Below are 248,743 nucleotides of genomic sequence, written 5' to 3'. Positions count from 1 at the left end.
AGTGTTGTGGTATAAGTAGAAAACAAAATCATTTTTTTCCTTAATAATTTTTCATAATCATTTTGTTGTCACAGGGAAATAAAATAAATAAGGGCTGTTTCATCTTTCCATTATTTGTTTAGCAAGGTCCCTAAAGGCTGAGTGACATTACTGTTATATTAAGTAAAGAATGGTAAGTGCATGATGATAACACAAATATATATTCATACATTCATTTTCTTAACACCGCTTATCCTGCTTAGGGTCACGGGGTGCTGAATACAATCACAGCTGATTTTCGGGAAAAAGGCGGACTACACCCTACCTAGACTGTTCGTCAATCAGTCGCAGACAAATACTATATATCAACATAAAATGTGACATCTCCTTGACTTGCATTGGAAGAATTCATCTAAGAACATGAGGTGCCGCAAGTAGACCTTCAGCAGAATGAACCGTCTATTGCTGCAAGATCCCACAGTAATAACCAATGGCATCTAGAAATTATCATTTGGCCTCGAATCTGCCAAAAACAAAGATGGTTATTTTGCAGAAAAGGATACTTGTGATATATGAGCATACCACTTTACATTTAGGCACTGAAATTCAACAAGGCCAAACAATTTGATGTACCTTTGAATTAAAGAATAACAATGCCAGGATAGATGAGAAAACTGCATTGGTAGGTTAAAATCTTTAACATTACAATGCTCTTTAGATTGTGTACAATCAGGTGGGGGTTGTACATTGTTCCTAGTCACAGTTTCAGTCACTTTCGTTTTAATGCTCTATTTCGACTGAGCATTCTTGCAGTCATTGCGAATGCCATTGCAGTAGTGCTGATCGATAAATCATTCTGGCTATGCTTTCATGGTGACATGAACAATGAAGATTATCTAGTGATCATCGCTTATTAAACTGAAGCTTTGAAATACGATAGGCCAGTCATTGCTGAACTTCAGTGGCTGTCAGATCATCAACGAAGGAAAGGGTAGAAGAGACTGCAAGCGCCGCCAAGCATGACTGCCACTGCAGGTAGCAGGTAGCCAGCCGCCTGTTTAACAAAAATCGTTTCTGGTGCATCTAAGCTCTGCATGAGTTTCAAACCCAGAGTAAATCACACAAATCCCAAGTCACCATTCCATAATTCAAAACCAGTGTTTCTTAACCTTGATGGAGCTTCCGAACCCCACCCGTTTCAGATGCGTATTCACCAAACCCCACCAGTTTCAGATGCGCATTCACCAAACCCTAATTTAGTGTAAAATAAGATACTATATAAATTCCTCGAGGCACTGATTGGCCAAGCAATGTCACGTGATCATATGCAGCCACTGATGGTCAAGCGGTTATCGTGAATAGACATGATGAGTCAATGTGTCTTGACCTCCGAGGCAGAAGCCCCACCGAACCCCCGAGAATGACTCACCAAACTCCTGGGGTTTGATCGAACCCAACTTATTGGCGTCATCAAAGATTGTCTTACTGTTAACTCACTATGAACTTGAAATTATGTTTAATATACTTTTTGTGTTAGATAACATGGAAATGCTACGGTTACTCCTTTAATCAAGTTTGTTCATCAGGAAGGAAGTAAAACAAATGTCTTTCCCTTTCCCAAATGCAACATCACCTGACATCAGCATGTTGTTTGCAAGCACCCAATATTGTAGGAACAGCTTTTTGAAGATGCTGTGGCCAAACAGTCCAAATTAAATATATTGATCAAGTGCTACCGTACATACATACCTCCAGGCAGCATCCACTGCTTCTGTTTATTTCAAGGCAATGTACTGTGTTTGTGTGTGTGTGTGTATTATATTATGTTATGTAAGTACATCTTTAGTTCTGGTATCTTGTATTTGTTAACTATGAATGGTTTGTGCCCTTGAGCTTTATAGAATGTAATATTGCATTCAGTAGCAGTTAAGGTCGTTGAATGCTGAATGTGTTTAGTGTTTAGCTTCAACAATTCCATCAAATCAAAACAATCAAAATAAGACAATCAAATCATCCACTATGTCGGCACATCTCTTTCATATTTCTAGGATTCAAATTCCTGTGTAGATTCTGTATTTTCTCCAAGTCCTTGCAGGGACTTTTATAACATTACAATACATTCTCGTTTGATTGGAGAGTGAATATTGTCCACAGGTAAATGTGGGCTGACTAGCCAAAATTGTATTCAAGTAGGACTACTTTAACTTTGAAATAATATGGCTCATATGAAGGAAAAACACAGCATTTAAAAAATCAATACTAAAAAAAACCTTCTAAATAATAAAATAAAACCCTATTAAATTAGCAAGAAATTTGAGATTTTGTTTAATATCACATGCATTTCAAATGGAGAAATTAAATTGCAAATAATACACATTATTTTGTCTAATTACCTGTCCATTTACAAGGCAGCCCGGTGACTTGAGTGGTTAGCACATTGGCCTTACAGCACTGGAGTCCTTGGTTCAAATCCAGGTCAGTCCACCTGTGTGGAGTTTGCATGTTCTACCGACCCTAGTAAGGATAAAGCAGTTCAGAAAAGGAATGAATGAATACCTGGGCAGTTACTCATTACTGAGAAGTAAAATATCATGTTTAGTTCAAGACTTCAGCTATCCTTCATGGTGTAATGTGCCACGACCACCATTACAAGAAAGCCTTAAAATAACAACACATTTCAGAGCATGCTTTGAAAAAGAATCCCTTTATTGAATCATTTATGGTCTGGATATGCTACACCAAAATGTGACCAACATGATGGAATTGCATGATTTGTGCCACCGGCATAGTGTAGGTCTATGCTTGAGTAGTCAAAAACATTAAGCCTGTGTTTTTTTCCTAACCTCCTCAGTTGAAAACATGATGTGGTTAAGAGAAGATGGGGATTCATTAAAAATTAAGATGGTGGCTACAAAATTGTCAGAATTGGACTCCTCTCACTCCCAAGTAATTAAGCCACTGCCAGTGTTTTTACAGAGTCTGTTCTGGTGAAAAAAAAACTCCTACATGACTCAAAGCATTCTAATATGTCCATGTAACCCTGGGTAATATTCATGTAATCTCAGGAAAAACTATTTTTTCTTTTCACAGCTTTCACATCTCACATCCTTAATTTTTTTTATGTAATAAATTAAATGGCAGCAAGACAACCATTTTCCAACAGCACAGGTAGTAATAGCTATGTGCGTAGCTTTATTTATCTACAGACTACGTATTGTGGGAGGAATTAAATGCAGTGAACAAAACATCAACAGGACAACATGAAACATATACATTTTAGAAGGACGAAAGGAAAAGATGACAGATAGTGAGATGTTGTTATCAAAGCACTCTGGCTTTACTTTGTCATAAGACGGCATCTACACCCAAAACTAAATTGCTCACCACTTACATCTTAGTGTGGGCAATCCATGTGAACACAGCATGAGGAATAATGTTTTATGTTCTTGTGTTCCTTATAAAGGACTAAGCAAATTTTGGATAGTATAGTTTTAGTGCAAAGAGGCATGTAGACTAAGTAGGTGAATTATTTTCAAGGTAAACATGTTAAATGTTGTTAACAGTCTGACTGTACATATGAACATTTTATATGAAAAGAAAAGGTTGTTTCAGGGGAGTCATAGGTCATAGTGGAGATCTAATAGAAAATAAATACTGTGAAGCAATAAAAAAAATCGACAATGTGAATAAATGCAATTATAATTACTCCCAAAATCAGTCAAATATATTCCGGATTGACAGATTTGCCGATTAAATGTTTATCCCCCTTTAACAAATTACAAAATCTAGCCTTTGCAATTGGCTAGTAAACAATTCAGACATACATTGACACACTAACAGCTGTCAATTACTCACAGATTTTTTCACTCACTATCCAATCTGGATTCAATATAAATGATCAAAAAATAATCTTAGGAAAAATCCTCCCTGGCCTCAAATTTCATTTTAAATCATTATTTTAAAAATGACTTAAAATGAGGCAGACTTGCCAGCATGAGACAAAAAACGTGATGGTCTAATTCCCATTCATATCTTATGCGCTGCTATTTAGTGTGCAGTCAATTTGAGCAACCTCTTCTAACAGGCTCCCATGCTTCCATTTCTTGAGCTAAGAATCTCCTAAGAAAACTCACCATTTGATCACCACCCCAAGGTTTGATATTTCTCATTCCTCCCATTTCTTGAACATGTGCCAATCCCTCTATATACCTTTCATGTGTAACAGGTTATTAGAACCTTGATTATGTACAACAACTGTCACGTGACAAACCATCTGCTTCACAGCTTGCCGATGATCCACTCAACCTGGCAAACACCTCTTAGAACGACACTCCCTTGACCAGAGATTTTCTTAAAGGGAACGTCAGTCTTAATGAACAAAGATCAATAATTTTCTCAGTTTTGTGTTTCTTTTTTTGCTGGATAACTTCAGCCTTTGGAATCTAGTAGTGCTCAGTTGACTGTGCTGTATAATGACGTGACCGGACATTTGGTCGCTGGTCTTTTGGCCGCCGGTCTTTTGGTCGCCGTTATGGTTAGAGTTAGGGTTAAGGTTTAATATCTAAGTACATTTGACAACCATAACCCTAACCCTAACGGCGACCAACGGGGACCAAAGAGCGGCGACCAAAAGACCAGCGACCAAACATCTGAGCACCGTATAAAGGCATCCTTTGGAATTATGAGGGTCGTGTCCATCAAAGGGATGATTGGAATTGCACCAAAATCAGAGAAAACATTATAAGAAACTAAAAATAGCAGTTCCCATGAACATTGTGTGACAATATCAGATATGAATAGTGAACTACTCTATGATGCATAGAAATAGATCACCGAATAATTATGGTTAATCACCTTCATTGGCACTGGTCCATTGTATGAATGACGTCAGAGCCATCTGATACGATTTTACTTTGCTAATTTATTATGTTAAAATCGGCTGAGAGTTGGCGTTGGTATAGGCCTCATCAATACCAGCTGGATGATTTTTTTTAATATTAGGATTATGTGTTGGTATAAAACAGGCCATTCTTTTAACACGACAACAATCCATGTGATTTTAGGAGACATTTGTGAGGATATGCCGTACTGGAAATAAATCAACCTGATGGTGCAGTGGTTCTTCCGCCTGACTATGGTACGGGCACTCTGGGTTTGATTCCCACTTGGTGGCAGTGTCAGTTGTTGTCTGTCTCTCTGTGTGCCATAGGACTGACTGGTGACCAGTTTACGGTGTAGTCTGCTTTTCGCCCGAAGACATTTGGGGTAGGCTCCAGCAACCCTCGCAACTCTTTCGAGGATGGGTGTTATGGAAGATGAATGAATGAATACTAGATGGGACAAAATATTGAAAACAATCATGATTTGCTTAAGGAAAGCTATTGGGAAAAATGCATTTTATTCATATTCATTTACAGTAGGAACTACAATCTCATGTATCAATTAGTGAACTTCATCCACAGAGAAATTAGCTGAACTTATTACAAGCACAGTCTCTTGCTGTTCTTTTTTTTCTCGTTTTTCTTCTGCATTTTTTAAACAATTGGAGCACATGTAAAATTATGAGCTTGATTTTTTTTGCAATATGTTTTTGAAAATATTTTTTTTGTAGAAATGTTACCATTTGATGGTTCTCTACAAAAATGAGAGAGAATATTCCTACATACAATAACCGTCCCCATACATACACAGTTGTCAGAGTAACTCAAAAGAAATGTATCACCTTGGCTTAGGCGTTGCACAAAAATCAAGCTCACTCTGCTGGTATTTCATTTCCAACATTCCACAGATCAGGTTGAAATTTGTCCCCAAACATACCCACACATTGGGACAGTTTGCTCATGTACATAATACTACCAATACACAAAGAAATTCCATTTCATCTGCAAATCATGAAATAAAAAAAAAATTAAAAAAAACTCAACCCTCATTTTCAAAGATATATTTGCGTAAAAACCCAACTTTTTCTTTTTTTTCAATTATAACCAGCATAAACACTGAATCAATATGTCACCAAAAGCAGAAAAAGAAACTGAGCACCAAAACAGAAAACAGTGGAAAAGAGAAAGAATGGTTCACAGTTAATGCTATTAGTGGTGGTCACATCATTTGAAACCCGAGCAGAAAGCAGACATTTCTAATCCGTTTTTCCAGCTGGGACCCACACATTGGTCTTCTAAAATATATTTCTTCTGTCAAATGAGTTATTGGGAACCAATGGTAAAAAAACGTAGTCAACTTTTGTAAATAAATGGATGGTGTAATGGAAATACACACTGGTCACATTTGTAAATCATGGAACGATTTATTTCGTTTAAAAACAGGAGGCAGGTACTCTGCAATGATGATGTCATATGTTGCCCGAATTGTAATACTCCATCTGTAACTGGCCATCAAATGACTTTAGCTCGGACATCTGTGTAATCTTCATTGGTAAATCATAATAAGCTTGTTGAACAGACGACTACAACAGACAAATGAAAGGCATATCTACTACATCTTACTTTCTGCACAAGGTCACCGTTTCCATGGTGACTGTCTGATGGCTAGTTTTGCCTCCTTAAGCCTTATCTATTTTTTATTCCTCCCTTCATATCTACCGTATATCTGTTTGAAGACCCCTCATGACCTTTGGAGACGAAGAGCTACGTTTTTCCTTCTGAAAGACAACAAAAAAACAAGCAGACAACAGAGGCAATGTTCTGATGGACTATAAATGATGCAGCATCAAAGTGGATCCCTCACCACCTTCCAAGAACAACAATGGCACAGAGCAGGGTTAGGTAGACTATCAAAGTCCTCGACCCCTGATAATCGGCATAAAGATGGTGAAAAAGTCTGTTTGCTTATCAGTTTTCCACTGTTGGTCTGCAAATGATCTGCTGATGCAGTTTAATGAGACGTAACCCATTTTGCCTTTTTGTGCCAGGTCCCTTGCTGCTTGGCTGAGTCTGTTAGCCCTGTCTGCATTGGTCCGGCAGGGTCACACTACATTACAAAGCTGCCTCATTTGCCTCTTTATCTGTACCAACAGATGGACTATCAGCACATGAGCTCGTGTGACCCCAGGGTGATGGCGAGGTAACGCGACACTGCATGGACATACATCATAACTGGGTTAAAAGGGAGGGTACTGACGGCAGCCTTATGCTCCCCTTCATTTTCCCAAGCAATATTCTGCTGTCGTGCGGCACATGCCGATGGCTAAAGCGAGACAAATGAGACATGGCAAGGGGTGGGGAATGTCCCTGAATTAAGCAGCAGAGACAATCAAAGAAGGACAAGCATGAGGACACTGAGAAAAGGAGATGGGGCAAGTGGGGGCAAATGGCATGAATGAAATGAGAAGCAAATGGGATATAGTAAATAAGAATTGAATTTAAAAAAAATGTAGATGGAGGAGTTACTCTTCTTACTTACAAAGACTGATGATGTATGGCTCAATAAGAAGCCGAGGGGAAAATGCACATAGTAATTTGACAGCTTTCGTTCTGAGACACATTTAAAATTACTGGTGGTCCTCAAAAGATTCTCCTGAATGACAGCTAAAAGAGCCTGATTATGAAACTTGACTCATTTACGCTGTGAATGTTATAGAAAGCTGCCTCAATGTGGACAAAATGTATACCGAACAACAAGGAAATTAATGATTATGAACACTAAAACAATGCCCATCATAAAACCATAACAGCTCAGACGAAATATAAAATTAAATGCCCGCGTACTCATTTTAGTGTAAGACCTATATTCCATATTCACATATAGCAAACCATTCTTTTCCTTGTGCAATATTACAGAGATAGCGAGCAAGAAAAATTGAAAAAGGAAAACAAGCTAAAAAGCTATTACAATTAGTTTTTGTCATTTAGTCACTGGACATACTTTTTAAATAAATAATCTTTGTTTTTGTAAAGACACTTCATAAAGTATCATTTGTGGTCCCTTGCCAAAAGTTGATTCAGCACTGTATTATCGACATGAACTGTGTTGCTGTCATATTGCAGTATTTTCTCTTCTTTGTGGCGTCCATTGTATTCCCAAAACCGCTCATGTTGAATATTATGTGAAATGCCGGCTTCAAATTTGGGTCTCTTGTACATTGTCTTTTGAGCAGGCTTGAATAAGTAAATGTTCCTGTGTAGTAGAACTGTGCATGGAACTGAGCATAGAAGGGTGATAAGTGCTCTTGTAGGTGTTGTAGTGGTTGTAGTGCTCCAGTGGGGGCAGCGATAGGTGTCTGTCAATAGCGGCAACACCTGCGAGCTCTTCTTCAACGGTAATGACTTCCATAGAGGAGGCTGGGCCATCAGGGTCCTGCTGGTTATGTTGCTTCCTCATTTTGTAGAAAATAACAAGTAGGACAGCAGCCATCAGTGTGATGGCCACAAAGCAGCCAATGATAATCTTGGTGGTTTTCATCACCTCATCCAAGCCATTTAGGGCTCCCTCTCCATCCAGATCCAGAACTGGAATGGTAAAAGTCCTGTCTGTGGTCCTCGTTGAAACGGGAGTGGTTTTTGTCGTGGAGGATGACACCCAACCAAATGGTGGTAGTGGAGTGTGGCCCTCGTCACCTGGGCTCTCAATGGTCTCAACTGTCACGGTTGTAAAATAGGTCACGCCGCTGTTTTCCACAGATGTGACATTGAGTACAGCTGAGGCGGAGATGTTGCCCGCCGTGTTGCTGACCATACAGGTGTACGTTCCAGTGTCTTGCATCGTGACGCTGGTAAAGTTCAGTGTCCCATCATTGAGTACGGCTAGCCGCACCTTATAAGCCCCGTGTGTCACCAGGGAGCCATTTGGTGTGAGCCAGCTGATAGATGTCAAGGAGCTTGTACGACATTTGAGCTCTGCGGCCATGCCCTCCGTCACATTTAGGTCAGAAGGTGGCTCCACTATGACAGGAACATCACACTGGAAGTAGCTGTGGTCCAATTCCCCAATGTAGCGACCTTTGAAGGGTGTAGGACTATGGCAACGGGCACAGCAACTTGTATTGGCGGGTACGGACTCTCTTAGCCACCAACTGAGCCACAATATATCACAGTTGCAATTCCAAGGGTTGTGATGAAGATGGACCCGCTCCATACGATGCAAGGGTGTAAAAAGGTCGTGCGGAAGAAAGGTCAGGTTGTTGTGAGCAAGGTTGAGCTCCACTAGGGACTGCAAATCGTCAAAGGAATTCCTCTCAATTGCTTGGATTTGGGCATGCATCATCCACAACTTCTGAAGGTTCACTAATCCTGTAAATGAACTCGGCTTGACGACAGACAGCTGATTTCCAGACATTTCTAGCTCTTCTAGTCTTACCAGAGGTAAGATATTGGGGATCTCCTTGAGGTTGCACATACCCAAATTCAAATAGCGCAGATTGCTTAAGTCCTTGAATGCGCCATCAGATATGTAGGACAGCCGCTTAAGTTCACCCAGGTCTAACCTTCGAAGCGATGGGACTCGGTTGAAGGCATATGATGGTATACTTTCAATGGGGTTGTTCCGAAGCCACAATTCCTTTAGCTTAGACAAATACTCGAATGCTCCATTGGGGATTGTCGTGAGTCGATTATCAAAGAGTTCTAGGGTGTTTAGACTTGCGAGTCCATTAAAGGCGCCTATTTCAATGCTGCGGATGTGATTCTTGCTCAGCTGCAAAATTTCCAGGTGGCGCAGATGTTTGAAGCTGTCCACCTTGATCACCTGTATTAGATTGTCCTGGAGGTTTAAGTAACGGGTGTTTGTCGAAATACCATCTGGCACGTCCCGCAAACTACGGCGGGTGCATATGACCTTGCTGAACTGGTTACTGCACGAGCAGACTGAGGGACAGGTCTGTGCACGGACTAACCCAGCCACCGCCAAGATCTGAAGGGCCAAGAGCAGCACAAAGAGGGGGTTGGACAGCGCCCCCTTTAGCCTACGACTTCTCATTGTCTGGCGCTGGAGGGAGGAGATCATTTTGTTCAGCATTCATAGTTCATCTGCTGATTGCTTTTTCTGCAACACACAAAAGAAAAGAGGGAAAAATTAATGACAAGCACAAATCAGCATTTGGAAGCAAAACAAAGTTGTTACGCTGCAATTTGGCTTTGCCATCATGTGGAGAAACGTGAGCACATAAATAGAAAATGGACCTTGATTTCCCTGACAGGATTAATTTTGCCTAAGAAGGTTTGTGTAATGAAAAAAATAATAATAACATGCACCTGTTTAAATAAAAGACGGCTTTATTTTTTTGTGGAAACTAGCAATGGTAGTCATGTTTGTGTTCTCTTCTACATAATAACAATGTCATTCAAAAAATTATCAGTTAGTTTTGGAATGAAAAAAAACTCATTAGAACTTCATGGATACCCATGCTCATTCTTAAAAATCCAATTAGGAAGCTTCTAATTTTATGATAGAGCAAAACTAATAAACTTTTAGGCTTGCAATGCACTCACTACATTGTATCATAGTGATACATTTTCTAATATAAACATTTATTTTAATCATAAGTACACACACACACACACACACATATATATATATATATATATATATATATATATATATATATATATATATATATATATATATATATATATATATATATATATATATATATATATATATATATATATATATATATATATATATATATATATATATATATATATATATATATATATATATATATATATATATATATATATATATATATATATATATATATATATATATATATATATATATATATATATATATATATATATATATATATATATATATATATATATATATATATATATATATATATATATATATATATATATATATATATATATATATATATATATATATATATATATATATATATATATATATATATATATATATATATATATATATATATATATATATATATATATATATATATATATATATATATATATATATATATATATATCCTGCTTTCAGTCTTTGCATTATGTATTTGTAACTTGAAATCCCATTTGTCCCTTGAGCTACCGTATGCATCACAGATGATGTTTTTTTCTGAACTGGAAAAATTGTCAACTCATGTGGGATTGTTCCCTTGTTAAGCAGAATGTATTTATCAATATAAAGGTGTGTACATATAGCTATCTTCTTCACAAACCATGCTTCCAATTCCAGCACAACATTGGAAGGTTGCAGAGGGAAAAGCCTCTACTGGAGAATGAGATAGAATTCAGGCATCCCACTGGTAAAAACTAATGTATCTACCTGGAATCATAAACAATCTTTACTGCCATCCAAATCCACCAAATGTTGAATGCAGTAAACACGACGAAAATCTTTTCGCAAAATTATATGTTTATGGTTAAATTTTACTTCAGTGATTATGGAAAAAGGTTTTGACGATATTGTCCAAGTGAATTAATTTAGATTTGATTTGACAAGAAGGTAGGTACGATCACCTTGTTAAAATGCCAGGCACAAATACAGTAACCTACTAGTGTACAAGTACACTTTTTTGGGTTTTTTTTTTTTTTACATTTTTTTTTTTTGGGAGACAGAATTTGGGAAGTATTTATCTAACGAATTATTACTGTTCTTATGAGGCTCTACACTGTGAATTATGCTAAAAGTATGAACTACATGATGTCACACCTAAATGTACATACTACTATACACATCTAATGACATCTTATATCCACAAACGTTACCTTGGAGATTTTTGACAGTATGTTATAGTAATGTAGATGTATTTCTTTTCTTCTTCTTAACATTGTGTATGCAATTGTGAACACGTTTTCATGAAAGACTTTTCCTATTTATGTGCAATATGCTAGACCAGGAGCTTTAAAGTGTCAATTTGATAAAGGACCGATGCCCTCTACTGTACTACATAATAGGTTTATGTTTCCAGTGTAACAAAGGAATACTACTAATAGGGCAAATGTCATAGATCCCAAACAGTTTCTCAAGTGCATGGACACAAGCGTCTGCTGAAACTACCTCTGGTAAATTATGAGCTAGAATAGTCCATTTGTTCTGATAAATGACAATAGGTGAATCAGGTTGTTTTTCATTTTAGGAAAGGGAACAGACATCTTGTCATTTTAAACTAAGCACGATGAGATGTTACAATTGAGCTTTGACCTGAGCGCAGTGCTTATCACTGATTTTCTGTTGCGATACCACCAGGGAAGAATTAAACATTTCGCAAATCGTAGAATAGCACACCTCTGCACAACTCCCCAAGTGAGAAAAAACAAAACTAAACAAAACAAAAACAGATGATACAATGATATAATTGAATATGATCATATTCCGGTAAGACACTGAAATTAAAATTGGTGCTAAACTTTGAACGAAACTGCTATCTGAATATATATAGTCAATCAGTTACAAGGATGTGAGAAGACAAAAGAAGAAACCAAACAAAATTAGAAATCATATTACTACATCACCAAAAAAAACTAACATTTTTTAATGAATTTAAATAATTTTTTTCTCTTAAATTGACAAAAAATAATTTGAAATGAGAATTAAATGTGGTAACCGTCTATGCTCCTCAAGCCTATGAAAAGAAAAGGTTCTGACCGGGTGGAGCCCAATTTTGGTATGTCATCCAAATTTAGACCAGAGAAAGTCAGTGCCAAGTGAACAGGTGTTTTAGACCAGGTGTTGGTGTTTTTTTTTGGACAGGCGCAACCATCTGATATTGAAATGGCATATGTGTCCTCACAGTGTGATTGCTGCAATTCTTGCACAACAATAATAAGCCATCTTAATTACAAATCCTTTGCAGTTTGTTCTCTGGTTTGCTAAATGGAATGTCAACATGATGCTCAGTTGAAATAAGAAAGTATAAGGTGACCTAACAAGAACATTATAATTTAAAGTTGGTGAAGGGGTCACAAATGGGCATTGGGAACTACATTCTTCCCTGAACATACATGCAAGTCCAATAGAGAACATACAAACTATTTGTGAACCTAAGCACATTTTGAACTAACATTAACCTTAACTTGTAGCTTCATCTTTAACTTTTTCCCCCCAAAGTGATAGTGAAACTGAGCTTTCCGCACCTCCGTGACCCGATTGAGAATAAAGCGATTCACAAAATGAGATGAGATATTTGGATTTCAAGTATAAATGGGGTTATACTGTCAAATGAATTAATATTCCTGACAAAGCCCTAATAAAGTTTCAAAGTATTAAAAAGTTAACAAATTTAAATTTATGAAATGATCATTGTTTTTATTGTCCTTATTATGATGATAATGATGATGATTACTATTATTATAATTAAGGCGGCCTGGTGGAGCGAGTGATTAGCACGTCGGCCTCACAACTCTGGGGTCCTAGATTCAAATCCAGGTCATGTCCATCTGCGTGGAGTTTGCATGTTCTCCTGCATGGGTTTTCTGCGGGTAAACATTCCAAAAACATGCATGGTAGGCTGATTGGACACTCTAAATTGCCCCTTGGTATGGGTGTGAGTGTATTTATGTTATTGTTGTTGTTATTCTTAACTCTTTGATATCCCAAATATCTAATCTATCATGTCAATATAAAATTGAAACCACAATATTCAGTGCATGCCCACCTAAAGTCAGATTTCTTGGTATTTTATCTTGATTACAAAACGGAAAATGCTATTATTTGATAGACGTGGCGGATGCTTAGTATATCTGTATTTCTCTAATACAGTTAAGAGGGGCTGTAATTGAATAGTTTAGTGGCACCCATCAAGTGATAATTCAATTCCTCATTAGATATTCCCGTGTGCTGCTTCCATTATGATAATTGCATGGGCTAAATAATTATCCAGGGTCTTTCACGTTAGCATGCTCTTTGCCAAGATGATGACGCTTTCTACAGTGGGATTAAAAGAAAGAGTGTCCGTATGGTGGGAGGAGGACACACTTCATTTTCGTCTTTTTAGGCCACCTTTGAGTGAAATGGTCGACAGCCACTTGCAGTGCTACATATACGATAATGACCCATGATTTAAATGCATATCCTGTGCTGCATTATCTTTTCCCACCTCAAAATGGAAGGTTTATAGAGATTACAAAGAAACAATTGACAACAACTCGTCGTTCCAATAAGCCCAGAGTGATTTTTTCAATCTTGCATATCCAAATTAAAAAAACACAAAGAGGCTTTGGAATTTAGCTCGAAACGATTATATTTTTTTATTTGAATTGGGTTCCATCACAGACTACAAAATGTACATGTCATTGGGATCAAGATGTTATCAATTGGTCCATTGGTAAACCACTGAATTTACATAGTGAACCATAGTGGCAGGTTGCCAGTGCATCTTTCAGTTCCTCTTTGTTATTATGAATCATTTACATCAGCATATATGTAAAATAAATTAAATTTCTACCCTACAGAATATGGTGCCCTGGATTGACTACTTTTACTACTATAATTCCAAATATTATGCCTATTTTGTTCATAATAAATGCAAGGCAATTTTCTTTTTAGTAGTAGGCACAGGTGATGTTACTACAGTGTTTTCAATATTCTGCCCTTAACAGTGTCTCACCATCTTCATGACGCTTCAATGGATGGTTTTGGCAGTTTGCCTCTACCCGCGGACTGCTGAGGGCATGCCGTGCTCAGTCACAGCTATTCTTGTCAAGCTATTCTAGCTTGCAAATTGACTGAATGGAAGAGGGTGCTCTCTGGGGCTTGGGTGTGCATTTTGGGGTGAGAGAATACTGACAAAAGATGCCACCACGTAACACGTGCTTCATTCTTTTGCACTTGTCCTTTTGTTGCCGACACATGGAATATTCAGTGGAACCTTAAGCACACCCGGCAATGCTTCAGTCAGCAAGTTGGTACATGAACTTAGGGTCTACTCCACAAAACTCTGAACAACATTCACACATTAGGCTATTAGTCAGAACCTTTAACTCACTTCACTGCCTTTATTTGTTTTCTTTAGAATGTGCAGTCCATCACATGTAAATGCAAAAATTAATAGGTTCCATTCTCTTTGCCTAATTGAAAAGCGACTAGTTAAGGTTTTTTTTCCTGTTTCAGCTGGTATAGGTTCCACTTATTAATAATCCTGAACAGGACAACATATTTCGAGAATTGGTGGATGGCTGGTTTTATCTGATGCCATTTTAACAGACACGATTCAGATAGCGTTCAAAAGTCAATGGAAATGTAGGAGCAACTCAAATGACTAGCATAAAAAAATGCAAGATCTGGATTATATGTTGTCCAATCAGTTCTGCATTCACATGTCAGATTTGCCAAGGTTCATAATCACTAATCTGATTCATTCATCCATCTCCGTATTGCGCATCACCACAAAGGTTGCAGGGATTGGTGGAGCCTATTCCGGTGGACCTTGGGTGAAAGGCAGACTATACCCTATAGTGGTCACCAATCATTTGTAGGGTACACAGATACAAAGACAACTACTTGCGCGCACAATCATACCAACACTGAATGGGAATCGAGCCCACACTTGCCCACACCAAAGTAAGGCGCGTGAACCCCTAGGCCATCAGATGGCTCTAATTTGGTTGTTAAAATTGAAATTGTTGACAACACACAGTGAGCTAGAATTGCCCAGCTTCAGTTTAAAGAGCAAACACATAATTCTCTCCATCAGCCCTTAGGTGATTCACCCAAATATCGAAAGGAATTCAGTCAATTTTCCTTCGACAGTGATACACTTTGGGTAAAAGATTGAAGTTACACAAGCCTTTCTTATTTACTTCAATTCTACAACCAGCTCAATAAGGTGTTTAGAATGTGGCCTATTTATTGATCCATGAGGAGGAATTCTCTTTGCACTTGGTCTCAAAAGGGAGGTCGCACTTCAATCTGAGCCATCCAGGGCAAGAGTCAGCAGGGTGTCATGGTGTCACTCAAGGGCAAGCCAAGAACATTACATGATGAATTTTGACTGAAATAATCATCGGAATTCAGGGAATATTTTAAATGATTAAATTATAGTCCTGAAATTACATTGCAGTGTTTCCTGCTGCTTATTAGCCCCTTTAAGCTGAGGTAGATGTTGAACAATTTAGCAAAAATCTCACTGAACACTTAAATTTCGAGGACTCTGAATGTTCTTTATATAAGCCAACAAGTCCAATCCACTGCGACGATTTATCGCTGGGAAAATTAAATTCTCTCCGACCAGATTACTATAATTATCTAACTCACAATGAAGGAGGAGCAGAGGATTAAGGTCTGTTTAAAAATAACCGCCATCAAATATATTGGACTCAATAACGGAGAAAATGGCCGTTTTCTCACTACCAAGGTTTCAGAAACCCCCCAACCCGCCCCTAACTCAACATAGTACACTATTCTTTTCTCTCTATTAAGCTGCTTTGATCATCTGGCGAAGGATGTGCGGTGCTTGGTGGTAGAGCATCTTTAAGTCAAAGCAGGGGAAAGGCAATTGTTCAACTGGCAGTAAACTATTTTGTAAAAGATGGATGTAAGCTGCATACACAATGTCTGAAAAAGGCTTGGAGCTACCGTGTGGCTCACAAATCATCACCATGAGCTAGATTATTGTTCTGCGTCTACAAGGTCATTTGCTACACCTGCATTTTTTGTTGTTATTGCAGTACTTTTGCCCTACGAACATTACATGCATTCTTAACTTTTGTACGATCGCGTTTATGGCGATAACAATGTAGGCGGGGAGGTTACACTGTTTGTTTTATAGCTGAGCTATTTTCTTATCTATGGCAGCAGACACTGCGCAGACTTGTTAGTTGTTTTATGGGAGTTTAGTTGCTGCCGATGGATGATTGATTGTCTGTAGCCAGCATTGACAGCCTATGGTAGGCAGTACATCATGTTTTCTCTTTCATTATTCTTTCATGGTGAGAAGTCTCAGCTGGCATGCTAATAAGCTGTTAAAGACTGGGGTATGCCAAAATGCTTCCCTGTCAGTATGTCCTTAATGTGTCAATGTAATGTATTTCTTCTTGTATTCATGCGGATGTTTTGCTCTCTGATAATGTCAAATTGTTGGAAAAAATAATAACGATAATGACGGGGGAGTGGCGGCCAAGTGGTTAAAGAGTCGGCCTCAGAGTTATGCTTTCGAGGGTTTTGATCCCAGGTGGTTAACTTGGGTAAATTGCCTCTAGGTATGAGTATGAGCATGAATGGTTATATGTTTTCTTGTGCTGTGGGATTGGCTGACCACCAATTAGTTTGGGGCCTCTAGTCAGCTGGGATTGGCTCCAGCACTCACTGAGACCCTTGTGAGGATAAGCGGTTCGAAAAATGAATGAATCATGTTGACTACCTATTATATGTGCACTTTATGGTGAAGGACTAAATCTCAATATGCTTGTATAATGACGATAAAGGCATTCAATTCAATAATAATGGCACAGAGCAGTTGAACCTTTACAAACATCATTATAAATGAACCTATCCCGGTCAAAACCTTTTTGTACAACAGTTAACCTTTCTAAAGAAACAATATGTAATTTTGACACCCCACACATTTTCCTGAATGATATTCTTAATTTGTCCATACATTGCCCCATTCTAGACACCTTGAATGTTAGGTCTGTCATGTTCTAAAGGGATAGTTGGAATACTTTGTGCAAACCATTTTTGCAAATAAATTAGAATGATATATAATTTTGACAGCCCAGTTCTGAATTAGTCTGTACACCGCCCCAACCTCTAATGTTAAGTTTTCTATATTGTAAATGCATTGTAGGAATTGTTCATGCAAACCCTTTATTTCACTACAATAAAGTCTATTCTAAAGAAACAATTGTATGTTAAAATACTATATACATTTGAAAGCCCATTGGATTTTCCTGAGTCATTCTTTAATGGTCCATGCTCATAATTGGTATGCAATATCATGAACGATTTCTAGCAATTGTTTGTGCATATGTGCTGTTCCGTGCTAAAATTAATGACTGGAGTTTTTTCAAACTTCTCATTACTGACAATTCCATTTCCCGAATCAGTCTCTACAAAGCTTTCTTTCTAGTATTTGCTTAGCCATGAGTCCGAGTGTAGTCTTTATTCCTGCCTTGTGGAGTCTCCTTCCAAAGAAAATGTGTCTCATGGTTGTGGCTAGAATAAATCAAGATATATTATTTCACTTAACTACATATTTACTTTCTCATTGCTCCTCTCAATGCATCAGTTTTTGCTCATTAACTTGGCTCTATTTTAAATAATTATATGTAACTTCTTTTGGATTCTAATCACGTTGCCTTTTGTGATTTGAATTTATGTGTCATTAATCAGTAATGCATATAATGTATAAAACATTGCTCCCCAACCTGGGAGGATGTGGTTAAGCATGACTTAAGACAAAAGTGAGGGGGCCCTGTAATAGTTTCGGTAAAAATGCGTTCTGAGAACCACTTTTCAAGCATGATAAATCTTGGAAAACCTCAAGAATACGCATATATGTAACGACCCTACTGATATACACATTAAATGGGTTTCTATGCTACAAGTTGCACTGGGACAGGCCAAAAGTGGAGCGCCACGTCCAGCAGCAGCAGGACTTGGACTTTTGAAACAGGAGTGGCTGCCCTCGAGGGCTATATTTGCAATTGTGATTGGGTTTGAGATCTGCTTTCTGGCAACCTTAAGGTGCAGCACACCATTGGCTCTTGATCTCCATACTTGAGCACTGATAGTGCCTTGTGTGCATGAGGTTTAAATCATTCATAGTAATTATTTCTCTGGTGGACCGGCACCAAGTGGCTTGTGAACTGGTGGTCAGGGAATCCAGACATAACAGATGTCTACTACACAAGTAATTATCTAGAAGGACACTTTTATATCCAATGCGTAAGTATGCAGGGTTGTGTTTTGGTTTTGAATGTCTTCCATGCCAGGAAGTAATTTTTCCAAGGTTGCTGAAATGTTGTAATCTAATTGAAATAAACACAATCTAACAATTGGTCCAAATACTAATTGGAATTTCTGCGGGATAGGCCCTGAGAAACAAAGATGCCGTTACTTTTAACATGAGTAACTAGCTTGTCTAATTCTCATATGATACAAGGACCACGATCATATATAGTCTTCTACCATTCCTGACTTTTAAAATTAGTGAACCCTAAAGTTATACATAGCTGCTCGCATTGTGGCATATGTTCCTTATTATTTAGACTCTAGAAAGGACAATAGAAGGGACACTGGCATTGAACTTTGACACTGTTTATCTACAATCAAACTCACGCTACACATACGTAATCCCAAGAGAACTGTATCATTGGTTATCCTTCCATATCTGACACTGCTTCATTTTAATTCAATCACGGGTAGCCTAGGGCGGGCCTATATGTCTTGTATGCTGATATTGATGTGTACTTTACGATGAGCTTCATCCACTTTATGTGTAAGAGTAAAAAGGTTCCCCTGTTGGGTCGGCAGTCATTGCTAACACATATCGACAGACAAACACATTCTCACCTAACGGCACTTTAAAGTGTCAAGTTTACTTGCCATGCCTGTCTTTGAAAAACTGAAAAAGTAGAGTGGCCGCAAAGAGAAATAAATAAATAAAACGATGGAGATGAGGAAAGGACACAAACTCCATGGAGAATTTCCTTGCTAAGTGTTTAAACTATTTGAAGCCTTCTAGCTGTATCACAATGACATATATGTTTCTATATTTGTTCAATGATAAATATTATGTTTAAATGGAATTTGAAGTTATGCCCACAGAATCCTTTCCTTTGTGACTTGTGTCTAGAGCTCCAACAACACCTTAATCCTTTATCCCCCCACTCACTTTCCTCGAAGCACCATTCTGGTTCTTTCTCATTCCCTTAGGAACTACTATCTGTCCTTTTCCATCCTTGGAGTCTTTCTCTGTCTCTGTCTAATCCTCTACTGTCATCACTAAATAATTCCTCACTGAGAAAAATCTAATCAAATCTGAGTGAGAAAAGCAAAGAATTCCCTGCAATGTGTGTGTGTGTGTGAGTGTGTGTGTGTGTGTGTGTGTGTGTGTGTGTGTGTGTGTGTGTGTGAGTGTGTGTAGGTGTCCACACACGGGCGTGTGGATATTAGGCTTGGGGCCGATGGATGTTTGTCAGGGGTGGTGTGTGGGGGGTAGCAGCATCAAAACGCGACATTGGGAGTGTGTGAAGGGGTTGCAGAGTGGAAGAAGTGCATTTGAAGTCAGAGCACTTAGTGTGAGGAATCCATTCATTATTCATTAGCTAATTCACCATGTATAGTAATTAAAATCAGGGCTTTCTCTTAAATGGAAAGAGCTATAATAGACAGGTTTTTCTACGTACATTATTTAAGAGGGCTTTTGGATACTGTGAATCATGTTTGTGCATTTTAATGATGAACCTTGCACATATCTTTATGTAGTGATATAAGGCCTGAAATCTTCAATAGAAAATGCTAAGGCACAAGGAACTATTAGGAAGGCAAAAATGATTTGTCTATTTATAATAATGTCCAAATATATCAGAAGAGCAAAAGTCTATTTTTTATGTTACTACAAAAATAATTTTAAAACAATTACATATCTGGATGATTGCCATTGAGTATTTTTGTCTTAACTGCACTCGGATGCAGCCGGTGGCATCTCACCGTGACAGGCATGCATTTGGTTGGCAAAAATGCATTTTAATCTTTGAATCAGAAAGAAAAAAAACACTAACAGTAATATTAATACTACCGCATAATTACATTTGCCCATGTTGTTCAAATTTACAATAAATGGCACTTGCTTTTTGTTGATTTATTTGCAACTTTTTCTTTCTGGCTCAATTGTCCTGCAACTCTTACGTTAAATTGTGCTATACAAATACATTTGGCTTTCAATCAAACTATAACTTGTCTTGACCTACAATATATATAGTCCTACTCATCTTCATCCATCTTAACTGTCACGTTACCTTTCAAACTGGCCAAGTCCGCTAGGTCATCTCACTGTACAGGACACTCAATGTTTCTCATTGTCCCTTGAACAAATATTGCCTGAAAAGGTCAATGCATCCCCAAGAAATATCCAAAGATTTGCCAGGTTTAGATGTCGCGTCAGAGTCTAACAATGTATTGGGAGAATTGACATCCCTTGCTTTATTGTGTTTTAGTGTGCATGTTTTGCCCAATAATACGAAACCCTTAAATTGGAGAATTTGCACCCGCAATGGAAACTGCGCCTTTAAATATGTTGCACCTCATCTCCGCACAAATACGGTAGGCTGTAGATAGTATGTCAGTTAGATGTTCATTTTAAATGTTATTTTGTTTTTGTTTGTCATTTGCCCACTACCTATCCTCATGGCCATGTTCTAGAAACCAGTCTGAGATCATTTGAGCTTCTGGCATAAAGGGCGTGGGCATTGTCAGCAACAATACACAGGAAGGATGTAGCATTGCAACAATGTTCACTTGGTACTGAGGGGACCAAAGTGCGCCAAGAAAATATCCCCCACACTATAATATCACCAGCAGCAGCCTGAACCATCGAGAGGAGGCGGGATAGATCCATTTGTTCATGTGGCTTATGGCAATATCTGACCATTCCATTTGAATATCAAAACAAAAATGAGATCATACACCATATTGGAAAGCCTGCACGACTTATATCTTCAGTTTCCTGTTTATAACAGCAATGAGTGGCATCTAGTGTCATCCTCTGCTACCGTTACCACTCTGCCTGAAGGTTTGACTTGCTGTGCATTCAGAGCTGCTTTTCTGCATACGTTAGTTGTAACGAGTGATTATATTATTTGGTTATATTAGTCTGTTTCCTTTTTATCATGTCCAACCCAATTGGGAATTCTGCTCTGACCTCTGGCATCAGTAAGGTATTTTGCCCACAAAACTGTCGATCACTAGATGTTTTCTTATTTTCGGGCCATTCACTTTAAACCCTAGTGATGGTTGTGCGTGAAAATCCCAGTAGATCAGCAGTTTCTGAAATTCGCAGAGCAGCTTATTTGGCACCAACAACCGCGCCAGATTCAAAGTAACTCAAATAACCTTTCTTTGGCAACCGTATGCCTGGTTTGAAAAGCCAAAGATCGTCTTGACCATGAATACATTCCCAATTGTCTTGATTTTCAGACATTTCTGGGGATAATTTCGTTAAAAAGCAGTTGGGCAGGGGTGCTTAATAAAGGGAATGATGAGTGTATATGGTAATTAAAAAAGTATAATAAACAATGTAAACTCCATTTGGAAGCAAGAGCCATACAAAGGCGCTTTTGGTTAAATTAATGTATCTCTCGAAAGAACTAGCAATTGCTGAAAACAAGACAAGGTTGACTGTACAAAGCAATATTTCCTATGATGTTTGCTATCCATGTCCATTCATGACAAAACTGGTGTTTATTTGACATTTATAAAAGTGACCATATTCATCTAATGTTCCCTCAGATTGGATGGTTAACACTTGCTTTCACTGATAAATCAACTAGCCTAGGCTCTAACAACCTTAACATTGTTATATAAAAAATATTCTGTACTTTATCATGTGCAACCTGGTAAGATTGACTTGCCTATATATATATATCCTCATTGTTCCAAGCCATTTATTCTGAGAGCGGTAAATTAATCACAACTAGACTCTCAGTCAGCAGCATCAACTCTGACTTACAGTATAACGTTGCTACATATTTCACGATCATCATGGCAACCTTAGTTAGCAATATGTCTCGGCATCTCCAAAAGTCACAGGAGTTTGTGGATCGGAGAGAAAAAACAAAAATCAAATCATGCTTTCACCTGATGTTACTTCCTATTCACCTGCATTTCTGCACCACATGTAAGGCAACAGACATAGCTAGTGCTTGACCAGTGCCTCCAAGACAGATCATTTTTTAACATGATCTTAACATCACATAAACCCTAAAATGTACTGGTGTAGTGTGAAAAACAAGGCCCTAAGTTGCTTTTTGGACTATAATGTGGGCGTTGGACATGACAGGGAGCTCCAATTTAGGATATACCAGGGGTGTCAAACTCAGTTTGGTTTACAGACCTATGCCAACTAGCTCTCATGTGGAAAGGACCAGTTTATTTTTGGCCAAAATATACTCAACAGCTCTAGATGTCCAATCCATTTTGACTGGGAGGAGCGAATGAATGTTCCTTGTCATTTTAGTATAGTTCCAGGTCAGTCTCTATAATTATTTGTATCATTTCCTATTGGTTTTGGGAATTTCCTGCCTACTTACTGTTCACTGCACACTCTACTGATCTTTGGGCATTTTCAAGCTTGTTCTTTTTAGATTTGGGGGATTTTAAAGTTCCTTGTTAACTAATTGGACGCCATTGACTGTGCTATTTTGACTGCAGGTGGCAAAATAATGAATGTGACTGTGGATAGGAAATAGAGCAAAGTGAAGTAGTGCACACACTCGATCACACAACTCACAAAATGCTGGTTTCACAGAACCCACGTCCAAACAAAAAAGCATTTCATTCTGTATGTGCAGTATGAATAAGCTTCAAAGTACCTGTCAGTCGGCGCAACCCTGGGGGCCGGGTTGGACTCCCTAGTGGGTCGCTTCTGGCGCGCAGACCGTATATTTAACACGCTGGGGCTATACTAAAAAACAACAACAACAAAACACACACACACACTGAGCCATACCTTTTGACTCACACCACCTCTTAAACCGCAAAGTGGATGTTTTAAGAACCCAACAAAAAGAGCTGATATTGTTCCAAGCTTTTCATATGAGCAAGCAGAAAGAACAAATGTACTTGAGGGAGTCTATCAAAACCTGTGGTTACTTAAGCTTATCATTTGTGAAAGACATCAAATTCCAGAAGGAAAGAGATCAAGTTGGAGATGCGAAAAAAAATTGTAATTAAAGCAAGCTGGTGTGTGTGTTCAAATGTAGTGAGAAACAAAAGGATACTTACTGCATATTGAGGGAACATGGCAACCACTGAGCAGTTACATGACATAAGACACAGGGTCCAACTCTTCAGGTCAAGACCTTTACCCCTGCATCTCAAATTTACTAGACCTTTTTGAAATAAAGGTACATAATCCTCCCACAGAGAAGACAGATGGTTTGAAAGAGGGGTGAGAGAGGCCATCTACACCAAGAGGGATGAGCAGCTCCAAATGGAGTAAGGTGGCATTCGACATTACCTAGTATCTTGCACATAAAATGCTGTCCTTTTGCCCAACTGGTTCTCCACATAATTTGAAAAGAGAACATTTGTCAAAGATAAAAGGTCACTGACTTTCCATTGTTTCAAAAGCTTTGTCTCTGAGTCAAACCCAGGACAAATATTGAAGTCACACATGTTCCGTTATTAGACATTGTCATCATAGTGATCCTAATTTTCCTGACATTATCTGAGATAACTTTTCAACCATTACTTTTCAATAGTGATTACCATATTTGGAGTTAAAAGGAGCTAAAGCCTATGCCAATTGGAAAAAAATCTGAATATACCGTAGATTGGTTGACACCTAACCAAGAAGTGTATATTAAGAAACATGTCGGAACCAGTCCTAAAGACCTGCAATGGATGCTGGGTTTCATTCCAACCAATTATAGAGCATGCATTTTCACCAAACACTTATGATTCTGCTTGTTTCAGCAGAAAGTTCATTGGTTCATTGGCTCTAACCCCTGCACCCACTACAGACATGGAATGCTTTAAACACCCCTGTATTTTGATTTAAAACCTGTTCTTACACACTGATGTTTAGAAAAAACGAATATAATTTTATACAAAAACGTAATGTTTTTGATCATTTATGTTTGCCAATGACAATTTGTGATAGACTCAATTATTTTAAGAAACAAACTCGAGTGCAGACCAAACAGCCGGTCCGAGACCTCACCTGATCGCTAGTCTCGGTTCGCTTTATGTAAGAAATTGACTCCACCAAGTTTTGTTCCAAAGCTGAAATTACAGTCCTACACATAACAGACTTCTGTAATTACAGGCATTAAAAATGCTGCTTGCTTAGCAATACACTGGCTAACATGAGTTGGAGTTAAATATGGAGTTATGAGGTGATGGAATGTCTTCTGGACATTTGCGCAAACAAATCAATGTTGCATCAATACCCTTTAATTCGTCAAATGTAGTTGGATAAATCATATAGATATGAGCACAAGTGCTGCAATCTAGAGCTTCATGATTGTTTACTTGTGTATTTTACCAGACCATTTTGTCCGATGATTGAGAGATATTTGTACATGTCTACCATTGTGGTCGAACCTTGGGTCGCTAGCAAAATTGCATTGTGAAAAGGTGCCTAGCAAAAGTACTTTGGTCCAGAACGAAAAAGCTAATTATGGATTTTATTGGTGTGAATATGCCCTTTGACTTTCTAGAAGTGTTCGTATGCCCGCAGCACCTAATACAAACGTTAACCCTTCCTGATGGATAATTTTAACCTTAAACTTAAAGTCCACATTGCTTATTAATAAACCGCTACCATTTAGTTGGGATTATGGTTCAGTGAGATTGTTTCTATAATCCCTGACATTGACTGCAACCAACACAAAATGAAACATAACACACAGGAGCACTGGTATGGATGGCTCTATTAATATATTACAAAGCTCAACTCATCTATTTTTTTGATCGACAGCAAATATGGACAATAGCGCTTGTGCCAGGTGTGGACAAATGATTTTATCTTACAGATTTCTTGTAAGAATGAATGGTCTCTTCAATTAACATTTCTAGGCTTTGTGGCATAATGCTAAATGGGTGGAAGTGACTAGCAGATGACGGAGAGGACGATGAAGGGGAAGTGACAGATGTTGGCTGAAGTCTCTCTCCCTATCTCTCACTCTCTCTCTCTCTCTCTCTCTTTCTCTCTCTCTCTCTCTCTCTCGCTCTCTCTCTCTCTCTCTCTCTCTCTGCCTTGCTGTTAAAGTGGATGCTCATCCCCTGAATACAGATGGTATTACACGAACAATCCGCTAAATGGCTGCAGCACACTAACATGCTGGTATCTGCATTGCCTCACATTAATCTTCACCGCCTTGCAAATGCCCAACACCTTTTGTTAATCGTAGAGCCATGATCCTCGGGTTAAGGTGCAGGCATTTTATAATGTATTCCACATGCACATAGTTCTCTTTGTTTCATTTGATTTCCTATTTGCTGTGATGTGAATGAGATGAGGGGAGTAGCAGTAAGTTAGTAGAAAAAAAACGAGTCTGTCTTTCAAGGTTCCCTAAGGATGCCTCCTCAGAAGACATTGTCTAATGAAAAATACTACTTAAGCAAATAGTTACCCTCTTTCAAGGTAGCATCTCCACTGGTGTTCTCCTTTGTGTAAAGTCTATATCCCGTACTGAGTAATACATACAAATGCTACATATTCTAAATAACATTTGATTGGGTGTGAAAAGGTGTTTATTAGGTCTGACAAGGCAAGCTTGGTATATTTGCACATGCATTTAGTAAAAAATTCTCAAGCCCAAAGTGTGAATGTGTTTACCCTATCCAAATGAGAAGTCAATATGAGAGAAAATGTAATATGCTGATTCGTAGATTTTAACAGAGCCTGACGTGTCCTCACAATGGTTGCAAATTACATAAATCGTATATAAAGTTAGATTTAGCATTGGCACTGGATAGAAAGCTGAGAGCAATACACCTTGCATCGGTCAGCAAAATGTAGCTCAATATATTAAGAAATCTGCAGGAGCTCAATAAGGGTTCTGATATAGTTGTATTTATATGCGTTCAAAATGTCTTTGACTCTGCTATACAGTTTGCTCGCATTTATTTCCCTTCAACGATAAGCAGTGATATTCTGTGAATAAATATCAATGGAGTGTAACCATCTTGAGCCCTATAGACCATCATGTTAGTATAAATTCAAACAAGTGAAGAATACTTTATTCAATGTGAAATGAAAAATGATATGGAAGTATATCTTGGACAATAATCCGGATTATGTAGAATAAAATTGGGATAAGAAACTCATACAATAGCAGTTCAGTTCAACTGTAATTATAATATTGCATTGGGGTGACATAAAGCCGGCTTCTCAATTTATAAAAATTGTATAGAGCAAAACTGTGTTGTGTGTGGCAATGTACATGCACAGTTTCCTCAAAATGTCAAAGATGTCATACTATTGGAATAGTATGATTCTTGTCATTTAAAGTATATAATTGAGAGAGGCATGCTTTCATCAATTAGTTGTATAAGGCTAACATTAGCTACTACGGCCACGTGAATTGCCTTTTTTGATAAACACATAATATAAAGGATATTGGTAATGTAAACAACTCTAGATATTTTTACCAAGAACATTGGACAGATCATGATGTTCCTATCAAGGCCATTGGACAAATAATGATGTTCCTACCAAGGCCATTGGAAAAATCATTACTATGTTCCTACCAAGGGCATTGGGCAATGCATGATTTCCTACTTTTTGAGTTATATGTTCATTACTCTACATGATGTATTTAAATCTTGACCAAAGAGAAGTTTGGGGGTCCAGAATACATCTGCCAGAGTGCTTTGTTGTCTTTCTTAAAAAAATATCTAGGGACAACTTAGAGTGTTCAACCAGCCCACCTTGCATGTTTTTGGGATGTGGGAGGAAACCGGGCCGTTATTCTATCCTTTTTAAATTCCATTTCTTTTTTTTTTTTTTTTTTGGGGGGGGGGCACATTAACATCATGTATTTATTCATTTTACATTCCGCTTACCCTCAAGGGTGGTAGGTGTGCTGGCCAACAGCCAACCGGCCATTAGTGGGGGACTCCCTGAAATGGTTGCCAGCCAAATGCAGGGCACAGTGAGACAAACAACCATTCACGCTCACACTCATACATAAGGACAATTTAGAGTGCTCAACCAGCCTACCATGGATGTTTTTGGGGTGTGAGAGGAAACTGGAGTACCTGGAGAAAACCCACACTGACAAAGGGAGAACTGCTATCAGTTTAACCCCTGAGAAATCAACTAATTACCAGTACGTTACGTAAAATTAGTGGGTCACCAAAAGATGTTTTATTTTGCCTCTAACAGCATGAAAATTAGATATGTGGAGTGTATATAGTTAGAGCAACTAGCGTTTGCCTGGCTAGACTATTGAGGGGCAATGGGGGCTTGGATCGTCACTTGTCTGCCATTTTACGTCGTTACAGCACACATAAAATGTAAATGAAATGGTTTTATGATCCATTCATTCATGCGACTTAATTTTAATTCCTAAATTATGAAAATGGTTGAGTTAAAAATTATGTATGCAAGGTGTGACATAAGGCGTGAGAATGGCCTGAAATGCGTGAGAGACAAACTCATTGCACGAGTTGAGTACCCTGCATACTATCTCATGGTACATTATATTATATCTGTTCTATAGATTAGTTACTGACTGACAGTTGCACTGCAACTGTTTTTCTGTTGCTAAGTAAAACAGCCTAACCCTAACCCATTAAAAAATGACAATTATTGATTTAAAAGAGGGAAAATCAGGAAATTAAATTTACATCTATACTCTTCATTTTAATTTGATCCTAAAACAAAAAGACGGCACTCATGATTTACTTTCCTGGGCCACACAAAATGATGCGGTGGGCCAGATTCAGGTTCACTCGTCTGATTTCGGTGAGGGCGGGCATGGGCTTCCCTCTAGTGGCAATGTTTCTGAGTGTGTATGGTTGATTGATTGTTGAGTGCCCTATGGCTGACTGGCGACCAGTCTAGGGTGTAGTCTGCCTTTTGCCCGAAGTCCGCTGGGATAGGCTTCGACAACCCACAAAACCCTTACAAGGATGCACGGTACAAAAGATGAAGAAATGGAATTTGTATTTGCTCTGCTTTAGATTTAGTTTTTGTAATTCCCAATATAGATTGAAGCACATTGCCTTAGCTAGTATCTTCAGCTATATGTCCTGCCTTTGTCAGAGTTCTCACCTCCTCTCAATCTGATGGGCCTTCATATGGATGATCTATTCGACAAGCCTTCAAAATAACGATGCTGACCTTCCCGATATGGTCAACATAAAAGGTTGGTAAAGTTTCATGTGCAATGGCCAAAATTGTCAAAAGGTAAGATAACATTTCATGGGCTGCGGGATAACAAAAGAAAATACTATAAAACCCATAGAGCCCTTGTTTTTCTCTATGCTATTCATAGCCAGTGTTTTTTCCCTTGTGCTATACATAAAGCAAACCTTATGCTCAGATTGGCACTGCCTTGTACAATAAATAAATGCTATGAAAGGCGTGTGATGAAATAGGTAAAGTGGCACATCAAAGGCAGATTAAATATGGGGGTGCGTTTCGTCCAGTAGTTTTGTCCCAGCTCAACAACCGCTTCTGAAACACTGTGTATTAATGCAAACAATGACCTAGAATGCAACGTCTTGGCATGCGAGCAATGGTTGGTACATTTTGCGGCAGCTTTCTTCCAATTCTAATGTTGTTTTTCACTGTCACATATTAGTACACTCCTGCTCATTGACGCACATTCTACAGTTGAAACCAGATGTTTACGTGAAATAAATAACATGGCACATATGTTTTGCTCATTGCCTGACATTAAATCAGAAATCCCGCATGTTTTTTGGAATGCGGAAGGATCCCAGAGTACCGGGAAAAAGCCCACAGAAGCATGGGGAGGACAAGCAGAGTGAGGATCAGCCTGGGATGCAACCCTCGACCCCAAAACTGTGAGGCCAGCGCGCTAACCACACCCCTGCTGGGCTGCTTTGTGAATGAATAAGTACTTGTTTATTTGATGTTTGAACAAGAAACAAAAGTTTCTAACCTCACATTTTCTTTTTGATATTTTATATGTTAGCAGAGAAAATAAAGCATTAGAATTATAACTGTAAAAGATCTGAGTTAACGTACTTATACCCATTACAATAGCCAGCTTCAAAGTTGAAGACAGAGTTAAGAACCCACACTTACTTTTGATATTCAGAAAGAAAGTTGGTGCAAAGAATTGTCATAATTCTATAAAAAAAACTTGGAAAATCACTGATCTGTATTGATTGCTTGAGCGAATCTTAGCTGCAGTCAGGCATGCATGCTAGAATTGATTAACTCTGTGAAAAGCAAACTACTGCAGTACAACAAACCAAAATGGTGACACGAATACTGACTCAAGGGCTACATTAAATTGATGTAATTTTCTTTTTCTTTTTAATAGCAGTTTTATATCATTGTACTTGTGTTCATTGGAGTTTTATATCCCTCACAAGTGACGTAATTTTTTTTTTTCGTTTTCAAAGAACTATACATTGATGGTTTCATATTTTGGTCGAGGGGAACTGTGATCTATTTGAAACCTGATGAGGACCACAAGGGTATAAAACACTTTTATTATCTAATGGGTGAAATGGACTATAAATCTACACCATTATAGTGATTGACCAAGTGCACCGCAGTTTTAAAGTACTGTAGACAAGGCTTTACTGAATGAACATGAGATGAATATTAATATCATTGTCGATTAATTGTGAACTTGATTTGCCTTTGCTGTTATAAATCATTTAAAAATATTCACATTTACTCTCTCCATTGAACTCGACTTAATATTACATATTGACACAGGCAAAAATCGTGTATGAACACAATGCAGGCCATGTTCGTGGCTCATGAGATTTTCTGGCAGCACTCAAAAGGCAAATGTGTTATCTGCTTAGATCGAAGGAGTGCTTTAAAAAGAGGACTTCGTTTGATTGGACATTTTGTTTTGTTTTGTCTCTCCTGGCAGCCTTTGAAAATGAAAAAAACATGTTTCTAGGATAAACGGTCAGCTCTTTGTTACGTGACAAGTACTTGACAAAAAATATGTCAAAGGGAAAGTGTTTTCTTTTTGGGAGCTCTATAAAAACGGGCCAGTAGTTGATAACGCACCATAGAAAACAAGGTAGACCCTTTACTCTATGGCTTCAATGGCAAGGACAATAGATGGACTTAGCAACAATTTTTTATCCATGTTCAGATGAAATAACCCTGCACAAACGGTGAAGAAAATGGACAAGGAAATTGTCAAAAATAACAGCAAAGCAAGATCAAGAATGGAGATTTTAGTGACTTTTGTACTCTTGGTAAATGACCCATGCCTCTCAATATAAATGCAATATAAAATCCAAATGTAATTCAAACAAAACAGTTTGCAGATTACATTTACGCAGCAGCCTACACAATGCTTTCATGTAATCAAGATACACAATACTGATGGGCAGGCCTATTTACAAAAGCTAAAATAAAAAATAAATAAAAAGAGGGGACCAGGGGTTCCATCTAAAAGGTTAAATGCACACAAAAAAACCTAAAAACTGTAAACATACATTTTGTGGGGTGGTCAATTCACAGCTAAAGACAGTGTGAATATGAGTGAGAATGGGAAGATTGGCTTTATGATCCGTGTGAATGACTTGAAACCAATTCAGCACGTTTTAACCTTTCCTAGTTGGGGAAAGATGTAGCTTGGATAGGCCCCATATATAGCACATATAGAATAAATGGTGTACTTCAGGTGACATAAACTACAGAAAACATCAGTAATGCTAACCTGAGGCCAAATGCAAATTGAACGATTTGTGGGTTTCCGTATAGCCTTGACTCCATAAATGACTCATGGTATGACGCAAAACATGAACATTTGTTACTTTGGCCTTTGGCTGTAGCTTGAAATATTGAAAATTAAATGCTAATCATCTCACTAAACAAATCAATATTTTTTTTAAGGATCCCTTAATGTCTCCTAATAGTATCACGCAACATTAGATATTCGTTCTCGATGAGTCACATTGAAAGTTGGGCAGAAATGCCGAGGCACAAAGCGTTCTGTTTTGCCAAATGTTGCAGTGTGTCACTGGAGTGCCCTCAGTGGAGTAACAATACAGTTGCGAGTTTGATTGGGTCACACACAAGTGGAATTTTAACTGTACAGATATCATAAAGACACCAATGGATACTCTGTGTCATCACTCACATTTGCTGTTGTTACAGCTTGGCTGCTGGAGTAAAACTGCTCTATTCATGCACAGATCACCACCATCTGTCTAACACAAAGATGCTTCTATGCCAAACTGTGAAAGTATCACATTTAAAGGGAATGAGAGGAGACACCTTGAATGGCAGCAACTTAACCCACTAAGAGTAAAATCCAACTAAATGAGGCACACATGTATATGCTACATGAGGCAATATATCTTAGCTGGTCTTTTATATAATGTTCCTGAATGATTTTGTAAAGACGGCAGAGAGAGAATAAGTATGATAGGCCGAAAACCTTTACGTTTCGGGCACATTTTCTGCTTGGCCCAGTCTTTTACTTAAAGTCAGCTGGTATAGGCTGCAGCTCACCTAAGAAACAAATGAGTACAAGTATTCTAGTATAAAATAGATGACTATTAAGCCAGGCAAATTGTGTTTCAAGAAACTACTTGTAACCCACAGTTTTCTGCATATAGCCCTAGTCACACTGGTGTTTTGAACGTCTAATTTGTTCATGAATATTACAACGTGCACCATTTGGTTCATGAATATGAAATAGATGGAACGACAGGCTCTCGCCATAATCAAGAGTCGACACACACACACACACACACACACACACACACACACACACACACACACACACACACACATGCACACAGACCACAGTGCGTCATCATCTGTGCTCTGCTCCGACAATTTCTTTGCTTTATTTAGCCAATCACAGATCGTCTGAGCAGAATGTTGGTGTTGGAACCAATCATCCATGAAAAACGTGTGAATTTGCCAAAATTTAGCACCCTGGTTATGTAGTTCAGTTGAGTATATCTCGAGCTGTCTCTCTCGTCTGAGTTGTCCTTTTTAGTTGTTTCCTCAATCTTATATCAATACATTTATTCATTAAAAATCACTGCTTTTTTTGTGGAGACCATAATTCTCTGTCTTTCCCAGAACAGAGACAAAAATCTGATTGACAGATTGCAAAATGAACACGATGCAAGCGCAACACTGACAAGTGGAGCTGGAGAGCAAACATTGAAGGCTTTGTTCCAATAAGATGTACTGCAACAAAATGAATATTTTTGCAAACAAGACTTTTACAAACATTACACTGAAGAAACAATCACAAGGTGAATGTGACAAATTGCCTGATGTAAGCTTTTTGTGAAACAATCATAATTATTTCCTTTCCGTGAACAGAAAAAAAAAATCTGATTGACAGATTACAAAACGAACAGGATGCAACAGAAATACTGACATGTGGAGCTAGAGCGCTCATATTGAAGGCTTTGTTCCAATATGGTATACTATAATCACAAGAATATTTTTGCAAAGCGAGAAAACGACTAACATTACATTGGACAAATATTCACAAGATGAGTTTGACAAAATGTGTGATGTAACCTTCAATATGGCCCACATTCTGGTATTGCTCCTTTATTTATTTATTTAGTGAAGTTGATTGATTATTTTATGTTCAATTCTCTGTTAAAGGGACACAATATCACCAAAAAATGCTAAAAAAAAATCAGCTCTCTTTGCGGACAAACTCTACCTCTACAAATGTATATATTTTTTTTAAAAGGAATTGTAGTAATTAGCAATGAACAATTATAAGCTTCATTTATTTAACTGCTGATGTCAAGCCAACTAAAAAAAATGTAAAATAAAGTGCAAAAGGAGCACAAATATTGATGGCAGTGACTGGGATGCCACTTTGATAAATATTAGGGCATAAACTATTAATTTCCTGATTAGGCTTAAATTCAGCAACATTGTGTTTCTACTCCAATTGTGCTTTGGACAGAATAAAATGAAAGCCGAAATTGTTTATTGGCGAAAAAATACTGCACTACAGGTGGTAACCAAAGTAGGTTAGTCAAGCAGACACTGTCCTTAACAGGACAGTAATGATGATCATTTTCATTACCAAGGTGTAAATGGCATAATGATCAGGGATCCCCCTTCAGTTTTCATCCTTGTTCCCTGCTTGGATAATTAAAGTACAAACAGCAGGTGTTATTTAGAGGGGCTTTCAAAATTTAACTTAAGCAGTGCATCCATTGAGCCATTAGAGTGAAATACACAATGTTTACTGAGTGTAACAAATTTAGGCAGTGTTGGAAATAATTAAGACTGGAGGATTTACCGCCATCATTTTAAAAGCATAAGAAATATGATGGGATGCATATGTAATGAGAAAAAAAATCTAGCAAAACGACTTCATACACTCCCCATTTTAGTCGCAGGTGAGATGAAGTGGGGTCCACCTATATTGGGCATAGCCACATTCAAATACAAATTCATCACGGCAATGGACGGTTTAGAATCATCAATTAAACTAACATTTGTGTTTTGGGATTGTGGGAGGAAGCCATTGTGGGGAATACGGACCATACGAATTCCAGACACGAAAGGAGCCAACATTTAGAAACCCCAGCTACAGAACTGTGGGTGAGACATTCAAATCATTAAGTTGCCATGATAGAGAAAAGCCATGCATATTATTGTCAAAAAAAAATGGAACTCCATTAATTGATTACAAGGTATTCAAACATAAATCTTCGACTGCATTCTTATAAAACGGAGTAGTAAAAAGATACAGTAGTGCTTATTTCTTTATGTACTGCAGTGTAAGCCACTTTTACTACACCGTCATCCTTAAAATAGTGATGCTGCCATGGTTTAGAAAGTGTCAGCATTTATTAATCCAAACACTAATCTGTATTTTAAAGCACATGCTGTTAACTTGGATTTTGAAACAATGCTGATTACAGGGGAAATAATATTTCCTTTAAAGGATCCTTACTTTAAACTGCAAAAGAAGGTGTTGGAGTTGTGTACACATTATTATCATTTATCACCACATTTGCTATATTTAGTATAAGCTTTGCCTGTATTTGAACACATTCTTGGTTTAGAAATAAGAGTCGCCACCATTTCATTTCTTGCCACCACCAAAGGATATTTAACATGATGTGCCAAGACGTCTTGGAGCCATTGTGCCTTCTGTTTTAACTATCACGATTAGATTGGGATGTCCATGTAATCAAGACTTCAGAATGTAAAAAAAATGGACAAGAGAAAAGAAAGGGCAGAACGCCATTGGGGAATTGTCACAAGCTGTCCTCAACTTCCATTCTCTTTATTACAAAGTGAAAATACAGAAGGTTGTTTTTCCTCATTCTCTATGCATGTTTTTGTGGATGTCTAATAGCGACAAGATGATATATGTATGTATATATATACATATATATATATATATATATATATATATATATATATATATATATATATATATATATATATATATATATATATATATATATATATATATATATATATATATATATATATATATATATATATATATATATATATATATATATATATATATATATATATATATATATATATATATATATATATATATATATATATATATATATATATATATATATATATATATATATATATATATATATATATAGCACAAGAGCAATTATTTATTATTATTATTAAAACAGCTTTTGTCATTTCAAGTACAAATAGGCTTTTGTTGTTGATGAGGACGACGAAGCCTATGTCCTATTCTAATTATATATATATATATATATATATATATATATATATATATATATATATATATATATATATATATATATATATATATATATATATATATATATATATATATATATATATATATATATATATATATATATATATATATATATATATATATATATATATATATATATATATATATATATATATATATATATATATATATATATATATAGAAAAGCTGTTAAAATAGTAAAAAATAATAATAAAAAATAATTGCTCTTGTGCTCTTCTGTCTTAAGTTGTCGCCCTACGCATATGCCAGTCTGCGACAAAATAGGAAGAGCTTTACCGGTCTGCGGTGAGTAAAGTTTGGGGACCTAAAGCATGTCACCGAAAAAAACAACAACTTTTTTTCCTCATATTATTGATGATACAAATTACAATAAAGTAGATCATATTAAAAGTTACTTTTGTTTGTTTTTCCCTGAAATTGAGTGACAATATCTTCTCATGGCACATTGTAACAAGGTTCACCAATAATGTATTAGTACATGGCAGCAAGGGAACAATATGTTCTAACAGCCTTGTTCCGTCACAGAAAACACTAGTTGGGGGGAAAAAAAGAAGCTGTTGTCATAAAAGGAGTGAAATGTAGGAGAGGCAATGCAGAGACACACTACTGAGGGAATCTTGTCAACCATAGAAGATTTTCTTTTTGGTTCAGTAGTGTTTGACTGGGGGCCAGTTACTGATGTTTCATTTCTGCCAAATGAAACAAGTCTCCATTCCAGCAGCTACAGTCCGCATAAAATGTTAATATCTCACTTAACACAAATTCTAACACTGATTTTGTTGCTCCTGTTATTGATGCAAAATAAATGTCAAGATTGCGGGAGACTTCAGGGATGATACAGTAGCACCCTGATACACTGTTTCACATGAAATTTCTCAAATATAAAACCTGTATTTGCAATGTGACATCTCCAATACTAGAGGGAGACAAAAAAAAATGAGGAGGGGGAGGGGGGGCGTGGCATGGAACATTGAGAGACAATCATCACTTCAGCTATTATATTCCAAATTCTCTGAGGGAATATCTCACTAAGGCAGAGTAAATTTGACACTGATAAGCTGACAATGATATTTGCTGGGGCTTTGAGGAAAAGCCCTTCCAATGATTTGCTATCATTTTGATTGTGAAGTTTGAAGTGAAACTCTCATAAGAGGATATTTCACCGCCAATTTTATTGCAAAGGGGGCATTTATTTTTTGAATACTTGGACTTTAAACACATGCAATCGTTGAAAAGATACTGTTGTTCTTTCTGTAAGACAATTGATAGCTGACTAAAGATGACTCATCTTTCACACACTCAATATGACTAACTTTGTCCTACTGAAAATTGCTAACCAGATTTGGACTTTGCCATTTTACTATTGTTACTTTAACACAGGGGTCGGTAACTTTTTTTACGAAGAGAGCTATAAACAATTCATATTTTCAATCATTATTCCTTGAGAGTCATACTACGAATGTAAAGGTAAAAATACATGAAAATGTTATTTATGAATCATTTCACCACTTTGAAAATTAGAAAAAAAAGTGTCTGAAGGCTTTTGAGAACATTTTGAGCTGTTGCTAATCAATGAGTATCAATGAGAGTATGCATGCAGAAGAGTCTAATGAAGAAGATGTATGATTAAAAAAGGCGCTAGAGATCATGTCGGCACCACAGTTCCAACGTGACGCTCCCATTGGTGCGTTCGGGACTTAGGTCTCTCACCAGCGATACCCATATTTTACCACACAAGTTAGCGGAGAGCCATATACACCCATCAAAAGAGCCACATTCGGCTCCCATGCCATAGGTTCCCTAACCCCTGCTTTAACATAACATATTTAACATTTGTTTGTTCTTGCTTTCTGACAAAATATAAAATTGCCCATCCAAAAATGCAATTGAGCGGTTAAAATTCAAATGAAAACATTTGCCAGAGTGATCCAGCAAAACCACATACATGTTGGGGTAGTAGAAAATGTTGATGTTATATAAATCATATAATCAACAAAATGTCCCAATCCTCTCCTACCCGTATTAATACCATAAGTTAGTGCTTGCATTTTCAATGGAGCCTAAAGAATTGGCAAATTTCTGAGAAAATCTTGATGAACACTATCTCGAATATGGGATGAATAAAGTTATCCAATCCATAAAAAATTGAAAGCTTTGACAGCAGTGTGCCTTTTCAGCTGTAACTTGTCTTTTAAATCCACCTCCAAAAGCTGAGAATTCTGCTTTAAATTAGTAAGGAACCGGGCCTCATTTCAAGTATAAGAAGATTCTATGGGTAATCCGTTTGTAAGAATATAGCGTATTTTCCGTGCAATACTTGGTGGTAGTTTAATCGGTTTTACATCGGTGCCTATTAAATAATCAGTGTCTTACACTGTGTGATTTAAGGCGTCAAAAAATAAAAAAATAAAGTAAAGCCCTCTCACTAAAATCTCAACCCTTTTGTCAACTAATGCTAAATGTAAGGAAATAAACTCACTGGGTTATTGTATTGTTGGTTTAGTACAATCTTTTCCAAATGTTAAGATGTAATTTGCTTCCAGTGTTCATCTTTATGTATAATAAGTACTTCAAATATCTTGATTACATTTCTGAAAACAGTCACTTGTCAATTGTGTAGGTGTAGAGAGATTTCCAGGGATTCTATGTAATTTCAAGCATTAATGGAAAGTGGTTCGCTGTTGAAGCGGCACAGGCAGCAATGTACCTAAAAGCCTGAGCGTAGCCTTTTTATCACAAGACCTTACTGGGAATATGCTGAAAGGGGAAAAAAAAAGACTAAGAGGGCTACAATGTACATAAGTGTTATTATGACATTGACACAGACAATACACATGACTTCTAGACAAACATACAGTAAGAAGAGCCATCTTTTTGAGGTATCAGTTCATTAGAAAATATACACGGGAGTGGGATTTGCTGAATAATTCCCTTTCTTGTGCAAAAAAAAAGCACATCCAGACATAACATTGGATGCAAAATCCTTCCAATCTTGAGTATCCTGGATTTACGGAATTTTTACTAGCCCAAGGCATTTCAGAAAACTGGTTATTGTATGAAGGCACACAAGGAAAGGTTCAAGGAATCAAGTCTATTATCGGGCAGTCTCAACTCAAACTAAACTCAAATAGCACCCCCTCAACTCTCATATCCATGTCACCCAGACAGATACAATACAGCTTCATATAGACTGTGCTTTTGAACTTAATACACACAGGTTGGAAAGGATTCAGTATCTTTCCATTTTATCTCAGGAAAGCTGATAAATGATGGCCAATCCCATGACCAATCCTTGAATCACAGAATAAAAGGGTGAAGGCTAATATGACATTATCAGATGAGGAACCATACTAGAACGCAAAGCCTCACAAAAAGAGAACACAGAGGGAGATAGAGAGGCAGACAGAGAGAAAGAGAGAGAGATATACTATATATATACAGAGAGAGAGAGAAAGAGAGAGAGAGACAGACAGAGACAGAGAGAGAGAAAGTGAGAGCAAAATTCTGACAACTCCTCCATCAACTGTGAGATGCAGCTGGGCTATTAGCGAATGAATGTTTGGGTTTTTGACAGGTTGAAATTTAGTCCTCTAGTATAAAAGCATATTTCAGCTCAATTATGAATTCCATCAACTTATGGGCCTAAAGAACTAAGTTTTGCACAAACAGCTCATCTGTTGATGTTTAAAATGTGCATACATTCATAGACTTTAGCCTTAATAGTAAATGGTATATAAATAACATATTTTTATACTTTTAAGTTGTTTTCCTAATTATTTAGCCTCATAAATTTTGTATTAAATTATTGTTTAGGGGTATTGTGGAGGGTCATGTCAAGTGTTGGAATAACCACCACATCATCAGGTGGCCTGTAATGAATTTATCTTAATTAATAGCAGTTTAATTGTATCATACTATACGTCAATTTTAGTTGATTATAACAGACCATAATAATCAAGCGAATCAAATATATACGTGTGTTACAGATGTGCATATTGTTGGCACTTAATATGAACATTTACATTGTTTTTCATGCAAAATACTTGAAAATATCCCCATAAAATAAAATAAATTGTTTTGAATGTTAGAATACATATAAAAATAACTATACACCACAATTTACTGTCTTTTCAAGAGGCTTAAATGATTTCAGGGCAAAAAAGAAAAGAAAACTACAATATTTTTTAACGTTGCAGTTAGTTTATAGAAAGGACATCATTCAGTGTGTTGACAACATGGCCACTAGAAGGCAACAATTCCCAGCAAAGCGGCATTGTTAATAGTGAAAATAAAGTTGAAGCGCGACGATTAATATAACGTTTTTTGTCCGGGTAAAAAAATCATGTGTCTGTGATTGTTGTTATATGTGTGACAAACATTTTGGAGCGAAAACCATACGGCACATCAACCCTAGAGCGGGGTGGTGAAAAAGTTAGACACTAAGAGCAAAAATTCTAGACAGTGAGACTCAAAGAGCCCCACCACGCAGTAACCTGCCAAAACAGACAAACACACACACCAAAAACACACAATCAAAACCATTTTATCCACCATCACACTTTCTTCCCCTTACAAAACAACATGTTCATTTCAAGCTAAGTGTACACCCTCAACACACATCATATAAAACGTAGCCAGAGTTAACACATCAACTACGAGGCAAAGAGCCACAGTACTAACAAAGTAGGAAAAGAAGCAAAGAGCCACATTCATTTCGACCAGGATCCGTATGCAGCTCAAGAGCCGCATGTTTGCCACCCTTGCTCTAGGATGTGCAACAACAAAGAGCTGGATGTGGCCATTCAGAGTGAACCAATCACAACCTGCTACTGTTTCAAGTGTTCCAACCACAAATAAAATTTGCTGTTATACTGTGTTATTTCCAGACGTTTCTAAAGTCACGTTTTACAGCAAAAGTAGAGGTCTGCAGAAAGCTTCTACAGCATCAGAGGGAGCTAGCTCATTGTTCAAAGGTGTCAGTCAAGTGAAGGGTACAAAGGAATTTCTAAGACACTAACTAAATATACCATGGGGCACAATGACGATAGACTGTCATCTTGGCGCAACAGTGTTAATATTATTTTAGGCATGGAATATAATGATGATGTAAATAATATCACAATGTTTAAGATTTAACTTAGTAATTTTTGATTGAATAATTTACATCAAGGGCGGCCTGGCGACTGAGTGGTTAGCGCATTGACCTCACAGCTCTGGGGTCCCGGGTTCAAATCCATGTCTGTCCACCTATGTGGAGTTTGCATGTTCTCCCGGGCCTATGTGGGTTTCCTCCAGGTACTCCAGTTTCCTCCCACATTCCAAATACATATGCATGGTAGGCTGATAATACACTCTAAATTGCCCCCAGGTATGAGTGTGAGTGTGTCCCTGGGCACCAATACAGGGTGTCCCCCGCCTCTGACCCAGCGTCAGCTGGGACCCCCTCAACCCCAATGAGGATAGGCAGTTCAGAAAATGAATGAATGAATAAATTTCCATCAAATGTATACTTTCGGTCTCACCGAAAAAAGTGTCTTAGTGATCACAGCATCTTTCTCCTTGTGTCTTTTATTTCATATTTGCTATGTACAAAGTCATTTTACCGAAAATTAAAGCGCTATATTTACATCAGCTCTGCTTTGCGTAAATGTTGTCACTGTAAGGCACCGATAATTAAGGATCATAATTTACCTTGCAGGTTATTTGAAAAGCTAGGGGGAACACTTATTTTTCCCCCCGGTATCAGTGGTCCTTGAAATTGCTCAGTAATTAGCATCCCACCATGTTTAGTGTTGTGAAGGGAAAAAAAAAAGAGAGAAGGAAAAAGGTAAGGTTCAACCTACTCTATCATTATTTTATTGACACAAAAAAAGGAATCTATGACTTTTATGAAATTTGTGTTGTTGCTGCATTTTGCATTGTTCAGCCCATAATATTGGTTTGAAAACTGTTGTTCAGGTGTGTGAAAATAATGACAGGAAAAATGCAAACCGACATAAAGATTGAGGATAATATAAAAGCACGGTACGGTGTGGTTAAGTTCACTATAAATGCTTTAGTTTAAGATGGCAAAATGTCACCAGAAATGGTGACAGCAAAAAAGGTACTGTGTCCCATCAAGCTACTCATTTATTTACATATTTTTTATTCTCACAAGCATCATAGGTGTGATTGATTCCAGCCAAAAATGGGCAACAGGCAGGGGACACCCTGAATTCTGAATTGCTCGCACAGCATTAGCAGAGCAAAAACAAAAAAACATTTACGCCCACTCATACATAAAGGAAGTTAGAATGCTCAACCAGCTTACTATGCATTTTTGGGGATGTGGGAGAAAACCAGAGTACCCAAAGAAAACCCACACAAGGGGAAGATGCAAACTCCACACAGGAATGTTGGAACCCACCGTAATTGAGCCCTCGATTTCAGAACTTCATGATGGACGTGCTAACCACCTGTGCCCCATTAAACTACTATGTAACATAATTCTACCCAAGCATTAGACAAAAAAATCTTTGAATACAGGATTATTTTGCATATTGCTGCACTATAGTCAAAGAGTTCACAATCATTATACATCTTGCAAGCGCTAAGTAAAATCCACCTCCTTCACAAGAGATAATCATCAGTCAGGCATAATCCATGACTTTAGATACTTGTTGGGCATTAATAACTGTTGCCACTCTGGTAAGTAGCGGACAAATCATTTAACGCATTGCAACAGATATATGCGCTGTCTGAATGTTTTGTTGTTTCTTTACGTTTGCCTTGGAAATTAATTGTCAATTATGTCAACTGTCGTCTTCTTTTTAGCTCACCATCAATCGCCTCTGGCCTTGAGGTTCTGACTCGTCTCGCACTCAACCAATTAGAGGACAGGAAAATAACGAGGTCCCCTTACACCTCAGCAAAGGCTGTTACGATGTCAGAATTATTCAAACACAACCCATTTTTTTCATTCATTCATTTTCAGATTGGTTTTATCCCCACAAAGGTCGCAGAGGGTGCTGGAGCCTATCACAGCTGACTTCGGGCCAGAGGCGGGGGGCACCCTGCAACGGTGGCCAGCCGATTGGAGGGCAAGAGAAGACGGACAACCATTCACACTCATACCTAGGCGCAATTTAGGGTGTCAGCCTACCATGCATGTTTTAGAATGTTGGAGGAAACTGCAGTACCCGGAGAAAACCCACACAGGCTGTGGGAGAACATGCAAACTCCACACAGGTGAACCGACCGAGATTTGAACCCAGGAGCTGTGAGGCCGACTTTATTCTTCAAATTCAAACTAACTATCAAGTTAGCAAAATACAACACTGGGGATCAGAATTTACTTGATAATACTCAGCAGAGCACGGAATGAACAATATCCTTACTAACACAAAAGTAAACAGGGGAGCAAATATACACAAAAAGTGACAAGACAATGAGTAACACCAAAAGGACACAGGAGGCTGATTGAAGGACAAACATGGAGAAAGCAGATCACAGGTGAAATAAATGGACAATTCCAAAGAGAAGGCTATTACACTTGCCAGGAGAAAACAGAACGTGGATTCTGATGAGACAGCGGAAAAAAGTGTAGTCTTAATTGTAAGTCAGTGAGTTTTAGGCTAGGTTAAAATGACCTTCACGACCTACCACAAATCTAGACTTCCTAAACCAGATGGAACAGGATCATTTACACACACCAGCTATAAATTATAGGTAATTATTATTGTTATTGGTATATGGGAAAGGGCGGCCCGGCAGCTGAGTGGTTAGCGCGTCGGCCTCATAATGGGGGTCCTGGCTCCAAATCCAGGTTGGTCCACCTGTGTGTTCTCCCTGAGCCTGTGTGGCTTTTCTCCGGGTACTATGCTTTCCTCCCACATTCCAAGACATACATGGTAGGCTGATTGGACGCTCAAAATTGCCCCTAGGTATGAGTGTGAGCATGACAGGTTGTTTGTCTTCTTGTGCCCTACAATTGGCTGGCCACTAATTCAGGGTGTCCTCCACCTCTGGCCCAAAGTCAGCTGGGATAGGCTCCAACACCCCCCGCGACCCTAGTGAGGATAAAGCAGTTGAAAAAATGAGATGAGATGAGAGATGAGGGGTAGATGGGCAGCTTTGTCATGTTTAGTGTTTGACTAATAAAGCAAAAAATGATTTAAAAAAAATAGCACCACCCGTTTTGATTTCTTGTTTAAGATGTAAATTTGTATTCAGTTTAGTTACTGAACAGAACAACTTGTTTGAATAGTTGAATGTGCAGCATGCCTTCTTAATGTCTGACCTTTCCAAACTCAATTTCTAAAGCTCAATGAGTCAGCTCAAATTTGAATTTGAAAGGGGGATTCATTTTTTCTTCTTCTGCCCGTTCAAATTGGAAATGCAACAGATGTCATGTTGCTGGAAAAGCATTGTATTCCATGAGCCTACAAACGATACGATGAAGTCGTCTCCAGGCGCAATGGAAATGGCAGGCTGCCTCCTCCTGCAGTCAAACGCCGTACTAAACACCTCCATTTCACCGATATTCCGTTTTCAGTGGATCAATGGTCTTAATTTTCCCACCACGGTAGTATCATTGAAAGAATGTGAATATGGTTGGATGAATTAGTCTCTGAAAATATATGTAAGTATAGGTCTACTGTAAAAATGAATATAACAGCGACAACAGCAGCAAAAGAATGTCATCACACGCCCCCAAGAAGGCATGGTGTTATTGCCATAATTATGGTTTTTCATTTCATGGTTTTGAATTGATGGTGCCTAAGTGCATTTAATAGAAATAATTACTGCAGTTATGATTTTAGTATTGTGTTAGCGCATAGGTATGTGACACCTGCTTATTTGCCCACTAATTAAGGTAAAGTTGCCTTTCTAAAAACTGAGCATCACCAAACAGTAGAGTGAAAATGTGTAGGCTCACTGGAGGTGAAATTCACATTGTTGGCTGTGTCATAAACTTAATGTTCACACTGTGGATTTACAAGTGTGCTCTTGAGGACAATACCGTGCATTTTTATTGTAGAATGCTCTTTCCTAATTCAGCCGCTTTACAAGAAAATCCAAACTTAGTATTTTCAGATTTTTTTTCTTAATTTTTTATGTTAGCACTTGCAATATTAATTCCAAATTCCCCATTTTCATCTAGACAGATTGACCAAACTACCACAAGATATTTTTAAACACTCTACTTTCTCTCTCTCATACACACACCTTGTTAAGTCAGAGTTGCAGCATCACATAGGCACAGGACATGCATGGTAAAAATAAGACCCATAAGGGACATGTGCTGTGCTCAGGTTATGTAGCTTGGAAATGGAATTTTTTCAAAAGGAAAATGCATGTGTTGAATCTTTTCCAGAAGCTCACTCTCTACTTCCAAAGTCCTTTTCCTGCCAGCCTTAGATGGCCCAATCCGGGCGCCCTTTTTGTGCTGCAAACGTGTATGCTGAGAATACCTGAACAGAATTTGAATTACCATATGACGTCTCTTCTTGCAATGATGTCCTGCTGGCAACAGGGAGTCTCACACATCCGTGCTCCTAGCAGCAATTTGTTGCATAGCTCTCCTCTTCTACCAGTTCTATCTATTTGATCTCCATCTAGCAAAAATCTATACGTCTGAACGGTGTATACATTCACGTACACACGCGCACAAAACGCATACGCACGCGCGGATGCGGCAGATAGCAAGAAAAAAGAAGCACAGGGGATGAAATGGACGTTGCAAGGCATTTTTTTAAAAAAAAAGTATATTCTCAAGTATGAAATTGAAGTACCTCCGTTTTCCGCATTGCAATCAGTCAATGGGAGATGGGTTGAATGTAGGTGAATGCAATCAAATACTTACGCATTTCATCGGGGGGATAGAAAGTGGAAGCGTTGAATGGAACATCAGCAGGGCCCTGGTCCCCCGTTTTTGGAAGATTTGCAGTACGAGCGAGACGCAAATCTCCATGTGAGAGGGGCTTCTTTTTTTGGGGATGGGGGGGCTGCTGCAGTCCGAGTCTCCTTCTCGATCACAAGTCAGAATGCTCTTGCCTGCGAAAAATGCCAAAGACTGAAGAAAAGTGTTGCGTGGATCACGAATCCACGCCAGCTGCTTCTTCGGTAACCCCGTCTATTGGACCGGTACCACCTCTATAAACGGGACGGCGACCTGAAGATATTCCGATCTGGACCGAGAGGGGGGGGGAAGATCCTGCAGAGTTTTTGATGATGGTGATGGTGGAGGTGGGGGGATGGTGGGGTGTGTGGGGGGGATCGAGTCGAGTCTGTGATGGCGCCCTTGTTACCCAAACCAGTCAAGCCCAAAATTGACTCCCACTGGCATGTTTTCCGTTGAGGGAGAGAGAAAGAGAGAGAGAGGGAGAGAGAGGGAGAAAAGCAACTATAAATGCGCAAACCCACGTAGATCTAAACCTGAAGGTTTGTGCTAAAGGTTCGTCAATCACCCCCACTTGAATGGTTTAGCAGATACATGTGAAAATTGACATTAAAAGGTATTGCCAGCAAGGGAACACCTCCATCCAAAATTTAAAAAAAATAAAAATAGTCATTCCACTATAAGCATCACACGTCTTGGGACAGGGTAATCGGCAATTTCAATCCGATCGAATGTGGAAAATCGCCATCCCGGTGTCACCCCCACCACCCCAAGCAATTCGATATATCGATTGTATAAGCGCGGCTATTAGAAATAATTCCGCCGCTACGAAGTGGCATCCGTGCGATGCAAGCGAAGCAGCTTTTGGCCACCGGCTTCCTTCCTCCCACCTCCTCCTCGTCCCGCACGTGCACGCGCACGTAGGGACTCACGGGAGCCTGCAAGTGTGCGCATCACCCAGGGACCACTTTGGATGGGCGTCCATCTGCCGTTTAATCACACAACGGTCGTCAATTATCAGGGATCAATGGCATTAACGCATTAACTCTATATAGTGCGTGCGCGTGCATGATTGTGCGCGCGCTCGCGAACAGTTCATGAGGTATGGTTGCCACCTACAGGCGTTCTTCTCCAGTCCACTCATCACAAACTCATCCTTGGAGTGAGTCAGTCAACATGTTGGAATTTACCATGTTGGCCCGAATATAAGACGGTGACTTTTTTTGCATTGAAATGAGACTGAAAAAGTGATGGTTGTCTTAAATTTAGGGTCTGGACATTATGTCCATTCACAACGCTAGACGGCGCCAGATATATTGAAAGCGAATGCTCTGATTTTTAATGTAGTTATTGCAATGTTGTTGTTTTATCACAGTAGATTGGGAAATTTACATTTCAAAAACAGGAAGTCATTCATTTGCAAATGTGATTGTACTTTTGTTTACATAAATAAATGTTCAGATATTAAGATCTGATTCAGTTTTTGCATGATTTGATCGAGGCAAAATATTCTCTCGAACATATTGTTATAACCATTTGTTTCAGATGTACTGTGATTAAGTTCTGTATAAAAATTGAATTTCGTTTTTAAAAAGTTTTTCCAAACTTGAGTTTTAAAAAAGGTATCATCTTAAAAGCAAGATCGACTTATATTCGAGCCAATATGGTAATATTGAACACCACTGCATGATGAATCCATTTCTTTGACATCCACATCGCCAAAAAAAAAAGTCCAACTGTGCCTTCTTATGTGACGTTTAGTAGTTGCTAGTAGTAGTATTACTAAAATTCCAACAACTTACCGGCAACCAGTTTAGGATTCCGCTCAAATTCAGCTGGGATAAACTCCAGGGCTCTGTGACCATGAAAAGGATAAGCAGAGTTAAAAAAAAACATGGCTATGTATACATACACATGCACACAATCATCACTTTTGTCTATTCCCACAGCACCACAATCAAACAGTCGATTTTCATGTTAGACTTGGCACACCCGTTTCACACCGGAGGCCTTTCCTGACACAACCCACAAGCGAGAACCGAACCCAGGCCACAGCAAATGGCAGCTGGAGGGTATAGCTAAAACACACACGTTTAGAATAGGACATGTAATTAATTGTACAAAGTACATTATAATAAAAAGGTAGAATGTCAAGTAAAATCTGTTTCATTTTTCAAGGCAAAAGTATTTCTAGCCAAGTAGTACATACGAACATAACATATTGAAAGTGTGATATTTTGACTCAGAACCTCGCAGCCTGGGATCCTGGGTTCGAATCCAGGTCATGTTGACCCGTGTAGAGTTTGCATGTTCTCCCCCGGCCTGTGTGGGTTTGCTCTGGGTACTCTGGTTTCCTCCCACATTCCCAAAACATGCAAGGTAGGCTGATTAGACACTCTAAATTGCCCCTAGATATGAGTGTGAGAGTGCATGGTTGTCCGTCTCATTGAGCCCTGCGATTGGCTGGCCACCAATTAAGGGTGCCCCCCCGCCTGCTGCCTGTAGTTAGCTGGGATAGGCACCAGCACCCCCCGTGACCCTTGCCAGTGTAAGCAGTTCAGGAAATGAATGAATGAATGCCCCAATGGATTATTATTGACGAGCCTCATTCAATCTGACAGTCGGGACAAAAAAAAAACAGCTCAATATATTGCAAAAAAATACCATCAGTTAAAGAAAATATAGAATAAAGTAAGTATATATGTATGTATATGTATGAGTCTGGGAATACAATGAAAATATTTTTTTCTAAAATTCCATATTTTCAAATCAATTTCTCCTTTTTTAATAGTTTTAAATATCAATTGGCCGTAACAAATCACACACTAAATCGGTAGTTCAGCCCAGCCAAACTCGCCGGATTATGTATTCATTCAAGCATTGTCCTAGAGGTATTAATTCTTGCAATGTGGAAAAATAAAATCCAATTTGAGACACTGAAAAGAGTTCCAAGTATACACAGTGAGGCTTGAAAATAGTCGAACATAGGCTGCTCCATTCAGATTGCATTTCTTCTAATACGCAAATCTGATATATCAGATCTTTTTTGTGAGACTGTTCAGACTAACATTTTCTATCATGTCCCAATAATGTCCTACATGTTAAAGAAGAACAATAATAAGTTAGGTCAGAGTGAACTGATCCACATGTGCATCTGTAGAAAAATATGTCATAAGGCACTATCACGCTAAATAGAAATACTATGCACCTCCATCCATTTAGTCCTTCAGGTTTGTTATGATTTCCTGCCCGTGCCATTTCACATGTTGCTAAGCAATAGAAATTGACATCATCCACCTCTTTATTCCGCTACATGCCTTGCAGTAGAAAAAGTGTTGTTTTTTTTATTGATAGATACAGTGTTATTTACTGCAAATCAAATTCATGGCAGACACCTTCCAGTGTTACATTGATTGATTTATTGTCATGACATGACAAACATGTAGTTTCCACATACATGAAAAAAAAGATTAATTTGGTAGGGAAATATCTGCTATACTCTTTAGGAATTAATGAATATAGAACAGTGGTGTCCAAACTACATGACAATTGACCTGCCTTGCCTTAGACCACTGTTGTGCAAGACCTTGTGGTGAAACTTTGACCATTTAGTGGCAAAACAAACACACCTTTTATCCACCAAAATGCTCCATGAACAAGGCACAACAGCAGGGACTTACCCCTTGTATACCAGTCCCCCGTGTTTATGCAGACTGGTCTATTATGTTCCAAGACACACTGTTAAAAAAAACAACAACATTTGCATCACATTATATACATTAATTGCATTGTGGTCATTGGTGCACTTACCTCACGTTATTAATTTATGTTGTTGACTACTTATTTAAAGATTATTTATTCAGAATTATTATTTATTGATTGTTTATTTAATTGCTGTTGTTATGTGCACTTCGTGGTGACGCTTTAACTCACATTATACTTGTATAATGACAATAAATGCATTCAAAGAGTCCTTAAGATTGGGAAATTTTCTATACATTTCTTCACTTCATTTTGTAACCCATCTGTGTTTACTTACTTTCAAACCTGATCCAGATGGAGGGGAATAAAACGCTTACAAACATTGCATTGCTGCGCTAAATCTAAGTTTGGCCAGCTGGACTGTATGAGCCATAATTTTCTTACAAGGAACACTGACATGTTGAGCAAATGTTTTATTTTCATTTCACTAAATTCTTTACTTTCTATGCAAAAAAAAAGAAAAAAAAATGTGATGTGCACTTGACTCTGGGTAACTCACCACAGAAGTCGATGAAAGGTAGACATGCAAATAAATAGACTGAAAAAAAGAGAAACTGAACTCTTATGCTTGGCAAGAATATCATTATGACAAAACCTGTTATTGTGTTTGTATTTGACAGAAAACAATGTGGAATAAGATTGTTTTTAATTTAGTTATCATAATTTAATTGTCAGAATGATTGTCATGCACAATGATTACATTGAGTTTAACTAATGCCTGCACAGGGTAGTAATTGTTCAAACAATCTTAGTTATCAATGAGATTGATGTCAGAAAAAGTTTTGAGAGCACAAAGGTACACAATACAAAGTGTTTTTTTTCTTCAATCATTCCATGCCACTTATCCACAAGAGGGACACATAAATGCTGGAGGCTATCCTAGCTAAATATTGGCAGTAGGTATGGTACACCCTGAATTGGTTACCAGCCAATCCCCCTAGGCACAACCAGACGAAAAAAATATTCATGCACACACTCATAACTATGGACAACTTGATTGTTGAATTAGCTTACAGTGTATGTTTCTGTGATTTTGGAAGGAAACAACATACAAAAAGAAAATCCAAGTAAGCATGGGGAGAACATGCAAACTCCATACAGGAAGGGAATAGCTCGGGATTTGTTTTCAGAACTGAGGCAGGAAAGATAACCACCCATCAACCATGCTGCCGTTGATGTATTTTTTTGTTACAAATGTTTTTATTACCATAAAATCTTTGAGTCATGTTCAAGGTAAAAAAAAAATCATCCATTCATTTTCCATCCACCTTTTCTTACAAAGGTCAAGGGGGTGCTGGGGCCTATCCAAGCCAACTACAGGCAGTAGGCCTGGGCACACTCTGAACTGGTTGCCACCCAATCGCAGCACTCAAGAAGATGAACAACCTTTCACGCTGACACTATGACAATTTAAGTGTTCAACCAGCCTACCATGCATGTTTTTGGAATGCGGGGGGAAACTGGAGTACCCGGAGAAAACCTTTGCAGGTATGGGGAGAACATGCAAAGAACGCACAAGAAGGTCGGAACATGCTAAGCACATGGCCTCTGGGCTGCCTTTCAAAGAACAGTCATAAACCTTAATGGACGGTGCTTCCCTCAAATTACATTATTGAAATGGAATTTTCTTGTACATGCACATTACAAGGAAAGCCTCTGAGGATTAAGAAAACATAACACGCTGAGAACATTAGCTGGGGCAACGGTCAAAAATATTGCTCCTGCAGGCAAAAAGGACGACTGCAAATTATATTAGGAATAAATGATTATGATTAATTACTCCAGGTCTCCCTTGAAGTTGAATGCCATTTAAATACATGTCATGTAAATTCAGACGCATGCCGACAGATTTTGGGCATTTTAATTATGAATATTACCATAAACATAAGCACCCAGGTGTTTGTGCAGTTGCCTGGGTTCTCTAACGACATCCAGGGGACCCAAGTTGGATTTCTGGTGGTGGGTTGAGTCAAGAAATGCATTTTGTGTGAGAACGTGTCTGCTAAATGTAACATACAAAACAAGTAAAGGGAAAAAGCTGAAACAAACGAACGGATCATTAACTCAAAATGTCAGAAGCCAACACAACGTTAGTGTATTGTTTTTAATACGAACTGTTTCACTTCTTAGCATGAACTCAAAGCTCAGTAAGTGTAAATGTATTGATGCAAATGCTTTTGGCAATGAGGAATGCAAGGACAGCAGTTAAGGGAAATTTAGTACGTCTTGGTATTTTGTCATGAACACTGCACACCTCAAATAAAGTAAACCTGGTGAATTATGATGCTTCTCTTTGGTTTGAGTGCTTCCAGCAGTGAGAAATGTCAAAATCAATGGGTGTCTGTTGTATTTGATGTGGTGGGTGTAATCTGAGTTAGAAACATAAAACATTCACTGGGCACACCATCAGGTGATGTTATTTGTACATTCACTTCATTTTCTAGTGATATAAAAGATAGAGAAATACAAAGTCTCTTTGAACAAAAATAAATGAAAATGTCAACTGATTTTGAATGAAATGCAATGCTTTTAGTGTGATTACACCAGTATAATGAGATTTAAAATTGTCACCACAAAGTGCACAAATAACAACAACAAAAAAGATAAATAAAAAATAAATAATCAATATATAAGTAGTCAACATCATATTTTTTTAACATTATTTTTTTATTATTAATGTATTAATGAAAAATTTAATAGAAAACATATAGGTCATATTCACCTGTTTCCATTTACTATTTTAATGGACCTGCCTTTGGTACAGTCTCTAAATTTCCCCATTCTGACTTTTGATGATTACGCCACATATAAACTGTCAAAGTGCATGCAGCATAATAAGAGGCATGATTCATTCAAGTCTGAGGATGGCTAGTACTATTTTATTGCAGCAAGAATAAGAATTAATTTGGAAAAACATAACAACCGTAGTGAATACATAAAGCTCCTGGTACGTAATTGGATGACTTATTTTTTGAATACATGAAATCAGTTAGAAAATACATATATGCACAAGCTGAATGATAACCAGAAGCCCTTTTGGTCTGATTTTTGGCAGTTTTTGTTTTAGGTGTGCTTAAAAATGCGTGTTGTTGTCATCACAAACGCAAGCCCAGTGTCATCACTTCTTTCTAGCCCATAACATCGCACACTTTGTGAGTCATTCGCTTTTCCAATTAGGCAAGGACCAATACCACAGAACCTTTAATAGGCACATTTTTTTGCATCCTACAATGACTGAGCAACGTTCATTCATTCATTCATCTTTCATGCCGCCCATCCTCGAAAGGGTTGCTGGAACCCAACCCAACTGTCTTTGGGAGAAAGGCAGACTACACCCTAGTCTGGTTACCAGTCAACCATAAGGCACACAGTGAGACAATGACCATACGCACCCCCAATCATATCGCCACCAGCGGGACTCAAGCCCACGCCAGTCCCCACCGAAGTCAGGCAAGTGAACCTCTACAACTCATGTGTAGGCGGATAGACTGAGCAACATAGAAGTTATTTTTTAAAAGATGAGATTTACATTTTTTATAGTGACCCGCACAAGTGCAAAACTACTTTTACGTATTAAAATTTTTCACACGCCCATTTAAAAACAAACATCTCCTTTTCTAATGGCACATTTCTTACAGTGTCAGTCACCCTGCTTGAAATGTGGGTCACTCGTTGCCATAGGCTGTCTCACTGCTGATTCGTAAGTATGATACCAGATGGCAATGCATCTACAACAACTCTCGTAGCTCCGATGTGAGTACAGACAAGGTGCTTCCGGGGAGTGTAAGATTTTCGTGGGTTTCTAAAATGCTATTTTTACTTTTTTGTCACCAGCCGTTTCCATTCATCTCTCGGTGACGCAGGAAACACGCAATTTTGGAGTGTACACAAAATTTTCAACAGATGCTTTTGCTATTAAGTTCGATTATTTTGCCTCTGTATGAATATGGAAATGTCTTAATACATCCCAATTGATAATTTTGAGGTGGGCTGGAAGGTGAGTGGGTAGCACGTCAACTCACAATTTTGAGATCAAGGGTTTAATCCCTGGTTTGGACCTTCCTGTGTGGAGTTTATATGTTAATATGAGAATGAATGGTTGTCCGTCTCTTTGTGGCCTGTGATTGGTTGGCCACCACTTCAGGGTGCCCACCGCCTCGTGCCCATGGTTGGCTGGGATTGGCTCCAGCACACCCCGCGACTCACAAAATTGAATTATAACACATTGAAATAAGACGAATAGTCATTAAGATGTACCTGGTCCCTAAACAATTGTAGCAAGCTTTATTGTGTTGCAGACTCAAGTTGTAAATTATTTACATATGAGTTAAACATAAAAGGAACGTTAATCAAGTGAGGTAACCATCACATTGCGTTCATTTATCTTTTCGAATCCTGTAAATAGTATATTACTATGAATGTTCCTATGCCCAATTATTTATAAATCACTGTTTCTCTTACAAGCAGCCAGGTAGGGCTTGTAGCAAGACCACCTTGAGGGCATTTTACAAATCAATACTATGCTCGTGGTCAATACTATCTCCTTAAGAGAGGAGTTAAGATTGATTGTCGTTAAGCACTTTGCAGGATAGAGAGAGGATGAGGACAAGTCATAAAACGCCTCCACACCACGTACCTATCGTTTTTAGCTGCAGCAGAGTGCGGCCAATCAATAGGAATAGGATCAGAAAAAAAATAATGAATGAAAGAATAAATTCAAGGAAAGTCATATTTATTTGAGAAAAAAACAGTTAGAAAAACAAGTTGGTTCAATCTTGTCCGGACTTTTGCATATGGAGTAAGCTACCAATAAATGTCTGCCTTCCAGGCAAATTTAGTATTTTGGTAACAACTAACACTATCAACCATTTAAAGTATATTCTGTGTCTCAGGCCCAGTTCTAGCTATGGGGAATATGGGCAACATCCCAGAATGCAATATACGTGAGGGCGCACGAGAGCCCTTAAAAAAAGTAATAATAAAAGAAAAAAGAAAATCTACATATCTATATATATACATATACACACACACACATATACATATATATATATATATATATATATATATATATATATATATATATATATATATATATATATATATATCTATATATATATATATATATATATCTATATATATATATATATATATATATATATATATATATATATATATATATATATATATATATATATATATATATATATATATATATATATATATATATATATATATATATATATATATATATATATATATATATATATATATATATATATATATATATATATATATATATATATATATATATATATATATATATATATATATATATATATTATAATTATTAATATTATAACATTTTAAATCTCACACGAGGCACATGTTGATGCCCATGTATTGATCATGAACCAATGTCGTCTGCACTTAGGGTTGCCAGATCAGTAAGACAGTCATCATCCCCATCACACTCTAAATATAACCCACCCAGTTTGTTTGCTGGATGCTGCACCTACCTACGCACATACTGACTCATGCATTCTTCTTTTAATTAAAATATAAAGCATGAAAAAATAGAAAAATACACAATATGTTCCCCCTTTTAATGAAAAAAATCGAACTAAAACTTGTAAGGATAATTGGTTAAGATGATTGATCGATTGAGTGATTTATTGCTTCATTGATTGAACTTGAAAGCAAAAAGAAATAAAGGTCTTGATACCTTTATATCTTAAATCTGATTTTTTTCTCCCTCATTTTGGAGTCAAGGGACAATCAAACCCCTCTGCTTACCTTATAAATAATTGCCAAAGCTGAGTGGAAAATATTGGGAGCTGTAACCAATTTGTGTATCTTGAATTTCAGGCTAAGAACATCACTATTAAACTAAGATCTAAGGTTAAAATGATTGAGGAGACTGTGGCAACTTTTCGGAGATAAAGATTCAGATTAGGTATGTGTTAGTGTTAAATATTGATGGACAAGATTGAGTTATTTCAAAAGGGTACAGATTGAGCCGAGATATCACTAGAAGTGGTTTTCTACTGGAGACACCAGCACAATAAAATAAGGTATCATCAGCATAAAATCACCATTAGCTCCTGTTACAATGTGAACTGAAGTTTTAATATCCACCTCTGAATATGGTAGGATGAATGGCAACAACTTTGTCGTTCGTCTTTGTTGTCTAAGATAGTGTACTGAGGAACTACATTGAAAATATTCAGCTATTTAGATGTGTTTAAATTAATGTAAACACAGTTTCTCTTAGAAATGTTAAAAAAGTGCAAAATAAAACAAACACAAAACAACATGCAACAAACCAATGCAATTTATAACATTTTAACTGTCTGTTCAAGTGTGAGTTTGTCCTTTATTTGATATAGCTGCACCAAAACTATGATGGAATACACCGTTTTTTTTAGCACATCTTCAAAACCATCACATGAAAACCTAAAGAAGACAGCTTGTGAATTTTTTCAAACTCGTGTAATCATAACCAACAAATAAACTTAATTTAGAGAACTCTAAGATGCTCGAACTCCCAATAAGGACCATCAACGAAACAGGAAGTCCCTATATCTCCAGAGTCCTATTGTCATTACTCACAAAGACCCCCTGGATTCTCCATCACTCTAATTACACTCTACTGCCTACTGCAGTTCACCCATGGCATATTTTAACGAGGAAATCTTTATGATCCACCAACAACCTTCAAGCAACTATCCTCACACCCACTGTAACACCTTCCCTCGACATATTCCACTGTCTAACTTACCTCTTCCCCAGAAACATTATATACCGTCCATAAAGCAAAAAATTCCACTTAACAGTCTGAGCCCCTCAATGAACCTGGTTCAGCTTTACTTCAATTTTCGTTTCAAGTTATTAAAGCCATCTTAAAACACTTTCTCAAAACTGAAACTCCCCCTAATTCTAAACCCATCCAATAACCCCATACCAAAACGGGGAAAAAATATTTGCTGACATGAACGCCAACATTTTGCATGTGCAATCTTTTATTTCCAGAATATTATAGAAAAATGTCACTGATAGTGTAGTGGTTCATTTGCCTTACTTAGGTGGGGGCGGTATAGGATCCATGGGCAATCAGTGGCATGAGGTTGAGTGTAAAAAGCTATGATGAAAATAAATGAATGATACTAGAGAAATACATTCAAACAGCATAATACTCTTGCTGTTGTTAGCTGGTATAGGCTCCAAAACCCCAGTGACCCTTACGAGGATTAGCGGCATATGAAATGAATGAAGGAACAATACTCTATGTAAAAATATTAGGGATGTATCAAAATGAAAAATCTTTGCTGAAACCGGAAACCAAAAACAAAAAGCCAACGCAGATTCCTCCTCAGCCATTCATTCACTGACCATCTTGAAACGTGGTAGCTATGTAGAATGGGCCAATATTTTTCGAACCACTGGAATTACCACATGTGGTGAGTTACTTTTTGTGAACAGGAAATACAAATTCAGCTAGGTGACACCAGTATTTGTTACGGGCACCAATCAGCAGTGAACTTAAAACATGAACACAAAACAGTGAAAAATAGAAGCGGCAATGGAAAAGAAACCTAAATGTTCAGAAGGGAGCTAGCTACAGGGGTTAATTGAAGAGATTTAGTTGTTTGTGGAAAACATTAAGATATACCAGGATAAAAATCTCCCATGGAGGTAAAACAATGACCAGTGTGATAGTGTGACGTGTGTAGAAACATAAGAATGTGCTGAGGAAACAATGAAGCTGAAGGTCTAATGTATTTACAGAAGCCAACTCCAAATAAAGATGTCTTGCATTGAAAACAACCGTTGCGCAGCTCTCACCATGACTCATTTCTATTGTCCTGATAACACGAGCATTTTACGCATAATCTTAATTGCAAGCACCATAATTGCTGGGAAAATACACTAACCTATTAAGATGAAAATAACGTAAAAAAAGGTGGACAAAGGCGCCATGCGAGTTGTACATGGGTCTTTATTTGTTCATAAAAATGGACAGAATAAGGACAACACAGGGACCCATGAACTACAGACTGTTCCTGGTACATTGCAGGTGTAAATGGAGTCATGCTCTTTAAAAAGGGCAAGGCACACTTCCTTATCCATTATATTTGAGGCTGTGTATATCTATGTGGGTTCGGAGAGAAAGAGGATGCTCTCCAGCTGGGCCTGGGAGATAGGCGGAACAGACGGTGACAGATGACAGATGAGGTGCTGTTGCAGTTTCCTAAGAGCACAGTAAGACCTCTCTTCTGCTGGCAAGTCTAAATTATTACATAGGCTTTGCAGGCGTTTGTAGCAATCAGCCCAATCTTGTCATATTCCAAACTTTGGGTTTTGTTAGCTCATTTATCTGTTTGTTGGGGGAAAAGAACATCTTGATCTCACGAGAGCAGTAGATGCCAGACTTTTAAAAGTTCATGTATACATTTTTTATGTGATTTTCCTGTTTAGTGCCACATAGAGCTGGAGTCTATATAAGACAGACTTCATCCTGGACTATTCTCTAGGTATCCACAGGGCAGGTAACAAAACTGAATTACAAAAAAATACCCAGAACATGCTGGAAAGACTATAGAGCAACAGCATAAGGTTTGGAAAACAGGCACAAACTGTATTGCTCATGATTTTTTTTAGAAACTGCCCAATAAAAACGAATCATTGCATCTGCCTAATTTGCATGTTGTGGGAGGAGCTAATACAAAAAGAACAAATGACATCTTTAGATAGGATGTTTGATTGGGAGGTGAATAGCAGCACATGTTTAAGTGCCATTGCGGAGGAAGCATTTGGAAGAGCTCAACAGTGAGAGAAGGAAGTCCTGGTTTAACTGCTCTGCTCCTATCCTGACCGCTTGGAATAGAGAAAATTACGACTAATTTATTTAATTATTTATCTCTGTCCTATTATCTACAATTTTACTTTGTCTGAGTAATCACTTTGTAAACCAAAAAAAACAAGTGCTGTCCTCCAGCCACAAACTACACCTAAAGGCTTCTTTACCTGGGACATCAATTTCAGAAGCAAGTCTTTTAGAAACTTTTGCACACTATTATCTTCTTTTTTCTTCCCACACATCTATTAAGCACTTTAAATCAAGAAATATAACCTAATGACCATAAACACGGGGAAGCAACCTTAATGTTTGAAATGTGTGCTACAATTTGTGCATGCGGGCAATTTCCCAGTATTTTTCATTTTTGCAATGTGTGCTGTGGTAAACATCCTGTGCACCTGGGGGTGGCGGGTGGTCAATATCGCTGAGTGAAGTGATAGGAATGAACCAGACCACTTTAGCCATTGATTAAGAAATACAACAAAGAAAGCCAGTAAAAGGAATTGCAAATAACTAATTTGTTACTAAGTAAAAATGCCTGCACTGAAAAAGGTCAAATGAGATTAAGATGAATTGTGTAAGCATGTACTGGTGTGTGTGTGTGTGTGTGTGTGTGTGTGTGTGTGTGTGTGTGTGTGTGTGTGTGTGTGTGTGTGTGTGTGTGTGTGTGTGTGTGTGTGTGTGTGTGTGTGTGTGTGTGTGTGTGTGTGTGTGTGTGTTCAGGGGACGAGGGCACAGAGCATTTAGCTGAGCAAGGCTCTACACAAAACATTGCTATTATACCGTGGTAACAACAGCCCAAAAGGTTTGCCACAAGCTTTTTGAGATTTAAATGAGACAGCCTAGTTTGTTTAACACATCGCTGTCATGTTTTTATTGAGAACACTTGGGCAACTGTCAGCTCAGGATAACCTCGACAACTCTTACGGCCACGAGTATACAGAACAGGCTCTATCTAGTATGTAGTCTGCTTTATTTAATTTCTGAAGGATGGTGTAGTTCCTGTTGTACCATACAGCTGATTTTCTATTTTTACTACAAAGTTCAAACCAAGGACTAATCTCACGCTCTTGTATCATCTGAGGCAGCATTCCGCAGTTTATAAAAAAAAAAGAACTGTCTCTTTGATGGTAAAATATGTAGCCAATAAAACAATGTACCATCCAACCTCAACTTGGCTCACGGTTCCATTGATGCAGATGTACAAGTAACCCGATTAAAAATGAGCCTGCCAGATCTCAACTGGATGTATCCAATCATGTTATGCATGAAAGACATTCTGGAATTTGCAATATTTTAGCAGTGATAGCAGAGATAGGGGTGGCTGCATAGCCAGCATCTTTCGTTGGTGTTTTAGAGGAGGGATGTTTGCCAAGAAGAAACTAAGTCCCTTACAAATCCATTCATCGTGAATGGTTGTCATCTCTCCAATCCATTCAAATTTGATTTGGCAAAATATCTATTGCATGACAGAACCTTGAGCTTCACTTCGGGGGAGGGGTGGAGAGGTAATTGGTAGGAGGAGAGCAACACACATGCCGAAGGAAACTAAATGAAATGATTCCCAGAGCACATGCGGTGTACTTTAAATGAGCTAATAGTTCCTTTTGAAGCGATAGTTTAAAGCATGAACTCAAGAGAGCTATTCACAACAGATCCTCATAGGAAATCGTCTCTGAAATTCATCTTATTTGTTGAACTCTAATGGAAACTTGGGGGAAAAGGGCCAAAAATTCAGAACTTGTGTTTTAAGTTTGACTGTATTTCATGACTTTACTAATGTATTGCACTATACTATACACTATATATGCACTAAACATAAAGAAAAAAGTATACCCTAAAAGCAGATAAAAGTTGGATAACCCCCTTATCATTTTGGATCTTTCCTTCAACCGTATGTAGTAAGATTAGTGACAACTTGAATGAAAATTTGTGTAATACTCTGGTTGAAAAACATTAAATATTTTACAACCCACAGTGATGTCACTATTCAGTATTCATGATAAAACAATTCTCAAAACTTTACTCTATCTACAGATTTCAATTGCGTAGAATATATTTCAAATTTTCTGAGAAATTCTAGTTTCATATTGTGGTTGTAAACGTAAGTGGTTATAGGATGCCTACAGTGGATCTTATGGTTGATGAATATTGTATATGAAGCAGAAGTTGTGATTCGATATGAAGTAATGATTAGGAGTCAAATGAGAAAAACCCTTCCTGCCAATCTATATTAATGCAAAAATATAACAGTGATTCGCGCTCTCGGCAGCTACACCAAGAATTAGTACACACACGGCCAACATCTTTAGATCAGGGGTTCCCAAATAGGGCCTTCGAGGGTCCCTATATAGTCTGTTTTCCATGTCTCCCTCCACCAACCCATCTGAATCAAATAATCAGGATCGTTATCAAGCTTCTAGACAGCGCGTTGATGAGTTGATCCTTTAATGCAGGTGTGATAGTGGGGGGAGACATTGAAAACAGACTGGATTGGGGCCCCCGATGACCAGAGTAGGGCTCCCTTAATCTAGATCATGGGTGTCCAAACTAGTCCTCAAGGGCCTCAGTGGGAGCAGATTTTCATTCCAACTGAAGAGAAGGATATATTTTTAACAAATCTGATCTGTCTTAAAAGTGTAATCAGGTGATTGGTATCAGGTGCTGCTGGTGTCAGAAGAAACTTCATTGGTTTAACTGTCTGTGCTGGTTCAGTTGAAACAAATCTGATCCCCTTTGTGGAATAGTTTAGGCACCCTTGATCTAGATGGTCGAGAGTTGAGAAAGAGAGAGCGAGAGAGAGAAAGAGAGAGAAAGAGAGAGAAAGAGAGGGAGAGGGAGAGAAACTGGGTTGACAATGGACCTTTCCTCTGAAAGAATTGCTTATCACCTGGTTTCATTGAAGATATATGGCGCATACAACCGTTTAAAACATAAATTTGTCTGAAAAATAAACATAGATGCACCACAAACTTGGGTTGGTTTTGGTCATTCTTGTTGTTTTTGTCTGGCAGACAATGACTATATAAATTGACTGATTAAATTGTTTACTTTTCAAGAAAAATATTTTAAAAAGCTAGGGTGGTGCACTGTCATTCTTGGAATATGTTGACATTGCTTCTCTCTCTCTCTCTCTCTCTTACTGTCTCCTGCTTCCTTGCTCTTTTCCTTTAACATTTCTATCAGCAAAGTCAGAGCAAGCAAGAAAATAAAGTATGGTCTGGGCGAAGGGATTAAAGGAAGAAGAAGGCCTAGAGCAAAGTGCTGCAGCTAGTGTGATAAGCATGCATAAGAGGCTGATTCACATTAGAGGTTGGCAGACATCAAACCATTCCTGCTTGCAGAGGACATAAGCAAATGCAAGGAAACGATGCATCAAGAGTGTGGAGGTGAAACCTGTAGAAGCACTGGTAACTGTAGACTAGCCCTGTTTATTCAACGTGACGCGTATAGGCTAGTAACAATGTGTGTTTGCAGCCTTTGGCTTAGTCCATCATTATCATTAACTCATTATCTTCACACAAAATCCAGTTATTCAAGTGATTATTAGCTATTCACATATTGCAAATCTTTCTGTCTAGTTGTTCACATACTGAGATGTTTCTGTCTTAATGAATTACCACAGATGAAACATTTCAAAACTAAATCAATGTCAAGTTTCTAATTGACAGATTTGTGACATTTCGGAGTAGCAGAGTATCATACAATTAAAAAATAGTCTGACATGAGAAAAACCCAGGCATTATCAAAACTACTTGGTAGAAATATATAAAGATGTACGGTCAGGTAAATGCAATAATAACAGCATTAACACAAAAACTGTGTTTTTTTTTATTTTTAAAACACACGATTAGTAATTTTGGCCCTTTCCACACCCTGTATTTTGGACTTCTAAGTCAACATGTGTGCTCTTGTGGCTGCAAGAGCTGGCCAAGTGAGCCAGAATGGTTGAGAGGTGAAACTTGCTTCGGGGTTTTAATGTCCAATAAGAGGCATGTTGGGGACAGCTTGATGAGCGTGAACCTCCTTGACTGATTTTTTAGCAAAAATAAAATAATTTGACGTCTGGACCAACTCAAGTCGTTTTGTTTATTCTGGATTGATAAACGCATTCATAGATAGTTTAGTCACTGTCTTTGAGAATGCCTTTGATGTATTTTTACTCTGTGTGATATCTGTGTTAAACACATTCACTTGAAGAGATTTTTTTTTAGGCTGAGCGCTACACACTTGATATTTAATCATAATTTCAAATAAAGCTACAAAAACGTATTTCTGCAGTTTTTATAGTATTCCCACCAAAAAACAAATAAGCTTTTTCAGGGAGTTCACATGAAGTGCAAACCTGAAGAGAGTCATTTCAGGTTGTGCCACTGAAGATTGAAGGGCCTTTTTTTAATTTGCTTGAGAAAACAGAAATAAGTTGACTCATGAATTCACAAACTTTTTGCTAGATCTGCATAGTTAATTATTATTTAATGTACATTTTTGCAATCGTGGCACTTATGTTTTATGACCATTCCACAATCTCTTTTACTGCATGATGTTGGAAAACAGCAATTTCATCACGGTTAGGTGGTGAAAAATGTATTTGCATCCACGGTAATAGCAAAGTAATAGTCATTTGTTCATTGAACCATAGGTTCCTTTTAATCACACAAACGATAACACGTGATATTATAATAATACTAAAAATATATGTCCAGACCGATGAGAATGTTGGCATTACTATTCTAATGTTGGGCATATAAATCTATGCCCTTCTCTTGTTTTTTTTTTTTTTTGTTCATATGCTGGTTTTCTCTACGTTTTGAATGACAGATGTATCAATACCAGTGCTTTATCAAATGAAAACAATTAACTATTTTACTTATTTATACATTTTAAAGAGTTTCCCAATCTTTTTGAATTACAGTAGGTATTTATGATTACAGTCACATACATGTGCAATTATATCATAATCACATTACATGAAATTTGTTCGCAACCTTATGAATATCACAGGAGGGTAAATGAAGAGATGAAATATCTTGTTCATTTTAAAGTAATGAATGTGACAAAAATAATAACGGCAATTTCTTTTGCCCAATGCTAATTCTGAAATTTGATAGAAATCTTGGTAACAGCTAAAACTTATTTGAAAGGAAAAGTATCTTAAGCCATATGAAAACCAACTAAATTACCTTATTCTTATGAGCACAGTGTATAATTGCAAGAAATATAGTCAATAAATAACGCAAATTCAGCCAGCAAATTCAAGGATTGAACTTCATAATGCAAGCAAATGAACAGATATTTTGGTAGCAATACACTATGAATGCCTTCTACTAAACATGGATGTAAAGCTTAAAAACTAAACACAAACGTCTTGCATCTTAAAAACCATTTTCGCTATTGTATTGTCGTTTATTTTTCTCATCTTTACGGCTGATCTGTTTTTACCAAATGCGTAACTTGCCTGTGCATAACCGCCGTTATCCAACAAAATCAATTTGTGTAGTGAACATGCTGAGTGGTACATAACTCTAGGGATCCACTCGCCACAGTGGCTGCTGTATAAAAAAGTAAAATCCTGCCCTCAATGTGGGAGTTGATAGACAATAAGTAAAATACATATGAATCTCAGAATCCTGACTTTGTAATCGCTGCAGGCTTGAGGTTTATATTTCCCCCTCAAACATTGTCATGTGCATTTTAAAGATAATTCCTCTGTAAATCACCCGTGAGCAACAAATATCAAAGTAAACAAAACTGTAAAGACACTTCATTATTGTCTCATTATGACATCAGATTCGGATGACATTGTAGGCTTCACAATGTCATCTCAATTCATGGGCAAGTGTTGAATTTCTTTCATGAATTAGTTTGCAAGCATTCCTCACCAGTAAAAAGAGGTGATAGGGACATTTTAGGATACTCACAATTTAAATTTAAATAAGCTTCTGACTTATTTGGTGGCAGTCTGTTTGGAGTAGATACAGTGGTTGTGGAAATGGGACAGCAGGGGGAGCTTATTGAAGGGACAACTCTCATTTTCACAATGTTTGAGTCTGCAGAGGATTAGAAGTATGCACTGCAAGTGTATACTACTGTGGCATTGTTAGAAACCAAAAGAAAAAAAACTCACCTGCAAGTGATTAATGCAGAAGACAGAATTTGTGATGTCATATTTCTTTATAATCCATTTGAAACAAGTGTTTGCTGCTATTCATTGTGTTTTACATGTATCATTTAGTAATGTTGACAATGAGTTCATTCACCCAAAAAAGTCTACTTGAATATATGTACCTATTCTTGGTTGTTTGATTAAAAGACAAAAAAATGCAGATAAACTGTATTTTAATGCTAAAGATGGTGATTTTTTTCCCCCCCAGTGCTAGGAGCTGTACTCTCAAGGTCATTCCAGATCAGAGTCCTTCAACTATGAATCTGCAATCATGGTCAAAATTGTAGAAGGATGGCATGAAAGGAAAATGATTAAAATCTGCCTCCTGATTCAACACTCCTGACCTTCATCGCAACATGCATCTCTTTACCTCAAAGTATTCCTTTTTCATCTACCGGAAAACCTGAAGGGTCCAGTCCACATTGCTTCATCTGAATAGAGATGTCAAATAAGTAGTCATAGCATTCACACCTGGATATAGAGTGAAGAAACAAACATTGTTTAATGCACGCTTTGTTATTACATTCACCAGCAACGTAAATTCTGAACAAAACTGGAAATACTTACATAGTCTTAGCTTTTTCCCACGACTCGCCCCACACGTACACTCCATGCCTTCGAACAAGGACTGCGCACGAGTCTGGGTATTCCTCCATGGCTCGTGCCATGCGATCTTTCAAATCTTTCTCTTCTGGGGTATTCTCGATGATAGGCACGACCAGAGTGTCATCATAACTGCAGAATGCAATGACGTATTACGGCAATCAGTCATGACAATGATGTTTCTAGACCATACATATCACTGCATTGAGGTTTGATGCGCTGTTTTCACACAGACACGTCAAAATATTACATTATTGTGGTTATTTACCGAGCAATAGACATGAACAAAAAGGTTTTTAAAAGGGTCTCCCTAATTTAGTGCTGGATGAAACAGGTAAAAAATAAAGGCTTATTTCCTCGTGGAGTTTCAATTTAAGAATGCATAGGTAAAAAGTAAAATATACACTTATGTCTGTTTATTTTGCTACTAGAGCGATAATCTTCATCATCATTGTTTGACAAAATGCTTTGCAGTGCCAAATATCTATTGCTTTCCAGCTTGGCTTGCAGGTGCACTGACAACTGATAGAGCACGTTCTTTAGATCAACATAGAGGGCTGTGAACAAATGCACTTGGAATTATTTGAAAACCAGGCCACTACGGGCCCATTTATAAAAAGATGCTGCGATTAAATTAACAGGAAATACCCCATTACAAATTTACAACCACTGATCTATTTCGATCTTTGCTTAAACAAGTCCGCAAAATGTAATGAAAATTATAGAGCCTATATGCAAGAATGGGGAGGACGCTCAGTTTCTGAAGGCGGCAGTCAATGATCAATGTCAATATTCTCCTCAGACTGAAGCAATAGCAGCCCTGCAGTCTCTTGTTAGGTCAGCCAAAAAAAAAAAAAAAAAAAAACTTCCCACCACATTGGATTACAAAACAGCAAAATGTATTGAAAATGTCACCTAGGAATCCTGACATTCAAAATACAAGGGCATTCCCAGTGGTTTTTGTCTCAAACAATACCCTCTTGGCAAGAAGAAATTTCCCTATAACAGCGAGGAAATAACAAAGGGGAAAATTCGCTCCAAACTTATTGGTACATATGAGGTCAAAGTAGACAAAGGTGGTGGAGAAGCAAAACAAAGTAGTTTTTAAATGTTTTTAACTTTGCCAAGAAATATAAGGTATTTCCACAGCTCAGAAACGGCAGATGTTGCAGAGGTTCATATTAACGTTAATGCCAATATTCAATGCTCATCGCCTTATTCTTTTGTCGGTTCGTTCAACTATGGGTTACACAGTGCAGAATATGCTACAGTGTGCATATCCAGTGTTTCTAGGATGGAAATACTCGGCAAAAGGGACATATTGCAAGACAATGGTCTTTTGAAAGCATTGCAAATTATGACGGCTTACAGAGGGAATAAAAGGAAACAGAGAAAGAAGTGGTTAATGTGTGGCAGCAAGGACACAAAGCACTAAGCTAAAGAACAGTTCATGGTTACTTGGCTAAATTACAAATGTGATCATAAAGTTTAATGGGAGAAGGGGACCAGTCAAAGGGGTGGTTCGGGGACTCAGACAGGGGTTTGGGGAGCCCTGATATAAAATAAGCAAGTTGCGAGAAATAAGTCCTTGCCCAATTCTTAGTGTAAGATTTCCTGTAAGAAAGATGACTTAACTAGTGCATGAACCCCACCTTAATGGATTATTTGTGGTTAGCCAACAATAACAAATTGAGGCGAGGCACAGACCTACAGTCAGTACAAAAGTTCAAGAACTTAAGAGTTTGCAGAATAGTGTTTATTTAAGATCATGTTAAGGCATGTTGTAATGCTGTCCTTTATTAAAGTACTATAGTTGGATTTGTAACACAGCAACAAAATCCTACTCTTTTTTTTAACACTTTTATTAGGAAAATTTTGACAAATCTGTGTACTTACCGATAGTTAGTGCAGCTGGTGCCTTTACGGATCCCCTTAATCATCTCCTGGTGGGTTATCCTGAACTCCTTACCAGGAAAGAGCAAGGTTGCTATGACAGCAGCTTTGGAGTGTGTGTGAATTACAGCCTTTGCTCCTTGTAATAAAAAACAAAACAAAAAGTTAAAAACAATTTTAATTGTCTGAGAATGTGACATGGTAAAAGACGCTAGAATGTTTTGAATCAGAAAAACTCTAAATGAAGTTCCCTAATCTTCCCACAGAAATCCCTCGTAACTTCTCATGATTATAATAACGTATTCCATTGCAACAATACCAAATTGATACCAGGTTTCTGTACCCAACCTTACTCCTTAAATTACATTGACGTGGACATCCACTGATATTTAGCTCACTTTTCTGCTTTGGTAACAAATAAACCAAGTTTACCTCTCATTGTATAGGCGTTCATAAAGAGTGGGGTGCATTGGCTCTTTTTTAACTTCTTCCATGCAGGCGGACAGCTAATGTCGTGTTCCTCCACATCACAAACAAACAGGTCTTCCGCCTGTGTAATGCACCCGCACACCCACGCATGCCCAATTATTGTTAATGAATCCATCCTCACTGAAGATGTCAATACACTACTACACCGTGATTGCTACCGACCTGTATTCTCTCTTTCTGTACCCCCGAAGGTGCAATGTAGATGTGATTTCTGTAAGTAACAGAACAAACATTTAATGTGTTCATATTGAATACAGTCCAAATTGAACATTTTGGCCTCTTCTATAATGAGTGTCATCCGTGAAACCCTCACTCATACCATGAGTTACTATTGTGCCTGCTTGCTTCAAAATGTGTTTCATGGTGTGTGAAAAACTAGACACTCACACTGGTTTCCTGGTAAATGGGCCCATTGGAGGTGTTAACAGTAGAGAAAGGATTTATTCAACTGTCCTTTTCTGCCAGAACTCCCCGAAGCGAGACACTGCCATGTTCCTAGTATACGTTCATATCGTCGATGCGGCATGGCATTATGAAACACATTGGTGCCAATAGACACTAGATCAATTACTTTATTGACCACACACGTAACTCAAAATGAATGATAATGCCATTATGCTGGTTGAGAGACATTGGCAAGGTAAGGATAAAAATGTATTTTTTTTAGGATGTAAAGAATTGTTTTTGTTTATGAATGCAATGAATATGTTTGAAGTATTGAAAGCAGATTGCAAACAATTTAGTGCCAAAATGCCGAGTAATAGAATTGAACGTTTTATTTTCATCAGCCTGCAAGATTTTTTGGGTAGGCCTAAATAAGGTAAATACATGATTTCCTTTTTTTTTTCCAACGTTTTGATAATAAAGTATTTCCAAGAGTACAATGGACACACTTTTTATCACAATCCATAGACCACAAGATGTGAGGTACACAGTTAAACGTTCACTTCTCATTTCTACCAGATGAATGATCGTATGGTATGTATTTTTTTTTTTTAAATAGAGCCTCGATTTGGGGGAAAAATATAATGGAAACTCAGGTAAGCCATGGTAAAAGATGTGACCGGCAGGGATCCACGCTACCATGAATCCATGCCGGCTAGCAGTGGTCATAAAACAGTGGCCTGTACTAGATGCATTGCAGTCGGCTACAATTCTTCCAAGGGCATGCTTCATTTCTAGCGTTACGTCTGGAGGTAGCAGAGAAATTCGTAGAAAATCTGACCGTAAAAAATTATGGTTCTCTTGGGGCGTGTGCTCTATGGGAAGTGGGAGCAAAGCCTAAAACCCATCTTAGGAGGAGATGGTTTTGACTGGGCATGTGTTTGCAAAGCACCACTGGCATGGAAGGTGAGAGTAAAATGTCACAATGACAAAGTCTTGCTGGAATGGCAGACGAGTTTTGTAGACAGAAGAAAAAAAAAAGATACAAACCTAGCATCAAATATCTACCACATCACAAGTAGAAGTAGGTGATTAACACATTTCCTCAGATTTACCTCACACAACATGCATATAGGCATGAAAACCTTTCAGAAAAGATAGTTATTTCTTTACTTAGCCTTTTAAAATTGCTAATGTGATGTCGCCAGGCCGATGGCATTAGGCACAGCATAAAGAGTTGGAGTGGGAATACAAATTTAAAGCTTTTATCAAATAAAACCAGCAACAAAAACCTATTTAGGAGTTATAAAACAATCAAAATGACCATCCTTTGTTACTGTTTCCTTAGAGCTGAAGCAGAAATATAATGTATAGTAGATGGAAGATGTATGGACCAGAAAGTACCCTGGTATGTCTATATTTGGAATCAGTAGTTGTGACACAAGGGACAGTTTTAAAACTATGTGAGATAATTTGACATATCATACCAACATGGGAAATGCATCACTTGCTCGTTTAATAGGCAGCTCATTACACTAGAGAACAAACATGATTGGGGGAAAAAATACATTTCTTGTATTCTATTTTGGCAGCAAGGAACTTTGTGTAATTCCTGTTGAATTAAGTCTTTTCAGGCCTTTTAAATAAATTATAATATTTACTTGTGGATTAGTATCTCATCTTATCTCATTTTCTGAACCGCTTTATCCCCATTAGGGTCACAGGGCGTGCTGGAGCCTATCCCAGCTGACTCCAGGCCAGAGGCGGGTGACACCCTGAATCGGTGGCCAGCCAATCGCAAGGCGTTGACTAGTATATAAATGTATTTTTTATTTTTTTTATTCCCTTGGACTCTTTATTGAGATGCATGTTTGTTTTCATGTGTCACCGATATTTAGTCACAACCCTGCATTGTGTCTCTTGTGAGTCAACACAAGCTCTGTGGGCAAATGGGCAGGTACGAGCAAGCGAAGCAGTGACAAAGAAAGAAATATCTTACGCAAAGCAACATTTTTCAAAGCTGTATATGTACTATCGGGAAAAGGTTGTGAGGAATATATTAATTTTGTTCCAAAGTCTAGCATTAAGCAGCTGATGCGCCGCTGAATCGGAACAATCCCAAAAGTGTCTAGAGGGTAACAAAAAGCTTTAAGTTGAGGCATAAATTGCAAATTACATTGGGATTCATAGTAGACTATCAAAGTGTTCTATATTTGCATAATTTAGCACTGAGGTTGCTCTTATCGTGCCAGGTTAGACTTTTAGTCATCGTAACAGGAAGAGAAGACAAACTACACTGTCTTACATCACAATTATATAAAAGTAGAAATACACTACAGTCATAACACAAGCTCATTACATACGAACCCTCTTCTCAAACTGATTCCTCCGCCTGTCCCTGTCACCCATCCAAGCTGGTAAAAAAGCCGGCAGAGTTCCGGAATAAGAACACGAGGATGCTCCTTGTCCTACAACACAAAAAGAAATTCATGATCAAGTTTAAAAATGGAAATTCACGAGAGCCTGTTCTATTGTTCGATGTGTTATACATGTGTGCACGTTATACTTGAATAAATATGGTAATCATAACTATCCACTGTTTAAATCATAAACCTGTTAATGTACTATTAGCTGCTGCCAAGAACAAAGCCTCTATTAAAATGAACATGTTTATGTCTTGAAATAGCATGAACCGTATTTTGCTGTTTAATACACCCACCATTTAATATACCCTGGTATATTAAACGGCATGGGGTATATTAAATGGCGCACAAACGGGAAGGTTCGATCCACTACGCATGCTTTATGTCGTGATGGGGTGCATCAATGTTTTGCAGACTAAAACTACTTACTGCTCAGGTTAAAACTACTTACTGCTGAATAAAGTCTGACTTGGAAATTTAATGAACTTAAGTATCTATAATTATGGCCAAACGGCAAAATACAGTACTGTGTAGTAGCTCATATTCCACCCACTTTTGAAAAACCTGCCTGATTGGATAAATACACAAATGAAGCAATGATGCTGATAACAAATGAAGACAATAAAATAGCACTTAAGTGTTTGTTCATTTGTTTTGATCAATAATTACTTTTTGTGCCTACACAAATACATTTTGTGCCTACAAAAATACACAAGATCTTTTGGTAGGCTATAAATACATTAAATAATACATTTGAAGAATACTTTACATTGAAAAAAAAAACAGTTCATGGATTGAACTATTGAGGTTAGGGTATAATAAAAGATATTTTTTCCAAAAGGTGTGTATTCGTCCATCCAAAACATTGTTACCTCTTTTTCTGATGAGCATTGACTTGCATCTTGGTCACCATTGTTGGGGTCACAAAAAGATGTCATTTCTATCAAAAAAATAGTCACATTCAGTGAAGGTGTTTCTATTGTACAACCTAAAAAAATAAAAAATAAAAACCTTTGACATTTTACAAAGCACTCAAATGGTGCTGTGTAGTATTTTGAAAAATGCAAACATTATGACTACAGTGACACAACATTAGATTCATAACAGCAATCTCATCTCATTTTCTGAACCGCTTTATCCTGACTAGGGTTGCAGGGGTGCTGGAGCATATCCCATCTGATTTCGGGCCAGAGGCGGGGGACACCCTGAACCGGTGGCCAGCCAATCGCAGGGCACAAGGAGACGGACAACCATGCATACTCACACCAATACCAAGAGGCAATTTCGAGTGTCCAATCAACCTACCATGCATGTTTTTGGAATGTGGGAGGAAACCGGAGTACCCGGAGGAAACCCACGCAGGCGCGAGCAGAACATTCAAACTCTACACAAGTGGGTATACTATATATGCGTGCATATATCTGTCTGCATTAAATCAGAAGCATTTTTCTCATATGTTAAATCGCTCCTGCAAAAATAACAACAGAATGTGAAAACCTAACCGAGCAGTAATCTCTAATTCTTATTTGTAACGTAATATCAATTTGTGCAAGTTTTGATAACATGATGGCATGAGGTGATGATTCTCTCGGGTCATGGATATTGAATAGAATCAGCAGAACCTACAAGTTACGGACGCTAAAAATCGATGTGCAGTTAATCTTATAAATCAAATCTTAGCTCTTACCAGTTTGTAATCGCCCAAGTTAAAATGATATTATGTCGAGGTGCAGATACATGTGAGTCTTCCTGCTTCTTCTTGGGCGTTCGGGACAACCATGGAATCCTCAAAGCACAGTCCTGACCCCCGCAGGACAGTGGCAGTAATGCTCTTCCATTTTAATGGGGTGAATCAATCGATGTCCCTCCACTCCACGGTACTAAATGATGAATCTAGTTTTTAAGAAATCATTAGATATTTTTCTAGATTGACATCAAAATCAATAACACAGTACCTATTGCAATTGTAATAATACCAAACTTTGTAATTATTGTTGTAGGTCGTAACAGTCCTGGTTTTACTTCAAAGTCGTGACCATTATCATCAAGAACGTCTCATCTCATTTTCTCAACCATTTTATCCTCACTAGAGTTGCAGGGGGTGCTCGAGCTTATCCTAGCTGATTTAGGGCCAGAGGCAGGTGACACCCTGAATTGGTGGCCAGCCAATTGCAGGGCACAAGGACACGAACAACCATTCACACTCATACTTAGGGGCAATTTAGAGTGTCCAATCACCCTGCCATGCATGTCTTTGGATTGGAATGTGGGAGGAAACCAGATTACCCGGAGAAAACCCACACAGGGCTGGGTAGAAAATGCAAACTCTACACAGGTGGAACGACCTGGATTTGAACCAAGCCCAAGAATGTGTCAATATTAAATGAATCCTGTCTGCAGAAAAGAGTAACCAGAAACTCGGCGGTGAGTCAGCCTCACAGTTCTAGGGTCAAGGGGTCAATCCCAGGTGGTCGTCAGAGAGTGGAGTGTGGGTGTTCTCTCCGTTGCTTGCGTGGGTTTTCGCAAAGGTACTCTGCTTTCCTCCCACATCCCCAAAACATGCGCCGAAGGCTAGTTGAACACTCTAAGTTGCCCCTAGGTCTAAGTGTGGGATTAACTTTGCCCATAGTTGGCTGGGATAGGCTCCACAACTCCCCCCTCTTGTGAGGATAAGCAGTTCAGAAAATAATTGAATGCCCTGTTGAACCTCAGAATGTAAGGTCAGTAAAGATTTTCATCCATTCTTTCATTTTCCATGCCGCTTATCCTCACGGGGGTCGTTGCAGACGTGCTGGAGTTTATCCTGGCTGACTACCGGTACTAGGCAGGGTACACCCTGAGTTGCAGATTAAATAATATTTTATTTTTTGGGTATAATTGTGAAACAGCAGAGTTTGATGTATTTTTTCTTCTTAGTAGTCCATGGCTCTATCTATGTGTCAGACACAACCCTCACTACAAATGCCCATAAGCTTCCCACTGACACGCCCGGTCCACCAGTGGCCAATCAGAGCAAAGAAAGTGCACATTAGCTCCAGTCAGCTGCATTTTAATGAGAAATGGGATTTTCCAGAGGGGCTAATAAAAGGAGTAACTAAAATGGCTCATAAAATGACAGTCTGGGCACATTCGGAGCAAAATGTTGTGCTAACCTGGTAAAATGGCATCAGAGATTATGAAAAATAATGTCAAAATCATAAAGTTAAGGGCACCTATAACAATCCTTGAAAGTGTCTTACGTTCAGGATATCATTTGGATTGTTTCCACAAGGAATATATCATTAGACAGTTAATGAATTCAATATATTTCTGTATGTGATTTCATTCAGTATCTTACACTATCATTTTTCATATAATATGTATTAATTTAATGCTATCATGATGGTTTCTTGATCCATTACATTCCATTTTTCAATTTTACATGGAAAAACATTGTTGCTAGAATTGCAAGATGAGACAAGCACTCACCCACACATGTTGAGCCATTCAAATAAACTTACCCTAGTACTTTATTATCCCTAATAGCCCAAGGCTGCACACTTATGATGCGCCTAAGCCACCTTTATACACATTGCCTCTGGAGCAAAAATCATTTCAGTTTTTAAAACAATGTGGTAAAGTTCCTCACTGGTAAAATGTCCCCTGAAATAATGCCGCAGAGAGGAAATGATGTTTATTTTATAAGGTGTGTTGTTTATTAGAACAACAGATACACTAACTGCATTTAACCATTTGGTCACATTGGTTTGCATTGTTACTGTTAAGTTTTTACATTCAGGATCATAATAATAACACAATACAAATTTAAAATTGACAAATAAATTGTGTTATTTTGTAATGCGGCAGATTATGGTCATGCCCAACTGTTTTGGCAAATAATCTGTTCAATCCATTTATCAGCTAATGTGGATCAACCTTATCAAAATGTAAAACAAAGCCGTGACAAACGGAGTAAGCAAAATTATGCCAATTCATTGTTTTTTGTTGAAAGTTTAGGATAAAAAGAAAAGAAGAGAAAATAGGACTTTGCATCTTATTCACCATAACAAACAATAGGACAGACATTGAGGCAGAGCCATGTAATAGTGTTGCGAAAGCTCAAGAGCAAAGCAAGTTGAGTGCACAACAGAGTGAGAGTGAGCCAGAGGACAATGGTGATAGTGCTTTATATGAGAGAGAACAAATAGCAGGAATGAGTTACAGTTGAATATCCTGCTAGCGAAGGCTTAGCATTGCATTCAGATAAACAAACATGCAACCGTCTGAAACGGAATACTATAATTTGTTGTCCGTTATAATTTGCTGCCTTTGCTGCTTTTCAGGTAATTAAATTTAAATAAGGTACTGCATAGAGCCAAAATTGAATTAATCATTCCAATCAATAAACATCACACATTTAAATAAAATTGCTACAGTATTTTAAAAACTATGGATTTGTATGGGGGTGAAAGAGTGGTTAACATGTGTGAGATCGAGGGTTTAATACCTGTGGGTACGCGGTTTGCATGTTCTGCCCAAGGTTTCGTGGGTTTTTTCCATATACGCCGCCAGTTTCATCCCACATCCTGAAAACATGCACAATAGGCTGGTTGAACACTCTAATATTTGTCCTAGGGTATGAATGTGAGTGTGAATGGTTGTCTATCCCCTTGTGACCTGAGATTTTCAACATTTCAGAAACCAATAATATTGATGCATAACAATGAAATATAATAGACTGCTGTTCCTTGTAGAGTTCTGGGAAGATTGAAAAGAATACAATCCACTCATACTGTTAACACCTTTTCTTCAATTTCACCACCAAATATTACCTCGTGACAATAAATATATATATATATATATATATATATATATATATATATATATATATATATATATATATATATATATATATATATATATATATATATATATATATATATATATATATATATATATATATATATATATATATATATATATATATATATATATATATATATATATATATATATATATATATATATATATATATATATATATATATAATATTGTCAAGAGGTAATATGTGTATACTATATACATATAGGTAATACTTGTGGTCTAACGCGAACCCACTAAAGTTGGCTGTGTTCCAATTAGGTAAGAATAATCCGGTGGTTGTTTTAAACTTAAAGTATTCATACAGGGTGTGTTCTTTCCAAGTTGTTTATAATACGCCTTCCCGCCTGTTGAACCCTGCATATTGTGCTATTAAATTTAATTTAATATCTTTGTACTTGTATAATGACCAAAAAAAGTTTGCAATCAATTCAAAGATGACGTGCCCAACTGTAAGGTTGAGCCAGCTTGAACAGTTTCACCTTTTGCGTCAGAGATATTACACAATTTCGATAATTACACCGTTGTGTAAAATTCAGATTTAAAATCCACAACTGCTTATAAGCCTACCTTCCTAACGATAATTGTGTCCCTGAAAATGAAATTGAATTTTTAATCCCCATTTTTATGATGGCCAGTTTTATATCGCCATAAATGAGAACAATGTTTCCTCGTGTTCTGCAATACAAGGAAATCTTCAAGGGGAAGTACGTTTGAAAAAAAGGGTGTGTTCACAGGTGTTCAAGCCCTTGTCTCTGGCCAGTCATTGTTGTACTCATGCAATGCTTATAAAAGGCCAAGGTGTGATTCATCAGACTGAAACAGACGCTACACTGTGAGCCCAACATTTCAGCCGTACAGAAAATTGGCAAAGTTGGGAAAAAGGATGAAAACTTCTCTTCTTTTGTGGCTTTTTCTTGGACTTTGGACATTGGAAATTTCCACCCTGGTTAATTGTAAGTGGCATTTTTTTCTGTCCTTGCCTTCTCTCCACCAATATATTCTTTTAAAAAGTGGCATATTTTGATGGAGCTTTAGCAAACTATCAATTTTATCCAATCACCTATTTTTAAATGTCATTTTTGTTTAGAGTTGATTCAGCTTTGCTATTCCAGTGGCATCTTTTTTGTCAACAATGATTTAGTGCTTCCGTTGCTACCACCTGAAGGGCTCTTAATTGTTCACCCTACTTTTTAAAGGGTCTAATGTTTTACTGTTGGAGTGCAGACTTCATTAGTACCCCTGCGTGTCACACTTGTTCTTGATTTGGGACTATGAAACTGAGCAAAAGAGGGAATACTCACTTTTGTGCTCTCGTAATTGCATAGTAAATGACAGCATTGAATAAGATGAGGTAATTTGAACCCTATTTTGAATAAGGAAACATACACTCATCGGGTTAAACGTGAGAATGAACCATAATATTTAAACGAGTTGACCATAAAATTCATGTACGCTTCATTATGAAGTGACAAATTAATAATGAATTCATTATTCCCAGTTTGCGATGTTGCATTTACTTCAACTTTTGAGTCATGTTTATAATGTGAGCCAAGAGTGAGATTGACTCAACTTCCAATGGAACTTCCTCACATATGAGTAATCACCCAGGTTAATAATTATTGTCACACCTTAACAAAGTAGACTATGATGGAATACTTCAATCCGAGAGTAACCTCCTTTGAGGTCGTGTATTACTGCTCAGAGAAAAAAACTTTCCACGTCATGTCTAGGTAAATATTTGTGGTAATCCTTGTTTTTTTCCATATCTTTCCCCCCACAGCTCTGCCCGGAATTCCCATTAAATTTGAGGAGGATGTTTTACGAGAGGCTAAAACAGATGGGTTTCTTGTTGAAGATTATTTCCCTTCGTCAGTCATATCTGAATCACTTCAAGAAAACACAACCACTCAACAGTCCAACCAAACATCCTTTGGCATTGTAGAAGATAGTCATAATCAAAGTCTGCTGAACGAGACCGACGAGGGCAGCGCATCAGGTGACTGGCCCTTTCAGCCGTGGGATAATGGGTATTCAACCACGAGTAAAAAGGATTTGTCAAGTTCCGACTCAACGACTACATCTTTGTCAGAGACAAATGTAACCCAGTCAAGTAACACCACTGAATGGACTGTGCTCTCTCAAACTGATGATTCCGAAGGTTTTTATTCCGGGTCTGGAAACGGTGACATCCTAGACCAATATTTTACAATACCGCCAAGTATGAACTTTTCTGAAGGTGATGTTGTAACGACACCTTTCATTAACACAAGACAGGAGGGAGAAGATGAAGCTGAAAGATCAGGGTTTAAAATGCTAAAGAATAAAGGAAGAGCCGGGATATTTGAATTCCCATCAGTTCAAGGTAAACATCCTTTGAAGATCCATAATATCATGATATTAACATTCTTTTTCTTTTTTCTTTCTCCAGTACCAGGGACAGACAGTTCTCCAACAGCAGAGCAACACAAAGGACACGTAACACCTGGTACTTGTCAAATAAATTCCCATTTGTTCATGTCCTGGAATTGTTTTAAATACATTATTTAATTAAATCCACCTCTTCCCTATCATTAGAATGGATAATCATCTTAGGTTTTGTTGTTGGAGTTGCAGCATTGGTGATGCTTTGCGCTGCTATTGCAACCAGAGACAAGTAAAACTTGTTTTTACATAGTTTAGAATAGTTCTATAAATATTCATCTTATAGCTATTGTAATACAAACAATTCTTTTTTAAAAATTTTTAGGTGGAATGGGCCACGGCAAGCAGTAAGTTTACAAGCCAAAGTTGAGTACACACAGGAACAGAAGACAGAGAATGAGGTGTTCCTGGAAAAAGATAAACCTATTGAAAATGGAAATATGTCAGAATATACAATTATTCCACTGGATGAGCTTCCAGAGAAATATGCACACTGACATAAATATTTTAATTTAAGAATGTGGAGTTGTGACACTGCAGATAGTCCAGAGAAAAAAAATGGAAACTCTGAAAAAGGTTTGTTTTCCTGAGGACATGTTTACCTGTAAATAATTTGTTAATATAGTAATAATCATTTCCATTTAGTTAACATGACTAACTCTCGTTTACAGTTAAAACCTGTAAGATTAAGCTGATAACTCTCGTGAGGATAAGTGGCATGGAATATGAATGATTTTTTTTTACCCCATTCCCTCAATGCACATGTTTATTCAAATACAACGGAGAGTTATCCAGCATTTTTTTTTTAGCCCCAGGCTAGGTGGAAAGGGGCACTATACGATTAACTCAAAATGTGTAAATTATTAAGAGACTTTTTAAATACATTTTTTTTACATTTTTATACTAGTCCAACTGTGTAAATGTAACATATTTAAGGTTTTCTATTCACTTCACAAACAAAACTACAGCATGTATGCCACTTTTTGTATGTTGCTGTTCTATACCATGTAAAATTAACTTTGAGGGGACAAAAAAAAAAAAACCTCTAGTACACCACACAAATAATTTATTTGCATCGTTTACAGATATTTACACACTGATAATAAAACATTTACATACATTTTTGGTGTTATTTTTGACTGACACCCACTTCTGCCCTGCAGTTGTTTAAGCTTATAGATTTGATCAATCTAGGTCAGTCAAGATACATGTCAATAAATATTAGACAGAAAAAAAGAATGGAGGAGAAGAAATAGAAAATATATGTTGAATTCTCTAAAGAGTTCACATTTTCATTTAAAAAAAAAGAAGAAGAAAGAAATATTTACCCTAGTTTAATTGACCATGAAGGAAATATCAAAGTGGAGCATTCCATTCATTAGTATATCAAAGGTGCTAAAAAAACATAGTTCCTGAAGAAATATAGTTCTGGTAAATATATCAGAGGTGTTATTTTTTTATTTGGCCAGTGTTTAAACTGAGCAATGATTTGTTTAGATATGCAGTGAAATATCTACATACAAATGGAAACAAACATTTTATATGTGAGTAGAGTGCAAAATTAAACTGAAATGAACTGTATTACTTGAAAGTAAATCCCTTAAATTGAAAATCTCACTCATGTCTCACACATTGCATTCTTATACATAGCTGCCGCCAACTTTTTCCGACTTACAAAGGTTTTCACCTTGCTCCTGACCTTTAGACAATTAAATATACTATCACATACTTTCATTCATTAGTTGTTTTTTCCCCTTGACCATTTGGAGTGCAGTAGTTACTGTGTAAGAATATGAAGTAAAATAATCCTACTAATGATAAAAATTCACAATCTGTTACAAAACTACAGGCCCAGAGTGACATATGATACACTTACTTTTAATGTTGGTGACTAATTATAGAAAGCATTGTAAAAACAATTCAGAACAATGAAAACAAGCTCTAGATATTCCTTACACATTTTAAACTAAAATGAGTACATATACACAAAGTGCAAAGAGGCACTTTAAGCAAGAAAGATTTTACATTAGCTGTTGCTTTCCTTAATCCATAATAAATGACTGTAATTGGAGGGATGATAAATCAAATGTTGGAGGCCAAATCAATTGTGCATTTAATTGCCAAACCTGACCGAACTAATTAAGATATGGTGTTACAAACTGAGAAAAAATGAGCCTAGTACTTTACAGTCTTGCAAATGAAGAGGGCCCAGCCATCCTCATTAAGATATTAGGTTGGCTACAAATGATTTTTTGGAATTAATGGGAGACCCATATTAACCTGAAATTTCAACGACTACCTTATTGCACTATGAAGTTGAATTCTTCAAGGCAAATGTATAGCAAAAAAATGTGGAGGCCAAAAAGTAATCACAAAACAATGCACTGGTAAGAATAGGATAAGGACCATTCTACATTTATCATCTAACACAACGCTTGCCGGCTGTGTTTATTATTGCTTTCTGCTTTTAAAAATTAGTAGATCCTTTTAGGGATAATCTGTAACTACTTCTAGATAAAAATCAATGATTCAAAAGTTACAAAAAAATTTACAAAAAAAAAATGAACAAAATAAATTAGAGGGCAGCCTCATATACTTGTTTAACAACACCTTGGTGCATTGCTAACTGCCTCAATTAGAGGCCACACCATTTCCTTTTAATGGCCTAAGATGTAAAATATCAGTTTAGGTTTGAAAGTGTGAATGATATGAAGGTGTAATCCCATTAGTTGAAATGTAAAAGGTAATGCATCAAGCCTGTCTTTCTATTGTAAAATCATATTAGTCACTTCTGCTTACCTTCTGTCTTCATTGACTGGGTAATGTTTAAAGCAACAGTCATTAATTCTAACTCTTTGATGGAAGCCATCATTAGTTCTACAAATAAAATGTACTAAACTAAATTTCTAAAGCATTCACCTCAATATATGCATCAACTCATTGATCTTCTTGGCTGGTACTCACAGCTCCCCTTTTTAACAGTAAGTTGCTAAATGCAAAACAAGGTGTTCCAAAAGGTTGAAGAATTCTAAATTCTAATTGACCAAACATGAAGTTTGCAGAAGCACCAAGTAAGGCCCAGAGTGTTTTCAACCATTTGTTGGAATTTGTGTTGCAAATATACAACTTATATGTGCTAACGGTTGTTTGAGGGTCAGTTCTAAAGTTTTGTCGGCAGACATTACACGGGTAAGGCGCAGCAGCTTGTGGGTCTGATTTACTCGGATTTCCACGGTTCCTCTTCAACAAAAGAAAACCCTGCGGTGTTGCCATTTTTGCCCATGGTGACCTGAAAGCAATTATCAACAGTTTCTAACTAAGGGCCCAAGGCACCATAATAACATACCATTGGTGGTTAGAGCAGAGAAACCAAAAGTTCTTGACATGCAGGCCATTGTCTTCAAGGTAGATAGATATTCATATCGAATTTCCCAACATAGACATGTCTTTGAACAATCGTGTCATGAGATAGTAGGTGTTTCATGTTCACATTAAAACACAGTCAACGCATTTTGAGAGTTGCCCATGTATTCATTGGATTCTCTGCCCAACCAAATGACTGTGTCCAATAATTGGAATGCAATGTCAGCATCCTATACAATCCTTTACCACTAGCCTGAGGTAAAGTTACAGAAATTATTTTGATGCTGGTAGTAAAAGGGATTCACAATTTTACATTAATCATAGTGAAAGAGCAGTCTTTATGTCATACAATAGGCAAAGGTCCAACAACAATTTAATGCCAAATTTGGTTGGGGCTGCCTTGAATGCATAAATACATGTCCAATTCATGGAGAAAGATCATAACTTTTCATTCTGAGTGATAACAGACAACCACAAACAAATATTACTAGAGTTCAATATTGTGTAAAAGGAATGCATGTCTATTTTTCTCTATCAAATACACAAAGTATTTCATGATGTTAAAGGTAAAAAATAGGATGTCGTTTCACAAAATACAATCTTGTTCGTTTGGATCTGGTACCACAAAAACTGCTTTTTCCTCATGATTAAATAATTGCTTAGTCTCAGTCACATTTTCTTCTCAGAAAATGACATTTACTGTTCACATACACAGCTGAAGGACATCACAAAGACAAAACAAACAGAGAGTAGGGATCCTCTACATACAAGTCTCTATATCTGTTAACGTAAAATGTACCTTGCAGTCGTCTATAAGGATTGAATTGTGGTGAGAGTATACATTCTGGTTGGTGTTATTTTCAAAGTAGGACTTGTTTTTAGTCATCTCAAAATCATCCATCCGAGATTGTTGGGCATCAAAGGAATCAAGCTCATGTTTTGAAAGATGATATACGATGCCTGCTCCATAAGAGTCACCAACCACATTGACTGAGGTACGGAAGCGATCTCTGCAAGTCAAAATGAATGGACATCTTTTGTGACAAGAGCTACGAAAGTGTCACTGACACACATTTTGTGGCATTATGGCAGGACTCAAAGTGACAGTGTTGTGACAATGGCCAAAATTCCTTCTGATTTGATAGATTTTCCTGAGTTCACTTTGTTGCATTGATTTTGAAAGCCTGGGCTTTGTGAGATACTAATACCACTGAAAATTACAGTAAGCTAAAATAAGCTTAATGGGTAAACAATAGTAAAGTTTTAATTTTGGTTGTAGAAAATGGGACCTCGTCTGAACTCTTACTGAGCTCCAATGCACAAGAATTCTTCAGGGTATTGTGGCTGCACATTGTATTTGGATTGCATCCAGCAATTCACCAAGGCTGCCCTTAGTCACCATTTCTGTTTATTAATGGAAAGTCTTGGCACAACCAAGATGTGCAATAAGTCCAACTTGGTGGCATCAGGATCTCATTACTGACAGATTCAATTATGTTGAGCGTGAAGTTGCCCCGACTGCAAGAAGCAATCCAAAAGCATCCAATTGTTCATATGTAAGTGAGAGCTTGTCAGGCTCAGGGCCAGGCTGGTGGTTGGGTGCGTGTGTCTGTCACCCAATCACGGTTACAGCATCAGAGGGTTGGAGCAGTGACAGGTGTCAGCAATCTTTGTTGCTGACCTTCTTAAGGCAGCCAGAGCTCAACCATGTTTTTAGATGGCCTCTTTCACTTTACTGTCGGTGGATGCACACGTTTTGAATACGGTTCTTGTTTCCGGATCTTCGATTTCTTGCTTTGCCCGAGGACCACGTTTTCGCCCATGCCTCTTGTAACTTTGACTCAGATTCTGCTGCGGAGCCCACAGCTCTCGACTTCTACGTCATGTTCACTGGCCTGCCTGATCCAAGCCTCTGGTACCTTCGCCCAGGCTTGCTGCTCAAGTGGCTCATTAATGAAGATATAACATCACTGTAACAGTTGTCACGATTGCCTGCTTTGAGGCCCTCCTTCATGATCATAACACAGCTGTATTATTATTAATAAACTATATCCCTACTTACAAAAAAGTTGTATATATATATATATATATATATATATATATATATATATATATATATATATATATATATATATATATATATATATATATATATATATATATATATATATATATATATATATATATATATATATATATATATATATATATATATATATATATATATATATATATATATATATATATATATATATATATATATATATATATATATATATATATATATATATATATATATATATATATATATATATATATATATATATATATATATATATATATATATATATATATATATATATATATATATACATACATACATTTCAATCGTCAACAGCAGATCTTTGTGTCAACACAACTTTGTGTCAAGTAGTGAAAAAGACAAATTGGCAATATCAGTAGAACAAAACTGAATACTATATCAATTCCAAACATATTAATGCCAATATTTTTGGAGGGAACCACTCCCCAAAAACAAATCAAAAGCCATTGCTTGTAGTTTTCAGTGTGAAGTGCATACAAATTTTCCTGTTCCACATTTTTGGAAAAAGATGACATACTTTTTAATGATGTCTATGAGGAATTAACTTTTTGTTAACTCTAGTTTCAAACATTCAATGCAACATAAGTAAACTTCAGATAAGTCAACAGACTGAATAAACAGTGGGTGTGGTATGAAAGTCTTCATGAATAGATTTCAAAAACAAAAGTGATGACGCTTGTGCAATGAGATTTTGAGTGCTTTACTCACAGAAGCCAGTCAACAGCTACAAGAAGGCTGATGTCCTGTGTAGGTAGTCCCACGGCTGTTAAGATTAACAGCATTGTTACGAGTCCAGCACTGGGGATACTGGCTGCCCCGACGCTGGCCAGGGTTGCTGTCATACTGGAGGAGAAACCCATTTGGCATAGTTTGGATGGCAATGTTTTTAAATCGTAATCATTGCCACTAAATGTTACTGATTTCCATGTTAATCACATGTGTAGTAAGTAGTCGCCTCACCTGACAGTGAGAATCTGGCCCCAGTCCAGCTCAATTCCATTCATCTGAGCAATAAAGATAGCAGCCACAGCCTCATAGAGGGCTGTGCCATCCATGTTGATAGTGGCACCCACAGGGAGGACGAAACGTGTTACTCTTTTGTCTATTTTCAGATTCTCCTCCAAACATCGGAATGTGACAGGCAGGGTTCCGGCACTATAGAAATTTAGATATAAAGAAGAAAAATATGTTGTGCGTTACTTTAGCATTTGCACTAGTGTCTCAAACTGACCAACAGTTTAATGTGTAAATATTTCTAGTTAATATTTGCTATTATGCAACAAATGTAGGCTAAATGGCTGATACCTGTTGTACCATGTTACAATATTCTGACAAATATTAATTTAATAATAATGCTTTTTGTTGGTATCATAGTTATTTTCATTGCTAAAAACTAGAATAGCCTATGACTGGATTGAGATTGAAATTATTCAGGTCTGGGCACATATAGAGAGACAATATGACTCATCATCATCATCTGCAATGTTCTGTTTAACAATTACTACTTGTAGATGGTGGAGAAGTGAGCTGGCAGAAACTTAAAAGGATAAGTTCACCTCGGGAGAGGAATGAGGGCATCTCATGTCATTAATAAAACACAAAGTAAATGAAAACATCTCGCGTAGAAACAACGTTGGAAGTTGCCTCTGGCATGAATATTCCAGTTAGCGCTTTTAATAAAAGTTCATGTTGTTATAGGCTGTATAGCCAAGGTAAAAATATATCCTTCAACTAAAACAATGTGTTTAAAGTCAAACTAACCAACATCATTAAATTGATATCTTGTTGATTGACACAGAAATTGCAATACCTGGAAGCTGTTCCAAGTGCTGTGACCCAAGCTTGGAATAATCCCATGAAGAACGTGAAAGGATTTTTTCTCACTATCACCAAGTATATTAGTGGAAGGAAGATGCCTCCATGGATGATGAGGCCTACGATCACAGTGAGCATGTACATTCCCAGCTGTCGAGCAACAATCTCTAAATCAGCGATGGAGATGATTTTCCCACAGATTAGGCAACCAATACCAAAAGGTGAGTACCTGAAACCCAATGAGAAGAAAAAACAATGCAATTATTGATGGAAGAGCATCAACAATATATATGGTTCCTATGATGGCCTTTTAGAGTAGTACAATTACCACATAATTCCACCGACAATCTTCATGATAATCTCATTCAAGACGTTAAAGAACTCGAGCATAATCTTGGCCTTTTCCCCCAGTTTCCCCATGACGACTCCGAAAGCAACAAAAAATCCAATCAAACCTAAAGACAAAATACAAGTGAACCTCAAAAATAAAGCCAGGCACATGAAATGTCATCTTTAATATCTTTTGTTTGTTTGTTTTTTCTAGAAAAGAATCACTAGTTTACCAAGGACATTCATCCCACTCTTGAATTGAAGTGATCTCTTGATGGTGAACTGTGGGGGCGCTTTGGTTCTGTTAGTGGGAACCTGTACTTTTGTGGTCACTGTTTGTATCTGTAGAGGCAGATAAGAATAATGAAACAACAGAAGAAATAACCTTATTTGTTGTTCTAACTTCAAGGTGTTGGCAGCAAATTGAGCTTTTACGATAAAACCCACCTGTTGAAAGCAGGCTTGCACCAAGTTTTCTGGGAACAGATTTCGGATGAGATCAAAGAGAGCATCCATGCTGGAAACATCATCATTCTTCTTCCCTTGTCCAAGATTAGCTTTTAGTTTAGGGTTGCCAGGATGAATGAGCAGCACTAAGACTACCCCCAAGACTGCTGCAATCACTGTTGTTGTCATATAGTACACCATGGCTCTCGTACCTAAACGCCCGCTAGATTTAGCATCCAAACCAGCCAGTCCTGTTGTAACATAAATGTAATATATAAAAACAGATTAGTCACATTTAATATAAGTGTGTTTCTTTTTTAATGTAGTGCTTTGATGGTAATGTACCATGGTAACTATAAAATTGCAATTGATTGTTTGCAATTAATATGCATCCATCCAATTTTGTTCCAATTATATGAAATTATTACTTACCTATAATCTTGAAACAATATTTAAAGTCTTTTGTTAGCCCCTGACATTTTGATGTGTGTCAAGCATAAATTAGTGAAATAATGTATTCATAAAGGTAAATTTTGTATAGCGGTTACCAGTTTACCTCACCAACACTTTTGTGCATTGTTTTAACTGTAAGAGGGAAATTATTTTCATTTGCATTTAGGATGACAGTATTCACCAAGCCTAATTGATTATTTCACCTTTTTTTATTTTCTAACTTTTAAAAGCTCTTGTTCCTGTTGTTCACTGTTTTAGCTCGAGGCTCCAAACCCGCACTCAGACTTGTTAATGAACACAGAACACACAAATTAAGCAGCAAATCTTCAGATGCCATGTTCCTTTACCCACCTGTTACCAGACTTGAAACAACAAGAGGCAAAATAAGCATCTTCAACATCCTCATTAGGATCTCCCCTGGGAAGCTTATTATCATAATAACATCAGGAGGAAGGGGTGATATGTGCCGCAGCAGCATTCCAGCAATGGAACCCATAAACACACCTGGATCAAGGATAAAAGACAAATAAACAATTAAAACATTTCCTCACTACCATTATTGAGTATTGAAAAAGAAAACATACAGCTATGATGATTGTAACTGACAAAATGACACTTTTTTTTTTGAAGATTTTAGTTTGATTGCTTGAAGACGAGCAATAATAATGTGATATTAGACTCACCAAGAATTGTCAGAGTTAGAACCATATTCTTCATGATTTTATCACATATACTGCTGCACGCACTCTCAGTTGTTTCCACGGTGGGCTCCAAATGGCCCTCATCTATCCTGACCTCCACTTGCTTCTGCATCTTGTTGGCACTGTGACAGAAGAAAACATTGAAAAGCGTTTATAAGAGGACATGAGGGTGATGACAACTGTTTGGAATTTTATATATTATTGTATCAAAACAATGAAACTTAAAAAAAACGTTTATTTGAGAGGCTTTACTCAACAATGGGAAAACAGTGAAGGATTATAATGTTGCACTTAGCGCAGTGTATAGAACTCTCAAATGTATTCTGTCAAATCAAGTAGGTTAGCACTGATCAGAGTAAAAAACCAAAACACATGCACTCTTCTACATAAATAGTCAAAGCTTGAGTTTGTCAAGCTTAGGGTTCTGGCCAATAGTGCATTAAACCACAGTTAGTTTCTCTTAATTTTCAAATTTTAATTCATTTGAACCAAGATTGATGATTTACCAATAAAGTTTATCATCGATAAAGTCTAATAATTTCTCATTATAGTCCGATTAATACTAATACAACAAGACAAAACAAAACAAGGTGATTCCCTCAGATCTTATCATTTATTTATATATTTCTGGGGGGCTATGTACAAAAGGTGGTGGCGTGTGGACACGTGTTTACATTAGTCAGTACACAGTTCTAAGATCGAGGATTTAATCACGGATGGGTTTCTTTCTGTGAGAGGTTTTAATCTTCCCCCGTGCCCGCATGGGTTTTTCTAACGGTTCTCCGTTCGTCTCCCACATTCGTCCAAAAAAGGCATGCTCGACTGGTTTAAGACTCTAAATTGTCCTTAGGCATGAATGTGTCTTGCGATTGGCTAGCGACCAATTCAGGGTGTACCATGTCTGCTGCCTCAGTTGGCTGGGGACTCTTGTGAGGTTAGCGATACGTAAAATGAATGAATGGATTATAAAGTACTGGGATTTTTATACCAAAAGAGAGCAGCTCATTAGCCTGTAAAATCCACTACACTGGACTACAGGTAACCCGAAAACACATTTAATAGCAATGGGAATAATTTAAACATCTCTCAGTTTCTACCTTCAAACGTCCTGTACATCCTTCTAACTTTATTTAATTTCTTTCATTTAATGGAGATATATAAATACAACATCGTATTTCTAACATAATGAAAGTTCTAAAGGGTCAGTTTATGGTCACTTTGTTGCTTCAAAATCTCACAGGTTACTGCTGACGCAAGCTTTTCATCATGCCACTGCAGCACACAACTGATGCAACATCTTGGTTTGTTATGGTCTAGTGTAAAGCCTCTTGGACTTAGAGATCAGCTCTCCCCATTGCAGCCTTTAAATCTACTGTAGAGTACAGACGTTTGCTGTTATGTAACAAAGCTCAAGCCATTGAGATGCTTGACCCTATTGACTTTAACACCTGGATTATCAATCCTAAAAGCCAAAAATGGACACTATATTCTGCTTGGAAAAAGTAAAAGAGAGCAGTAAAATAGTGAAACTTACAAAACATTTATTAATTTGATTTGTGGAAAGACATATAGAAAAGAAAGTCATTATGATTATTGTGAGGCTTAATTACCTATCAAATAAGACTGAATGTGTATTGTAGAACTTTTGACACAGCGTGATAGAATGAACAATTAATGTAAAGTGAAAATAGCCAAGTCAATCACGCCTGTCTGATACTAAGTGCACCGGTATTAATACGACTTAAGTCCCTTCAAGAGGATAAAATTAGCACCTCCAGCAGCACACAAGTAAATGGTGTTACATAACAGAAAATGGGCTTGCCGCGAATAGTCAAGGTGCCATCAAGGTGGGCCTGGTGAATGTAATCTAATATTATGAGTGGGAGATTTGTTATTCCTTATCTGTATTTTGATTGGACAAGATCATCTCTCAATCTAAGAATGTTATACCAAATGATATGTTTTTAACATATGTAAAATGGACTGATTCGGCTACGTAAAAAGCATTAATCAATGATCTATTTGATGTTATCTAAAGGGCATAAACAGATAATAATAAAATGTTGAAGAATTTATTTGTATTTCTGTTGCTTCAGTATGCTTCAAAATGACAATAAGAATATAGAAATATTCTAGGTTCTTATTTAATCAAAAACACACCTGCATGACCAACATGAAACCAAAGTGTTCAGCAATAGTTAGACAAAATCTTTTTAATAGCTAATCACATGACCTTCTGTACTACAACATCATTGCGCACAATGAATTCACCCTAAATGCACTCACCTGTTGATTTCTGAGAAATTAAGAATTTGATTTGTATGTAAGTGTGGCATCACCGGTATCCGTCAGGTGAAAATGAACAATGTCATTGTATGTCCAATTAGAAGACCCCAAGCCCAAAAAATATATATATCTTATTGCGTAGAATGTTCTTCAGCCTTTAAAAAAAGTTGCAGATCCTATTCAGCTTGTGAAATACATCCAAGTCCTCAGATGCTTGGGTAAGCAGTAGCAGTGATTTGCGGAAAGGTAAACTGGCTTTTCTTCAGGTCTGATAGAACACAACCAGACAAAGAGGGTGGAGTCAAACTGCCAAGATTAGTAGATCAAACATAACCCTTGGTTTTGTAGTTATTTTATCTTTTCTGTAAACACGTTTTTACATCATTCAAACTTTTTTTAAATGCAATTATACATCCTAATTGATGGCAAAATTGTTTCATCTGAAAATGCTTATAGATATGTTGTAAAAGTAGGTGAACAGCTCGCTTTTATAAATAATCAACAAGGCATTTAGGTATGCAACTACTGTAGTCATTTTTAATGAATATTAATGTTTTCTGGGAGAAGGTTTGCATCACACAAAAGAAAAATCTACTAATATTATTTCATCTATTGGCTCTTGAAATATATCTATGCTTTTTGAAAGCTCGGGAAATCTGCTAGTGCAGACAGACCTAACTATTGACTCTAACCTAAACTTTGAATGTTATTTAAAATGTGTCACTAAATCTGTCAATTACCACCTAAAGATTATAAAGCCAGAATTATTGGAATTCTGTCCAAACAAGATTTGGAAAAACAGCCATTTTAAGTAGATTGGACTTTTGTAATGGCATATTTCTAAGGCATAATAATGATAATTATAAAAAATAGTCAAGAAGCTGCAAAAATGCTGCTGGCACAGTCCTTAGAATTTACAAGGAAACTGAACCATATAACACCTCATGTGAAAAAAAAACATTACTAACTTTCTGTTTGTGAAAAAAATAGACATTAATAGAATCTTACTGCTGGTCTACAAAGCACTCATTTTCCTGTGAACAAAATACATCCATGATTTCTTTCAAAGTATCTAGACCCTAAAGGTCGTCTTGAACTGGTCTCCTATCTGTTCCAAGAATAATAAGCAAGTAGGGAGCATTCAGTTATTATGCTTCTCACCTCCAGAACAAGTCTCCCGAAGAAAAGTGTGAAGTGTGCTCTTTAAATCAGGCAAACAAATGCTATTTATCACCAGAGCATGTTTATGTTTGCCCATAAAGTTCACATTTCTGGATATATACGATTTCAGATTTGTATATATTGTTTGGTTTTATTTCTATTTCTGGTTTCAATTTTTTTCTTTAAACTCTTTTGACAATTTTATGTGACTTGTGTGCCTATTTATTTGTTGTTGTTTTACTTTAGTGTCATGTAAGTCACTCTGAATGTTCTTGTGTGAAATGCTACACAAATCATATTGCCTTACCTGAACTAAATCATTGGATTTACAATACATTCGCTAAAATGTAACTGAATCATTTCTTACTTTGAATGAAATGTAATTTTTGTTAATGCCAAATTAATAATAATAATGCTAATAACATGTTATGTTTTATTGTAAAGTGTAATCTTGGTTTCTCTACAATTTTTCATTTTAAATGTATTAAATTAAAAAGTTTAAGCTTGTTTCCATCCCGGAAGTCATTAAGACAATACATTATTAGATGTTTACCTGCCAAACAATATTTAACAAAAATATTTTTTCACAGAACGCTTGGTTTGCAGTTAAAACAGCTCATTCAGTAAAGAATACAATGGCTGTCAATTGGTCTAGCTTGAGACCCACTATTCTCAAACTGTTTAAAATTAATGTAGCGTTAGATCTTTAGTATGCTTTAGTAAAATTAATGGTTTTAATCAATTTATTGAAACAACAATTATCTGTTATCATCTAATATTATTATTATTATTATTATTGTTATTATTATCTATACTAATGATAACCGGAACAACTTTTTCAAAATACCAGAATGTCCCAAAATAATCAATGAACTGTATCAGGTTTGAAATGTTTTAATAAGTGGTGATCAGGGAGATTTATTTCAATTTGAAAATGGCTTAAAAATGGTTGGCAAACGCTGAATTAGATAATTCTTGCAGTCAGTGGATAAAATGTGCCTTGAGGAAAAATAGTAACAATCAGATCAATTAGGAGTTTTGTATTGTTTTCTTAATTATTTTTCTTTCTTGTACCGCATTGATCTTGTTTCAGGTGAAAGACAAAAGAAGCATGGCATGCTGAGAGCAATTTTAGGGTTCAGTTTTCTTGTTCAGAGACATTGATGGAACCAAAATTCTAACTGCTGCAAACACCTATAATGTACATCCAGTAGACAGAAGAAACACAAACACACACACATACACAAAGGAATTTCACTTTTTCCATGCACATAGGTAGAGAAATATATCATTAAAACCAAGTTTTTCGGGAACTATAATATCCTAACCAACACATCAATTTTTAATGAGAGCATAAACCATTGCTTGCTGCTTCCACTGCCAAAAAAAGTTTCTTTCATCACCTCTGGAAGGATTTTAGTTTTTTGAAACGTAAGCATAGCTAAAAATTGTGTATATGGTTTTGATCACAAAACAAAACGTGATGACATTGCCCAAATTATCACACTACCTTTTCACCCACCTGATTCCTGTTTTCCCAAAAATTTACCTTTTGACAATCATCACCAAATCCACCAGATATCAAATTAAACAATCACAGAGTACTCTATAGGCAGAGTGGCTGTTCCCATAGGACTAGGCCCAGCTGCCAAATCATATCCAACATGTAAAAAGTTATGGTTTGAAGAAACAAAGACTGAAGTGACTAGAAAGAGTTTATGATGTAATTTTTCAATCATGCACATTGCTCATACTCAACTGTAAAGTTATTTTGCTCAAAGTTTGCTTTAGTTTGAACACTAGCTTCAGTGATGCTGTCTATTGTCTTTAACCCACAACCGGTGCTTTGTTTTCACGCAACTGATTATACAAGTTGTCTAAGTGACACTGCAACCTGGAGATGACATCTTTCCAGTTCCCCCAATCCCAAATGAGGCCATGAGTCCCAAAAACGGGAGACAGGGTATTTATTTTAAACATAAAGGGGAGAATTTCTTTCATTTTGACTTCATTTTATATTTCTAAAGTATGTGTGTACATTTGGATACGTGGACAAAGAGAATTTCTTCTGCTTTTGCTTGGGAAGCGCTTCGAGCTGCATTTTTAGGCATGGAAAATACTATAGAATTACAGATCGAATTGAACGATTGATTGAAAAATGCCAACAAATTTTCAAGTCAGTCAGAGGATTAAACATACTTAAATATTCATTCATTCATTCAATTTCTGAACCATTTATCCTTACAAGGGTCACGGGGGTGCTGAAGCCTCTTTAAGCTTACTACGGGCACCAGGCGGAACACACTGAATCGGTGGACATCCAAATGCAGGGCAATTATGGATAACCAGTCAACCTCACACTCATATCTAGGGTCAATTAAGAGTGTTCAACCAGGCTAATCTGCATGTTTTTTGAGATTTGGGAGGAAACTAGAGTACCGGGAGAAAACCCACAAAAGCCCATGGGGGAACATGCAAACTCATCACAGTGAGGACCAACCCAGGATCAAACCAGCTAGAAATAAGGAACATTTTTCCATTTCCATTGATTTTGTCATGCACTCTCATTATATCATTGACAGACTGAGAAACCATGCACTATAGAAGATAAGATTCGTGTCATTGAAATATTAAGTCCTAACCAATGTGCAAAAAACAACCCCAATCTGCATATACTATATGTCAGATGTCATCATGTGGTCCTGTGATATGGTCAAAATGTTCAGCCAACTTTTCCACCGTGATTTCATTAGTGTGAACGCATTGAGAGATAAACAGTCACAGATTAGAATTTGAAAAACAGACACACTCAGTGCACATGGCAAACCATTTGTCCATGCAAATTCACACCTCCCTCAGCCTTTCCCCCTGCACTCAACACCAAGCCGACCTCATGCTGCAACACCTGACAACACACACCACGCTTAGACAGCAGGTGTCTATAATTAACTAATCCGTCTTGAGCCATCCTAATCCAGCACATAGAGATGGATCAGACACAGTCAGAGGATATGTTTGTAAGTGGAGAATTTTGCAGTATAGTTCTGCAAAATATAAATAAATTAAAAAAAACTGCTTGCAGTTTAAAATCAAGTCACACCATTGAGATTTTACATGAAAAGCCAAAGAATGGTAGGATTTAAGTACTACAAGGTAAATACCTGATTCTAAATTGCACAATGCATTTTTGTTTGTTTGTTTGTTTTTGTTTTTATTCTGGACAATATTGCAGAGATATTTGCATGTTAGTGCCCCAATTTGCTGTAATGGCTTGCCAGGTTGCCCAGACAAACGGCTTTCAGTCCATTCATATTTCATGAGGTTCATATAAGGTGAGAAATCAGATGATATTAAGGTGAATACACAAGAGAGACAAGCTGTCATGGCCTCTGGCGATTAATTGTGTCACTAATGAAAGTTGCTACCTCAAAACCTCATTTGGTGGCATTTCTGTCATGCAACATGCATGACAGAAAGGAAGATTTGGAAGTAACCTTCCATTGTGTTTCCAATGTACAGCAATCTGATAACAATCACCTGAGGAGTGGATTCATCAATTGACCAGACCCTAAGCATTTAACTAGCCAGGGGCTATGTATAGATTTTTTTTTTTTTTTACAGACTAACAAGATGCATTTCTACCACACCTGAATCTAATGATCATCTCATCAGCATTTCTAAATATCTAAAAGTACAATATGGACACTTGTGAATCATAATAAAGTGCATTCTATGGTCCAAAAACAATGGTATAATGTCCAACAATTTTAACAGATTCCAGTTATTTTTGCATTCAGTGTAGTTTTGTCCAATAACAGTCCTGCTTTTATGAAATGGATATGTCACACCTATCAAAGAAACCCTCTTTGCCGCTAAATGGGCATCAAAACCAAAACATTGAGTTTAAGTAGTCCAAAAATGTTCCTCTGAAACAGAAGACGACAAATAAATGAAATATCGTCTCCTAAGTGAAATCATTTATGCTGTTTTACGATTGTTATATAAGAACTCCCATGAATCAAATTTCCATTTATCTAAATAAATTCAATGTCCTTAACCCAATCAATGGATTGGAATCAGGTGCATCTTGGTTCAGCAGAAACTTCATTGGTTAAACTGTTTGTGTTGGATTGGGTGGAACAAAAATCTGCAACCACAGTTGCCCACGAGGACCGGTTTGCAGACCACTGCATTAAACCATCCACTGTTTATTAATTCAATTAATGAGAAAGGCATACAGGGTGGTCCGGTGGAGCAAGTGGTTAGCTCGTCGGCCTCACAGCTCTGAGGCCCTGGTTTAAAATCCAGATCATGTCCACCTGTGTGGAACTTGCATGTCCTCCTTGGGCCTACGTGGGTTTCCTCCAGGTACTCTGGTTTCCTCCCACATTCCAAAAACATGCATGATAGGCTGATTGGACTCTCCATATGCCCTGCGAACAGCTGGCAATCGATTCAGGGTGTCCCCCCCCCCTCTGGCCCGGAGTCAGCTGGGATAGGCTCCAGCACCCCCCACAAACCTAATGATGATAAAGCGGTTCAGAAAATGAAAGTACCGACAACACAATGAATGGTATGCATCATTTGAGATGAGATGAGATTACAAACATGCTTTGACATTGTTCATGGATAATATAGTTATTCTGGGGTTTAAATTATTTAATCATCACTCCAAATTAGCTTTTCTTTTTGATCATTATTCATTGACAAAGGTGTCTAAATATAAATTAACTTGTATTAACCCCTTACCCTCGCTCTGTCTTAAGAAAGATATTTGAAACATACCATGACAACTAACATCTCTGTGCTCTGCTTGCAGGAAGCGATATTATAAGGTGCAAAGCTATTACTCAATTCAATTTGCCATTGATGTTTGGGGTGTTTTAATGATCTAAAACAGGGGTGGCCAAGTGTGGTCCTCGAGAGTCCCTACTTAGTTCGTTTTCCATATCTCTCTCCTCTACCACATCTGAATCAAATGATCAAATCATCTCCAAGATGTCCAGAAGCTTGATACCAATCCAGATGATTTGATTCAGGTATGTTGGTGGAGGGAGATATGAAAAACAGACTGGATAGGGGCTTTCGAGGACCGGACCTTGCCACCCCTGATCTAAAAAGTAAGAATGTATAAACTTCCTGATCTGACCAACTGTAATATATTTTCTCAGTGAAGTAAGCAGTCTTGTGTATCTTTAAAATTCATGATTTAGTTAATATAAGGTAAACTGTAAATCAGTGTGCTTCCAAGGACATTTATAGGAGAAAAGATGAATACATAAAACGTTTACCTCTATTTTAATTGATACATCCAGACATCACCCCCCCCCCCCACACTAATACAAGCCCATTTATTGCCTGATTAAAATGAGGTGCTTCCTCCTTGTGTGCCTCCAGAGTAACTATTCAAAAATTCCTAATGAAATTTGCTCACCTGTTGGTTGTCTTGTCACCTTCAAAACTGTCTTCAATTTAAATATGTTTGCAAATGTACTTTAAAAATTAGATTCTAGATTCTTTGTCTATATTTTCTTAAACATTACTATTATTTCACAAGGAATTAAATATATAATGAGGCAGGTTCCTTTGCAAATGTGTCTAAAGGAAATGATGACTCCTCCCCATTTTCAAACTCCAATGAGTGCGCATACTCCTTCTCAGCACATGCGCTCAAATGAATCCTGATGCTTTTGCATCAGTTCAAATGTGTAAACAGCTCCTCTTAGTTGAGGGTGAGCTGTTCTAACCATCAACCAATTTGAGCAGAACGTTTAAGTGTTTAACTCAACAACAAAAATAGAACATAAGCAGTAATTGTAGTTAATATGTACTATATATGTGTGGATTATAATATGTACTATATATGTGTGGATTATATATATGTATCAATTGTATTTTTTTGGGGAAATTGCCCTTTAATGTTAACAGTTACAGTGATGTGCATACAGTCTGTCGTACTGGACAATTTAAAATTGGGTGAATCCATAAGAGTGTATGCTACAAAATAATGTTTTCAAATTGTAGATATTTTCATTCTTGAATTGTACCTATGTTCTATACAAACCTGCAAAGGTATGTGGCAGGTGTCTGCATCTTAGGCAAAAGAGCTGTTTAGCAAATCCTCTCAGTGTGCTCCTCAATGACAGCACATGTCAGGCAGTCTGCAGGCAAACTCAAGAACACCTGACCTCACATGCAGGCATGCCTTGACACACACTTAGAAAGAAGATGGTTCTGTACAAATATACCCTTTCAAACTAAAATACTATCAACGGTCCGAGACGACACAGGCAGTCTGGCTGAACAATTTTTGAGTTCAAAATATTAAATCCAACATTTATTTTATGCCAATATCAGTGATCCATTGTTACATAATCACTCGAACATAACATAATACGATGAAAAGGAATAAATGAATAAAAATGACACCGATGGAAACGGACTAGTTTAGCAGATTTTGAACAGCCCCTAAAAAGGCAATTTTATGCACTTAATGCAAGTTTCCGATTCAATGATCCTAAACATAATGTAACATAGAAGGTAACTAATCCCCATTCCATTTTCAAAGTAAGGGGAGTGTACATTATATTATTACTTTACTTTTAACCATGTTTACATTATTATGACTGCATGACTGGAATTTTCTTTCTGCTGATTAAGGAGGTTACAATGGTTTTTTTTGTTTTGTTTTTAATTTTTACTGCAGAAAGCACGTCGGCCTCACAGTTCTGGGGTCCTGGATTCGAATCCTGGTCGGTCCACCTGTGTGGAGCCTCCGTGGGTTTCCTCCTGGTACTCCCATTTCCTCCCACATTCCAAAGACATACATGGTAGGCTGGTTGGACGCTTTAAATTGCTCCTAGGTATGAGCCTGAGCGTGAATGGTTGTCTGTCTCTTTGTGCCCTGCGATCGGCTGGCCAAAATTTCAGGCTGTCCCCCGCACCGTGCCTGAAAGTCAGCGGGAATAGGCTCCGGAACCCCGTGCGACCCTTGTGGGGGTACAGCGGTTCAAAAAATGAATGAATGAATTCATTTGAACACTGTTTGCCTCAATTTTTGACAGAAATCCACCAATTTATCAACCATTTAAAAAACAAAATCCAAAGTGAAATGTGTTGAGTACAGGTGGTCAGTAGGAGTTTAGCAGTCTGTGAAAAGGCCAGTAGAACCACAAAAATGGGAAACAACCTCATATATGATCAAAGAATTAGAAAAGTCCAAACGGGAAAAGAAAATGAATTTAAAGATCAAAAAGGGCCAGACAACCACAACAGATAAATAGAGGTAATGAATAATGCAACATGCAGTGCATGAGATTAAATTGAAACGTTACACAAATCAGCCATGTCAAACATGGCCGACTCTTCATTTAGTGACCCTGAGACCACCAAATGAAGCTAAAACAGGCTTGCTCACATACTTATCAATTTGTTGTTTCACACTGAATATAACTTTGAAGTTATCAATAAATCAAGATTATTTTGAACTTATATCTGGCAGAGAATAGCCGCTTTGTTTAAAAGGCACAGGCAAGATTTGAGTTTGTGATCATGCTAGTTGGTAAACCTCTTGAACCAATTGACATTAACAGAAATTACTCGAGATGTCTATGATTTTTTTTAACCTTTAGCTACAGGTTCAGTGTTCCAAAATAGTGTTCTGTGTACATTGCACCTAAGAGATAAAAAAAGAGATACAGAGAATTCATCCACAAGTATGGTTTTCTTTACTAATGAATGAACTGCACAAGGACTCCACTTGTTTTTCCCAAACCGAGGGCTAATGATAGAGAGGCTCAGAATGGCAATTCCTACTTTAGCAATGGAAGGATTGTGAATGGAAAAATACTGAGTCAGTTAATAGACCTGCATTGAAAATGTATTGAAAAAATTCACCATCTCCCTTTCTATTAAACTTAGAATAAAACACATTCTTTCATTTTGGCTATAGACACAGTGGTTGGAAAATGTATTCTCTTTTGCAAGATCCTGCAAGTTTTCATCAATTGTTGAGGCTGAAATCATTTGGCTCTGGTTTTACCAGAGACTGAAGTGAAATGCCATTGCCATCAAGTGCCATTATGCTGAATTACAACAGCTAAGCAGTGATTGGAAAAAGGGAGGCTGACGCGAAAGCACAGTTTTACATTTATTCTAATGTTCCATCCTCCGTATTACGTGGCAGATTAAGTATTAGAAGAAAAGACTGAAGGGGAATACTTTGTCAAAATCTGGACTTGAATTGAACCTTCAAATATCTTCAATCATAAACTAAAGAGTTTAATGGAATTGCAAAATCCTAACCCTAACCCAATCGCAGGGCACAATGCTTGCTCACACTCATACCTAGGGGCAATTTAGAGTGTTCAACCAGTCTACCTTGCATGTTTTTGGGATGTGGGAGGAAACCAGAAAATACCCACGGAAGGCCGGAGAGAACTCCACACAGTGAGGACTGACCAAAGATCGAACTCTAGACACCAAGACTGAGTGGCCTGCACCCTAACCACTTCCATTCAGGCCATCCATGCACATACAGTATTACAAAACCAGGTTTAAAAAAAATAAAACTAATATTTGCCCATGACCGGACGTTTGTTCGCCGGTCTTTTGGTACCTTTTGGTCCCCGGTCTTTTGGTCGCCGGTCTTTTGGTACCTTTTGGTCCCTGGTCTTTTGGTCGCCGGTCAAATGTACTTAGATATTAAACAGTACTTAGATATTAAACTCTCTCTCTCTCTCTCTTAGATATTAAACTCTCTCTCATGAGTATAATTTTTAGAGCTGGCTTCAACAGTAAACTCTCTGCCACCATTTGACCGGCGACCAAAAGGGACCAAAAGAACGGCGACCAAACGTCCGAGCTCCAATTTTGCCATGTACGGAATCCAAGTGTAATCCAAACACCCGTTCAGACTAAACTACTCCCTAAACAAATTAGAGGCACGTTGTTAAGAAGTAAAAGTCAATAATAAATAAAACAAATCAAAATCTTTAATGTTCTCAAGAAAATCAAGTAAATATAAAATTCCATAGTAACAACGAAAATATAAAACATTTACACCACAATTAAAATACATTTGAGGTGGAGTGAGATTTGAATCACTGTAACAAAGATCAGATTTAGAAAATGCTCAACTTTAAAAAGCAATTAAGTAACCAAATGATTACTTCTCCCCATAATAGGATACCTGCTTCCTTTATTGCTCTCTTGAGCATAATGCTAATTATTCAAACCTACATTTGGAAAATAACTGTTTGATGCCCATGTTTTGAATTGTTCTGATGTTAGGATGAAAGGAAGAAGAAAATTAACTGCTGAGAGAAGTGGAAGGCGCTTAAAAGATGAGAATATTTAGAGGATTCTAATAGGGGAAAAACCTTTGTGATTTAGTAGGCCAGTGAAGATCGGTCCATGTGTCTCATTAGAGAGATGTTTAAAGTTTTTACAGTACAGTAGTTTTGTAGTTTAAAGCAGTACAACATTAATTGGAAGCTAAAACTGATTTTTTTGTGGTATGCCCCAAAAAGAAAAAGGCTGGCCATACACTTTACAGACAGAGGACATTCAAAGTGAGAGTGTTGCAAAAAATATAAAAAAAATAGATAATTAAAATGCCTTAACCTTTTATGATTTATATATACATAAAATATTAAAAATGGGGTTTAAACATTTCCAATGCTTCTTGGTGATTTCACTAATAAATAAACAGTGCGCAGTTTAATAATTCCTACTTTACAGACTGCTGTTTGCTTGTGATCTTTTGGGGTAAATTACAAGTTCATTCACAGAATGATTTGGCTATTCAAGTCAAGGTACAATTTTAATAGCAAGACATTTAAATTTCAAGACATCCCAAACCACCCAAAAAAATATATTGGTCAGTCATTATGTTCTGCTAAAGATTCTGAACCACACAATTAAAAATAACCTACAGCATCTCTAAAAACTATCATTTTCCTATTGTGTGTACGTGCTTGTGTGTGTGTGAGTACTATACCCCAACATTTCCTCTGTCTCCAAATAGTTTTTCTTTGGTGGAATCCTGAGGTTGCTTGGAGGACATCTTCTTCATTTCTCGGCTCTTAACCCATGTGTAGGCTGAAGAACCACCGAGAACCAACATGTTACTGGTCCACCACAGAAAGCTTTTGCTGTGGTAGTTGTAAACCACTGCAATCACAGTCTGAGCACAAGCTTTAGCAGTTCCGGAGACATTATGTGTCAGTGGACTGGTAAACTTGATCTGCAAGCCAGTCACATAACCAATGGCAAAACCAAATGCTCCCCCAAGGGTCATCATGCCCCAAAACCACAGATCCATGAGGTGACTGTAGTTGATGATGCGCTCCACCTCTCCAAACACAAGAATGAGTGGAAGAAAGAGGATGGATGCATTGATATTGTTATAGTAGGACAGTTTCCAGATATTTCCATCCACAGCAGGCATCACTTTCTTAGTGAATATGGCATTAAGGGACACACAGGCACTGGCGATCACACCAAAAAAGACACCAGACCAGGATAGTGACCCTGCTGTGCCTTCCTGGTCCACACCAAGCCAGAATCCACCTGAGAAATATCACATCAAGAATCAGGTCTTTGGATACGTGTTCAGATGCAAGGATTATTATGCACAAATATGAGAACCAAATTTGTTTATTTATTTCTTTTTAAAAAGGAATTGTGTACCAGTACAACACAAACGCCTAATTGTAAAAGGGATGACAGGGCAACCACATAAGACTTTCACTACTTCAGACCTATTTACCAATCTGCATTTGTTTTTTGTTCTTTTTCAGCTCTCTTTACCAAATTTCAATAAGATTGGATCACAAATATTAGGGGAGTGTGTCTTTAAATGTACCGTCCACAAGAACAACAAGCAAACTACCTATTTATTGATTACTAATTTTTCTGTCTGTTGTTATTTGTGCACTGATGTTAAAGCTTTAAATCACATTATACCTGTATAATGACAATAAAAGCATTTAATTAAATTCATTCAGCATTTAATGATTAAAAACGAGATCCTACTTACCTATAATGATACCACAACATAGTATGGCTTTGGAGGAAGTAGTCTGTTTCAAAATTGCATATGACAGCAAAACATTAAATACAGTGCTGAGGGAACGCCCCACAGTGTAGAAGGCCACTCCAACTTGTTTGAGGCATAGATTGTTGAATGATATCATGCTTATAAAGACCACCGATAGGGGCAAAACTTCACGGGACGTCTTCAGGTCAAATTTGACGGATGGGAAGTCAATCAACTGTGGGCACGCTGCAGAAAACAGCTGCATCAGCCAGCAGAGCACCACCGTCACAACACATTGGTAGAAAGTCACAAACAACGGTGCATTCAGGTCGCGGTTGTCCAGTAGGTGATTATTGAGGAACACCATTGTTATGGAGACGAACCAGTACATCGCTACCACGGCTGCTATCCTCGCAGCCCGGAGAAAAAAGGTTTCTCCGTTTCCGTCTCGGTCTACCATTTCCACACCAGCCATCCTCAAAATACTGGACCGCTTCAACTGGGCCCGGTTCATCATTGAAGAAATTGGTGATCATTTGTAGGAAACAACATGTAGTTTACTGCTATTTCCTGTCAGTGCCAACTAAACGTCATTGCCGCTCTATTACCAAAATAAAAATCTATTTTCTGTATTATATCCTGTCTGTAAAAAAACATCGTTACAATAATCAATAAAATATGCAATTTTAATTTTAAGGAACATTTTTATACCCTGATCTGCATCTTAGAGGGTGAGTTACTGTGAATGCAAACATTTGCTTTCACTTTTTATTTTATCTTGAAACGAAATACTGAATTGCTACAGGAAGTAACATATTTCTGTTTTGAATGCACTTCCTTGTTTAAGGTTGCGTTCAAATGCTCTATCCGTGTTTTATTTTGGTCACTGCACCCTGCAAACGGTCTAAATTTTCAAAGGAATTGCATCACTGCGTCTTGCCAAATGATGTGCCAATCAATGAAAGCCAGAACAACACTTTACTCGTGGTTTTATGAGACATTTTGTGACAATTTTGAAGCCTCATCGCACTTTTGGTGTAGCTATGTTCTTATCCAAATTGCATGGAACGCTGCAAGTGGATCGGAAGGTAAGCACTGGGCACTCTGGCTGTTAATGCTGACTAGCGTGTGTTGATACAAGAACTAAAAAATAAACATGCTAAGAAAGTTTTAAGAAAGTTTATTTGTTTTGTTATTATATATTTTGTTTGGGCCAGTTATTATTGATATTATTTGTTACATAGCTTTTGTAAACCTAACTGTATTTTACTATCAGGACGCTAGATGGCAGCAAATGTTTGATTTTTCGACTTATATTCATGTTTGAGTTTGATTTATTTAGGGGTCAAAACATATTTATGAAAATATTCATGTAAATATGTAAGATTATAGCCATATTTAGTCCCTTGTGCAGATTGGTGTTAAAAACATTAAAAACACAAGATAAAAAAAGGGATTAATACAGAGGAGGAGATTAAAAAAACAGAACAAAAGACTAGAAAGCAGCATAAAATTTTGAATCCTTTATTTGATACCACTTTATATACACAGCTGCTACCGCTTCCCACCTGTACGGCAAACAAGCAGGTGATTAGTCGTTGACCTTTTCCAGATGAATGGGTTTGAAATTTCATTTCACTGTCATTGATTATGTCAAAGCAAATGAAAAACTACAATAGATCCCAATCTTATTTTTATGTTTCAAAGTGTTATATTTGGTATTGTTTGGATATGCTGGACTTAATTGAATGGCAAACTGAATGATTAATTATCAAGGTTGCTCAGCTTGCAGGATAAACAGTGCTTGTTTGCGATTGGGTTTTGTCTGTTTGCTGTTTTAAGCCACTACTGTAGAATTGAGAACATGTACTTAGATGACCCACCACTTATTACCTCCTTTTTTAAACCCAGATATTAAAAAATTTTGGGTGAAGAAAAAAAATGCACATTGTTCTTTTCAACACATTTTTTTATTAAAAAAAAAGCCCTGCTAACTTCCTTCTGAAAAATACAATTCCCAACGCTATAATGTCAACACACTGAATCCCAAAAAGTTCCACAATTCACTGCCTTTCTGAGCAAAAAAAAATCATAAAAAAAACTAAAGTCATCAAGTAACGTGGCAGCATAGCTGAGTTCTGGATGATTCTTAGGATTTCTAATGTTGTGTAAAAGCCTAATGGTTTTTAAAATGAATCTATATTCTATTTTTCTATACTCGTCCCTGGCTTTTCCCTTCTCCTGTGGCTTCTCTAACTTTTTTAGCTTAGTTTTTTTATTTACAGTTTTAATTTCTTGTTTGCATATTACGGCGGTCCAACGGACGAGTGGTTAGTACGTGGGCCTCAGAGTTCTGGGGTCGAGGGATCGATCCATACGGTAGGCTGGTTAAACACTCTAAATTCCCCTTAGATATATGAATGTGTATGGTTGTCTATTGTCCTCTTGTCAACTATGTTGAAGTAATTTCTTGAGCGATATTTAACTAAATATTAAAGATATCCTGGACCACATGATCTTTTTATTAAAGTTTTTACTCCAATGTGAAAGGTGAGAAATAATACATCATTTAGTTTTTTTTTTTCATTTCTAAAAGCGGGTAAAAACACTTTTGAGGTGGAGCTTGGAATACCCAGGTCACACAATGTTGTTCTGACCATTGGAGCTCTAAATTAAAGCGTAATGCTAGAAGACTGGGGGTGCAGCTTATTTCATGGGGTAGAAGCACACAGTTGGACGACCTCCCACTGACTGGGAACCGTAGTGTGTGTATTCATGTTCATAAGTGTTTGCGTGTGTGTGTGTGTGAATATGTATGCATGAGCAGCTGGACACAGGATGGCACGCATATACTTTGTAACCAGTCCTATTAACTAAGTCTTTCTTTTCTATTTGCAATATACTGTGTTCTATTCTGTCCCTCCCTTTCCTTTCCTTGGTTGGCCTTGTACTTACTAAAAAAAAAAAAAAAAAAAACAATGTTTCACTTTGTGTGCAAACGGGAAAAAACAAAACTTTTAGTGAATTAGACCTATGATAAAACTTAAGGTGTAGACACATATGCTACGTAGCAATTCAAATATGGATTAGGTTTGTATCTGGTTTGACTTAAACTGTGTAGTTATATCATTCAGTTATTCTTTCCATGGAAATAATTTATTGTGCAAGATACTAGATCTTATTTAAGAAAGAAAAGAATGGAAACCAGGAATAATATTGATTAAATCTGTTCATTACACACACAAAAATGAACATGTATATGTATTCAAGTACGCACAAGTAAAATCATTGAGCCTTGAAAACCAGTTATATTCAGCATTCCCTTGATATCAATATATCATGCATCTGTTAATTTCATAAAAACAATTATGAAGAGTTTGTTTTGAAAATAAATACACCTGAGAAGACACCAAAGAAATTTAGATGTGCATGACTGTTTATTCAAATGTAATAGTAATACATTATGCATGAATGTGTGCAAACAATAGCCATGATTCAAAATGGGTTGAACTAAATAAGCTTCCCTTTGATCATTCCATGTAGAATAAAGTTTACAAGGAAATCAAGATGGAATAATGATAATGCACTTGTATTATTACAGACAACATGTCTCCAATGAGTTTAAAAAATAATTCAAAGTTACAAACAAGCAATTAAGAGTACAACACAGTTATATATTACAAAATTCAACTGCGAGTACAATTATGCCACAGAAAAACATTCACCAGAGTAACATCTTATGGAGATTCATCCAAATTCATATCCAATAATTTAACAATAAAATCTGATGAGTAGTAGTTTTGATGATGTGTCATGAGATTATGTTTTGATTTAGATTATTGACTTCTCCATGTTCAGTCCTGTATGTTGGTCTCCATTTGTTTGCCATTGACACTGGTCTGCCATAATGTCAAATTACCTCTTCTTCCACTAAATCAATTGTTCTTTGCCTTGTGTCAGTATAGCTAGCAGTCGGGAAGCATTGAAACCTAGCCTTAGTATCCCCGTTGGAAGTCTTGTTCCTTTCAGTCCTCTCAGTGTCGTCTGAGTGTCTTCTTGTTCATGACCTCCCAAGTCTACTTGTTGAACGTTGTAAGAAAAATTCTACTCTGCTGCACATGACGCTACTTTCACAATTGGGTCACTGGCAATAATGTGGTTATGTAAAAATAATGCATTAAAAATAGATATTCTCATATTCCAGTTTAAAAACAAAACAAATGCAACTTCTGGGTTAACTAAACTGAATATCTGTCCAGTATACAGCTAGCTAAATTACCATGGGTTGTCCATCTCCTTGAGCCCTGCGATTGGCTGGCCACTGATTCAGGGTGTCCCCCGCCTGGTGCTCTTAGTTATCTGGGATATGCTCCAACAACCCCTGTGACCCTTGTGAGGATAAGCGGTTCAGATAATGAATGAATGGATGGATTACCATTCCGGAGGAGTGTTCATTTGTGTTTTGTGCTTGCTCCAATTGTAAGAAATTTGGGTCTGTGATGGGCATCTTTCCTGCATCGTGACTCTATATGGCTCAGGGTTTAATTTTGAATGAAAATGGTTGTTATTTCATGTCTTCTTGTGTTATCCTTGTTTATCTCTTCTTGTTTGACCCCATTTCTCAAGTTTTGTGCTTCCTAGGTTTAATACATTACTTTTAATTGACCTAATTTTGTTCCCGCATGCTTTTGGAGTTTAGGTAGAGCATATTAAGCTTGATGACAGAACCGGTTAGTTTTATAGTCTTCTTTTATGTCAAACCCAGCTGCCCAGCAGTTAATCTTCTTGGATTAGCCTACTCTAAAGCGAAAAGATTTTATGATTTAGTTCAAAACCTTGTCAATATTAACTATCGATGAAATATATGTTAATTCTGGAATCTTTTGGATTAACTTTGTTCATTCATACCATGCATCCATCCTTGCAAGGGTGTGCTGGAGCATATCCTTGCTGACTTCACAATCATACCGCCACCAAGCGAGAATTGATCCCAAGCTTTCCCGCACCAAATTTAGGCAAGTGAAGAACTACATCCTCAGGGGGTGGGTAGTCTTTGTGTCACACTGGATATCAAACAAATCTTTTTTAAGGGAGTGGTGACATTTCATTCCAACAAGTGAGATTCATGAATTAGGAAGTGGATTGGATAGTGCCAACATACATTAGGTTGAGGATAATTGAGATTGAGAACCAATGGGCTTTGGACAAATTGGGAGTACACTTTAGCTGTTAAGGTATATATAACTTCTTCAACACAAAATATACATACTTTGATATGTACATGATCAGAAAATGACTCTTGATTCTTTATCACTTACTTTCAAAAACACAATTGACAATCAATTATTTGAGTCTGATCTGACCTTTGCTTGATGAGACTTTTTAATTTTTATTTATTTACATAATGTTTGCACTAACTTTTTACTGGCAATATAGCCCACCTAACCAATATGTCTTGTCTCCAAATAACACTGTGAGTAACAAAGTCCCAGCTCTTTCTTTTGCATGATTCTTTAAAGTTTTTGTTTTCAATAGGGCTCTGTAAACACTAAGAATACAGACTACTATCATCAATCAAGATGACACTATCATATGTAGGACAGAAGGGCTTTTATAATTGTTTCCTCCCACATTTGATGATGTTTGAAGATGCTCAAGTACAACTGTATGGACAAAAAGACAACAAATGATCTAATACAAGGGGCCATGTGGAGTGCAGGCCATGATCAAAACAATGATACAATCCATTAATTTCATTTACTGGATGTCCTTACTGAGGTCACAGTTAATGTATGGATACAATTACATAGGCTCTTATCTATCATTGGTCAACTTAATCAAGTTTGAGAAATATTTCAATTTCAAAACAGTGTATTATTGTCATTGTATATGGTAGTATTGACCCAGCACAGTTGGCAAAAGCGCAAAGGTTTATAGATGCTGGCCACTACATTTATCATCAGATAAACCCACTTGCTACCGGGCAGTAGACAATGTTGGCTTCATCTCAGCCCTTATCAGTTTGCCCTTCTAATTCTAACAATCCTTTCAAAGAAAAAGGTGAAATACATTTACATAATGACAATGGATGTTTCAAACATAAGCAGATCAGTGAATAATTTTGTTCATATTTAGCTATGTCTACAATTGTGATGTATGTTTTTTAATGAAAGGAAAAGCCACCTATAAGACAATATTAACAGGTAGAAGTGAAAACATAAGTTGCATCTGGCTTAAATATATAATGTATATGAATACCTAAAAAACTCATTGACAATAGTTTAAGTGTATATTCCAGACCCAGAGTATATAAAGGAGTTCTCCCCTCTGCACTTAGTTTAGACTGACAATAAACAGAAATATATATTTTTTTAGAAAGCTGATGGCAATGTCACATACATGAATAATTATAAATGCAAAATTCAATGTAAAATTGCTACAGACTTTAAGAAGTTGGCTGACAATATGACACAGAATTTGGTGATACTATTTTGGCCACAAGCTTTATAACCCCTCAACGTAAACGGAACAAAAGAAAGCAAGTACTGCTGGAAAACACAGTAAACTAAAGACTCTGACTTTTATTAAACTCTTAAATTCCTCCCACTCTTTAAATCGAAATTTTTGCACCTGCCCAGAAGAAAACACGAGAAAAAATATAATATATGCTCCCGCGGTTTGACATGCTTAGGCTGATAGTATATTGCAATCTACCAATACTACAAAAAAATCCCTCATAGAGCATTAACTCATTTTTATAACTTTTTGACTATCACCCACTCCTGCTCAGGAGGCTGTTTCTGTAATGGTAATTCACAAAACCAAATCTTAAGGACACAGTTATTTAACAGCCACTACAAATCCAGCAGATCCCAAGGTTACTTAGCTGTACTAAAATCTAACACACTACTATTGAGTAAATATACAAGACAAAATGTCTCTAATCTTTTTTAAGTAATTCCCCATGGAATTGTAAAATGTAACTACCAATTCTTCAACTTCAGGAAACAACAAAGTTAAGGTTAAGATTAAGTAAAGGCAAAAGACAAAGACATACACATACACATAACAAAATGTAGCAAAAGACAAACACATACACAACAAAATGTAGCAAAAGACAAAGACATACACATAACAAAATGTAGCAAGCACAGTCCTTGAAGGACTCTTGTTGTTAAGTAGATGTGTACTAATTTATTAGTATGTAGTTGTCTGTCTTAAGTACATATTTGTGTACATTTTCAAATGTTATACAGCAAAGTTGCAAAGAAAAGCTGCCTTTTTTTGCTCTCTGATTGACAATGTTAAAGCAAAATTGACTGTTTGAAATTACATTATGCCGAGAGAACGTTTTCTCAGCATGACGTTATTTCCTCGTTTTAGGAAATAGGCCTATTAATTATATGGGCAAACATGATTGCAGTATTAACTTTCTATCAATAGAAGAAGCTAATTGATCATCAAAGTAATGACTCACTAAGCTGTCAGGTAAGCATGTGTGATACATTCCTTGTGGATTAATTGGAGTTTGCATGTTCTCCCCAGACTTGTGTGGCTTTTCTCCGGGTACTCTGGTTTCCTCATACTTCCCATAAACATGCATGGTACGTTGGTTGAACACTTTAATTTGCCCACAGTTATGAGTGTGAGAGTTTATGGTTGTCCATCTCCTTTTTCCATGTGATTGGCTGGCCACCAATTCCGGGTGTGGCCCTACTGGTGCCCGTAGTTAGCTTGTATAGGCTCCAGCACCTCCCGCGACCCTTGCAATGATAAGTAAATGAATGACAACAGTTATTGGCACTTAAAGAGTTAAATGTTGAACATTCAGTTTGAGTTATGTCACCAATCAATTTAAAGGCATTTTCTGCAAATCAAATCATTTGTTTAATCATAGTTAAACGTATACATTTTTAGAAATATTCCACTTTAACAAGCTGATTATCAGTGGTACTTTAGATACATATTATTGACTGCAGCTAGTATTGTAAAGGGAAGGTGTCTTTGACCTGTCTTTGTCCACCTATCCTTTAATCAATCTGCAATTTAATCTATTTTTTGATACAGTTGCCACATTACACTTCATCAATCTACAGTATTTAATTTGAGCACGGTCAAACCCCTTTAATGCCCAAAGGAGTAATTCTCTTTCACTCCCCTCGCATAGAAAATCAGTGTTTTGGCAAGGACACACCAGGTCATTGAATAATTGCTTTTGTTTAGATTTTTTTTCTTGAAACCTTCCAATCCAAGGACAACCACTCAGTTTTAAGCCAATCCGTTACTCCCATTCTATTCAACTGCAGTTTTGTTTCTTATTGGTCTTGATATGTACTCTCTTAGAAAAGAATTAGATCCAGTCATTGTTATACCCTAGTGCAGGGTTGTCCAGCTCTGGTCTGCAAGAGGCGCTATCCAGTCTCCCTCCACCAACACATCTGAATCGAGTAATCAGGATCATTATCAAGCTTCTGGACAGCTTGCTGATGAGTTGATCATTTGATTCAGGTGAATTAGAGGAGTGAGATATGGAAAACAGACTGGATAGGGGCCGGATTTGGGCTCCCCTGCAAGTAGAGCTTCATATCCAGTCAAGTTGCATGCATGTCTTCTCTATCAATTTAAAGAGGGAAGTCAGATTTATTCAAATTACTGTAATTCTAAACATATACGTACCGTTTATGATATATTGCTCCTAAAATAACATATGTTTAATGCTTTCTATTCTTTTTTTAAATGTTTTTTGAGAGCCTGCTCAAGGATAAGCATGATATATTTCTTTACATTTACATTTTTGGCAAACAAAAAGTTTTTCTGCCCTTTTTTTTTAAATCCCAAAATATAATATAGCAGTACACATTATTTCATATTTAAGTAGAAATGTATTTGATACTTCTTTTTTATTCATTTTTTACAGGATTTTGAGGTTATTTTTATAATCTATCATGGTGACTGTTATCCTTATTTTTGGATCATTACTCACTTAACCGGGTTTTTCAAGGTTCAGTGCACATTACCATTAAGGATTTACACTGTTCAGTTCGGAATCCATTTTTTGCTCTTGTTTTGTGAGACAGCCTGAATGGTAAAATTATAAATGGCAAAGAGGATGAGATTCTTTGAGAAAATTAATACAGCTTTATTTGACATGCACTGCTACTGAAACAAAATAAATAGGAATAATAATAATCTCAAGAGAGAGCAGACCTTTGCCAATGTCAAAAAATGATGCCAGATTTTGGCTGATTACTTCCCTCGCGTAGTAGGACTATAGAACTGTACAAAAATGTACATCAGCTGCGAAGAAACATTTAAAACTTGATAAATGTTGAACCATGGAAAAATTTGTGAGCAGAAAAAATCCTTCATCATAGACTGACAACAAGCATAAAAAGATAGAAAACCTCTCAAACATTCCGCTTTACGACTTTGACTTTGTGGATAATCATCTTTCATTCTTTTAAAAATGATCCACTTAATGTTTTTAAATCCACCATGACCTCTCTTATTTCTTCCTCTGGCATGACACATACGACTCTGGCTGCTAAAACATTGTCATGAGAGCATCACTCATCATCCCACTAAAACCATATGGCTGATGGGGAACTATGGATTCATGCCATTCAAGTGTCACCTTGTTAGCTACAAAAGATAAATGACTCTATTGACACAATACTAATTTTATCAACGCCTTCAACAGCCAGTCTTTGCTAATTTGTGTTATAGTTTATATCCTGATGGTTAACTTATTCAATGACACGTAATTTTGGAAAAGAAGGGACAAAGATAAGCATTAAATTGCCAACAAATATATCACCTTTTCTAGACCTTTTCTATGTCTCGACCAAGAGTATCAGACTATCAAATTTTTGGCAGCTATTTATTTTAAAGGGACTTTGAAATGAAATTATAAATAAATAGTTGGATTAGTATATTTGTCAACACAATTATGCATGTTTGAAGACAGCAAAGATTGAATATTTCTTTCATTCTGCAGTGGAATGGGACAGCATTTTATACTTTTAGAAATGAACTCTAGTGTACCATAGCACGCTTGAAAAACCACCTGCATATTTATGAGGCTGTATTGCATTTTTTCTAGAGGCCTGCGTGTTTTAAAGAACGTGAAACACACTGCAGATACACAAAACTTGAGTGAGTTTTGATTTATGTAAATCCGTAGATCATAAAAACAAATCTTTCAATGCCCCTGCCTAAGAAAATGTTTTTCCGACCTGGGAGTCAATCCTTATGCCTGTATCTCATTTGCCAATTTTAATATCTCTCTTGGAGTGACTTATGAGTGCTGCTTTCATCTTTTCTAATTGCATATCATGATCAGAGAAGGTGTGTTCATCTGATCTGCATGACACCTGTATCCTTAAGGGAATCAGTCGCTCGAGCTTCTATCATAACATTATCAATGACAGAAGATTGTCCCAATTATGGTTCCACAGTGAAACTATTGAAGAGTGGAGAAACTGGAGAGGACTGTGATTCACACTATACTTCAACTTCAACATATAACACATTGCATAAATACATACTTATTTTCTGTATTATAGAGCGCACCCGACTATAAGCCACACAGCCATAATTTCACAAATTTGTGTGTATGTGGAAAGAAAATCAATTTCTCAATATGGGATATTTACATCAAGGGATGTTATACTCATAGGCAGCAAAATGGGTAAGTGGTGAGTATATCTGCCTCAAAGTTCTCAATTAAAGGGTTCAATACCGGGCTCCGGTCTTTTGTATGGTTTGGATGTTCTCTCCGAGCCTGCGTGGGTTTTCCAAGGTACTCTAGCCTTCTCCAGCATCCCAAAAACATGCATGATAGGCTGATTTAAAACGTTAAATTCTTGATTGTTGTATAACGGTTGTTTGTGTATATTTCCCCTAAGATTGGCTGGCAACCAATTCACGGTTTGTCTTGCACTCTGCTCATAACTAGCTGGAATAGGCGATAAATGGACCCAAAGATGAATAAATGAAAGTTACACAAAAACATTTGATTAAAAGTATAGTCATCTACAGTGGCCTGTCAGATGGGACAGCCTCTAGCAACCTTGCAGCCCTTGCGAGCATGCGCGTTACGAATAATCGATGAATGAGTGCATTACAGTATGTAGAAAATGCAGCAAACTATCCCCTCATCTAAGACAAAATCCCGATATTTAATATCAGTATTGTGTTGAAAGTAGGTTTAAATATATAGTTGGCGGTGGTGGGAAGGTTGGAAGGCAAGGGGGTAAATGGAGATCATTACTACCTAATCGGACAGTACTATGAATTGCAGCCAAATCAGGATTTTAACATTGCAATTACATTTAATCACAAATGTAATCTTCTGCTATGGTTACTATGAGATTAGAATGGATTATATTGGATTAAAACCATTGACCTGATTTACTCACTGGCTGTCACTTAAATCTGAACTCCTGGGGTTAGATTTGGAGATTTAGGGAAACAGGCATGCAGTGAGAGTCAAGTACCTGTCACGTGGAACACTTGTCAGTCGGTAAACCAACCAAATGTATATAGTTCTACACACTCCATTATTTTCATCTCAAATGAAACTTGATTACAATCAATTCCCTAACATTTTAGGTGGTGCAGTTATAAAGTACCATAGAGCACATTTCGGGTTTGGAAAATTAACCCCTTAAGGTTTTGCAATCATGCAGAATTGGACATTGCCACTGGAGGCTAAATTAAAAACAGCGCATTTGTCCTTGTGTGCACGCGTGTATTTGTGTGTGTGTGTGTGTGTGTGTGTGTGTGCAAGCCTGGCATGTAAAAGAGCTTCTTATCTGTTTCTTAACAAAATATTTACATTGGAATTTGTTACAAGGCTTTGAGACAACATATTAGCAATTTTCATTTTAACCAAAATATAAAAAAATTGTCAAAAATATTTTCATACATTCAGACTGAATTTAAAGGAATTTTAATCGTTCAGCAGATTTCCAATAATAAATACATAAGGGTTACATTTGATATCTTAAATACTAATAGTAAATACTAAAATCAAGGTGAGAATCAGATGCAGGGAATATATATGACACTGCCTAAAGTTGGTAACCTAATTTGAATGTGTTGGGGTCGACTGTGAAGTCTTTCAATTTCATTCTGTTTCAACTAATTTCTCGAAAACAAGTTTGGCTTTTGACAATGTAGGTCTCTTTGAAAACCGGAATAGTGCGTCAAGATCAGTGTAACAATTATTCTGTGCATTACGAATTATGATGAAATTGACTAATGATAACTATCGATCTTTATAACCATCGATATTAATAAACATTGACAGTCATAAGATACGATTAGATCATTAATGATCCATTTCGTGTTCACATTGTATAGTATAGGAATGGGAAGAGAAGATCCTTGGAGTATGTCTTTCACTGTCCAATACCCCCTGCTTAGGTCAGCATGCTCTAGAGTCACAACACATTTGCAAAGACAAAATAATTATAGTCATTTGTTTTAATGACACAGTCCCACACTCATCACTTTTCATGTTTGCCTCAGAGCCAGCAATACTTCATTGAAATGAATTTAGCTTTCTCTTCCGGTACAGATTTTTTTTCAAGAGATTGGAAGAAGAGGAATAATAATAAAAAAAAAAAACAGATGGTGCATACACTTTCATATGAATTAGATACTATTAGATCATGGAACAGAAAATAGGCAAAGACAAGAGATAGGGAGATCACTGCCCATTCCTTCAAAAGGGCTTGAGCATCTGTCAATGTAATACTTGCAACCAGTTCAACAAACAAGATGCATTTGCTGGGTTTTATCTGTCTCTCTCTCTGATGGGATGCCAAGATTGAGGGTTACGAGGACAGCAAGCATAGTCACGCATTACCTCCCATCTCACTCTGCTAAACACGCACATCTCCCTTTCCTTTAAACGTCATTTAAGTAATTATGGATTATAGTAGCAGTGCATGTGCATACACACGCACATTCAGATATGTACTGTGTAATAATCAGCAAGGCTGTGTTGGTTCCCCTGCCTGCAGCAATCTTATAAAACAGGATTTTTCAAAGATAAGCCCCGTTTTAGCAATAACACTGGATTATCATCATGCAAACACAGCCTCCTCCTTAACAAACGTATCAAATGTATGTACTTAACTGCCCATCACATGAATTTTCTGTTAACTTTGCCTCCCACTTATCTGGATTTCGTGCTGGTATACTTTGAAATTCCAACATGAAATGAAGAACTCAGAAAGACCGAAATGACGCTCCGGTGACACAAATTTATTTATGTTTATGGCTCTCTCGGGTAAAAAGGTTCCCGACCCCTGCTTTATACTGTGTGTGTCAAAACTGTACATGTCATTGTCTCGAAACCAACCCTTAACCATGCTTGTTGCACCAATTTGAATATCTGTCTATCACTGCTATCCTTCCATAGTGAATTTCCATATGGGGTGAGTTTACAGTGGAATACTCGATTCTCTCTTAGCTATTAACGACAAACACAGAACTTGCCAGGAAATTCCAGCTATATAATGTCTTTTTAATTCAACACCTGTCTCTGTGTCTCCTCCATGGGTTTAGTTAGATTCCTCATTGCAAAGGCACTAAAATGGGATAGCTATGGATTTGCATTCAAAGAAAGGCTCAGGTGAAACTATAAACCACAAAACAACATAATAAAGAGAATTTATGACAACCAGGGGCAAAATTCCAAAATGGCGTTGTTTATTGTAGCTGTAGGGTTGCTTTGCTTAATGCATACATTGTTATCTCTGAGGTTAGTTGTAGATATGTAGGATAGAATTTATTATCTAGTTAATATAGCTCAATTTCAAAGAGCTATAGTGATACTAAGCATGAGAGTGTTCATTTTCTTTTGAAAATAACCTGTAATGTTGCAGCTTTTAAGCCTAATGGATAGTATTTATCTTTTTAAAAGTTTAGGAAAATATACGGAAAAATAAAAATTTCCCAACTTATTATACAAGGCATAGGCCTTTTACATGTGGAAATTGTGTCTTTGTAACTTCACCAGTGAGGTTGCAACAACAGTGTTACATATCTATCTAAGTCTTTCATTCACGCTCATTTTCGTTTTCAGATGTGCAAGTTTGATATGTGTATCACACAGTGATGACATGCATTTTCTACATTCTAAAACATTTCTGTGAATTATATATTTAGATTAGATAACTTTATTGATCCCGTATTTGGGAAATGTCACTGTCACAGTAGCAAGAGGGTGAGAATACAGACACAGAAAAAGACATTTTAGACATAAATGAATAGCTAATAAATAAGTTAATAAATAAATGATGAAAATATGATGAACCACTTACCAAATGCTGTATACACAGCTATTCTAAACTGATTTTACAGCAATGAAATCTAGTTTCCCCTGCACCAACAGCAGACTGCTTCAGCACATTTGAGGTGGTCATGGTACAAGTGTCACTTTCATGGGGGATAATAACACATCTAACCGGATAATCCTCCAAACTTCTCTGTGGGTAGCTGATCCTGTACATGACTGTCCATGAGTTTAATACAAAAAAATCAAAAATAAATTTAAAAAAACTGCCCCTGCAGTTAAATCTCACGTGGGAATGTAGTTATGCCAAGAGCAAACACCAACTAGTAAACGCATTTAGGGTACAACAGCTGTAATATGTCCTCCCATACAGTAAACTGCTTAAATAAAATTACTCATACCCTATAAGCAAGACCTCAGGGGACTGTGTCCGCCACCAAATGCTATTATCTGTGTATGTTAAGAAAAACTAGCGTTGGGTTCTTTATCAGTATGGTGTTAAAATACAAATAAACTATATGGGGCTGGTGAGAGGCCCTGGGCAGAGCCTTATTGGAGGTGAGTTCAAAGTATCCCTAAAATGCCCTGGAGAAATCATGTCTCCGACCGACCTTGCCTAAGAATATATCTCAGGATCATCCCTGAAGACAGCAAAGTGCCTGGAGAAATGGAAGTGCGAGCTAAAATTACCAGGTTTCTGTTCTTGATGCTCAACCCATGCTAAGACGAAGGAAATAGATTGATAACTGGCCTTAATCCTCTCCTGTATTTCGGAAGAGGATTGGGGTCACTGTAGAAAAATAGTGTGGGCAAAATTCCGACTTTAAAGTCAGAATTCTGTGATTAAAGTCAATTTTTTTACTTCATAGTCGGACGTTTAGGTCAGAATCTTGGCCACCTTATTTTTCTGTGGCTTTAATCCTCTGCTATAGATAAACATTAAGCAAGACCATTAAATAAGATTATTCCTGCTCTGCTCTTCAGTGTATTCTACAAAATAAACAATGACAGGGATTGTTGATTTTTTTCCAATGGATAATAGGGGAAGATAATGTGTCCAAACTGGACAGGTATAACATTTCTATCTCAAAGAGTAAATCTTGAGTCCTCTTTGCTATCTTTTGTTAACATTTGCTCCTTAGTCTTCTTGAATTACTTCATTTACGAGTTATATAGTGAAGTGCTGTATTGGCCTTCCCTGCACCAAACCCAGTTAGGTTAATTTTATGTAGAGAAATGCAGAATTGAGTGAAAATAACCTTCTTTTCAATGAAATTCCACAAAACACCTTTGTATGCATTAACAAAAGAAGAAAGGCTTCCTTTTTGTCTTGATTTATTGTGTAATAAGTAGGGTTAACAAATTATGAAAAAACATTTGAGACTGTTCATGTGTGTGGTGGTGGTGTCTGATAATAAACTCGGACAAGGGTAGATTCCTCATTTACCCCCAAAACATGCATGGTATGCTATTTTAACATTCTCCTCACAGGTTATTATGAATGTGAAAGGTTGTTTGTCTATAAGTGCCTTGTGATTGGTTTGCATCCATTTTAGGTCGTACCTTCCCTACTGCCCATATGTAGTAGTTTCTAAGCAGTGGTTACATTTTAAGATAAAGATTAATATAGATGCATGTAATACCCGCAACACCTTTGAGGATATGGCAAGTGAATGAATTCATTCAATAAGCGACAGGGGTAATTTGCACTTGTATCTACCTGCAAATTGCTTTCTAGTTTGTCTTTCTCTTCTGTGATTTAAAGTTGTTCTTGTATGATTTGTTCATGTGTTTTGATGTTTTCTGTTGTTTTTTTTTCCAGTTGGTTTTCATCTTTCGTTATGTCTTGTGTGTTCCCTCCGAATGCCTGCAAGATGACCTCCATGCAAGAATTACATAATAGCAAAAACTTGCTACCTCTCGGAAACACACCTCTCTGTGTGCCCAGATGCCCAGAACCGTCCTGAAGCGGGAGTGTGAAATGAGTGAGTATATTATATTTGTACAATTGTGAAGTAGTAAAGCTTAGAGTCCTTTTTAAGAAATTGTTTTCTCCGTTTCCGTATGACAGTGACCATAGACATTGTCAGAGCCTACGGGTTTCCCACTGACACGCGCACTCCACCAACGATCAATCAGAGCAAAGGGAAAGCAAATTAACTCCAGGCACAGGCAGCTGCAAACAAATAGGATTTAACAGAAGGGCTAAGAATAGGACCCGCTAAAATGACATTGTGAGTGAATTGTCGCATAAAAAATGGTAAAGGTTAAGAAAAATAATGTTGAAAAAAAAGAAAGAGCATCATATATACTTTTGTATTTCACGCTTTACAGCATCTAGTTTGAATTAAATTCTAGAACTATCACTTTACAACATAAAAGAAAGGTTCTGAGAAAAAGTGAAGAAAAGTCTAAGAAAAAAATACATAAAAAACATTGATGCTATGGGTATTATTCATGGAGATGACTTGTTAATTGGAGTTATCAGACGCTTGAGGTAATTGCCCCAATCTTACTTTGCCAGAGCTAATTTGCTAGATAATTTGATGAGGGCAGGAATGAATTGCGTATACTCCCGCAGGTCAGGAGTTCAGTGGGCTAATGATAGTGTTGAGTATGACCTTGTGAGCATATGAGTTAGGAAAGAAAATTTCCTCAATTGTGGTAAAGCTTGAAAATCTAAAGCTTAAAAGGAAAACAAAACCATGTTTAAAAGTGTGAAAAGCATGTACGACACTTTTACATTCTGTATTTCACTGGTATAAGGAATATTTTAGTTTTTCACACAAGAACAAAAACATTTAAAAATCTAACTACCAAAATCATAACGGATTGTGCTCCTCATTGAGATAATTATGGACCTTTGGGGACCTGCAAACCAGATAACAAAGAACCGGTGTAGAGCTGGGTCAAGAAACAGTGCTATGTCAAACTTAATACTGGAATCTAGAGTGTGATCCCAGTGTTCACTCAGGCTTTATTTTTTTAGGCCAAGTGGAGATGCTGAGCTCCTAAGGGGACAAGACATTGCTTTTACCACACCCTGGATAAAATCTTAAGCTCTTTAGGGACAAACCATTCCTTTTATAAGCCTTTAAAGGCATCATTAAAAAAAGAAGTGCTATTGCAAAGCTGATATGAGTCATTTATATGAAATGATGAAGAAGCTTTTGTAAATTCAAACAAAGAAACAGATCAATAAGTAACACTTTCATTATGCAACCATGCTGGAATTGTAATATTTGTTTCAGACTTTTTGGATCCTGGGCTCTTTCTCAAATATAAATACAGTTGCTTCAGAGGTGGTTCAAATCTGGGCTCTGACCATCAAATATAGGGTTTACATGTTTTCCTTCTGTCTTTGTGAGATTGCTTTGGAAAACCCCACTCAAAGTCACCTGGTTTAGACACCAGCATACCTCAGATTCAAATGATGTAGAGCATGGATTGACCGTTGACTTTAGATCAGGTGGTCTCTCACTTAAATATACGGTGTACTATACCCATGTCATAAGAAGAGGAACAATTCTGTGAGCTTTTGGAAAAAAAATACATTGCTGAATAATTTCAATTTCAAGTGTATTTACACCAATAGACACGCAGCTCATTAACCTTTCAAAATCCGCAACTATTCCAAATTATACTAAAATCCACAGGCTCCAAAATGGGAGAAACATTGAGGCCTTTAGTCTAAAAATTGCGATATACGTATGTGTGTGACTCGGCATCAATGGTGGTCGCACCTGGCAAATTGGCTTCCAGATTGTGTGAAGCTATCTCTGGCTGTGAGGAATATTGGCTCTCCCTAACACTTCCTCACTGAGAAACAGCTCTGACAGAAAGATAGACACAGTGAGCTCTTTGAAAAGCATAGTATGGACATCTTGTGCATAATTAGAATTAATGCAGGTCTGTCCACTAAGGAAATGAGCCATCACAAAACAAATCAACTCTTCATTTCAATTTTATGCTTCGCTCGTTGAATTTTACAGGTAATAATTGATGGATAAAGAGGCGACTGACGATAGCTAGTGATGACAAATAGATAGAAATGTCTTCATGACCCTATTGACAGAGACACTGCAGGTACATTTACAGCATATTCTTGGAGATATGGAGGTATTTTTTGACCTGGTGGTAGACTGCTTAGGACTCCTATTTAGAGCAATAGAATCATAGATTGCGTCATTCTTTTAATCTGAGATTTTACTTACTAATGTTGGAAAAAAACTGATGCCTGTAGATGTGCAATGTGGCCATACGATAATATACCAAAATCAGCCTACCAGGCGTGTTTTTGGAATGTGGGAGGAATCCGGAGTACCTGGAGAAAACCCATGCAGACCCAAGCAGAACATGCAAGCTCCACACTGGACTTGAACTCAGGACCCCTGAGCTGTGAAGCCGACGTGCTAACCACTCAAGCCGCCATCTATTTTTCCATATTGTTTTAGCAAAATAAAAACACAAATTCCTTTACAATTCACATTCTTAAACACAGGGGGGAAAAGAAAGCTCTCTCTTTCAGCATTATAAAGAAGCTGTTGTCAGATGGTGGACATTTCTATTGACAAAAAAGCCCAATGGGCTTATTCATTAAGTATTTCTCCCTTAGTCCTACCTTTTGCGATGCCTGGAGCATGGAAACTGGAGAATAAATAATGGAGGTTTATATGCCATCATCTAAATGAAGGAATGAAACATAAGACTGCCGATGGGCTCGAGTAGAAGCGTCAATACATTGTTGGGTGATCAATCATTCAGCTCACACAAGGAACCTGGTTGAGGTTGATCCTCCTATAGTTAAATAAAACATGATGTATTGTTGCTGTTGACTCCAATGCACATGTGAAAAATTATACTCGATAGTGGATGTATGTTATGAATTAAATTGTGGAATTACTTGAAACATTAATTTTCTGTCCTATACTATACAATAATGTGTAAATCGAGGTTAATTTCCTACAGATTAATGTGTGTTGTCTCCTCAGTTTTGCTGCAGTTGAACGTAGAACATATCTGGTTTAATGTACTACATTTCCAGTTAAAATAGGATCGTATTAAAACGTATTAAAAAGCAATCCGGCTGATGCATATATAGCAGACAGATGTGTGACACTTCATTTAATGCTAAGGATAGGTAGCCTTGTTGCAGCCATGTCAATCGCTATGAATATTACTAAAAGGCCACAATATGCCACATTATTTAGATATTTTGTGTCCTAAAAGCAAGGAACATTTTGTGACTTTAGAATTTGGCAACATTTATCAAGCATTGGTTGAAGGTGAAATTAAACAACAATGAAACAATTTGCCCCTTTTTTATCGTGCTATAAAAGACACCTCATACAAAAATATAGTGATAATATGATAATATGTGATATTGGCCTAACAATAAAAAACATGGTCATAGCCATCAAATTTTGCAATCGCATTTAAACATTTGAGTCGGTGAAAATGTGTTTATGTTATGGAATTGTAATGTCTGCATACTTTATTTCGTAGAGATTGCAATCTAATCGTGAATTCAAAGTGGAGTCATAGGGTACAGAAATAAAATTGCCTTTTATATGATAAAATCTCTTTTTCCTTTTCCATTATCTTTAATCACATTCCATCTTTCTTAAAATTGATTATGTAAAAAAAAAAATGCTGGAAAAAAAGTATGCTTATAGAATCTGAATACAGCACGAAGATGCATTTCTATCCAGACATCCATCTCCCAGACAAATTCATCCACCTCCTCCCGAGGTGTTCTCTATCAAGCTGCTGGAAATAGTTTCTCTAGTGAGTCTTGGGTCGATCCCTAGGCCTGCTTCAAGTGGGACATATACCTCACCTGGGAGCCGTACAGGAAACATCCTAATCAGATGCTCAAGCCATCTCATCTCCTCGTGATATAGAGGAGCAGCGACTCAACTCCGAACCCTTCCCTAATCATCAAGGTTTTCATTATATCTCTAAAAAAGAGCCCAAATACTATGCTGAGGATAATTCGGCTAGGATAAACAAACAAATAATTGTAAATCACTGGATATTAAAATGTAATCGGCAGGGAAACCTCACCAGACAAGTCCATTTGGCATTGTGAGATATAATTTAAGGAAGAATTATGGGTGGCACACTGGAGATACGTGAAGATAAGATAATGAAGTAATCTTTTGGAACTGACTGGGTGTTGTACATGAAATACCATATTTTTATAAATGTTTTTCCTCAGTAAAAGTATGATACTGAAGACAAGCAAAAGAAGAATTACATCAAACGTTATGTCCATATAAATTTTAACTCAAAATTCACTTTCAGTTAAATCGTACACTAAATGAATGAAGCAAGTCCCCATTGCAATTGTGCTCCACTGTGACAACCATAATAATTGGCCTCCTGTTAAGAAAGTGCCTCTTAAAATTTCAATCTCAGCATATTTGCTCTGTCATCATCATATTCCGCTTGAACAGCTGTCAGGAATTGCTTTGGAGCTGTGAATGCTTCTCAAATCACATTGAATTCTCAAACTCAATGCAGACAAGCATCTCTACTACTTCGTTGGAACCACCAATTCCAAAGTCGAAGTCATTGCAATTGACCTATAATTTATTGAGTAAAATAACTTTTAAAATCTAATCTATTACCTGAGCTCACCTACCTTTCTTTGACTCACCTCACTAAGTGGTTTTATTTGTGATCCATAGTGGCTGCCTAGTTAGTCATAAAAGGAAAGTTGCAATCAATGTCAACAAATCGAAAGGACACATGCATTGCTTTTCCCAAGTAATAATAAGATTTTTTTTAAGGCCTCCGCGGTGCAATTTAAGACACAAGATGTTTTACTTTTTATAATAGCTCACAAATGATTTATTTTCAATGAATTGCATCTCAGTAGGAACCAGATAATTGGGCCCTGAAAATGACTATTTCAGGACACTTCTGAATCAGCCTAAGCCTTACAGACAGTTACAGTGTTATTCAGAATAGCAAAGGGTTTCTTTCATTTGAATGTTTGCAACACACGTCAAATTTTATGTGTGCCCTACGACTGACTGGCGACCAGTCTTGGAGAAGCCGTCTAAAGACAGCTGGGTTGTCTCCAACAACACCCAGAAGCCTTACGAGGATGGGCGGTATGAATGAATGAATGTCAAATGTCAACGATCCTTTTTTGACAAAATAATTGCTACCAAAGTTCATCCAGTCCTGCCAATTGTGTGAAAGCCACTCAGTTGAAAAAATACAATAAAAGCAGCACCTTTAAATAACTTACTATTCATTGTTGTCCTGCAAAATGTCAATATTCTTACTTCCACCATAAAATGTCATCTGTTCTTTGGTGTATCCAACCATTCACAACACAACAAATCAAATACCCTATTTTTGAACTCACAAAATAATATTTCACTATGGTTTTGCAAAGCCCTTTTAATGTCACTGTGCATTTCTCGTTTGACTCCCTTTGCTGAGATAATCTAAAAGGACTAGACCATAGAAAGTGAACAGTCATAGAGTCGCAGTGTTGTAATGAGAGGGGGTGGAGGGTGTCAGAAAAGGGAGAAGCTCATCTCGCTGGTCTGTCACAGGGGATATTCTCAAGGCCTGATTACGCCCACTCTGCAGGCAAGACACATAAAGAGACACACGCATTAAAACTTCTCACCAGTCACTTCGAGCTGCGCGCAAACAAAGGCACGCACGCCATTTCTGAGTAAGTATCGCGTAGACAGGAGTTTAGGCAATCCTACAGGGCAGGCGTGTCGCCGAGTCCATCATTTGTAATTCTGTGATGCTGCTGACAAGGTCACTCTCTTCAAAGCATCCCCTAGGCTTGAGATGGATGCACTTCTGCCCCATTTAATCCAGTTCCTGTATATGGCAATCACGTATGATAAATGAGGATGCAGTATTTATGTTAAGAAAAAAAAATTGAAAACTGAGACTTTAATGCATTATGAGCATCAACGAAGACGGATTTATTCCTCCATCCATTCCAATTGCGGTTAAACATACGTGCATGCGCAAAGATGCTTGTTTTACCCCAGTCAATTATACTTGATGCAAAATATTTGCAGCATTTTGACTTTGATCATATTCAAATATATACGTTCATAATAACACAAAAAAATATGGTTAAAATTCTCAGTTCCAACCTCAATCTAAAGCCGTAAAGGCCATTAATGATCTATAGGATTAATACAAATGAGGAACCTAAAGTGGCTCCTTGGAAATTCTTTGCTGAGGCAAAAATATTTCACACAGGGAAACGTTGTTATGGTTAGGAAAATGAAATTGGACTAGACAAAAAAAGTAGTTGAAAGCTTTAAATAAAAAGGTTGTCATGTGATATGGGACCTTGAATAAAAAAAAAGACTCAGTAAAAATTCTTCTACTTCTTGGATTTATGTCTCTTTATAATCCCTTCCACCTATCACATCTTCTCTTTTCAGGTTCTATTTCTCCCCAGTTTAAAACTCTCAATAAAAGAGGTTTTGTGGGCTGCGGTGTCACATATTTATGCGGAAAAGTGGAACACAAAACCAATGGCAGTTATCAGACACCTGAATTAGATCTCTCAACCTTGACGGCAGCAGATACAAATCACTTTGTATGCATTGCATTTCCTCTACTGGGGCTTTTTTGTTCACCCCATCTTGAAGGTAGTTGACCGACATTTCAGTCAATTGTGGATCGAATCAACTGTACATATAGTTATATCGGGAATGTGATTTATTGACTTTTGCTTATTCTTGATGGGATTTGAGCACAGATAGGTGGATTCATGGTGAGCAGGTTTGTTTCACATTTATATTGTAAAAGTTCAATAGGGAGTTGATTTTTTTCTAACCCATGGACTCCTAAATATCATTTTATTTTGTACCTGTGGTTTTATTCTGTTGTTTTCTTTAATGTTCCCTTTTGTAGTTGTTACTTTAGGAAATTGTAGTCGTTGTACCTACAGAATGGTTTTAGGTTTGTTTACAGGCCATTTACACCAAGACGCTATGACCGAATCCACAGAAAAAAAAAACATAATAAATTTGTGAGCATACGAACAGAGCTCGATTTTTCTCTACGTTCAAACAACCACCATAAATAAACGTGAATCCAATATAGTATCCATGCCATGCAGTAGGGGTATTGCAGTTTGTACAAGCCAGTACACATACTCGCTTGACAACATTTTTCTCGTCTTTGTTTGTTAGGTGGCTGCAGTTTTACAGTACATCTAACATCCAAATACCGACATACGATTAGAAGCATGCTAATCGGAACAAATATCCATGAAAGGCTTTTTCTTGGACGAGTTGTTAATATGAGTGTGAAGGGATTTGCATGAATGCACATCCATTTTGTTTTTGTGCAGTTATCACATATTTATCAGATGCTCTTTTTTGCATCATGGCTTCTTTAAGTATTCAGAAGTTAATGTTGGATAGCTTTTGCCAATAATTATGCTTTTTGAGTGCAGGAGAAGTATGAGTTTTTCCACAGTCGTGTTCAACTGCTGGACTGGTTACTTTATCTCTAGTCAAATACTGCATGAACAGAATCTTAGGATTTATTTTCATGTAGAAGTTAGCTCATCTTGATTTTTATATGCCAGTGCAGAGAGGTAGTGTCCTCGACGATAAACCAAGCGAATTGACAGTTCGGTGGCAGGACGTTCCTGGTGCGTCACGAGTAAGATCATCTAATTTGCTGCACCAATGGCATGAGTGTGAGCATAAATGGTTGCCCCCTGACTTCTGCCGGCAGTTGCCTGAGATAGGCTACAGCACCTCCCATGAAATTTGTCAGGATTGGCACACTTACATGGATTGTATGGTAAATAATGTTTCTCACCAGCACAATAATGTATGCACAATTTTCATTCATTCATCTTTTGTACCTCATATCCTCGCAAGGGTTGCTTGCTGGAGCCTATCCCAGCGGAAATTGGGCGAAAGGCAAACTACATCCTTGACTGGTCGTCGTCAGCCGTAGGGGACACAGTGAGAGATACAATCATTCGCACCCTCAATCATACCGGCACCAAACGGGAATAGAACCCACGCTTGCATACACCAAAGTCGGTTGAGTGAACCCCTACACCATCAGGTGGCCTGTACACTATATAACTACATATATTAAAAGCAAATTCCCTGGTGGTTTATTGGATTATCATCCATTAACTTGGATAACAATGTGATATCCGTGTTTACACAATATTACACATCATAATTTGACTTTATACTTCGTAGAAACTGACTTTTTCACTCTACACAAGAGATGGGTATACTGCAGCAATACTTGCATTTGTATTAAATATATTCAGTCACATTTACAGTTTAAAAAAAAGCACACCCACAGTATTTTCACTCAGGCTCTGGGATGCCAAGTAAGGGCATTGAAACACAAATTTGGGTGTAGATTACCATGGCAACAAGCAAAAATTTGGGTCAACCATGACAATAGCGAGATAATCCTTCTAAAGTTTAAATGTTATGCGCAAATATGACAACAACAGGGGAGGGATCGGCTAAGTATGTGTTTTATAGATGAAAAATATAAACAGGGATAGACGAAGTTTGTGTTTTATAGATGAAAAATATAAACACCCATGTATTGCATGTATTACATTTGAGCAAAAATGCTGGAATTGTTTCAATCCTTAACCACAAGATTATTTACAAGCCGCCAGGTAAAAGATCAGAGATTAAAGCCGTCAAAATATAAAGTACTACATGCACGCTAACTCAGTTTTAAAATATAATCACAAGAAATAGGGTAGTTCTATCTAGATTTTGTGTTTGAACCTTGCTTTATTTACAATTGCAAATGGTTGAACGAGTAGCCGAGAGGTAACAATCTCAGAAAGTACAGACCACAAATAAGGGGCCTTTTTTTCTTTCTTTTTTTTTTTGTTTGTTTGTTTTGGTTCACCACCCAATTACATTCCAGGAAGATAAAAGCACTTGGATTAGCATGATCTACCTCATTTTGCAGAATAATTTGTATTGATAGTGTATAAAATGCAAATTAAAAGTTAATCTCTGAACCATATTTTGGAACATCTGTCATCTAAATTCATCCTCCCACAAGCTTTTGGCATGTCAGTTGTAGCAGATCTCTAGGCATGTATTGAAATTACAAAGTGTCTTGTCCAGCCAAATATGTTCTTCGGGGTTTCTTATTTTGCGTAATATGTTTGATACATTAATTAAATTCATGAATAAATACCCATTATAGACGTCACTTCCATGAAATCAATTTGATTTAACGTCAACTGGAAATGTTGATTTAGTGATATGTGAGATACTTTTTCTTACTATAATTGGACACACAGATTGTGTTATATTCAACCCTAAAAAATAAGGGAAAACAGGCTATTTGATAGAATATTATTTAGAAACTGCCATAATATATCAGTGTCAAGAAAGAACGGGTGGCTGTCCATCTCCTTGTCCCTCACCTCTCACCCGGAGACAGCTGACATTGGCTACAGCACCACCCGCGACCCTTTTGAGGATAAGTGGTTCAGAAAATGAGATGAGATGAGAAAGAAAGAGTTTGCTAAAGCCATATCCATGCGGACACATCGATTAATCATGTCATTCGGTCAACCCCAATAGACTCCCATTTAAATTTAAACTTGTGTGTGTGTGTGAGAAGGCTATCTAGGTTACACTATGTGCTTGCTACCTCAAATACCCAGGTCTAGATTTCAGGGAGACTAATAAGCAAATGAAATAATTGAGGGATTTAAAATGTAATTTTCTATTTAAATCTGATCATGACAAACCGACTTAGGAAGAGGATCGCCTCAGGACTGAGACTTATAAAGTAGGCACTCCTGATGTGAAGGATTTAACTGAAAGAAATGTTTAATGAATATTTTAGGTTCACTAGGTAACACAGGAAGCAGATTTTGCATAAGCAGAAATAGGAATCTGGGTTCAAACTATTACTTGTATTACATACATAATATATTACTTTTACATCATTAGATCTCGCTAAAATTATTTTAAAAAATTGATTTATTTGTTCCGCAATTCAAATTCTGCAGAAACATAGATGAATTGAATATTATTGAATTGAATGATTTTATTTCTATTGTACAAATATGATATTTAAAGCTTCAACACAAAGTGCCCAAATAACAATGGCAAACGGACAAATAAATAATCAACAAAGAAGTAATATCACATAAACTAAATACAATTTAATGTCAAGTAATGAGACTACACCTCATGTGTACATGGTACTTAAAACTATACTTTTTGCTGATTTTTTTTTAAAATACTAAATTAACTTAATTCAAACGTGAACGTTAATAATTTGAGGCATGGTATGCTTATGAGGTGGGAAAATTACATTGCACATAAATCATCTGCATGCATCAATCAAGCCAACTGCAGGGAGGCTCTGGATTCTTTGTGACTACAGCCACACGCTGTAGGCTACAAAAATGTTGGCGGGATAAATGATTTAGGACACTGAGTAAGGATAAAGATGTTCCAGCACCATCCAAAGCTCATGCTAATCCTATGGTGATGTGGAGTTTGGGCAGCATTAGCATTATTATGAATGTGTGTGTATTTTGGAAGGGTGGGATTTGTACAAAAAAAAATTAGAACTCCACCGTTAATGGTCAAGTAAAGCTACTGAAAAATAATAGGGGAAATACTAAATCGTAGAAAACCAGACAATTTTAGACTTCGGTGGAAAAGATCAACCAGTTAACTGAGCTACCGTATTTTCACGATTTTCAGGCGCACTTAAAAGTCTTAAATATTCTCCAAAATAGACAGTGCGCCTTATAATCCAGTGCGCCTTATATATGGGAAAAAAACTAAAAAACGAAAAACCACCACTGTCCGATATTAAAAAAACACAAACGCCTGAACGGAAACAATACTGTTAAATATGCAGATGCCATCTTAGTTCACAACATCTTCCATCAAATAACTCCGTCCCCACTGCAAGATTTTATACAAAAAAAAATCCAAAACATCAACAATGGCTGGCTCTAAAGGTGACTGTGTAGTGAGTGCTTCATACCTGGAAGTCAATAGCAATTACCGTATTTTCACGACTATAAGGCACACTTAAAAGTCTTAAATTTTCTCCAAAATAGACAGTGCGCCTTATATATGGAAAAAATGTCATTCATTGAAGGTGGGCCTTATATTTGTGAAAACACGGTATTTGTACCTATGGTGGGCGTGGTAAGATTGTGAAATGTATTTCTTTTGATGAGCTGGAAAATCTTTCACACTGTCTATTGTGTATCCTTGCCTGATCTCAAGTCACCCAACAATACTGTTTTTCTCGCCTATAAATATTTTTTTTATACCTGGGTTCTGGTCTGATTCGTAATAATAAAATTTCAAATCAGTGGTGGCCAGATGTTCTTCAGATTATGCTAGTATGCCAGATGTTCCCAGGTCTTAATACAGTGACTCATCAAAGGGCAGTAACAATCCCTTAAATGTTTTTTTTTTTTTTTTTTTGTTACTCTGGAACATTGTTGTTCTCTTTTTACGGTATCCAATCAAACAAAGATTTTCCCCAAAAAGTCCATGCCTTTGTATATTTTTGTTATCATTCAATACATGAATCGTGTTTAAAAACATCCATGTAGTTAGTAATATATAAATAAAAGCACTTACCCATATTTTGGCAACTGCACAATAGTAAATTCACTTTATCAAAGAAGCCGTATGTAAAAATCGTTCTTCAATTATGCATTTCTCTCTCATCTCATCTGAATTGCTTTATCCTGACTAGGAGTGGGGGGTGCTGGAGCCTATCCCAGCTGAATTGGTGGCCAGCCAATCTCAGAATTATTCATTTAAGAACCCTAATATTCAATAGACATTAATAAAATATATTTTTGGGAAAAACTCCCAAACACCCAAAATACTTCCCACTTGTCAGATCACCCATTTTGAAAACTTAGTATTTTTTTTATATTTTAACCTGTTTTTATTGTTTTTATTCTTTTTTTTTATAATGGATGCCCCGCCAATCAGTTCTTTGTCTTAGCCCAGGTCTCCCAAACACTGTAGTATATGTGAAATAAGGTTTCTATAACTTTCACAAACAGAATTAATAATGTCATCTACCAACATGGGAAAATGAATTAATTCTAATCTCAGAAGGAATCTTATATTGTTTGGTCATTATTTGCATAAAATAAAGTGCATATTTCTTGAAAAAGCATTACTAGTAGCTGTACAAAGGCAAAGCTCTCAGACTGTCTACACAATGTGTCCTTGCATTTTATTAACAGGGCCGTAGAACAAAAAGATCTCAGGCAGTCAGACTGTGGTCCTTATCTGTGCGGGAAAGAATCCAGGGGTGTGTTATTTTTGCAAACAGGAGTTGTCTGCTGTAACGAAAGCCAAGGTTAAGATGTCGTCATCTGGACCAGACTGGGGAATGTGGCAGCCTGAGGTGGGGATTGAAAGACAACTTGGAAGAGGTAAGACACGACCACCAGAGATGATGATACCTGGATTCTACTTGTGGGATTTGTGCACCACATCGTAAGGCACTCGGCCTTTCCCGTAAATGGACTTTACCAAGGTTAAGTGCAAGGTAATATCAGCCGGGATCCTGCCATGTGTAGTTCATTATCTGAAGAACTTGCGATCTGTGTCTGAGTTTTTCTACAAAGTATTTTGAACTCCAATCTGCTAAGTTTAATCATAAGAAGCTAAAAGGAACTTGTTCCCCTGGGCCATATTTGGGATTAAGACATCCTAGAAGACCCCCAATTTTCGATCTCAAATGAATGATGACAAAATCGGAAATTGGTAATGCTTTCGATTAATGGGAAAAACTGCAAATGAGGAACATATACGACAGTGGCCATAGTTGGTTTGCTTTTGAGCTTTGCTGTCTAACATTCATGAAAATTAAACTGAAAATTCTAACATAAAGTTGGCAAAATGGTATCTTAGAATTATGTACATGTTAATATTCAGAATAAGATGTTTTTTTTAGTCGTCATCATAAAGACAGGAGTCAATAGGTTAGTTTCTTACTTTTATAAAAAAAATTCCCACCAGTATTTGAACATTGCACAAGGCTTTTGATTCTACAAGTGGCATTTCATAATTTAAATCTCATTAAACTTGTATAATGACAATAAAAGCATTCAATTCAATCACTACGGTACTATACGTTTCCTATCTTCCGAACTCTGCATAGTCCAAACTTTATTCACAGTATTCACTTGAGTAGGTTCATTTGGATGGTTTCTTTAAAATTTTGTGCATTTTCATTTGTATGTTCTACGGGTTATATTATGTTCTGTTATCTTTGTCTTTGCTGTAAAATCATATATCACGTACATAAACTCTTACATATGGAAGACGACGATATGCTGTATGGTGTGTCTTTGATTAAAGAGCCATCTAACAAAGCTGCCAGTACAGCAGAATGACAGACGAAGCTCTGTGGATTTACACTGCATAAAGCTCATCCTGAGGGACCAGCGTCTAGTTGGAATTTCAAGCAGTACCATAGCTGCTCAAGAGCTGGGGGGGGGGGGGGGGGGGGGTTGTCAGGTCACTTATATATTCAGTGAAGGGCAGGCATATTGGGTACTTCTTGTTTGTAGTGAATACCAAATAGCTGCCTGGAACCCATTTTCTTTGAGAAATCAGCTTGGGGGCAGAAAAACATGACAATTGCATAATTATGTTAGAACTGGCTTTTATTATTTATTATTCATTTGGAATAAGATAATTACACATGCAGTGATTGTATCAACTGTATTTCTTTATTTTATTGGGTGTTAGTGTGATTGCAGACCTCAATTATTGGAAAAAAACTAGTTTAATTAACAAGAACATGGTGATTGAAATCATTAGATTTACACCCATCAGCCACTGCATTAGGAAAACCTGAACTACTTAATGTGATTCATGATACAATTAAAACCATTCTTCTGTTACATATAGTGCATGATTTTGCTGACCGACCTCACTTTGCTCTAGTAAAAATTCAACCATTTGCTCATTATTTTATATTATATATATATATATATATATATATATATATATATATATATATATATATATATATATATATATATATATATATATATATATATATATATATATATATATATATATATATATATATATATATATATATATATATATATATATATATATATATATATATATATATATATATATATATATGTGTGTATATGTATATGTATATGTATATGTATATGTATATGTATACGTATACGTATACGTATACGTATACGTATACGTATACGTATATATATATATATATATATATATATATATATATATATATATATATGTATATATATATATATATCACATAATATGTGCTGTCCCCTTATTAAATGAAAATGAATTAAACTCTTAAGACTCCTGTATAAAGACTAGTTCACCTACATATGACGATATATTTCTCGTTAGTCCTATAATGTAAGAATACTTAAAAGACCAAACACAAGAAAAGTTAGGAATCCTATTATTCCGCACTCACAAAAAAACAGCCCAACAAATAATGCAGGGAAAGGCTATCGTGCTTCAGCAGATGGTTTGCTTCTATGTGTTAGCATGTCCCCTGACATGGCTCCCACAAGCTGGGTTCATTGACATTAATGCTCTGGGGACATCCATGAAATCAGAGCTTTAGCAAATGCTTCTTTGGCCTCCCCATGGCACCATTCTAAACATATGCAGAGGCTTTCCTATACCAGGCTCCCACAGCAAGTTGAGCTTCTATTCAGCAAAGGTTAGATGAATGTTACTTTAATTGGACTCTAATTCCATTAATGCTTCTCTACATGTGAGCAGTATGTGCCTTTTGAAAATAGGCATTTGTGATTCACTTCTGAGAAAGCGGATTGAAATGAACAATGGTCAAATCCAAGAAGCAAATCAAAAAGATTAAGAAAGGAGCACAACTATTTGCATATATTCATATATTAACATATGACACAGTTCATCATAATAAAATAACTGCCTTTTTATCTTATTCCAAATTTTAACACTAACATCAACTGCAAAGTATTTCCATTTTCCTTTCCATAACACTCCAATTATTTAATCGATTAAACCAAATAAAATTACCTATCTCCACCTACTGTTCTTTGTTGACAGGGATAAGCTCCAGCATTTATAGAACTCTTATGAGGATTAAAATCAATTAATATATATGTTGACAAATCAAAACAATTCAAAGTGTCTCAGCCATAGTTTTTAAATGCATATTTTCGGAAAGGGAGAGGAACTTGGTGATGGGGAGTTGTGACCGCCGTTTTTATTTTCGGATAAAGGTGATAGCGTCCACCGTAAGGCTAGATAGAACTCGCATTTGTGAAAAAAATCCACCCTCGCTGAGGCTCCCCGTCATCAAATTTGCTGAGCAAATATTTTGAATTTGGTTACTTGATATAAAAAAAAACACGGTGTACTGAAGCCGCAAACGTTGAAGCCGTGAAGTGGTGAAGGATGACAGTATATTTAGAGCGTGGTCAGTCACGGATGATGTACTTGTCTTTTTTTTCTGGCCTGACTTTCATGCAGGCAGCGTGGATTGAATTCAAACACAGTGACAGTGCATGATGTTATCTGTGATGATGTGTGCCCTCTGAAGGACTGGGGACCATCATCCAATACCAGATGGGGCCAGCTCCTGTGTAATAAGAGAAAATAAATGGATGTATACTCACAATAATACTAAAAGATTTACAGCAAAATTTGAAGAGTGATGGGATTACGTGGAATACATGTCATTTGGTAGATGAATGAAACAAGGCTAGAGTTTTTTTTGTGTTATGGTAGGATAAGAGAGAGCATAATGATGTTGATGAGAGAGGGGGGTGTGGGGGGAAAAGAGGGAGAGAGGGGGGAGAGGGAGGGAGAGAGAGAGCGTGGGGGGAAAGGAGGGAGAGAGAGGGGGTGGGAGGCGAATGGGATGGAGGCAGGGAGGGAGAGAAAGAGAGAGAGAGGGTGGGAGGCGAATGGGATGGAGGCAGGGAAGGAGAGATAGATAGCTAGGGAGGGAGAGAGAGAGTGGTGCAGGTGGGGTCTGGGTGGTCCAGACAATCAGTCCTTGTGTATCTCACACACACGCATTATTAAAATAGAAGACTGTCATTCTTCGCTCCCTGACTGCGCTCGTCACATCGCAGCCGCTCCACTTTTACTGCACTTTTATCTGTGCGTGATCCAGATCGAGATGTTCCAACGAAGAGCCTGCACTGAATAGAACATCATCGAGGAGGAGGAGGAAGAGGAGGAGGAGGACAAGCCCTCCTCGGGATACGGGAGCGCGCTCACGGAAAGCTTTATGAGCACTAACGGGGGACACGCGATCACGGAGCATCAGGAGAACACTCCTGCTGCCATCAATAAGGTAAATGCAAATAAATGCACGTGATCTTTGTGTTTTGGGTGAGCGATTTAATCGTATAACGTAGGCAGTGTTTTTGAACACTTGGCGGTCGGTTGGGTGGGATGCCTCCGTTTGTTTAGTACTGCTTTATAGCAGCATTACTGAGCATGACTCCATCTCACATCGGCTCATCAGCAGGCTCAACCTGTTCCCTGCGGTCTATGTACACTACACTAAATGTGAGCTTTATGTGGTAGAAATAGCAATCTGGATTTGAAATATGTTCACATTTCATCTCAATATAAGACATCAGCATTGCAGCAAGTCTTGTAATGTTGAGGTGTGGAGTAGAAGCTCACAGACTAACCATTATTTCCATTCAAGCACTCATCCAAAAAGCAAGTTTATTTTATTTTATTTTTTTAGAAAGAAGGGAGTATTGCATTTGCATCGCAATACTACATTGGAGTCATAGCAAATGTATTCTCGGTTGGACCTGACAAATGTAATTGTGTCAGATGTAGGGATGATGAGTCTTCATTTGCCGTACATCATCGAAGCTTATTTTATGGAGGCTTGGATTCACTGTTTTGAAAAGGATCTTTTTTTTTCTTCATGCTGCAAACTCTTCCCTTGACGTGACATTTTATCTGCAGCTTTTAAATGATTTCTAAGGGCAATGGTAATCTTTTACTTTATTTTTTTAACCATGTTAATCCTGCTATCGTTGTACTTAGTCCAAATATTCTAGAGTTGCTAGATGTGAGGTAACTTGTAAATTTTTCTCTAATATTATCAAACATTTTACAATACCATGTATTACATCTTTGGAGTGGCAACTAAATATTTGATGTACTATAAGTAGAAATATTTTGGTTATGATATCAACTATTTGAATTGAATTCATGAATAAGCAAGAGCATGTTATTCTTTTAGAGTTCTCACATTCTGAATTTTACTGATTGCTACGTTACCAACCACCTGATTGGTGATATTTAAAGCAAGTCTATGATTTATTGACACAGAGCTTACTGGTGATTTTTTAACAAAAAAAATATGAATAACAATTACTTACTTCTAACTGTACTAAATACAAAGGGATAAAAAAAAACAATTGTGATTTCTTACTTTACTGTGAATTGCTTGTCTCCAGGGAGGACCTGACATGGATCCCTAAATCTAAATGAAGTTGTTCCGCCATGCAATGTTCGTGGAAGGCAGTGATCCTGCTGGCTTTGGCCTCCATCGCCATCCAGTACACGGCCATCCGTACACTCACCTCTAAGCCTTTCCAGTTGTGTACATTACCCAGTCCACAGAACTGTGGTCAAGGATATCAAGAGACCGAAGCACCAATTGATCGCGGGGCTGGAGGCTGTGATGATTACTCTATCTTGAACACCAATTCATCCCGGAAAACCCACATCTTGGTCTTGGCTACCACCCGTAGCGGCTCTTCCTTTGTTGGCCAACTTCTCAACCAGCACCAAGAGGTTTTTTACCTGTTTGAACCTCTGCATCATGTTCAGACTACACTGATCCCCCGTCTCTACCACAGCCACAACACAGCAGACCGCCGTGTAATGCTGGGGGCCAGCCGGGACCTCTTGAGGAGTCTTTACGGTTGTGACCTATATTTCCTGGAGAGCTACATTAAACCAACACCCACAAACCACACAACTGACAAACTTTTCCGCCGCGGTGCGAGCCGGGCCTTGTGCCAGCAACCTGTATGTGATGCCTTCGGCCCAGCTGATATTAATGTGGAAGAGGGCGACTGTGTTAAGAAATGTGGACTTCTTAATATGACTTTGGCTTCTGAAGCCTGTCGAGAGAAACGCCATGTAGCCATCAAGATTGTTCGTGTGCCAGAAATCGGGGATTTGCGCGCTTTGTTGGAGGACCCTAGACTAAATATCAAAGTGATCCAACTTGTCAGAGACCCTCGTGGTATCCTGTCATCTCGTATTGAGACATTCAGGGATACGTACCGGCTCTGGCGTATATGGAGGGCGACAGGCCGAAAGCCCTATAATCTCGACTTGAGTCAGCTCACTGTCGTCTGCGAAGACTACCGAAGCTCTGTATTGACTGGTCTCAGTCATCCCTATTGGTTGAAAGGGAAATACATGTTGGTTCGTTATGAAGACTTGGCAAAAAATCCACTTCACAGGACCAAGGAGATCTATGACTATTTGGGACTGCCAATGGATAAAAACGTGGAAAACTGGATACACGCAAACACTCGAGGCAGCAACGAACCATCAGCAAAACATAAATTTGGTACAATCAGAGACTCGGCAGCTAATGCAGAAAGTTGGCGCTTGAAACTATCTTATGACATGGTAGAATACACTCAGACTGTGTGTCAAAAGGTTCTCCATCAACTTGGATACAGACATGTGAGGTCAGTTGAGGAACTGAAAAACATGTCCATTTCATTGGTACAAGATAAAACATTTGTACCCTTTTTATAAGAGGGAATTCTTTAATGACTATTTTTATATATTTATAATTGTTGCCTTATCATGTATTGGTTGTTACTTTTATGTTGTCTATTCAAAATTGCACTAAATGAGAATTTGAATGCACCAAGTGACTACGGATGGTCCCCAAATGTTATGAACAGCACACTCAAAACAATAAATAATCAAACAAACTAGGTTAAGAATGTGTTCTTTATCTTATCCCATTAATAGGACCATACGTCTCATTTATCAATAATGTGCAACTTCAGATGTGTGTAAACTGTGAACAAATTTAGCACGTCTCCAAACCTTCATGCAAAAACATTTTTTTTAAATACATTATCTAATTTCAAACAAAAATACCAAAGTATTTTTTTCCCAGTAAGGACAAATGGTTGAAACTACGTTGATTTACAGTGTAACCAAAATACTAACTTCAACAGGCCATTTAAGATTTAACTTCACTTAAAGATATTTCTGAGAATATGTTGTTTCTATAGACCAATTGTAACAAACAAGAATCCCCCAAATTACTGCTGACAAACCAGCATTTTTATTCCTTCGAATCTCTTTGATAATCTGAATTCCAATTCTTCTATGATAGCAGTAGATTTGATCAATTGTCCGAGTAGTAAACAATTAACTCAGTTTTTACATTCATTTATTCACTGCCTTGTTTACATTTATTTATTATTTTCCTCTTGGAATTGATTAAGAATTGTTAACATTTTTTTAAAGTTGAAAAGGGTTGTGTTAGCCAACCTTATGGCCAACATATGATCAACCCCTATTGGCTGAGAGTTGTTAAATGGTCTGCAATTGGGAAATAAGGCCACAGTGTGTGTAGATTGCAGTTCCCAGGCACTTACTTTGGAGAAAAGAATTCTCAATTACAAACATTTAGATGGGTGTGTAGAGAAAATTGGCTGGTAGAGACATCATGAATTTGACGGCGATTTTGCACAAACGCCTACATTGTGCGCAGTCATCACATTTCTACGCATTTGTAATAAAATGAGGCTCATTGTCTTTATTCATTTTGTGAATGCTAGTAAATTGTTTCCCTACAAAAAAATGTGTTGTTCAATGGAATGGTTTTAAATGTTTCCTTGACAAGTATGGCAAAACTGTGCAATAAATATTGAATGTTGCAGTTAACCTTTCAGGGTCTTTATCAGTTTCATAAGAAAATACTGTAGATAAAGGTAAAAAAATGTTTCTTGGACAACTGAGCTATATGTATATTTTAATTATTCACTGCTGTTAATTTATTTAAGATATTGTATTAATTAATACACATTTTATTAAATAGCCCTGAAATTGGCTTGTGACAAATTCACGGTTTAGCCTGCCTACTGTTCATTGATAGGTAGGATACACTAGAATTTATTTAATGCAAATTAACCATTGTATAGGAAAGAGTTCTTTGGACAGTTGTGTTTTATTTAATACATGGTATAATCTAATACTATTAATACATACATTGTGAAATAACTGATAGTTCATCCACTAAAGAATCGATAAAAAATAAATGCTCATCAGTATTGGTGGCCTGTCGTCAATTGAGATGCAGAGCACAAACCTTTTGATCCTCCTCAGCATCAATGCTGGAGGCAAGCTTTCTCTTCCTTCTGTTTTTCCAGCGCCCACTGATTTCTTGAAATATACTTCTCATGGGATCCATCCTCAATTTCGGTTTTTCACTTGACTTAACCTATGAAATGACTGACTGTTCTTGGAGTGTTCTTCTTTTCTAAACCATTTTGTAATGCAAGGATCATGGGATTTTTGCTACAGCTTTGCATCCAACCAACTATGCAAAATGTTAGCACTAGTAATTAACTCATTGGCTGTCAATGACAGTAGGCCCAGCAGATCGCATTTCACAATTCACTATTAATGAAGCCTATTAATAGTTTAAATTGGATGTTTAAAGATCACTTTGATGATTTTTGTGTGTTTTTGTCCTAAATCTACCATGCGTTGCATGATAATTCGTGCCAAACAATAACGGCAACAACAACAAAAATAGTGTGTGTGTTTTTTAAAGACATTAGCAATACAATGCAGTGTGAAAGCAATATTCACCAGCATATGTTTTGTTGCTGGTCAGTGGACTTTTCTGCCCCTCTTGTAAGGATATAAAATGGTACAACCTCGGATAAGGAGGCAGACAAAACCAGCCTGCACATTATGTGACCTTAATATTTTGACCTTGTGTTTGTGGAGGGAAGGGATAAAAAAGAAAAAAAAGGAATAGAAAGTTCCTACTTGTAAGAACTGAGCTGAGCTTAAATATGATTTTTTAAGACATTAGCAATACAATGTAGTTTAAAAGCAATATGTACCAGCATATGTGTTCTTGCTGCTCTTGGACTAAGGTTACGAAAATGGTACAGGCTCAGATAGAGAGGCAGACAAAAGCAGACCACTCATTATGTGACCTTACTAATTTGACCTTGTGTTTGTGGATGAAGGGGGGAAAAAAAAGAAAAGCAAGTGCCTACTTGTAAGAACTGAGCTGGGCTGACAGAACACGCTTGGAGCATAAAACTACTTGACAGCAAGCAATTGCAGCTGCATAGCAAAAACATTGTGAAATAATAAGATTAAATGACTCTGTTCTTAAAGAAAATGTTACCATTAAAATGCTGGATGACATCCAGCTATTATAAAAATTGGGGTTGAAAGGCTATATACATATTGAAACGTTGAAGGCGATCTGACAAGCATTAACAATTTGTTAAAATGAATGCCATTTATATTCTAATATAGTATATTTTAGTTCTGTGCAGGTTGACAAAGTTGCAAATTGATTGCTGTGAAAATGCCAATATGGAATCGCTGAGCTGGATTTCAACGCACGTGACATGAGCAATTTGATTGAAGCTGTAAGAGAGGCATAACAATGGCCATTCGTTATGGATTCAAGAAATTATAGTCGCTTTAATGGGGAGCGCTGCTTTAAGATCACAATTTGGAAAATGTAATATTCTCTGTAATATACATACTATTAATAGCCTGGTATCCATTTACGGAGGATCCGATTATAAGTGACATTGGAACTTGAATTCATACCATTCAATAGTATCATATTTAAATCGAAATATAGTGAAATTACCAGAATCCCTTTATGATGAATGAATAAATTTAAGATGTAGCTTTGAGGTACTTGAATGTATTGCATTTAATGCAATAACATGTTATTTCCAAGTATTTGACTTAAAATATGTGTCATTCATTTTATATTTAATTCGACTGTAAAGTTTAAATTTTATACTGAAAACAGGAGAATTCTCTGTAGAGAGTTCTTGTCAAGTCAACATAAAATTGCTACAACAATGGCCAAGGTCTTTACCAATTTTTATTCCCTTGAAAAACCATCCAAGTCTTCTCTGCTGCAAGGAAAAACATCGCAAAATGAGCATTGAATGTATAGTGGACATTTTTGTACACATCTTCCTGCTAAATGAGAGAGAACTATTCATTAAAAACAAGCAATTTCTTAGGACAGTCACTTTGCTTTCCCTTTCAAATGTGTTTAAAAAAAACAGGAAATCGTATAAGTCCAACATTTCCTCATTTATAAAGAGACAGATTTGTATAGTATTTGTTATTTACTGCAATTCGGTCTATGGATGGCAATAGCAGATTCTAAAGACAGCAAGCATGATACTTTGTCCTTTACTAAAACCAAGAGCGACAGCTGCTCCTGGCAAGCACAGGTCACTCGCTCTTATGCACCCGATGGCATAGACACGCAATCACACTGAGGAAGCATTGATGGTATATAGGTGTGCAAGAGAGGCTACATTATTTTTGTGTCTATGTCACATGGATGGGTCAGTAGCGTTCACATCACTGTGGTCAGCTGCAGCTCTCTTTGCTTTTTTTTTGTTGCTACTGAAATTCTCCCCTTGGCTGGCCCGAAAAGCTCAAATGTGATTAGTGGACACACGCACAGCTGACAAGTTTGAGCAGCCATGAGCAAACAGCGACCCTCTGACAAGTCAAAACATTGAGGACTCATGCAAACATCCCAATGTGACATTTTGTGACTAATATAAAACAGGTAACGGACATTGAAAATTATATCGTCCGGTTCTGAACAGATTTGCACATAAAACACTGTGAATAGATTTGTATAATATAATTTTATGTAAAAATATGCACTTATTAATAGAACGTAAAACTATTTAGTCACGGTGCAAACCATCATTTGCAAATCAAATCTGATAACAAATAAACTTCAGAGGGCAGAATGTGACGTTTTATTAACGGGAACACTGTCATTACCCAAAACTGGCACGAAGAAGAAAAAGATAATGTGATTTGTAAGCTACTTCTAGCCTGGAAAAAATTATCTTCCACTCTAGTTACACCAGCAGCTGCTTGCAAAGCTACAACCGGACAAGAAGCTTTTCAGATTTATGGTTACTGACTATCATATTTTCATGGTTCTATTTGTTGGTTTGCAATTCATAATTAAATTACTTCCCAAAAATACTATAGTTTCAGGATTCTATAATACAGTGCCGCTTAAGTAATTCCCAAAAGAAAACTGGTGTGTTTATGTTTTGCACCGTGCTTGCCATGAGTGTAAATAATATAAGGAAAAGAAAAAGCAGATGCTTTGAATCCCCGGAGGAAAATCACATCTGGTCTGAAGAAGCCATAAAAACATGCAATACGTCAGTTGTAATTGAAGCTTTAGATGCGTACATTGCATGTCTACTTACTAGTAAATCCTCAATCTGAAGTTGGTTCTGTTCAGCACTCTCATATAATAAGGATATTGGCCTGGTAATAACTCAGCAGTTGCCAGTTTTTACATTATTTCCAGTCCGATCCAATTTTGCAGTTGATCCGCATCACTCAAATTATATTGTATGAACAGTTTAGGCCATTTGCTGCCTGAATGTCATCAATGACTAAAAACAAATATTGAGTGGATCTCCCATTTTTCAAGGTTATTGTTTATTGTATTCTATCAACTTTTAGAATTTTCCTGGAACCTTGTCTCTTGACAATTACATTGCCAGGGAAGGCCCCTTTTTTTACTCAAATGTGCTATATCTATTAAATCTAATGAATTGGTATTTGAAGGAGATTACTTGTATTAAAGGAATTATGTTGTAAGTCTGTTGCTGTTGTTGTTATGTGGTGACATCATGTTAGTAAAAAAAAGTCTCATTGTCAGCAAGAAAAACAAAACAAATGAGGAAATTATGTTACTCTCCATTTTAAGGTGTTTATACATTAGGAAGTTTTTAAATTCACCCATCCATCCAAAAGTCTAATATACTTCATCCACATAAAAACAAATTGTCCTCCTTGATAAACAACGTAAGTTAATATTACTTTAATTTAAAGAACAATGTTGCCTATTTTAAAACTACTTTTAGACAGCAAGACAGATATAAGAGCACTACTTTTTTTATGGTGTTGCATTATTTAGGCCCAAAGTTACCACTCGCTCATACTTCTGTCCAAACCCCCTCCCTGTCAGTTTGGCTTTATGACTCAACTCTGATTGTGCTGCACAACCGAGGTGTTGAGTTCTTGAAATGCACTGATCGTGTAGGCCTGCAGGCAGTATGTGTTATGCACAACACCAGCAGTGTATGCCGTAAGGTAACACACATAGGCACATATGTCTTAGCACGATCACACACACACACTTTCAGGAATACACACTATGGCTTGAGGCTCTTTCTCCACGTTAGACTAAGTCTTTGAGTACAAAACCAAGATTATGTGATGTGTAGTCCTTCATTCATTTTTCCTACAGTTTATCCTCACAAGGGTTGCGGGGATGCTAGAGCCTATCCTAGCCTACTGTGGGTGGCAGGGAGAGGACACCCTGAATTGGTTTAACAGTTTATTTAAATAGATTTCTCTAAAATGTATGGTGAATGAATGGTTGTCTGTCTCTGTGTGCGGCCTACAAATAACTGGTGACCAGTCTAGAGTGTTTTCTGCATTTCGCCCAAGGTGAGTAGTGATAGGGCCTAGCACTGTACAACCCTATCAAAGACTGGTGTTGTTGAAGATGTCTGAGTGAATGAATATTTTGCTTTTCAAATTTTCCATTCATAAAAGTGACTAAAAGTGTCGCCTTTTCATTTCAATGTCCAAATTATTGTCTTGTCTCAGGCAAACACATGAAAATATTTGATACTGAAAGACACACAATGACAAGACAAATGTTATCAGGTTTTCATGATATTTTAAATGATCTTATCGTAAAATATTGCATTTAGAATCTTACTGTGGCTTTATTTTTTTGTATGCATGTATTTTACACATGGCAGTTATCCAAAGTCAGGTCAAAGGGAAATAATTTTAACCAAGAACTTCAGCTTATCTTCACACTTTTTGTCCAGCACTTCCAGGTTATCCTGAAATATTCTGAGCACAACCTGGACACAAGGATAACCTCAACCCAACTATCTCTTTGGTCATCCTCCCAGTAGGACGTGCCTGGAAAACCTTACCTGAGAGCATTCTGTGGAAATATGCAGGCCACCTCATCTGGATCATCTCAATCTAAATCGATTTTAATCGGATTCCTTCTCCAATTTATGTCTCTGCACCTTAAAATTAGCTCACAGTCAGTTTTGGGTGAACCCTCTCTTCTGCTTTTCGTCAGATGGGATAAACAACACGGACTATATAGATTACCAAAAACCCTTAAATACATAAAAAGTTTAATCTGGAATTCCACTGTCATATGAGCTAGCTGTCCTTTGTTCAGATTAAGACGGGTTTGCTTTGTAGTTACTGCAGCTAATTTGGTACCCATTTTTTATTGCCTGAATGAAGAACGGAAAAATGACTCGAGTACTCTTAATAAGCGCTGAAGAAAAGTACTTCCAAGGGAGATGTTATTAGTCCAATATCTAAGAGCCACAAAGGCATTAGTGTCTTGGGATGAATCTGCAGAGCTCTGTGCTTCGCTCCATCTGTGTGTAGCTGAGCAGAAAATCCCATGTCATGCCATTTTGCTGTAAAATAATTAAAAATCCATATCTATAGTTACAGTGAACATGTTATACCGACAAGACCATAGTGCACTTTCTTGTGGGCACAAAATTGCACCTCGGTCATTGCAATAAATAGTTCTTGCCTCACTACCTCCACTTAGGGTGACATATTGTTATTTTCCATAACGTCTTGGCTATTTTTGCATGTAAACTTTAAACAACATAATACACACACATTGTCAAATGTCAAAAACATGTATGATAGGCTGATTGGACACTCTAAATTGCCCATAGGTTTGGGTGTGAGTATGTATGGTTGTCCATCTACTTGTGCCCTGCGATTGGCTGGCCACCGATACAGCGTGTCCCCCACCTCTGGCCCAGAGTCAGCTGGCATAGGCTCCAGCACCCCCCGAGACCATAAAGAGGATAAAGCGGTTCAGAAAATGGGAGAGTGGGAGAATTATGTAATGAACTTGATTAACCGTTGAAAGTTTTTTTTTAGGATTTGAGCAGCGATTTTGTCAGTAATGTTCTTCCCTTGTCCTTCCCCATAGATAGCCACTTTAATCACAAAATCTGAAAGAATAAACTCCTTTGTATTTTAGTAGCGATAGTGAAAACTGAATCACTATAGGGCTATTGCCAAAGAAAGCAGTTGAATGTCTACCGTGGTGTTTGCTGCCTGGAGCCACAATTCCATTTAGACTACTAGGTCATATGAACTGACTATCAGAGATGAAGGATGTTTGTAAATGGTAAATTTTATTGGCAAGTTAGAACGAAACATATCACTCATGCAAAAAAGAATAAAAATAAAAAACAGGAGGTCAAAACTCTCTTTACAGATCCTCCACTGGGTCTCATAACGTCTAGGAGTAACTGACCAACGCATCGTATGACCTTCATGATTCAGTGACCCTGCGGACATGTTTGGTTTCAGCTTGAAAAAAGAGTTTCCATCAAGACGATGGCACTTAGAAATACATTTTAGAGGTGACTAGGAAGTGTAGAAAAAGAGACTTAAAGTGGTATTGTCGACTCTCAGCATGCAAACCTTTTTCTCCACACAATGTCTGCTGTCTGATCGCAGAGTGCTTTTACACGTGGACGCATGCATGGTCTTTCAAAATAGGCTTTTTAAAGTTTAGGCACATGTAAAAAACGGGCAACCTTCCTCAAAGGGAAGAGGATATGGTTCCAGTTAGTTGTTTTAGAATGATCAATCAGCCTACTATGCATGTTTTTGGGGCGCTGCAGGAAACCACAGTACCTGGAGAAAACCCACGTTCCACCAGGCCGCCTTTTTGGAAATATTAGGCACTTTTAATATCATTTTTCCCCCAAAAAATTGATAGTGTGCTTTTGCAAACAGTGCATTTTATGTATGAATTCTCGTTGTGCTCAATGATCTCAGACCTATATTTTCTCAAGCATAACTGCATTTTGCTACTCCAGTTAAGTGCTCAAGACAGGCATTCATAATTCATCAAACCCATGAATAAAACAACAAAATGAATAATAATTAAATCGGTAAAGGAAACAATAACTGCGATGTTAAAAACTCAAAAATCAAATGCATCTTTCCATGCATAAAATTCATGAAAATAAACCTTTCCATTTAATTGTTTTGGGTTTAACAATATCTGAAACCCTGGTTTACAACTGACGAGACTATGTCTGCAATGAGATTCATCAGGTATTTTACAATTCATTCAAGCTGTTGACTAAAGTTTCAATGACAAACTTTTGCAGTTCCAGCTTTGCCTCTGTAGTCTACATCTAGACTTTTTTTCATGATATTCTTTTCAAATTGAAGTTTGCTGCTTTTTGTTGGAATTCAGTCGATTACACAATGACCAGACACATTTCCAATCAGCACAGGCTATGGAGATATTTGAGTCCTTGATTGTGGTTTGGCATTGACCAAGAATATTGCTTTTTTTAGATTACAATCTTTACCTGGCAACACGGTGATTACCATGTCCACCTCACAGAGATTAAGGGCTGGTTTCTGACCTCCCTGTGTGGAGTTTACATTTATTCTCTCTGTGTCTGCTTAAGTTTCTCCAGGTACTCTGGTTTCCTCCCAAAGTCTAAACACATGCATTGGTAGGCAGGTTGAACACACTAAAATGTCTCTAGATATTAGTGTGAGTGTAAAGGGTTTTTCGTCTCCTTGTGCCCTGCGTTTGGATGGGATAGGATTCACCCTTTGTGTTACGCTCAGTTGTACGTGGGAGAGTGCTTGGAACCAAATGCAGGGAAGCAGGCGGACACAGGGAGTGAGTGTGCACTAATGAAACTTTAATACTTCCGAAGGTTCTCAAAACAACAAAGACTTACATATAAAAACAGGGAAAGTGAAAAGCTAAGGACTGAAACAAGCAAACCAAGCCAAACCTTACATGGAAAATGCGGGGGGGTGGGGGGGGGGGCACTGGACGAGAACTGGGAAATATACATAAACATACATGAACATACATGGACATACATGGACAAACATGGACATACATGAACATACATGAACATACATGGACATACATAGACAAACATGGACATACATGAACATACATGAACATACATGAACATACATGAACATACATGAACATACATGAGCATACATGAACATGCATGAACATACACGAACATACACAAACATACACAAACATACACGGACAAACACGGACTTACATGGACATACATGGACAAACATGAACATACATGAACATACATGAACATACATGAACATACATGAACATACATGAACATACATGGACATACATGGACATACATGGACATACATGGACATACATGAACATACATGAACATACGCAAACATACATGAACATACATGAACATACATGACCACAAGATACAAGGAGAACACAAGATGATCCGACAAAGACTGACAAATACACACGGTTTATTTCGACAGACATGGGTTGAAGAGACAATCAGAAAAACCTGGTTCACACGACAGCGAGCAGGAGATGCACCTGGGTCAGGTGGAACGACAGGTGAATTCAATGGGCAATTACAAGGACAGGTCACACAGGAAAAAAAATAACCAGACAAAACCAATCCCTAACACTTTAAAACAGAAAAACACCCACAATGTCTCTTTGTTTTCAGGGTTATGAGTCCTTTTTATGCAACATGGCATGCTGAGCAGCAGAGGAGTTAAGAAATAAAAATAGCTCTGAATGTCAGCAGGGGTTTATGATAGCCAGATCCCTAAGAAATACCAGTAATTTCTATATGCGTCTGTTATAATATAGTATAGATGAAACTGAAAGCTGATTCATAATCACAATTCCACTCAAAACCTATATTTTATGGATGCTGAATGGACATATTTGCTACTCTATCCTCACATTAGTGCTTCTTGTAGCATCTGGATGTAACAGAGATGAAAGAGGATCACATTTAATGGACAATGGCATTCCTTTCAATGATATACAGTATGCAGGATTTATGCATAAACACAGAGATGGTGATCATCCGGATTTGATGCATATCGTATTGTCTTCATACAATGTTAACTGATAGATCCTTTTATTGCATATACCAAATACCTTGCAAATTGTACCATCACATTTTGTAAAAATAAATAAATAAATAAAGGTTTAATTTCACAATTGGGTGGTTGGGTGTTATACAAACTATTGTTCCACAAACAGGTACATTACTCATTAAATTTTCCCATTATTTGATTATCTAAACTTTACGCAAGCTTTAGTCTTCCTATTTTTTTTGTTTCACGGGTGATTTCCGCTGAATGTGAGCTGTTTCAACCCATAACAAGCACTTCTATCACTTGGTCCATGTAAACATTCACCCATTAACAGAAACTCTGTGTTTTGAAGGACATGAGGCTGAGGTCAGAGCTCCCCAGTCCAAATCCTGGATTAGTTTTTAATCCTTAACGGTATTTCTTTCTCACCCCCTGCTACTATTGCTTTTCAGGAATCTGCCTACGTTATGACTTTTCAAAGGAAGGCAGTTGAACAGAAAGATAGAGTCCTCACTGAAGTTTCTTGGGCGTATGAAGTAAGAAAATGAAAGAACACCATGCCATCTCTGTTTTAGAACATCTGTTTTAGTGTATAATGTAAAAACAGACATTTACATATAATAATGTTTACTGTGCATGCATTTCTTCTGGTTTCAGTACGTAAACAGAAAGTTATTGAATACCATAAAAAATGAAAAATTTCCGTCACTGAAGAAGCCATTTAAGGTAAGCCGCTTTTTTTGTTTAAATCGAAACATTATAAGAATCAACAATTTACTAAATCAAACAGCATAGTATAGTTTTAGTTTTACTAAAGTTATTACATTTCCAAATCTTTTTTTTTACATTTTGGATGTTTAATTAAACATGGTTTATGTCATTCACTTAAAGTAATAAACCACAATCCTATGATCCCTCATTTAAATTATGATCATAGTATCTGAAAGTAATCTATTTTAATATGCTAGTGCTTCGTACACTGTAAAAGTCAAGCTATTGCTTTTCCACAAAAGCTTCACACAAAGCTTTGATTGACAGCCTTTGTTGAGCATCCAGTTATTACATTCATCACCATATAACCATCTCACTAATTACTGTGTCACTGTCTCTGCCATCTTGGAATTCACTCCTGAATCTTAATTTGCACAAAGGGAAATAATCATGCTTGCCTGATGCAGCCTGAATTTCCAAATCATTACATGCAAGTACTTCATTGTTTAAATGTTGTATCTGTCGAAATAGGACATGGTGAATATGTCACATGACCATTGTGTTTATCGGTTTACATGTACACGTGGTACACTGTCCTTTTATGGCATAGTAAATTATACCAATAAAAAGCATCAAAATCACTGTAGGATTGATGCATTGAAAACACTCCCCATGAAAGATGATGATCTTCAAGGCTGAGCTTGTGTTTATGTGAGTGTAAGGGGATGTAGTGCATGTACCACAGTATTTGTTATGGGAATGACAGAGAGAAAGAGTCTGCTTATGTAAAATTGCAATGCTAAAGCTTTACTAAATTGTTCTTGTTGTGTTAATACGTGGAAGAGCAATCCATCCTTCTGCCACTCCTTTCATTCATCTACTCATCAATTTTTTATTCCCTTTACCCTCGTTAGTATCACAAATGTGCTGAAACCCAGGGGCAGTAATTCAAGGGGTGCTGGCAGTGCGGCCTCACCCAGCAGTTAAGAGGGTGTGGTTGTAGGAGAGAAGCGTATAAAGGAAATATAAGATGATGTTTAGATGATACTTTAGTGCAGTGGTCCCCAGACTATACCAGAAAGTGTCACAGTGGACACGAGTTTTTGTTCCAACCTTTAAAAGGAAAGCTTTCCGCCAATCTGGCATCTTAGAAGAGCAATTAGTGGACTGCAGTCAGGTGCTTCTTTTTTTCAATAGAAACCTCATTGGTTAAATTGATTGTGTTGGATTGGTTGGAACAAAAATCTGCACCCACAGTGGCCCTCGGGGACCGGTTTGGAGACCTCTGCTTTAGTGTTTCAGTGTCAAAATAGGTCAGTCAGTCCCCCATTCAAGCACATATTCATACAGCAGTCCCCTTCTCTACAATCACATTAACTCTCTATTTGCACTTAATTTTAACTCGTCACATATATAGAACATTTAAATCTTCTTCCATGTCCGTTTTCTTTCGAAGACCATCTTTGTGAAGCTTTACTCTATATAAGAAGAAATAGCTGCATTGTTTCTTTTATTTATTTATTTTATTACTTTCACAACTTGAATGTGAATATTTTAGTGTACTGCGGCATGCTAGAATCCCCAGTGTTTTTTTTTTCTTTTTTTCGTTAAACCCATTCCTTTGCCTTGTGGGTGTTTATGATTGGGTTTCTTCAAAGACTGATAGGACATACAGTAGTTTTAGATATTCTGTTTAACTGCATAAGGTATCACTTGTAAAATATATACAGTTTTATGCAGAAAACACTGCAGCAAAAGCATCGGATTCGTTTGCTCAACCCAAGATGTACAATAGTAAATACTGACTTGCTTTTTTCGGCATATGAAGTCTTCAGTAATGTTATTTTGGTTTACAGTGAAACACACTTCTCTTCTCCCACAAGGCACATGGAGTACTGCAATTCTTTCTGTGCTTTAGCGTGACCAAATAACCATAGCAGTAGTGTTACAAGTGGTATTATCATCCTCTCTTGAAAGATTGCTATGAAACAATTACAGAAATGAAGAGTAAACCAGAATGCTATTTAACGTGAAGAGAATCCCATGGGAAAAGCAAACAAGGGGGTAAAATTGGTATTATTATAAAAGACTCCATTGGGGTAATGCCAACAATTTGCAGAGAACAGATGTCACAATATAGAAAATAACAGTCCTGGCAATATTCATTTGTTCATTCATTCGTTTATTCATGTTCTGTGCCGCTTATCCTAAAAAAAGATTCACAGGATCGCTGGCACCTATCCCATCTAACTATTGGCAGTAGGCAAGGCACATCCAGAAGAGGTTGCCAGCCAATCGCAGGGCAGAACGACACAAACAAGCAATCACGCATACACTTTCGCCTACGGACAATTTGGAGTGTTCAGTCAGCCTAACACACGTTTCTGGGATGTGGGAGGAAACCACAGAGCCCAGAGAAAAACCAGGCAGGCAAAGAAGAACATGGAAACACTACACAGGAAGGCTGGAACAAGGATACATCCCTTGTTCTCAGGACAGATATGGCAGATTAGTGCTCCCAATGTTTTATTGTTACTACCACAGTTGGATCACTTTAAAAAAATAATTATAATAAGAAATTGCACTTCCACCACAAACTGCTAACTAAAGCAAGACTTCAATGTGCCGAAGGATTGTTGAGTGTAACACTTCTCTAAAGATTTCTTGCTCACAATTTTAATGGTTTTGATTGTCATTTTTAATGGATTTTTAATGCTAGTTGTAAAACATGAGGGGAGAATAAATAACTCTTACTAAGGCAGAACAAGTTTATTAATATTTTTTACACCATGTGACATTAAAAAAAAGGAAATCTAGCATCAGTCTTCACAATTCACAACTACCATGTGAGCTAATAAAATGATGAATCTATACCGTTATCTCAAATAAGAAACTGCATTATTTATCATCCATGCAATAGCCAAAACATTTTTTTTAAATATTTCAGAACCACCACTATCTTCAACTTTCAGACCTTTTTTTGCAAGTCTTGCTTATGAACCTCTTTGTTGCAAGTGTGGGATGAGCAAGCCAAGCAGATATGACAGCTTGTCGGCTCTGTCTGCAAATGTCAATAGTCCTATGGCGTCTCCATATCCTCAGTACTTTCTTACATCAACTTTTATACTGTGAGTGAGGATCGGGCTGTCTTACTCCAGCTCTTAAACTTGATGTGTGCCTCAGACATTCTGGTATATTCAATACAATAGTGTTGCTCAGTTACAGTTTTTGGAGAAACAAAAATTTGTCCATTTCCTAAACAAACGATTTCTTGGTGAATCCTATTATAGCTAAATTGAGTGTTGGGTTAGATCTTGGAATGGTCATCAGCCAATCAATTTAACAGCATACGCAACAATTTAGAGCTCATAATGAAACAATCGTGCACATTTCGGGTAATGTCGAAGCAAGACAGGGAACATTCAGAAAACCAATTCAAACCAATGAAGGGGAAAAGGGTTTATTGTCATATTTTCAGTCTGAAAATGTCTTATCTCTACTACCAAAAATGAATTTGGTGTGGTCTGTGTCATTCATTAAATTGGAGAACCTGGAGAAAACCCACCCAAGCCCAGGGGGTACATGCGAACTCCACAGAGTCAGGATCAACTTGGAATCAAACTCTCAACCCCAGACATGTTGGGCCGACGCACCAACACTATTATATTTATGGGAGTTAAACTAAAAATGTTTGGATATCTATGTATATCTCTTCATTATTAGCTATGCGTTCATTAATTCATTTTATGAACCACTTTATTCTCGCTAGGGTTGCGGGGGGTGCTGGAGCCCATCCCAGCTGACTTCAGGCCAGGGGCAGGGAACACCCTGTATCGGTAACCAGCCGATCGCAGGGCACAAGCAGGCAGACAACCATTAACCCTCACTTCCATACCTAGGGGCAATTTAGGTCGTCCAATCAGCCTACCATGCATGTTTTTGGAATGTGGGAGGAAACCGGAGTACCCGGAGACCATGCAGGCCTGGGGAGAACATGCAAACTCCACACAGATGGATCGACTTGGATTTGAACCCAGAACCCCAGAGCTGTGAGCCCGATATGCTAACCACTCAGGCCGCCGGGCTGCCATTAATAACTAATGTATTCCAATTGTGTAGAACCTGCCAAGAATATAATATGAACTCAAGTGAGTTTATTGTGTGGGATAATTTAGAAATTATGTTTTTCCTCATATTTTATTTCACATCTAAGAAGAAAACATTGAAGACTTTCATATTTGGAATTTGTCCGGATGCGGCTTCTTTTACATTTCAAACACATTCGGGAATTAATATTGCAAGATTAAGAAATGTAAAATGCTGTGGTGAGAATTTTTATTCTCGGAACTAACTTTAGATTGATAGATAAACAGAAAAGTTCCAAACTATATTATACGACAATATCGTACCAATACTTTTTTGTATTGATTAGTTTTTTCATTCCACGCGTCGTTCCTAGACGTATGATTGTGCACCAAAAATGAATAAATCTTATCACTCCACCTCTTGCTCAGTCTCTTTGTGCACTAAGTCTTTCTGGATGAGGGGGTGGGAAACCTCATAGCATGAATCATTAAAAGATCTGAAGAGGAAAATAGATCACTGCAGATGCACCTGCAAATATAACAGTGTGCACGAAAAGAAGAGAGAGTGGGACTCTTCTCAGAAGAGTAGCCTTCTGACTTGTTTTTAACAGTATCTTTTTTTGTTGTTGTTGTTAATTTGCTGCAGGGGGTGAATGGCTCAGTTCACTGTAGCTTTATTTGACTCCTGATTGGATTTTTTCCCCATCGTTTACTCGGTGAACAATAGTTCTTCCAAATTCATAGTGCTTTCTATAAAAGACATCAAAGGTGCCACTCTGTGGGAGTATGTAATGGGTTCGTTGCAGGAGTAAATGCATTTTTATTTTATTTTTTTGCACATATTGCATCCTTGAGGCAAATTGCATTGTACATCTGTCCCAACTTTCATTAGAGCGAAATGCCGAAAACATTCTAGAGTTATCATCAGCCAGCTGTATGGCACACAGAGACAGTCGTGACCATCCGGATTCACAATCATACCATCACCAGCGGGAATCGAGCCCACGCCTGCCCTCTACAATATCAAGCTGCTACTTTGAGATTGCTTAAATATTTCTGCTCAACATTTAATAGCTCTCCAAGTGGGCATTTTGAGAACAGGGGTTACATTACCAGTCATGGTCCGCCCTTTGGCTTTGGATGTGAAGGGGGTGGACCTTTTGTAATTATTTCCTCCATCTTTGTGGTTCAACAGATACTTGATTTATACTTTGATGTGAATCGTGGTCATTAGATTTTGCTGTAATTAGAACGGTGTTAACTCCATCTATAATGACAAAACATTATGGTCAGTGTGACCACTCAAAAATGTCAAATGTGACCAACTGTCTAGACTCTAGAGCAGGCATGGTCAAACTACGGCCCGTGAGGCCTTTTAATCCGGCCTCCCGACATTGTCCAAATAATGTTTTTATTTTATTTATTTACTTTTCCAAGATGGCGCGTCACGGCAGTAGCTCGGTCCACTCTTATTTGTTTTTCGTGCTTTTCAGCCCCTCTATCTTTTTTTAAATGGCATTTTAATATTTCTTAATACATTCCTTTTGACTTGACTTTGTACTTTATACTTTTTTACTTTAATGATGAGTGATGAATATGGTAATACTTTGGTCCTTTTTTTTCTGTTTATGTTTTTTATGTACTGTTAACGGATGCACTTTTTTAGATGTATCGTATCTTGTGCTGACCCGGCCCATCTGTCAAATTTTAAAAGTCAATGTGGCCCCCAGGCCGAAAAGTTTGCCCACCCTTGCTCTAGATCCATAAAAAGGGGGAAACGAAAGGGTTAAAAAGTATTTTTTTATTCATTATTATAGTACATTACATTGAACATTTGTGTTGTGTTTATAGAGCAGCGACAAGACAGTTACAGTTCTGATCGAGGCTGACTGTTTTTATATGGAGCCTCAAAATCATCTCTGCATCTTCCAAGTCTTCATATATTTGAATGATGCTAAACCTTTTTTATATAAGAAATTAAAACAAAGCAGTGATATTGCAGCTGCAACACCTTTACTTCCTAAGACAACTTAATTGCTGCTGAGTGTCATCTATTAAAACCTTTGACTAGGGTTGGGATTGCAACACTGCTTTATTATCAAGAAGAAAAGAAACGTCAGCCATGTTTCTTGGAGCTTATTATCCTTTGTGTGACAGACTTGTAATTTGATGCAAACTAGTTCAGGGGCCATGTAGAAACCTCAAAGTACCAGTTGATTTTATAACAATGTAGTCTGTGCCATGTTTACTTGATTTTTTTTTCACAAGTAAATGTGTCTTAGGTCATTTTGCTGCATCTCATTTCCCTCTTGGTAGTTCTGATGTGGTCATGTGAAAGCTGTATCTCTATCGATCGCAGTAAAAATTGCCTCCAGACTTGAATGTGGCACTGAACCAGTAGCACATATCATTGTTCTGTATTGATTACATTTTCTACCCTACACAACCATTCTGTGCTTGTTTATTCATGCTCTCTAGTGTGTTGTCAGAGGAAAGCAGTTACTGGTTGGACACACTGGATGAGCACGTGAGAGCAGATTGTGAGAACCCACAGGTCCCCTGGGCAATATAAAGATATTCATTCCCGGTTGTAAGTAATTAGCTGCTAGGGATTGTAAACATGAGCGTAATAAATAATAATAATAGGATTTTTGGTCAAAATAACGCTTTTCCGGTGCATCGCTATCTAAGAATTATTTACTGATGCTTCTTATGCATTTTTATTTTTTTTACTAATAAACACATACATTCAGCTCAAACTGATTGCAGTTTCTCGTGAATTGTCTTGATTTCCACTCACAAATGACCACCCTTGATACATTAGCATAACAAAAGAAGATTTGGAAATAAATAGTATTGCTATCCTACAAAAGTACTATATTGTATCTCATTTTTCATTACATGATGAAACCAGACCATTATCAAAAAACCTTTGGGTTAGTCTCATCTCATCTCATTTTCTGAACAGTTTCATCCTCACTAGCGTCACAGGGGTTGCTGGGGTCTATCCCTGCCAACTTCCGGCCAGAGGCGGGGGAAACACCCAGAACTGGTGGCCAGCCAATCACAGGTCACAAGGAGACAAACAACCATTCACGCTCACACTCATATATATGGGCATTTCAGAGTGTCCAATCAGCCTATTATGCATGTTTTTGGAATGTGGGAGCAAACCGGAGTACCCAGAAAAAAAACAACACAGTCCCAGGGAGAACATGGAAACTCCACACAGGTGGGCCGACCTGGATTTGAACCCCAGAGCTGTGAGGCCGACGCGCCGGGCCGCCCCATTGGGTTGGTATTTAGCACAAATTCATAACTGAAAAACATTTGGGTGTAATATATCATGCTGGTAGAGTTTCAATTGTTTTGTTCATTACGTGAAGAAAAGGGACATTTGAAATATATATATAGTCCAGCCTAATTTGATCACAAAGTTCACCCAAAATAATTGACATGTAATTGGGTTTTGTATCCAGTAAACAATAACTGATTTTAACTTATTTAGAGTCACATTTTGTTCACTACTCTCTTTTTATTTAAGAAGGTCGCTTTTTATTTTCATATATTGCCATGTTTTTTTGGCATGAACATTAATGATTTGTCGGATCATTCATCCCGACAGGGATTATGTGATTCACTTCTACTCTATCCTCTTCCCATTCCCAAAATTTTCATTTTAAAGTGCTCTGTACAATGTAGAACACTTTAAGGGTTCCCAATCGGCTGTCAAGCATTTTAGGCATTCAAGTACTCAAGTCAAGGAAAAATATTGGTTCAGTTCATCCTTCCAAAAATTGGCTAAATGGGTTTGACTTAAGAAGTATGAAAGTGATGTTAAAACCATTTGACAGTGCTGGAGCATTAGAGCTTGTTATTGAGATCTGTACACACTTGGATTCACAAATGTTATTGAACAGTTTTTCATCAGTGATCTGTGAGTCAGCTCAGGTTTTTAAACACATCTTGTTCCAGTTTGAGTCTCACTTTTCAATGTGAACTTGAAAAAGGGCTTAAAGACAGCCCATAGTTTTAGTTACTAGGTGATTTCACAATTAAAAATAATTTTAATTTATGTTTAATTTGGTTTATCACAAAGACTAACAACGATAAAATGGCACAGTCACACAAAACTGCTTAAGTTTTGAATCATTCTGATCTTCTCTGCTTATGCAGGTTGTCTCTAAGGACGTACTGTGGCTTGGCCAAAACCATGAACAGAAATAACGGTATGGATAATGGATCGATGAAATTTTGAAAGATGGCTTATTCTCATACCCATGGGTTTACGCCAATGTGCAATATTTTATGCATTCTTTTTGTTTAGTACACTTTGGATGCAAACCACTATCTTTTCTTATCATCCGATTTGGGTTTTTAGTGTATGTTTTATTCTGGCATTTGTTCTTTTGTACATCACACAAGGATATTAACAGTCATTTATTAAGTGAGGGATGCTGCCTGGAGCCTAAGGAGTTAAGACAGAAAGTAACACAATTACCACATTCACATATTCACCCATATAAGTACAGTTTGCAATTATTCCAAGACTATGTTGCTTATACTGTAACTGTACTTTTGCCTGAGATCAAGATCAATTCCGACTCATTGGATGTGTGAATGTGAATGGATTTCCCTTTAATGTACATGGCCTACGCATGGGTCTAGCAACCAGCTCAATTTGTAGCCGAGCTTTTTGCCCTCAGTAAACTGGAATAGATTGCTGCTCCCTGCAACCCCTGGATAAGTGGCATGATAAATGGATGGTTGAATTATTGTAACACGCATTGTACAGAGATAAAGATGGCAGCTCTGGTAAGCACGTAACACTGATTTGGGTAGTTTTGGAAGATAATATGATTTTATTTTCTTTAAAGAAAGTTGGATTATTCTGAAAACATTTCAACATGGCAGGTTTTTTTGTCCGCCTCTTCACTTCTACCGTTCTCCCCTTGTTAAACAAATAATCCACATTTGTCTTGCCAAAATATGCCTGTTGTCTTTCCAGTTTGCTTGTATTGTCTTCTCTTGTTTCTTTGGACAACATTTGAGTCCCCCGCTGTTTGCCATGAAGACCAAAATCCATGTCAGTGTGCATCTGCATCGTTTTTATATTCAATAGCATTTGTTGAACATGGGTAGATTAAGATGATATACTGGTGCAGCTGGAATAATAATAGAAAATATCTTCTATTGACATACCACGTGGTGTATATGATTTTTTTTCACACCGCAAAATTAACTGCCCCGTCTTATTATCGTCAACAAATGAACCTGGCACAGCTCACTCTGAGTATAACACCATATATTATTAGTAGTATATTATATCAAGGTTGTGAGACCCTCTTGTAAATATACATATATGCAAGACTTCATTTTTCTTCCTTTTAATATGGTATCGTCTCAAAGAAAAAAAAATCCTCTTTTATATATATATATATATATATATGTATGTATGTATGTGTATGTATATATATATATATATATATATATATATATATATATATATATATATATATATATATATATATATATATATATATATATATATATATATATATATATATATATATATATATATATATATATATATATATATATATATATATATATATATATATATATATATATATATATATATATATATATATATATATATATATATATATATATATATATATATATATATATATATATATATATATATATATATATATATATATATATATATATATATATATATATATATATATATATATATATATATATATATATATATATATAGTCTCTTTTTATTACACCATTGTTGCATTATAACCAATCACAACTTGTAAAAACATCCAATTTATCCACACTTTAGTAATAGGTGGAAGGGTTGTAAAGCAAGTAGTGAAGTAGACAACATACGCCCAGTGTGAGCCCATAGCAGTGTTTGGGAAAATGTGAGTCCCCTGAGAGACCATCTGAGCTCAATTACCAGGAGAATATTGTTGCAAAGGGATGCTGAAAGGAAACAGCATCGATCTGTCACAAATTGACAGTGAGAGCGGGAGCTCAGTTGAGAAGGTGCAGAAAGGGGGATGGAATGAAAAACTCATTTGCTGGATTTTTCTAATGACATCTAAATGTAAATTAATAAAAAGCACAAAAAACTGTTAAAAAAATAATGATTATAGCTGAATCAAAGCTATTGGCGTCAGCGATTTAGATAGCCATGGATGCTGTTTTTTTCCCCATATCCTGTCCATAACAAGTAAAATAAACCTAATAAAAAAGTGCTTTTATCAAGATATCCTCAGCCATAACTTGTGGGTATCAAATCTAAAAAAAAACATATCACTACGCCTGCCCCTCTCCTATTGGATGTGTCTGTGACATCCGCGCAGCAACACTCTGAAAATAGAACCATTTTCTCTTTCGAGGCCCAATCCCTCCATGCAAAGTCACTCAAGTCTTACTGCTCCATCCAAAATGGATGCCAATGCTCAGGAACGTGGAGAAGAAGACTTCCTCCCACCTGCGCCGTGAATGGTTTGCTAGCAGCAATGTACACTGGACTTCCGATAGTGTGAAATGGCTCTGGGAATAAACAGGCTTAGCATAGAATGAAAACGAAAATGTAATTTATGTAGTTTTTGAAAATTAAATGTACCCATTTATTTCCTGGACTTGAATCTATTGTCTTTTTAGATTTTTTAGGCCCCAACACAAGTAAAATTGGACTTAAAATGTCTAAATTTGTGACCAGATGAGAATGTGATGTCGCTCTTCAAAATGAATGATTTTGTTAGAAAATATAAGTGATGGCAAATCAGTCAGGCCTAGCATCCGAGACCCCTTTCAAAATGCAATTAATTACAAGATTAGATCTGCAGGATTCATTTTGATATGACAGCAGCTACTGTGTCAGCAGAAGTATAATCAAGAATTTTTGTGGAGACAGCCCCTGTAGATTGGAAATGATTACCCAGCTGCATATTTTCTAGCCAACATACATTTCCTGCAAGAAACCCCAAAAAATGATTGAATTACATCTTGTATTTTGTGTGATGGACTTTAATTTGTCAAGAAGAGTTAGTCAAAGAGTCATTTATTGAGTTATTATTATTTGCTTGTTCTCAGCCAGGGATTTTTTTTTTTTAAATTTCAGGATGTTCACATTTTAATTTAAACTGCAAATGCTGTATCATTTGTATTGTAAAATTTTAACAACCCATTCTTTGCACTTAAGACAAACATACCAGTTTACATACACTTTTTTAGTAAAGTGAAAAAACTGATCTTTGACAACATCCAAAACGCTCCCGCGTTCATATACAGTGCAGCCTATTGAAAATATTAGGTGAAACTTCATGTTAACTGTGCAACCTAATGATCTAATATTTTTACGATATGAGCAGTAAGGTACAACTAGACTAGCGTCCAAATAATTTTCTTATCCAAAAAACCACTCGCACACAAAAAAAAAAACCTCATTTACGGACAATTTGGAGAGTTCATTTAGAATACTAAAGGATTTTAGGGAGGATTTGGGAGGAAGTAACCAAAGAAAACCCATGCTGATGTTGAAAATATCCTACATTATGTTGTGCTTCTTTAGGTCCTAATGAGATATATGGTTAATCATTAGTGTTTGAAGTATAATCATTAGTAAGAATCAAATCATGCACCGAATGCCTGAGTACTTAGAGAAAACCACGCACCCATGGGAAGAACAAGTAAGCACTAAACTCCCAGGCCAGAGCCTGGATACAAATTTGCAGCACCTGAATATTAATATGTTTATCAGTCAGTCCAAAATTCATCATACTAAAATCTAATCAAAAATATGTTGGTGCATACTCGTTGATTGGTCAGGATGAACCACAACAAATTAAAAATAGAAAATGTGTGTGAACCAACACAGTGTTTGTGTTTAGTTGTAATTAAATGTTGATGTTATAACGCTGAGGTTTTTCCTGCAATTTCCCAATGACAAGTAGGGACTTTACCAAAGTCAGTGGCAATAGGCTCCCGCAATGGCATGAGTACAATTACCACAGTTAAAACCATGGCTGGATGGCTACTGGCCAATGCAAATATATTTAGTTTAGTTAAAGCTAGAAAGGTATAAGTAGAAAAGGTCAAAAGAGGCCATTCAATTAATACAACAATATAGTTAATGGAGCATTTAAGCATCTATTTGAAATGGCTATTGTCATAAACTAGTAGCCAAATCCTCTCTCCAGAGTGAATTTGTTTAAAATGTAGACATAATACAAATTCTGCAATGATCAGTTAAGTGTCCTTGCTCATTGAGAGGGGTACAGAAAAAGAAATCTATTGGATGGCAAGGCCAACACCACCAGGGGCCAACAGACAATGGGTGACTTGAGAGGGGTGAGGCCCTTGCCCGCCTCCTAACATTAATGTTACATGCCAGCCAAGAGACTGGGAACTGAGAGAGTCCAAGGCTCTGTCATTTTGTACCTTTACTGACACTGAAAATATAAATACATGACGGAACATTGATATCTTTCTTGTGAGTCTTTTTTACTTTCCTTTCAAAGATGGATAAACATGCACAATTGACATGAGTTCATATGTAACACGTAAATTTTAACTTTTTTAAAATCTTTCTCTCTCTCTCTCTCTCTCTCTCTCTCTCTCTCTCTCTCTCTCTCTCTCTCTCTCTCTCTCTCTCTCTCTCTCTCTCTCTCTCTCTCTTTCTCTCTCTCTCGCTCTCTCTCTCTCTCTCTCTCTCTCTCTCTCTCTCTCTCTCTCTCTCTCTCTCTCTCTCTCTCTCTCTCTCTCTCTCTCTCTCTCTCTTTCTCTCAATTCATTTTCCATTCCCCTGATCCTTCCAAGATGTATTGGGGGTGTTGGAGTTCTGCTGATGATATGCCACACACCTGTGCTCCGTAATGCAAAAACACAACCAGGGTCGCTGCACTATTTATTTTACCTGCATTTAAACATTGTCACTCTTTTGTTTATTCATTTCAGTATTTAGTTTTTGTGTTTCGAAAAGGTAAATTTATTTACATTGCACTTTTCGACCTTTCAATGGCATTTGGGGACTGAAAACGAGTTATTTCTTCCCATTAATATACACAAGAAACATTAAAGAAGATGGTTACCATGATACCACCTCATTAGCAAACTAATGATGCAGAATCAGGAGTAACTGAAAGTTCACTTTCATGCTCAAGGATACAGTGGAGGAGAAATAGAGAATTTAGAGATTAAATCCACCATCATTTCACAACTCGAGCCGAGTTGTCATGAGTCTGTTTAATCCGGGGGGAACATCAGCCTAGGGCTGAATTTGAACATTTTCATCTCACCCAGAGAATTAAACAAATCTTACATTAAAAATTGGATATGTAAAAATGAAAGGCTTTAAGTTTGCATTGCTTTGATTATGTTTGCATCAAATGTATGCACAGTACGTATTTATTGAACTTGCCAAAGGTTGCATTTTTTCCAATTTCATTAATAAGGCATATGCAGACTATTCTTTCACACAATGTCCTACCATGCCTTAAAAGTATGTAAGTACTGTAAGTATCAAAAATAGTCAAATTGTTAAGAGAATGTACCTATTGTAAATTGCCTGTTTTCATGTAAACTCATCTTGGGCTTGTCAATACATGCAAAGTGTATTGCTTCATCTCATTTTCTGAACCACTTTATCCTCATTAGGCAATTTAGAGTGTCCAATCAAACTTACTGTTTTTGGATAGTGGGAGGAAACTGAAGTAGTCGGCGAAAACCCACGCAGGCCCAGAGAGAACATACAAACTCCACACATTTGGACGTGACCTATATTTGAACCCAGGACCCCAGAGCTGTGAGGCCCGACACGCTAACCACTCACTTCACCGGCACGACGTCTTATAATAGAATGATCGATAATTTAACATACATCATGTTTTGATTTTAACCTTGTAATTGTTCAATTTGAATCTCATTATATTCACATAGATTTTTCTCTCGGAATATTACATTGTAGGACTTCTTGCAATTTCCCGAGGCACACCTGACCATTGCTCACAGGGTTATATACTATTCTCGTAAATTAGTTAATTATGAAATTGAGAGTGTGATTTTAAACTAATGTTAGCATCAGTGTAAAGATTTAAAGATCTGGCCATCCATATTTTAAAATGTGTAAATACATAAGATAATTACTCTTAGTGTTGTTTATGCTTATTTATTCCTGTAGCTCAGTCATATTTAACTCTGGCTTACAGTACAGTAACAGCATTTTTTTGTTTTACATGTTTGGAAATTATGAATAATCGTTCAGGTTTTCTTTTACCCAGATATTGATATTTTATCAGGGTGATATTTTGCCACCACCTAGCGGACATTCTTTGTGAGTAATTTTTAACAGTGAGTGTGCCTATTGATTTATTGGTGTTTGAAAATATAAAACTTTGCAATTACATGATTAGTTTTATTTTTTTAATTCAGCTATTACAGATGGTATTTTGGGAAAGAGAAAAAGAGGTGTAGGGGGGGAGAAAGATGTGATTTCATATACAAACACTCAGATTGCAGATCTGTTTTAAAATCAATCAAGGAAAGAACAACAAAGAGCTCAACACTGGCTTCTGTGTCATTCATAAAATCTTGATAAAATTAACAATGTAAAATTGTTTGGAAAAAAACTATTTTAAGTTCATACAGAACATCATACTAATTGTAGAAGATCCACACCAAAATGTTCAAATAAATGTGAATATTTATTCAGGTGGCTGGTAGCCAGATTTAACAATATAACAACGATTTTGCACTTAATATTGCCTTATTTTCTCGACCCATAGTCCTAGATAGTTGAAACACCGTGTACTCATGTATTCATCTGAGAGTACAAAATAAGAAAAAGAAAAAACATTAAGACACACAATGTCAGCATGTGCCTTATTTAAGTTTGACCTACAGAGAAAGAGATCAATCCAAGTCTCATGAAGGATTTGTCTCTCTTGCCTAATGCAATCTAATTAAATGAGATTGATATACCAATTGCAAATGAGTATTGCTTTGAGCACCTTATGCTCCAAACTTTTGTTTTGATTGGACATGTAATTAAATGTCAAATAAGAATAACAATAATAATAAGAATGACACTAAGACGAGGTCACACACAAATATATATATATATATATATATATATATATATATATATATATATATATATATATATATATATATATATATATATATATATATATATATATATATATATATATATATATATATATATATATATATATATATATATATATATATATATATATTTATTTTTATTTTTATTTTTATTTATTTTTTTGCTGGCCTGACAAATATAGTCAGTGTCCTATTGTTGAAGGATTTATTTCCCCATTCATTCATTTTAGGAACCGCTTATTCTCACAATGGTTGTGTAGGTGCTAGAGCCTACATCTGCTGACTCTGGGCACCAGACAGGGGACACCCTGAATTGGTGGCCTGATCAATACCAGGACATAAGGAGACGGACAGCCATTCACGCTCACACTCATAACTAGGGGCAATTTTGAGAATTGAACCAGCCTACACTCTATGTTTTTTGGGAGGCCAGAGTACCAGAATACCCAAAGATATCCCGCGCAAACCCGCGAACTCTGAGACTAAGTGAATGTGAGGAAATCCCGACAGGGTAATCCATTCTTAATCCACATGGCTCAGTAATCTCCACCGTAAACTGGATCTTTGGGATTCCACAGGATTAGAGAACGCCCGTGTAAATAAGATGTCCATTTCTAGTCTGGACACTCCATGATGGAAGATGTACCAGCAGACTGAAGGACAATTTTCCACTTCAAAATAGAAAACATGGGGCAGGCACAGCAAACAGAGAATGCAGAAGAAATTGATGTTAAAGCGCTGCAAGATATGTATAAAAAATTTGTCACAGAGTGCCCAAGTGGGGTACTATTTCTACATGAATTCAAGCGTTTCTTTGGCGTGGACCCAACAGGTGAAGCATCGGATTACGCTGAGAACATGTTTCGAGCATTTGACAGTAATGGGGTGAGACATTTTGAATTAATACAGAATGATGTTTCATGTCTGCACTAAATGGTCTTAATCCACTTCTTTCCTTTTAGGACAACACCATTGATTTTCTTGAATTTGTGGCAGCACTGAATCTCGTTTTTCGAGGTGATATGGAGCACAAATTGCGCTGGTCATTCAAAGTGTATGACAAAGACAGCAATGGCTATGTGGACAAAGACGAGCTCCGGTCAATCATCAATGTAAGTTCAACTCGAAGTCATGTTACTTATTTAAGCATTATATACTGTAATGGGAATTAAATATTATCAAAAATGTTCAAGATTAACATAAATAAATGAAAGTAAAAAGTCCTTATGTCTGAAAATGTTTGAATCCCTTTGGTAATGAAGAGTGAAACCAGTTGGTGTCCATTAGTGTGTTCGTCCAATGACCCATTAGGTCAATAGTGGAAACAGAGGCAGAAATGTGACAAACAACTCGTGGAGTTTAATAAACACAGCGCTATGTTGCTGTCATTTGATATAAACAATGTTATTATCACATTGAGAGTGCTTCAGAGGTGGGGAGGCAGACTTTATATAGCCGTTGGAGATGTGGATGGTTTGCCGCCCTCAGCAGTTGCAAATGATAAGGAGGATTTTACCATGAGACACGCTCAGAAGCTGAGTTGAAATCTGAATAGAAAGTCCTTGAACTGGACATTCTTATGTCTTCACATGCCCCCTTCTGGAACTATGTTGTAGACACATTTTCTGGAATTTACCAATTTAAAAAAAGGCAATGATTCATATCTATTCCCATATTTCTTAACCTACCACCAATGCATGCATTTAGTTTGAGTAAAAACTCTTTGTGTTTTCATTTTTAGAAATAATTATATATTTGTTTTAAATCAATACTTTGAAAATAGTTCTGATTTTGATATTTAAATCACAATTTCTTCATTTCCATCCAGAGCATTTACTGTGTCAACAAAGGCACAAAACCAGACACAAGCCAGCCCCATTTAACTGTAGACGATGCTGTGGAACGAATACTGAAGGCAGTTGATACCGATGGGGATGGTAAGTATTCATCACACTTCTTATGTATAAAATCATTAAGGGCTCATGAAGACAGAGGATAATCTCTCAATGCTTTTCTAACTTTCTGTTTTTCGTTCTACAGGTTATATCAATATGGAAGAGTTCATCAAAGGTGCACAGCAGGACCCTTGGGTCCTCAGCATGTTGAAGTTGAATGTAAATCCTTCGCTATGGGTTCTTGAACAAAGGAGAAAGAGTGCACACTTTTAACTCTGAAGTGGGACAAGTAAACATTTGAGGCCTTTATAAAATTATTATGACATTCAAACATATTCCAATTTGACGGTGGAAGAGAGACGTGCATGCAGACAACCAACCCAATAGCGAGGACAGTTTATACTATAATCTAATAGTAAACTTATTCTCTATTGTGACTACAACAAGGGCGGTCCAGAGGAAGAGTGGTTAGCGCGTCAGGCTCACAAATTTCCTCATTATGATTGCTGAATTTATACAGTATTTACTTATAGTATTATAGAGTACTTCCTGTTCAAATACGAGGATAGGTACTAGGTAATGTTTTGCAATCAAGGCACTCTAGATGGACGAAGGGGAGATGTGCAGCTAATGAGTTTACTTTAAATATTATATTAAGCTCTCATAGTAGATCAATTATTTTATTGTTTATAATGCTAATTGAAGTTTGTCAGATTCAATTGTGTTATGTATGTTAATTGCTTTCAACAATATGTATAATAGGTAAAGTGTTTCTCTGTTTTGACTCTGTATATTGGAGTGCCAAATTAAATCTGATATCACCAGCAAAACTTTACTAAATGGATCTTAATTAGTAAATAGATTAGAAAAATGTATAATTTTAATATGTTTAATCTTTTGTTTTTCGAAAGGAAAGTAACCACGGCAAATAGTATACATATTTTAACAAATACTTTAAATATATATTTTACATTACAAAATAACATCAAAAAAGGAGACATTAAGTTTTATTTATTCATTTTTATATTTTTAAAAGTGCATTTTTATGAAAAGACAAACTGGAAAAAAAGAGAATATCAGATTTTTTGGTTTACAAAAACCTTTTATTGAATCTTAATCTAAAAAGTGGGAAAGGCACATTTTACATACATTTTATATACATTAATAATTTGGATTCTGAATATTGTTATGAGGGGCGACCCGGTGGGGCGAGTACGTAGTTAGCGTGTCAGCCGCACAACTCTGATGGTCCAGGGTTCAAGTCCAGGTCGGTCCACCTGTGTATAGTTTACATAATGAATGTTGTGTGGGTTTCCTCTGGGTACTCTGATTTCATCCCACATTCCAAAACATGCATGGTAGGCTGATTGCCCCTAGGTATGAGTGTTAGTGTGCATGGTTGTCCATCTGTCTCCTTGTGCCCCGCGACTGGCTGGCCACCAATTCAGGGTGTGAATTGGGATATGCTCCAGCACCCCCTGCGACCCTAATGAGGATAAAGTGGTTCATAAAATGAGATGAGATTATTATTTATTGATTATTTATTTGAGCACATCATGGTGAAGATTTAAATCTCATCATACTTGTATAATGACAATAAAAGCATTCAATCCAATTTCAATCTAAACTAAAAATTAAGGCGAAATTTCATAATAAACAATCCATGCAACGTGAGCAATATTGTAACATGTTTGAGCACAATATTATTGCAGTTTCCATTTTCCCAGAGTCCCAAGAGGCAGCAATCTCACAACACGTCTCAGGTGTGTCGCGCTCCGACCGGTGCGAGTTTGCACCGCTCACCTCTCATGCTAACGGTGGATTGAGAGCGGAGTGGCATGGCAGACGAGGAAAAGTACGATGCCCGCCAGCAACCTGACCGCAAACCTCGACTGAAGTCTCCAGCCAACTGTAGGTAAGACATCTCGGCACTGTAATGCCCTGAGGCGGCGCTGAGGGACTTGTTTGTAGGCGGACACGCTAGCATTTTGTTCATGGGACTGTGTGCTCTGTTGCTTTTCAATCCGATTTGATGGACAGCGTCAAATTTATCATGGTAATCGTTCAACGGAAATATATACATATATATATATAAGTAGAACTAACTGAAAGAAATTAGCAAATCAAGTAAAAAATGCTCACAGCTCTGGGTTCAAATCCAGGTCAGATCCACCTCTGTGGAGTTTGCATGTTCTTCTAGGTTTCATCCAGGTACAGCGGTTTCCTCCCACATTCTAAAAACATGCATGGTAGGCTGTTGGACCCTCTAAATTGCCCCTGGGTATGGACAGATTCAGGGTGTCCCCACCTCTGGCCCGAAGACAGCTGGGATTGGCTCCAGCACCCCCACGACTCAAAACCGCTTTAAATTTCATGTAGGATGAAAAAAAACATGATTACCTATATTTGATTAGAATTCTATTCATTCATGTAATATTCACCCTTTAAGTTGAATTGCAGCAATACATTTACAATATTTTTACGTTTCCTCACAAGGGTCCAGGGAAAGGGGGGGGGGGGGGGGGGTCTGGAGTCATCCCTTCCAATTTTGGGCCGAAAGCACACCCTGAATTGGTTGCTGGACAATCGAATGGCACAACGAAACAAACAATTCCCACTCATACTCATAAATGAAGACAATTTTAGAGGAATCAACCAGCCTAACATGCATATTTTTGCAGAAAAACGGACCACCCAGGGTAAACCCATGCACGCACGGGGTGAACATGCCAACTTGGTACCCACATGCGCATGTGTGCTTGTTTGTGCGGGCATGTGTGTGTATATTGTATATATTTCGCTTGCGTTTTCTCCAGGTACTCCGTATAGTATAAATATGAAAATTTTAAGAATATAAATAATGAACTAAATGAATGATATACAGTAATTGGTTTGCACAGAAACTGGATTGCTGTTTTTTTTCAACTTGTCTTAAACTGAGTCAATAGATGTTTAGATCCATGAATAATGCGATTGAGTTTTTTTAACTGAGCCTTCATGTGAAATGTTTTTGTGACAATGTCAAAAAAAGGGGTAGATTTATGAAATAAAACCTTATTTGAGAAAACCTTATTAGGGAAAAGAAACTAAGTTAATATAACTTTTCAATATGAAATGCCATATTCTTGTGGATAGGAGTATTAATAAACCATATTTGGTTGTTTTTATTTACAATGGAGGCACATCATGAAAAAAAGACTGTAGTTATCCTCGTAGTTCTGGGCTGTAGAGGGTGAAGGCAGGGGGTTGGACAGAAAAAAGCAAGGTAACAACATATGGCTACACAGGGATGAAGCCAACTGCAGAGCTCAGGATTATGCACTAAACCTGAAAAAAACACAACACTGAAATATAGCTCTGGTGCAATCCCTAAAAATAAAAATAAAAAAAACAATTTGACCAGATATTCATTGGGAAACACAGAAAATACAAATACTATATATTGAACAATGCTAAGGCCTCAATCAGTAAAGTAAAAAAATGCTAGTAGTCCCTGGATACATTGATTAACAAGCTGTGCACATAGGAAGCTAGGAATTGATTACCAAAGGTTCACATTAATTTACAAAATCTAGTAAATTCTCACAGCATTAAGTAGAAGAAAGTCGGAGCATGACCGCAATCCCCTAGAGGTGTTAATGTGATTGCCTTTAAGGGCAAACTTCAAAACAAAAGCTGAACTAAGTGTTTCTTCTACGTTCATTCATTACTTGATTTCATTTGAAAGTTGTTTGATGTGTTTCCAAAATCTGTGCGATGGCAAATAACTTGTACACTGATCATAAAATAAAATATAGATGAATGAAAGTTTTTGATTGAAACTATTCTCAGCAATACCCCATACCTTTTTAAAAATACCTTATATAAATGGGCTAATGTGTGTGAGAGGTGGATGAGGGTGTGTGGTAGTCTGTGTAGTTGTACATTAACTTAGCCCTGAATATATTAGATAAAAAAATCACACTGAACATTTTTTTCAATGAGTATTGTTGTCTTTTACAGTATTTTCATTCATTTGCATGCTAGTCCATAGCTTCAGTACATTGCGGTACTTTATATTCGCTATCCAGATCAAAAATGTTTATAATGACAAAATGTATGAGATGAAAAATGGTGGAGGTCAGAGCAATGCCACCTAACTCAGTGCAGAAAAAGTGAAATTTCACCATTGAAGAAGAAGTATATAAAAGGCAGAGAAAGTCTTGCCTTTTCCTGTTTAGTTCGGATTGGAATTCCCATCGCCCATAATACCTCGTGAAGGAAGACTACTTCGATCCTATTACAGTTTTGTTTGGATGACACCGGAGTAAGTCAACACAGTACACGAGAGCCAATCAACCCCCCAACTTATGAGGACCTCGCCGAAATGATGCAATTGGGGAGTGAGGAAGAAGAGGCTGCGGACAACGACTGGGAAGAGGATAAAGAAAACGATCATTAAGACATCTGCAGGAGATTTGCATTATATCACGCAGTTTGCAACAACGGGTCCAGGGACAGGTGATAACAACATGGTAAGAGCCATCAAATTTGGCAATTGTTTTGACAGTGTCAGGTCCTTGTACAAAAAAAGAAACAGCGGTCACAACTCTCCATCGCCAAAAACCTCCCACAGAAGCCCCTTCTGCTGCTGCCCCTATGGCGCCTCCTGAAGATTCCATCGATGATCCAATGCCCTTCGAATCTGACGAAGAGAACTTGGACTAAAGCTCCCATTAACCTGTTTTTTGGTAGTAATAATAGGGGTGATCTTACTTCCTGGCCATGTTTGGTCTACATTAACTGCAAAATTTGAGGGGTTACTGTGCATCCTCTGTAGTGATTGCATTGCGTATAGTAGTGTGCATATTTTATTTTGAAAATTTGCATACTCTTCATCCAAAATCTAGGAATACCCATTGTATCCTGAGGAAAGATATTGTAATGTTTCTAAAAATATGCTTTGGCAATTGTAGAAAAGTCACAGAACTTTTGAATGGCATTTTATTATGATTAATCCAGTCAACATCAGGTAGTGGCTATTATTAGGCCATTTTTGTTATGGCTTTTTTGTTGTGTGGTCCGATACTTGAAAAATGAACTAAAGCAGCCCTTTGTTATGTCATTTAGCAGTTGTTTATAGTTGCACCTCTAATCGCAATGGCCACTTACCCCCCTTCTTTCTCCCTCCCTCTCGCTCCATCTCCCTCAATTCTGCTGAATCTGCACATTCCACCTGCTAGAGCCGAACCTTTTTTGGCATGGTGTACATAAGTCTTTTGTTTGGAAGGCAAATTTTATTCTTGTAAAAAAAAAAAAAAGAACAAAGCCTCACCTTTGGGAAAATTATAGATTTGTTTACCTTTTTGATGAAGTTAGCTGTTTTTGAAAATGCAATATGGTTGTATAGAAGAACAACTCCAACCTCTCTCCCCCCCTTTCACTTGCAATACATAAATGTTCAAAATAGCATTATTATTCTAAAGGTGAATTATTACCATTTACAACCTGGTACAAACTTTAAATTTGGTTTTTGTGTCAACAACATATGTCAATATGTATATATTTCTGTGCTATGTGTTCTATTCAAAAACAATACAACACGAAAACGTCAGTAATCATTCATATTTGTTTCTAAACTGCAAGTTGACGACAAAAGCCTGCTTCACTCACCCTCAATTTACAAAACATACGCTATCCATGTATGCCGACCCCACCTCCAGCATCGGTTTTGAAATCCAGTTCAAACCACAGATTACCAAACTGACACATGTCAATGACTGGAGTGCACCACCAATATTTATTCATTCATTCAATTTCAGTATGTTTTTAATTCTCAAATTAGTATGTATTTTTACCCAGCATTTAACTTTATATTTTTTCAATCCTAACCCCAGACCCTTTTGCTCATGTAAATGGTCATGAAATGACAAAGTACAAGCTTGACATGAGTCTCATTAATTATTGAGGATGACTATGGTGCATAGCAAGAGGAGTGCCCTGTTGTGCTAATGTTTCTCTTGTCTGGGCTTTCTGTCTAGTGGGTATTCTGCTAATGCCAGCATTTTCCTGCATAGCATAGTAAATCTGATCCACACAGTCAGTGTAAACAACAGAGTGGAAGAGAGAGGCGGGAACAGATTAGATAACGCTCCCTTCTGATTGCTTCGGCTTCTGCATTTAATAATGCCCACACCATCTCTTCGCTGCAAGAGCGAGGTTGGAATCTAATGCTTCTTCGATTGACCCGTATGAGCCACAACTCCACCCTTTTCTTCCAGCTATCCTCCTTGATGCTCCTCCCCCTCACTCTACCTCCCTTCTTCACTCTCTAAAGCACTTGCTCCTTCTCCTCTTCTCGGCTTCGGATGCCCTCCTCACTTACAGTATGGATTCGGGAGGGGAAGGAGAAGAGGGTTGGATGGAGGACCAGTGGGAAAAATGGTAAGATATCAGACACATTTCTGTGTTTTTGCAGGCATCCAGCGACATGGATGCGACCGCTTGTGTTTCTGTGTCACTCTTAACATGCATTTTTTTCTATTTGCCTCCTCTGCTCAGGGCAGGCTTGCCCTTGAATGGACATGTATGCATATGCCTTTCTGTATCTAGGAAGAGTGTATTGCCTGCCGAGCAAAAATAGCATAAGAAGAGAATGGAGAGACTTAGCATATTATCACACTGTGTGGATAATGTTGTTTTGACAGTAGCATGGGGGCAGTAAAAACATTGTATGACTAGATAGGCCTGTGTTGAGCTTGTTTTCATTCATCAAACAAGGAGTTATGTTGATGTGTGGCATCTGACAGGAACGTCCTGCTCTGGTCCTAAGTGTGTCCTTGCAAGGGCAAAGCTGATGAATTGCCACCAGCTTGCACCTCTGTAGTCTCCAAGTGGAAGTATAAAAAGATGAATCATTGGGAACTGGTGCAGTTACAAAGGCATCCGATTCGACAACTATGGAAAATGCCAGATTCAATACGTTTAATTTGATGCTGTTGGCATTGTGGTGTTGCAATTTTGATCGGTGCAAAAATGTTTACACATCTCAATTAACATCTGTATTTGGATGGTGCAAAAGCAATTCCAATTTGTTCCCAAGCTTCATAAACTCAATGTCTGTAGGCTACTGCAATACACAACTTTGCAGTAAAAAACTTTTATTTTTGAAAACCATATGCTTCACCAGTACTTCAAGTATGACCATAGGACATGGGAAGTTTTTAAAAGGAAACCCATCGAATCTCATTTTCTGGACCGCTTTATCCTCACTAGGGTCGTGGTGGTGCTGGAGTCTATCCCAACTGACATTGGTCCAGAGGCAGTGGACACCCTGAATTGGTGGTCAGCCAATTGCAGAACACAAGGGGACAAACAACCGTTCACACCCAACCTCATACCTAGGGGCAATTTAGAGTCTCCAATCCGCCTATCATGCATGTCTTTGGAAAGTGGGAGGAAACCGGAGTACCCGGAGAAAACTCACACAGGCCCAGGGAAAACATGCAAACTCCACACACAGGTGTACCGACCAGGATTGGAACCTAGGTCCCCCATGAACCACTCAGATTCTGGGCTGCTTTCAAGAAAACTTTGTTTTATTAAAATCATTTGCAAGCCTATCGCAGCGCACACGGAAACAAACAACCATTCATGCTCACCATTTAGAGTGTTCCACCGGCGTAACCAAGCATGTTTTTGCAATGTGGGAGGAAACCGCAGTACCCAGAGAAACCCCATGCAAGCCCGGGGAGAACATGCGGACTCCACACATGATGGTCCGAACCCTCAATCTCAGAACTAGGAGACCGACACGCCAAACACTCGTCTACTGGGTCGCCATGCTATCATAAATCTATCATTTATTTTGTACAGGAACATATTAAAGTAACATTATATGACAGAGAAACAAGCAGATTAACTCATCACACCAAGTCAATCGCCTTTCTTCACATGTGAAAAGTTTAATTGTCCTTTATGAACAGAAATATGAAGAGGAAACCCCCTACATGGTCTCCCATGTTATCCCCACTGTCAGAATAATGTTGACATTTATCTGAAATGCTGAGACATCACCTCTACAGTGCTATTACTCACGGATGCCAATGGAGCACACTGTACTACAGTCAGTGGAGGGTTGAGCTCCTGTCATGACTTATCAAAATTATTTCCAAACACAAACATCTTTATTGGTTAGTGGTTTTAGACAAATATTGCATCCTAACATTAATAGTTAGGGATATACACCGTGATGTACAATGACCTCAACCCATTTTAAATGAAGTATAATTAATAGTACTGTCTTGGGAGAATGATTGGATAGGTAGAAAAGTTCAAAATTCCTGAGCAGCTAATTAAATATTAAAGTCAACCCTAGAGAAAATTCACTCCTTAAGATGCACGATAGTTTTTCAGTCTGTACCACCCAACCATCGTGGGGATAAGTGACATACAAAAATTAACAATTCCCCACTTTTGCAATTATAGCGTCTAAATGTTTTAACATATTTTTTTTCCGCTGACAAATATATTTTTCCATTGAATGCATTCAAACATAACTTTGACATTAATTTATTTAGTTTGGGTGACTGTGTTTATTTTAAAAGAATTCTATACCACAACTTTAAACACACAAAAGAAATCGCATTTGAAAGATAAAAATAACAGCATATTAATTTTGAAATTTTCTATGCAAAATTTTTAATTGGAAATGCTCGTTTTTAAAAACTAAAATTGATATGTCCCCATGTCTAACAACAGGATAACTCCAATTGCATTCATATGGTATAACTAGAATGTGAATGTGAAATTGTGGTTTCATGCAGATTTGAATGATACCCTTTATGATTTCATTGCCTGATTTTTTTTTTTTAATTCTTTCGTTGCATACCTACATATTCAGGGCTGTTTCGTAAGGACCCTGGCCTTCTGGCAGAGGTATCCGGGCTGCAACAAGTTATAAATACCGTAGATGAATGTACATTGGTCTTGTGTATTGGTTTTGTATTGTGTATTGTGTATTGGTTTTAGTGTAGTTGCTGAAATACACCACCTATGACTCTTGCTGTTGTGGGCTGAATTATATGGTCTGAAATAATTCATGCAGGAGAGAATGTCTTCAATGCAAAGTGGTTTCCCATTTTTAATTCCTTCTTGTAAAACTATTAAATTTTTTTCTTAAGTTTCGTTAGTGTAAAGAGTGGAAAAAAACAGACTGAAGTGATACAACTTTACAAAATACCAGTCACCTTTCACTCCAACTGAATAATGATTCTGCCTTCATTTTTGTATAGTTAGAGCTTCATAAGCAACTAAAATGGAAATTAAAGTCAGTGATAAACTCTTTATATTCAAATGTAGATTGTTTTCTTATAGACCCAAGATTGCATTAGTTTTTTTAAACAAAAAGATGGCATTTATATAAATGTATAGAGCCCTGTTTTCATCCATCCGTCAGCTTTATTTAAGGTTAGGCTGTGGGGCAGCACCTTGAGCTGGGAAGACAAAAAGCAGGTGAAACCAATGGGTAGTCAGTCGTGTGGACACAACACACGAGGAAAAACACGCGAACTACAAAACCCATGACAAAAGCTGTCTATATTGACTGTTTGACCTACATTCCTACCCTCAACTGTGGTCAAGAGCTGTGGATCTTGACCAAAGAATACCATCCATATACCAAAGGCCAAAATGAAACAACAAGGTGAGAAGCTTGGTCATCGTAGAGCTGCAGTTTCGCCACAGCCAGTAGTTTTAGTAATAGTAGTAGTTGACAGATGATGTTGCTTGGTGTTTGATTAGGATGCATACTGGACGCAAATCCCACATAATCAGAGCTCGGGAATTCTCTAGAGAAGCTGGATGAAGTTGTGGTGAGTGGGAAGTCTGGGCTTCCCTGCTGACACTACTGACTACTGCCTCCATGACCTGACCTTGGATAAAACTGAGAAGGATGGATTTATAGAGATTGATGTGCATATGTCCTTGATAAAGCGTATATGTTCCTTCATCTTTCTTATATTTGTTTTTTACTCTTTGTCTTTGAACAGGTTGACCCATGACATTAGCTTGGGTGAATTTGAAGATGATGACCTGTCAGAAATTACAGAGATCACAGATGAGCGTGGAATGAGTCTCAATTGCAATGGTCCAGATATAAAGGTAAGACTAGAGGAACAGAAATTAAATATGTGCTCAAGGCTGAGAGTAAGTTAGTGCTGAATTGCTAATTTATAGACAAAGAAATACATATAGCTCTCAGATGACAGGATTCTTTTTAGGCGGGCCTTAAATAGGGTGCCATGTGGTATCATCTAAAACACTTCTTTCTGGCCTTACCAACAGAATAGCCTCTAAATATAAAAAAACATGCCTACAATGTGATCCAAAATATGTTAGGTGACTGATTTATTTGTTTTTTTTCATGTCTCTTTCAGAAAAGGCATTTGACCAAACTCATTAGATTGTAGATTGAAGAAAACCCTAGATATGATGTGAACAAACAGAGAACGTTATTCCTAATTCAATTGTGTGTTTGACAATCAGTCGTGGCTCTCAGTTGATTGGATATGTCAAATTTTAGAATTCTTAATGGTAACCATATTACCTATAATAGAAGTGAACACTGTTGAATCTATCATCAGGGATGACATCTTCTAGTCCTATTTCAGCAATGAGTGAGTGAGACCCAACCCTGTTTAATAATGCATAATGGGTTTTCAGGCACACCAATGCCTCGTGGCGGCAGTAGTGTATATAAAGAGATGCTTCAGCAAAACAGACATCAGAGCTATTGCCATGCCAACCTAGTTTTTTTTCTCCCCACCCTCATGCCTTTTAATCTGAAAATAAACCGAGTTGTGGTTTACATTGCATCTATGGAGCATGCTATCTACACAAAGACAGAAATGACCCTTGAGTATAAAGTCATAGTATTATCTGATTGTCTAATCAAAAGAATAATTAGAATTTTTAATATTTTTTTTATAGATGTTCTGATGTGATCTTTGGACTATAAACATCGCTAGGCATTTCCATTATTAGCCTGTCGATACTGTCTATTTATTTTACACAGTTGTGAATCATTTGTAAGGCATCAAGTTGCAATCTAGAGTGATTCTGAGTGTTTTCCTGCTTTAGCCTCTCTGATTGGCTAAAAGATGAACATCACAATACTGCAGCGTCGTTGGGGCGCCAGCAAAGTGTACTCCTCATCCATCTCCATGCCGTCACTTGTCTCCTAGCAACAGGGCAGCTCTCTTTTAAAGGGGCCAGCTAGAATCTGAGGCCATATAATACAAGAAGATGAGGAGAGGCAGGTTGCATTAGTAGATATTGATCTTTGCTTTGTAGTCAAAAGGAGCCTGTTAAGCATTCAAACTAGTTTGTGAATCCACTGTGACTACAGCACCAATGCCATTCTTGTCATACTTTACGTTTGAAAGCTCCCTGGTAGGTCTAGAAAAATCGACATAAAATGATACCGGAAACCGGAGTACCTCTGTACCTTGCGCCGCCAGGCAGCCTAAAGAAAATTATTTTTGTTTGTTTTCTTACTGAGGGTATTCCTTGCAACTCCTTGGTGCATATTTGGGAAATGTGCACCCACTTGTGGAGCTCCCATGTAAGGGCACTTGAGGGGATGCATGGTGATACACAATCTGTCAGCCAGTGCTTATATCACAGTGGAAATCTGTATCTCAAATGTGAAACAAACAACAAATTAGTCATGGAGAAATTAATTAAAAAAAATATTTATTTTGAAATCTATTTAATACATACAAATATGGATTAGCATGTACACCATCTGATATTTGACACAGGATACCTCAAATATGTTGGGTTACCTTTGATTTTACGAGGGGTCTAAATTAAATCCAGCATTGCCGCGGCTGAATCAACCTGAGTTCTTTGTTTTATTAGTCTCTTTTATACGCTGATTTTTATAATATATATACTATAATTCACCATTTCAAAATACTCTTCTTAAAGATTTTCTTTCGTGACTGACTTGCACAATATTGCTTAAAAGCTAATGCCTTATTAACATAACTCACTGTTTTTCTAGTGAGGACTTTTTTTAGGTCAAATCAGATTGTTAGCATGCACCGTCTGTGTATGTTGAAGAAAATAGAGCAAAGCTGTTCGGCTAAACATTGTGTAGTGCAGTAGAGCAAGGGGTCCAATCCCTCACCAGAGTATATCCTCACATGTCTTTGAGCTCTAAGCAGGTTAGTGTTGACAGTGAGAGTCGGCTAGCCCAAGTCAATGAATTTTCTAATTGGTCAGTTGAGTCCTCATCCCATTCATGTACACTCCCCCTTTCCTTTACTGAGTCTGTGTTATTTATTTTTTTTCTCGGTTACAAATGACAGTATTCCTCTTCCAATAACTGCAGGGCCACGTGAGACGAGGGACCAATAGCAGGTCGGGGAGGGCAGAGCTCGGTGCTGTTGGACAGCTCCAGGCAGAGATGCTGCATTTAGAGCTTATTGATGGTGCCGGTGGTTTCTGCGGTGATATAGAGCCCTCCAAGACTTCCATTACACCTCCAACAGTTTCCAAAGACCCTCCGTTACCTGCTACCATGGATACCTACCGGCCCAAGAGACCGACAACACTAAACCTCTTTCCAATTGTGCCCCGCACACAGGTAAAGTACTATTTTAAGTACAATATTTTATACTTAGAGTTGAGTAGAAATTTTGTCTGTTTTTATGAGAGACATTTTTCCTTGGAGTACAGATGTGTCCTTTGGAGTAAAAAAAAAAATGGGACAAACGAGATAGATAGATACTCTCATTGTATTTGCATGTGATCTGAGGATGGGTTCTTTCCAAGCAGGACAACAATATCTATTGTCAAGCCCTTTATACCACTGGGGTTTGTATCATTTCAATTGTTGTATGTACATTTAAAAACATGTTGTGACCTTGTTTTTTTTGTCACTGTGCATACAATGTGATGTTGTTTAGGATGAAACCCACAAGTACACAATAGCTTATGTAAGCATGTGAGTATAACACTGATGTGACAACATGTCTACTCCCATTACATTTATCTTTACTAACTATCTGATGGCTAAACCATGGATTTGCCATCCACGTAGACAAGAGTTTCAAGGTTGAATTAAGCAGTTTGTCAATGGTGATTGATGTTTACAGTGGCAAGTAAAAGTATGAGGTGTTGTAGAGGGAAGTGTTTTTTTTTATTCAGTAGAATTTTTGTCAGATACAACATTTTTAGAGAGGGAGCCTGGGGAGAACATGCCAAGTCCACACAAAAGGATCAACCTGGAATTGAACCCAGGACGCCAGAACCATGAGGGCGACACGCTAACATACATAAAAGCTTTAAAGTGATTTACAATTTTTCTTACTATACCGCAAGAATATTTCTTGCTTAATACTGCCATGCTTTGATTTTGGATGCATTAGATCTGGCCGGAGGTACTCCGGTTTCCTCCCACATTTCAAAGACATGCATGGGAGACTGATTGGACACTCTAAATTGCCCCTAGGTATGGGTGTGAGTGGGCATGGTTGTCCATCTCCTTGTGCTCTGCGATCGGCTGGCCACCAATTTTCCAGCATCTGGCGACCCTAATGAGGATAACGCGCTTCAGACAATGAGATGAGAGATTTATTCCATCTTTGTGAAGTGTATCACTCACTCTTCTAAACAATGCAACTTCTCCGCATGTTGCTGACGTATTGCCTCTTTTTTATATTTCTACTTGGTGATCCTAGGCTCTCAACCTTTACCCCTATTTTTTCTCCAAACTCAACAATGCCTTAACTGTTCAATTTTTGTTTTGTGAGAACACAGGACAAATCTCCAAAATATTTTAATCCAAGTTTGTGCAATACTTTTCTCAATCGATAATGATGCATGCCCCTATTCCAACTTTCTCCAGGATCTTCATACGTTCTTTTGGTTTTGTTCCTGTGTTAATATACACATTTCGAACCAAAGCTTATTATTCCCTAAGAGACTGTATTGTTTGAACAGGTTAAGGTGGCACCTTTATTCTCTTTCCACCCAGGAATGAACAAGACTTGTCCAAATCCATGGTTCTCCTACTGTTTTATATACATAATGGGTGATTTTTGTTTTTATGCTCCCATTATCTTTGAAAAAAGAAGCAATACACTTCATGCGTACATTTTAATGTGTGCTGGTATTCATCTAATTCTTTGTAAGGTTTTCAAAAACCCTTTATATTTTGACCAACTTTATTTGTATGTCAGGTTACAAAACATTGCATAACTTGGGTAGATTGTACACCCACCGCTCCAGGCTTTTAGGCTGTCAACATGATTTTCACATTTGTCAAAAGTTTAGCTCAGCCAGTTTCGCAGAAGTGGAAGGCTGACTGTTGAAGCCACGTGACGATTGTTCTCCCCAGTTTCCTGGCGGTGTGTGTGCTCTCATAAACAGAAATTTGAATGAAGCATTTACTTTGAAAGTCTTCTCCTATATATCTTTCCAATGTGAAAACATTATCCCTCTTCCTGAGAAGATTACACAAGATAGGTGAGTCCCGATGATTACTGAGTAGAATTCTACAACGCTAGAGACACAGAGGAAACAGGGTGAATGTTTCCAGGTCAATGAATGAAATAAAAGGATTCTGTATATTCAGCTATACTTCATTTGATTGTCCTCTGGGGCTGATCAAATGTGACATAACGCAATACAGTGGTACCTCTACTTACAACGGCCTCTAAATACGACATTTTCAGGTTACAAAACACTTTGATTTGTAAATGCTGTTCCAATATATGAAAACAAGATCTAAGCTACAAAATTCCCCAAAACTTAAATATTTTGAAATTTTCCTTTATTGGAAAATAAATACATTTACTTTTTCAAATTCAAGATATATAAAAAATAGGGTATATAATTTTATTGGATGCTTTTAATTCATCCATTCATGGTTGCTGTTATTTGCCTGTTTGTTGTCTCAAAGACAGTTTGAGTAATGTATCCAGACAGAAAGTCCAACGTGAAATCAAGCTTAATCCTGAGTCTTTATAATCTTCCATCTGGTTACACTACACTTGTAAATATATTTGCTTGAGTTCAGGTTAGCAGGGAAAACCTATGTGATATATCATTTATTTGTTGTAGATACTTATTTCATTATATTAAGAGTATAGTTTTCAGTCAAATGGCATCGCATGGAAGTAAAAGATGCACACCATATGAGTCATGTCCACGTCTTTTGTTACCATGGCGATGGCTTAATCTCTGCCTGGTACATGACTGGAAAATGAGTCATCTGTTCGTGGGTGGACGTATATAAAACGGTATCATACTATTTGAAAAAGATTGTTTAGATGACCAGAGTTTCCGTGTAGTCTATTTAGCTCCCTTCCCCTGTGTCATATTTGGACCTTTGGGATACTATTTTGGCACTGGACATTGTTCAGTGAGCAGGAATATGTAGAAAGTGCATGTCTGTATTAAAAAAGAAACTGAACATGTTTAGATGAAGATATCTTTTCATTATTCTTTTTTATCCTTTACCTTTATCCAGCTCTCATCTGAATAAGACATTTTTAAACTCTAATTTTGTGTCCCTTGTTTTAATGATAGTATAAATATTCTTAAAAATTACTACACTGTGCTGAGACTACTTATTATTTCTCAAAAAGTGAAGAATGAGTACTGTGAGTGAGTGACTTCACTATCTATTGCCTTGAATATATAGGTTAAAGACTATGTCCACATACCATTGTTGACATGACAATTTTATTGAACCTGCAATATTTGGAAGCAGATTATTAGTTTTCGCTGCTGTAAGTCTACAGAATATAATACAAATACATTTATTATAAAGCCAAAATTAACTCGAAATTTGAGTTTCAACTTCACGTTTCTTATTCAACAATGAAAATTCAAGTAGAAAAGATACAAATCAAAAGTCTAAGTCATTGTTTGTCTTCCCACTGGGGAAAAGCCCTGGTTCCCTTTAAATTCAGACCACTACACACAGACAAAAGCCTCATTCAGTGAATATTCACCAGAAAAAAGAAAAAAAAGCTTTGTGTGTCTTGTGTGGTGAGTTGGGGACAAAAGGTGGAGTCTCAGGATGCAGAGTTTAGTCGCCTTTTCTCTTCCTCTTCTGCTTTCCCACCATTTCCCTCATTTGTGTTTCTCCTCAGGACACATTAAACAACAACTCATTTGGGAAGAAATACACATGGCAGGAAAAGATTTCAAGCTCATCTTCACCTCTCAAAGCTGGTAAGTTTTTATTTTTATGCTTCACATATTATTTTGACAAGTGTCTTTGATGCAGAAGACCTATGAGTGCATTTCCCAGATTTGTCTTAACATGAACAAATGTCCCATGATAATAAAGATAACGTTTGATTTTTAAATAGTCACTGCGAGTGTGTTGGATAACACACTCGCAGTGAAGTAAGATGGTTCTTGGTCAAGCTCTCTATTGCTGGCCTCAATTACAAAAGTGTCAAAACTGAACTCTTGTCTCTGAAACTTTTGTTTGTCACTCCTATTATTTCAAAATATTCGGCCTGCTGTTGTTATTCCCATGATTGACCTTGAATTTGTAACTGTACACATGGGTATTTTTTTGTTTTTAACATTTTTTTACTTATTTCCCTGATTGGTGAAATCTGTTGGTCACCTTGGAACACAACAAAACAGAATATAACATGAACTCAATGGATATAAGTAGGATTATTTTTTTCTTGGCAATTTTACATCTTCATTTCCACAGCTTCAAGCGCAACCAACTGAGGTTATAGAGTCAAAATACAGAATTATCTACATTGGAAAGCTGACCTTCATTTTAAATCGATACAGTATTAATGTTTTTCCCCCATTGAATATTATTATTAATGAAACTATCAAATTGCCTCTCATCATAAATAATAGGGCTTTGACAAAACGGTATCACCTATTATCTGTCTATCTAATCCTTAATTTGAACCTGCATTCTGTAAAAATATTTTCTATTTTTAATGTAAAAAAACCAAAAAAACAATATTGCATCATTGTCTGTATAAGGTGAACATGTAGCAAATCTTCCATGGTGTTTGCTAATATTTGGTCGATGTTCCCCTCTAATCTTGTGTAGAGTGATGATGCTCTGCATTTCCGAGCACTGGATTATGACATAACCGGTCAATCATCATGCCTTGGGCGTGGGTTGATGTTTTATAAGTAATGGGGATTTATCTGAGTAATCCTAATATATGCAACCTAACCATTTATACTTTTCTCTCCTTTTCCACATTTCATATTTTGCTGCCATGTCTGTCTTCATTCGTGATGTATTGGTTTTGGTGCTCTTCCTAATGTTTATCTTCATCTTGCTACGTGTCTTTTTTCTTCTTCCAGGTGAGTTAACGCCTCCACGTGAGCACCGATGCCTGAGTGACGAGGACAAGGTGCGTAGTGGGGGAGCACAGACCAAAGATCGAGGCACTTCCACCGACGCCCCTTGCAGAAAATCACACACATCCGGGCCTTCGCAAAATTCTGCAACAGCAACGTCGACACGGCCAAAGTTCCAGGAGAAGCCACCTTCCCCGCCACCACCACCACAGAATTATAAGCCAGCTCCTCTCTATCCAGTCGGAAAAGTGGATGGAAGCAGCTACAACCAACAGGAAAGGATCCAACACCAGTTAGAGGCTCCTTTGGAACCCACCGAGGAAATTTACTTGACACCAGTGCAACGCTGTTCCGACCCCACGGAGCCTCCATGCACAAACGATCGGCCTTACCTCTCACAGCTAAGTGAACAGGGTCGTATGTCAATTAGTTCTGACACAGAAGGTCCACCTCCCTACCAGCCACTACCTGACCAGTCAAACCCCTCCATTTACGAGGAGGACGAAGTATATATTGCTCCACCTTCTTACGCATCCTGTGTTGAATCGCTCATCACACCACCTAGCATGGCTCTATCAGCTCATCCTGCCCCAGCCTTGGACTTCAATATGAAAGGGTCAGGAACCGGGGCAGTGGCAATGTTGAGAACTGGTTCATCAGTAGAGTATGTGGACGCAACGGATGAAAGCTACTGTGGGGAAGATGAGGATGTGGACAGAGTAATTATAGATGAAAGGATAAAGAAGGTGGTTGAAAAGGTTGAAAGTGTCAACAGCAGAGCCACCCTGCTAAGAACTTCTATGAGCTCTGACGCCAGTGGCCTGTCGTACGACTCTGTCAAATACACACTGGTGGTGGATGAACACTCTCAGCTCGAACTTGTTAGTTTAAGACAATGTTACCAAGGTTATAGCGACGACAGCGATTCAGCCACAGTCTACGACAACTGCGTGTCTTCTCCATATGAGTCTGCTATTGGGGAAGAGTATGAAGAGGGGGACGTGGAGGAAGATTGCCACCGTTTTGGGGGAGTGAGACGAGAGGCCACAGCTCGTCTTTCAGAAGATTCCACGCCAGATGGCGACTTGCAGTTTTCCAAAAAGTTCCTCAACGTCTTCATGAATGGAAGGTCTAGTTCATCAAGTAAGTCAATACCTTCGGAACACACTGTTTGGGTGTATTTGACTGTAAATCATGGCATTCTAGAGTAAATGTGCCACTTCAAAGTATGCGCCTTCAGTTAGTTTCTTAAAGGTTGGGATTATACAATAAGAATAATAAATAATTAAATAGATGGTGGGCGCCCCATCGGCTGAATTGTTACTGCGTCGGCCTAGCGGTGGGGGATCTGGGTTCAAATCCACGTCGGTCCACCTGTGTGGAGTTTAGATGTTCTCTCCGGGCGTGTGTGGGTTCCGAAGATGGATGGTTGGCTGATTGGACACTCTAAATTGCCCCTGGGTATGAGTGTGGGCTTGAATGGCTGTTTGTTTCCTTGTGCCCTGCAATTGGCTGGCCACCAGTTCGGGGTTTCTGCCTCTGGCCTGAAACCAGCTGGGGTAGGAAACAGCAAATGTAGAAATTAGAATGCAACATAAAGCAGTAATTGTTTTGTCATCCTCGTGCATGTCTGCTGAGCATGGTGTCTTGAAATCAAATGTAATTTGCGTCTCCATGTCTGTGGTGATTTAGGTGCAGAGTCTTTTGGGTTATTTTCCTGCACTATAAATGGAGAGGAACAGGATCAGAGTCATAGAGCTGTCTACAGGTAAGAAGACAATATGTCTGAAATATGTCTGTTTGTATGTACACTTGTACCATTATACTTAAGAATGCTTCACCATATTAATTTTCAGGTTACAAAACACTTTGATATGTAAATAATTGTTCCAAAGTATGATTATTTGTCTGCGTTACAAAAAGAGGTATAGCCTATATATTAAGGAAATGCTGCAACCTTTGCTGTACAGAGACATATTTGAGCTAGAAGACCAAACCCTTCAGCAATTATATGTTTTAACTGAGAGGCTTTTGATTTGTTTAATTAAGTGTGGTGGCAACGTTTCATTGGACTAATGAATAATTTTCTTATATTTTTGCATACATATTTATAAAGGGTTACCAGCGGAGTAATATTAAAGCTAGTCGAACAAATTATGCTAATTTAATGTAGAATATGCATCTATTTACAAAAGTAATTCTGAAACCAATTAATTTTGTAAAGAGGGTGACCACTATGTATGCCTATACGATGTGCATATATATATTTATGAAACAAAAGCAAACAAAAACAATGACCCCTTTTTTCAGGACAAGAAATGTGTTTTTTTTTTCAATGGATTGGGTAGGATAAAGAAAAATAATAATAATCCAGATTACCTAAAACCTTTGATTTGGCGAGAAGCATAAATATCTCTAATAATGTTTGCTTTTCATTTTACATAACCAAGCTTGGCGTTTTGGTTTGAGGGTTCGTTTGGAGTAAACGGTTGTTCGCTAATGATTGCTATTAATAAGAGCTATGATAATACCATGTCTTCTATTCGTTTTTCCTATTCTTGTCTTCTGTCTCTCTAACACTGATAAAATAAGGTCAAAAGCCTTGTTGCCTTGCCTATGCACATTCATTTCTACAGTTACCCTTTCCCATTTCATTACATTACAGTATGTGTCGCCTGTGAAAACAATGTAGTCAAGGTTATCAAGGGGCATAACTAAACATTAACAAAAATGGATATCAACGAAAGTGCATCTTCACATAGATTAAATAGTTTGACTAACTTTAGTGATGCATATCACTCATCTATTTGTATTGAATCAACCAATTATATAGCAGAATTGGAAGCAGTTGTCACTAGACGGGCAAGACGCAGGGAAACGACAAGCGTTGGATATGTGAACACAGGACAAGGACTGACAAACACCGGGGTTAAATAGACAGGGTTGACGAGACAATCAGAAGCACCTAGTCCACATGAGAGACAGCAAGCAGATGATACACCAGAGAACGGGAGGTGACCTCAATGGCCAGTCACAAGGACAGGTCACACAGGGAGGAAAAATCCAACAAAACCTGACCAAACCAATATGCAACAATATGTGATTGTTCACAACTGCTTTCAGGTCGAGTCTTGCACAATTTATTGTCGTTGCCTGAGTGGTGTTATTAGTCTCCGTACCAGACTGATTAAAATTCTGTGAAAATAAATCCTTTTGTTGTGTTAATAGATTGAAATATGTGAAATTTAACTGATTGGTCAACTGTTCCACAACAACAAACCTTGGCTTGATCAAAATTGTTGTTTATGTAATACCATAAAGTATATAGTATCTGGAAACTTTGGTTATAACTTTTGAATCTCAACTAACATTTGCACAATAAAACAAGGACATGTTTAACCAATCCAGTAAAACAAAGAGTGATGAATGAAACCTTAAAGCAGCCATTTAAGTAAAAAATATTTTGTTTGTTTGTTTGTTTAATGAATGCCTTTTAAATATTGTACAAATGCATTCTTGAAATGCTGAGTATCTTTCCTGACCGTTGCAGCATCCCTGCTGTAGAACTGTAAATGTTATCCTTAATTGACCATGGTTGCGGAAATGGTGAAGTGTTTACTGACCTGGAAAACCAGGAGGAATACTGCTATTTTGACTCCCTCAATCTCCAAACAATTCAAAAATGAAATAAAAATCCATATTAAGTCATAAAGTTAACACATGATAAAACAGTAAGAACATGCTTTCACTCATTGTCTGTACTGGTTATACTCACAAGGGCTGATGGGGTGCTGGAGCCTATCGCAGCCAACTATGGACACTAGGCCAGAACACCCTAAATTGGTGGCCAACCAATCGCAGACAGTAAGAACAGTTCTGAGCAATACAACCAATGAAGGCCGAATGTTTTCTCTACGTCACGTAATCTATAAATAAAACAGAACTGTTAAGTTGCAAGTTCTTTTCTATTGAAAAAATATAAAAATACATATACTATATTGAGGTTCTTCTCACCATCAAGTGTCTAAAAACTGTCTCACCAATCGAAATCTTGTGACCTGATTTTATCTCTGCTTTCATCCTCTACCAACGTTTCAAGTTTGTTTTATGAAGCTGGCTCAGAAGAGAGGCAAGACATCTTAGAAGACACTCAGAAAACTCCAGTTGCGATCAATATAATATCTGGATAAATGAGAATTTTTGAAGACATTGAGAGCATAAACTGTACAAACCTCCCTCAGATCTTGAGCTTAAGTTTTTCTTCTTTTCTTTTTGTCATTTCAGGTTTGTACCTAGGCATGATGATGAGTTGGAGCTGGAAGTGGATGATCCATTGTTGGTGGAAGTGCAAGGGGAGGATTATTGGTATGAGGGCTTCAACATGAGAACTGGTGCCCGGGGAATCTTCCCTGCTTACTATGCTATTGAGGTGGCAAAGGAGGTTGAGAACTTTAAAGGTAATTAGCAAATATTCAACTCCACAACAAAGAAACACACTAGTAATAAGTAGATGTTTCATTAACCAGCACACATTATAACAATGAAAGTCATAAAAGAAAATATGAGGGACATGGAAGCTCATCATTATTAGTTGCTACTTTTTCATAGTGGTTGTAATCTACATTTTCTGTAGTTGTTAGTGAACAATGTCAAATGTGTTTTTAAATCATGTGAAAAAGAATGCATTTTTAGATGCTATTTAGACTTTTTTATTTACTTCAGCAAAGAGCAGTGAGTGGCTCGACAGATACCGGTTAAAGTTCCTGGGCTCAGTCCAAGTGCCCTATCACAAAGGAAACGACGTTCTCTGCGCAGCTATGCAAAAGGTAGTTATATTTTTTTTCAGCATTCCATTTTGGACCCATGTTATCTGTTAACCTTATATTTTAACGCATGTAGAAACGCAGTGAAAAATTTAGTTTGATGATATATTCCCTTTTCCCAGATTGCTACCAACAGAAGAATGACAGTCAAGCACAACCCACCTTCATCTTGTATCCTGGAAATCAGCGTTAAGGGAATCAAACTAGCCGTTCAGGAAGATTATTACTCCTGTGACCGCGTATGTCAGCGTTCAAATATTTTTATATGCTACATATTTATTGCAGTTTGTTAAAACATTGTTGTAGTTATTGTTGTGCTTCACCCTGCCTTTTTCTCTTGTTCTTCTTACCATTAGAGTAATGAGTGCAGCCACTTTTTCCTGTTAAAAAATGTCTCCTTCTGTGGTTATCACCCGAAAAACTGCAAGTGAGTCAACTATATTGTAAAATAAACCTTCCAAATTCTTAATTTGATTTATTTTTGTAAAGATATATGTATCGTGTAAAGATATATTCTTCAGATTTTATCATTTGTTAAAATGACGTTATCGTGAATTAATTTTGTTTAATCTTAAAGAAAATGCATTACATCCTTCAAGTACAATACCAACTAGGACTGCCAGCCAGATTTACTGTGTTGAAAAACTAACGGAGATACATATAATGTTATGTACTTTTTTGCCTCTGTAGATATTTTGGTTTCATAACCAAGCACCCAGCAGACCAGAGATTTGCCTGCCATGTGTTTGTGTCTGAAGATTCGACCAAGGCTGTTGCGGAGTCAGTAGGGTGAGTTTTTTTTGTTTTGTTTTTGCTATGAACCCCCAGTTAGACTCCAGCATTCATTTTTAAATTATTTTTCTTCTTTTCTTTGGGGTGAGGAGGCAAAACGGATGAATTATTTAAGAGAACATCATTTTACAGCTAAGAGAACCTGTCCTCCAATATTATCTGACTCTTACTATTGCAAGTCTATCTGGCGCTTTCATTTGGTCTAGTACAAAATAGACCAACAAAACACAGGATGTGCGCTGTGACTTTGGGTTGCATCATGAAGTGTCATGACAGCAAATCTAGTGCACATTATTGGGAGTTTCGGAAACTGTTGTGCGTTATCATTTCTTTTCTTGTATATGACTCAATTGCGGTTTTTGCTATTGCTTGTACAATGTAGAATGTAGAAAACACCAAAGTGTACATCTCTTCCCACCAAGTCAATGAATTGCAACTCTGTCCTATTTGTGCACTGTTTCATGAAATTTCCCCTTTTTAATTTCAATAATGAATATTTATTTATATTTTGTCCAATGGACCTTTTTTTCACTGTCCCTTCTTTGACTTACAGGAAAGCCTTCCAGCTGTATTACAAAGAATTTGTGGATTTTTCATGCCCCACAGAAGATATCTACTTGGAGTAGCTCAGTCCTGCCTTCAACCACAGCCTTTGTATATGACAGTGTATACTATGATGTTGCACAAATACATCTAAGAAAACACCGGAGAGCAAAATAAGTGGAACTGAGGTAGTATCCAAAGGTTGGTTGTGAAGCAGGATGAAATAGGATGAAGCCAGAAGTGTTTTAATATTATGCAAAATGGCATCAGCTACAAGACGGTGTCAAAGGCTGTCCATAAATAAGCACATCAGTCATTGCAGGCCTTCCGGTGCCAGGCAGGAAAGTAGCAGGCATATATATGTATATATGCTTATATATGTATATATGTACATATGCTTATATATGTATATATGTTTATATATGTATATATGCTATATATGAGCATATATACATATGTACATATATAAGCATATATACATATGTACATATATATAAGCATATATACATATGTACATGTATATAAGCATATATACATATGTACATATATATAAGCATATATACATATGTACATGTATATAAGCATATATACATATGTATGTATATATGTATATATGTATGTGTCCTGTGACATTGTACATTTGGAGTATGTATGAAGAAATAACCCTTCTTGCATTGACAGACCTGATTGACTTAACTAGAATCCAGCATAATGCATTTCCATGCACGAGTTGGTTTTATGTGACATGAAAGTCATTTTGTGATAAAGGACACAACCAACATAAACAACTGTAGTAACAGTAAAGGATGAAACAGTCAAGTTAATGTTAAGCATTGTATGCATAGCACTTAACGTATACTTGACATCCTGTGTTGACACTTAAAACTTCGATATTGTGCTTCACTATTGTGTTCCAAAAATCCAAGTATCACATCTTAGAAGTTTTATAAGAACATGAATTGAATGAATATACAGGAGGATGTCAGCAAGACTTCATATTTAGAGAATAGGGACAGAAAAACAATTAGAATAAGATACAACAGGCCCTGTGTGCAGCAGATACACAGGAGCAGAGTCCTCCACTACTAGTGCCTCTTTTTCATAATTTACTGGGATCTTTCTCTATCATGTCCAAAACATTTGAATTATGCTAGGTGATGATGTTACTAAGAGTGTGATTGAATGATGATATAGCGTTTTGATCAATAATTGCCCTCTGCCCTTCATATGCTATCACTGGTAGTCTGTTATGTACTGGAACATGTGCACGATTTGTCATTCTTTTCAAAACATGCCTTTTTCCCAGTACCTATGTTACCATAAGGATGTTTTCTGCAATGGTTATTTAGAAGAGAAGTTAAACCGAAGAATGACTAGCACAGCACTCTTGTTCTGCAGTGGGGACAAATAACAACATTCTACATCCTTTCACTAACATCTATTTGTAAGAGATCATTTGAAGGTATATATATATATATATATATATATATATATATGTATATTTAAAGGAATGTTTCTAAATACTGGATTTTTTTTTAAAAGGATATGGCCACAAAGCCCCTAACAGGTAATTCCTGAAAATAAAGAAAATCGTCTGTGGTAATCATGAAGTGACTTTGTACAGCGAGCATCTAGACAGAATATTCACTGCTGTGGTGGTTAAATAAAAGGTATGTACATATCTGTCATATAAATTCAATATCTGTTATTCAAGACATTGTATCAATTTAACATGTAGGAAGTGAAATATTTATTTTCGGATTTTTTTCCTGGTTCCTGGGTGTGATTTCTTTAATTAAAAAAAATCCTCAAGTACTCTTATTATTACATCACAAGGCATTCAAAACAATTATATTAGGTTGCATATTGCACTAAATCCTATTCCGGTCAGTTTATGAGAGTCAAAATTATAATTATTGCTGATATTTTATTACCAGAAGGTGAGTAACAATAATGGAATCTTTGGTCACACTGATCTGATGAGTGCTTTAGTAACATTCATCCTCAAGGTTTGGGGAATCAAAATTCTCTTTATCATGTGTGTAAAACAGGGGCCTCTCGCCATAATCTGCAATAAAAAAAATTCAAGACATGTATAAACAGATTTTAGAAAATTAAAAAATAGCAAAAAGCAGCAAACACACAACAAGCTATCATGAATGTAAGCTCCTGGTAACTATGTTAACCATTGTTGATCAGATATACAGAAAGAATTGGTATCTTACCATCAGTATCACTACTATGTGGTTGAAGGTTGCTGGAATAATAGAACTCAATTTTTGGAGTATGGTCGTCAATTCTGGAAAACAAAAGATGACAAATCTAAAAAAAAAACTGGTATAGTTTGTCGCATAGCGTCCATGCATTTTCTATATTATCGAGAGCTATTTCTGAAGAGGTATTGTTTAATGGAAACGACGCCTCAGTTAAAAGGTGCTATTAAATACTACAGCAAGTGTCCTTAAAATGATAGACCATTTGACAAAAATACATTAAAATGGTCACAATAATTTCTCAAGAACTAAATTAGACTCTTACAGTCTTGCAATCTAATGTGAGGGCTCAGAGGTATAGCCGTCCCCAAAACAAAGTTTGTTGGCTCAATTCCCATATATTTTGTGGGAGACTGACTCCACTATGGCGGTCTGGTGTGGCGAGTGCTTAGCGCATCGGCCTCGCAGCTCTAGGGTACTGGGTTCAAATCCAGGTCACGTCCACCTCTGTCGCGTTTGCATGTTCTCTCCGGACATGTGTGGGTTTCCTCCGGGTACTCCGGTTTCCAAAAACATGCATAGTAGGCTGATTGGTCACTAAATAGCCCCTAGGTTGGCCGTCTCCTTGTGCCCTGCGATCGACTGGCCACCGATTCAGGTTGTCCCCGGCCTGTGGCCCTGAGTCAGCTGGGATAGACTCCAGCTCACCCTGTGGCCCTAATGTGGATAAAGCGATTCAGAAAATGAGATGCTCCTGATGTGTCATCAGTAGGTAAATGACAATGTCAACACGCTCTGATGCATTTATACAAGTAAAGGTTTTTTTTTACCATTTATGAGGTGCCCTGGCCTCACGCACAAAAAAAATGTCAAATACAAAACAATTTTAAACCCAGAATGAGCTGCTTTCATGCTATGCATAGGCGTTCTATTCTGTTGTTGCTTGCATTTCTGATGACGTGATAACATTTAAAAAAATAAAATAAAATACCTTCTCGATATAGGACCTGCCATATTTTTACTGAATAAGAGAGTGAGAATTAGGATGTGTAACATTCTTGAAACTATGTCATTGAGCGTTGTTTTTAAACCACAAAATCACCCATTTGGCCTTGGCACAGTACGTACAGACTATAACCACATCATAGAGCAGTGTGTAATAGGGCGGCGATGTTAAATGATGCTACTTCACAGCTCATTAGTGATGTAAAAAGATGTAGATGTGATGTTAGAGATATAAATAGTATGCTAAAACATTATCATTGACATTTATTCAGTTCACTTTGCTTCAGTTTTTTTTGGGATTGGATAACTTCATTCATCCCGTATTCGGGAAATTTTATTGTGACAGTAGCAAGAAGGGGGAGTGCAGATACAGAAAAAAAACCCACATATTTACAAGTTAGACAGGTGCAAAATTTTGTGCGTTATCCTCAAATGAATATGGTAGTACTTGCAAAAGTAGCAGCTAGTTGTGCTGCAAATACGAGAAAGGCTGTTCTCCCTAAACACTCGAAGCACAGGTGGCATGGAGGTGGGATCGAGGCGTGCCAAAAGTGTGGCCAGGAGATTATTTGCACCGTACATGCTCTTTGGAAGGCCTTGCTGGCGTGGCAAATGTGTTATGTAGCCATTGTAAACAAGCTAGAAAAAGCAGGTTCCAGTTTACACGTTGTAACATGCTAAGGTTGTTGAAGAAGAAGTCATGGTTCAGCACAATTAAAATTCTGAATCATGATCGGCTAGACTTATTTTTCCCCTTTCTGAAGCATACTAGTAGTCATGCAGCGGCGGTCCGTGCATTTTCTAGCGACGCCTGTCGTATTTCTGGCTTATGTTTTAGTTCGATTTAGTGCTGAAAATGTTCGTTCCCGGTTGTGACAGGCTTTCTTGCTTTGGAGTTGTCTGGCCTTTCTTAATGATGTCCAGCTTTTTTTCTTGAAAATTCTGTCTTGAAAATGGCTTTAAATCAACACAACAATATATTTGCTTGTGCAGCTCGCTCCAGATACAGTTTGGTAGCTCTGGCTAAACCACTCTATCACTAGCCAATCATAGTTGGTGACAGCGATGATGTATCCCTACGCCTGCGAGAAGGCATTGTGATGTTGCCAACTCGAAATCTGATTGATTAAAGAAACAGTCTTATCGACGCTTATTTAATGCAGCAGAGCCTGCAGAACTGATTGTGAAGGCCTTGGGGCAGATTTCTGACCCTGGCAACAATTAATGGTTGGAGTGTGATTGGTTAAATGCTTCAATATGAAAACATCTGGAAGTAGTGCAACCAGAAGGAAAAGCAATGAAAGGAGGCTGACAGACAATTTGGAATTATTTAATAAGTATTGATGGACAAAATATAATATATGATTCAGATATTTCTTAGGCCAGCAGAGAAGGCCTTGAAGGCCCTGGCGGCCCAACACTGTTGTAATGTTTAGATGACCTCCTTTATTTTTAGGCAGATCCCAGTGACATTTGGTAGGGTATATATTAGGAAAGTATTCGGCTCCATTTTATTATTTTTCTGAGCTGTTTTTTGCATTTGTTTGTTTGTCTCAATGTTTTTGTTCAATATAACTCAAAGGCCAGTAAAGGAATTATGATCAAACCCCTAGATACGTTTGTAATACGAAACGAAAGAGGTGATTAAAATTCCCAGTCGTGAGGTCAAAGAGGTGACAAAAGGAATTTACTGATAGATTAGCCTGCTTAACTCAAATGTATAATGTATGTGAGGGAAGAAAGAGTAAAAGGTGACAAATAAGAAATTAGATGTTAGAAAAAGTCACTTTTTGCAGTTTTTGTTTAATCCAGGAGAGGGTGGCAGTGTTTCATTACAAAAACATTTCTGTGTGTAAACCCAAGTCTATTTTAGCCCTATATTACCCTAGATTCAGTTGTATGTTCTTGAATTAGTGTAAGAAACTTTAGAGTCTAAAATCTACACCATATGAATATGGCATGAGGTTTATTCGATTGTACTACCAAAGTGTATTCAAGACGAGTGTCTTGAATTACTCTATTGCGGTAAATTAGGTCTTGTTTTTGAGCCATTAAGATTCCTATAATTGCCTTTGAATCTAATATCTTAGCCTCATTTGCCACACTTCATTTTATACTAGTTCTGAAAGTCTTGATGCAAGACGATTGCAAGACTTTATTGTCCGGCCAAAACTGCAGTGGCCAAAAAGCGTGACCGGATGTTTGGTCGCTGGTCTTTTGGTCGCCAGTCTTTTGGTTACTTTCGGTCGCCGGTCAAATGTACTTAGATATTAAATAGTACTTAGATATTAAACTCTCTCTCTTAGATATTTTACTCTCTCGCTTAGATGTCAAACTCTCTCATGAATATAATTTTGAGAGCTGGCAGAAGAGAAGGCAACAAACTACTCTATATGAGGAGACCTTTCAGCGTACATGCATGTATGTAATTAACAACCAGCTCCTTGGGAAAAAGAAACAGTCATGGACATGGATTAACGTGATAAAACAAGTTACCTCATTACCTCTGTTTTTATGAAGTCCACCCATGCTACAAGCTCAGATCTACACTTTGTAGTATAAGATAGTATTTTGGAATCTAGGATAATATCGCTATGAAAATAGCAAGCATAATTAAGACTAATGTGGCATGACAAAAGGTATTTTCGTTTACCGACATGAGTTCAAAAGAACTTCAAACCACCCGCCCCCTTAAATGTATCAACAACAAATAGAAGCTGAAGTATGAGAACATTTGAAGTGTCCGCATCTTCCTGAACCTCTTCTTTTAATCATCATTATCTTCATTACTCATGTAAGAGTCTTTGGAGTCTTTGGAAATTGGAACTGTTTGGCCTTCTGTTGTAACAGCCGATCTCGTGCGATAAACCCACTACTTGAGTAGCTTGCTGAGACCTGTGTCTGTCAGGCCCAGACTAAGTTCTTTAATCAAAGGCTACGGAAGGCCTTAGGTAAATAAAAGCTTTGTATAACACCAGAGAGTGCCGCTCCTACATGCTGTACTGTTTTTGCACATTGGACAAAATGGAAACAAGAACTTTTGAACCAATTTATCTAATGTTTGCATCTATTCAATGGTGGCTGGCAGTTGTGGCTGTATCCTCTGTTAACTAAGGCAGAAAGAAGCAAGCAAAATCTCACACAGTGCGGGAGTAAAAAGCCCATCTTTGAAGGAGCTGTCAGAGTATCCTGCAGGGGGTGGATATGGTTGTCCAGCCTGGTTGACAGACACTGTGTGAGTTGAGCAACATATTATATGTACAATATCTGTACACTATCTAATTTATAATTCATATTTTTGTCATTAGCACAGTCATTGATATTGTTATGTTCACCATTTGAGATATGGATTGAGTTGTACTGGTATATGAAGTGTGCATATTATTTTTGTTACTATTTCCCTTTTAATTTAAAAAAACAATTAAAAAAACAAAAGGCATGACTTATTCAAACAGGGCAATAATTAATGGTGTAACCACAGATCCTAATGTTCACATTTATCCTTTCTACTTTCATTGGGTCATTTTTGTTGTACCGCTTATCCTTACAAGAGCCACAGGGGGTGCTGGATGCTATCCCGGCCAAGTATGGAGAGCAGACAGAACTGTATTTGATTATCAGTTAATTATCTTTTTTTTATACTTCAGTGTGAAGGAAATCAATATGGAATAAGAGAAGGGTTAAAGGAATGGGAGATTGATGCTGGGGATATTTTCTAAAAGAAGAGGCTCAGTAAAATCAAAATAAACTCGGGTAACACTCAAGTCAAGGGCATCTGGGACATCCTTTTCGTTCCACATTCCTGTCTGACGCACACACACAAAGCAGCATTGTATTGAACTTCATCTTAGTCATATCACAGTATCATACATACACATTTGGCCTCCAGCCACATCTGCCATTGTGTAGAGTTATGGACTGACAGTCTTAATACGACCTGCAAATGTTTCGACGCTGTACAAAGATGAGGTATGAATTTCAAAAGCGATGGGAGAAGAGGACATGCTGTCACTTAAGGATTCTTTAACCTATGGTCAAATGACAGAAATGTCATGTAAGGACCATGAAGAAGCAATGACAGCAAAAGGGTGTGCCTTTTATTCATTATGGATACTACTTTGTGTTATCTCAAAGTATTAGTTAGTTTATTTGAGAAACAACTTAAAGAAAATGAAACGTCAAGTTGATAATTTTTTCTTAGATAGTACATAAAATCAGTTTGAAAATAAATCTAGATAGATCATAAATCTTTAGGTGGGGTTTAAAATGTCAAAGTCAGGTATAAGTCAGTCGGTTTTCCATTTTAGCAAGGCACAATACCCACAATGCCTTTTAATATGCATGCTTCCTCAACAACATGGTGACATTATTTAAAACACCAAAACATAAGGAGATTAGAAATAAGCCTGAATTAAGATTTAAAAAGACATAGTGGAACAGTTGGTATATTCCATTTTTTTAAGTGATGCACTGTAATCCTTACAACCCTAAAAACATCTACAATGTGGTGGTTTGCACTGCTTATACTACATGAATACCCGTGTAACAATAGGTGTGAAATACATGTTTTAACATTAATTTTATTGCACACATACCTTCAGAGTAAGTTGTGAATATACTGTAAATGTTTTTGAGTTATCTTATTAAAATGTATTTCTTCTATTGCATATCCCATCCACTTCTAGATAATAGCACTAATCAATCAGAATGTAGCTCAGTGGGAAAGAAAAGAATATTGTACTTGAAAAGAAAAGTCAAACCTAAATAACCGGAAATATGTAGAAAATAGAAATGGCTAGAAGTTGCACTACTAAATAAAATGAAGCAGGGGAACTCACAAAGCTTTTCAATTTAACAGTGTTCGAGGTAATGCATTATTATGATACAAGTTGCTTTTTCTGAGAACATTCAATTAAAAAAAATCCCAATTTATTGACACCAACAATGTTGTACCATTTCTAGTGATGTGATCTGTGAATTTGAAAATATTCTGAATGGCAAATGACAAAACAAAGTGCCAAATCTAAATGTGATATAATGAACTGATTCTGACAGTGATGATGTGACTTTCTCCGCATATGATTTATTTTGGAATTTTTTTGTCCCGCAGGTACCTGAAATGCAAGGCAAATAGTTTTGAAAGTAAAATGTCTTGGGAAAAGTACTTGTTCACGGACATGGAGAAGAGGAGGGAACATTCCACAAATCCTCCATATGATTGGCAGTAGGTAATTAATTTTCTGCAAGGATTTGGACCGTCGCCTGACATAAGTGAAACACAGTATACATGTACATACACATAATGGGGGCATTTGATTGCCCCACCCCACCTCTTTTGATGTTTCCTTTTACCTATGCATTTTTAAAAATCAAATTTCTTCTTTGAATCATCAATGCATGCAAAATTCAGTTGATGTAGAAGGCCAAAGTGCAGTACACGTACGTAACGTAGTCTTCCTTTGGAGGTGCATTGTATGACATTTGATATTTTCTTTCAGCACATTGCCAGTTGAATGCAGTTTCTGCAATGGTAAGTCTTTAATTTTGTTTTCTGCTGTAATTTGTTAAATACATTGGAAAAAATTGTTTGGATAATTTCATGTCATTCCTGTTTTCTTTTTTTTAACTCCTATAATCATGGTTGCCTGGCATTTCTGCTCTAATAATTACACTTCAATTATGTTAATAGTAGAGCATGCAATTATGAGGCATGATTGGTATCTTCAAGAAAAATATCTGCAATTGTCCATATGTTTGTGTGCATGTATGTGCGCGTTTTGGATACGAGGTAAGTGCGCCACATTAATGACAACCAAGCTTATGTAAAGTGCCGCAGCGTATTTATAGAGTCAGCTGGGGTTCTGAACGCCTTCAAATAGGAAGAGTTCACAAACCTTATTATTACACTTGCATAAACACACCCGTGCCTTCACGCACACTTGCATGTAACTTTTCCTGGAATCATGTAGAATATTCAGTTTGGTTTGAATCAGTAATCTCATTTAAATGTATTTGAAGAACCTTTTTTTTAATTCATTATTTTTCCGAAATGCTATCAGCACAAGGTCTGCTGGGGTGCTGGAGTTTATCCTATCCCAGCTAACTACGGGCATCAGGTGGAGGACACCCTGAATTGGTGGCCCGCCAATCGTAGGGCACAACTATTCAAACTCACACTCATACCAAGGGCAATTTAAACTATCCAAGCAGCCTACTATGGATATTTTTGGGATGTGGGAGGATCCTACACAGAGAAAACCCACGCAAGCCCAGGGAGAACATGCACATTTCACAAAGGAAGGTCTGGACTTGGGAAAATAAACTTGTGAATTTAATGCACCATAGAGGGTTGTTAACAAGCACACCCTTCTCAACCGTTTTCTATTGAAAACCAATACTGCAGATTGCAGTCCTTACCTACTCTCTAAAAACAATAGGAATGATTTCTATACTTTCCCAACAATAAAGTGCAATGGATTTGATAGTTTATCCATAAAGCGCTTTAGAGCATCAATTTACTGACATTTGTTCTTCAGGATTTAAAATGGCAGTTGTTTATACATCAATTCAATTACTATTTAGTTTATTGTTTTATAATGTTTTCATATATATATATATATATATATATATATATATATATATATATATATATATATATATATATATATATATATATATATATATATATATATACATATATATATATATATATATATATATATATATACATATATATATATATATATATACATATACATATATATATATACATATACATATACATATACATATACACATACATATACACATACATATACACATACATACATTTGATGAAATCGCAAAGTGTAGTGATGTGTGAATTTTTGCTGCTTAATGTTTGTGGTCATGATGTACAAATGGTTTTATCGAGCATGTACAGTAACTATGAAGGTGGGCCCTCAAGCCTTGTTTGTCCCTAATGACTAATTCCCATATCACCGTCCTTGCTTTAATGCACGCCGTCTTCAGTCCCTGTCGCACTAATCTGTCTACAACCGTCCAGTTCTTCATTGTGATGTTGCAGCAGATGGAAACCCATTCATGGCCATCAGCTGGGGCTTTATCCCCACTTCATCCTGGCCCAAGAAGACATTAGTCATGGCTCTAGGCAACATAAACACAAATGGGCTAATTGGAAACAGATCACACACTGGCACTTGTGAGGAAATTTACACGCACAATCACACTCACCCGCATGCAGGCCATTCCACATACACACACAAACACAATATCGCACACTTAATATAATCAAACCCTCACACTAACCTACTCTCACACAATGTGTTGCAAACACTTGTTCTCTGTCTTTCAGAGGCCCCTCCATTTCCCAAAGGAATTACCTCAGGGTGATGGGAAGGGGGTCAGTTTATTGTTTCTTATCAAGAGCATGGGAAATGATTGACTCAACAGACGGGTAATGACAGTGAAAGAGAAAAGATTGAGAAGGTCTTTTGCTCACGGTAATAAACATTGTGTAAAGTAAGCCTTGCATGAATGAAGTATGAGTAAGAGCAGAGAACATGATTACTATCAGATTATTTTAACATCCATTCCTTTAATCAATAACAACTAGTTATGTGTGATAATTATTTCCATGTGGAACAATCAATGTGATTGTTAAAACCTTTGATTTTTGAAAAACAACGCAATTACAGTGGTAGAATTGAAAGAAGTTTTATTAAAGCACATGGGATTCATGTACGGCTTATGCTCTTAAAGGTCGCCGTCATGGGAAAAAAAAGACTAGAATATACAGGTGTTTAGAACTGGACTATGAACATTAGAATTTTGCTGCAGATTGTATATGATGATATCTAATGGGGAGAACCAAATTAATACAGCTATTTAAATATTTATATTCATAATAATGAATATAAAATAGTTATCCTATTCATTTTCTGTATTGCTGGAATGATTTTCATAGGATCATTTTAGGTTCAGAAAATGGTCACAAGGGTTCTCCTCTTGATTGATTGCGAGTCAGTCAAATGCTAGATATAGTCCTGCTCACTATAATTGGGACTCATGAAATTTAAGTACCTAGTGTGGAATATCTTGAGGGAAAGGAAATTAATCCAGTGTCCCACTAACATGCTTTCTATTTTAAAAGAAACCCACACAAAAAAATCTTAATTTGTATAATTTGTTTAAAAACAAGCGGCCCGGTGGTTACAGCGTGGACTTCAGATTGTGGGTTCAATCCCAGGTCGCGACCTTCCATTGTGGAGTTTGCATGTTCTCCCCCAGCTTGCATGGCTTTTCTCATGATAGTCAATTTTCCTCTCATTACAAAATGTTTTCAAGATTTCACCAATTTTTAGAACTCTCCATTTACTTTTTTTATTAATTTATCTATTTCTTTGTTTGTCTTTAGTTTTATTCTGTTTAATACTGGGTTTGATAGACCTGCTCAGTAAAACACTGGAAAATATTTGACATAAAATACTACTGACTGCATGTTGGTCATTCAGTGCTTGATTGAAAAAAAATGACACTCGAAGTGTGTCAAGGTCAGTTCCAAACAGCCTTCTACATTGTGTGCACCTCGCTCTTTTTTATTATTGTCAGAAGAGGAAGAAATGGAGCTGCAAAACTAGGCTTGTGCCAATTAAGTGATGTCCTGGAGCACACAACTAATTTGTGTACACTGACATGTGCAGCTTGGTACTGGCAGAAGGAATGGAGGAGACGGGTGTGAAGCTACCTATTCTACAGATGAGTCGAGTCAGCAGCATAGCTGAGGCAGCGTTGATGGACAGCGGCTGATTAGGGGAAGGCCGTGGCAGCTCGAGTTTGCTCAGATGCCCCAAGGCTTTGTCAAGGTAGAACACCCCCCACGACCATTACTTATTTATTCATTCTTGCTGGGTGATGTGTTGACAGCCCAGGGCTCCACATAGCAATGATGAACAGGATACTGTTGTTTAGAACTGTTACCGGAACAAAATCCACGGTTGACTAGTCCAACTATATATGCTGTAGATTGGCCAACAAGTGACATTTGTGAAGATAGTGGAGGAGGCAATGGAAGTTCATACACTGGTCAAGACTGACATTTCAGACTCAGGCTTTTCCAAAGTGATTTTAAATTTGATTTATTTAAAAGATTTGATAAGTTATTGATGAGGGAACAAACAATGACGGCCCAGTGGCTCGATTGAGGGTTCGGTCTCAGGTCCGAACCTTTCAGGGTGGAGTTTGCATGTTCTCCCCGGGTTTGTGTGGGTTTTCTCCGGGCACTCTGGTTGACTCCCACAACCCAAAAGCATGCACGATTGGCTGATTGGCCATAGGTGTGATTATGTGTGAATGGTTGTCTGTCTCCTTGTGCCCTGCGATTGGCTGACCACTAATTCAGGGTATCACCTGGGACAACGAATTTCCCGCGACCCTTTCTAGGATTGCACAGAAAATGAATGAATGTGTGGATACCAGTAGATAGCTGTGTTATGTTTGAGGTTGATTCCCAGTATACTCAAGGTTGAAAATACTTTAATCAATAGCACTGGTGTGTTTATCCTTCAGAATGAGCTCCAACATTGCCAACGCTTTATTTCTGCCTTTTTGCTCACAATCCCCACTCTCTATCTTTTCTTGTGAACACAAAGTCCAACTATTATTGGTATTGTCTTGCTGCAAGCTGCAGAAACTACATGATTTAAAAAAAATTGATAGAAAGGGAGTGACCACTACTTCCCCTCTTGCTTAATAGTAGGTTTTAAAAATGGAACTCTGTATTCAAAGAGTAACTTGGAAACCATTGCCAAAATGACATCATTAAGTGCAGAACAACAACACGGAGCTAAAAAATGAACCAGGCCATTTGAAGAATAACATACACCAGCCAAGGATTATTATTATTAAAAGGTGACAGTGAGGTGAAAACTTGGTTACGTGTTTGACTCTAGCACCATCAACTCAAGAAGTGAAGTGTGTAAACCAAGAATGAAAGAAAGCCTATATCAAACTTTTGTGAGCAAGGATTTATAATGTGTCAAAAAAAAGCCCTAAACTGCTTCATACCTCGTGCGTGTCTTAGGAAATGTTTCTGTGATTTCCTGTCTAATGCGACTTAGAGTTGTATTGATGTCAAAGAAGATTTTAGCCTCACTGCGCTGTGTTTGTTTGCAAGTTTGCAATCATGATCGCTGGTGTTTCAACCCGAGTGCAGCAGGAGATTATGTTACGTTGAGGTGTGTTTTAACACAGAAAAGCAGGGGATCAACCATATCACCAACGTGTCTGAGCTAAGGTGAGAGACGGATGTATGGCCTCTGATCACAACAGGTCACCACTAATGTCATCAGAGAAACAAGAAGATGTGCGGAAACCACAAATATGCACAAATGTGTGAGAGGAATGCATTTGTTGCTCGTAATTTTTCCATCGGAAGATTACGTGAAAGTAAAGCCAAAAATGTACCATCACAGTTAGAAAGTTCATCCTACACTGCAAGAATGTGTAAAAAAAAATCCAGCAGATCAACATGAATGAATTAGATATTTTCCAGCTTTATTCTACAAACAAAAAAAATATTTAAAAAAAATACTATCACTTGTCAGCAATGACATGGTGGCCTGCATTACATACACATTTGGACATTGTCGACAAACAGTGTAACCATCAAATTTTGAGAAAAGAAAATCCATGATATTTTTAATCAATCATGCTAACAGGGGCAACACTACTGATCAATGACTTGATTATTCGGGATTTGCATTCAGACAGTACCATATAGAGCGGTCACAATATACTGCACTTTGCAATGAACAAAATTCATAATAAAAATATATTGAAATATACAATTCAAGCTTTCAGGCATGTTGATGCCAATACACAAAGAGATATTTGAGATACTCTGAACTATTTCTTCTGGCAATCATTGTAAAGCTGGGACACACAATCTGGGACTCAGTTATTCATCTTTATATTTTTGTCAGCTTGACATAATAGCTATGACAGCATGGGAACCTGATTACAGATCTGTGGGTGGTGTTAATAATTTTCTTTGAGCTTTTGTTGTGGAAAATTTGATGCCGTTTCCACAACAAGATCTCTAATTGGCTGCTAAAAAGCTCTTAAAACCTTCATTTTGTAGCTCTCAATAATCATCGTTATGATTTGATGTAAAAATGCATTACTCTTCAAACAAACCATGGCTGTTTTGACAACTGTAATTGAGGGAAAAATAAGTAGCGCCTAAGGCACAACATTCATTTTGGCCTTGTCTTGAAACCAGATTCAGTTTGTGGTGTGGAAAAATCTTTTTTTAAATTATTTTTAGGAATACTATTTTATAATTATTAATATTCGTTCATCCATTTTCTAAACCGCGTATCCTCACAAGGGTCACGGAGGGTGGGGCTGCAAAAAGTTCCCCACGGCAAACAGTAATGTTTTGGTCCACTGAAGAATACGAGTGTAAGTGTGGTTTGAAGCAAGACTTGCGGAATGTGGAAAAATAAAGCAAGAGGGTAGCGTCAATAAATGCAAGCTTGACGGCTTGCAGAAAAGCTGCCAAAAATCAATTAAAGTTCGGCAAACACCTATCACATACTTTTTAATGGAAATGTTGAGATTCTATTTCAGGCTGTATCATTTATTAGCAGGAATTTTCTGCTGCTCATGTGAGTATTAAATGTCAAGTTACTCATGGTGTAATGGTACTACATTCGCCAAACTCCAGCCCACATAGTTTGGTGCACATTTCCACTCAAGATGGTGTGAATGTGACTGTGAAAGGTTATATTGAATCTGTGACTGATTGATGACTAGTCAGAATGTAGTGATGGTTTTCCCTAAGCCACATCTGCAACCATTGTCTATGCAGAAAGTGAATGAGTTAGTATTATGTCTTGAAAGAAAAATCTGACTTAGTTTTAAAACTTCCAATTTTATAAGTACCTGTTTTTGAGTCAGCAAGTAGAAGAAAAAGTGGGCCATCTTGACTGTTGATAATTAGAAGGCTTGATGGAAAAACAGACCACTGCAGTGGCTAGTGATGTCATGAGGATAGTAATCAAATAATCAAGTAAATGTGGGTTTGAAAAGAGCGCTTCCACATAAAAAGAGTGTAGTGTAACCATATGGCTTCATGAAAAGCATGTAGAGCATTTTTGCAGTAAGACAAATAATTCAATACATATGAAGTATTAAATATCTATTATTCTCATCTCATTTTCGGAACCGCTTTATCCTCAGTAGGGTCGCAGAGGGTGCTGGAGCCCATCCCAGCTGATTTCGGCGTACCCAGAGAATACCCATGCAGGCCCAGGTAGAACATGAAAACTCCATACAGGTGGACTGGCCTGGATTTGAACCCAGCTCCCCCACTATGAGATATCTATTGTTATGAAATATTAATATCTACTATATAAAATAAATGTGACTGTTAATGGGGGGAGATATCTGTAAACGCAAACGAACTAATGGCCCAGGGAACTATCTGCTTTATGTAATATGAATAAATACACGGCTTATCCTTTTATTATAACTAAACGTTAAGTATGTCCTTAGTATTTAGACTAAGTGCCTAGATAAAGTATAGCTGCATAATTAAAGCGGCCAATGTGTGTCTTTTTACTTCTTATGACCTGGTGTCCACATGTGTGGACATCACATTTTTGGTTATCAAAGACTACAAGGTTACATTTTGGACTACAGGGGCCTGACGTCCCCTCATGATATATACATAATTTTCTCAGGAACTGCACCATTTAAAAAGAGATTTTTTGGTTTTCACACCCATCAATTAGCCTAAAGATTAAAGAAATAGGGTTTGTAAGTTCCACTATTGCCTATAGACAAAGATGAAATGTTTTTGACTGATTTTTGAGTAACAGTAACTTTTTGAATATTCTCCATTCTGAATGGCCCACGACAATTATTTGACATGAAGACATTCATGCATGTTTGTCATTGGTTTCCTATAGGCTATTCTACCTTTGATTATATCCTGTTGTTAAGCCAGAACAAGGAACTAAGATCAAGAAACTTCTTGACATGAACATCAGGCACCTTTTCAAACTGAGCATCTTAATTAACAGCTTTAATTACATGTAGATCTTAATGCAGAACACCATATGCAGGACTGAATATTCATGGGACTCACTGAGCGAGCTGTCCTCACTATGGACCAAACTGCATCTCTCTTGCCCTCATTATTCCGAGGTGCTGACAAAGAGCAACATAGCCAAGAACAAGGAGAAAAAGCAAAGGCAGATTCAAAAGTTATCTGCAAACTTCATGACACTGGTAAACAAAAGTAGAGGACAAAATAAGTACTTTTATAATCATCTCCACTGTTGCTCTATAGCCTCAATAAGAACGATTTTGCTGAGGGTTAGTGATTCTAATGTTCGTACTGTTCTACATGGAGGTAAAATGAAATAACAATTTATTAATCCCTGAAGGAAAATTCCAGGTCTGTAAAATGGAAGACTTTTCAAATACTGTTGATTAACGCACTGTGCTTTTGATTGTACAGGTGAAACTTCTGAACCTCATCCATAAAAAAACAAAACCTAAATGTGTTTATCCAGTACTCTCTAAATTATACCGCTCCTTGCTCAAGGCTAAAGTATCTTTTGAACATGTCTAACTTCATAGTAATGTCATTTATCTTGATCATTGGTTTATAACCCTTTCTCTCCCATGTTCCATTATTCCAACCAAAGAGAATATTGGGGATGACTGGGAATTTACGTGCGTCTCAGTTTGTGAAATTGAACTATGCTGTGACTGTTTGGAGACAGTATACAGCAGGTATAAGAAAATTGTTGTCACGAGTGTAGTTGCAATGTGTGCATGTACTTTAAATGCGTCTGTCAACATATATATGAAGTCAATAAATTGAGATAAGCGTGACGCGGGATGAAGAAATGTGAGAGTACTTCAGCAGTGCCAGTTCACCGCGAGTTTTTTTGCTCATAAACTCCAACACCTCAGTAGCTTTATTTGCAGAATCTCCAAGTGTAGGTTAGGTCAATAGAGCACTGTCACTCATACCTTCTGTGCAAATGCATGCTTGCAGGTTGTTTGCGGCACTTCGGCCAGGGTATTGGCATTTGTGCAAAAGGAAGGGCAAGCCTTGATGTGTGTTTGTTCACCAGGTAAACATAGTCACAGTTCTATCGGCAAAGTGAGTATTATATAAATGTTTCAGTACTATGTTGAGATACACAAATGTATTTGTTCTCGGTATTACCAAAGGAATTATTCTTATTTTTTGATTGTGTCGATCCCAAAACCCTAAAAAGAACCCAATGTGTAACCCTTTGCAGGTACATCCCAAACCTAAGTACCCAGTTGGCCTTTCTGCCATGAGCTTTTTTGTACTCGTTTTTTGAGTGTTGTCACCATTATTTCAGTGGTTGTCCAGCAAAAGTGTGAGTTACTTTTAAGTAATAAATTAGACAATTTATATCCCTGTAACATGCAGTCAGGGAAAGAGAAGAGAAAAGTCTTCCCTGATGGGTTACATGTGTTTTGGGATATTTGAGCTACATTGTCTGTTTTTGGGAGCTAAGCAGATTAAGGTAGTGACCGCAGGCATCTTTCCACACACCATTAGTGTTACACGCTGCATTATTGCTGAGACGATCTCGCACTGGCTGTACTGCGAGTGAAAGTGCATGTCAATCAAATAGCAGATTCCCTGTACAGGAATAATGATAGACAAACCGACTCCCTGTTTGTTTGCCTGCTTGGTTGTTTCTATCCGGTGCAATCTACCATCACAATTTTTGCAGTTGATGCTCCAACATATTAAAAACCAATAACCTAGTGGATAGGACTACAAGCTAATTTTAGCATCTAATTCTCTACCCTAGTATGTTTCCCCAGCTACTGCTACCCCTGCTTTACTTGCTGCTGCTTCTTCAACAGCCTAGTTAAAGTTGTTTTTGGCAATCTCATCTCCTGGCTCAGCATTGCATCATCTCCTGCTTGCATGGGCCTGAATACGGATTAGAAATTGTACACTTCATTGGGACTCTGCGCTTTAAGTGAGTATTGCCTCACGTAATATCTGCTGTATGTTTGCTTTTCCAACATTATTCTTGTTAGAGGCTGGTCCTTCTCAAAAATAACTGATGCATAAAATCCATTAAAAAATGTATACCATATAAAATGTATGAAGTAGACAACACTGTCCACTAAACTGAAATCCAAAAACCCAGTATTCAAAAATTGTAATCAAGTGAGTGTACTTTCTTTATGATAATATGGCTAAATCACAAGAAAAAAAGTACTCCTTTGCATTCAATATTAGATTATTAGTTTAAGATGTTGAACAGTTTAATCTGATTTATTGTTATTTTAAACAGAGAATTGATTACAATATAATAAAGTAGAATAGGGTGAGAAAATTCTTCCATTTGCAATCAGTATCCATTTTTTTTGGTGGTCATAATTGCCGATTCAGTTTGATGAGCACAATAAAATCAAATATGACCAGTGGTTAGGTTGTTTCTAATAGATGAAAACTAAAGTGCTATGCAGACCGCACCTTAAAGCTAGTGTAAACCTACTTAAATGATCATCACGTGTCTTTCAAGCGTTGGAGTTCAACCACCACAAGTACCTAAAGGCATTTGAGTTTGTACATAAATAAAACACATATCTGTCAAATTTGAATATTTGGAGGTCTTCAGGCAAAACTGAAAATAAATGAAATATAATACAACATTGGGGAAAGATGTACCAACTAGTTTGAAAGTAGTACGTATATAGCAGACTGAACTCCTGGCATTAAAAATGACTGCAGCTAAGGAAATTACTGTCACGTACTGTACGCTCCATAAAAAATAAAAAAAGCAATGTGGCTGGTTTGAATGAACAGCAGTGAGTACGACAGCAGAAGCTCTGACTCACCGACTGAATCCATTAAAGTCCTGCAGTGACAAAACTTGCCCTTGTTAGACTTGCCAGCAGTGTCAAGAAACCCATTATAATATATTAGTGACTTATTATGCAAGGAAAACATGCAGAAAAAGCACTGGAGATTTTTTTAAACAAATATATAATTGAAATTTCTGAAGCATATGGAAAATTTGCCTCAGAATCACAATAAGTGGAAATAATTTCTGACACATAAAACAATGTTAGTCCCTTTTTGTCTAATATTCCGAATAAATGTATAATAAAAATAGACCCTCCAAAAAAAACTATATATAGTGGTAACTGTGGATAGTTAATTCCCAATCTCCTCCCACCTGTCTGGGTAGTAAAAGGCAAATCACCAATGCATGGATGAGAAGTGACAGGCAGAACAAGGTGACATAGGTGACAAGGTGACAAAATGCAATCTGTTAACCCAAGCAATATTTTACTGTAGGCCTTATAACGCCTCCAGGAATAGGGTTAAGGACATATAAGGATTGACTTTGGCTCAAGGACAGTGCCTGGGAAGGAACTGAACTCAAGAAGTTTCCTTCATGGCACACTCACTAGTGAAATCTATGTCACACTTCACATCCATTGCCAGACGTTTGTCTATGTGTCTTCAGAGGCCTATTTTGTCCTATACTAGAGGTCGCCAACTCCATCAAAGGACATTTTATCCATTGCCAATGAAGTATGAAATATGAAATATTAATCGTTCTCTTCTCACTCTGTTTTTCTGCACTCATATACAAGATTCAACAACTCTAAATATCAGACATTATTTATTCTTTATTTGGATTATGACAGGATATTGCATTAAGCACTTAGGTGGGCAATTCGCATTTGGATAGACAAATTAAACAGTGTTGAATAGCTGACTAGCATACAGTAAAAGGCAAATCTGCTCCATAATATTGAATTATGGCTAACATTTTTTTTAATCTTACTATGAACATTTTTGGTGGTTTGAGATTAAAAATCTCCCTATTTTGTATAAAGATCTGTTACCATTTTTATTAATGTGCAAAGTCTCTCTTAACAAAACTGAACTAACTAAAATAAATTAGATTAAATTAATATATGACATGGAGTTTTGAGACATGTCGACGTGAATGCTACAGATAACAAAGCAGAAAAGGTGAGACCAAAAAAAACTGACCTCTTTTTGCGAAATTCATCACTGATGTGTCAAGTCGAAGGGAGCAGAAAGACTATCATCACAGAACTGAAAAAGCATTAGTCTGTGACTTGAACGGCATCATCTTTGAGACACTCTACTTAAAAGAGCCAATGTAGACATTGAAGAAATATGTTTTTGGACATGGTTGCAAATGGTTGAGATGAGATTATCCTATTTGAAAAGTTGATTTTCAGCCCAAAAGGTTTTTGGTACCAATTATAGTTATTTTTCTTAAAGCCTTGCAGTGCATTTGGTCCATTGGTAAATTTTTAGCTAAATTCTGACTCATCATGTTTGTTAGTTATCATGTTAAAATTAGATTGTTGAGCTACTAAAATGAGTTTGGTCAGGTAAATAAATTGATCAAATTAGGATTTGCCAATGCATAATCAAGTGGGTGCTTTTCAATTATAGGACACAAAACATGGGAAAAAACATGGGAATATTATTTTCTTTGATGCCACTTGTATGTATAACGTAATGGCAACATAATATGAAAGAGAAAGTTGCAGTTGTGCTGAATAGCCACTGATGGTGCTTAATGCCTTTATGGTGGGTTGGCAGGCCAGAAAGTCAGGGTTTTGCTTACATCAGCTTATCGCCCACTTAAGCCCAGCCTAATAAATCCTCCCAGTTGAAGTAAAATAGAGTTTATTGCTGCAATTTAGCAATTCAACACTGATTTGTTCTGAGTCTTTCCACTTTTGTGCACGCTTCAGAATCAAACCATGTAAATTGCTTTAAAAAGCTAAGGTCAATGTAGACTATCTGACAGTGTCCATATATTTTTTACAGCAACAAAAAAATACATTGTTTTTATACCTCAGACTGCAGTTACAGGATGTGGTAGTATAGTTAGTTTTTCTCATGATTTTCCACAGAGCCACTTTAGCCATTAAGGTGTAAATGATTGACATGGATCTGTTTATCTATGTTGCTATTAATGAATATTGTGGTTTGTTTTGTATTTCAAGGTTTCTCCTCAAGTGTAGCTCATAATGATTCTGTCTAAGCCACAGAGGTCCGGCAAAGTTGCATTCTGCTCTAGCTGCAGTCTTCATCAAATTTAACTTTCCATTTTTCACCTTTCCAAATCCCCAAAGCCATGCCACAGTGGATTCATTTCACACCTGGAAATAGTTTCCCCAGTATGTGAGTTCAGGATGGACTTACAGTCAAACAGCCAAAGGAGGCAAGCGGTGTTTCAGCCTCAGACAAAGCATATATCTGCGTTGAGCCAATTTTAGCCGCAGGCCATCCCAAATTTCATCTCCTTGGCTGCCCGCTTTTTATTCCATGTCACCCTGCCTGTTTTTCCCTGCAGACATTGTGTCCTTTATTTAAACCTCTGTCTGACACACACTGTATTAGCTCTGATTGGTCACAGCACACAACCATTACTAAATGATCTACTGGAATGATACAAAATTGTGTGTCTGCAAACATAGTCTTTGTTTTTATGAGAAATCATTATTGCAAAAAATATATAAATATTAGATATAATATATCCATACCTGCAGACCCACTTTAACATATTGTAATTACTTGCTCTCAACATAAGAAAACTAACAGAGATGACAAATTGTACAAAGAAAGGGATTGTTTAAAATTGTCCACTGCCAACCTAATTATTTTCTCTCTTACTCCTCAAACCAACCAACCTTGCAGTGAGGTTTGTTGTAATCTTCAACAAATAAAATTCTTCCCAAAAGTCTCAGGCTACATTTACACCACAGCTCGTAGTACGCAAATCGGATCTCTGCATTTAAGCAAATGCAGTGAGATTGTTTCATAATGGTCTGAACAGGCCACGTCACACAGGAAAAAAAAGTTCATATTCCATATTTGATTTTAAACCAGACATGCGCACAAAGTGTCACAGCTAAAAAGCCTCACAGCTAAAAAGTGTATCATGGCATGAAAAAATTAAAAGACAGTGTTTGAAATTAATTCTTGTTAGATAGCTGGGAGAGGACACGGAAAAATCTGGATCAAATGCCTGTGAATATAAGGGATAATGTTAAAGCTAACTTAAAGGAGGCAAAAGACGACTTAACCAAATAGTCAGAGAACGGTAGCTATTTTTTGAGCTGAATAACTTCATAGGTGATTAACCCAACATGTTTAGACTGCTTGTCAACTAATTTGCTTTTGTCACTTTTGCATGCAGGAATGTTTTGATCAGCGCAGGCTGGGATGATCCTTTTCATTGATCTTCAATACATCCTTGTCTTTTAAGGGGAATTCGACAAAAATGTCGGATTTGTTCAAGACAGACGAGGAACTTTACCAAAGGACTACTAAGGTCAGGTTTTATTTGTAAAATACGGTTATTTTCTGAGGACTATATAACACAGCCTATTGTGATCACATACAATTACACGTCAATATTATGGATAAATCACCAACAAGAATAGACTCAAACAAGCAACAAAAATACATTCACAATATTGGATTGATCTTTCACAGACCATTTGATAGTGGGCAGCTCTCTCACTTAATGGGGGAGAAGTTACATTTTTGACCCCTGTGTGGCTTTCACAGGCTCTCCCCATGGTGATGTCAATTTTCAGAGATTACTTTGACTGCCTCTCACATTCCCCAAAATATGCTAGTGAGGTTAAGGAAATGTGGTCACAGTGTGACGTAACTGGCCTCTGCTGGCGCGAGAGAGAGAGAGAAAAAAAAACATTTTAATTAGCTTCAATTTGGCAGTCTTGACCGTAAAGACAATGTTTCCCCTCTACAAAATGTTTCGTTTCAGATGACTTGTATTAGTGATTTATTTTACCATAGGGATTTTAACTGTATTTTACACATTTATTTAACAGTTTCGTGCTGCCAGGGTCTTCAAGGTCTTTTCTGTTGGTCTCATCGTATTCAAAAGTACTGAAGATCCCTGTTTTTTTTTATTTTCCTCAATCTACATTATGGAACAAGTAGGTTTCAAAACACAACATTTTGAAAATGTGTGTGTATGTGACTATCTATAAGTTGCTGAGACCTCTTATTTTGCAAAGCCTAATGAGGGTATGTGGTCTGCGTGTGGGTATGTGTGGGCTCGATGTTCTTTGAGCAATAAAACGTGCCTTCAATGATGCAAAAAGCTGGCATGTAAGATAACCATTAAAAATGTATGCCGCCAATCAGATTTAACATTCATTAAGAAGGGTTTTTTTTGCAGGGTTCGAATGACATCTATATTTCCAATCCTCTGATTGAATGAACTAACTGATATTATAACCCATAATCCTCTGATAAATTGAAGTAAATACTGCTCAGAGTTTTTAACGAGAACATCTCCCAGGTGGTGAAAGTAGGATGGATGGGTAAATGGAGGGGTAGATGATGTAGCATCATCATTTCTTCTTTTACCATAATTCAGTGCTTCTCAATTCTGTTGCACCCTGGAAGGATTAAACGTTTAATCCCCACTCCACCCAAACTGAAAAATCATATATTTCTATAAAATTATAAGTATATATCTGGTTTTCTCCTTACGCGAACTCTGACAGTGACGACACCACTGCTATCCACCGAGTGAATGACAAATGACACTTTATTCTAGTCCACCACAAAGTCTGTTTCTTCAATCACAACCTCCCGGGTATTATAAAACAGACTTAATTTAATGTAATAATGCTGTGACAAGTGTATTAATCAAGAGAAAAATCAAAATTACTGCAGCGGTATCAATACAAATTAAACTGATCAAATTTAAAAAATAATAATAATAATTTGACATGTTTTCAAATGGTTTTGAAGAATATATAATTTCTGTCACAATCGAATGTATTCAAACATTCAAAAGCGTGTGCTCCATAAGCTTCTTGTAAATTAAAACCTCATAGATCAAAGATACTTGCACCCATATTTCCAACACTCAACATTCTAATTTGCTAAATGAACAGGCTTCATTCATCATTAAGTGCAAGTTCATTATTTGGCTACCAAAGTACATACACCCCAGAATGTATTAAAAGGCTAAAAACCTTATTAGATATACAAAGTAATAAATGGAAGAATTAAAACCCAATCTACAGGTCTAATGTAAAGCACTCTGTGTTGAGTGTGCTAAGCCTTTCATTTGGCACTCCACATGCATAAAACATATACAATACTACAATAAATACTAGGCACCTACATATATCCAGATATAAACATGAAACCTGCGCTTATATTTGTTATGGTAAGAGAAGGTATTTCTGATGCTAATTGAAACAGAAAAGAGTAGCTGAGGAGGGGGGACCACTAGATTTTGATTTGGAAGCAGGATTTATGTGGATGATCTTGCCTCTCCACTAAGGGCCAATATGCAGACATTCATTCCCTTGAATCGAGGGGAGAGCATCTGTGAGCGTATATCAAGTGGATGGTGAAAATGTGGGAGTAGAGGTTAAGAAGTGAATAGGACACAGGAAGCGTGGTAAGATAATAACTCCAAACGAAACTCCAGGGATTGAGACTGCGGGACTAGTAAGCATTACAGCACTAAGATATTTTTTTGTAACATATATAAAACTGAGGAACAATTTGGAAAAATAATTTGTTGCTTTCGATTTTCGTGTCTAATGAAACTATAACGGCGACCCGGTGGAACGAGTGGTTAGCACAACGGCCACACAGCTCTGGGTTCCTGGGTTCAAGTACAGGTTGGTCCACCTGTGTGCAGTTTGCATGTTTTACCTGGGCCTGCCTGGGTTTCCTCTGGGTACTCCGGTTCCGTACCACATTCTAAAAACATGCATGGTAGGCTGATCGGACACTAAAATTGCCCCTAGGTATGAGTGGGAGCGTCATATGAGTATCATAGGTCCTTGCATCCTTGCTGTTTTCCCAAAAATTCAAACATGCCTTCTTCATTGCAAGCAAATATATAATAAGATGAAAGTAATAATCCTGACACCAATGTATCAATGAGCAGCTGCAAGGAAAGCCCTTAAAACCTCAACAACTGGTAATGAGCCAAAACATCAAATTTGCAATTTAACAAATTGTCTTTTGTCTTTTTTATTTATTGTCATGTTCCAAAAAAATGTGAAATATGTATACATTATGTTCTAAAGAAATCACTTTCCAGAAAAAAATTATCATACATCAGTTTCAATTTCATACATCAGTATAAATAGTGTAAAACATCTGGAATTATATCCTTTTGGTCACTACGAGTCAAATTTGTTCTAACTGCAGTATTGCTGTAAATCACCTTTTCAGCGTGTTTCATTAAGCCTCTGTGGACTTTTTTTTTTTGTTTTTGACACGGCAGCAGTTGATCTGTAGTTGAAAACACAGATGTGTCATACTCATGTTGTGGTTTCTATAAAGGCATGTGGAGAAGGCCAATGGCGCCAGACCACTCTCTGCTTGACAGATATAATTGGTCAGAACCCTTCAATACAAAGGAAGTCGTATTAAACCACAGAGCTAATTGTAATATTTAGGATTACCGTTGAAGGATAAGACATTGTTTAAGAATTTGGAAAAGTACCATTTAATGCAGACAACATGGAATGATTTTTAAAAGTATTGATGTCAGTCAGTATACAATTAAAGCGAGTTCACACAATAACTGGTCCTTGAGGCTCTCAAAACATTCCATGACTGTTCGTGCAAGGCAATCCGTTGTATTTTCCACTGTGAATATGAATTTTGTATTAAAAGAACAAAGTGGAGTTGTGGTTGAAGAGTTTGGGGGTATCCTGTTTCTCCTCGGAAACATTTGCATAGCTCTCAAATATAGCAGGGATGTGTGGTCAGAGGAGGCAGGGCCTCAACATCACGTGAAAAGTGAAAAGGAGGTGGGGGGCTATAAAAAATGAGCTTGTATGTTGTTGTTTTTTGCATTTTGGTTTACAAGTCTCTACATAAAATGTATTTTTTGTTCATTTCCAATAGATGCCAGTGATTCACTAGTTAAAACCGTATACATGCATCACTTGGGTGTGGCTTGGGCACCATTTTTTCACATGAAGTAAAATTATTATAAAGAATGTCATATATATTATATAAGAACTTCTGGTAAAATGACTGTACTATACTAGAGAAGGCAGTTGGCAAGTGTTTGTTTCTTCATGTCTCCACATACTATTTAAAGCCACTTGTATTTATAAGTCATGCTATTATATTATTTATTACATATAATATTACATAATTAGTTTTTCTGTGTGCATAAAACTACTGTCTGCCTCCACATTGTGGTTGGCAACTTGCTTAGAGTTCCTGGAACAGGAGGGTGTACAAGATTTGCAGTAGTGATTTTCTTCCAACCGTTTCTGGCTAGTTTGAAGTTTCTTTAGCTCTGTACAAAGCTCAAAACTTACCTCATGAAACATTAAAGTGGCATCGTAAAGTATTTTTCATCCTGGTAATGCCAACGCAAAGCTCTAAAATAATGGTAATCTTATACAAAACTCCCAGACAGTTTCTCATTGCTTTGGTTTACAAGGATGGGATCTAAACTGTATGGTAGGTGTTTAAAGCTCCTCCACAAAAGTGACACTGAATGTACCAGCAACAAAAATGTTTGTGGAAAAGTCATTTTCCTATATACAAGGCACAAAACATTCAATCAAAATATGACTATACATATATGTATAAAGTTTACATAAAAAAAGAAGCTTTCCCCCCCCCCCAAAAAAAACATTTAAAATACTGTAGTACTGGAGAATAGGCCCACATTGACACACACGGAGTCAAGATTAAAATATAGGTTTAACATTCTATCCCCAAGCTACTTGTGGTGAGACAGCTGTGCTACCACATGGAAATTTATGCTACCATAGCGATTCATTTGCTACCCTGAATTAAATGTTGCAGGAAAATTCTGATTGGTTAATATGCAACCACACATTTATTACACATTTATTTTCAGTCCTACATGTTTATCTGTGAATGTGTCCATATGTTACTTGTTATGTATATCCTGTAAGCACTCTGCTGTTTTATACTCCAGCAATACATGTATTTAACTTTTGGTAACCATTAAGACAGTATCTTAACAAATTTTATCCTCTTCACATTTTGTACATATTCTTCTCAAGTATTCACTTGCCATGGGTTAGTTTCCCATGTCTCTCTGGGATGGACTGGTACACATGGTGGACTCTGAGTTCTGACAAGCCTAAAAGTTATTTACCATGCAAAATAAGTTGAATGGATGGATTTTTGTTTCAATTGTTTGGCCTGGCCTGGTCAGAGTAACCCACAGTTTATTGGAGAGGAACAAATTTCAAAACATGTACACCAAGACCTGCACTGGCATAAGAACACTTTGTATTATGATTCATGCTGATACACTTCTCATCTCATCTCATTTTCTGAACCACTCTATCCTCATTAGGGTCACGGGTGATGCTGGAGCCTATCTCAGCTGACTCCAAGCCCGAGGCGGGGGAAGCGCTGAATTGGTGGCCAGCCAATCGCAGGGCACAAGGTAACGGACAACCATGCACTCTCACCCTCATACCTAGAGGCAATTCAGAGTGTCCAATCAGCCTACCATGCATGTTTTTGGAAAGTGGGAGGAAACCAGAGCACCCAGAGGAAACCCACACAGGTCCAGGGAGAACATGCAAACCCCACAGAGATGGTCATGATCTGGATTTGAACCCAGGATCCCAAAGTTGTGAGGCCGACACGCTAACCACTGCCCTGCTGATACACTTGGGCACATTAGTCAAAAATAGGGCCTGAGATAATTAGTTTTTATTAAAGTAGTTTGGGTACAAATTGATAATCAGGTCCCAACCATAGGGCCATGTGAGAACCAGCAGTAGTCAAGGAAGGTTGACCACCCAGTTGCTTTTGTTAGGGTGTGATACAAGATTGCAATTTGACCCACAGGCTCTGAGCAACTGCATTTCCAAGCTTAGAGGGGAACAGTGCCCCCTAATAGGGATACAAACACACACAACCCCAGTGTTGATGAATGCACAGGCCAGCTTGTAGAAAGAAGTCAAGGGGAGAGGAACTGCTTCAGGGCAGTGAGTTGTTCGCTATGGTGAGGTGTCCCAGGTTGGCATTGGTGGGCCCGATGCTCTTCTCCAGGAAGATGAAAAGGGGTATTCTTATGACCTTTTAACAGGCCACGCATGAGTCAACACTAGCTGCACGTCCTTCTTCAGGAAACACCCAACAATTCTTTGTCAGATCAATTTTACAGATGGTGTTCTGCCGCGGGCGTTCTTTTTTCATGAGGCATCCTAAGGTTTTTCTCACAACACAAATGGAGTCAAAACTGGCGGTTTGGGAAGCGCTGAGGAAGACATGAAGGCCTTTTGGTACCCATGTACCAGGACTATCTTGAAGTAGATTTGCTGATACATCTTGGATGTGAACTAAGTTTACGGTTAAACATTCATTCATTTTCTGAATAGTTTATTCTCACAGGGTCACGGGGAGTGTGGGAGCCTATCCCAGCCAACTATAGGGATCAAGTGGGGGACACCTTCAATTGGTGGCCAACCCCATCTCAGGGCAATAGTAGAAGGACAACATTTCATACCTAGTGGTCTTTTAGAGTTTTCAACCAGGGAGGAATCCAGAGACCTCAAATAAGCCCGGGAAGAACATGCAACCTCCACACAATGGTAACCCAGTGGGAATTGAACCCTCGACTCCAAAACTGAGCACGACGAGCTAGCCACTCGCCTTCTGCGCCACCTTGCAATTAAACCATTGCCTTAAATAAATCAAAGGGAAAAACTAATACAAAAATCAAAGGGACAAAAACCTTTTAGAAGCTAACGAGAATACTATAAATCTTCTCTGACAGGAAATCACAATAATGTACTTAAAAAAAGCACTTGTTTTTCCTCCTTAGCTTAAACTTACTGACACAGATATATATACATATATAGATAAAAAGTTCCCGTTCTTAGGGAGCTATTGTGCAACAGGTGCTGTTTTTCACTCAACAGGTACACAGATATGCACTCACACAGCCTAAAACACGCACACCTATCCCACAAACACAGGTGTACATTTTTTTTAACAAAGAAAACAGTGCATACAGCCCTGTCTTATAGCCAGATGGCCAACATAAAAGAGAATTTTCAGGATTTTGTGGGTCCATTGGGTTTGCTTGATCACCTATTGACACAGCTGCAGGCATATTATTTGGCAAAGAGATGAAAAAAGCATCCACAGAAACGTGCAAACATCACAATCTGTTATTATGAGGGTTTAAAGAAAATCAAAACTCTTTTAGAAGTCAAAGAAAATATAAAGCTTTTGTAAGGTGAAATTGTGTTTGTACATATTCCCCTCTCCACATTTAAGGTAGAATTATGGCAGGATTTTTCATACTCTCAAACATTTGGAAATGTAGAGAAAGTTCAGTTTTCCCAAAAGATATGCAGTGCCATAGTACTAGTTGAACAGTTTATAGAATAGATGTGGTTTATCAAATATTTTTTTGTGGTAGAAATCCAAAAGCAAATGTAGCGATCTACAGGCTTACCAAATTTGAATGTATTCTGAGGTTAATCATGAGTCATCCTTGTGATGTAATAGGTTTGCGTTAGATAGTTTTGGATGATTATCAGAACAGAGGAGACTGGCAGAACACGAGGGTTAGTTTCTAAGATCAAGGTTTCAATCCAGGGCCTCGGGCTTCTTGAGTGGAGTCAACATTTTGTCCTTGTGCCTTCGCGGCTACTTGCGTTTCCTCCCATATCCGCTAAAACAGGGGTAGGGAACCTATGGTTCGGGAGCCACATGTGGCGCTTTTTTATGGGTGCTCATGGCTCTCCGCTAAACTGTGAGTTAAAATCTGGACACTACGTCTAGAGTTTATTTAATCTTCCCATTTTTAATGAAACCTTTCTGCATGCATGCATCCCATTGATTAGCATCAGGGTAACAATTTTGTCAACATAATTCTGAGACTTTTTCTACTTTAAAGGCAGTGAAATGACTTAAAAATGCACACGTTTTCATGTATTTTTACTTCTAGTAAATTCTGAGTATGGTTGTCAATGAATAACAATTGAAAATATGAATTGTTTATGGCTCTCTCTGTCAAAAAGGTTCCCAAGCCCTGCCCTAAAACATGCATGATAGGCTGGTCGTCCCTCGGTGTGAGTGTCTGAATGGTTGTCCGTACCCTTGCGCCCTGCAACTGGACAGCAATCAATTCAAGGTGTACCCATCTGACTGCTTGTGTCCCCCCTATAGGCTCCCGGGAGTGTTTAAAGAAAAGCTGTCTATCTTCTTTATGGTTAAAAAGGCATCTGCGCCAAATGCACTTACTTTACAGTAAGTCTTGAAAGATCAGATAACCTCCCAATGATGTTCAAAGAAATGATGTCAAGATACCAGGTAAGACCTCTACAGGTGGGATTTCAAAAGTGTTCACTGTTAACTTTTGAAGAATGTATGTGAATTCAGTCATGTATACACATGCACGATCAAGTATGGGAAGTTTGTGTAAGGGCTTGTACATTTGTACTTATGTACATTTGGGTCTAAATATCTTTAATGTCCAATGTTCCATCTAGCATGTTGTCAAAAACAATGGCATTCTTTTATTTTTTTGTATTCTCATGATACTTCATGTTACATATAATTACTCATTCATCATATTGTATGACATAAACAGACCACTGAAGTGCATCTAGCTCCCGTCCTTCCATCAATGCTAAACAGAAATTTGAAATGAGGAGGAGTGAATGCATGTGGTAACAGAGAGTTGGCCAAAAAATTCAACTTGTGGGTGGTATTTGGTCTATAGTAATAGCTGCCACTTTACTTGGGTTAACTACAGTAACCTATACTAACTGCAGTAAACTTTACTTAAAATATGTCTTTCCAGCACCCCCAGTCCGTCCCACAAGGGGGTGCATAATTGGAGTCAGGAAGTTTTTTGTTTTATAACCAAGAAGAATATTTAAATGTGTTATAAAATGGATTCTTCATGTTAAGCTTTCAAAAGAAGAACAAACAAATGCGTCCTTGGAGAAATACACTGATGTATAAGTGCTGTAGATACTGTGTTAAATATGTTTATTATCCTATATTCAGATCATTTACAAATCTAAAAACAGAGGTCAAGGTTTGTGAGGAGGGTGGAGGAGTGTGCCAGAAATAAATCTGATCCAGTGTTAATCTTTTGAAATCATGCGCTTCAGTATGCTTATAATAACTGTATTATATGTGTATATATATATATATATATATATATATATATATATATATATATATATATATATATATATATATATATATATATATATATATATATATATATATATATATATATATATATATATATATATATATATATATATATATATATATATATATATATATATATATATATATATATATATATATATATATATATATATATATATATATATATATATATATATATATATATATATATATATATATATATATATATATATATATATATATATATATATATACAGCTATTATAAGCATACTGAAGCGCATGATTTTTGATTTAGAAATACATATAAAAAGACAACATTTGCAAATCAAAACAAGGTGGATGCTTTAAATCACTGTCATATTCCTTTTTGAGTAACACATTGTGAAATTGTCAAAGCGCTTGCTGTGAAGATCCATTCAAAAATTATTTAAAAAATGTCCTTTATGAAAGGACGAGATTTTCCAGCTTTGGAAGACATGTTTTCACCATGGCAACTTGAATTTGTTGCAATCACATTCACCGCTTAGTACTCTTCAGCTGTGATTTATTAATGTGTACTAACACCCTAGCTTTAAGGAGGGGTAACACACAGTCACAGTGCTGCTGTACTAGTGATGTCAATATATTCATAACAATATGGTCATATCACAACTTTAGAAATGCCTCATTAGGATTTTGGCCTTGTTTTAATATCATACATTTATGACATTATGTAATACAGGGCTGTGGTAACTCAAAATTGTGTTATGCCAACAAGGATCAGCTCCAGCACCCTCACCTAACACAAACACAAATCCTTAATTGCCTCAATGAAATACAAATAAATTAAAATGTATTCTTTAAAGTTATTTTATGGATTTACTTTTGGATATTTTATTACTCCATTTTTGAGTGCATCTATCATTAAACGTAGAAATACAACAATCATGCAATTTAAAAAAAATATATACTACATTTTTATTGAGAGAGTAAGAATAGTCCACTTTTCAGATTAGTGGCGTAAACAGAGACACGAATTTGTCATTAGACGTTATTTTAAGTATTTGAGCATGAACACATACATTCAAAGATATTCTTAGGTTTATATATGACCACATTTCATGCATTGTTCTTTTTTTAAATTCTTTACCGTATCGCGAAAAATTCCACTACTTCTGACCCCCTTCTCTTGCTTTATGGTATCGTCTAGGACGCCTCTTGGTAACTCCAGTCAGAGCGAGTGGAACATAACATGCTAGAGACCGTGATAGAGAGGAGGTGGTGATAAAGCCAACTTTTAAATACCTGCTTGCTCCTGTCTGTACGCAAACAAGGCAGAGGATAGGTGAGATCAGAGCACAACAATATCAGTCATGCATTCTGGTTAGTGTGAAATGCTGGAGCGTCTCTCTGTGTCACAAGCCCGCTGGTATTAGTGAAGAGAACGAAGAAGAAGGCGCAAGGGGAAGCCCGGAGAAGAGTGAGTCAAACGCGGTCCAACATGCAGCCTGTCGCGGTGCTCTGCGGTGCACTGTTAACTTTGGTGCTCAGCTTAAGTGCAGGTAAGACATTATTTGATATGAACTTTTTCCTAATAAGAAAGAGGAAAAAAAGTGAGAGCATTTTGGAGTTTATAGTTTGGCTCTTTTATACTGGATACTGTGGTTTTCTAAGTCAGTATACTGGGTCAGCAAGAGATTTCGCGGATCTTTTTACCAATATAATAAATCCTGTTGATTTTTATTAGTCAAACATCTTTAAATCACCTTTGACTTGCCTGGGCTCTTTTTTAAAATTTGCTTTGTATTAGATGATCTTGTATGTAAACTACATGTGCATTACTGCGCGCACTTTGTACTATACTTGACGTTTATTGAAAATATGTTTCTTTATTTAGTTTGACATTTTGCATTTTAGGAGTTCAAACCAAGATTCCTAACACATTCAAAGCTTGAAAAATGTGCAAGCATGTGGTTGGTGCTGTTATTCTCTTCACCTTTAGGTAGTCAGTATGATGTGGTAATTTAACTCTAAATTTTCAATTAGAAATATTGACAGATTCACATTTTTTTTTAAATGTGATTTTAGTTTTGAAATAATTAGTTGATCAAATATACCACACTTCCTGCTCTCCCGCCTTACCTCAGCTATTCTGGTCATAGATCTGAGTGATTCTTACCACCCCCTTCCTATGTTTTCTCTAACACCTTGTATTTACAACATGTCAGAACAGCAGCTGGAATGCACAGACCCTACGGAAGCTATTTGTAATCTCTCAAAACACGCTTTCTTTCCTTCATGTATTGCCACTTGGACGCGCATATACGCACACCCAGTTGTCGTGCCCTCTGAGATGACCTTAAAAATATAGGCAAGGCAAAAATCACAGCTGTAATTGGGTACTTGGACTCCAAAAAGGGTTGCAGTGATTGTTTCCTTTGTTAAATGTCACCGCAAGACTCTCTTCAAAATGTCAACCAGAGAGATCCAATATCCAATACAAAACAAATGACCTTCTAGTTACCCTAACCCTTGTCCTTCATTTATCTGTTTGTTTGATAGTCATCGTTACGTATCAGCTTATTAATCTTTTTTATTGGCTGCAATATTTGTTTTTTTCTAATTTCTTTTTCAGTTTTTTTTTAATTATAAAGTATAATTCTTCCGTCACAAGACAATGAACTGATATGAACGTTTTGTTTTAACACTGGTACATTATTCTCCACGGATTGTATCATGTATGTTTGTTTCTAAAATAACTAAATGCTATGAGTCAAAAGAGGGCGAAATAAAAACATTGCAAGAGTTTTTACACAGTCGTATTACTAGCAAATATTGATTAGTGATAATGTGTATCTCACATTCCTTCTCTTCACTATAATCTATACAAATATGACAATAATTGATCCGATGCTGTCAGAAATTTAGCATTGCAGAGGAAATTAGTTCCATTTTATTGAAATAGACCCAACAATTAGCTTCGCACAATCTCTTGTTTGAACATCGCCATTGCAATGCACGCATGTGACAATAACGCCATCACATGACGTGCAATTTTTGTCTTGCTTCATAAAAGCCTTCTGGATTCTTTATAAATACATCAGTGTTCATCATTCACAGATGAACCCCCTAGACTGGATTAAACGAGATTTTATGAATACAATATGGTCATGGTGAGTCAACCCAAGTCTTTCCAAAAATAAAGGCTTAAGTCATATGGTTAAAAATCTAGCATTTTCAATATTCCAATATATGCCGTAACACAATCTATCGCAAAATCCCAAAAGTCGCGATGCCAGTTTTTCTTTCAGCCCTAATATTGTTCAGCCCTATCAACATTGTATATTTCTATGTCGGTGTGTGTGTTTCTGTCTTGTGTGTGTGTGTAAGGAAGACGCCTTCCTCTATATGTCAAGTGGCCTTGAAGTAATTGGCTGAGGTTGACTAATGGCATCTTGGAGGGTAGAGTATACCCTTTAATGATGCACTGTGGGACATCATCACAACTTCTTCTCAACGCCACACCCCTACCGCCATTTTTCTAGCCTATCAAGTGATAATTGGACTGACTCTCCTCTTCCTTAAAAAAATCATTTGCATTTAATCATACAATTAAGCATCTACAATTTAAATATACTTCCTTAGACGTGCATTGCCATATAAGGAGAAGTTGAAATGCATGACACTTTCTGGCAGAAAGGAGAACAGATATGAACAAACACACTGCTTCTCAACCAATCTGACCATGAGGCATTGTTCCAACATTTCCTTGCTTGGACGGATTTTGTTTGCTTTGATCTGCCAAGCAATGAAGAAGAAAATGAAGGATATAAACTCAATATGTGACTTGCAACAAATGTACGTTTCTAACCATATTTGCACAAGCAGAGTTTTAAGATATATGTTTTAATGCTGACTCGTTTGCATTACTAAACAGGTTAGGCCGTACGTTTTCTTCCATTTAAAATAATTATTTTTTGTGCAATAACATGGACAGAACACACTTTGTGTAGAAGGTAGAGGATTGTTATTATTTGGTGGTCTTTTGTTTTATCTTCAATTCTACTCAGCATTTTATTGGTGACCAAGTCTTTAAAGGGCATTGGTCAGTTGCTTGACATTGTCCTTTCATGAGCACCAATTGCCAATAGCCAAAAGTCTATGGTTATCATACAAAGGGCCTATCTAAGAATTTGCAGATTTTGCTACCTTTATCTACCATATCTATCATGCAAGGCTTAGCAAATGTAAAACAGTGACTATGTTTTGCAAAATGGCATCAGCACCCCATTAGATAAAGTGCCCCCAGAAATCTTAGGTTGGCAATTATGTCCTTTTCAATGTTGATGTCTTCTTATAAAAGACTGATTTATTGCATGCCTCAAGTTGATTTTGGTCCAGATTCAACTCTGCAAGCCATATTTTTCAGGAAGGGAAAAGTCGTTCTGAAGGATGTGGTTTTTACTGATGTCTATGAGTCTTTTTTTCTGGCAGAACATGCGAAACATTTGCCTTTTATTCCCTGACATTGTTGTCGATGGTTAACCTTTTCAGGGGTTTGAAGAGCGTAAGGTGGGTAAATTCTTCATTAGTTTGCAATTATAAAACTTTAATTTGGTGCCGCAGAGCTAATAACCAGTAAGCTAAATGAGGACCACAAAATTCTCCCCGTGAGTATTATACATTAAATTGCAATGCTGCTCTGCAAAAAAAAAAGAAATCATCCCATGTTCTTTTTGGCTCTTTACTTTTCCAAAAGGAATATTTGGCATGATTGGACTCCCAATTTTTAATTGATACGTTTGAAAATTGCTGATAATGTAACCTTCCTACCAGGTATTCAAAATGTGGTTATGCTATATATTTGCATCAGTATATGCGTGCTTTTGCTTGCTTATGATTTGTTGTTCTTTTTTTCCTTTTTCTTTTCTTTTTTTGAGTATTGCTGGTTAGGTTTGTTTCAGGCAGCCTTTAGCATTCACCCTGGTCTGTCAGTGTTGGCGACCTGATACCCCCACTGTGCTTTGTTTGGCCCAGCTAAAGGGATGAGATTGCACCTCCGAGGTAGCAATGGAAGTAACCTATGATTACTTGATTATACACACAAACGCACGCACGCACTCACACACACACAAGTACATACACGATTTTCTCATATGGATAAATGTCAAGTCTCAAACAGCCCCCACCCCATCCACATTCCACTGCTCATGTTCTGCCACCTTCCTATTAATCACAGTGCTCACTTACTCGAGTAGGCCAACCTCCTTTTCAAAAGAGCTCCAGGCTCTCTTTTTGGTGCCGTGTCTGATTTCAGAACATGATGCCATAGCCCAGGGGCCAATTTCAATTATGTTCACTGATGCTTTATCCCACAGATGTCATATTTAAGAGCGCCCAAGATAAAATCAAAGTAAACCAATGGTAATCTATTGTCTCTACCAGTAAAGATAAGGCAAATCAATTAAAATTTAACATATTAGAAAGATTTAAAATAGTTTATATAAGCATGTGTAATGAGTATAATTTTGCAAACATCGAAAAAAGAAAAAAAATAGTCTGTTACTGTATTTCACAGACTTAGGAACCAATTACACATTGACACTCCGACCAAAACAATGGAAAATGACCCAATAAAAGTTTGCGTGCACACGACAACGCTCTCTGTTCAAATGGCGCGGCAATTCCACATAAAAACGATGCAGTCTTCATGCCATGACGTAGGGGGCAATGCAGTTTTGCCAAGCCAAAGATGATACACACACTTCTTTGAAAATATCTTTCTTGGCTTACATAGCCTATTCATACAAACGACATTGGTTTTCATTTTTTCTAGCAGCCAGAGGTTAAATGGTCCATACTGACAGTTTTCTATTTGGATGGACAAAAAGTGCAAATTACTCTGTGCTACACTGAACTACAAAACATAGAAATACTAATGTAATAGCAGCTGAGTGGTTATTGTATCAGCCTCACAGTTCTGGGGTCGGGGATTTGATCCCAGGTCGTTCCTAGTTTTGTGTAGTTTGCATGTTCTTTCCGGCATTAAAACACCCCCATTTTTGCTTTGTTATCACCATTGCCATGAATATGCAAGGCCAATTTGAGGCTACGCCTGGTACTTTGGAGAATTATTATTACGTTATCATGTTTTTTTTATTATATGATTTTAAAAAGATTTAGCCAATACCCTATGTTGGCCACATTGACCTACCTCTTCAAAGATTTTTCTACTCATTTAATCTTGATCAGGATCTTTGATCACTCACTGATTCTACTGCAAGACGTTTAAACCCAAAAAGCCTTCTGAGTCTTTCTTTATGTGGATAAAAATACATTGGGGGACTCTGATGAGTATTAGGATAAACTATTTACACCACTGCTCAGTTGAATTGGGTGTATCTACACTGACATATGGATATAGAATTATTTCAAAATGCATCTGGTCTCCAATATGTATGTTTTACATTTATAATGTTGCAGTTTTTATTCCATCTCAAACATGTCAGGATTCAACATAGGGGATGATCATAGCGTTGTTTTAGTTCTGAAAGCACCATTTGTGGAGTGTTGGCCTTGTAGTGTGTAGTTGAGTTCCTAGGGGGTGGCAGATTATTACAGGCTGTAATAAACTCTGTCTTTCTATCTCAGCAGGGGGCTGCTGTGGAGGAGAGAATGATAAGCAGTGCTGGAGACTCACTGTCTGAGCACAACCGGAGAAAGAGGAGGGGGTGGGGGCCAGGGACGCAAAGACATTTTGAAGGACACACCTGTGTGTGTGTGTGCCACAGATCTATACTAACTTAATTCTTGCGCTCTGCTCTTGCTTTCGTTGACTTGACTTGAAACGCATTAGTTGGAATAAAAGGAAAAATTGGAAGACTTGTTAAAAGGCATGAATAAAAGATTAAATGTTGGACAGATTGTTGCATCACATCCGTCAAGATGTCCCAAGTGTACGTTCAGCTATGCAATATAAATAAGCCACTTATGTTTTGTGTCTTTGGGATCACATCATTGGAGTCTTTGCTGATGAATAATTTGAGATTTGCCAATGCCTTTTCATTCTAGTCATTGTACTAGGAGTTTGTGTTGGCATAATTTGAAATATGTTTATATTTGAACTGTGGTGTTGAGCACACACATAGGTATAACAAATGTGGTTTGGAAATGTCTCCTGGTTCTAGCCGTTTTGAACATTGTAGGTTTAATTAAATGAATGGCTAAAACGTTGTTTCTACTGACAATAGAAACTAATAGGAGTCTATTTTAAGTAGATGTTATTGTTTTGGTCATGTCATTTGTTTTGGCCCACTGTGAAAAATAAAACATTGTACTGTTTTCTGATTTTTCCTGGAAAACCATCATATTTTTACAGATTTTACGCCATCTCTTTGTGTCACAATTGCTTTTCCCAAATTACAAATCATATTTCCTCACAATGGGTACTGTTTTGTACCGCAGTGATCATTTCCTTGTGGTCAAGATGGAAACAATTAATTGTGTCTGATTCACATCATATCTTAAGTGACTTTTGAGGCATTTTTAAGGCCAAAAAAATACTCGCTCTCCCAAAGCCTAACATGCACCCCTCTAGCAAGGTTGACAACTGTGCGATTCATAGTCTTAGAATAAATACAGGACACCCAGGCATACAGAGTCCGGTGATTGCACTGTTTCGTATTTGTGGCTTGGACGTGTACAACAACTCATGTCACTAAAGATAGACTTGTGATTGGTAGGCACGCACTTCAGTGAGCAAACTATTTGTACACAGTGAAAAGATCAATAAGTAAATGTCCCAGGAATAGTTACCTTTTTATTTTTTTTACGTATGTAACATTGATACAAAAACTCTTTAAAAAAGGTTTGCATGCCCATTGTCAAAGCTTAAAAACACATGTCTTGATGAACCAACATGGCTCTGTTTAAAGTGTAATGAAATACACAAGCATGTACAGTATCCTCTTGTTGGAGTAAATACCAAGTATGTCCAAGGCTCAAAATAGAGAAGCGTGCAATATTCTTGCCCTGTGTTCCAGTGGCCAGCTGTTTGGGCTTATTTCTTAAGCCATTTGTAATGGATATATTTACATTTCCCCTAAGAACAAATGGGATTGTTGTCCAGTGAGGGCTTGTCAGTTAAAGCCACAGAAGGTCTGTTGCCCTGCTGGCTTTTGTCTTTTTGTGGGTTTTGCAGTCAATAAGAAAGTAAGCTGTAGTCCCCCTTATAAGTGCAGTGATTTCTCTATCTCGTCAAAGTATAGTAGAATGTAGTAAAGTATGCATTTTCCTTCAATATAATAGTAAAAACATATTGAGTTTAGTGTAACAATATGGCTTCATTTATTGAGCGTTCAAATGCACTGCAATGTCAGCTTCTCATGAGTCCCATATTGTTAAGTAATGGAAACTGACATATTCAAGTTTCTTGTCAGTTAGTGTTAGCTTTATTCACTTTTTCCACTTTAAATATGTGTCTTATATTTTGTATCATTACATTTTTTATTAAATTTTATAATGTGAAATATCACACATCTGCAATTATTTTAAGTATTTTGAAAGAAAAAAATCAGTATATACATATATTTATCGCAATACATACCAAATGTATCTGTTTTATCATTTGAGCTATGATGTATTTTTTTTAATTAATTTTATTGTGATTGGTAGGCAACCAAATTAGGATGTTACTTTTATGTATATTCCTTAATTACAAGAGAGCCTCTATGGTTTTTATTCCAGCATCCAAGTTAGAAGTATATGTTTGGTAGTGTAATGTCATTAGAAGTGAATAAAACCATGGAGGGCGGCCCGGTGGAGCGAGTGGTTAGCGCATAGGCCTCACAGCTCTGGAGTCCCGGATTCAAATCCAGGTCACATCCCCCCTGTGTGGAGTTTGCATGTTCTACCCGGACCTGTTTGGGTTTCCTCTGGGTACTCCGGTTTCCAAAAACATGCATGGTAGGCTGATTGGACACTCTAAATTGCCCCTAGGTATGGGTGTGAGTGTGCATGGTTGTCTTTCCGTTTGTGCCCTGCAATCGGCTGGCCCCCGATTCAGGGTGTCCCCCGCCACTGGCCTGAAGTCAGCTGGGATAGGCTCCAGCACCCACGCGACCCTAGTGAGGATAAAGCGGTTCAGAAAATTAGATGAGATGAGACAAAACCATGTAGTTCACCAGAGCATGTAATCTAATTACATCATACAAAAAATGTATAAAGATATTGTTTTATTTGTTTGTTCTGATTGTGAGATGATCACTCACATACAATTTTTAATTTAGCTAATTACATTCATCAGTGTCTGTCATTGCCAAATATACGAGAAAGTAAAAGTAGTTGAGTTGGGACTCTTAGACATTTGACATCTTATCAGTGAGCTAGATCTTTGTCCAGCTGGTTGAATTTGAGTACAAGTTACATCCCACTTACTTTATTAACATGGTCGTGTCACTTTTCTCTCCCCTACCACCCTCAACAACTGTTGGCGAACAACTGTTAAGTATCTCAAGTGCTTCTCTTTGTTGAATAAGGCATGAAGAGAATAAAACTGTACTTGTGCAAACAAATCATGCATTTTTGCAACCTTTAATAAACTGGAATCATTGTTCTTGAAAATTTAAATTTTAAAGTTCAATTTAGTAAGGAGCCACCGCCAGTTGGCTGGGATAGGCTTCAGCAATCCCTGCAACTCTGACAAGGATGCACATAATGGAAGATCAATGAATGAAAACAAAGTGTAGTAATTAAGATTGTCTTAAAATATGCCTTTTAAATTCTTGTGTGGGTGACCCCGTGAAAGAGTGGCTAGCACATCTCCCTCACCCCCATCATTTTTGGTTAAAAGATACAAGAGGCTGTGTGAATTGAAATTGCAAATTTATTGAAAATAAAAAAAAAATAGATAAACAAGTTCTGTATGACTTGTACTTCGTTCGTTCAGAGCATGGACACTAGCAATGCTGAGCTGTGAATTATACATAGATGTTCTTTGCGTAACTTTAACCTTATAGAGTAACATCTTTCAATTTTCTCCCATTGTATTGTTACATAGTGATGTCACCTAAAAGATTGAGAGTAGAAATCTGATGCTGGGCTCAACAAGCACGTAAACCGCCACAAAAATACAATACTTGACATAAAAGCCTACAGTTCTGTTACAGGTTCAGAACATTTGCCAAGTAATTGCTGGTGGTCTAATAAATGCTATTCCTCAGGCAAGCCTATGATCATGGAAATTGTGCTGCTTGTTGTGAAGGTGGCGGAAGACTTCATTAAACAAGCTGTGATGGGTTGTGGAGGCCCCATTAAGCCTGGTTCTGGAATGGGGACACAACTGAAAGGACTGAACTCTCTAATGAACTTGAATGTCCCATAGAAGTGGGGCTTTTTCACAGAAGCTAAGGAGGACAGAGTGTCAAAACAAGACCAAGCTCTTGCTGTTCACAGGGGCTAAATGTCGCCTTTTGACTCTTAGGAGTGTGAGCATCTGAAGGGGAGGCTACAAGGAGAAAACATAGGGAGGTAGAAAATACTTGCTAAAACAATGCTCTCTTAAATCAAGCACCCCTCCTTGCCTCTTTCACCTTTTGTGATACTACCCCCCTCTATTGCCATGACTTCCAATTAGGGCTACTCTTGCACAAGTGGTTGGAAGGGGGCCTCTGAGGAGGAGGCCTAAAAGCTGTGTCTCTGTAGCTATTCCTCTATCAAAGACCTTAGTATTCAGAGACAGCCTTGCTTGAACGCCTCAAAGCTTTCATATATGCCACTGGGGGCAGGCATATTCTCACGTCCTTGTTATTCAGTAGCTCATCATTCCCGTTCGCCTTCTCCTTCACCTTATTTACCAAAATGTGAGAACTTTGTAAGCCTTTCAATTGTTCTACACGTACATTGCTTGTAAGGAATACCTCCCTGGTTTCCCTTATTTAACCTTAGCCAACCCAGTAATTTCAACAGCTGATTAAAGACTTGAGGAATCCTTGTATTTTACCACAACTTTTTCTCTATTCTTCATAAAAGAGCCTTGGAAATAGAAAGTGGAACATTGCTGTATAATGACAAAATAGGTTTAACTAACTGATACACGACTATTACTAAATATGTGATGGTTTAACAAGAGTGGTTGCAGCGCAACCACTCTCTTTTTCTACTTTTTTTCTGTATACTTTCTCTAGAACATCTTGTTCTTCTTTTGCTAACTTTATTGCCAACGAAAAGGAGAAATTGATTTTTATCATGTCTACCCGAGTAAAGTAATAACACATATATTTATTTCCAGACCATTTCAGTTTTTGCTAAAATCAATACTTTTTTTTTTGGTTGGCATGGCAACTGTGATGGCAGTTATACCAAGGCTCCTCTAGGCTTGAAGTAACTCATGAACTGCAAGCAAGGAAAAAAACAGCATTGATGGAAGTTTGTAATTCAGATAGCTTGAGCAACGATTCATAAGTAACAGTGAGTTTTGGAAAACCTGCCCAGGCTTCATCATTGAGTATGTCTTTAGTGTCTTCATCCTCTACTGTTGTTGAGCCCTAACCCTTACAAAATAACACATTAATTTAATATGCGCATGGGACAACCTCAAAGATTTAGTGTGTATACTACACTATTATTAAGGATGAGTGACACTACAATAATAAGATAAGAGAATATAATTTAGAATCATGAGATGTGAATTTGTGATACTTGCATAAATGAGGGTCAAGCTTAATGGAGAAATACAATGCCACATTTGTGTTTGATCATTGTCAATATTTGGCATTAAGTATGACGTAATTCTCCCCTTTCAGTAATTTCATTTTCAATTGACATTAAATTCACCTACCTCATGTTTAATGTATCAGTATCCAATTATCTACTAATACTTGTGACTAGTGGGTTTGACTTGAATACTTCTGTATCTTAAATTAGAATACGATCATTAATAATTAATTCATTGGATATTGGATTGAATTTTATTTTTTCTCTATGGATTATGTTTTTGGCTATTTTCAATTGTATTGTATATATTACTCGCTCATGGTTGGCAGAGGCAGCCAAGTGATGTACTTCTGCTCTTGTCAGGCATTGTGATTATTACTTCTGGTAAATTCACTTTTCACAAATCTAACAATATACAAATCCATTCAGTGTTGGATGGTGATAGGCATTCAATCCATTTGCACTGAGACGATTAGCAGTAAATGAGTTGACCGCACTATAGGGTTTGTTTAGCGTTGGCACATTAGACTTGTTCTTGGGAAAAGAAGAAGAAAAAAACAGCTGTCTTTAGCTGTTACACAGTTAAAGCATTTTAAGTAAGAAATATTACCGTAAGTACATCTTTGCTCTTATTTTTCTTCTAAATAATGACAGGTCCTTGCATTACGTTTTTATGGGTTTGTCTTTGCTCAGTGATTTTGTTTTAGTATTGTGATGTGTAAAACCACACTCAATTTGCCTTGTAACAGCTCGATCAAATTAAAAAGGTTTAACTATCTCCCCGAATTATTCTCTTCTATACTTTTGACTGGATGCTGGATGCAAAACACGTGTGGGTAGATGTAGACTGTTTTCATCAGTCTGAGTGGTGCCAGCCTGTTTAATGGTTGGATTTAGTGTTGGCACATTTCCTTCCCAAGCTCATCGGATAGCATTGATTTATGGGATGTCTAAGAGAGTGACCAAGTCAAACTGCCAGGTTTGTTTTTTTCTCCAAACTCTGCTTGAGTTGCTGTAAATATCTTGGAAAAAATTACACAAAATTAATTGATTCATTGTATATAAATTAATAGAAGTGATAATAAACATCAGAAGGATGGACACTGTTAAACAGCCACCTAATAAAGTGACAAACTACTAAAGCAATCAATAATTAAAAAACACTGAATATAGTAACTATAGTTAGCAAGTTTGCAACAGTCTGTCTGTTTTGCTTTTTTCACACAATGTAGGGAGTTATAACTTCTGGCAATTCACCAATCATATTGACTTTCTTATTCAGATAATTGTTTTTAACTGTGACTAGTGGTAATTAATATGATGGGGAAAATGGTGACAAAACAATGTCTATACGAGCATCAAGTGCTGACCTCGTGTTCTCGATGAGGCTTATCTGTGCTTTCTATGCTGCAACAGAGCCACTATTCACTACAAAAACTCGTAAACTCATGTTGACCCTCTGAACCAACCTAATGCATTTACTTTTAATTTAATATCTGGAAAACAAAGCATAGTCCCTTTTTCTGTCAATTGCATAATTTCCAGTATTTGTCCTTATTTTCACTCAATTTGTAATTGTGCATCTCTCTAGCTTTCACTTATTTATCGCTTTCTGAAATAATTTATGTCCTGTATACCCACATATATCAGTCAGTGTGAGGTACATCCATTTATATACCCATGTGCCAGAATATTGATTCAATGTTAGCTTTAACTAAGTTTATCTATTATGTGATCCTTTAATGCACACACACTTGCGGTTAGAGTTCAGCTCACTGAATGTCGTCATCGACTCACTTTGTTATGTGTCCTTTGGTAAACTAATATGGTGAAAAACTTTCTAATATTATATTTCAATGATTCAGCTCTGAAATGTTTGCATTTATAGATTTCTACTTCACAATAACTTTTAAACTACACCTCGGACTTACCCATGAACTGACGATGAATCAAATTTGATGAAAATGTTAAACATTCAATTGAGAGTACTTCTATACGGCTCTATCTTTGTCATAGAGTTTTACATAGCCTCTCATTCATTGGTATAAAAGCTGTATAAAAACTATCTTTTGAATGCAGTCTTCCCGCCTATCCCACATTTATTGATGAGGTGAAACATCTAAGTAATGACAAAAGTATTGATATGCAGTCCCCTAATACTTAATGTTGTGCATGATTTGGAAAGAACTAGCGATGTTCACGGTTTGCGAGGCATGCCTGAGTGCAGGATGTGTTGAGTGATTGAATGCAGGCGCTTTAAAATATTACCCTTCAGTTTTTATTTTACCCACTCTGCGAAAGGATACTGAACTTTCTCTCTATGTAGAGGTACACATTTTTTTATTTGTGTTCCATAATTGTTGTGTAGACCAGAAACGTTTTTTTTAATTCTATAGTATTTATTGCTAAAAATTTTAATTATAAAATTCCCTTTAATTGTATCATTATAGTTGAAGATAGCTAATGATTTATTCAATGTTGATGTTGTCCTCCATTTACTCTTTATCCTATGAAATATCTATGGCAGGGGTCGGGATCCTTTATGACAAAGACGGCCATAAACATTTCATGTTTTTAAATCTTAATCCTTGAGAGCCAGGCTCGGAATTTAAAACTGAATAAAAACGTGCATTTTTTTGGGCATTTTACTAATTTCAAAGTACGAAGAATCTGAATTCTTCTGACAACAATGTTACGCCATTGCTAATCAATGAAAGTATGAATGCAGAAGAGTCTAATGCAGTGGTTTTCAAAGTGGGCGGTACCGCCCCCCGGGGGGCGGTGTGAACTTTCAGGGGGGCGCTGACGAATAAACAGGCGAATGGGGGGCGTTGAAATAGTGAAGGGGGCGATGGAGCAATTACAGTAAAATGTGACGTTGGTGTTTGTAGAAAGACCGGAAAAATTGATTGTCTGTAATAAAAAGTCGACAAAAAACAAGCTTTATTGAAACAAGAAACGTTGTCTGCTCGAGCGCTCACGAGCAGCGCGCATATACCGTATATCACTAATTGTCGCGAGTTTATCGTCGATGCAGGCGACTGGGGAAACCACCACCATCCAGTCAGCCGCAGAGGAGCACACAATAGCGCGCCGGCAACGCTTAACCACAGACGTATGCGCACAGCGACCGGCTTAATGCATCAGCTATCAATTTTTATGATTCGAGGTGAACTGCGCATTGGTCTATTAAAAGAAACGAAATTAGCGAATAATATCTGAGGCGCCTGTCTTCTATTTATTTAAGCTTCGTTCGTTGGAAAGGGGTAAAGAGGGGGGCGTTGGCATTTTGGCCCGGCGGTGAAGGGGGCGGTGGCCAAAAAAGTTTGAAAATCACTGGTCTAATGGAACAAAAATGATTAAAGCGGCACTACAGGTAGTGTTGGCGCCTGAGTGCTAACGTGACTCTCCTTTTGGTGCCTTCGAGACTCATCTCTCACCAGCGGTTTCAATATTTTAGCTCAGAGCCATTTGTACCCATTAAAAGAGCCACTTGTGGTTCCCGAGCCATAGGTTCCCTACCCCTGATCTATGGTTATATTTCAATTGCTCTGTGAGTGAGAAAGAGATTCAGGCTGGGGAGTTGCGGGTGGAGAACATCACAATCAAAGGAATCTAAATATACCCATCCTATATTTGGTTCTGCATGTGCCTCACTTGCTGTGAAAGCTACACAGAAACTCAATTGTAACTCATTCACTGTGCTACGATACGGATGGCCCGTTGAGACTTTTTTTGTCCCAGAATTGATTCATAATTTTGTCTGAAGTAATTAATTGAAGGCATCAATGACAAGAAGTTTAGTAATGCACAGATTCCACATATGTTAATCCAAGTATGAGAACCAGTGCAGTTAATACATGATCTAACATATTAATCAGAACAAGGGGTTGTCTCTTATTGCCGGTTGTCTGTTACACAGAGGAACTTTGTCCAGTGGTTCAAAACTATGCAATCCATTATTCTTTTTATTTTTTTATGACCAAAAACACTCAATTATTGTGAATAAGTTTCAAGCAGTGTTACTGTGTTTCATGTTCTGGCCTCTGTTACATTGGTATGCAAACAACATTTAGTGGTTTTACATGCATTTGTCCATTGAAACTTTTGGATCAATGTGTGGCCCAAAAAGTGCCTAAATACATCGTCTTATACCATATGTGAATGGAGACCGGAAGTGGCAGGCATGTGATGTTGTCATGGCAGTCTGTGTGTATATCAATGAAACAACAGTAGGAGGCTCGGTCTGTCAGGAAACAGCAAGGGACATTTCTGGATTGAACAAACTCCCATTTTGCAGCATAGATGTTTTGAGGTCCTGTCGTACTGTCTGTGTAGTAGAAAGCTAAAAAAAGGTTAAAGAAAGGTTCATCTAAACATGGAGTTTGCATGCTTTCCCCAGGCCTGTGCGGGTTTTTTTTCTGGGTTTTTTGGTTTGCCTATCACTTCCCAAAAAATCTGCATTGTATTGGACCCTCTAAGTTGCCCCTTTGTATGTGTGAGCATGTTGGATGTATTTTTCCTTGTGCGCTGCGGTTGGCTGGCAACGAATTCAGAGTGCCCCCGCCTACTGCCTGTAGTTGGCTGGGTTGGGGGATCCTTGTGAGGATAGGCCGTACAGAAAATGAATGATTGATTATTAAATCAGATAGCCACACAGGTTTTCTGAATTTACACAGGACAACTGCAAATGAGTACAACTTTCTTTTTCTGGATGATAACTGATAATCAATCATGAAAACTGTTACGAGAACATAACACAATAAAATAGAATACCCAAGTTAAGAGGCAGTAAATGCAACCAAAGAAACTCGACTCTCCACGCTTCCTCTGGAAAGCAGAACAGGCGTCAACGCTTGCATGGGCCTCACACGAACTCAAGAGTTTGCCAGTTGGTGGGTGTCACTGCTATTTGTGGGTCAGCCGTCTCTGTCACTGCCTGCAGAGTTAGGCATCACATTTTGCGCTCATAACTATCTCAATTCATACAGTACACGGGCATGACTCTTACCTATAACGTGTACACTGTCTAACCTTTATGTTTGTATCATTCTTTTACTAAAGCTATTTTTTTTACTGACACACTGCAGTTTAACTTAACTTTAATTTATAATGATTTAGTGTTATTTATACTCATATCTTGGGGCAATTTAGAGTGTTCAGCCAGCCTACCCTGCTTGTTTTTGGGACAAAACTGGAATATGCAGGAAAAAAACCCATGCAAGTAAGGGAGGTAACAGGAAGGTCAACAGGAGATCGAACCATCGATCACAGAACTATGAGGCGCTAACCACTTTGTAAATAATAAATTGAAAATAATATAATTGTAACTACTGGATCTAATTAACCTTTTGTAGGCCATCAACATTTGACTTTTTTTGAGACTGTTAAAAATCTTACTAACTGGTTAATTTCAATCGGTAGGTCTGTTAGAATAAAAATGTCACAGCTGTTTCCTGAGATCCGGGCACGGTGATATTGTAGAGCCGTACATTTGCAATTGTTTGTTCAAAACCGCATTCAAATCGAATATACAGTGTTGTCTCCATTGTGTCCGATGTTAACGGACAAACACACTAATGCACACACACACACTTTCTCAGAAATAATTATATGTATAGACGAGAGGGATTTTCAAACACTGTTATGGTTGTGGTCCTTTACCGTTGTTTCTCCTTTCACCGCTCTCTATTCTTCTAATTGCTTAATTGGTGTGCAACAGTGACAGCCATGATCGGTCTGTGCTTTGGCCCGGATGCTTTCGAAACTGACTTTAAGCAACCCCCCTCCCACATAAACTCGGCTAGGCCCACACTCACACATGCTATCCAACACGTACCCAGCTGATTAGCGGTTTATGATACTGAATCCCTTCCCCCATCTGAAGCATTCCCTGGTCAGCACCCCCTTTTTGAGGTGACAAGAGGGGAAACATCCAGCTGGATGGAGCTGTTGTGTTTCTCTCTTATGGGCTTTGATCCTTTGCCCCTTCATCTTCCAAATCACTGCCTATCCAGCCAGTCTGGAGAGGGGGTTTCAATTGTTCCTTGATTTACTTTGCTTTTCCATTGGGACTGCTGGTCGAAATAAGGTAGAGATGGATAATGCATACTTATGTTACTCCTTAATACAGTAAGGGGAACGTTTAGTCCTATTTGATGGATCAATCATCCATGTGCCTTGACCATCATCTTCTAGCTGAAACTTAGCTTTCCTCAACTCTACAACCTTTGTTTTTGTCTCTAAGTCACTGGCTGTCCTCGGGGAGTGGAGGAAGAAAGCTTGAGGCTCCCTTCCTCTCCTCTCCCATAGAACCCCTTGATCCCGGCCCCATTTTTTAAAGCTTTAAGACTGACCTGTCAGCCTTACTCTCTTCCCTAGAGTCAATGTGGGGCGGCCTCCTCAAAGACCAGTTTGCATCAGCCTTCTGTCTGAACAGGCAACACTAAGAGCCGGCTTGTGCTGTTCTTTGTTTAGTCACACATAAGATCAGAGTTAAATTCCCTTTGCACTTGTGTCTGTTGATGGGCCATGTGGGCCAACAGACCAGTGCCACTTCACAGTCTTGCTTCTGTTTACTTTTTTTCCCCTTAAAGCTGTAAAGATATTTATTTGATAAATGTAGTCCCTTTTCCTCGACAGAAGTCAAAAGTATGTTAAAATGATTTAAAGAATTGGATACAAAGATAATTCAGACTCATTAGGCTATTTGTGTTGAGGCAAGTCGAGAGCACCGAGACATTTGTTGTGCAAGACTTCAGGAATATCAACTTCCCTAAAGCACACCACATGATGATCCCAAACCCTTAGACATGATGACTGCATACATGTGTCCATGTGTCTGTAGCCACTGGTCCACCTGTTCTAATTCCTTCATCACCAAAAGCGCACACATTGGCCCATACCTCCCACTAACTGGTGTCGTGATGTGTTTGTCACTGTCGGTCTCAGCGTCTATCTGTCTCCACTTTTCCCGCACCAAAACTATTACTGATTTAAGGATTTTATAAACTAATTATGATAAAAATGTAGTGAACCTTGGTCAGAAAAAGACCAATAGCAAAAAAACAAATGGGGTAGTTACTTATATGAAAAGAAACACTGATGGATGGGTATTAAATAATTATTGTTTACTTGTGCTCAATCTATCATGCACATTTCCTGTTTCGCTGTTGCAACCCCTGAAGGGAGAAGCCGAAAACTCAGTCTGACTTTGTTCTATTGAAGTGTTGTCAGTTCATCCCATGCTTCTTTTTTTGTGGAAGAAATGTGACTTGCGTACAACACAACTTCATATCAGCAGAGGTCTGCTGCAGGTGGTGTCCTTGTGCTAAACTGATCTTATCAGACGCTGTTGATTTTTCATCACTTCACTGCTGCATTTTGATCTCCTGTGAGTTTGGAACACTAAAACAGCAATTGAAAAAAAGGCAGATGGGGGATATACTGTATTGATAGAGGAGTGTCAGACGAGTGATCTCCTGCTTCTGTTTTCGTTCCCTATATCTTTTGTAACCTGCACATGTGCACACTATCAGTCTTTGCAGATAGCTTAAGTTCATTGCAATTAAGTTCCGGGGGCGTTTTGAGTGGGAGAGTGTAACGGGAAGAGGTGGGGCAGTAATTCAAGAGTTTTGAGAGGGGGGTCCAACTTTCCGTTAGATTAATTTCACCCCCCGCCGATAATTCCCACAGGAGTAAACAAATTGGGGGTTTCTGCTTGTAAGCTGGACTTGGGCTGTCCTGTAATGGGATAGACAAGAGGTACGTGCCAAAATGTGTCTTTGATTGTGTGAATAAGAGGTGCCAGGGATAAAAAATATATAAATATTTGTGGGTTGTGTTTGCGTGGGCAGGTGCGTGGGCACAAATGCAGTAAGTGTGGAGTTTGCCTGTTCTCCCCGGGGCTGTGTGGGTTTCCTCTGGGTACTCCAGTTTCCTCCCACATTTCAAAAACATGCATGGTAGGCTGATAGGACACTCTAAATAGGTAAGGGTGTGAGTGTGAATCTTTAGAATGTTGAAACATTCATAGTCATTTTTTTATCAATATGTACTTTTGATATACCAAATATTTACTTTTCTTCTTTCTTCAAGTTTTCTGCGTTCATTTAATGTTACATAGCCCTTTCAGCCCAAATCAGTTTCAAGATCATAGATGGGGAAGATTGATAGTGTATTGTTCAGTCAAGGGGAATAATGTAGTTAGTGGGGCCAAGGCTGGCAAGAGGTGTGCTGTGGTGAGCCTGACCAGCATTTGGCCCTCCTTGGGTGTTTTGTAAGGATTTGACAGGTGAAATAGTGTGGGAACTGTGGGGGGTGTTGCTTTAAAATGCTTTTTGTTGAGCTTGTTGGGATGTGGAGGTGCCTAGTGAATTCTCAATAGCTCTGTAGGAGACGTTGGTGAATGGTTGCGTACTGGGAGAAAAAATGGCTTCCCGCAAGAGCTCTACAGATTGTCTTGGAGGCTGGTTCTGGTTCATAGCCCCCAACTCCGGTAACTTATGGATGAATGCAAAAATGGTTTGCACTTTTTGCCCCTAATTGATGAGCATACTGTTCTCATTTTGGATTAAAATGAGGTTTGTTGTATAACCAGATTATTCTTCATTTGCACTCGAATGTGTGCATTTTTGTAGTCAAGGGACAAAGTGATCCTTACAAATGAACAATTTTGTTCTGTTTTTGTGAGTTCAGTCAGAAACTAGACATGCAGTGCAAATGATAGAATATTTTGAATGTTTTAGATAGGTATCCTCCCCTCCATACTAACAGAGGGTAAGATTGAGATCTTATGAAACCTAAATTAAGGCAAATTTGGATTTCCAGTAACTGGTCTAGAGCATATAGAGAAGGTTAGCCCAAGAGTACAGCTGAGCGAGGGATTGTTCCGGGCCAGGGCCTGGTGTGGAGTATTGTTCATCTTTGTCTTTTGAGCTGAACAAGATAGGAAAGTTTCACACGCCACTCGCAGGCATCCTGCTGGGCAGCCCCGGAAGGGGGCTATTGCAGCCGGCAAACAAGGCTTAGCCATAGGGATAAATTACTCTGAATAAAGTGGTCTGTGTTTGCCGTTTTCTCCTTCTAAAAGCAGGCTGAAGGGGAAAGAATTTAAACCCAACCACAGGTTGTCTGTTACAACCCTGAAAAAAAATCAACGTTCCAAGTGACCAATTTATTATCCCTCCACTCCAACAATCTGTAAAGTATCCATGCTTATGTCTGCTGGTATGCTCTTTATTATTGTTGTCTTCCAGTGACTTTTTGTTTTTTTAACCTTACAATGGCGGTTTATTAATAATTATGGGTAATTCATTTTTGCATATGCCTGTTTGAAACCTCACTCAAGTAAAACAATATGATGGCCAAATTCTGGACTAATGTGGAAAACAGTCAGCACTGTAGCTAAAGGTCCACTATAATAGAACAGTCTTTGCTGAAAGGCCATAATTTAACATCAGACATATACATGTGCCAACACGGTAGATGTTAAATCTGCCAAGTGAATCCCTTCATGCTGTGTCATTTTATAACTTAATATTGATTGCAGAGTTGAAACCTCAGTTCCTGCACTTTTTTCCAGCAGCCAAGAAGGAGGGTTTCAGATTGCCCACATGGGATTAATCTCTTCTTATTACATTTATACCCTCATAGTGAGTTCAAATTCTCCGGCATGGACTAAACTCAGACTGTAATACTTATCTGGCCTTTGCAGCTGCCCCTAAGTCATTTAAGGAAGAAGTTTGCTCATGTGCAAAATCCATCGTTGCATTTGATCCTGCACAAAAGACAGCTATTCCAAAAATGTCAAATGATTTAAACAGGCTAACCTGTGTATTATCGTCATTCACTTTAAGCATGAAACTATTTTGATAAAGCTACGATATGATGTCTAATTGGATGAGTGGTTAGCACGGCCGCCACAAAATTCTGACCTTATGTTCAATCCCAGGCCAGCCTTGGTTTTATCTATGTATTTCCATATCCCAAAAAACAAGCTTAACCCTCCAATTTCTTTCCCTCCTTTTGGCCCATTTTGGCTGACACTCAATTTGGTGCGTACCCCATCTACTGCCCTCAGTTAGCTGGGAAAGCCACCAGTATCAGTTTTTAGTTACATTTCAAGTCTATTCTGTTCTTTTGAGGGAAAATGGTAATGGAAAAAGTGCTCGAAAAGGTGTCATGATAATGCTCTCAAAACAAGCCACCTTTTCTTAATGAGTTGTGGTGATTTTAAGTTGATGTTGGATGTGGAATGATCTGTATTCTCCTACATGGCAAAAAATGGCTTGATTCAGTTTATACTGATGGATTTCAACAGCTTTGCTCTTGCATTTCTACGGTGATATAATATAGCATTATACTAAAGAAAACAACTGCTAGTAACAAGGTTAGAACCAAATCACTTTTTATTTTATTTTGGATTGTCTTTTGACTGTTTATGGTTAGAGACAAAAAGTAATGCATAACAAGAACAGATCACTGCACTATAGTGAACACTGATGATTTGGGCACATTGAAGCTCTGACACTTGTGTGCATGAGAGAGGCCCCAGTTTGGGGGTAAAGTTGGTGTGTTTGTGTATGTCTATTGAGTTCGTGTATGTGGTGCTCGGGAACCTGCTGACAATCTGTGGATTAGGGCGAGCTTGGACACCAAGTGCTCTCTCAGCACATTACCCACCAAGTATGGAGTTTACAGGCAGAGGCAAAGCATACAGAATTACTGTGTTAACACTGTCAGGCATCACACTCACCCGCATACACACACTCACCATATTTCACTGATGTAACTAAAAACAAACATTTTGTATTTTCTTTGTAGTGTCAATAAACCCATGTTATAACTGAATAAAACTTAAAAGCAATCGGGGGGGAAACAGTAAATCTAAAGTACACAATTCTGAAATTAAATTATTTTCTAGCTGCCCTTACAATATTTTTGACAGTGATATCTCAGCTTCAAATTCAGAGAAATTATTAAATGAAAAGATTTATAAAGTGTACTTGGTCCATGCAAGGACTTTGCCTTGAATAAACTAGGAAACAGGAGCAATGTGATTTGATATTTATAAGTACATTTAGTCAACTCATTGTAATGATGATAATAATAACTATGTTTATAAACAAAGTTGACTGGAGGTTCAGTATTTCCAAACTAGCTTTAGAACAAGAGGTAGAATTTAGTCTCTGAATTCTGGCACTTGTTTTTGTAACACATAACTGGATGCACTTGGAAGAATACAGCTGATAAATACTTTCTCTACATCACTTTAGTTTTTTACTACATTTTAGTCTCAACAAACTGTGTTACATTTTGGCACCCAACCCTGTCAAAATTGTCATTCTTTCCCTCCAGCTGCCAATTTGTCTGGATTGTATGACAGTCATGGTGCTGTCTCAGCAGCCGTTGAACAAATACGGATTTTCTCCCTTGTTCACTCTTCACTCTCTGGCTTGAAGCCGCGTACTAGGTTTATCATCCACTCCGCCTTAAGACACCAAAAAAGTCCCCTGAGCTTATAACTAGGACCATCAGAACTGTGTTTTTTTTTAAATTGGCCTCCTAAGCAATTTTGCCGAATGCAGCATATTTTAAAGGCATCGTTGCCCCACACTTATGCATGTTTGTTGTCTCTGTAGTTTCTCATTGATGTCTTAAGCTCTTTGCGGAAAATAGTTATGCTCTTGGCGATACAATATTTCTCCTCAGCACCACTGACTTTACTGGTTTTCTTACATTTGAATAGAAACTTTCAACTTGCAGTTGCTACACAATTTTTCTAATGAGCTCTGGACAACCTTTCCAATTCTTTTTGTGTTAATATTATTTGTAATCTCCTTCCTTATTTTTATTTTCTGCATTGGTCTCATTGTGTCTAGATCTTGCCTCCTCAATGGAGTGCCAGCCAGAATAACCGGCAGCCTTTCAGTTATCCCTGGCCAAGTCTAATGTTATCTTTGAACTCAATTCAGAGACTGGTGGCCAGCTATGGATCGTGTGTGTGGGTTTGTGTGTTTGTGTGGGCTATCAATTGAACACGTTTAAATTTATTCCCTCGTTTCAACGAAGAGCTCTTTAGCAGCAGGGGAATATATCACTAAAGATGTAATTATGATGTTTCTTTCATGAGAAGAACCTCTGTATCTTCCCCCACACTCCTCAGTTTCACTTAGTTAATTGCCACACACTGTTGTGTATGTGTTTGGGTGCCTACTGTTATGTGCTTGAATGAGTCACTGCGCATGACTAACATGTGGCAGTGTGTCACTGCATTTTTGTGAGACTGGAGATTGTTTGGCATTAAAGGCTGACGAACACCAGTAAGAAAATAAATCCCTCTCGCTGTGCTTTAAGGAATTGATTGAATGGCACTGTTTGATAAGCTTGAGATGAGCAGGCGTGAAAAGAAACCTATGTTGTGTGCAAGTGAGGAAGCCAAAGGGATGAGCTTGTGATGATGAACCTGTCCAGAAGGATTGTTAGTTATGCTTTGAACATTTGGCTTAAAGTCAGAGCTTGTTTGCCAGGCACTTTGAGTACATTCCCAAGTCTTGAAACCAGATATTTTAGGGTGTTTTAGAATTCCAAAATCTTTGCAAAACCTCAGAATTTACTCTTTGAAACACAAAAATAGGAAGTTTGAGCTCAATGTAAAAGTGATCGTGAAAGCAGCAATATTCAGAGAACTGAAAACACCTTGTTGCTATTTAAACGTGAAAAAACACTGGGCACGAATAATAGGTGTACTATTTTTCAACTCCTACAGCTGTAGTTAGCAGCTGACTGCTGCAGCTTGACATATGATGGGCAAATTTGTAGGTGGAAATGAGCCAGTGGAGCAAAGGAACTGGCCTGTTTGGCATCTTGTACTCATATCAGCGTGGCAGAGTGCACAGAACCACAGTGAACATAGTAAATGTTTGTTTTGGTTGGGGAAACTTTCAAGTACACTTATGTTCTTTCCGTCTTACGTCGATTTCCTTAGCATGTTATGCAGATGATCACTCACACTCACAAGCATACCGCCACCAGCGGGAATCGACTTGAATTAATTTTAGTTGAAATGTCGCTACCATTTTAGTTTAAGAATATGGATGAAGTAATTAATCACCCGTATTATCCCAGTGGGTTCTGACCTCCGTGTGTGGAGTTTGCATGTTCTATCTGTTTCTATATGGGTTTTCCCCAAGTACTCCAGTTTCCTCCCACATCCCAAAACATGCATGACAGGCTGGTTAAACACTCCAAATTGTCCCAATGTATGAATGTGAGCATGAATGGTTGTTCGTTTCCATGTGCCCTGGGATTTGCTAGCAACCAATACAGAATGTCCCCAGCCTACACCCCATAGTTGGCTCGGATGGGCTCAAGCATCCCGTGACCCTTTAAGGATAGGCGGAATGGAAAATTAATGATTCTGTATGTGTTAGTATGTCTCATTCAGTCTACAATTTGGCAAAGTTGATAAAGCTTAAACTCTTGGCTGACAGCAAGTTACGATACCAGTTGGTTTGAGTGTAATGTTGCTGGGAAACAGCTGGCCTATTGCAGCTACATTGGTCCTACCAATCTGCAGCGGCAGAATGGGAGAGAGAGGATATACAACAAGGATTGTTTATTGTCTCTCCATTCCCATCACCCACTTTTGCCGCCTAATGACCAAATATACCCCCTCTATTTCTTATCTATTATCAAAGCATCATACTATAAGAAAAATGCAGTTCTTACCCTGCAGGTAGACTTCTGGGCGGTCCAGGGCTAATTAACTTGCAGCTTTTTTACACAGCTCAATGCCTATGACCACCCGCTCTCCAAGCCGGCCGGGTTGCTCTTGTGTGTTTTGGCCTTCTAGTCTCTACTACATTCCTCACACCTTAATTATAACAACGACTGTTTAGGAAATAAATGGTAAATGCCACCTGCTTAGATACAAGACTTCCACATTGTATCCATCTTTGGTTCATTGTGCTTGGTAGAGCTAGAATTTGTGGCCCAGCAGCTCCCTGTGGGTCTGGACAGGCATGGTGTTAGGGTGAGTTTGTGGGATCATTCGTGTTTACTTGAGATGTAGGACCACCTGTGCTGTCCCACAGCAGGTCTGTTTAGACAATTTGCAGCTGAAGCTGTGGTGGATCCTTGGTGGTCTCCGTTCTCTTTTTCTTTTCTGACAGTGCCCTATTAGAAGACGCATAGCAGCTTCTGGCAGCAAAAGTTTCGAATATACTTACCGTACTGTTGCTTGACAACCAACTTCAACGATTCTTCATCTGCCATTGGCTATAAAGAAGCATATTATTCTTTGTTTGCGTCTACTGTCATCCTTCACCATTTTGCGGCTTCAGTACATCACGTTTTCTTATTTTATAAATATTTTTTTTTATATTAAGTATCTAGACTCTATATACGGAGGCTCAAAATCTAGAGCCTCCGTGAGGGTGGCTTTTTGAAAACAAACAACTTCCGGTTTACGTAACGTAAAAACAAGAATATTTTGTAATTATACGACTTTTTCCCCCTCCCCATATTACCTCAATCCCCTAACATTACGCTTCGAGCAGTTTTGTGCTCACACATACTTAACTTAATGAGACTATGACCTTTCACATCAGTTAAACGTCAGATGCTGCGTATCACAGAACTACAAAATGATTCAACCCCAAAACACTATAAACCAGCAAACAATGGAATTTGGGTTTTCCTTTTCCTTCATGGCACGTAGAGAAAGAATGTGGGGAAGGGCTGGAAATAAGAGGGACAGTTTTAGGGGGATGTGTGATGAAGGGATTGTGAAAAGAAAGGAATAGGAAGAAAGAATGGTGACTAAAAAAGAAAGAGGGCATTAATTTAGTGCAATGGGAGGGATCTGAAGGTTACTGAGCTCTCTCTGCCAAGCCCTGCTGGGTTGACGGATGCCTTTGTGAAGGAGCCAGAAAACACATACACATACTATTCAAAACCATCCATGAACTTGGGCTCGTGTTGATGATTTTTATTTATTTATTTGATTTTTATAAATGAACAAAAGCTTTATTTATTTCCATGAATAATTTACATGTGTATTTATTGTATTATTTCTTCAAACCTAACTAATAAGGTGTCTAATCCAAAAGTCCTTGAGAGAGACAAGTGTATTTATTTTAAATGATGTCGAGGTTTACCTGATAGTGTTGGCCACAAACTACCAAAAGCTGTGTGAACAATGGCTGTTTCATCACTCGTGAAGTCATGGTCATTATGGACATATTAGGTTAATAAGTGTGGGATTTGTTTCCCGTGCATTAGTCATGGAACATACTGTTTTCAGTATATATTTCATCCAAAGTCCAAACCTCTGGCTTTTTTTGCAATAAATATGCATTAGAATTAAAATTAATATGGGTTTATGTGTATGTACATACATTACAGATGTACTTTTATTTTCAGTTAATCAACTTAGTGAAGCGCTCCCACATATTCAAATAGATGTGGAGGTTCTGTTTTGGTCAATAATGTAATGTTGATCTTTTAACCATGCACAATTTGGACTAGCACAGATTAATTTCTGCATCTATGTCGTAACTATGTGGAGTGAATGATTTTTGTGTTTGGGTTTTTTTCTTTCTTTTTTATGGTTAAAGATGGTCATCTGCAAGATATATTTAACTACAGTGTGGATGCTCAGCTTTTTTCTTGTCTTTGGACATTTACTTCAAACAGATTTTACTCATCCTAACTCATCCTTTTTTGTGTGTGTAGGAGTTGACGGCAGTGCTGAGTGTTCCTGTGGGAGGAACCACTTCACATGTGCGGTCAGTGCATTTGGTGAGTGCACCTGCATACCAGCTCAGTGGCAATGCGATGGAGACAACGACTGTGGGGACCATAGTGATGAGGATGGATGCAGTGAGTTGACACAACTGATTATTTTTTTAAGAGCCCCATTCCTTTTCCATTTTCTTAGTTGACCATTATTAAAATGAAGTTAACAGTTTGACGAACAACCATACAAAGTATGTGAACAACAATTTTTAAAACTGCTGGATTATTTATTTTCTCGACACCAATTTTGTCACTTTGTATGTAATAACCATACCAAATGATTGTATTTGTTTAGCAGAAGTGAGGAGTAGCAATATGCATCGGTGTATGTGTCCTTGCAGTACAAGTGCCTGACTGACATTCTGTAGCAAACAGTTTGATTTGAGAGAGGTCTTTGAGACATTGATGATTGTGTGTCAGAACATTACAGTTGAGCGAAGCATGATATTTTCTTCAACTGCTAAAATTGCTGCAATAATGTGAAAAAGCAGCTCCTCTATGATTTGCCACTTTAGAAATCTTTCCAATCAATTTTAGATTTTTTAGATGTTCAATTATGCTCAATTTCCATCAATCGCTGTCACATTTAATTACTTAGAAACTAGGAGAGGGGAGCCTAAGTGGTATCGATCTGTGGCCAATTTAATCCCTGATTGTGACAAATGGATCTTTTGTGTGTTGTTAAATGAAGGAGACACATGGAAGCAGTTAAAAGATATCGCAGCATGTAGGGGGATGTCTCTAAATCATTAGTACTGTCCAGCTTTAGCAGTCCTCTGTTTCCTTAATTTACTCTCAGTCACAGCCCACCCACATGAAGTCAGAATAACCAGGCTTTAAACGGTGCCACTACAATAATCAGTGGTAAATGACCAAGTATGCAGTGAAACAATTGTTAATTTGAATAAATATGCTCACACTGTCCACAGTAAGTCATATTTCGTCTCTGAAACTGATTTGTTCTGTGACCCCAATTTCCAAATCTATCTTTATAGTCCAGTTATATCATGTTTACACAGACAATTCTATAAATTAAAGCCTAAACAGCATATCCCAAAAGAAATAATGTTTAGACCTGAAAGGTAAAAATAAAAAAATCAGGTATTTGCAGTTTGATTATATCACTCTCAGGATATTAGGACTATGAGTACCTTTTTTTATGTGAAAGTTTAGATCCTAAACGCCACACACACACAGTTCTTCTCAGCACATTTTGAACAGTGTGATTTTGTGTCTTCTTCAATGCCTTTTGAAAATGCACATATATGCCAATTTATCAATTTTCAAGAAAAAAAGCCACGATTGTTATGTATAACAGAACATGAATGTGGAGTCTGAATCTTCCCCTTGTAAATATTTGAGTTAATTACAATGTGGGAATCACATGGAAATTGGCTAGTGCATATACTATGCCTTTGTGTGTGTTGTGTGTCAGCAAGGGTGGAAATGAGGATTTATGCTTCCGTTCCTTCAGATAAAGTTTCATCTCTTTATTGAGACCCTGAAGGTGAAACAGAGTTTTAAGATACTTTGAAGAGCATTACAATTTTATTTTACAAGCCTGTGATTTCATTGAGCTAAAAGATCAGATGAATGACACCACATTAATATAGTTGACTAAAGGTGAGTAGAAAATGTCTTTGCAGCAACGGGCTTTGACCTTAATTATGATGGTATATGTTGATAGTCGGCAAGTGAAAATGAAATACATCTTACCATCTTAACACCTCTTGAATCATGAATCTGCCAATTTGGGTATTTAGCCAGAATTTAGAAT

The 248,743-nt window shown here is 37.4% G+C and overlaps 9 protein-coding genes and 2 long non-coding RNA genes across 21 annotated transcripts in view; 6 read left to right on the top strand and 5 right to left on the bottom strand.

Moving 5' to 3' along the window:
- Positions 1-5,339: 5,339 nt before the first annotated feature.
- On the bottom strand, positions 5,340-45,521 carry LOC144194127 (leucine-rich repeat-containing protein 4C-like). Its single transcript, XM_077712978.1, has 2 exons — positions 45,376-45,521; positions 5,340-9,975 (listed from the first exon to the last, which is right to left on the bottom strand). The coding sequence occupies exon 2, from the start codon at positions 9,946-9,948 to the stop codon at positions 8,056-8,058; it is 1,893 nt and encodes a 630-aa protein (XP_077569104.1). The 5' UTR covers positions 9,949-9,975; positions 45,376-45,521; the 3' UTR covers positions 5,340-8,055.
- apip (APAF1 interacting protein) lies at positions 45,504-71,893 on the bottom strand. 2 transcript variants are annotated; one of them, XR_013325839.1, is made up of 10 exons: positions 71,676-71,893; positions 70,861-70,928; positions 69,933-70,033; positions 67,344-67,392; positions 67,125-67,242; positions 66,696-66,831; positions 64,764-64,931; positions 64,567-64,667; positions 47,214-47,266; positions 45,504-45,566 (listed from the first exon to the last, which is right to left on the bottom strand). XR_013325839.1 is itself a non-coding variant. In XM_077712979.1 (9 exons), exons 2-8 carry the CDS (start codon positions 70,924-70,926, stop codon positions 64,568-64,570), a joined length of 738 nt encoding a protein of 245 aa, XP_077569105.1. In that variant the 5' UTR covers positions 70,927-70,928; positions 71,676-71,893; the 3' UTR covers positions 64,186-64,459; position 64,567. The 2 variants fall into 2 exon arrangements, 1 of the variants encoding a protein (XP_077569105.1); XM_077712979.1 differs by lacking the exons at positions 45,504-45,566; positions 47,214-47,266 and adding an exon at positions 64,186-64,459.
- A 330-nt stretch (positions 71,894-72,223) lies between these two features.
- LOC144194014 (uncharacterized) lies at positions 72,224-78,632 on the top strand. Its single transcript, XM_077712749.1, has 6 exons — positions 72,224-72,708; positions 75,586-75,804; positions 76,632-77,213; positions 77,280-77,336; positions 77,426-77,504; positions 77,598-78,632. The coding sequence occupies exons 2-6, from the start codon at positions 75,735-75,737 to the stop codon at positions 77,767-77,769; spliced, it is 960 nt and encodes a 319-aa protein (XP_077568875.1). The 5' UTR covers positions 72,224-72,708; positions 75,586-75,734; the 3' UTR covers positions 77,770-78,632.
- Positions 78,324-100,077, bottom strand: LOC144194011 (excitatory amino acid transporter 2-like). 3 transcript variants are annotated; one of them, XM_077712747.1, is made up of 11 exons: positions 88,772-89,041; positions 86,468-86,607; positions 86,136-86,288; positions 85,332-85,582; positions 85,118-85,226; positions 84,883-85,009; positions 84,550-84,783; positions 83,700-83,894; positions 83,448-83,582; positions 81,435-81,645; positions 78,324-80,561 (listed from the first exon to the last, which is right to left on the bottom strand). In XM_077712747.1, the coding sequence occupies exons 1-11, from the start codon at positions 88,819-88,821 to the stop codon at positions 80,490-80,492; spliced, it is 1,677 nt and encodes a 558-aa protein (XP_077568873.1). In that variant the 5' UTR covers positions 88,822-89,041; the 3' UTR covers positions 78,324-80,489. The 3 variants fall into 3 exon arrangements, with proteins under 3 accessions (XP_077568873.1, XP_077568872.1, XP_077568871.1); XM_077712746.1 differs by lacking the exon at positions 88,772-89,041 and adding an exon at positions 99,933-100,077 and having other exon boundaries at positions 85,118-85,582; XM_077712745.1 differs by having other exon boundaries at positions 85,118-85,582; positions 88,772-89,044.
- On the bottom strand, positions 86,471-101,551 carry slc35c1 (solute carrier family 35 member C1). Its single transcript, XM_077712748.1, has 3 exons — positions 100,974-101,551; positions 99,933-100,504; positions 86,471-86,607 (listed from the first exon to the last, which is right to left on the bottom strand). The coding sequence occupies exons 1-3, from the start codon at positions 101,488-101,490 to the stop codon at positions 86,566-86,568; spliced, it is 1,131 nt and encodes a 376-aa protein (XP_077568874.1). The 5' UTR covers positions 101,491-101,551; the 3' UTR covers positions 86,471-86,565.
- A 277-nt stretch (positions 101,552-101,828) lies between these two features.
- On the top strand, positions 101,829-137,276 carry chst1 (carbohydrate (keratan sulfate Gal-6) sulfotransferase 1). 2 transcript variants are annotated; one of them, XM_077713512.1, is made up of 5 exons: positions 101,829-102,061; positions 117,104-117,266; positions 129,637-129,739; positions 133,489-133,671; positions 134,804-137,276. In XM_077713512.1, the coding sequence occupies exon 5, from the start codon at positions 134,850-134,852 to the stop codon at positions 136,125-136,127; it is 1,278 nt and encodes a 425-aa protein (XP_077569638.1). In that variant the 5' UTR covers positions 101,829-102,061; positions 117,104-117,266; positions 129,637-129,739; positions 133,489-133,671; positions 134,804-134,849; the 3' UTR covers positions 136,128-137,276. The 2 variants fall into 2 exon arrangements, with proteins under 2 accessions (XP_077569638.1, XP_077569637.1); XM_077713511.1 differs by lacking the exons at positions 101,829-102,061; positions 117,104-117,266 and having other exon boundaries at positions 129,699-129,855.
- Positions 137,277-163,127: 25,851 nt separating this feature from the next.
- Positions 163,128-165,331, top strand: guca1b (guanylate cyclase activator 1B). Its single transcript, XM_077713339.1, has 4 exons — positions 163,128-163,456; positions 163,534-163,683; positions 164,400-164,508; positions 164,612-165,331. The coding sequence occupies exons 1-4, from the start codon at positions 163,259-163,261 to the stop codon at positions 164,737-164,739; spliced, it is 585 nt and encodes a 194-aa protein (XP_077569465.1). The 5' UTR covers positions 163,128-163,258; the 3' UTR covers positions 164,740-165,331.
- An 882-nt stretch (positions 165,332-166,213) lies between these two features.
- On the top strand, positions 166,214-188,400 carry mapk8ip1b (mitogen-activated protein kinase 8 interacting protein 1b). 3 transcript variants are annotated; one of them, XM_077713320.1, is made up of 13 exons: positions 166,214-166,377; positions 170,727-170,889; positions 174,495-174,606; positions 176,843-177,097; positions 180,615-180,696; positions 181,819-182,958; positions 183,508-183,583; positions 186,100-186,272; positions 186,538-186,641; positions 186,761-186,877; positions 186,995-187,065; positions 187,329-187,427; positions 187,984-188,400. In XM_077713320.1, exons 1-13 carry the CDS (start codon positions 166,305-166,307, stop codon positions 188,054-188,056), a joined length of 2,538 nt encoding a protein of 845 aa, XP_077569446.1. In that variant the 5' UTR covers positions 166,214-166,304; the 3' UTR covers positions 188,057-188,400. The 3 variants fall into 3 exon arrangements, with proteins under 3 accessions (XP_077569446.1, XP_077569447.1, XP_077569448.1); XM_077713322.1 differs by having other exon boundaries at positions 166,248-166,381; XM_077713321.1 differs by lacking the exon at positions 170,727-170,889 and having other exon boundaries at positions 166,214-166,381.
- Positions 188,401-188,403: 3 nt separating this feature from the next.
- LOC144194336 (uncharacterized) lies at positions 188,404-189,672 on the top strand. The gene is made up of 2 exons (XR_013325867.1): positions 188,404-189,435; positions 189,516-189,672. It is a non-coding gene; the product is annotated as an uncharacterized LOC144194336 (long non-coding RNA).
- On the bottom strand, positions 189,461-191,303 carry LOC144194335 (uncharacterized). Its single transcript, XR_013325866.1, has 3 exons — positions 191,178-191,303; positions 190,199-190,272; positions 189,461-190,041 (listed from the first exon to the last, which is right to left on the bottom strand). It is a non-coding gene; the product is annotated as an uncharacterized LOC144194335 (long non-coding RNA).
- A 29,394-nt stretch (positions 191,304-220,697) lies between these two features.
- The window catches only part of lrp4 (low density lipoprotein receptor-related protein 4), a 61,572-nt gene continuing 33,526 nt past the window's right edge, over positions 220,698-248,743 (top strand). For 4 of the 5 annotated variants that reach the window (XM_077713154.1, XM_077713152.1, XM_077713155.1 and 1 more), the window contains exons 1-2: positions 220,714-221,015; positions 246,904-247,050. In XM_077713154.1, coding sequence (XP_077569280.1) covers positions 220,955-221,015; positions 246,904-247,050 — 208 coding nt within the window. In that variant the 5' untranslated portion in view covers positions 220,714-220,954. Of the gene's footprint in view, positions 221,016-246,903; positions 247,051-248,743 lie in introns of all 5 variants that reach the window. The other variant, XM_077713153.1, reaches the window with a different exon arrangement.

The sequence above is a fragment of the Stigmatopora nigra genome, chromosome 3 (assembly GCF_051989575.1).
Source record: "Stigmatopora nigra isolate UIUO_SnigA chromosome 3, RoL_Snig_1.1, whole genome shotgun sequence".
Taxonomy (NCBI): domain Eukaryota; kingdom Metazoa; phylum Chordata; class Actinopteri; order Syngnathiformes; family Syngnathidae; genus Stigmatopora; species Stigmatopora nigra.
The sequence above is the reverse complement of the archived record's forward strand: the minus strand, read 5'-3'. Positions and strand labels throughout refer to the sequence as shown.

Coding starts and splice junctions, on each gene's coding strand:
- LOC144194014 (XM_077712749.1), top strand. CDS start 75,735: ATGAAAACTTCTCTTCTTTTGTGGCTTTTTCTTGGACTTTGGACATTG. Junction 77,214..77,279: donor TGAATTCCCATCAGTTCAAG/GTAAACATCCTT, acceptor TTCTTTCTCCAG/TACCAGGGACAGACAGTTCT. Junction 77,505..77,597: donor GCTATTGCAACCAGAGACAA/GTAAAACTTGTT, acceptor AAAAATTTTTAG/GTGGAATGGGCCACGGCAAG.
- LOC144194127 (XM_077712978.1), bottom strand. CDS start 9,948: ATGCTGAACAAAATGATCTCCTCCCTCCAGCGCCAGACAATGAGAAGT.
- guca1b (XM_077713339.1), top strand. CDS start 163,259: ATGGGGCAGGCACAGCAAACAGAGAATGCAGAAGAAATTGATGTTAAA. Junction 163,457..163,533: donor GAGCATTTGACAGTAATGGG/GTGAGACATTTT, acceptor CTTTCCTTTTAG/GACAACACCATTGATTTTCT. Junction 163,684..164,399: donor AGCTCCGGTCAATCATCAAT/GTAAGTTCAACT, acceptor ATTTCCATCCAG/AGCATTTACTGTGTCAACAA.
- LOC144194011 (XM_077712745.1), bottom strand. CDS start 88,821: ATGCCACACTTACATACAAATCAAATTCTTAATTTCTCAGAAATCAAC. Junction 86,289..86,467: donor TCTAACTCTGACAATTCTTG/GTGAGTCTAATA, acceptor TCCTTGATCCAG/GTGTGTTTATGGGTTCCATT. Junction 83,895..84,549: donor GCACTTGGAACAGCTTCCAG/GTATTGCAATTT, acceptor AAATTTCTATAG/TGCCGGAACCCTGCCTGTCA.
- chst1 (XM_077713512.1), top strand. CDS start 134,850: ATGCAATGTTCGTGGAAGGCAGTGATCCTGCTGGCTTTGGCCTCCATC.
- mapk8ip1b (XM_077713320.1), top strand. CDS start 166,305: ATGGCAGACGAGGAAAAGTACGATGCCCGCCAGCAACCTGACCGCAAA. Junction 174,607..176,842: donor GCAATGGTCCAGATATAAAG/GTAAGACTAGAG, acceptor CAATAACTGCAG/GGCCACGTGAGACGAGGGAC. Junction 186,273..186,537: donor GGAGGTTGAGAACTTTAAAG/GTAATTAGCAAA, acceptor TATTTACTTCAG/CAAAGAGCAGTGAGTGGCTC.
- apip (XM_077712979.1), bottom strand. CDS start 70,926: ATGACATCTTTTTGTGACCCCAACAATGGTGACCAAGATGCAAGTCAA. Junction 70,034..70,860: donor AATGCTCATCAGAAAAAGAG/GTAACAATGTTT, acceptor TTTGTGTTGTAG/GACAAGGAGCATCCTCGTGT. Junction 64,932..66,695: donor ACCAGCTGCACTAACTATCG/GTAAGTACACAG, acceptor TGCATTCTGCAG/TTATGATGACACTCTGGTCG.
- slc35c1 (XM_077712748.1), bottom strand. CDS start 101,490: ATGATGAACCGGGCCCAGTTGAAGCGGTCCAGTATTTTGAGGATGGCT. Junction 100,505..100,973: donor ATGTTGTGGTATCATTATAG/GTAAGTAGGATC, acceptor GATATTTCTCAG/GTGGATTCTGGCTTGGTGTG. Junction 86,608..99,932: donor GAGACAGAGGAAATGTTGGG/GTATAGTACTCA, acceptor CTTCTGTCACAG/TGCCAACAAGATGCAGAAGC.